Source organism: Maylandia zebra, linkage group LG1, assembly GCF_041146795.1.
Source record: "Maylandia zebra isolate NMK-2024a linkage group LG1, Mzebra_GT3a, whole genome shotgun sequence".
In the NCBI taxonomy this organism is placed as follows: Eukaryota; Metazoa; Chordata; class Actinopteri; order Cichliformes; family Cichlidae; genus Maylandia; species Maylandia zebra.
In genome coordinates this window covers 22,097,228-22,339,909 of record NC_135167.1, presented here as the reverse complement: position 1 = coordinate 22,339,909, position 242,682 = coordinate 22,097,228, and the positions used below count along the sequence as shown (strand labels likewise).

The following is a 242,682-nucleotide window of genomic DNA, read 5'->3' as shown; positions in this document are numbered from 1 at the left end:
CCTGATCCCAGCAAATCATTTAAATAAATCACCTGAGATAATGAATAGGAGTGATGGTGAAATTCTCAGAAAATTAATCATTGCACATTCTGAGTCATTTGAAGACGGATGAATAGCTGTATAACTATTCAATCTACTTTTTACCATGGTTGCAGCACACAAACACAAGACACCCACACAGGAACTTAAAAAGACAGCCACATTTCACTACTCTTTGTAATTCAATTCACCTCTATACCAGCCCTAACTATATGCTTACCAAAAAGGAAAGTTTTAAGCCTAATCTTTAAAGAAGAGAGGGTGTCTGTCTCTCAAATCCAAACTGGGAGCTGGTTGTACAGAAGAGAGGCCCGAAAGCTGAAGGTAAGTATTGGCATGATACAATACTATGAATTCTTACATTGCTTTATAGGTAAAATTTCAGCACTAAGGGCACCATATCTACCGGCAGTTAACCAAACCCCAGTTTCTGAATGCGCTATGGTTTTTCAAAAGTTTGAGCCTGTATCTTTTTCAACTCTGAAAGAAATAATTAATCATACGCTGCATGACATTCTTCCTTCCCACATTATTTAGGAAGCTCTGACTACTATTGGTCCCTCTATCTTACTTCTAATGAACTCTTCACAGTCATCAGGCTGTGTTCCGACTACCTTCAAACACGCAGCCGTACAACCTGTAATCAAGAAAAGCAATGCTGACCCCAACACCCCTTCAAACTACAGGCCAATCTCTAAACTTCCTTTCATGTCTAAAATTTTTAGAAAAAAATGGTTCACCAGCAACTTCAGTCCTTCTTAGAGACATGTGGTGTCAGTGACAAATTGGATTCAAACCCCGTCATAGTACCGAGACAGCCTTATTGAGTTTTTTAATTATCTCTGGGCACCCTGTGGCTCTAGTCTTATTAGATCAAACTTCTGCTTTCGATACGATAGACCATAATATTCTCCTAACAAGGCTAGAACATGTAGTTGGCCTTAAAGGTAATGTTTTTTCATGGTTTAAATCGTATCTATCAGACAGATCCTTCTCTGTCACCTTTGGGAAATACTCTTCCTCTTCTGCCCCTGTTAATTGTGGTGTGCCTCAGGGGTCCGTATTAAGCCTCACGCTGTTCTCCCTGTACATGCTGCCCTTGGGACTCATCTTTAAAAAACATAACATCTGCTATCACAAATTTGGATGCCTTGTCCCCACTCTCGCCTTTGTTCGAATGTCTGCAGGAGGTTAAAGACTGGCTATCCCAGAACTCGCTTATCTTAAATGAAAGCAAAACAGAAATTATCGTTTTTGATAGCCACGTTCCCCTGGGCCAGCTAACTGATACAATGGGACTTTGGCCAACCACCTTTCTCATTCTGCCAGAAACCTCGGAGTGCTCATCGATAGTTCTTTTAAATTAAACAAGAAAGTATCCACTGTGCTAAAAAACAGCTTTTATCAATTACACCAAATTTCCAAAGCTAAGCCTTATTTACCACATAAAGAATGCGAAAAATGTATCCATGCTTTCATCACTTCTAGATTGGACTATTGCAACTCTCTTTACCTGAGCCTCCAACTCTCCCTCCTTCAGCGCCTGCAATTAGTCCAAAATGCAGCAGCACGCCTCTTAACCAGAACTAGAATCAACTTTGAACTTGAACTAGAAGGCATGAGCACACCACCCCTGTCCTCGCCAACCTACACTGGTTTCCCATCAAATATCACATTGATTTCAAAATTCTAAATAACCTGGCCCCTAGCTACTTAACTGATCTCCTCTATCCGTACAACCCAAAGAGATCACTAAGATCCTCCAGCCAACTGCTCCTAATGCAACCAAGGTTTCGTTTAAAAACCAGAGGTGACGGTGCATTTGCCTTTGCTGCTCCTAGACACTTGAATAATCTCCCAGTCGAAATCCGTACTTCGGAATCAGTTCAATCGTTCAAATCCTGTTTAAAAACACACTTGTTTAACTTAGCTTTTGTCGGCCTGCACTACACCATGTAAATTCAATTTTAAGTATAATTGTACTATTTGTTCTTTGTTCTGCCCGCTCTGCGGTTTTATTGTGAAACACTTTGATGTACACTAGTCTTTTAAATGTGCCATATAAATAAACTTTGACTTGACTTGACTTGAAGTCTTTAAATACAAGGTCTAATTATTCAAGTATGTGAGGAGAAAATTTGATTCTGGATTTTAACAGGGAGCCAAGGAAGAGACACTAATATGGGACAGATATGTTCTTTCTTTTTAGTCCCTGTCAGCACTCTCGCTACAGCATTTTGGATCAAGTGAAGTCTTTGCAGGGAGTTTTTGATGTAATAACGAATTACAGGAATCCAGCCTAAAAGTAATGAACTAGTTTTTCAGCTTCGTTCTGAGACTGGATGTTTCCCATTTTAAGGTTATTGCACAAAGTAGTAATCCTACATAGTCGTATATATCTGCTTAATACACACATTGAAGGACATATTCAAATAAAATGCGACTCCAAGATTCCCCACAGTGTTACTGGAATTTGAAATGCCATCCAGACTAAGCACCTGGTTAAACACCATATTTCTAAGATTTTTAGGGACACGTACAATAACCTCAGTTTTACAAATAGGAAATCAGAGGTCACCCAGGCCTTAATTCATGTTTGGCTGTTAAACCTGGAGATTCAAGCATTTCTTTTGTTTTATTGTATATCAACAATTTAACAATTTAAAGTGAGCATACAGTTACTGGATTTAATTTAAATCATTGTCTCTCTGCATACATGAGCTGCAGCATGTGTGGATGTGAATAGATTTTTAATAGCTGTGTGGAAGATTGCCATGTGAGAAAGAGAGGATGTTTTTAATCACAGTAGCGAGTTTCTTTTCTCCTTTTATAGAGAGATAACAGTAGAGTAGTTTTCCACAAGTAGCCTCTCTTTCTGTCTCTGTAATGTACACACACACACACACACACACACACGCACACGCACACACACACACACACACACACACACACACACACACACACACACACAGTCCAGACTGGCCATGTAAAGCAGTGAAACTTTATCCGTGGCTGGACCACCTCAACTGGGCCCCGGCTGCTCCTGACCCCACTGCATTTAAAACGCGTTGAGAAAGAGGACCTCGGTTTCCCAGAGAGAGCTGGGTGGGGGCGCAGCTGTCTTCTGGCTACTCACACCGCACGCCTTTTAGCGACTCAAAGGGAGTAGTCGAGAGAGAGGGAGGCCAAAGGTCACACCAGCCAACTTTTACACCCGCCTACTTCTGATGTTACCAGGGTTTTTTTCTCCTGTTTTTCCCTCTTCTTTTTTTACTGTGTCCAGATTTCCCAGCCGTAACACACTTCCCAGGTGACATCCCTCCTCTCAAGTCACAAATAATCAAAACCATCTTGTCAGCTCCTGTTTCGTTTTAAAACGCTATCCTCCGTGTTTGTCACTCTGTGTGTGTGTGTGTGTGTGTGTGTGTGTGTGTGTGTGTGTGTGTGTGTGTGTGTGCGTGAGTGTGTGTATTTAACAGGCTCTCATTTTTTGTGTGTGTGCCCTTTAGTTAAATTGCTCCAATAAAAAATGAATGTTTCACACTCAAAGCGAAGCTAAGCATCACAATTAAACTTTATAGCAAAGACAATTAAATTATAACTATTTTACTTTTACTTTCATAACATTGTGTTTTCATATTAATGCATTATTAATGGATTCATTTCCAGAATAATACAAAACAATCTAAACAAAACAACAAAGGGAGACCACAGTTAATCATGAGTTCAATATAACCTGATCAAATTTCATCAGTGACAGTCTTTGGCTCTCGGAGGAGGCGGACGCACTTTTTCTCCTCTCCCTTATCTTCCCTGCTTATGTCCTTGTCTAGTCTTGTGGGGGTTTTTTTGTATTTTCCCTGGAACACTCTCTCACAGTCTGTTCTCTAAAACCTAAAAGAGGAATTATGGATTGGATCAACTGGTCCCTAAATGCAATTGACACCCCTTTCTCAACGGGAAGTTTGGGCTTGGGTGAGCCTGAGTGCTGAAGATATCTACCTATTCGGAACCATGGTAACAGGGTTCTGGCTGATCGGAGCTGGCTTGGCCCTGACTTATTGAAGAATTAAGAAAGCGGAACCGGCTGTTCAAACCCCCACAAGGCTGCCCGCTGGGATTGGAGCGATGGGAGAGGCGTGAGTTTCTCAAAATGGGCCCATTGAGTCAGCACGGATAAGATCTTGGAGAGGCTACGGCTGCTGTGAATACTCAGAATAAGATCTCTGACTGCAGACTGGATACATCTCGGAAGGGCTAGCCTGGAATAACATCTCTGGGCACAAAATTGGATGACATCTCGGGGAGGCACACTGCCGTGAGTTCTCAGAAATTGGCTCCTTGAGCACAAGAAATGATAACATCACAGAACGAAAGTATGGCGAAGCTCACGGCTCACCAACGGGAGATTGAGAGACCAGTGTTGGACTGTAGAACTGCTTTGAAATTCATATGAGCTGTTCGCACTAAAGTAAAAAATAACATCACTTATGCGGATACCCCTTCGGGGCCAGCTGATGGAGCTGAACAAAACACCCTGATAACGACTGTGTTGAGTCTGTTCCTTCCCATTCCATGCAAGGCCACCTGGGTTGGCTGGAAGACTGTTTACTTAGCCTGGCAGGGCGAAGGACACTGTCTCAGCTGAACTATGGACACGCACACACATACATATACTGATACTCACTGACGCGTCACCCTCCCTACCCCAGATCCAACGCCACCTCCAACGCTTACCTCCCCTCTGATGTGGACATCGGGTCAGTTGGAGGCGCAGTCGAAGATTGCAGCGGTCCCAGATCAGATGTACACACTGGAACACTTTCCCATGTTGCTTGTCTGTGTTTATTGTGCTATGGTGTGTTGATATCTGTGTATTCCTGTAGTATCCTTTTGTGTTACACATTTCGATGTTTTTTTCCTTGCTACCTAGCCTGACCTGTCTCCCCAATGTGATGTTTGTGTATTGTATGTACGGTCGGCAAGGTCTGTCACCTCGGTTGTGGGCAAAAGACCTGCAACTGACAAATAAAGGCTATCTCATCTCTCATCATCTCATCAGACTTTCAGGTACAGAGTAGTCAGAGTCGGCACTTTGAGCATTTTTTTTTTTTACCCGTATGTCACTAATGATCTAAAAATCCACTTTAATGTCAAACCTTTAGCTTTTAACCTCCTTATTGTGGCACAAGTCTGGTTATTTTTCATATTTATAGGCTTTTTTTCCAGTTTTCTTAACTTTTATAGTTATAGAGGTGGTGGCGCTTACTTAAACTGTCATAGAGCAAGTTGAAGTGTACACCACGGCTACATTCACATACATGGGTATTTTTCCGCTTTTGTTTAGAATAACATCTCGGTCAACACGAAAATGCATAAAACATTGTTTAATGCTATCATGAGCATGCTCAAACAACCGATGCTCATATACACCTTACTGTATAGAAATGTTGGCCAATCAGAAGCCTAATAGTCCAACCTCAAAAAAGAAGATAGAGGTTCGCACTGCTGATGTTGCAAGACAAAATCTCTGGTTTCCGCCCCCACATGCAAATGCAGAAACTGAGTTTAGGAAATACTTCACCTTGAAGGGAGTTTTTCAAAACCTCAATTTACAGTGACCAAAAATGCCACTTAGTTATAGTTATCAAGGAAAGGCAAATTGCAAAATACCTGTGTAGATGGCCTGATAAACTGGGATGGGAATGATAAGAATTTAGTGATTCCCATTACATTATCGTTATTCCTTATCGATTCCCTTATCTGTGGCACAAAGAGGGTTTAAAGCGATCGCCACGGTAATTCTACTTTTGAAACATACTTTTGAATATGTAGAAATGGAGGCTGCAGCCTGACTGCTTTTGTTACCTGTTGAAGTTCAGGGTCTGGCTGCTGGGCTGGATTCAACATTCACTCAGTTAACGTCACTGTGGGTTCTTGGCTTGCGCTATCATGCTGTCTGTACAGATGCTTGCAAAGAGCCAAAGTTGTGATAGCAGTGTAATGTAGCCGTTTCTGTCCTAGATACAAATTGTACTTTACCATCTCGCTGTCGTCCTTCGGTGCAATCAAAGTAAAAGTAATGTCCATATCCACGCTGCAGACAGTGCCGCTGTTTTGGTTCTCCGGCACATGAACTGAAATCAGCAGATTGTAACGCAAGTTGAAGTGGAACCGATAAGAGTCATCGATAGGCAAGCAGACTAACAATTCCAATTGGGTGAAAAAATGCTAATGCAAAATAGGACACCCTCCCCACTTGGAAGTAGACGTAAAAGCAGAAAGCAGCCACTGTGATGTCACCAGTGTGAGGCCAATTTTTAAACATCAACACAGGTTTAAAGCACTTGTCTTTACTTTTCAGATACAAAATTCACATCCACTCTTTGAATACGGTCTATGTTTTAGACCATTTCAAAATGAAATATTTTAGTATGCATAAGTGGTACTTTTATGCCACCAGCAGTGTAAATGAGGGAAAGATTGTTAAGTGCTAAAACTGTGATAATAATGGAGATATTCATGTATGGGACATCTGCAGATAAATCGCCTGCTGTAAATGTTTGTGTGGGTGTGCTTCGGCAAAGGATTGTGTGCTTGAAAGAGAGGATATAATTTTTGCCACTTCTCCCCACGCTGTTGCCTGTGGCTCCGGTTTGAGATGGAGTGCCATGTGGTGGATGGTGAGTGATGGAGAATGTGGGCATTAACGTGCTGAGGCCACAGGAGACGTGGCACTGAAAGCATTAATGGAGTGACTGGTTCTGAGAGACGGTGGGCTGATGTGATTGCAATGTGTGCAGGGGGAATTGTTCTGCAGAGTGACCATGCAGACCTTACTCCTGACCTCATAACACATTGAGATGTGTTTGAGAAACAAATTTTGAGGCCTTTTCTTTTGGCAGTAAGTGTAGGGCTCACATACAGACGTAGGCACTCATCATCTAAGAAAGATTTTGCTTCATTTATCACTCAAACACACATCCATGCACACACTAAGGGCTTGAATGACTACTCACCGGTTAACGGGTACAGTGCACCCAAGCGCCCTCAAGAAAGGCAAAGGAGGGAAGTGGGTAAAGTGTGGGGGAGGGGAAGTGGCAGAGATATCACATCCCCTGTGTGCACAGTGGCAGTGAAGAGCAGGACAAAGAAAGGATGGAGGGTGGGACAAAGCAAGCAAGGGATGGAGGTGTGAGGTGGCTCTAAGAAAGAAGATTAAATGATTCTGGAGGTGGCAATAGGTGTGAGGATGCAAAGCCGTGAAGGGAAAAGAAGATGGCATATACCGCTTTAACATGCAAATCACAAAATGTGAATTTTGCAAGCTTTAGTTGCATCTAGTGGTGCACATAAATGTGTGGATTTGATATTTTAGCCACTATTCATTGCTCAGAGATTGCAGGCATAATATGAGTTTCTCCTGCCATCATTTGCAACATTAGAACACCCTGAATTGTCGATATTCCCTCGGGAATGTTTGATGCATTGAACACTTAGGGAAAGTGTAAAGAAATGCCCCAAAGAGGCTTGAGAGAGCCTTGAAGCACTTTACAGTGTAACAGTCCCGAACAGCCTGTGTAGAGGCAGTTCCCATGAAAAACTGGTCAGTCTGCAGCAGCCTGTGGTTTATCCACCTTAACAGTAACACTGTTTCTATGAGCACATGCTGAGTACATTTTTAGTGAAATGTGAACAAGTGGAAAGAGTTCAGTGAATTTTTTTATGGCATTCATTGTCCTTTTCACCTACTGAAGCTGACATTTGTGGTTTTGTGTGAAATCTAAGACTGGCCACAAATCATCCCCACTACTAATGCGTTTAAACACTGGACATCCATCTAAAATATTTGTCAGACACACCTATTCTTAATGCAGCCATTTATACCAGTGGTGTAATTTCATTAGATGAAACTGGGGCATTTAGTTTTTGTTTTTTTTTTCAAACCAAGCCAAATTTTTCAGATCTGACCAATCAGACCACTGCATTTGGCAACGAGTGCACTCGTAACTCAAATCACACACTGGTACTAAATACAAATACGATAAAAATAATTAAATACTAATTTACTTCAGACACACAGCTACAGTAGATGCTGTTTCAGGTCAACTGGCTCTCTAAAATGATTTCTTTGCCTGCTGAGACGTGGTCCGAACTCTGCTAACACAAATTCAAACTGCCTCACAGACATCCTGAAATACATACGAAAGCGGTTATGATACAGCTTCAACTCCTGGATCAAACCATGAAATTCACTCTGCAGCTGCCTTCTCATGAGAACTGGATCAACTCAGAATCTCCATTTCTTCCTTTTCTTGTTTATAATCATCAGGACCAGCTCATCATCCCTTCCTCTACACTTTTTACAGTGTGTTTTTTGAGGATGAATTTTCAGCAAAAACGCTGAACGGTGTATGTTACACAACAAGTTCAGATCAGAAAATTTGAAATATCGTGTCATTTTTTCTGCAACCCATTCAGTTTGTAAAGGCCTGTAGTTATGTACTACACATTAGTCATTATTGCATGCAAATGCATGCATTTGTTTCACTGCTTGTGTTACTGTGTAAATGGACCTGAAGCGCACTGTCACATTGTAGGGTGGCTGTGCCTCAGGAGTTGGAGCAGGGTATCTACTAATCAGAAGATTGGTGGGTTGATCCCAGGCTGCTCCAATTTGAAACCTGGGGCAAGATACTGGCTGTTTCTCAATACCTGAGTATGTAAGTCTGTTCTTGAAAACTCTTGCACTTTCTTCCGAAATTAAAATTTTTTTAATGTCAGTTTTAATTCAGGATTATTGGTTAAAATAAGTATAGTGCATTTAATTTATCCCCAAATATACTCACGGCTCTACATTGACACACTAAAATTAAATGAAACAATCCAGGTATGAAGCTCATCTTTAATGTCAGTTAAACGAATTTGCTCAGGAACAAATTAAACCCTGAAATATACCAAATATTAACTGTTAGAAACCATTTAAGTGAATTATTTCTCGTGTTTAACTCCAGTGAGTGGCAAAAGCCAGTTGGTGTTTTGAAAACGATAGTGATCGTGAGCCTCGACCTCCCGGTCAGCTGACAGCTGGTGGGGCGAGCTGGCTGTTAGACCAGCGGGAACGGGCATCTCCGAAAACTTTGAAGACCTTTTGAAAATTGACTTAATCAACTGGGCAGATGTTTGAAGTTTACACATTCTCACCTAAAAACATCATAAAAGTTTATTTTGTGTCTTATTTCATTTATTGCATTTTTCACGTACTTGACTCGATGCATACATTATTTGGGTTGCAACTGATGACGTTACACAAGAACACGCAAGTATGCGTACTGAGAAATGGCCACTGAGTTGCTCCTGATGCGTTCATCAGACTGTTAGTGTCACACAGAGAGCACTTAGACGTAGAAAAAAGAACTTGTGCAAATCTGTGAGTGTGAATGGGAGTATGGCACATGTTGTATAAAGTGCTATGAGTGCTTAAGAAGAGTAGAATAGTGCTATATAAGAATCACTCCATACTTGATTTGAAGCTACCGTCCCACACACCAACACAGATCCCGATCCTAATGAGGGCAACATAAAATGTTTCTTTTAGGTTTTACAGATAAAACCTACAACCTGAAGCAAAGATGAAACTCAGTCCAAAGAAACTTTAAAGCGATTCTACACTACAAGCCTGCAAACCTGACTGCTCATCACTGCCTTTGCTACCTATTCACCCCTGGAGGCAGTTTGCTCTTCACCATCACGCTTGTCGTTTCATGCAGCAACAGTGAAAGTAATGTCCACAACTCCTTTCCTAACCAGCTTTAGATCACTCCACCAATTCATTTCCCAGTTGCTGACATTTCCTGACATTAGTGAGTTATTGAATGTGTTGTTTTAACTTGATTACGGTAACATATTACTTTGGAAGTGTTACACCCCGCCCTGGCACTGAGACACTACCAAGATGGCTGTCGGCGAGGGATGACACTTGTGTTTCATCTCTCCACTCTCAGTTCTTCTCATTCAGTCTCTTGCAGTGTTTTCATTTTCTGCTCTTCTACACGGTAACCTACTGACTCTCACCCAGCCTGTCTCTGTCCATCACCATCAGCCCTCTCCTGGTACCTAATGCATACATACCCACTGAAGATTTGCTTTGTTCCAGCACTTATATCTGACCTTCGAAGTGTGTTGTTTCACAGCAAAGGAAATGAAAAAAGGTACCTTTCAAAGATTTTGCAAATAGATTTTTTCAGCATTTATTTATGCTGTTTTCTGCCAAGGCTGGCTTCCTGTTTCGTTGCCACTGGCAGCAGAAACAACTAACACAGCATTACGTCCATATCAGTGATGGAAATATGGAAGAGTGGACCCCATCTGCATCATCTCCTGTGTTTCTCCCCTTTTTTCTCCCGTCCTTCTCCTATCTGTTTAATCACACAGAGCCATATGGATGCACAGTATGTTGTATTAATTAGACTCCAGGGCGTGGCCACACACTGGGGACATGAGGGACTCCAGCAGTTGCAAATCTGAGAGAAGGAATCATCATCCCAACATAAACTAGGAGAATTGCAACCTGGTTGAGTAGAGTGTGTCAGGTGCACCAAAATATTTCTCTAGTATCTCAAATACACAAATCAGAAAGAGCAACAGCTTTAGCATCCATCCATCCCCCCATCCAACCAACAGTAATATTAAACAAAGAGAATCACATCTTGTATTTTCAGCCACATGTTCTGATCTGCTTTTACGTACATGTACATTAAATACATCACTTACTTACATAAAACTATCCTAGACATTCGGTCTGTCTGGTCCAGAAATGCCAAGATTTCTTTTGTTTAAAATGAGAGTTGAACTTGTTGTACTGTGTCGATTATATAAGGCTGGCAGCCTGAGACTTGGAGGAGTTGAGGAGTGAACTCACCAGGGAACAAATAAGCAGTGGGTTGTTCAGTGTGTGTGTGTGTGTGCGTGCGTTCGTGTGTGTGTGTGCGTGGTGTGTGTGTGGAGGAGGAAAAAAATAGAATGGTTCACTCATTCCTCATTGAGCAACTAACAGTTTCTATGTGAGGATATGTAGAACGAAAGAAAGAAAGCAGTGTGTGGTTAGCTGCTGTTGTCTAAAGGCGCTGACCCTGCTCCTTGTGTGAAACGACCTTCTGTATTTGCAGAAGGTCTGTGTTTGAGTCTTGCTCATCGCTCCTACTAAGGGACCCCAGACCTGGGTGGGCATCAGGGCGAGTTGCTTGGCTGCTGAGGCGGCCTGCTTGAACTAAAGGTCCAAAGGGGGGGCCATTTGGGGAGCTGCTGAGGGTGAGGTCATCTCAAGGGGTTGTAGCGAAAGGGGCAGATGGGGGTCAGTGTTTGCCCAGCTGTCCTCTTGTTGTAAAGAAGGTTACTGGATAGAAACAGCTGGGTCAGAGGAGATGTTGGAAGTCACGTGCCATTCGGGACTATTATTTATCTGAGGGCGATGTGCGTGTTTGTTTAGTCTTTGTTTTGCTTTTGAGTTGGGGCCATGGGTGGGGGCATTAGCATACTAATATCTTTAAGTATTAGTATAGGATCTTTAGTATCTTTAAGTACTGAGTTTATATCTATGGAATTAAAGATCAGCCATGCAAATATTCATTTTAAGTTCTTATAATTATTTTTTTTAAAAGATTTGTCATATAAAAAGATCATGTTTGTTGTATTTTTCATTTTTTTTCTTGGAATTGTTGGATTGTCAGGGAGAACATAGTGACCACAATAACTGCTGAGGACTGAAGCACAGCTGTGGTATACTTCCCTTAATTAAGGAGGACTGACTGTCTCTCTTACAGAAAAAACACAATGCAATCTCTGCCCGTATTAGACCTCAGACCTTCAGTCTGATGCGCTGATCAATAACCAGGACTAAGTGGTCTGACATGTTAAGCTTAAATCAGATGATGTAGTAAACAAAGTTAAATGAGTTCACACTGGCATGTGTGGGGAGCTCATTTTTTGTTCACTTTCATGGTTAGAAAGACAGATTCTACGTTTAGAAAGCAACAGTTCAACTTTTAATAAATATTTATGCTTAGTAGTAAGAATATAAATAAAAACAATGAGAAAACAGATATAAATAGCTGCTGTTGTGCATCTGTCTGCTCCACTTGGTGCCGTGGTTGAGTTCTCTGTTTTACAAAGATGATAAAGAAAACTCAGCTGCTACTTTTTTTTTTTATCTGATTGAAGCAGTGATGAATCACTAATGAGTTGATTTATAATTTACACACCAGCCTGGGTTTACCCCAGATCATTATCATGCATGAAGATGCAGGAATATAGACTGCAGATTTAGTAGCAAGGTGCAGCCAGTCATTTTGTTTAGGTTATTTAATAAAAAAAGAAAGAATGCTATACAGTGGTCCCTCGCTAATTCGCGGGGTTTTTTTTTCTGTACAATTTTGCATGCTTTTTTTTTTTTTTACAGTGCACTGGTTCTGTGTCCTGATTGGCTGTAGACCATTGTCAATCAATCTAATGCCGTGTCTCCTGTACAGTACAGAATGCATTCAGCTTGTCAAATTTACATAAATCTTCTATCGCTAGCAGTGTGACTCTGAAGTGCTGTACTGTATGTTTGTAAGTTTTCTCCCCAACAAACACAACAATGTCGATGAAACGTTTTGCACCGTCAAAGCCAGCTGTGGTAGCATCCAAGAGGAAGATGCTAACCATCGCACAAAAAGTTGGATTTCTGGACATGCTGAAGTTACAGTATTTTTCGGATTATAAGGCGCATTAAGCGAAACAAAACAGTCTGATAAGTCAAACTTTGCTCAGATCATTCTTCTAGCCTCCTCTCTGTCCGATTGATTCATTAATGTTGAATTCTCTCGCAGCTGCTCTATTCATTCTATGATACTGGACTTGTTTGTTTGAACTTTGAGAGTTTAAACAAGAGAGAAAAGTGTGAAAATGTTCATGCCTGTCTGAGAAAAGTGCATAAAGTGTGTAGTGACGGGTTTTACAGCCTTAAAACATCTATAATAACTGTAAAAAATAAAGTTGGCTACCTCGTGGATTTCACCTATTGCAGGTTATTTTTAGAACATAACTCGATAAACGAGGGACCACTGTACTTATAAATATATATTAGGGTGTTACATCTTCCAGCTGTTTGGTGTATTCTTGTAAATTTGGAATTAATCCATTAAAAACACATAGGAGCAGACACAGATGTGTGGAAGCCACCATGTTCCTCCGCCATCTTGAAAACAGTGGCTGAGATGGACATCGCTGTTTCGCTTCATTGTGTTTTACGTATGTGGCTAGAGTACTTAGCAAAGCATCATAAGCAAAGAAGAGACTTTATAGGCGTCCGCATGCTGTTGAGGCGATTTTTAATTGTGTCTGCACCTTTGGAGTCAAGATCAAATGAAGGATGAAGGATCACACCTTTGTTTGAGCAGCGTTCCCTTCACAGGAGAACTGAAAACAAGAAGAGGCAACATGACGGCGTCGGGATAAAATGAGAGTAAATAACGGCACGGTTCCCAGATGGAAGGGATGATGCAGAAGTCACCTGCTCTCTGCTCAGCAGGTTATTTATGGAGCTAAATCAGGATCAAAAGTTTTATTCATTTGAAAAGTGATTTAAAACTGAAATTCTAACTTTTGATATTAAAAAAGGAATTTTTACTTGAAAATATTTTTTTTAATGCAAATATTTTTTTTTACATTTTTCAAATTAAGAAAACATTTAGCTCCATAGTAATTCAACCTAGCAGTGTAAATTTAATCTTCTTGTTTCGTTGCTGACAGTAATGGGAATAATTTTACACCTAGTTTTACACCAGATACATAAAATCTATGCAAATATTTTCTGCTGTAAAACTATTTTTCGGACTCTGTTATTCTTAATGCAGCCGTTTACAATGTCCATTTAATTCACTGGACAAATTTATTGTATTTATTTTTCAAACCAAGTTTGATTTTTGGATCAGAGTAAACAGATCTGACTTTATATGCTTTATATTGCACGGTAAAGCCCGTACAGTAACACAGAGAAAACCCCAACAATCAAACCACTTCCTTTAAGAAAGCACTTGGTGACAGTGGAAAGGAAACAGGAAGAAACCTCAGGCAGACCCAGGCTCAGCGAGGGGCAGCCTTTTGTTGTGACCATTTGAGAGTGATGGGATCCCTTTCCTGAAATATGTAAGACAGCATTTGTGATACAGCTTTAAATCCTGGATCATACCATTAAATTCTCCCTGCTGCTGCCTTCTCCTGAGAACCCAGAATTTCTTTTTCTTCTTTTTCTTGTCTAGAAGCATCAGGATCAGCTCATCATCACTTCATGTTGACTTCACTTCTTTCACCGTTTGTTTTCTGAGGACGAATTCTGCAAAAATGCAACGCGTTTGGTGTTTGTACACAAGAACTTTGGATCCAAAAATGTTGAATTTCACGTTGTTTTTTCGCAACACATCTACTGACATCTATAACAGTGAGATTTTCCACACTGTACCTTTAAAGTTTCTGTCCATGCATTGTAGAGAGTTTAATAGTTGACACATTTAGCTGCAGTTAATGGATTCTTTGCTGTTTGTTGTATATTTTATTTTTAGTTACCAGTGGTAGAATAATCTTAACAAGCCAGGTGCTGCTTATCACTTATGCCTCGGCTTCCTCTGATGTTCGTCTCGCAAACATTTGCACTCACATCCTTATACGCTGAACTCCATTATTCACCTGGCCTCTCTGCTGCTCAGTAGTCCCACGAGAATTTATTTCCTCTGCCTTTCCAAATCCTTTGAAATGCGCATGTAACATGCAAATCCATAATCCGGTACAAAACAGACCATTTAATAGATTTGTGAGATTTTCGAGCAAACGGGCGACATATACCATCAACAGCTTCAAACTTCCTTTTTATATATGCTTGTATAGTATCCACTATTGAACTGTGGAGCAGTGTCTGAACTCATTATTCTTTTTAATCCTCCTCCTTCAAGGTTCATTCATGAGAGAAACAGTAGGCAAACAACAATAACATTTCATGTATACAAGGTCTTTGATTAAAGCTTTAGGACAACAAATGTAATATGAAGCTGCTGAGCTTGTCTTATTGACAGCACAAACATATAAACACAAGGACTAGCCCGAGGGTCCACTTTAATCCTATGCTTCACCAAGACAGAATCACGTGCAATGACTGCATTGCTCTCATATTGCATCACTGCCCGCAGGAGTAAAGATGGTCATAATAATGGATGTATTGAAACACGGGACCCATTGCCAAGCTTTGTGTGATCAAGAGTGAGGTTAAGGTGGAGAGATGAGTGGATGAATGATCACAGGTGGAGGTCACTGTGGCTGCTGGTTTGTTTTTATCAAATCTGTGGGCTGGTGTGGAGGCAAGGTGAAGGTCAGGGTGGCTGCTGCTTCTATCCCAACCCCCCCCCTCCGGCCACTAACACCACCTCCACGGTCCTCTGGCCAGTGTCCTTCTTTACCATCGACAGCTCACTCAATAACCATTACTCTCAGCTGGACAAGAAGTGGGTGGAGTCTGCAGGGCCATTAATCCCAGATCAATACTTGACCATAACATACCAGTGAGCTCACCTGAGGGATCTATTTGTTTAAAGAGTGGAAGACTCATTAATCACAGCAGTATAATCATATTAAGACAGGAGAATAAGATGAGATTCAGATGTACTTTATGATCATTTTCAAGCAAAACGTACCAAGACTAAAACTTCAGAATCGTTTTCTGGCTCAGTCTCACAGGAAAACATCGCATTTGACTCGATTTGTCTTGTTATTATAACCATCACAGAGACTGGGCTTTCCTTTGTTGTTTCAGCCTATAGACACTGCATGCTTGGTAATGTATGGATGGCAACACAATAAAGCTCAATAAGAAAGGTCTAAGAATGCAAAGCAAAGAAAAGCATTGCCACCTGATGGGCAGAGGGAGTAACTACAGCTTAAAGCTACCCATGCATGTACTCAAACCCTGATCAGTTTAAGTTCAAGTTTATGCACGCACGCACACACACACACACACACACACACACACACACACACACACACACACACACACACACACACACACACACACACACACATAAATAAAATACTGTTACATAGTCGGTTTGACATGACAGTGGAACGAAGCAGTTCAGAGGTGCTTCAAATAAGCATCACCACATTCAGGAGGGTTTGATTTAATAGGCATTTGCTTTATTTAGCTGCAGCCGCATTCATTTGTTTCATTATAGGGCATCTAAATTCTTAACAAACTTACAGACTGACTATTTAAGCATTTAATAAGTAGAAAAAGTAGAATACTGTGTTTCCTGTGTGTATTATTATATAAGCTTTCACACTGCTTCACTCTTGGTGGGTGTACAGTTGTTGACCTAAAGGAACTAAAGGGGATGCAATGTCAAGTGTGAAGCTGTTTCGATAGGTAGTCATCATACTTATGGCTAGACGTTGCCTCCCCTGGGCGAAAACAACATGTTATCTGTGATGACATCATCAGTGGACCTGTGACAGTGTGCACAAGAGATCACAGACTCTGTGAATGCAGCACATTATAAACTCAAACCTATTACAGCTCAATGTCGAGTTGTTATGGATTATCATAACCATACTTACTAGTGTTGTAATAACCCTTCAATGACAAAATTATTTAATATTAAAAATTTTCCTTATAAACAGGATTTAGAGCTGGTAACATGTTAGATAAGCCACATGAATTTGCATTTTTCAGGTAAATTCATACGTTGATGTGGACGGTGAGTTAGTGGAGCTTGCAGCTGAAACTGACAGTGAGTGGTGAGAGTGATTTGAAGCAATAAATCTTTGGTCTGGAAAATTCAGTTCAACTCAGTTTTATTTATATAGCGCCAAATCACAACAACAGCCACCTCATGGGACTACAACAATAATACAAAGAAACACCAACAATGACATGACCCCTGTGAGCAAACGCTTGATGACAGCGGCTGCAAATTTCAGCTCACAAGTGACCAACAGTAATTCATTGTAAAGATATATAAACATAAGTTAAACTCCAAGACTGTTTCCACAATCAGAGAATTAGTTTGGAAATATTTATTGTTCCTTTTTGTGTTCGGGGTTTTTTTTGGTAGCATTTAACTGAAAAAATAAAGAAATTCTTCACACTGTCAAACATGTGATCATCTGGGTGCAGCGTGTATGTCAGAGTGTGTCTCCATTCATGTGCATGTTTTGCACCCCAGAGAACGGGAGCATCCAGGTCGTCGGTTCAGTGATTGACTGTCCTGCTGAGTATTGCTGACGAGGGTGCAGTTACTTTGCTATGTCAATACAAGCAGACCCGCATCTCTCTCTTTCTCTGAAGCACACACACACACGCATGCACAACGTGCCTCTGCAACAACCATAAACCCTTGCAGGGCAATCAGTCATCCAGTGCTGGATATTGCTATGTACAGTAAACCAAGTAGCAATAAGACTGTCAGGGAGATACAGTCTTTCTCTTGGCAGTGCATATGTCTTTGTCACATTTACTACCTTTCCAGCGTCGTCTTCTACATGTACTTTCTGGTTTCTCACCTGGGCTTTGAGGGGATCAGTTTGGACATACGTGTCCAGAAGCTCCTGCATCCAATCAATATCTGGGGATTTGTCAACACTCCCATGAGAAGTTGCCTGGCATCACCCTCCCCCCCAAACCCGCATACACATCTGCATCAGCTGACTTCACACTTGTGCCTGACACGCCTCTTCAGAGCTACCTCATAAATCCATCGCACGCTGTTATCGATTCGGTGCAAATGCAGTTTAGAAAAGTACTGTAACATTACTTTGGTGTGGTGGTTTTCAGTGCTTTAATTAAAGTAACACAAAGAGATTTCAACTTGGGATTTACTGCCTTGCATTTGATATGTGTCTTTTTGTGAAATGAGCCAAGTGACAGAAAAAAATATGTTTTTAATTCATTTTGCTCATGAATTACTAGTAATAAATATTTTCAGCCTCGCAGGCTTCTCTTATTGATGAATGTCATCAATTATATAACGGTTTTTCATTTTTGTTCCCCATTTAGCAGCTTTATAGTTATTGAAATCATCTCTTTTCACTCAGCAGGGACTGAGTTATATGTTTTGCCAGATTGCCTGAGCTCATATCAGATGAAAAAAAATTGAATATTGTTTGCTTTCATAGCACGTAACCTTGTCTCTTAGAAATTATGTCACGCTCTCCTTCATTAACATGCTTTAATTATGTTTTCACAATAGCTTACAACAATATCCAGACAACCACAGAAATAAAAGAAGTATATTTTAGTTGTAGTATTTTGGACGGAAGACCCTGGATGACCCCAACTCACCCTGTAACGTCTTTTCTCACAAAGGGGTCACAGTGCGCCTGGAAACATAATTTATTAAGATTGCATTGAAACAGAATCTGAACTACTTAGACACAGATTTTAAAAAGAATAATTCAAAGTGAAGCTTGAGGCAGAGATGAGGAGCTCTAATAGACTGTATGAAATGTTTTCACGTAAGCAATTTTCAGACCGAAAAGTTTTCGGCTCTACTTGTGGGTAAATGCCCACTGGGGAGCCCCCTGGGAACTACATAGGATCTAAGTCTTTTTTCCTGTTTGCAGTTGCAGCACTAATCTGAACTCTCAAATGATGTAAAAGAAGGCCACTCATTAGTAATACAGCATCAGCTTCTTCCCGCAGCCCATTATTTCCTTGTAATCCTGTTTAAGCCTCTTCATTTTCACACACAACTTGCTTTACTGTATGGTGGATGCCTTACACACAGCCCAGAGGAACTGGTGGAAAGACTTTTATAGTTTGCAAGTTAATGAATGTTATGCATTGTGTGCAAGATACTGAGCAAAACTGTTGACCCGCCCCTCATTTCTCTGGATTTTTTTTTCAAAGGAGCCAGACTTTTTTGTAGCCATCTTGAGTAACAGTTCTCTAAGGCTTTTACAAAACAGTCTTTCAAAGTACTTTTTTTTTTCAGGAGAAGGTTTCTTGGTTTCTAAGGCTACTTAACAGTGACCTTTGAAATATTATATAAATAACATAAAAGGTGCCTAACTCAAGGGATGAACCAGTGTTGTGTTGTGACACTTAAGCAAACAACCAATTTAAACTGTATCCTTAGACATGGAGACAAAATAACACAAACTTCAACAAAAACATATCATATGTTCTCATGTTTTTAGTTGAATTTGTGAAAATCACCAGGAAGGTGATTCCCAAAAAGCCAAAACCTTGGTTTATCTTGGCATGGTGTGCCATGTGTGTCGAGACCAAAAGTAGAATTCGTAGTCTGAAAAACTATCTATAGGAGATAAACAGTATCTGAAAGTCATATCGTAAAAAATATTTAAAAAAATAATCCACCAAAGACCTGACCCTTAAGCTGATCCATCTGCTGTTCACTCAAGCCTCATCAGAAATGGTGGAAGGTAGGAAATAGGGAGAAATGGTTGCCAGATAATACAAGAACTGGACTCAAAATCAGTGGCAACAGCTCTTATGAAGTGATGAATTCAAATTTGACAGTTTTGATTCAAATTTTGGCAGCACGGTGGTTAGGGCAGCACGGTGGCACGGTGGTTAGCACTGTTGCCGCACAGCAAGAAGGTCCTGAGTTCACTTCCACCATCAGGCCGGGGTCTTTCTGTGTTCTCCCCGTGTTTGCGTGGGTTCCCTCCGGCTTCCTCCCACCATCCAAAGACATGTAGTTAGTGGGGATAGGTTAACTGGTTAAACCAAATTGCCCATAGGTGTGAACGCAGGAGTGAATGCGAGCGCGAATGGTTGTCTGTCCCTGTGTGTTAGCCCTGCGATAGACTGGCAACCTGTCCAGGGTGTACCCCGCCTCTCGCCCTATGACAGCTGGGATAGGCTCCCTGCGACCCTGAAAAGGATAAGCGGAAGCGAATGGATGGATGATTCAAATTGTCGTCAATATGAGGGGACGGAGAGAGGTACAACAGTATCTGAAGCCATCTGTAAAACGTGGTGGAGGCTCTGTCATGGCTTGGAGCTGTGTTGTGTGTTGTGTTGGGGATCTTGTTGAAATTATGAACATAGAAAACTACCATTTGATTTTAAACCACCATGCAATAATATATAGAAAGCAAAGGCTTAATTTCAGCATGGCAATGATCCCAGACACACTACCAATGCAGTGAAAGCATACTTGGATTGATAAACACAGAGTGGATCACTAGAAAATGAAGAAAAAAAAATTGTAATACCAAATATTCACTTTCAAGCTTGTTATAAATGTGCAAAAATTTGTTTTTGTGGCTATACATTTATGGCTGTGCATGTTTCAATAAATCCCTGCAACTATTTGGCATTTTCAAGACTTTTGTAGAGTATGTTACAGTATATGTGCATTTTGCTAAAAGGCCATGAGAATATTTTAGGCAAGAATCAGTAGCAAATCTATAAATGGTTTAGCAATCTACTCTTATTTCACATTTAAATATATGTACGTGTTTGTATTATCAGTAGCTGAAGCTTAATAGCAACCATGAGGCCAAAATGTCAATATTTTAACAAAGTAAAACTGTCTCTCATGGAGAAAGAGATAAATAAAATGTGGAAGGATATATATGTTTTAATCCGTTAGCCTTTGCCCCGTCTCCGCCCTAGTTAGCACTCACTGTGGGGCACATTAAGGTCAGCATATGTGTCACAATAACAAGCAGCCTTTTCCACACACACACATTTGCCTCCTCTTTCTGTCACTCAGTTCTGTTTAACATCACAGTCACACAAGATGCCTCCTCAGTTCTTCTGTTGGCACTGAAAAATTCATCCGTAATGACTAAATGATTCGCGGCATAAACAAATATTTATGCGAGAACGCAATTAAGTATGCATGCGTGCTGTTTATAGGGTTGATATGTGCATTGAAAAAAGTAGATGTCAATAATGAGCAAATCAATACACTGAACTGTACCAAGGTAAAGCTTTTGTGAGTTTCCTCACATCACTTTCAATCAGACTGAAGCCTCACCTTTATTCAATTATTGTAACTATCTCCAATAATTTACATACATACACAAACACAAGGCAAATCTTGAATAATTCATTATGCATCACACTGGCAGCCAGTTCATATGGAGATGGGAAGGAAGCAAAAAAGGAATTCAAAGGTAGCCAAATCTACTTGTTAATTCTCAGCGTGAATCGCAGATGCTTTTGCAACAAAGAACAAAGAGCAGAAGTTCACAAATTCACATTCAAATTCCCTGAGATTTCTATGAATATATAGTGAGTGACTGAAGCCATCTGAACACAAAAAACAGGACTTCAAACAGTATATGGATACTGCAATTACCTTAAATGCTCTTTTTTCCCTTTGCCTCATCTCTCGTGCTCATTTTCATTTTTCATTAAATGCAGTCAATGAAAATACAAAGTAAATTCTGATGGAAGCAAGCATGCAGTGTGCAGTAGCATATGGCTTTTAGAGCCACTACAGAAGTGGGTTTGCTCTCCGTTGTTTTAAATCACATCTCTCCTCCTCAGGGCTGAGCACAGTTAGACACTAAACAGCCCACCAGCCTTCCAGCTCTAATATGAGAATATGTTGATGTTTGACACCCCTGTTGTGTTTTTCACATTTGCATTTCAATAGCTGGTGAGCCACATGTAGTTTTGGTAGCGATAATGCCTGTCAAGCACATGGCAAGAACACTGAACGGGGGATTCTTCTTCTTCTTCTTCTTGTTTTTTTCCACCCAGGTTGTTAAAAGAGTCGTTTGACTACCAGAGAAGATTCTGCAGCTGGAGACACATTCGTGGATTGCCTGCTGCTGCTCAGTATGTATGAGGATTCATAATTATAAAGTCATCAATTTGTCACTAATGCTTCACGGTCGGCTTGAACAATGACATGAATATGCCCTGGGAACAAAACAAGCATGTGTGTGCTTTGAAGAGAATTCCCCTGTTTTCTTTCAGGTGCTCTTTTGTTTCATTCCTGCATCCTAAATCTCCATCTTTGACAGCGAGGCATACATTCTCCTGGAAATTATGTTTATGCACAGCTAATTTGTCTTGCCTGATAGGAAACACAAGCGAAGCATAAATGTGATTGCTGTACTGTTGGAAATGGAAATGTTTTGCTACCTTTTTTAAATGCTTATTTTTATAGTTTTCCAAACATTTCAACAATGTGACAAAGATCTGCAAGGCACTGCTAGGGTCTGAGTAAATTTCATGATCAGAGGAGGTATACAACAAAACGAAAAACAAACACAAAAATGCAGTTCCTCAAATGGCCACTTGAGGCTGTTACCAACGTGAGTCAATCCTGCTTTGTTCCCATGTTAAAATGACTAAATTTACGACAAAATAAGATATGTTTACATCCTTCTTAGGCTTAAAACGAGCAAGGGACGGATTTAACTGACCTGTTTGCTCACTTATGACTGACAAGTCATCAGTCAGTAAGCATTGCCTGGAATTTCCTTCTTTCTAAAAAAAGAGTATTACTGAAATTATTAAATTAACTTATAGGTGCAGTTGTTTGTTTGTTTGAGATTTAATAGCAAAAAGAATATTATACTCATAAATATACACTGATTACTGTGTAATTATGTCTTCAGACAATATGATGCACTCTCATACACTTGAGGAAACCACCACATTGATCTGCCATCTTGAATACAGTGATGGAGCCCAGCCACATACTGTACGTAGTACACCAATAAGTCTGTGTCCAAACAGTGTACTGTTGTTTGCATGTACTTAGCATTAATTAGCATATTGAAAAAAATGACATCAATATCCATAAACAGAGGGTGAGTGAATGAATAATCTGGAAAAGCCCATAAAGTTGTTAAGAGATGTGACAATAATACAATATACAATTTTGTCATATAATCATAGTAAGGTGGTCAGGCCACCAGCTGTAGCAGCGATAGTGAAGTATAAACACAACACAGATAAAGCTTCTTGTTGGAGCGGGATTAAAATAGCTATTCCCTTGTTACCATTAGATACTATGCAAAACTTACTGCCTGGGGAGTTGGGTTCATACTCAGCACAAACACACAAGAACAATAGATTTTCTTTTCCTCCACCACCCAAAGAATAAATAAGCATGCTTTCCACAGTTTTGAACTAAAAAAAAAACAAAACAGTAAGATGAAAATATGGCTGTTGCAAACTACACGACAAAAAAAAAAAAAAATCACAGGAAAATGTTTTCATCAGAGCAAAGCCTCAAGTCAGTTAAACTTGGATATTGATCCGATCAGTTGAGCAGAGGGGTTTGTTAATCAGGTTCACCTTCTTTTTGAAAATGAAATTGACAGCAGGTGCACTAGAGGGGCAACATCCACCTGGGTTTTACAGGTGGAGGTCACTTAAATTTTTTCCCTCCTATATTCTTTTGTGACTGTTTTTTCATTAGTTTCACATTTGGCTGTGGTCAGTGTCACTGCTACTAATGCGAAGCACAGTATCAAGAGGATGAAGGAGATTCCAGGAGACCAGCAGTTACATTAGGAGAGCTAGATGCTGGAAACATACAGCATAAAGGGTGGCTTGAGGGCCTCTAGTGAGCCCTGTGCTCACTGCCCAGCACATTGGAGTCAGACTGGAATTTGCCATTGAATACCAGAATTGACAAGTTTACCACTGGTGCCCTGTGCCAGGTGTTAGGCCCCAAGTTGCACCTGAGACTCTTCAGGAGTTAAGCGTTGCTCTGGTCCAGATCTGCGAGATCCCCCCACGAAACCATCCATAGTCTTCCCAATGTTGACAGGCTTGTATACTCGCACGTGGTGGCCATACAAACTACTGAATACCACTTTGAGTTGCTGCAGTGAAATTTCAGCAAATGTTATTTGATTTTCCCTCTGTAAGTTGGTCATTTTCATTTCCATCAAACAATGTACCATCCTTTTGCTCCTAACACACATTAAATATTGGTATAGATTTCAAGCATGATTTTTTTGTCCCCCATTGAGATTTTATGTGTTTCTAAGTTTTTTTGTGAGCAGTATATGAGTACATGAATGCAGGTTGCAGGAAACAGGGATCCCATACAAGGCGTACGCAGACAGAAAGTGGCAGTTATTTGTACATTCTCACAAGGTCAAAAATAAGTGTTTGTCAAGGCTCAAGATGTGAATAAAGCAACAGTCAAGCACACTTTGTTGTAAGAGCAGGGAGGCGTAGCAGTCACATTATTATTGTCTGTGGATGATGTGCTCAAGGTCATCTCCAGACTTAGCAACAGATCTGTTCTACTGCGTTCTCCCTTTCCATCTTTCCCAACTCAGAGTGATGCCATTCGGTCTGCCGCGTCCCTGCCGGCGGACTAGCTGTCACCCTCTGACTTCCACGAAATGGGCAAGTCACCGCCTATGAACCGGACACCACTTGGATCAATTCACCTTCTGCCCTTCATCTGAACCACTTAGACACCAATCAAAGAAGGGGAGGAGCCCCATCATCAAGCACTGTACACAATCTGGTATATTTATGAGGCGCTCAGCTCACCAAGTGCTATTATTGAATAAAAGTACTGCAGAATGTAATTTGACTTCTCAATATAGGAAACACAAATATCGCAGCCCCTCTTTAATGAGGTGTCAATAATAGTCTTTAATGAATGCGCCACCATTGGCGCACTGAGACCAATTATGCTTTAACTGTCACAACTAGAGATGGACCGATCCGATATTACGTATCGGTATCGGTCCGATACTGACCTAAATTACTGGATCGGATATCGGAGAAAAATAAAAAATGTAATCCGATCCATTAAATATCACGAAAGCACCTCACAAAACTTGCAACACGCCGTAACTCACCTCAGAACGTTAGCATGTCGGAGCAGTATGCATCACGTGATAGAGCGGCTGTGGCATGCGGGACCTGTCGGTGGTCTGGATAGCATGTGGAGCTTCGCTAGCAACCCGGCATTTCATCTCCGACAAAGTTATCCCCGAGAGAAGTAAAGCAAGTGTGTAAGTCCATCTCTGAATGTTTGTAAAGCATTCCTGCATTAAGCTTAACAAGCGACTGCCTCTCGCTCTCCGGCTGCTACTTCAATCATGAAACTGCTTAATGATCAGCTGATCGGCTTTTCTGTTGCGAGTCCGTGTCTCTGGTTTGTTTTTGGCCCACTTTGCACCAGAAAGAGGAAACCAGCGGCTGAACAACAGCAGCACGTTTAAGCTTGATCAGCTGTTGTTAGAATTTATTTATTATTACTTTCTACTCGAGGATCTTTTTCTACGTAGCTGACGGCTGGTAACTGTGCAGGGGCGGATCTAGCAAAGTTTAGCCAGGGGGGCCGATAGGGCATTAACAGGGAAAAGGGGGCACAAAGACATACTTTTCTTTCTTATTCTCATTTAAAATGTCGAGCTTTTAATAAATAATTATCCGAATCTTTCACCCAAAGTTTTAATTTGATGTAAAATGAATAGAAGTCAATTACTGTATATAGTAACTATTAAGTCTAATATATATACCCTAGTAAGCTATAGTACTTTTTCCTTTGGGAAGGTACCATCTGTGCAGTCTGCAATTTTGTTGAAGAAAGATGTTGAATCTATTTAATATTTCTTGAAAAATAATTGATTTCTGTGCATTTTTTTTTCACACTGCATCAAATTAAGGTTGATTACGTCGATTAAGCATCATGAGGTGGAGCGTGAGGGGTGGTTCCCTATTTTTTATTTATTTATTTTTGTTGTTGCTGGGAGTTGGAACCCTATTAGTTAGGTTGCTTAATATTTATGCTAAGTACTCTTTAAAATACCAGAATAGGGAGGATGGTGTAGGTTTGAGTTTATTAGATTGATCAGTATTGCTGAACTATGAAATATTTTTTTTTTTTGCATACAGGTATAACAGAATAGCTTTAGTGTAGTTGTTGTTTTAAACTTGAGTATGAACTTATACAAAATGCAGCAAGATATTTTTAAAAAAACAGTTTTGTTGATTAAAAAACACTATATCGGATTCATATCGGTATCGGCAGATATCCAAATTTATGATATCGGTATCGGACATAAAAAAGTGGTATCGTGCCATCTCTAGTCACAACCAATCAGTCAGTCATTATTTTTCAGTCGCATCAAATTTGCTGTTACTCTCGCAGGATCTCAATAAAAATGGCTATCAGTGTCATTTTACAGTCTCATCCATTTTCCAGTAAAATCTTTTAATCAATAAAACTGATAAAACTCATAGTGTGCTTTTATTTAATAGTCCCCACTGCATATGTACAGTGAAAAAAGAAATCATTAGTCTAGATGGTGTCTTCAAGGCCAGCAAAGGTTACTCTATTAGTCCCAAAGGTAATAAAGGTGGATCTTACAAACTCTGGCCTCTGAAAATTGGAAATCTATCATGATTAATTGATCAGGATGGTCCAGGGAATATAGTAGAAACGCTGCCATAAAATCATTTGCAAAGGACAAGAATTGAGCAACTAATTTTGGCTCCTCGTCAGCTGAGTAGTGAAACCCGCTGAAAATCAATTAGAAAAATTAAAAGCCAAAAAAACAGAGGCAAAGATTTATCTCGCTTTTAATTTGCATAACTGTCTATAATGACAGGTTGGCCGGGACGCTCTTTAAGTAATCATGGTACTTGACTGCTTGACACATGCACCTGTGATGACTGACTGATTCATCCACCAACACAGCTGGAGGGAATACTTAATGTGCTTCATGAAAGGTGGACCCATCTGAGGTGCCCTGCTGATGGATGGACAGATGGTCCAGCTAATGGGGGCAAAAGGATTAGGAAAGGAAAGGAATTGAAAGGAAAGGAAAGGAACAATTTGCTGACCTTATAGGCCGTGTTTGCATACAAATACACAAAATTTACAGTAAATAAAATGTCTTAACTGCAGTTCCAACGAGAAAAAACTGTAGATCGGTGGCAATCAGATAATATTAAAGCAAACAGACATAATCAACAGATTCACTGCTGTTCTACTTACAGCTGACAACCAATTTAATAAGGAAAAACTGCAAACGTTGACACCCACTGCCTGACAGTCAAAAGACCATTGCCAGGTGAATATAATAAGAAGAGACATTTACATTATGCAAGGCAATTTTATCTGTAGCCCATTTCATTACTGGAACCTTAATGTGTCGTACATTAAAATGCACTCAGCCCTGTGTACAGAGGCACAGGAACACGATTATATATTATAAGACTGAGAAAACAGAAAGCACTTAAGGTGTCACCGTTTGAAGCCTTGTGTTGTGTTCCCTGTTTTGTTTTCCCCTGCCTCTTTGTGCCTCCCTTTTACACCCCACTCACTCACCAGATGTCCTCGAACTTTCTGCTGTCAGTTATCCGTCCGCCACACCCATCTCACCTGTCCTCGGCTCCCCATGTTATTTATCCCTCTCTTGACAGACTGTTAAACTCTGTCTGCCGTCTCAGTTTCGTCTTTACTAATTTTCTGCCAATCACAATGCTTATCCGCCAACCATCCACCCTGCAGGCTTGATTTTGCTTTTGTAAACAAACCACTCACACCGCCTGCCAATCCCACTCTGTTACCACAAACTGTGAGTATCACAGATCACCCACAACAGATGGAAACACAAACACCTATATCAGTATCGCTAATTACTGGTAGCTGGTGTTGCTGTTAGAAGTGGGTTTTTGGATCAGCACAGAACCCTTTCTGGTGTCGAGCATTTCCCACAAATATAGGTTAGGCTGAAGCTTGAAATGTGGGTTTGCAGTGAGAACCAGAGAACCAACTAGATCAACAGTGAAGAGACTGCTTTCAGTGTACTAAACCAGTGAAAATAGAAACGCACAAAAAGAAGTGTGTTTCCTGATGGTCCAAATAGTCTTTCATTGGACTGGTGCTGCAGAGGGCATGATTTTGCAACAGGGAGATGCTTTTATGCACAGAAATAGCATTAACAGGTACCTCTGTTAGCTAGCTGGGGATTCTTTACTAGAATGTTTCCAAACTCCATTCAGTTCAATTCAATTCAGTTTGAATTATATAGTGCTAAATCACAAGTTGCTTCAAGTTGCTTTATATTGCAAGGTAAAGACCCTCCACAGAGTCAGACGCTTAGCTGCTATCTTATTAACATTATGTACGATTAACTTTTTGAACTTTGAAGGATCTTTGTAAGGTTACATCTGAAAAGGCCTGCAAACTGAACCTCTTTTTGGAACATGATGGCTTGACCCTGTACCTGACGTCAAGGCTTCCAATCAGAAGTCTCCCTGAGCGATATGAAGACTTGCAAGGGCCTCTTTTATTATGCAATTTCGGTTGAGACCTCGCAGTTATATTTCAGAATAAAAGGGAAAGAGATGATCACTTTATCAGGTAAAAATACAGCAGTGAGATTTTTCATTTAGATTAAAGTTTGAAAAAACAGTTGAGGTTACAAAAACAATCTGAGAATAAGCCGAATAAAGCTTTAAAAATAATAAATGTTGTATATCAATATTTTTTACAATAAAATTTATTCTGTATATGTGACATGAAATGTACATGAACAAAAACATTACAGTAATCTGTGACTGCAAAATGTGAGAGCAGAATAACATCAGTGTCTGCCATGAAGCATTAGAGAAGTATTGATGTGACTCTAAATAAGCCCATGGGCTAAAGCCGACAGAAAGTCCAATCCAGCCAGCTTTGCAAAGTGTAATTACTGCAGGGAGGAAGGCCATAATACAGCAATTTTAAACTGAAGGCATGCCTCGGGCTGCTGGATGGCTGACCATTTTCGAATTCTGAATGAGGAGACCCCTATTAACTACTTCCCCCTTTTACTCATGGTTCTAATTATATCACCAAGCATACAACACAACAATTAATATTCTACAACTAACTTTCTTTAATTATGGGCTGGACTGAGTGGTCTCTCCACTTGAGAACAAATTGGGCTGTATGCGGTCCATGAGCTAAAATGAGTTTGACATCCCCACTCTAAGCAACAATTAATGGGCCCATTGAGGCATTAATGAGGCAGTAACTCTAGTTTTTCTTTACAGAAACAGCTTTTTCCTCTTTCTGAACAGTGATCTGAAAGCTTTTGACTTCTAATGAATGCTGTTTGTTAAAAAAGGAGCCAAAGGGTAACAGCAGTGTGAGGAGGTGAACACAGGAAAGAAGAAGCATCTGTAAAAGAGCTGAAGTGAGGACAGGATGGAGGCCAGAGGAGTGACAGTGAGTGAGAGTTAGACGGTGTCCATTGTCCACACTGAGCCCGATGTCCACGCCTGCATTCAGGCCAAACCTGTGGCCGCAGGGCACTCAATCAGTCCCAGTAGTGCCTGGCCGATCCACGGGCACAAGGACAAAACAAAAAGCTTTGAAAGTAATCTCCAAGATAATAGACTTCTGCTCCGTCCAGAAGTGAATCAATGCTGTGCTGAAGTGGGCAGGCCAAAAGAGAGACATTTTCCTTCTTCATCTGCTAGAGATGAGGCCACTTTCAACTTAACCTCATTTATTATCAAGACCAGCACACGGCAGTCCAGAGGACTTCAATCTCTGTCTCTGTGATATTACTGCCAGTCTGCACTTCATCCTTTTTCTTTACTCCACACTGCTTCTCTCTGTCACACAGCAAAGATAGATGGGAACAGTATGAAAGAGGGTCACCCACTCCCTCATGTGAGTTCATTATCTTACACAGGGAGGGAGGAAAAGACACAGAGAGGTGTTCACTGGGGATCCCGTACACAGTGGGGAATTTCTCAGAGCTCTAAAGAGGGGCAGGAGGGATGCTGGTCTAAAAAAATGCAGGTCAAGAGTGTCAGACACAAAACACAACATGGCATTCATTGCGCATAGACATCTCCACAATGCCAGAGAGGAAAGAGAAGTGTACTTTATTGTACCAGCAACTGTTCCAATGTTATGGAAATGCATGATTAAAAAGGTGAATTGTAGGTTTTGTGTCACTCGTGGTGGCGCTTTGTTATCCTTCCTGACATTCACTTAAACTAAGCAGGAACAAAGCTGATCTTTCTCTCAGTGTGTGTGTGTGTAACTGCTAGGAAATAGTGTGTCGGGGAATGCGTGCGGACCACAGTTTGTCCCCTATCGGTGTGCCACCAATTGTCAGACTGGAAGCTGCTCATTCAAATCAGCAACAAAAGGCTCTTTCCCAAATGTTCCCTCTCTGCAGATACACTGCTTTCCTCTTGAATGAAGCAAAGCCAGTAGTGCAGAGACAAAGCATGGATAAACGAGGGAGCACAAAAAAGGATTTATCAACTCATGTAAGCAGAACTATCTCAAGAGGTGTTAAGAAAGAGTGAGATCCAGAGAGGGGTAGGGGGTGTATGGGAAGAAAGACCACGACTGTAAGGAGAGAGGGGAAATGTTCCCATAGCTGCTGTCATTATTCTTCTCACCCGGGCGGTTATTATGGTTTGGAGAGGAGTTCTGGCTGCGTCCCGTGTGGTCGCTGCTACAGTGTGACCCAGTCCAGATGGCCTCTTCTCTTTCCCTTCTGTGTGTGCAGCACACTACTGGGACAGTAACAGACGTGCACAGCGCAGCTAACGGCCCACAGGGAGGATAGAAAGACAGTCAAGAGAGGTTTCACACCAACAAACAGAAACTGACACATTTACAGATGACTGACGACTGAACAAATAAGAGGAGAAACATGACTATTGCCGATCTGTTCGCGGACGACAAGAGCGAATGACCTGAGGACAAAAATGATGTGAGTCACGCTATGGTCTTCAAACTCACCAGACGTCAACCTAACTTAAAACCTGCAGAGATTTTTAGACAAATATGCTAAACCACACAAAAAAGTTTTTCACATCCACAACAGAGTTTCAGACATTTCACCTATATCAAGGACGACTGACTTCACATGAATTCATTTTTATACATTTGTTTTATGTCTTCTCTCAGTGAGAACAAATCCAGAAGTCCACTGGATCTGTTGCCTCTATGTCGTTTACGCAGTGTTTTATCTAAACTAAGTGCCCGTAACAACAAATAATCACCGTATCACCTCGTGTTTTCGGGACCGCATTATCACTTTTCCCACGTTTCCTCTCTACATCTTGCCTTCACCAACTAGTCAGATCACAGTTTACATCTATATTTGTCCACAACAGCAACTGTCTGCTATAAAAGAACACTGTAGCTTCAGTAGTAACAAAACTGTAACATCTACACAACCATAACAGATACAATAAACACAATTCCCTTAAATTTAGGTCCCGGGGGTGTGATGTAAGAGCACATGTAGCCAAACCCAACACATCACAATATGTACTGAAGTATTTCAATGAATTTAAAAGATGAGCACCAAAGTGTAGCATTAACCGTTCAGTATCTGATCAAATGTCAAATATACCCACAATTTCCCCTTCTGTTCATGTATATGGCCAAAAACATTATGGCCATACAGGTGCTTTGAGAGGTCACAGTGACCTTTGACTTCTGACAGCCCAGTGATTATAAGTCTGTCATTGTTTTTGTCAAATTCCATCAAATAGTCCAAAGGACATAGCATTCCCGAGAATGATAGCTAGGTCACAGGCCAAAGCAAAGGTGCGAGACTTTTGGTTTATGGTTTAAAAAGTTACTGTCAATGATATGTAACAGAGGCAGGGAAGGTTCATGCTAAAAGTTGCATGGTTTATGTGAAGCACACATATTAGTAAAATAAAGAAGCAATAAAGAACTGCAGCCAATGCTATGGTTGTCAAAAAATCAGTACTCGGATTATAATTAACACTAAAATCACTATTGGATTAGATACTCGTTTGCGAGATTTGACGTCATACAGAAGCTGATGTTCACAAACCTGAGCAACACTTTGAGTTTAGTAAAGCTCCTGGAGTGTTGTTAATGATAACCAGAGCTACACACATGCTAACGAGCCATTTAACTGGTATTCCATAGCCACACTAGCATCATTAGTGTAGGGGCTATGGCTAAAAATAAAACTAACAATGCTGGAGCTACACAGCAAACTGCACCAGTCCTGCCTGTCTGTACTGTTAATAGACAGTGTTAAATTAACAGGCTAGGACAATTACTTGTGTCTGGACAGAAAACATTGCAGCCTACCTTAATAACTTTATTTGATTATAAATGAAAATTACCAGAACAGCCAAACCTCAGATAACTTAAAAAGGGAAAATTAAAAAATGTAGCTTATATACACCTTACCATTATTCTAAAGTAGGTTTGTTTTTTCTCCACATGGCATAAGACAAATTTAATTTAATTGCATTGGCACTGTTGTTATTATTTGTATTGTTCCAATCTTTATTTTTTTAATGAAACAAATAATTCCTCTTAATTTCGGATCATTTTTTCCCCCTGTGGCATTGAAAATGAAAATGAGTATTTTCCTGGGTATTAGCATCAAGCTTGCAATTCTAGTACTGTGACAACCCTCAGCCATTACTGCATAGCTGTATAAACTGTTGCAAACACTAGAACATTAGCTCAAAAGCAACATCCGTTCCACCTATGGCACTTAAAATCAATAGGCATTTAATTTTAAATGTTTAAAATGTGGCATCAATATGTTGTTAAAGAGCATTCAGAGGCATGGTGTTTATGCCTTACGGGATTAGGACTCTGGCCAAAATAACATCTCTGATGGACAGAGTCTCCCACCCCATGCATGTAAATGTTGCTGAACTGCAGAGCTCCTTCAGTGACAGACTGCTGCATCCTAGATAAATGGTAAAAGGCCTGTATTTATATAGCGCTTTACTAGTCCCTAAGGACCCCAAAGCGCTTTACATATCCAGTCATCCACCCATTCACACACTGGTGATGGCAGTTACATTGTAGCCACAGCCACCCTGGGGCGCACTAACAGAGGCGAGGCTGCCGGACACTGGCGCCACCGGGCCCTCTGACCACCACCAGTAGGCAACGGGTGAAGTGTCTCGCCCAAGGACACAACGACCGAGACTGTCCAAGCCGGGGCTCGAACCGGCAACCTTCTGATTACAAGGCGAACACCCAACTCTTGAGGCACGATCGCCCCAAGCTGCATGAAGGAGCGTTTCCGCAGGACCTTCCTCCCTGCAGCTGTCAGACTGTACAATAAAAAACTGCTCCCAACAAACATAGATGTTTACATCTGCGCTGTAACTGCAATAATTTAATCAACCGAGCCGCACTACAACCTGGTTTGCCTCTTATCTGTAGTTATTTTTATTTAATTTAATAACTGTACAGTACTCTGTTTATAGTAACCATTGTCCATATGTAAATATGTAAGAAAAATTGTGTATTTTCTGTTCTGTGTCCTGTGTACTGTTTGTTTGTATATGTGTCTTTCTGGCTGCTGTTACAAGTAAATTCCCCCTTGTGGGACAATTAAGGATTATTCTATTCTATTCTATTAATTTCTGTAGAATCAATGGAAAGTGGAGCCAAGTGTAATTTGTTGCCTTAAAAAATGAAACAAACCCAAATGATCAAACATGTCTGGATGTGCGACAATTAAGGGCTAATTATACCGGTTACCACCCGCAGCTCCTTCATTAGCTGATTTGTCTGCACTGTGGTTACCACCCAAATCTCGCCGTTGCTCGAATCATCAAACTAACACACGGAGCTTCATCATAACAGTCCCTTATCGACTGGCCTAGAGCTGCTGTCTGCCACCTGCTCCCTTTCTCACAGCTCCGCCAGTGTACCCATCTGTGTAACCACCTTGCCCCTGCCGCAGACCAACCTGTGAGTCCCAGCTCATCTATTATCACTGACAGACAAGCACCACACTTCAGTTCAACACCTGTAACAAGTTCTCAACAACATATGGGTCCTCAGTTCCTCTGACAGCCTCGTGCTCTGACGTCACCTTTAAAGTCAAGCTTTACCATGTGAGTATGCAGTACTCCCCATTCTACCACTACTGTGTGTATATGAGCTGATCATGGTAAGACATTAACAGTTAAAGCTATGTGAGCCTTAGTAAATGGATCTGTAGTACTCATATTTTTCTACAGCCTTTAAACGGATTTCCCTGCTAAGCTCCTTCCTGTCTTCAGTCTCTACCGGTGTTGACTGCTGCCACATGTCATCTTTTATCTGCAGCTTCCACAGCAGTGACAGTCCGTTAGCAGCTTAGCAACACTGTGTCTGATATTAAAGCAGCTTTGATCAGTGTTTTTATCACAGCAGTATATCAAAGGCAACATGAAGACTGTGAAACAGGGTGCAGGTAGTTATAAATATATAGAAAATTATCAAATGCCTCTACAACAGTCAACTGTGTTCAGTGAAAAACCTCTGATCAGTAAAGTATCTGTTTGTCTTTTTGTCTATCTCCAGCTTTTTTTTTTGATCTAATGTATATATAATGTTTGAAGATGGCATTTTATATTTTGTCTAGGCAAACTAGCTTAGGCTGTAAAATACTTCAGTGAATGATATTCGTCTATGCTACATGAGTCATGGTAAAACAAAAGTACACCCTTTGTGAATTCTGAGGTTTTGCATATCAAGATCTAGTTTTTACCAAGTTCTAAATTTAGGTAAATCCAACCTGAGATGAATTACAATGAGATATTACACACTGTTGTTATTTATTTAACAGAAACTGACCCAAAATGCAGAAGCAGCGTATGGAAAAATTAGGAACATTATTTCATTTTGGCCTACGCTACAAAACTACTTTACAAGAATGCTTCAGTTCATTTGCAGGTATTAGTTTATGCAAGTCCCCACCACAGCATTTCAGTCAGGTTAAGTTCTGGACCTTCATTCTTTTCTTGTCTTTTTTCAGTCATTCTGTCATAGATTTGCTATAACAAACCCAAATCATCCCAACCACCATGTTTGACAGTTGGTATGAGGTGTTTGTGCTGATAGTCACCAAACGTTTTGGCTGAAAATCTCCACTTTGGTGTCGTCTTTCCAAAGCACAGACCTGTAGAGTCTGAGCTGTAGCTCTTTTTTGCAGTTTGCATGGTCCGACCTTGGGGTGAATTTGTTAGGATGTACACTCCTTGCGCTCCTTGAATGTTTTTCAATAATGAATAATTATTTCCAATGAATCTGTCTCACTGCAGAGTGATGGATTTCACATTGTTTGGAAATGTTTGTTTAACCCTTCCCAGATCAAAAGGCAGCAACAATTTCTTCTGTAAGATCATTGCTGATGTTTTTCCTCCGTGGCATAGAGAATCTTCCAGATGAGCAAACTCACAAAACTTATTGGTGATCAACAAATGAAGTGCAATAATTCTTATGGAAGCAGAAAACCTTCACTTAGTTTTTCATTCACTGTTTCTGCATTTCTGCAGTTCATCTGAGGTTGTGTTTACCAAATTTTAACCCCCACCTGTCTGACATAAATTCTCACTTCTTAGTGTACAGACAACCTTTTAATCTATATTGCATTGCTTTCTTGTCTGAACAGATGTAAGAAAACCTTTACTGAACCCACATAACATGTTGGCTTGTGTTCTGCACAATTTTGCTGCTGTTTTCTTGATTCTGTGCTGTTAAAAAATAAATCCTGTAACTTCATGCCATCCAGCTAAAACAGAAGATTATAAAGAAAAACAAATCTGCTGCATAAGCTTTAATTGGGTAATTTAGAAAAAGGAGATCAGAGATTTAGCTTCCCAGCTGGGAGGGGAATTGCCCATTACCCAGTGATTTTCTCGAGCATGACTATTACTTATGCTATGTAAAGGCTCAATGCTACCATGCCCAGTTAATTACATCCATTACTCAGGATTGGGTGGCAACTTCACACCTGGGGAAACACACACACAGAAGAACACGCTGTCACGTTCCTACTCACCTGAACACACACATAATCTAGATGTGTTTAGACTAAAAGCTGTGGCTGCTCTGGGTTGTTTCTCATTTTCCAGAGCTTAAAGCCCATTTTAGAAAAGGAAGATTGATTCCACGAGCTCACAGAGAAACACCGTCTTGTTGAAATTTTAAAGAAGCGCCTACTTCTTTCTCAGAAAACATTCTTACTGATAGGTTATGCCAGTTTTGACCTTTAAAGCCATCTGCGCTAACCTTTAAAAGCCATCATGTTTAATGTGAATCATAACAGAACAGCTGGCTGGCCGTGTGCATTCACTCACCACAACCTTTTGTTTTCACCACAGCTCCATATTCGGGGTCTGCTGGGAGTGAATTTTCTCGGAGTGATGGATCTCATGCTGAATTTGTCATATCATATCCTGTAGTATTGCTGTGATAGTGCGAGTCTTCTGGTGAAAATCAGCTGCCAAATAGTGGCACCTGCTGGGAGAAGAAAGCGTGTACACTGACAGTTCTGAATGACCTTGGTCGAAACAATATTTAGATCAGGATTCCTTCCTTCTTACCATTTTTATCACATTTACCACAAGTTAAAGATATATTTACCACCCAATATGATCCCCTTTTAATTTTTATGCAAACTTAAAGTAAATCAACCTCACAGATGCTGTAGCCAAACTGATAATTTAGAAATCCATAAATATAGACTTATTTAGTTAAACAACTTTAATGTATTACAAAAACAAACAATCAAACAAAAATCAATAGACTGAGCTCCTGACATGCTAAGTTATACTCACAGGCTACTTCTTTTGGGATGCCTTGCTAGCACTGGGTTGGATGCACTTTTACCTTTGGAACTAACAGTACATTCATTCTTCATGGCACAGATTTAACACGGTAAAATTATGATAGCATCACATGGATGCTGCAGATTCGTTGGTTGAACATCTATGATGTGACTCTCCCATCCCAACAACAACACCCCAAACACGCTGTATAGGATTGAGATTTAGTGACTACGGAGGTTATTTGAGAACAGTGAATTCACTGTCATGACCAAGAAACCAGTTTGGTGATTTGAGCTTTGTGACGTGGTCTGTTAGCCTGCTTGAAGCAGAACATGGATAAACGGATGAGCATAGTCAACAATACTCAGATGGGCTGTGGCATTCACAATGCTTAATTCGTGTCAAGATTCAAAAACTGAGCCACAAATATATCCTCAACTAAAACAGCCTCAGCTGGTGATGCAAGGCAGATTGGATCCATGCTGTAACCTATGTGCTTTAAGGGTTGACGTGCTGTGTGTTCAGAGATGCTCTTCTGCTTACTTCGATTCTAACAATCTAGCAATTCTTCTCTGACCTCTAACATCAACAGAAAACTGCCACTCACTGGTTATTTTCTCTTTTTCAGACTATTCTCTGTAAGGCCTACAGGCTGTGTGGGAAAATCCCAGTAGATCAGCAGCTTCTGAGACACAGGGATGCCTTTCTGGGACTAACAACCATGCTGGGTTCAGTCACTTAAATCGCCTTTTTTCTGATGTTCAGCTTGAACCTAAGCAGGTTGTCTTGACTAAAGTCTGCATGCCTAAATGCTTGGAGTTGCTGCCATGTGATTGGCTGATTGAGCAGTTGAATACATGAGTGTAGAAATTGATTATGCTCTCTAATTTCAAAAGCAATAATTCCCACCTTTCAGGTTGCTAAATTCCTCGGTGAAGAGAGGTCAACACCAGTGTTCACTCTCTTGTTATCACAGAGTAAATGAGCATCAATAATGTCTCATTAGTTCTTGATTTCTTCTCAGAGGTTTTTGGCAGGCGGTGATAAAAACCAACACTAGAGAGCAGCACTGTGATATATGACCTTGAAGAAAACCTTCAGACAGTATGGCATCCAGATTATATTTGGACAAAAATTGTGGGGAAAAGAGAAAACCAGGAAAGATCTGGCTTTCCAAGGAAAAGAAGCTTCCTGAAGACAAGCACTTACGGTGACCTTGGCTAATTCGTTTTGTTAGTGGACCAAGACATACCGTCTGAGGTTGTTGATGTCAGGTAAAGGGTTTAATTTAAGAGAGGCTGATTTAAATTTAGGTTTACATAGGGTAAGTCGCTGCAACATGAATGTAAGTAAATGAAATGCCCTCTGCAGTGATGGGAACACAATCACATCTGTCTTGGAGCAGTTTAGGCTTGATGTCTTTCCCAGCATGAAGGTTTCCTGTTTGCAGATTATAAATGGCTCTAAAGGGAAACTTTATTTATTTTTTATTTATTTTTGCTCTGTTTGGCTCCAGACAAACATGTCTTTAACTTTATGACTTATGAAAGTTCAAATTATAAACAAGAAGACATGGATGGATGAGTCTCTACTGTAAGTGTATTTCACATGAACATCAACCCTCACTGCTGTCTGACAGCCATCTAAACATTAGGGACTTTGACTGAAGATTGCTTTAAAAATTAAAAACACTATAATTTGAATCGATTTCAATTTTGAATCGTTTCAATTTAAAGTAAACATAGCTGACTGAGAACAAAGTTGTATTTCATACCTTAAGGAATGAATGAACACTTAGAAATTGTATTTGTATGAATAAATGAATAAGTGGAGTTGAAAAGACTAAAAAAATTAAAATCATGTGTTTGAGTTTTGGGTCAATGATGAGATCCTAGGAGGGAAGGAGGGAAGTGAGTGATGAAAATTACTACAGCTCATTGCATTAGATGTCAAACACCTGCAGATGACAGAATAATTACACTATCAAGTTTAGGTTTAAGCACTTGTGGGCTTTATGAACATCTGGCAAATGTTTACATATTTCTTCCCTAAACTCAAAGACATGGCATATAAACTTTATTCATGTCACACTTTGTTAGAACAGTTCCTGTCTGAATAAACACACACACACACACACACACACTCCCGATTAAGTAGCTAAGATTAGAAACAGATGTTGATTCAAAGAAGACATAACAATAGACTGTATCTCTACAGCCTGATGTTTTAGCTTGATCATCAGGACCACAGTATGGATAATCCTTCATGTATAGTCACGCAGACCAGCATGCCAATATTATAGCCTACAATTTTCCAAAATACCTTAATTTAAGGCCGGTTTCACGCAGTAATCATGAGCCAAATAATCATGTGACATAGCTGTTTTATCAGAACAAAATATGCCCTGACTTCCACAAATGAAAGCCAGGCGCTTGACTTAAACATTGCCAGGACTGGACATCTCAAGCTTAGGTTTGAGAACTCCAGCACCCGAGACTGAGCTCCTGTTTGTATTGTGAGCGTGAATATTAAACACAGCCTAACGGTAGATATCAGTTTTCCGCTGTGACTGTGGCTGGTTTGATAAGTCAGATGAAGGAAGGAACTGAAGGAGCTCCTAGACGGTGATGTCATACGTTTTAGAAAAAACATCAGCACCAGAAGGCGACTGGACAGACTTGTTCCCACTGATGTCGCTGAGAGCTCTGTGTGGCACTGGCAGCTTATTTTCTTGCAAACAAGTTTTAATTTCGTGGCTATATAATAATGATCTTCCACAATGATTAACATTTACCTTCACATTTGCATATACTAATTTACTTTTAATATATTATTACTTCTCATCACCCTTCAGTGAGTTCCAGTATTTACAGAATGAACTAAAGCTACAATTATTGGCTCTTCCCTTTATCATCAGCTGTTTGATAAGTGAGTAATTTTCAACACTGCTTGCTTGTCGGTTAACCTTCCAGTCAGTTTATGAAATAAATCAGTAAATCCAGCCACCTGAACCTTAATATCAGTTGTGATTTTTCTACAATTACTTTGGTACATTTCATAAAAAAAGTAAAATTTTACCATCATACTATGAAAACTGTGCGTCGCAGCCTCTTGAAGTGCATAATGTTGTTATTTTTCCAACATTTTTCACCACTCATAACAGGACATTTTCAGGGCTGACAACACATACTTAAAGTGTGTTAAAACTTAACCCTTTACAGCCGATCGGAGCGGGCACGCTCTGTTTTGCGTAACTATTTTTAAATCCCGGTAGCTCTGCAACCACTTAAGCTAGCACAATAATTTTTTTTGCATATGAAACCGGAGGAGTTGTACTTACATCTTATGCCATCAGCTTGTCCTAGGTCACAGTTTCCTTCCACATATAGCTTTGCAAAAACTGCATAAAAATCACTTGCAGCAACAAAAACATGATATTCCAGAAACACGCTTCGCCGATCCATCAGCTGTTTGTAACACTTCCTACGTCCATCAGCACGAACTATCACATGACCGCATGACCTGCCCGAAACCGGAAGTGACGTCGTTTTGCGGAAATGTAGTTTTTTACGATCGGGGCCTTATGAGCTTGTGTTTTACTTGTTATGTGTTTTAAAAAGTTATGTTTGAGTTTATGACTTTCTGTGTCGTTTCTGGGATGCTTAGGACTCATATTGCACTGCTGGAAATAGTTTATTTTGATGCATATGCTGTTATTTTGCAAATTTGCACTATAATATTTATTTTCGTTTTTCCTGCAGTATATAAAAATTGGTGTATTTCAAAAATAAAACTATGAAGACACTCAAAATAAATTTCCTGTGGTGGGAAACTAGTTTGTGTAACTTTTTTGTATTTACAGTTTTGAGGGATAAGCCTCTTAAATTTCTCTAACTAGAAATATATGTTAAAAAAACAAAAACGATTTTCAATTTTTTTGTAGTTTATTGCACTTTTTTGCAATTTATGTAACTACTATGCACCTAATGCAGACATATTATTAAAGTTTGGGCTATAATGGTTGTATTGATGTATAGCAACTTGAAATGCCCCCAAAAATGGCTCCACAGCATGTAAAAATATAATATAACCTCTGGCGAACTTGGTTCTATGGTAGGTCTTAAAGGGTTAAACCAACTCAAGTGTCACAATCTAAAGCTCAAATCCCCCTTTGTTAAAATTATTTTTTCTATGACCAACGTTGTGCATCATTAAGTCTAATGCTGATGACATAAAATGAAAGTAACAATCATTTATACCCTGGATGTTTTATCTCTTTTCTGCTAATAATTTAGAGAAAATTTGTGGTCTTTAAGTTTTAAATTTAAAAAATGTTTTATGCCACGTGTTGTATTTTGTCACGGTTCCACTCCTGGAACTCCACTCCACGCCTCATAGCCTGTTCTCCACACCTGTTGACTGTTCAGCTGGCTTTATTTAAGACCGGTGTTCTGTAGTTTATGCACCTTTCTGCTGTCACACAATAATTCCAGCGTAAATTTAAATAAGTAGGACGGTTTGCCCCTTAATTTTGCCCGTTAGAGTATGCTTCTAGCTCAGGGGTGTCCAACTCCAGAAACAACGGGTAGGATGCTATCTTCTGCTGACCCTATACCTCTAGGGCCATTCACTCACCTTGTGCAGTTTCTCGCCTACCTTTTTCATCGCTGGTCACTACACCACTCAGATTACCTGCTGCACCTGCCTTCCCTCCTGCCATCATCTCTGGTTTGGAACTCTGGACTCTCTGGATCACAGCCAAACGATTATTCACCGGAAACCTGTCGGCAGTCTTCTCCCCCACACTTCCTCCGACCTGCTCTCAAAGCTTCTGACCCCAGCACCTCGTATCCTGATCCCTTTCCTGCGCTGTGCCTTAGTTATCACCACTTGTATCACGTACAGCTACATCTCGTAGTTTCAAGTTTTGTGTATTATTTATAAACATTCTCCTTTTTGGGAAAGTCACTAAACCCCCGTCTGTGTCTGAAGTTTGAGTCCAGCCTGTGTGACACTATCACCACGTGGTATAGGTGAAGATTTCCTTTACTGTGGGGAAAAAATATATATAGCAATTTAAAAAGCATCAAATTACTTTTACAGCCAAATTACTTTTATACAGTCATTAAATGTAACTAAAACAGTTTTCCCAATAATAAAATTATGCATGGATTCTTTAGATATGTTAGATGTGTTTATTGTACAAAAAGAGCACCAGCTGATTCTGAGAACTTTTCTCATATTTGACTCCAAGAGAAACAGATTCAGAGGTTGGCAGTCATTGGCAGTGATTAATGAAGTGGTCCACCAACCTGCTCCAGAGCTAAATGTATGTGTGAGTTGACTGTTTTTATAAAGGTTGTCACACCATATTTGAACCATGTAGTTCAAATACATGGTCCTTATTTGTGCTTATGGTGTTTCGACTTCCAAGACATTTTTGCTATTTGAGTAGTGTTGGTACATGGACATAAAATGAGGCACCACTGAATTTTAGCTCTGAATGAAGTACCATGACCAGGAAAGTTTTTCCCCATCTTCTGTTGTTCTTGGCCGGAAGGTGAACAAACTTTTTTTTCTCTCCCTGCAACAGTTTTCCACATCATGCAACACTAAAGTCCTGTCCAGTACAGTTATTGTTTGCAAGATGATAAACTGTGACTCCTGCACTCTTAAGCTGTTGTTTGTTTGGGGAAACTTGTCTTAAAATCCCTGAGGGAATTTACATTAACCCAAAACAACCGCTTGTCATGATTTTGTGCTTTTTACATATCAGAAAGGGATTGTAAAAGAACAAAGTTTTTTAAGTAAAGTTTAAAGGGCTAAATTTGCCTTTTCATGAGCTAATGATAAGTTTCATTGTCAGTGTTAGAATTAAATCTTAACCGACACATAATTCAATTCAATTCATTTTTTATAGCTCCAAATCACAACAACATTACATAACGGTGTGTTTGTTATGTTATAAAGTCAAGATTCTACAATGATACAAAGAAAACCCCACAATGGAAAAAAAACCCTGTGAGCAAGCACTTTAGTGACAGTGGGAAGAAAAAACTGCATTTCCTGTCTCTTCACGTCTTACAGACAGACTATACCCAAGTGTATCAAAAAGATGTATCCGTGATGATAGACAGCAATTCACAAAGAAAACTGGTTAGAAAATAAAGATCCAAAGTGTAGTTATGTTTAAAGTTTTCACATTGTGAGTCAGGTTTCACAGGGACCATTTTCTACCTCTTCTTCTTTCTTTTTTTGCCTGGATGGGATCCTAAAAGTGAGTCATGTGACTGGGGAATAGCCTCTTGTCCAAGTGTGGTCTGGTTTTGTACCATTTCCTTTTTTCTGTGAAATTGAATGAAGCCAGATTTTGAATTACTTTAACCTCCTGAAAACTCGTGATCTTATGTGATTCACACAGCTGTGTGAGTTTCCTGTCTTTCACTCTTGTTGGGAGAAAAAAAGCACGAATAAATGAGGAACCTTCATATAAATGTCTTTCTTCATGGACAGGAGCAAAGTTTATAATCCTCTTCTATTGATAATAAGTTGTATAAATACACCACCTGGCCAAAAGTACTGGGTCACTGACACATTACATCTACAGGAGATGCCTGTCTATAGAGACCTATGCCATGAAGCTCTGAGCTGATGTTAATGCCAGTGGAGGTTTAGAGCTCTGCAATCATTGAGTGTCGGTGACTTTTACACCTCTGTTACTTTGTGTTCCTCAATGCTTCAGCTTTGCAATAATAACACTTGATCATAGACTATCTAGAAGCGAAGGAATTCAGTTCAGTTCAGTCAGCTATTTAAAACGAGACATTCTTTCACAAATCTTTATCAAGTCAGACTACAAGGCTGGTCACATTACTTTATACAGCTGAGGCCATAAGACTGAAAACACCTAAATTCACAGGCTAAGAAGTGTAACCCAATATTTTTGTCCATATAGTGTGTCAAACATCTGCAGCAGCACTCTTTGTAGGATACTCCAAGTAATAAAATACAATATGAACACTTCAAGAAGAGCAACATAAAACGTGGAAGAACTGAACAAATGTCTGCGTGGATATGTGGCATCTTAGAGGCTTCTGAAGCCAGCGGTGTCATGTTGGACTGACCAGGATTCAGTTTCTCAAATGTTAAAGATTCTCCTAACATCTTCTTCCATCTCATAATCTTTCCCAAAGACTGACTCACCTTCCTGTTTATTTTACTGACCAAATTCTGTGGCAGACTCTTTCAATATCTACTAGTATTTTATCTATACTGCAATGTCAGACTGCATCACACCGTTGTTCCAATAAAAAGCCACGACATTTACACTTTTCTTACAGTTTTATTTTTTATTTATGGCCTACGATGTTGCTGAGTCCTTTTGATTTTAAATGTCTATTACCAAACCAGACCAGAGCGCTAAGACAGAAATTACAACAATGTGCAATTTTCAGTCTAGATAGTTTTTGAAAAGAGTAGCATTGGTTTGGAGATAAAAAAAAAAAAAAAAAAACTAAGATGCTATTAAATACAACAAGAACTACAATAAGATGAAGACAAAAAAAAGTGTAGTTTTGTTTTGTTTTCTCCTGCTAAGCCAGATATCCCCATCTCCTCAGACCTTTAGCACTGAGGATCCCCAGGGGTCTCCAAACTCTGGTTGAAGAGGTAAATGGATGACCTTGTTGAGCACATATCATCTGTCTTCCAAGTCAGTGGCCACATGTTTCTAATCTACCCCTTATTTCTGCATGTCTTCATGCTTTAAGTGAGCTAGAGCCAGAAAACATGAAGTCGATGCTTGAACATTTACTTGTGTTCTCTATAACGTGGCAGGGAGAAAACCATATGTCCTCTCCCTTTGCTTGTTTCCAGGTTAAAATGTCTTTACAGTCATTTAAGAGGAAATGCGTTTGCGCTTTGGTCATGTGCAGTAATGGATTGGTCCTAACATCTCGCAGATGTTCGCTCTCCACTTCAGTGACTGGGTGTCATTAAGCTAAGAACATCGGCGATATGTTAGACAAACAGTGTTTACATTCTTGTACAAATGCCAAGTTAGTTGTTTGTAATATAAACATGCTTTCTCCATTTAAAACACTGATGTAAGTGTGTCATTAGTGAGGGTAAAGAGTAGCATGAAGCAGATTTCATAAACATGCACAGTATCAGGTTTCTAATATTAGCACCTTTCAACTTGTCTGACATATTTATTAGATATATCGATTAGATATATTTTTCTTGGATAACTTTGTTTTTTTTTTAATGATGAACATTGCTGTATGATTTATTGTAACATGTCATCATTTTGCGTGTAAATTAAAGCTGCATAATGCTTATAAATTATCTGGTAACTGGCCTGGTGACCTGAATGCTCAATGACCTCAGTGTTGCATTTTATGTCCCAGAACACCAGTATGGCTCCAGAGAGCACCATGTGGCCCTTATATGTTTATTTCTGGCTTTAAATGTAGCTGCAGCTTGTTGTTGAAAACAGGAACTGAAGAAAATAGGAAGCTAACTCATTACCCCTCAGGCTGATTATAAGTTAGCATGCTAGTTTGTAGTTTTTACTTATGACCCTCTCTTCCTTCAGATATGCCGTTTAAAGATCACCTTGCTAAACTAACAATTAAATGTACCGTACTTAACAAACCGCTACCTAATGTGAGGTTTATGTCTCAGTTGCCATAAATTTATAGGGTTCAGACATACATGTCTTTTTTTTTTTTGAAATTGTATTTTTTATGCTAAAATATAACTATTGTTGTTATCCATAAATTTTCAAATGTACCGTTTTGCAGGAAAAGGCAGAAATTATTGCTATTTAATGGCATTCATGAATAGAAGAATTCGTTTCAGTGACTGGATGTGATGCTTGATTCATTTCTGACTTCTCAGTGTGAATCCACATGTTGGAACCAGATCCGGGTATAACAATGTGGACCCAGTTTGAAACAAGTGTTTCCCAGATTTCTAAATATTTGTGTTTTCTTGTTTTTATGACAGGTGGTCTAATTAACTTGTTAACACATTTACAGAACAGCATGAAAGCTTCCCGGTTCAATCACAGAAAGAGACACAAATCCCTTTGGGTTTCCATCATGAAAGGTTATGAAAGGCATCTGGCATGAAAACTGCCAGATCAAACATACAGAGCTACCTACTGTGGTGAGTCAGGGCCAGCGTGGTGGTGCAGTGGTGAGAACAGCAAAAAGGTCCTGGGTTCAAATCCACTCCCAGCTGGGGCCCTTCTGTGTGGAGTAACATGTTTTCCCTGTGCCTGTGTGGGTTCTCTCGTGGTGCTTTGGCTTTCACCCACAATCCAAAGAGAACGATAGGTTAATTGGTGGTTCTAATTTGCCAGAGGTATGAATGTGAGTGGTTGTCTGTCTCTCTGTGTTAGCCCTGAAATAGGCAGGTGACTCATGCAGGGTGTCTCCTGCCTCTCACCCGATCACACCTCGGATAGTGTCCAGCTCCTGACTCCCCTGAATTGGATAAGCAGAAAAGAATGGATGGATGAATATATATCTTGCTATTAACAACAATCAGTAGTTACAGCCTTATAATATAATACAATAAGTATCAAAATATTAACTAAATATTCTTAAATGTCCTTATTTTCTCAGTAACTCATTACACACACTGTGATCCATGATAATCAATAGGTTTTCAGTGTTCAGTGCTGTAAAACAGCATTTTACCTTTAGTCACAACGTTTTAAAAAATTTGCAAAAAAACTGTTTAATTGATCTCTGATGATAGTTTCTATTTTTCTTGCTTCAAGGAGAAAAAAACAATCCTTCTTCGATAAAACAGCCTGAATTAATGTAATCATAAGATGTGAAGGAGAGGTCTGCCAGCCTTCAGTCTGTTCGTGCTGCTGACTTCCTTTGTGGTTTATTTACTCATACTTAAATAAGCACCTCTTTCACGGCACATTTTCAATAACATTTCCACTGCTGAGACTAACACAGCCAATTTTATTTTATTGCTTTCCTGACCGTGAGTTATGTGGGCCAATCCAACAGTAATACATTACAACTAAACATATTGTGTGTGGTAGGCTACATTCTGCAACTTACGACTTACTGTGATCCAGGCCACACCGTTTTAGTGCAGATGTTGTAAGTTTGACACAATCATTAAAGGAAGATGACACACCAGAGCTGTTGTCACAGAGGTACGTGTGAGAAAACAAATGCGGACATAAAACGGTCTTTAACTTCCAAGATCACTAGTAGAATATCTGTGTGTTGTCCAGTTGAACCAGTGTGAGAATAATGCAGTTAATAGGTAAATGCATGGAAGCTGCACATTCTGCTCAGGCAGCAGTATTTCCAGATGTATTAATGCATCTGTTGTGTCTTACAGATAAAGAAGCTGCAGCTTGAAACAATAAAACTAGAGTTCACGTGTCATTATGGCTTAAGAAAACACAAAGTCTTCTGTGATGATGTAATATGATTGTATTTCTATAAACAGCAATAAAATCACACATCATTTCTGTCGCTTGCTCACTTCAGTTTCTTTAGCTGCCACAGTTTATCTCTCACTTTTGGACTGTTTTTTGAGCCAAAGAATGTGTTTGATGGCACACACACTGTAAATTATATCATTTTAATTAAGAGATAATTGCCAGATTATGCGATAATCTAAACAAGTCAGTTTTCCACCATATTTCCTCCCATTCTTATCTTACAATATAGTCTTCATGTATCCTGTAACCCTACCGTGTGCTGTAGTTGCACCTTCTGTCCGAATTCTGTTTGCAGCTGCTCTGCAAGAGATGAGAGACAAACTCCACAATCACCATGCAAAGTGTTGTTTAACTTTCGTAAAGCAAGATCTGTGCATTCTGTGTGAATAACTGTATTCCAAGGGCAAACAGGCATGTGAGTATTGTTTCAGGACTTTCCTTTAATCCGCAGAGCGGTGAGTAATTTAGTGTACTGAAACAGAAGAGACTTGTATGTCTTGTAGACAGACTGTACGTTACAAAAGCAGACAGGACAGCAAGGAAACAGAGGTTAAGCAGAGAGCACTGGGGGGAGGGGGTGGCTACTGGTCCCTTTAATGACTCTACCAGTGAAAATATGCAGAGCAGCTTCTGCTTCTGTCATTAGGGGCCCGGCATCACACAGAGGGAGAGAGAGCCCACTCTACTTCCTTCTGGGGGAAAAAGTGGTTGAAACTCAAGAAAATCAAGATTTTAAAACCTTTAGAAGATACATTTGACTTTGGAGAAAGCTCAGCATCATCAGAGAGCACAAAAACTACATCTCTGATGAAAACCAATAATTCCTGATAGAATGATTTAGGGGTTTCTCACAAAAGATGGTTTTGTGTTTTGGGATTAGATTAAAATAACTGATGCCTTCATTCATCATTTACTGAATATAGCACCAGGTTTAAAGCCCAGAGTAACTAAAGTTTCAGCGTTGATGGAGAAGGAAGGTCTTCAGTCTTTATATTCCATCACAGGTCAAGGATTCAAAATGATGTGTGGATGTTAATGCTGTGCCATTATTAACCAATCACATCACCTAGATTATTTTTTATCTTATCTTGCTTCTGAAATTTAACCAATTCTTTAGTGAATAAATTAGAGTGTGGCTGAAGAAGGAAACAATAGGAAAATCTGTGCATTGTGTAGAACGATATAAACTATTTTATTGATCTGTAATTGATACATCAGTGTGGGCTTCACTTTGATAATAATTGCATTTACCTCTTCCTATACAAATGCTACATTTTACTTCACCTGGTTATTTTCCACCACTAGTGGAATTTTCCAGACATAAACTTTATTTAACCCAACACTGGGGAAATTCGCTTGTTACAGCAGCACAGGAGACAGGAGGAATTAGAGATGCATTAGAAAACAATAAAAAAGGGACGGGGGCAGACTGGTAATAATAATAATAATAAATAATCAATTTTTTTAAAAGCCAAATGTTCAGATGGTTAATATATTCAGTAAATAACACCAAGGTTTTCCTTTTTATATGTACATAAAGTGCAGTAGGAATTATAATAATATATATACATATTAATATTATTTTCATGTCCTGATGATGCCTGATCATCAAATTGTTAGTAATGTTAAATTTTACACTTAAATTTTGCAGGTGAATCAGCATCTAAATTGAAGACTTTAAACTGAAACTTATCTGACCTGTGAGTGCTTTGGGGTTCTATAGCTCCAGTTGCAGCGCAAATTTGTTGCGATCACGTATTTTGACTGTAGAGGAAGGAGTTTAGTGTTGTTCTCTCTATATTTCTGGCTTTACAACCCTATCTCCTGAGACTTCAGTCCTGTAATTGATGGTGTGTCAGTTCAGGATGTTCTAAGGTTGTATAACAATGGTGTAGAGCTGCCAGTAAGAACCTACATATTTATTATCAGGAAAGAATGCAACCCGCCTCCCACCATTTGGATGATTGGCATGTATCCCACGGGGGCTAAAACAGTCTATTAACCACAAACAATGCAGGAATTTATGCTGCTGTAGTATCCACTGCTACACTAATACCTCTGGTATCAAATGTCAAATGCTTTGACTGCTTACCATTTGGGATTTATTTATCTTATGTGTAAAAATGCAATTTAAAATGTATCCAGTGACTATAGTTGTCTGATGTGAAGGTATCCATTTCATATATATACTTATATATGAAATGGATTTCATATATATACTTATATATGAAATGGATATAGTTAATAAGTAAAGTGCTTCAATCTGTTTTCCATCACAGACCAAAGACAAACGATGAGTCACCAATAAAAGACCAAAATTAAACCAATGATGATCACAGAATAAAAGTGCAGTTTTTTCAGTCATGTGAAAAAGAAAGTTGTCACAGTCAAGTACAGCCTGTGATTCAGTAGCTTATAGAATCAAATTTAGCAGCATTAACTTGAGATAATAGTTTTCCGTATGACTTTTCTATACCACTGTTATAGATTTGATGCTTGCTTTACTTGTGATCCTTGTCCTGTTACGTAACCCCAGTTTGGTTTATTTTTTGGACAGATGACCTTATATTTGACTCTAGAATACTCTGATATACGGAGGAGTCCACAGTGGACTCAATGACTACAAGGTGCCCGTGTCCTGTGGTTGCAAAACGAACCCAAATCATCTCCCCTCCATCACCATGCTTGATGAGGCGATGAGGTGATTGTGCTGATGTGCTGTAATGTTTTGTTATCCCTAAACATGTGGTTCCAGAAGTCTTGTGGGTTCTTCAGATCCAACTTTGCAAACACATGCTGTCCTACCATGTTGCTTTTTTAAGAGGCTTTCTCACAGCAAAACTTTTTTAAGAGTGTGTTTTAGCTTCAGTGTAGAGTCTGAGATGTAGCTCCTGGCTTTCTTTGCAGTTTCTCTGAACATTGCACAGTCTGACCTGGGGGTGATTTTTCTGGGATGCTGATCCTGGGAAGAGTGTGCCTTTGTGGTAACCCACAGCTGAATCCTCCAGACCAACCACTAAAACTTTTGCTTTTGTAGAGGTGCTCAGACTTGCTGATGAAAGTGCATTTGGGTAGCAGCTGCTACATACTCTCTTAATTCCTAACAAAAGGTTTTTCTCACAGTATTGCACAAACTTTCGTTTTCACATGACTTTAAATAATTACTAAAACGACTGGCGGATAAAACAAATTTCCATTTGTTTGCTAAATGTAAACTGTAACAGATATTTAATGGCCTGTTGATGGGAGATCTTGCCAGAGGCTGAGTTAATGCCATCCTGATGGTAAACAACCGTCTGCCTTGGCACAGTGCAGCTTGAATAAAGTGTGATGAGGATCAGCCTCATCCTCACTTCATAAAAACAACTTGTCTCATTTGATGTAATTCCACAAACTCTGCCCAACAAGATGTTTCTGTTGCCTGGAAACCTGACTTTGTGTGTTTGCTTATTCAGTCACTTTTCCTCCCATGAAGTCATTACTCGCCTCTTCTGTCCTTTCATTTATAAAGACACAAAGTTCATTTGTCATAAAGTGCCATAAAGTTGTCTTCACTAAAAACCTCTTTAGTGAAAGTGGTGGCTGATGTCTAAGTTTCTGGCGAATATGTGATTGATATTTATTACGCTTAACCAGAGTATAAATTTGTTTTAGTGAAAAGTATTGCAAATACAGCCTCGTTACATCAATTTCAGATTTTCACGCTCACTCGACCGTGTCGATGAATACGCTATTTTTCCATGAGTGCCTTTTCTACACGTAAACAAAGGCAGAGCATTGCTTTGGCCCTTTATCTGCCTCCAAACTTGACCACACTGACGCTTATTTTCTCTCCCCAAACCAAAGCACCTCTGCAAAGGAAAGTCAGTAATTGGTGGAAACTAAACATGAAGCTTCAAGGTTGTTGAACCTGATTGTGTTGGGTTTTTCACCTCCGGAGAACCCTGTGCTCACAGACATGCGACTGTATGTGTTTTATGTAATAAGCAGTTGACCAAACTTTGCCACTGGCATTTGTCCTTTTACCTGGCCTGAGGCCTGTGGTGCAGGACCCGGTTAAATTCTTCCGCTGCAGGTTGTTCTTTGCCTTGTAATTGACAAAAAGACGTCAGCTAATAAATGTTCTGTGGAAAAACAACAGATACTGACAATTTTACAGGATTTCTAACAGACATGACAGACTTTGCTCCTCTAGCTCGCTCTGTGACTCTGTGCCTCTTTGTCTGGTTTAACATCACTGAGGGGAAAAAAAACACTTGCGTAAATCTATGTTTTTAATAACATAGATTTACGCAGCAGAGATGAGCTGGAGATAACAATTCAGCGTTATCTCTAGCTCATCTCTGCAGAGCTTTTTTGTTGTTTCAACCTGCAGCTGTTTTCTCTTTTGTCTGGAAAAGCTCTAAATACCAAACACCAGACAAAGGTAGCAGCTATCTGGTGAACATAGTGGAGCATTTAGCAGTTAAAGAGCTAGACTTGTCCCTCAGGACTTTGTAGAGACCAAAATCGGGCCCCCAGACTGTACTTTCACTAGGTCAGGAAATAAATGAATGGTAAAATGTTGCTGCTTCCTGGGTACGTGTGTCTATAAGCAGCTGTTTGGTTGCTGAGTCATAAGACGTTTTTTAAAAAATGTGCATTTCTAAATGTTATTATTATCATCTTGTACAAAATAACCAAATCTTCAGTTAGTAGTACGCAATCCATACAGACAAGTAATCCAAGCCTGCATTTGACAGCACCTGTTTAGGTTTCATTTGGTTTCCTCTGCCACCAAAAACTTTCGGGCATAATTCTCCTCTCACTGTGTCCTTGATCTAGCAGCTGGTCCAGGGGCACTGCACAGAGGTTGCTCATTGATTACACAACAAAATGGAGATAAATGCACATGCAAACAATTAATTCGCTCAAACCTGCTTCACATCTGAGAGTAAAAAGAAAGAAAAAAGTATAACTGAAGATTTTGTCTTCTTCGAATGGTCAAAATCTGAATTTCTAATTGCTACAAATGCTTTTTTTTTATTTCTTGTGCCTATCACAAGATTATAAAGTTGATGTGGAATATCTGAATCCCCAGCTCTTCCAGCTTAAGAAGGAAGCATGCAGACTGAGAGCAGAGCAGAGGACAAATGCCCAGATTGACCCTGACAGCACTGATCTTGGGCACGGGGATCGATTTTATTAACACCAGCATGTGTTGGTCAGAACCTCTGAATTTCCCATCTTATATATGTAAGACTATATAATAGCTGTTGTGCGTCATGGCTTTTATAAGAAATGTGATGAATTATAAAGATATTAGTGCAAAGATACTGTGGCACGCTGCCACAGAGGGAGGGGAGGGGGGTGTTGGCTGAGGCAAAGAGGGAGGAGGTATAAAGGAGACATGAAGGAGTGTGTGTTGAACCAGAGGAGGGAAGAACTGAAGAGGAGGAAAGAAATGTGAAACAGAAGTATAACGGGAGAGAAAAGAAGGACATTCTAAGAGAGAAACAAAAACTAAGCTCAGAACAGAGAAAGGTAAGTAAAAATCAGTTTACTGGGCTACACAAATTCATGTGTCACAAGTCTGTTACTAACTGCTGAGACTGCACAGAGATGTGGCAACACTACATCAAAGTGAGCAGCTGTACTTATGGCCGATGTTGGTTGATTATGTTACAGAAAGTGGAGGGTTTATTCAAATTCCAGAGCTTGGAATTTAACTAGTGCCATTTGTGACTGGAATCAGGTGTCTTACCTGTGGCCTTATTCCGGGTTAGTCTTGCTGATACGAGTTTTACTATTAGTCTTTTTTTCTTCATTTCCTTCAACCCATCCATCTCAAGCCTAACTAACGTGTTGTTTCATTAACACTTTCTCTGTTCTTTCATCTTACAAGCAAAGGTGACAAATTAGTCTGCAGTGTACAATTTTTAAAGTGTGCTAATCTGAACCTTCTGTGTGGAGATTTGGACGGTGAGGCCAGTGTTTCAACAGTGGATGCACAAATGTTTGAGTGTTCCCCTGACAAATACTGATGACTAACACAGATGTGTAATCTGAGGGGGAAGGGGGGCTCTGTCCAGCCATGTTTGGGGGGGGGGGGGGGGTTTCATCCCAAAAGCTAAAAAGATCAAATGTATAATGGTGAATATACTTAAGGACAAATTTTCAATCTAAACATGAACTATTATTTTATTACTTTTGGCAGCTAATGCAATAAGTCAGTTTGAGTGTCAATACATATTTTAAAATTTGGATGGTTTTATCAAACGCTGCTAACATGAAACACTTTTTTCTCCACTGAAGTTCCTTGTGAGAAGCACACATACCAGGGGTGAAAGTTCAAGTGTCAAACGTGGCAGAAGAGTGTGAAAATGTCGCTGAGGTGTCTGTTCATTTTCTTGGGAATCACTGCAGCCACTGTTGTTACAGCTCAAGGTGGGTCTCTCACAAAAAGCTCCTTTTGTCATCATTTGAGTAAAAAGATGATTAAAGAAAAGTTACAAAGCATCACAGCGGACACGCATTCGCGCATCGTAATGCCGTGTAAAGAGTATAGAGTGCAGTGATTTGCAAACCATTTGATTAGCATGATTGATGACAATGTATCAAATCGTAAACGTTTTTCAAAGTTTTGTGCGGGAAAAAACCAAAGAAACATTGATGAAAGCGAAATGTTTGATAAAAGGACGTGACTGCCAAGTTCAGTAATGCTAAAAACATGTGGTGTGTAGTTTAAACTGCAACTGGTCAGTGATTGGGTACTAAAAAAAAAAAAAAAACTAGAGGCAGAGTCTTTCACAACTAAAGATGGGGGGCTGGAAGGCTTGACAACTCTGTGAAAGACTGCATGTTCAGAATAACGTTTCTCAACATAAAATTACAAAGAATTTGGGTGTTTCATCTGGAGTCTGTAAGAACATTGACAGAATGTGGAGAAATCTCTGGCCAAAACCACTGCTCAAATGTCTGTGATGTTTAGTATTTCAACAGGCACTGTACTGAACACAAAACTGATTCCGCAGTAAAAATCACTGCATGGTCTCTTACTCTGGCACCAACATCCACACTCAAACTCACTTAAATAATCTTTCTTTCCCGTTCTTATGGGCTGTTTAATAAAGTTTTTAATTTTTTAAATACATTTTAATTCAGTTAATAATTAAGTTTTAACTTAAACTTCAGTTTTCCACTTAAGTGGAAATGAAACATTACATGTATAAAGGCAAATTGACACTACTGAGCCCTGCTCTCAAAAACTGACATAGATGTAACTCTATGTCTGTAAAGCTAGATTTAATGCGTAAAAGCTCAAGTTTTTCAAATATGTTTAGCGCCATCTTCTGTCAATATGGAACATTACATCGCCATGACAAACGTGACATGAGCTAATCAAATGTTTGTGATATGTCCTTTGCAGGATCATGGAGACAAAGTGGCAAAGAGTCTAGTTCTGCTGTCTACCAAACAGAAGGTAACTTTTGTTTCTTAAAAATCCAATAAATTTTCTGACTGATATAAAGTGTTCTTTCTATCGTCTTAAGTTTTATGAGATATGTTGAACACTGTAACAATGAGGTGCTATTAGGACCATATTTATTTCCGCACTCTCTTTGCACATAGATAACTATCAGTGGTCGACATGGTTCAATGTTGATCATCCTGGAGGCCGTGGAGATTATGAACAGCTGGATGCCATTCGTTTCTATTACCGTACCCGTGTATGCGAAACTCCAAAGGCAATCGAAGCCAGAACCACTGAATGGATCCCAGCGCGTGAAACTGGGGAGACGGTCCATGCAGACCCGACTGTGGGCTTCTGGTGCCTGAATGAAGAGCAAGGTCCCCAGCTCAACTGCTCCAACTATGCAGTCCGTTTCCTATGTCCAAAAGGTTTGGCCATGAAAATTTTTTTTCTGTTTGCCTCTGTGCAGTAAAAAAGATCTATTTTTTTTGTTTGTTAAATTTTTTTTTTCATAATCTAAGTAAAATTACTTTTCAGAGTACTTCTATTTTTTTTTTCTTTCCCCCAGCACACAACAGTATTAACATTCAGGGAACCTGGGGACCATGGTCAGACTGGAGCCCATGTCCTGCCCTCTGTGGCCAAGTGGGGGTGCAACTTCGCCATCGAAATTGTCAATCTGACTCGCTGCTGTGCAGTGGGCCAAAATTAGATGGGAAAGCATGTAATGGACCTGAGTGCCCAAAGACAGGTGAAAAAAAGGCTTAATTAGGCTACACAGATAATAACATAGCACATATATGCAATTACAAATTTGTTACTAATAAACTTTTTCTTGTTTTTATGTTACTCCTTAGCTTGTTCCCTGCAGTGTGTGATGGGGCAAGCAAACTCTGACTGTGAATGCATGTGTGAAGAACACACAATGTTGGGTTCTGTACGCAGCGCTGGTGGTCTTGTCGCCAAAGGGGCCGCCATCCTTCGCTCTGGCAAATTCCTTACCCTTACAGACCACAATGGACATTTCCGCATACCCAATATCTGCCCTGATGGCAACACAACCCTGACTGTCAGGCTCAAGGGCCATGCCCCCCTTGATGTTGTTGTGCCCAAGAGCAGTGAGCGTACCTCTGTCCTCAGCGTCCAGCTAAAAAGAGCCGGTAGATGTCTATAGAATTACTTGTGGATCCAAATATGAAAGAATAATTCTGAACTGCATATTTACTAAAGTACAATCTGTTTAACATGTAGAGGTAATATTTTATTTCTGTTTTTTAGAGAAACTTCATGTGTTGAGCAATCCTGAAAGCAAGGTCAGGAGGGCAGGACAAAGTGCTGCCTTCTGCTGCAAAGTTGCAGGAACGCCACAGCCGGATGCATACCAATGGTAGGACTAATTATATTGGAATTTTAGACAGTAGACATGTTGAACTCCTATTGAATTATTTCATTTGTTTTGTAAACCAACAGGTTTCACAATAACACTCTCATGGAGAAGGAGTCAGAAAGCACCTTGGTCATAAGAGATCTGCATCCAGAGCAGTCTGGAGAATACTACTGCAGAGCAAGTGGTCCAACTGGAGCCATTAAGACTAAAACAGCTACTCTCAGGATCTTAGGTGCAGTATTAATTAAGTGAAAACACGTGCTGAATACACAGAAGTGAGAATTTTAGTATACGCAAACTAAATCATTTTAATTTCTTCATCTAAACACAGGCAGAGATGAGCATTCATGCAACCCTAAACCTGAATCCCACCTCATCCGCCTTCCACACGACTGCTTCCAAAACAGTACCAACTCATTCTACTACGATGTGGGCAAGTGTCCCCCAAGTACATGTGCTGAACAGCTCGACAATGGTATCAGGTGCAAAGACAAAGTGGCTTATTGCTGCGGTGTGGCAAAAATGGAGGAAAGACAGCTAACATGTCAGGGCTACCAACTGCCCACCATGGTGGTGACCAAGTGTGGCTGCCAGAAATGTGTGGACACTAAGTCCATTGTGCATGGTAGGGCCATTGCTGCAGACAATGGAGAACCAATGCGGTTTGGTCATATTTTTATGAATGGAGTCAGAATTAGTCGTACAGGCTACAAAGGAACCTTCTCTATCCAAATCCCCCAAGATACAGAGAGGCTAGTATTAACCTTCATGGACAACATGCAGAAATTTGTCAACACCACAAAAGTGCTTCCATTTAACACCAAAGGTGGGGCTGTTTACCATGAGATAAAACTTCTCAGAAAAAAAGCCCCTGTGACAATCAGCTCCACAGAAACCAATACTCTTGAGCTTGGGGAGGTAGAGAGCCAGGAGCCAATGGTTCAAATCCAGATTCCTCCCTATTCCTTCTACAAGGAAAATGGCGAAGTCTTCACGGGTAACGTCAGTGCTAGTGTAACATTTCTCGACCCCAGAGACATCTCCACAGCTGCCGCAGCTCAAAGTGATCTAAATTTTATCGGAGATGAAGGTGATACCATGCCACTGAGGACCTATGGCATGTTTTCAGTTGACTTTAGAGGTGAAGAAAACAATGAGCCACTGAATGCAGGTGAAGTAAAGGTTTCACTGGACTCTACTCAGGTTCAGATGTCAGAGCACCTCAACACCATGAAGCTGTGGTCACTGAACCCTGAAACTGGTCTGTGGGAGGAGGAGGGGAGTCTGCAGGTGGAGAAGAAGAAAAGAGGCAAAAGGGAGGAGAGAACATTTTTGATTGGTAACATGGAGATCAGAGAAAGGCGACTGTTTAACTTGGATGTCCCAGAGAACCGTAGGTGTTATGTGAAAGTTCGGGCTTTCCGCAGTGAACGGTTCATGCCCAGCGAGCAGGTGGAAGGAGTTGTGATCAGTCTCATAAATATGGAGCCCAAAGCTGGCTACTCCACCAATCCCCGTGCCTGGGGCCGATTTGATAGTGTGGTCACTGGTCCCAATGGAGCTTGTCTTCCTGCTTTCTGCGATGAACAGAAAGCTGACGCCTATACCGCCTATATCATGGCCAACCTCGGTGGAGAGGAACTGGAGGCTGTCCCGTCTGCTCCCAAATTCAATCCCAACCTCATTGGAGTGCCTCAGCCTTACCTTGGTAAACTAAACTACATGCGATCTGACCACGAGGACCCCAGAGTGAAGAAGACAGCATTCAGCATCAATGTAGCAAAACCAAGCCCCAACACAGCCGAGGAAGGTAACGGACCAGTGTACCCATTTGAGAACTTGAAAGAATGTGAGGAGGCCCCATTTAGTGCAGCACACTTCCGGTTCTCAAGAGTCGAAGGAGATCGCTACGATTACAACACAGTGCCCTTTAATGAAGATGACCCCATGAGCTGGACGGAGGATTACCTAAGTTGGTGGCCCAAGCCTATGGAATACCGGGCCTGCTACATCAAGGTCAAAATCAACAGCCCGCATGAGATCAATGTGCGGTCCCACAACATGGGCGGTACCCATCCCAAGACCGTAGGCCAGTTGTACGGCCTTCGAGACACTCGCAGCATTCGCGACATGGACCAGACATCTGTTTCAGCAGTGTGTCTGGAATTCAAGTGCAGTGGGATGCTGTACGATCAGGAACGTGTAGATCGTACACTGGTGAAGGTGATCCCACAAGGAAGCTGCAAGAGAGATCATGTCAACTCAATGCTTCAGGAGTATTTAGTCAACCACCTGCCCCTAGCTGTCAACAATGACACCAATGAGTTCACCATGTTGGCGCCTCTTGACCCTCTGGGCCATAACTACGGAATTTATACGGTGACAGACCAGGATCCCCGCACAGCCAAAGAAATTGCACTTGGCCGCTGCTTTGACGGTACTTCTGACGCCACATCTCGGGTCATGAAAACCAATGAGGGCATAGCGCTAACGTTTATTTGTGGAGACCGTGAGGTTACACGCCAGAACGTCTTTCAAACAATGCAGCGCTCTCAAGGTCAGACAGTAGGAACAAACATCGTGAGAGGGGAAAGCAGGCAGAACCAGCGCCGGCAGAGGGCAAACGCACCACGCAGCAGTCGTAGACGTAGCACCAGAAACCCTGAGGGAAAACGTACAAAAGCCAGAAACTAGACAAGAGGAGACCTAGGAACAACATGAAGACCAGACGATGACTTGCTAAAATGAAACCAGATGGTGTTAACATGTTTTTGTTTATACATCCATAAATATCCCCCACCCCCACTTGAAGAGTAACTAAACTGTTATGCTAATTTCTTGCATCTTCATCTCAAGGAATATGTAATGTTTCTTCCTCTCACTTTACATTACTGTGGCAAATATTTACTTGAAAATGTAAATAGAGTATTTATTACACAAGTATTATCATCTTTCCAACTGTACTATAAACAAGGACAAAAACAATATTTTTTTGACCAGTGATTTATTAAATTAGATGCTTATAAAACACTGCAGATGCTGTATCTTCCACATTGTATGTATCCAATTGTCCATGTAACATTTAAACTGGTCAACTGCTTAAAAAGAAAAGAAAAAAAAAAAAAAGACAGGAGAAAAACTCTCCTTTCAGCCAACTGTAGCCCATATGAAGACATGGTGGGGTGAAGCCCATAAGCCCCCGCTCCTCATCACACTTGATACAAGCCTGCAGAAGCAACAATTAGGAGACCAGTTGTAGCAAGTTAATCCACTTGCCTGATCCATACTTTTTTTGCATTAGTAGAAATCAATTAGTAATTTTCTGTCATGCACAAAAAACAAAACAAACAAACAAACAAAAACAAAAAAAACTAAGTACTGTTTGCTCCATATTTTCAAGGATATTCCAGAGATATCAAGAGAATGGCTGTGAGGTTTTAAAGTCACATTTATTATACTTCTCTATCCCTTTTATCTTACAGTGAATGTTGTGTGCTCTCTGCAAGCTTACAACTACTACGTTCATATTGCGTCAGTCAACCTTTCCAGAAATAAAGATGAATAATGGACTGAATAATTGTCTGCATTTGGCAACTGAAGTTATAGATACTATATACACTTGCCTGTAAGAAAATCATCCACAGGTAAGTGAGACCTATAATATATACATGACATTCTGTTTAAAGGATTTGCATAGAACCATGTGTTTCTATGTCACTAGACTTATAACTGCAATACTGTATCTGACATTTTGACAGGAGCAACATTTAATTTAAAAAGAAACAAAAAAAAAAAAAAAAAAAAAAAACAAGCCCTGCAAAACTCAGATAACAGCAGTTATGGTAGTATTCTCCGTTGTAGCTGGGTCGAGCAACAGATTCCGCGTGATTTGTTTGTGAGTTGAGGCTGAATGAGAGAGAAAAGGCAATTCCATTTGCATGGAAGGAGAAAAGAAGAAGAAGAAGAAAAAAACCGTGAGTGGCGAGACTGGATGCTCCCTGGTATAGTCCCTCTGGTCACTGAAGCAAAATGAAAGGGGCAAGACACAGTTCAGATTTTCCAGGATGGCACTGGACAGCATGAGAAGGTACAGCTGCATTTCTGACAGTCGGGAGAAGGGGAAAGGGCAGTAGTGATGAAGCCAGTGTCACATGAAGTCCTCATAGTCTTGGGCGTAGCCTCCATCAAACGCTGCATAGTCAAGGTCATCTTTGAGCTGTGCTTTCAAACCACCTCCAGCTAAGACCCCCTTCTTCTTCTTTTTTCCTTTGTTTTGCTGTAGAAGGCAAATAAAAGCGACTTAAACTAAATACATATATATTTGAAAACGACTATATAACTACAAACTTTTGCCAGAGTTTACTTTTTATGATTGGACATCGAGTAAGTATTGGGTGAGTAGCACCCCCTGCTGAATAGAAACTTAATTAACTTAATAAATGCAAGCATGCAGTCACTTACTTTTTCTTGTTTCTGTTTTTCACTAAGTAGGACTGACAGGGAATTACTGATTTTCTTCAAGTCATCTACTTCCACTGTAAGAGGAAGAAAAATAAGTAGTTATTGGACAAGCCCAGTGCATTTTTAATTTAAGACAAGTGTAATAAAAAATGTTCAGTAAAAGCAGGAAAAAAAGACTTACATGAAATACAAAGTTCCCGAAACAATGACTCCAAGAAACTTGAATAATGCACAGATTTTTCAAACTGGGTTATCTTTTCTTTTAGCATTTTTTCAAACTCTGTGAAGTCTTCTTTGGAAGATGGACACATGGCATCAATTCCAGTGACACTGTTTGAAGTGCTGCCAACACCTGAAAAATATTTAAAGGTCACCATTACATACATTAATCACAACAAGATGAACAATATCAGGTCTCAAAAATCCCATATCTGTAGTATATACTTTTGTTAGACATGCGGCAGTTTAAAAAACACAGAGTCTACAGCATCAGGACCACAAAACACAAATATTTTCCTCAAATCACAGCTTTCCCAAAGCATGTGTAAAGATCTTACTTAAAGCTTCAGCTTTTAGAGTCCACTCTAAACATTTTACAGATAATAGAATGGTGCATTGTTCCTTTGGAGGTGAGGTATAGTATGTGGCATCTACAGCAGGATTACTGGGACATCTGTGTAAAATGTAAAACCCAAACAAGTATTTAAGCCTTTTAAGTCTTAGTTAAATGTTAACTACAAGCAACAGCGACTAATGTATTGCAAACTAAATGTATTGCATCAGTTATACAACCTGATTTTGTGGAAGACCTCATATTCTTGATAAAAAAAAAAGTTTCTACACCTGATCCGGTCTTACCAAAAGCATCTTTTGCTAGCTCCAAGTCTGCGTCTTCCTGTAATTTCTTCACTCTTAATTTTTCTGCCAGCTGTTCTTCAAGAGTGAGCTCGTCTTCCTGTAAATAAAAATGTAAGAGTTAAGATATTATTAGAGATAAACGAGCATAGAGTCAGAAGGTTTACAGATGAGAAAGTGGGACTTACTTCTTGCTGTTCCACTGCCTCCTGTTGTTTCTTCTTCATCCGGTTTTCTTTCTCTTTTATCTTTTCACTAAGCTTTTTCTTTTCAGAAACCTTTGGTTCTGCAAATTAAAATAATGACATAAGAAACATAAAATCATTCAGTAATCAAGTATAATCCATTAGTGAAAGGCAAGCGGTACTGGAGTACAAACCTGGTTTCTTCACATCTGTTTTTTTCTCTTCATCTTCTTCATCATCGTCCCAGTTGTCCTGTGAACACAGAACGTAATGTGTGTAAGTGTTGCCTTTTTATTAATATCTATGCTAGAAGTTATAAATATATAGCCAAAGATGTACAATATAACCAAAAATAAACAAAACAAAAAACAAACAATAACAATTTTTTTCTGAGCAACATCTTAACACCTACAGAGTTAGACAACTTTACGAATGTAAGTTAGTTCAAAGGCTGCAATCAGTCAGAATTTTTATTTTAAAATAACAAAAAATCTAAACTTTTTAAAACTAAAATGATCAGTTATCGACATGCAACAGCTGCCACTTCATTTTCTGAAGATGAATAACTTTTGTTCTACCTCTTGTTCAAATTATTCTAGTCCTGATTACACTGGTGCAGATGTATATAAGCTGGATCGATCAATGTTACTGATCCAACAAGGGTAATAACTGTGTTACAGTACCAGGATAAAGAATAAAAATAGTACAGTCTACAGTCAACTTAAAGTACCACATGCACACAGTGAGTGCTTAATACTGTGTGATAATGCAGAACTTGTATATATTAAACAGTGGTTAAGAATCAAAAAAATATAACAACATTAAAGCTTAAGATTCTGTAATTCATGACAATGAGTTACGAGTTATGACATCAGTGTTAATTTATTAATTTTATCCTTTTTGGCTGCTACCTCAAAGCACACTGTGCGCTGTCGATCTTACGTGCTGCACAATAATGTATAATATTTAGTACTTACTGTTATATTCACATAGATCATTGTGATGATGTCGTTTATTATATTGCTCTCTTTTTCTTTACTTGTTTTCTCTTTTTTCTTTCTCAACAGGTGATCCAGGTGATTGATATATGCATTTGTCTGTTTGTTTTGTTGGTTTTTGCCCCTTATCACCATCCCTCTTCCCCGCCCGTTCACCTATAAATTATTAATTTATAGGTGATGACTCTTCAGACATCACTTGGGTTGTGATCCTGTAGATTGCTGTCTTATATTAAGATCCACCTTAAGTGTCACTACAAATAAATGTAATCCTATCCAAGAAGACACTAATTTCTAACTGAAATATCCAATACTTTAAACTGTGAATTACTACACAATAAACATTTGACAACCGGCCTGTTGCATTTCCAGCAGGTTATGAACAACAACAACAGCAGCAGCAGGATGAAAGTCGCCTGGGAATAAATGTAATTATCTTGAGTAAAAATTAACTTTGTGCTATTGTCTTATTTCCACAAAAATCTTAACCCTTCTTCCTAAACAATGACCATTTTGTACTACAGTGGACATAAAACCACCAGGCTCTTCAGTCTGGACGCCATATGCGACAGAAAACGGGAGAACTGAAGAGGCCTCTGCCAGCACTTTCCACAGGATCAATTATCTGAGGCTTCTGGACAGAGACCGTGCCAGCTTTCACGTAGCAGCCACCTGTATTACGGTATCAGCTGAACAGCGGCTTCCTACTGCCTGCTGTAAAGTCGGAAAGTTCCAGGCCTAGTTCTTGGCTGAGTTGAGTCATCAACCCAATGGATGATTTCATCTGAATGGGGCTAAAGTTGGTTAGCACGCTAACGCCGCCTCATACTCAACGTGACTCAAGCTGTGGGTTTGCCAGAGTAGACATAATTATGCTAATCTCCAATAATCGTTTAATGTAACTAAATCTGTGTAATAATGGGATGGACCTGTATATTAGGAACACATGACCAAATCACTCAATACTGAGGTTACCCAACATTAAAGCTTATTTACAGACGCAACAATACACGAGAGCTAGCAGACTAGCTAGCTCAAGTGGCCCGTCCGGTGAGAGATTTGCTTCAAGCACCGCTATCAAAATTCATGACACCAAGAGAAGTAGAAAACACTACTAACGTCCAAAATTTGATTAAACCCATAAGTATGAACTGGCACGCCATTATTCAGTTTGTTAACAATACGTTTGAATGACTGAAACTCGAATACCAGCATACCGTTAGCTGAGCTAGAGTTTCCAGAGGCTGCCTGTTGGAGCCACATGAGTTAGCATAAAGCTAACAGGGGTTCGGAGGTTCGGACTGACAGGCGACGAGAAACCACGACGAAGCGTGGCATTACATCCTATCGCTTTCTCGGTCAGCTAACAGCTCGCAAACAACCGGTGGCCGATTTTAAAAAGCGGCTCAGACTGTACCGAGTGTTCGTCACGATATTGTACCTTAACATCTTCATCTTCGTCCTCGCCTTCCCATTTGTCCAGCGCTGCCGCCTTTTTAATCGGTTCCTCCGGCTCGAAGTTGTCAGCGTCTGTAAAAACAACAACATGAGAGTCGTTAGGTCAGTCCACATCTGACACCCGGAGTTAACAATGAGAGGTGTATTAGGCCCTTAAAACACCGAGTGCGACAAGTAAATGTTGTACAGATAGCCATCCTTCCCAACTTAGTTTCTCACCCCAGTCCGCCATGTTGGCTGTGTTGCTTGTGTTTGACAGGCTCGCTGTACAGTCAGTGCAGCAGCCCGTTGGCCACGTTCAGAAACAGCTCCCACCTTCTGGGCGGCACTCCGGCCTTATCTAATGTCCACGGAGCACTTTCAGCACAACGACCCCGATATAACTAATCTCATCACGCCTTTATTTATTTCAATTGTAAACATGAGACGCTACAAGCTAGCTGAAGCCAAGTTCCACACATTTTTAAGTCGAGCATTGTAAAATAAATGTGTTAAAAGTACATTTTACATAATTCTTACATAAAGAGTCAAAACCTATTCTTAATCTCTTTTGGATACATTTGGATACACTACATATTATTTTAATCGAAGAAAAATAATTAATAATAAGCCTTAATTTTAACTGAATCTCATAAGGGAGTATAATAAAGTATATACATTAAAAATAGTTTTTAATCATTCTTGTGGAGAAAGCGCAGTGCCTCAGATGTATGATATTGATGGGAATTGAAATGGAAATGGTGATCAATAATTCCTCAGCGATATATTAAAATAAATAATATTTTTGAAGGAGCAAGGTTGAGCTGGAAAGGATGTGCAGCAGGTTAGGGTGATTGAGATAGAGATGGAAATGTAGTAATGAATAAAGTTTGCTGAGAAAGTGGAAAGGCTACTTTGAGGAGCTCATGAATGACGAAAATGAGAGAAAGTTGAGGATAGATGGAGGACAGTGAATGAGGAAGTGCAGAGGATTAGTAAAGAGGAAGCAAGGAAAACTATAAATAGGATGAAGAGTGAAAAGGCAGTTGGTCCAGATGACATAACTGTGGAGGAGACATCCAGGAGAGGGGGCAGTGGACCAGATTAGAGTGTGAGAGGATGCCTAGGGGATGGAGAAGAATTGTACTAGCACCCATTTTTAAAAATAAGAGTGATGTACGACCCCTAAATGAAGCAACTGAAAGAAGAAAAGGAATTCTTTATACGACCCTTGCAAATGTGATTAATATCCAATTACCTATTGCAAAAAATCTAGTTTCATACACTCTTTCTTTTTTTTTTTTTTTTTTTTTTTTTTTGGCCTGTCCCGTTTGGCTCTTTTGCCATCAGAATTGTTGTCTAAAGGCAAAGAAAGATGCCCAACGGATTTACTTTACCAAACTGACCATCCCAGCCTTGCCGTAATGGTCCATTACCTATAATATCCAATTACCTATTGCAAAAAATCTAGTTTCATACACTCTTTCTGTTTCATCATCAGTGATCATGATTTTGACTTCATTCCTTATTTGTCTGTTACTAAATATGATAAGCTTTGTTTTGATCTGATTTATTGCTAATTTCAACTGTATTCAGAAGCTATTCCAAACTTTTTCCACGGTATAAACAGTTTAGAGCCCTCCTTGTTGAACCTCACAATGAAACCGGAGTTATTATTTATTTGCACACAGTGGTATCTATCAATGTGGTAGCTATTTAACCAATGTGCCATCCCGTTGATACCGTTATCTCCGGTTTTATCTTTAGTAATCTGTCATCTCTAGTGTCAAATGCTTTTTGAATGGTGAACAGAACTGTGGGTAAGACTCAGCTCTGTTAACAAGCAATAAAGCAATAAAAAGAGTCAATCAGAGGTAGATTGGTTCAGTTTATTGATCATTTAGATTCATTTTAATCACACCACCAATTGTGCACAACAGTACAAAACTCACAGCAACAACAGATCAAAGTTGATCAATACTAATACAATCAGGCCCTACTAAGTATTGTTTTGTAATCAAGATAACTCAAAATAGACAGATATATAGAAAGTGTTATCACTATTACTCACATAAACCTATAGTTCCCCAAAAATAAATAACTTTGTACAACAGATTTCTCTCATAATAACTGCACAACAATTATATTCTAACCTTTATCATTTTTAAGTATTATTTCTAGGTATGGCATCCCTGAGAAGGATATATATGGGACAGTGTTTAGATAGGTTTGTACAAAAATAAATAAATAGTCTAGGATCTGTGGGTATTAGATAGACTTGCTGATTAAAACAAACAGCTCCTACTCTCTCAAACTGTTAACTTTGTTCTTTCAGTGCTAAATGTTGATGGTAAAGTAATAGTTATGCAAGATCAATTACAGTGTTGGTAAAAAAAGAGTACGGAAAGCTTTAAATGCTGTTTATTTCAAAGAAATACAGCATTGCGCAGAAAGACAATCATCATGTGGATGAGGGGGTCTCCTGATTCGGCTGGGGTGAACGAGGTCATGTGTCAGGGCAGAGCAGGACGGTCAGCAGCATCAGCAGTCCCAATAAGAGACACAGGGGGCTGTGGCTCAACGCCAACCCCAGTGACCTCCCTACAGGAATTCAGCAAAAGCATTACAAATGTAGAGCTATGCAAAAATATAGTTCAGGCAGATTATCTGACTTAAAATATCATTAACAAAAAAAATAATCACAGTGAAAAATGACAATCACATCACTGTAGGCACTCTCTTCACACCTAGAGTATCCATGCATAGCATATCCAGCAAGGCATAATGTTCATAATCTCAGTTAGAAAAGAAAGCACACTGGAAACATCTAGAAGTACAATGAGAACAAAGTGCTGAAACCAGCAAGCAAACAACAGCAGCTATTGTCAGCCTTGATTTTGGGAGTCAAATTACAGTAATAATTTATACACTCACAGGTCACTTTATTAGGTATAGCTTGCTAGTACTGGTTTGGTCCCCTTTTGCCTTCAGAACTGCCTTAATTCTTAATTCCTCACAGATTTTGGTCTATACTGACGTGATAGCATCACACAGTTGATGCAGATTTGTTAGCTGCACATCCATAACGCGACTCTCCAGTTTTACCACATCTCACTGGTGTTCTACTGGATTGAGAGCTGGTGAACTCCTCCTACTGGAAACTGCCATCAGAAGATTGTACACTGTGGTCATAATGGGATGGATGTAATGAGCAACAGTACTCAGTCAGACTGTGGTGTTTAAATGATGCTCACATGGTACTAAGCGGCTCAAAGTGTGTGGAAAAAATGGGCAACAGGAGCAGAAAACAACTCTTGTCAGCTAGGAACAGAAAACCGAGGCTAAATTTCACACTGGGTCATCCAAAATTGGACAAACAGATTGGAGGGTCACAATTTGGCTTAAAAAGCATGGAAACACAAAAACGATTGTTGGTTCACTGTGTTCAAAGTTCAGGCTGCTGGTGGTGTGATAGATATATTTCCGTACCACACTTTGGGCAGGTTAGTACCAGCTAAGCATTGTTTTAACAACACACGCCTACCTGAGTATTGTTGTTGATGTGTCATGTTCATCCCATTATGACCACAGTGTAATGCACTATGTCACAAAGCTGAAATCATCTCAAACTGGTTTCTTGAGCATGACAATGAGCTCACTGCACTAAGAAACCCTCCACAGACACTAGATCTCAATCCAATTGAGCACCATAGCTGGACTGGCCATCGGGCATACCGGGCATTTGCCCGGTGGGCCGCTGGCGATTTTTTGGATTTTTTTAGGAAGGGTATATATAATGAAAGGTGTTGGATTGGCCAATTGGTCATGATCGACTCTGGGCTGGACCAATTACAGCCGAGGAGGCCGGATGCACCCTCTCCCTTGTTTAGCAATCACGTGATTTTCGCGCATTGCATGCCGGGAACTCGTGGCAAAACAATCCAAGCATTTGCAGCACCGCAAAACGTTCATTCTCCGGTTCCAATGCCTTCTTGTTTTTTCTTTGACGTACAAAAAGGAATGTACAAAAACAAAAGGAGAACAATGCCGGTCCGTACAAAGACAGACTCGACGAAAGGACAAAGAAAAGATACGAGGAAAAAATCAAAGGAGTGAAAGGGTTAGACCCTTACGAGCACACAGAGTGGACAAAAGACGTTAGCGTGCTGCCCAACTTTCACCACGCTCATATTTATAATTATACGGTTCTTGGAGTGAGTGCATACACTCATGAAGTTTAGTAACTTCAGGTCACTGCAACAAGCCCAGGTACAGTTTACCGACGGATGGGTACAGGACCTTGAAATGCACCGTGTAGAACGAAAGACCATCGTACGAACAAAGGTAAGTTTACCAGTCTCACAAATCGTCTCATAGATACACATTCGTTAACCGTTTATTACCATAACCTTTGAGCTCAACGGTAATTAATTAGTAGTGGAAATAATTTCTGGTAGCATTACAGAAATGTAGCAGTGACAATAATATTGTATGCTGTAATCGCACTGGACAATTAGTGATACAAAACAACTGTTTTATCCTGTGAATAAAAGTATATATTTTTGTCAATGTACCATGGTAATAACAGAAGCGAAACGCAATATTGTGTCAGGACAATTCACTATTTATGCACAATAAACACAATAAACAAAGGAGCATAGCGCAACAATTTCTGTTCAGCGCCAGACTTGCTTGTAACCTATATCACCAATTATGTTAAGAAAAATGACGTATTAACTACTACAAAACTCTGACCTTTGTGGGAATGCTTGGAGCAGACTAACATGTGAGCTGGAGTGTTGTGAGACGTTATATTTGGTATATCCAGACCATCCACCGCGGTAAAGTGAGCCGTCATTTGTGAGCCGCGGTCAAGCCAGCCGCCTCCTATCCGCCGCATAAATTTCCTTGCGCTTTTACACCAGTCTTTACGGTAGCGCCTTTTCACTTTATGTGCCGATTGAAAGACTATACCCGCGCGCGCACAAATTACAATGTAGCAGCCCGATACAGTCAATACAATTATGGAAATGTCAGAAATTCATTAAAAATCATCCTGAGTAGTTGAGGTCCAACTTTCAACACATCCCCCCTCTGGGACACCTACTGTACCTGTGTGCCAGGTTTCACCCAGATTTACTGTAGAATTCCTCAGAAATTAATGGAAACATTTATTCAATCTAATACAGCCAATGCACTACAATTGTGTCAATTTTCAAAAATTCATTAAAAATCATCCTGAGTAGTTGATGTCCAACTTTCAACAGATTCCTTCTCTGGGACACCTACTGTACCTGTGTGCCAAGTTTCATCCAGATTTACTGTAGAATTCCTCAGAAATTAAAGGGTACTTGTATTCAATGCAATACAGCCAATACACTATAATTATGTCAATTTTCAAAAATTCATTAAAAATCATCCTGAGTAGTTGATGTCCAACTTTCAACACATCCCCCCTCTGGGACACCTACTGTACCTGTGTGCCAAGTTTCATCCAGATTTACTGTAGAATTCCTCAGAAATTAATGGAAACATTTATTCAATCTAATACAGTCAGTACAATAGAATTATGTCATTTTTCAAAAATTCATTAAAAATCATCCTGAGTAGTTGATGTCCAACTTTCAACACATCCCTCCTCTAGGACACCTACTGTACCTGTGTGCCAAGTTTCATCCAGATTTACTGTAGAATTCCTCAGAAATTAATGGAAACATTTATTCAATCTAATACAGTCAGTACAATAGAATTATGTCAATTTTCAAAAATTCATTAAAAATCATCCTGAGTAGTTGATGTCCAACTTTCAACAGATTCCTTCTCTGGGACACCTACTGTACCTGTGTGCCAAGTTTCATCCAGATTTACTGTAGAATTCCTCAGAAATTAAAGGGTACTTGTATTCAATGCAATACAGCCAATACACTATAATTATGTCAATTTTCAAAAATTCATTAAAAATCATCCTGAGTAGTTGATGTCCAACTTTCAACACATCCCCCCTCTGGGACACCTACTGTACCTGTGTGCCAAGTTTCATCCAGATTTACTGTAGAATTCCTCAGAAATTAATGGAAACATTTATTCAATCTAATACAGTCAGTACAATAGAATTATGTCATTTTTCAAAAATTCATTAAAAATCATCCTGAGTAGTTGATGTCCAACTTTCAACACATCCCTCCTCTAGGACACCTACTGTACCTGTGTGCCAAGTTTCATCCAGATTTACTGTAGAATTCCTCAGAAATTAATGGAAACATTTATTCAATCTAATACAGTCAGTACAATAGAATTATGTCATTTTTCAAAAATTCATTAAAAATCATCCTGAGTAGTTGATGTCCAACTTTCAACACATCCCCCCTCTGGGACACCTACTGTACCTGTGTGCCAAGTTTCATCCAGATTTACTGTAGAATTCCTCAGAAATTAATGGAGACATTTATTCAATCTAATACAGTCAGTACAATAGAATTATGTCATTTTTCAAAAATTCATTAAAAATCATCCTGAGTAGTTGATGTCCAACTTTCAACACATTCCTTCTCTGGGACACCTACTATACCTGTGTGCCAAGTTTCAGCCAGATTCACTGTAAAATTACTCAGAAATTAATGGACATTTATATGCAATTCAATACAGCCAATACACTACAATTATGGAAATTTCAGAAATTCATTAAAAATCATCCTGAGTAGTTGAGGTCCAACTTTCAACACATCCCTCCTCCGGGAAACCTGCTGTACGTCTGGGCCAAGTTTCAGCCAGATTTACTGTAATATTCTTCAGAAATTGCAGGGAACTTATGTTCAGTGCAAGAAAGGCTGAAAGACGACCACCACTGAACAAGACACACAAGCTGAAACGTCAAGACTGGGCCAAGAAATATCTCAAGACTGATTTTTCTAAGGTTTTATGGACTGATGAAATGAGAGTGAGTCTTGATGGGCCAGATGGATGGGCCCGTGGCTGGATTGGTAAAGGGCAGATAGCTCCAGTCTGACTCAGACGCCAGCAAGGTGGAGGTGGAGTACTGGTTTAGGCTGGTATCATTAAAGATGAGCTTGTGGGGCCTTTTCGGGTTGAGGATGGAGTCAAGCTCAACTCCCAGTCCTACTGCCAGTTTCTGGAAGACACCTTCTTCAAGCAGTGGTACAGGAAGAAGTCTGCATCCTTCAAGAAAAACATGATTTTCATGCAGGACAATGCTCCATCACACGCGTCCAAGTACTCCACAGCGTGGCTGGCAAGAAAGGGTATAAAAGAAGAAAAACTAATGACATGGCCACCTTGTTCACCTGATCTGAACCCCATTGAGAACCTGTGGTCCATCATCAAATGTGAGATTTACAAGTAGGGAAAACAGTACACCTCTCTGAACAGTGTCTGGGAGGCTGTGGTTGCTGCTGCACGCAATGTTGATGGTGAACAGATCAAAACACTGACAGAATCCATGGATGGCAGGCTTTTGAGTGCCCTTGCAAAGAAAGGTGGCTATATTGGTCGCTGATTTGTTGTTGTTTTGTTTTTGAATGTCGGCGAGGATTCCGCACGGCACTCCCCTCCATTCACCTCGCGAATCTCCGCTCTCTTCCAAACAAAGTCGATGAATTACTGCTCTTAAACCGGACTAACAAGGACTTTGCACGCTCTGCTGCCCTCTGCTTCACTGAAACCTGGCTCAGTGAGCGAGTCCCAGACGCTGTCTTAAATCTGCCGGGCTTCCAACTTCACCGGGCGGACCGCGAAACAGAGCTCTCAGGGAAAACAAAGGGTGGTGGAGTCTGCTTCTACATTAATGAAGGTTGGTGTACTGATGTCACAGTGTTACAGAAACACTGCAGCCCACACTTGGAAAGTTTTCTCATCAACTGTAAACCTTTTTATTCACCGCGGGAGTTTTCTTCCTTCATGCTGGTCGGAGTTTACATCCCTCCACAGGCCAACGCGAACAACGCACTGTGCGAGCTGGCTGACCAGATTACTACCCTGGAGAGGAAATTCCCGGATTCCTTTACAATTATTCTTGGGGATTTTAACAGAGCAAACCTAAACTACGAACTCCCTAAATACAGACAGCATATAGACTGCCCCACCAGGGACAACATCATACTGGATCACTGCTACACCACTCTAAAAGATGCCTATCGCTCTGTGCCCCGGGCAGCTTTGGGACATTCTGATCACTGCATGGTCCATCTTATTCCAGTTTATAGGCAAAAACTCAAACGTGCCAAGCCTGTAGTCAAAACTGTGAAGAAGTGGACTAACGCAGCAAAGCAGGAACTGCAGGACTGTTTTGACTCCACTGATTGGACTGTTTTTGAAGCTGCATCTGAGAACCTAGATGAGCTCACGGACACTGTGACATCATACATCAGTTTCTGTGAAGACGTGTGTGTGCCAACAAAGACCTTTTGCACATACAACAACAATAAACCATGGTTCACTCCTAAACTCCAACATCTTCGCAAGGCCAAGGAGGACGCCTACAGAAGTGGTGACAGGGTCCTGTACAAGCAAGCCAGGAACACACTGACCAAGGAGATCAAAGCAGCTAAAAGGATCTACTCCCAGAAGCTGGAAGAACGGCTCTCAGCCAACGACCCTGCATCAGTGTGGAGGGGCCTGCAGGAAATCACCAGCTACAGACGCCCCCCACCCACTATTGAAGCAAACAAAGACCTGGCCAACGAGTTAAACACTTTCTATTGCAGGTTTGAGACGGACAGACTCCCACGCCCCACCCTCCCCTCCCCAGGGACATTGCTTCAGACATTGACCCCCAACACACCTTCCACCTCTCCCCCCTTCACCCTGCCCCTCCCCAATCAAGACTCAACGACCACCCCCACCCTCCCCAATCCAGACTCAACGACCACCACCACCCTCTCCATCCCAGACTCAACGACCTCCACCACACCTCTCACCCCCCTTTCCTCCTCCCTGAAACTAAGAATACACACTCAGGATGTGAGCCGACTATTCCAGAAACAGAAGCCCAGGAAAGCCCCCGGACCAGATGGCGTCTCACCCTCCTGCCTCAAAACCTGTGCTGAACAGCTGGCTCCCATCTTTACTCGCATCTTCAACAGATCCCTGGAGCTGTGTGAAGTTCCCTCCTGCTTCAAACGCTCCACCATCATCCCTGTTCCCAAGAAACCCACCATCACAGGACTGGATGACTACAGACCTGTCGCCTTGACGTCTGTGGTCATGAAATCCTTCGAACGACTGGTGTTAGCCCATCTGAAAGACATTACAGGCCACCAGCTGGACCCTCTGCAGTTTGCCTACCGGGCAAACAGGTCAGTGGATGATGCAGTGAACATGGGGCTGCATTACATCCTGCAACACCTTGACCGCCCGGGAACTTATGCCAGGGTCCTGTTTGTGGACTTTAGTTCGGCTTTTAACACCATTGTGCCTGAACTTCTTTCCTCCAAACTCTCCCAGCTCAGCGTGTCACCAGCTACCTGTCAGTGGATCACCAGCTTCCTGACAGACAGAAAGCAACAAGTGAGGCTGGGGGAGATCACCTCTGAAACCCGGTCCCTCAGTATTGGTGCCCCTCAAGGATGTGTCCTCTCACCACTACTGTTCTCCCTCTACACTAACGACTGCACCTCCAATAACTCTGCTGTCAAACTCCTAAAGTTTGCAGATGACACCACTGTCATTGGCCTCATTCAAGATGGTGATGAGTCTGCATACCGGCAGGAAGTTGAGCGGCTGGTACTCTGGTGCAGTCAGCACAATCTGGAGCTGAACACTCTTAAGACTGTAGAGATGACAGTGGACTTCAGGAGACATCCCTCAACTCTGCTCCCCCTCACCATATCAGACAGCCCTGTGTCGACTGTGAAGATCTTCAAGTTCCTGGGTACAACCATCTCCCAGGACCTGAAGTGGGAGACCAACATCAACTCCATCCTCAAAAAGACCCAGCAGAGGATGTACTTCCTGAGACAACTGGGGAAGTACAGTCTTCCACAGGAGCTGCTGATCCAGTTCTACACTGCGGTCATTGAGTCTGTCCTGTGCTCCTCCATCACAGTCTGGTATGGAGCAGCCACTAAACAGGACAGGAGCAGACTGCAGCGGACTGTACGGGCAGCAGAAAGGATCATCAGCGCCCCCCTGCCCTCCATCCAGGATCTGTACCTCTCAAGAACCAGGAAACGGGCAGGGAAAATCATCGCAGACCCCTCACACCCTGCACACAGACTTTTTGATCTGCTGCCCTCTGGCAGACGGTACAGAAGCCTGCAGACCAGGACCACCCGACACAGGAACAGTTTCTTTCCCCTCGCCATCTCCCTTCTTAACAGTTGACCTGTCACACTGCTCCCACTGCCAGACTGCAACTGCACCTTATGTACATTTTGTAGTATTCATTCCACCTCATTCATTTCTGTATTTTATGTATATAAGTTTAGATTCGTTATTTATAGTTGGTTTACATAGCTTTGTGTATGTATGTGTAATGTGTATATATAGACACTTATGTGTGTGTGTGTGTGTGTGTGTGTGTGTGTGTGTGTGTGTGTGTGTGTGTGTGTGTGTGTGAGATTTACATTGCTGTGCTTGAGAGCCACCATCTACCAGAACCAAATTCCCTGTATGTGTCTGCACATATACTTGGCCAATAAACACGATTCTGATTCTGATTCTGATTCTGAGATGTATATTTGTGAATGTGGAGATGTTATATTGGTTTCACTGGTAAAAATAAATAATTGAAATGGGTATATATTTGTTTTTTGTTAAGTTGCCTAATAATTATGCACAGTAATAGTCACCTGCACACACAGATATCCCTCTAAAATAACTAAAACTAAAAACAAACTAAAAACTACTTCCAAAAACATTCAGCTTTGATATTAATGAGTTTTTTGGGTTCATTGAGAACATGGTTGTTGTTCAATAATAAAATGATTCCTCAAAAATACAACTTGCCTAATAATTCTGCACTCCCTGTAGGTCTGTTGACAGAGCTCTGTACAGGTCTGCTCGAGCTGACCTGAAAAGGGGTCCCACCTGTCCAGCAACAACACATGGCATGGAATAATAGACATCATAAACCACAGAGGCAGAACTGTGAAAACAGAAAACCTGAGTGTGCAGCTAGCAGAGGACATAAACAGCTTCTTTGCCCGCTTTGAAACACCACAACAGCAGCATTCATCTGCCTCAGCCCTGCTCCCATCCTCATCCTCACCTGGTTCCTGCACCGCTCCATTCACTGTAACGGAGCACGATGTCAGATGAGTGTTCCTAGCAGTGAACCCCAGGAAGGCGTCCAGACGGAATAAGTGGTAAATTGCTAAGACCATGTGCCCACCAGCTCACCCTCATCTCCACCAGAATCTTCAACCTCTCACTGGATGAAGCAGCCATCCCATCCTGTCTAAAATCAGCCACAATCATCCCAGTACCAAAGAAGTCTCCCATCACCAGCCTGAACTATTATTGCCCTGTGGCCCTCACACCGGTAATCATGAAATGCTTTGAGAGACTAGTCCTTCAGCACACCAAGGATTACCTCCCCCCAGAATTCGACACCCACCAGTTTGCATACCGTGCAAACAGATTCACAGAAGATGCCATCACCCTCCACTCGGTGCTGAGTCACCTAGAACAGCGGCAGAGCTACGCCAGAATGCTCTTTGTGGACTACAGCTCACCCTTCCACCACTCGCCCATTGAGAGCCTACTAACTTACTGCATCACAGTATGGTACAGCAGCTGCACTAAGGCGGATAGAGCCACCCTCCCAGCATGTTTGCAATGAGTAGGAGATGCTCTGTATCTCACTGTACAACTGTATAGTGACAAAGGTATTGGGTTCTTTTCTAAAAATTGCTATAAACAGAGGAACCCAAACTGATGAAAAGTGGCGAATATTTTTTTTCAAATGACTATTTTTAGTGGATTTTTGATATAGAAGCAGAATGACAGAATGTTAAAAGAAGTTACTTTTAGTCATTCTAAGCTGGGCATTGCGTTCTCTGGCTGTTCAAAGCCATGGAACTTTAGACTTTCCAAGCAAATAATGATGGCCATACTGATGTTCTTTTCAGTACATTTTACTTTATGTTCATTTTCATTTTTATGATGTTTCTATTTTTACATAATTCCTCCCACATAGCAAAATTGGTATGGCCTGGATCTGTCCCACACAATGTGCTTACACATGGCCTGCGTACCGCAAAGAATGACGGCCCTATGGTGGCCCAGATCTGGTTTACCAGAGGTGGCCCACACATGAGCCAGCACAAGGCCAGTTGCAGACACACTGCTGGCCCTGTGCTGGCCCAGAACAGTTTCAGCTCTGGCCCCAGATGTCAGCCTAATGTGTACCATAGCCATGTAAGCCATGTAATAACAACATGTGCTGGAACATAATAGTGCAAAAGTAACATGACGAAACTCTGTTCAGACAGTGAATGGACTGATTCTTATACAGCACTTTTTTACTCACCCATATTACTCAAAGTGCTCTATACAACATGTCACATTCACCCAATCAGGCCAAATGTGGCATGCCATCACATAAACAGTGCCATCTTACCATGCCAGAAGTCAGCCAGCAGTGCCGGCTTGACACCAGATCCAGGCAAGACCCGTCTGCTATGTGGGATGACTTGTTCTTTTGGCATTTTAGTTGTGGATTATGTTTGGACTGTGTCTCTTGCCCTTTCAGTATTGTTTCCTTGTGCTTCTAAGTGTCCCTTTGTTTCTTTTTAGGTTATGTAGTATGGGTTAGAGATATTTTGTATGTTGTTTTTGTTTAATAAATCCGCCTTTTGGATTATTCCCTGATGTGCCTGAGTTCTGTTATTTAGTGTCACTTTGAAAGGACACACATCCAGCATTGACATATAATTGTTCTTTCAATTTTTGATAAAGATTACAGTGAATTGAGATGTAACTTGGCCCAGAGGTACAGTAGGACGCCCAGAGTAAGAAAGTGTTGAAAGTTGGACCTCAACTATTATGGATGATTTTTAATGAATTTTTGAAATTTCCATAATTGTAGTGTATTGGCTGTATTGAATTGCATATAAATGTCCTTTAATTTCTGAGGAATTTTACAGTGAATCTGGATGAAACTTGGCACACAGGTACAGTAGGTGTCCCTGAGGAGGAATGTGTTGAAAGTTGGACATCAACTACTCAGGATGATTTTTAATGAATTTTTGAAAATTGACACAATTGTAGTGTATTGGCTGTATTAGATTGAATAAATGTTTCCATTAATTTCTGAGGAATTCTACAGTAAATCTGGGTGAAACCTGGCACACAGGTACAGTAGGTGTCCCTGAGGAGGAATGTGTTGAAAGTTGGACATCAACTACTCAGGATGATTTTTAATGAATTTTTGAAAATTGACACAATTGTAGTGTATTGGCTGTATTAGATTGAATAAATGTTTCCATTAATTTCTGAGGAATTCTACAGTAAATCTGGCTGAAACTTGGCACACAGGTACAGTAGGTGTCCCAGAGGGGGGATGTGTTGAAAGTTGGACATCAACTACTCAGGATGATTTTTAATGAATTTTTGAAAATTGACATAATTCTATTGTATTGACTGTATTGAATTGAATAAATGTTTCCATTAATTTCTGAGGAATTCTACAGTAAATCTGGGTGAAACCTGGCACACAGGTACAGTAGGTGTCCTAGAGGAGGGATGTGTTGAAAGTTGGACATCAACTACTCAGGATGATTTTTAAGGAATTTTTGAAAATTGACACAATTGTAGTGCATTGGCTGTATTAGATTGAATAAATGTCTCCATTAATTTCTGAGGAAATCTACAGTAAATCTGGATGAAACTTGGCACACAGGTACAGTAGGTGTCCCAGAGGGGGGATGTGTTGAAAGTTGGACATCAACTACTCAGGATGATTTTTCATGAATTTTTGAAAATTGACACAATTGTAGTGCATTGGCTGTATTAGATTGAATAAATGTTTCCATTAATTTCTGAGGAATTCTAGAGTAAATCTGGATGAAACCTGGCACACAGGTACAGTAGGTGTCCCAGAGAAGGAATCTGTTGAAAGTTGGACATCAACTACTCAGGATGATTTTTAATGAATTTTTGAAAATTGACATAATTCTATTGTATTGACTGTATTGAATTGAATAAAGTACCCTTTAATGTCTGAAGAATTCTACAGTAAATCTGGCTGAAACTTGGCACACAGGTACAGTAGGTGTCCCAGAGGGGGGATGTGTTGAAAGTTGGACATCAACTACTCAGGATGATTTTTAAGGAATTTTTGAAAATTGACACAATTGTAGTGCATTGGCTGTATTAGATTGAATAAATGTCTCCATTAATTTCTGAGGAAATCTACAGTAAATCTGGATGAAACTTGGCACACAGGTACAGTAGGTGTCCCAGAGGGGGGATGTGTTGAAAGTTGGACATCAACTACTCAGGATGATTTTTCATGAATTTTTGAAAATTGACACATTTGTAGTGCATTGGCTGTATTAGATTGAATAAATGTTTCCATTAATTTCTGAGGAATTCTACAGTAAATCTGGATGAAACTTGGCACACAGGTACAGTAGGTGTCCTAGAGGAGGGATGTGTTGAAAGTTGGACATCAACTACTCAGGATGATTTTTAATGAATTTTTGAAAATTGACATAATGCTATTGTATTGACTGTATTGAATTGAATATAAGTTTCCTTTAATTTCTGAGGAATTCTACAGTAAATCTGGATGAAAATTGGCACACAGGTACAGTAGGTGTCCCAGAGAAGGGATGTGTTGAAAGTTGGACATCAACTAATCAGGATGATTTTTAATGAATTTTTGAAAATTGACATAATTCTATTGTACTGACTGTATTAGATTGAATAAATGTTTCCATTAATTTCTGAGGAATTCTACAGTAAATCTGGATGAAACTTGGCACACAGGTATAGTAGGTGTCCTAGAGGAGGGATGTGTTGAAAGTTGGACATCAACTACTCAGGATGATTTTTAATGAATTTTTGAAAATTGACACAATTGTAGTGCATTGGCTGTATTAGATTGAATAAATGTTTCCATTAATTTCTGAGGAATTCTACAGTAAATCTGGATGAAACTTGGCACACAGGTACAGTAGGTGTCCTAGAGGAGGGATGTGTTGAAAGTTGGACATCAACTACTCAGGATGATTTTTAATGAATTTTTGAAAAATGACATAATTCTATTGTACTGACTGTATTAGATTGAATAAATGTTTCCATTAATTTCTGAGGAATTCTACAGTAAATCTGGATGAAACTTGGCACACAGGTACAGTAGCTGTCCTAGAGGAGGGATGTGTTGAAAGTTGGACATCAACTACTCAGGATGATTTTTAATGAATTTTTGAAAAATGACATAATTCTATTGTACTGACTGTATTAGATTGAATAAATGTTTCCATTAATTTCTGAGGAATTCTACAGTAAATCTGGATGAAACTTGGCACACAGGTACAGTAGGTGTCCCAGAGGGGGGATGTGTTGAAAGTTGGACATTAACTACTCAGGATGATTTTTAATGAATTTCTGAAAATTGACATAATTCTATTGTATTGACTGTATTGCATTGAATACAAGTACCCTTTAATTTCTGAGGAATTCTACAGTAAATCTGGATGAAAATTGGCACACAGGTACAGTAGGTGTCCCAGAGGAGGGATGTGTTGAAAGTTGGACCTCAACTATTCAGGATGACTTTTAATGAATTTTTGAAATAAACATAATTGTAGTGCATTGACTGTATTGCACTGAATATGAGTTTACTGTGATTTCTGAGTAATATTACAGTAAATCTGGGTAAAAACTGGCCCAGAGGTAAAGTAGGTGTCCGAGAAGAGGATTGTGTTGAAAGCTTGGCATCAACTTTTAAGAATGATTTTTAATGAATTTTTGAATATGCAACCAGACTGTCACGATGGCTGTATTGAGCTGTTCCATTGTAATTTGTGTGCGCGCGTGCGTGTGACTGTTCACGCGCGTGCGTGTGTGCGCGAGTCTAGGCTTTCAATCAGGATATAAAGCGAAAAGGCGCTACCGTAAAGACTGGTGTAAAAGCGCAAGGAAATTTATGCGGCGGATAGGAGGCGGCTGGCTTGACCGCGGCTCACAAATGACGGCTCACTTTACCGCAGTGACCATCCGTCGGCTCTTACTTCGGAAACATGGCTTAAAAAATTTCTCTTCAACGACTTAATCCGATAAAAAAAAAAAAGATCTCTTTACCCGTTGGCTTCCCGTGGCTGTCATGCGACCGGCTATTGCAGTTAATAATACAACAGCTTCTTGCCATTTTTTGGGTTTCTTTTTATCGCTGTGTAACTGAGTTCAATTGAAAGCCTGCGTGCGCCAGTACCTCTTGCCACAAGTTCCCAGAATCCTTTGCGGTTTTACCCCTGAATGACGTCACATTTTCAATCTTTATCCTGGTGGGCCGGTCTCTAGTCAAAATGCCCGGGCCGATTTTTTGTCCCAGTCCAGCCTTGTTGAGCACCTTTGGGATGTGGTGGAACAAGAGATTGTGCAGTCTGCAGATCTGGAGCAACTGTATGATGCTATCATGTCAATATGGAGCAAAATCTCAGAGGAATTAAGAAGTAAGGCAGTTCTGAAGGCAAAAGTGGATCCAACCTGATAATAGCAAGATGTACCTAAACTAGCATAAAACTTTGGTAAGAGTTTTGATAAGGGCGATTATATTTTCATCTGGTAAAGCGATTAATGCATAAAGAAGACAAATCAAGTTTAATGGTTATCAGTGGACAGCAGTGATTCAGGTTTTACCTCTGAAGTCTACAAGCTTATCGTCCCAGGGTGTTAGCACCATAGCTAGAGCTGTTTTCTGGAGGTCTGACAGAACAGAGCGCTGGTTATCAGTTACTGCAACAGCCTGCTCGTAGGAGAACATGGCGATCTTTTCCTGGGAGAATACCACCTTTTGAAAACAAAACACACAGCGGGGGGATAGAGATAAAGATAAATTAAAGACATGATAAAGATTTGTCAAGATGGACGCAAAAACAGGAATACATTTTTTTTTATTGTAAAAAAACAAATGTTACTAAAAAATTATGTACTTTTTACACATATGTAGTTTAGCTCACCTTGATATTACAATAATCGGCCCTGACCAGTGAAACTAATCTTTCTGCCAGTGAAAAGAAGGTTTACTACCCGTTTAATCTCTGACATGATATACTGTGGTGTAGTATAGATTGCTGTGGGAGAGTTTGTCATTAGCAGGAATTGCTGTAAAAGTTATTAAAACACATTTAAAAGTCAAAAATAGTATTTCCTCCTTCACATTTTCTAAAGCCATCCAGTTGGCCGGATCGGAGTCTTTGTTGGTTCATTTCTGGCCCCCGTGCTTTATGTTTAACACCCAAGATATGGTTGGTTTAATTAAATCTTGACTCACAGCAAACTTTTTTGGTGCCATCATTGAGATAGCCAAAGGTGCGATTCCCTCAATTTGCTCTTTTACCAGCGCTGACATGGCCATGTCTGGGATACCCACTGAAAAACAAGCAAAGTGTTCCAGTGAAACAGAGCAAAGGGTGCTAGAAACAATGAATCAAAAGCTTTTACAGCAAAGCATAGAGGAAAACAAAATGTCTTTGATTTAAATCTCTCACCACACATTAAGGCAGATGTAGGACTATGCATAGTACAACTAAAATTCATGTGGAAAAGACAATGAATAGACAATACCTGCCAGGACTCCGATCTCAATGAACACATCGGTGCCCCAGGAACTCATGAGTCCAAAAACGAGGCTGTGGGTTAGCAGTTCAACAAGAGCTTGCAGCTGCTCCTCCGAGCAAGACAGCCTCAGCCGACCCAGCCTGAGAACCGCCTTACTGCAGCCATCGGAGGGAGACAGAGTACAAAGTAAATTCAAGTGTCAAGCTGGGCTTGAAAAAATACGCTTCATTTAAGCATTTTCCGATATTGTGCGCACCTGAGCTCTATAGGATTGAAAGACCTCAGCTCTGTGGCTTTAGCGCCACACACAATGTATCCCATTGCCACCAGAGTGCTGGAGTCAAGCTGGCTCGGATTCTGCTTGGTGGAGTTTAACACGGTGGAAAACAGTGTGGCCAGCTAGGACGACAACAAGTTATAAACCAGTCTAATACAGCACAATAATGCCACAGCTGGTATTATTCTTATCAGACGAAATAAAAACTGCCCAAAACACAAAGCAATTTTGATGTAACATGTAAATATTTGAACTGCAGTGGCTAAAATACTTACCTGTCTGCTATTCCAGTCACTGACTGTGCCCAGAGCGGCGATGCTTCTCCGCTCAGTCAGTCGAATGGCATTCAGCTCGTCTAATGATAGCTGTGTCGCTATTACACCGAGCTGAGAGATCACAGCCTGGGAGAAGGATGAGACTGGGCCATATATCTTCATATATTCACGTTAATACCGAGAGGCCCGGAGCAAAGACAGAGCAGAAACACAGTGTTAAGACCTGTAAACTTTGGCCATCATCAAATGAAACACATGTAAGAGGTTTTTGTTGGACTGATTCAGATTAACAATCAGTCTGACCTGCTTGACTTTCCTGAGCACTTCAGTGCGTTGGTAGGATGCAAGAAACGGGTCGTGACCCATCAGCTCCAGACAGTTGGAGAAGGCAGATGAAGGCATGCTAGTCAAACTGCTGGAGAGCCAAACGGAGGGGGCTGTTGTATGCAGAATCTCACAAGTAGGAACCACTGGAGTCACTGGCCAGCAACACACACAAACATATGATCAGGAGATTATCTATGAAAATGGGTCAGCAATGTAATATAACCATGGCTTAGTTTGAAGTTGTCAAGTTTTTTTGTTTACTGAAAAGTATTAGCCAAAGTCTTTCTGAAAAATTTAATTCAAGAAGCTAATTTTCACTGTTAGAAGATCAGCAAGTTCTCCTGCTACAAAAGTCAACTTGCAAAGAAATTCATACGCACAAATGTATTACGCTTTCAGCTGTACCAAAAGACAATAATGCAAACAATGTTTAGAAGGATAACAATTCCATCCAAAACAATGGTTGGGTTAATAACTTGGTTTTTTTTTTGGACCACTGTTTCAGTTCATTTTCCAGTCTTTACTTAGAGGCAATAAAACGTTTTTTTCATCAAGCCTGGTCACGTGATTGGATAATAAATAAAAAATAAACATTATCATTCTGTATTTCCAATTCACTCACTAACTTAACTACGTTATTCATACTAAATAGAGAGCATCACAAAGCTATATTAACTACCCCACTGCCTATTTTTCATTCAATATGCTGTTTGCCTACCAATAATCCTCCCCCCCCCGCCTCCCCTCTATATGACTGCATAACAGAGTATATAGGCTTTATATAGCATAAAAAGTTGAAAGAAAAGGTGGATGATTTTTTCCTAATTTCCTACTTTAATTAAACAAGGCTAACTTTCATATATTCTATATTAATTATGTGGGAAGTGAACTATTGAGAAAGTGTTTGTTTGATTATTTTTTTTTGGTTAAACTGATTATTATTAATTATGGCTTTTAGCCCATGAAAATTAGAAATGCCAGCTCAATGAAAGAAGGATTTACGATACTGAAATTTCTAAATTTCTCTTTCTCTAGACTTCAGGACCTTGATTTCCAAAAAAATGCAACATTCACTGTAATCAATCCAGTTTTTCCTTCTTTAGCCGCATACATTTTACAGTGGATGTCCCCTCACTGTTTGGCAACTTGACTGTTGATCGTGAAACACCTTTGCACATAATTAAAATGTCTTTTTTTTACTTGAAGTTATTAAAATTGAAAGTGCTCTTTGCAGAACTAAAAAATCTTCGCCGGCTGTTTCACCTTTTTTCAAGAGTATATGCTAACATAAGCTAACTAAACTAGTCTGCTTTCTGTAGACTGATATGAACCTCTTCCTCCCTAGAGCCCTTGCATGGGTCCATGTCATGTCTTGTGACACTTCAAAGGCAGCAGAGAATGCTACATTCACTGAAGAAATTCTTAATCCCACCAAATTTGATGAAAACCATACAAGGTTATTGTAAGAGAAACCAAAGTAAGGCTTACATGACTGAGAATTTAGTTTAAGGAAGCCCAGGAAAAACTGCAGAACAAACTGCTGCCTTTCAAAAATGGTCTTCCTCTCAGTCTCATCTGAACACAGCATCCCGATGTCCCCACGTTCCCACTGATGGTGGCTCATGAACAGCTTCTCTATTCGCTCCACAGTCATCAATGCCTGCGGGCACACAGACACAGACAGCAACACGCACATTTGAATGGGTTACAGGAAGACAGCAACCTCATCACCTGATCTTGACACCTTTTGGAGATGTGACACCCGAGAGATTTCTTTACAGGCTCTGACTTAACATGTCATTGGATCAAGTTCTGACACAAAGCTCCACTGTGGACTTCTGGACACTCAGCGAATGTGTTGCACTTTGAAAAAAGTAATAATAATATGGGGAACTATTCAGGCTCTGGGTTCAGATATTAAGTATTAAATACTGAAAGAAGTGCAGCAATAAACTTACCAGGGAAATCTGCTGCAGTTTGTCTTGAGGCAGGAAGAAGAGAAAGCGGTCCACCTGACTGAGTGTTGTCTGGTCCCAGTTCTCCACTGGGCTATGAGGGGGAGACAAGATCATGCTATCATTGTTCCTTTTATCTCAGGTTGTGTGCAAAGCCTCTATCAGTGGAAAGTTTAGAAAATAAATTTCATATAACTTCATTTTCATTTTAAAACCTATAAAAACTGTAAAAGAAACATCCTTACAAGGCCAACTTCTAAAAACTGCTGCGTTGGACTTTGTTGATTAATTCATGCCTCTGTGAACTAAATATTCTATGGATACATTCACATTCTTGAAATTCTCACCCATTTAGTATATATGTGATGCAGTTGACGTGGAAAAACATAATAAATACAGTGCAAGAAAAAGTAAGTGAACTACAGTTTTTTAAAATTCATTCCTAAAATGGTCACATCTAACTTACACTTATGAACAAATAGTCTAGTTCAATGATTAACACAGACCTCATTGCATTCTTCCTTTTCACAATGAATATATAATTTCTACTGTAACAATGTAGCTTGGAAAAATGATGTGAACTCTAAACGTATGATCACAACAAAGGTTGACATGCCAAAAAAAACACCCAGACCAACTGTGGAGTGATGAAACTACAGTTAGATTGTTTGGGAATATTAATATTATATTAGTTATCCAATTTAATACAACGTTAATAATACAAATCTATATAAAAAGAGCAGTGCATATCAACATAAGTGAAGGGAATCGGCTCATCATCACTGAGCTATAAATAAATGATCAAATTTATCAGTGCTTTAACATCATGGGGGCTTTCAGCTGAAGCTTAGCGTAGGCTGGGTAAGTGACTTTACAGGGAATGCAAAGATATTTAGTCATCTTAATCCTACACCTCAACTGCTAATGATGCTGTAGAAATGCCAGAAATTAATTAATTATATACCTTAATGTCAGTTTTCAGCAGTTGAGCTCAGTCGCCACACAAAATATTATAATTATTTTTGTGATTAATTCAATTTAATGTATTCTTGTTTATATAACACCAAATGAAAACAGTCAATTCAAGGTGTTTTGTATTGTAAGATCAATTATAAGGAAAATAACACAGAGAAAACTCTGACAATCAGAGGACTCCTTAAGAAGTGAGGTGACAGTGGGAAGGAAAAACTCCCTTTTAACAGGAAGAAACTTCCGGCAGAACCAGGCTCAGGAAAGGGGAAGCCATCTGCTGCGGCTGGTTGGGACTGATAGGAAACAAGCGGGCCAAAAGACAAAATGTGGATTAGCATATATGTGTTTCTAAACTTGTGACCTAAAGAGGAGCTGCCCACAGAAAGGGTTCTTAAATACTGTTTCTTGTCATTATTTCTCATTTAACCTAAGGACCAATTTAACCTTTCTATGTAACATGTTATCATTTCAGATCTTTATGTTAATTTTATTTATTTATTTATTTTACAGCTCACACAGCTGCTCAGTCTTGCTGTTTTCCTGAGAATCACTTGTTGAATAAATGTTGAATAACACTGTATCTCCTTTCAGCAGACAGTTCGGTTTGTGGTAATGTTACCCAAAGGCAGCAGGCTCTTGGAGAATACGAGCCACGATTTCCATCTTGGTGCTGCTGTAGCAGAGCCCATGGAGGAAATCCAGATTTTGAATGAAGAACCTGCGGTCCACCTGAATAAAAACCTCATCTACCACAAACGGTGCCATGATGTCAAGCAAACGGAACTCCTCCTCCGTGAACACGCCTGTATACATGCCCTGGAAATAAAGCACAAAAAAATATATAAATAAAAAATAGGATATTTCAAGAGACATGGGAAACAAGAAAAGCGTACTAACTAAAAGCTGGCAGAGAAAAACTATTTATTAACTCTTTGGTAAATCCTGATTATCTCAATTCTAACATTTCATCTATGCTCATGGTAAAAAGAAAGTACACACTCTGCAAGTCTGCAAAATGCAATTCTAAGGTTTTACTTATTAGGACATGGTTAAAAGTTAACTAGCTTTTAACCATGTCTTACAACCTGAGATTACACAACACATGACATATTACACCATGTCATTATTTATTTAACAAAAACTCAGAAGCAGTGTATACTCTTTAATAAAAACCTTTTTGCTTGCATACATTCAAAATTCAACATGCTAGTGGATTTAATAACTGTTGGCACCTTTTATGGCAGAAGTAACGTTAAACAAACTGATACCTGCAGATCAGACTTTAAAACGTGTCATACACTCTTGAGATCCTTCAACAGTATCTGTATGGGGGTGAGGTGTGGACTCCAAACTAATCTGATCTACTGAACTTGATCTCACAGACGTCCACACTGAAATGAACCTATAAGAAACACTGATGAGCCTTTTTTTGATGTGTGTTATCTTAGCAAGGTGCTCATTTTTGTGGTGAGTACCGAGTACTGTGCAGTTCTTATGTTCCTAACTGATGATGGATGAATATTTAAACTTCCACCTTACTTTTCCGCTGTTTGTAAATGTTTGACAGTTGCTAATTTTAACGGTGTTTTTGGTCTTAGCTAAAACTTGGAAGAAGCTCAGATTATATTTTAAGACAAACACAAGAATAAATCCAGATAACTGTTATCATTTTTGTCTTCTTTTGGTAGCTTCTTCTCCATTGAACCTCAGAAAAGGGCCACTGGGAAATCAGGCTCTACTTACCAACCTCTGCGCCATTTTATCAACCAGCAGCAGCTGCTTTGTTCGGGACAGCAGGAGAAAGTGATGCGGTCCTGCTATAATCATCCTCCTGAGACTGTTCATCATATCTGTGGAAAACCTTTTTATGGCACTCACCCTGCAAGACACAAACACACAAGACCAAAACAATCCAAAGTTTTGTTTCAGGGCAAAGAGTACACAAGGGTCTCCTGCATTGCACACATACTCATTTTTCACTAAAGGCATGCAAATCTTATGGATATTAAAGTTTTTCTGCAGTAACTATAATGCCAGCTTTGGACTTACGGCATTGAAAGTGCAATTTCAACTCCAAGATCTTCAAGCAGTTCAAAGAAGAACTCAAACTGATAGAGCACCTCGATTATACAGTTTTTCTGTCCAGAACAACAGACACATAATAGAAGTCACACATTAATGATCCTTGAATTAACGTAAATATCTTAAATGTCAGGAATTAATTGATGTGTAATTACCAGTGAGGTGTGAAGAAGACCAGGCTGCTGCCTGAGCAAGGCCAGGATGCTTCTCGCTGAAGAAGGTGACCGATTTGCCTGAAAACGATCTCTTAAGACAGCACAGCTCACACCCTGCCCCAGCGTTCCCAGACTCCTAGAGTCAATAGATGCGCAATAGTTAATTTATAAAGCTGCAAAATTGCTGGAAAATAAGAGCATCAACCATCAAAGGGGTTCATATATTTTGAAAACAGACAAGAAAATAATTGCTATGATTGCATGTTCATCTGTCTGTCAGATTAAGTGTACTTACAAGAAATGTTGTTTGATCAGATTTGGATTAGTATCAAGAACCTCTCTGAAAATTCCTCTAGCCTGGGGAAGAAAGTGGAAAAGTGTTGGCGTTGTAGTGGTAGCGTGCAGGTTTGCATGATCGGTTGCATTCAGAGGCTGATCCATTCACAGTGTCGCTGATGATGCCATTCTTCACTTAATAATTTAGCAGCTAATCGAGATAGCGTCATGCACACCTCACAACAGAGAGGAAGCATATCCAATAAGAGGAAGCATGAAGAGATCAAAACACAACAGAGAACTCCCTGCTTCACTGTGAGAAGCTTTTACGTATTCATATACCGGAAGTGTTGGTACAGCGCATAAAGATGTAAACTTCCTACCCTTTTCTTCCTCTTCCTTTCCCCGTTTTGAATTCCTAATAATGTTTCACTCATAAACTTTCTTTTATATTTATTCAAGCCGAGCTGTTTACCACTCTGCGGTAATGCAAAGCAGGCGCTAATGTCACAGATGTGCGCTGTTGTGATACCTGCTGCGTGTTCCAGGGTTTTGTAGATGTATTGGAGAGGCTGTTCACAAGTAGACGTTTCCTTGGAAGAACACTGATTAGTGGTGTGCAGCCGAGCAAAGGAGCTACATCGTTCAACCAGGTGACCACCTCTGGGAAGCCCTAAACACAGTAAAGATAACACAAAGCGTTGCAGCAGGTGCTCGACACAGATGCATTCTTCTTCTTTCAGCTGCTCTCTTTAGGAGGTGCCACTGCCTCCATCTCACCCCATCCCTAGCATTCTCCTCTGTCACACCAGCGTTCTCCACGTCTCCCTCCACTACCATGAATCTTCTCTGTGTTCTTCCCTTTTTCCTCCTGCCTGACATCTTTTGGCCAGTATATCCACTTTCCCTCCTCTGCACGTGTCCAAACCATCTCAGCCTTGCCTCTCTAACTTTTTGTCCAACATGCTTAACCTGAGCTGTCCCTCATATGTACTTATTTCTAATCTTGTCCATTCTGGTCACTACCAATGAAGATCTAAGCATCTTCAACTCTGCCATCTTTATCTCAGCCTCCTGTGTTTTTATTTATTAGTACAGCTATAGACAAACCGTACATCAGCAGTTCTCACTGCCATCTTGTAAACCTTCCCTTTCACGCTTGCTGCTTCCTTCTGTCACAAATAACCCCTCAATACTTATCTCCACCAGCTCCACCCTGGCTGCACTCACCTCGCTTGTGCACTGTCCAGGTATTTAAACTCATCTACCTTCACCTTCACGCAGCTTTGCTTTTACACATGTATTCTGTCTTACTAACTTTCGTTCCTCTTTTCTCCAGTGGATACCTCTCCAGACTCTCTTCCTCCTGCTCCCTACTCTCACGATAGATCACAATGTAATCTGCAAACATCACAGTTTCCAGACCTCATCTGTCAAGCTGTCCATCACCCTCATGTAAACCCACATTTTGAACCCCTTGATTTGAGCCCAAAGATCCCTGTTTCTTCAAATTAAACTGTGGCATTTAGTGTGTGTGTGTGTGTGTGTGTGTGTGTGTGTGTGTGTGTGTGTGTGTGTGTGTGTGTGTGTGTGTGTGTGTGTGTTTTACCCATAGTTTGGTGGCTATAGCATTGGCTTGTGGAGGGAGGAGGAGGCCTTTTCTGTCAAGCAGACAGAGACCTTGTGTGTGCTGCGAAATAGCAACAAGGGTTGAGAGCAGTTTATCAGATGTAAGCATCAGCAAGGTCTCTGTCTTCACTCCTACAATGAGAGAGCCGAGCTCCCCCAGCCGGTCTGGGATAAACTGGGCAGCCGGGAGAGAGATGATGATGATGTAAGTGTAAGGCCCAAAAATACAGAGACAATAACTGAACTCACTTCACTGTGATGAGTTTCCAAAACTTACTCCATTGACTGAAGACAGCTTGTCTACTATTACAGCTGCCTGAAACATTAAAAACAAAACAAGTAATCATTCAAACACCTCGTCAACATGTTGGTTAAATTCACCGTTTCCTAAAATATGAAAGTCTTGTGGGGTTTAGTAACACTTGTTCACACAACCGTTTCGGTCGAAATGGCACAAACTATGTGTAGCTTTGAAGATGTTACTTCTCTGCAAGACTCCTTAAAGACATATGAAACCAACAGCTGTGAGGCTGAGGAAAACGCAAAAGGCCTCAGTTCAGATGAGAGCAGAGGATGAAGTAAAGCTTAGGTCTGTTCTTCATGAGGCCTGTCACCAGTGCTGAGACAGGCTGCCAGGCTGTCAGCTGTTCCTAAGATATAAAACTCCCACCAGCTGCTACGCAATCCAACCATCTACTGCCAACACATGATTGTACACTCACTGAAACCGGGCCTTGGAAAGAAAAGAGTCAATTTGCTAGTAAGAAAGGAAATTACACCAATTACAGATGATGACTGTGGTTACCAGCTTCTGGTATAGATTTCAGGTTTAATTTACTCCTCTACCTGTGCAGGACTGAATGGAATAGAGTTCAGGGTGGGGAGGACAGAAAGCAGCTGAGACGTGGAGAGACCCTGCAGGAAAGTCACGCCCAGCGAGGGCAGGAGGAGCGCGATCTCTGCCAGGCGCTCAGCAGGGACTGCAGACGGGACCTGCAGCTCGGTGGTGTTCAGTAAAATATTGAAAACCTGCCAACAAAGTTAAGACAAACAAAAAGAGCAATTATTACATGAAAGTATACATTTAAAAAAACAGTGAAGGAACTGCACATGAGTTCTGTTCCTACCAGGTCACTTGGCAAACGGAGTCCTTTACGTGTGCAGCTCATAATACTCTCGCGGATCACACTGAAAGCCTCGGTGCCTTTATAAACATAGAGATCATCTGGGTCTGCCAGGCATGCGATACTACCCAGCCTGAAATCACAAAGCAATGTTTCAACAACACACTCACAGGAAACACCTGCCAAAATATTACATGTATTTAATTTTAAGAAAGAAAGAAAGATCTTAGTTTTTTAATTGGTTTGATTGATTATTTTAAAGGTTTTTGTGTCATTTTTAAAGGTTTCTATAACCTAAAGAAATCAAGGCATTTCTAACTAATCAGTACACATGCTGTCAAATAATTAAAAAAAAAAAACTTTACAACAAACCTTGAAATTTTAATATTGTGTGTAGGTGATACTTTTTTTAAATAAAGCAAATTTAGTTATGAGGATTGGAAGTCAAGCAAGTAGATTGTATATATGACAAACTATTAAGTTATATTAATAAAATAAAAGGTTCAAATGCACCTAAAAAAGACCATCCAGCAACATTACATCAAAACTAATTACTGTTGTCCCGGAACTTCTTCAGCGATTTCACTTGGATGAGATAAAGAAATGTTTCCCTTGCTGAAAATGCTGCATACAGCTGAAACTTTTGGGGGATTTATTTCTATTCCTGGATTCTTAAGCATGCATCAACACATTGTGTTCTGTCAGGTTTTATCTATGATTACAAAAAGAAAACATGGATGGAAAATGTTGGAAATGCCTTCCTATAGTCATTCCAAACCTGGAAAAGTCCTGAGCTGTTAGGTTCCTGTAGGTGCTGATGAGGTTGCGTGCTACAAATTCCTGCTTTAGTGGAGTGAGGGTGTTTCTCTGCAACACATCCAGCCCATCAAGCAGCTGCCGATGAAAGCATTACAAAAGTGACATATCACAATTAAGTATTAGAAATGGGCCAATACATTTTGCAATATAGTGACAAGGAAAGAAAAAAACAGTACAGTGTAAAATTTGAGGATAAAAAGACTGCATGCTGTGCACTTTAAACAAGGATTAGCTGAAAGACAAACATGTATGTTTCCCCTTTGCCCATGCTTTTTTAATTCAGACTAAATGGAAGGTAATATTTGTTTATATGTTGTATTTATTAGCAGTGCAAACCATCCAAGGTAAATTATAGTAAAACCTTTGGAAAGGTATATGTTTCTTTACTTCCTTGCCTCTATAGCATAACACATTTGTGCACATCTAATGCTAAAAAGTTAACAAACTCAAAACTTTTAAGAAAGTCACACAAAACATAAAGTGTAAAATGTCAATTTGTGGGGGAGTTTTCTCATTTTGTTTTGTAAAGTTTGAAACAATTCCTTTTATTTTTTCTTACTTCAGTATTGAAATATCAGTAGCCATGCTCATTCCTAATTCATGTTTTCCCAATATTACTTATTGAACACTGGCCCCTAGAATAAAACCCACAGTAGTGACAGAGACAGATGAGTCTGTGCTTTCTTTTGACCAGCGTGTGACAAGTGGCTGTGTTCTGCCCTGGGGCCGATCCAACTAGCTGCTTGCTTCTCAAGTTTCCCTGCCAGGTGTCAGAGCTCAGAGGGCCGTTACCTGAGCAGCTGAGAGGTGTTGGAAGTTCTGGAAGGGCAGGTAGGCGATCAGGTTTCCTGTGTCCTTGATGAGCGACTGTTGACCTCTGGTGATGCTGGAGGGGGACAATGCTTTGCTGTACCACAATCCAAAGGCCTGCTGCTGGTCCGGGGTCATGCTCTTTAAGATTTCATTAATTTTGTCCCGACTAGAGCAAAAACATTAAAATAATATGGTTTGTTTGAACTTTCTGCTGAAAAGTTAAAAAATAATAATAATAAACTTATTTATATGTGACCTTCTTTGAATTACTGCATATAGTATAGTACTGGCAGGCATCATTAAATTTAGCTTGACTTAGAATAAATATTAAAATTCTTACAAAGGTACAAAAAGGCCTGAACAAGCCTAAAGCTCATTAACAGTCTATCAGAGACTTCAAATCTCTTAAGTTTAAGTCATATAAAAATCAAAGTATAATAGCAGCCTAATGATTAAATTCATTCTAAAACCATTTCCCCTTTTTTTCCAGTCTCATTATTATATATTAGGTTAAATATCCATGGCCAACAGGTACATATTTAAGATGCAAATTTCTTACAGCAAGAAAATGATTTTCCAAAGTGAGAAACTGGAAAACAACTGCAACAAAGAAAACAAGCGTTATCTGGATTAAGATAACTCTGAGAACCAGCTTGCATTACATTATTTACAATGTATAATGGATGCTCTGGACTCTGCATGGCAACGCATCATTTCACTTCTGACTTCATTCAGATCCCAGAGGCATTTTCTCAGGGAAGAAAAATATATTGAAATGAATCTCAGTGAATGTTCAGCAATGAGCAAAGTAAAATGATACAAAGCATGACCCATTTTCCATCTCTTTGAGTAAAAGCACCTCATCCTAACCTGAAAATGAGAATGGATGCTTTTAAATTTCACACCTATACTTTAATAGCCTCACATGTTCAGCTGCTTCTTCATGTAAATGGACAGCTCAGCACATTTAGGCATGTAAGCCTGGTCAGAATGACCAGCTGAAGTTCAAACCCAGCATTAGAAGGAGGGAAAAAGACGATTTATGTGACTCTAAATAAAGCATAGCAGCAAAGGAGTCCCTCTAAAGTTGCCTACAAACAGGAAACTGAGGCCGCAATTTACATGGGCTCTCCAAAATTAGACAATAGAAGATAGGACTGATAAGTCTTAAGTTCTGCTGAGATGGTAAGGTCACCATGGTGGTGGTGGTGTAATGGTGCGAGGAACATTTTGTCAGCACACTTTGGCCGCAATCCAGTAAAACGCCTTTCATGTGTGGTAAAACAGGAGAGTCACATCATGGATGTGCAGCCAAACATAATCTGCAGCCAATGTAATCTGCAGGAACTATGTGACATTATCATATTAATAAGGACTAAAATCTCTGCGGGAGGTTTCCAGCACATTGTTGAATCTATGGCGTCGTTCTAAAGGAGGTCCAATCAAGACCTGCAAATTTGTACCTGATAAAATGGCCGTCTGTGGACATACTATTGTAAGGGTTCAACATAGCCACAGTTAGAGTCAAAACTCATAGTTTTGGTTTAAAATTATGTGCAGCAAAATATGTCCTACTTCCAAGATAATCACAAGAACAAAATGAAAAATGTTAGCCTTTCAGGAACCAGAGACACCGTTTTAATCCCTCACACGGGACATGTGGTAAGTTCCGAAAATAATAATGCTTAGATGCATGAGTAGTGGGCTCATTAGTAAAGAAGCTCCATCACTTACACATTGATGCTGTTCTGCCAGGGAGGCAAAGCTTGGATGTCAGCTGGGCTGGCTTTAGTCAGCATTGGAGCGAGCTCAGGGAAAAGAGTAACATCTTTTACCAGGTGAGTCTGCAGTATCTCTGACACCATGGTGGACAGGTACTCATTGGGCAACTAGCAAACGGAAGAAAACAATGTCAGCGAGAAAACTGTGCCTCAAAGAGATACAACAGATGAACTGACAACTAAGACTTCTGGGAAGGGAAATTAAAAGGCGGATGTGGTGGTGGTGGTCTTATTCACCTGCAGTGTGTCTTTGACACTGGCGTAGTACTGAAGGATGAGTCTGATGGTATAATTGTGAGCTTCTTTGAGCACTGGCCTCAGGCTGCTCGGCGATAAATTGAAGTACGCCTGCACATGTGGAAAGAATGCGAGCAATAAACACATACTGGATATTGTGGCAATTCGCATTAGTATTATTATACAACATATCTTACCTTAATGAGAAGCATTTCGTCAGTGTTCTGCAGGTTTCTTCCCGTCTGCAGCAGTCTGCTTAGCACCGTCTACAGAAGGGAAATATGCAGTTATAATAGCACCTTATAGAAGGAGCATCAGACACATATAATACAATTGTCCCCTTTGACACATTATTGTAAGTGTCAAATCAGTTGTGAGCCAGGAGAGATTAACACCCAGAGGAAGAGACTCATCATCTGGATATCAGTGACAGAAGTGTAACTGGACACCAGCTGTAGGCCGGCTGTACACTGAAGGTCAAATGACGCTAATGGTAAGTGATATGATGAATAATTAGATGAATGATAAAGCCAATGAACGGAACTACACAGAAACAGATTGAGTCTTTCTGAATAAAAGATGAGGTGAATCTCTACTCACACTACGCTCTGATTAACCTGCAGAGTAAATTTCCGAGAAAGGTGCTAAAATATACTCGATCAGCTCTCATTGACTAACAGACTCTCGCTGAGCCTCGAAGCAAAACAGAGCACAGCAAATTATCTCAAACCACCAAAAACTCTACATAGATAACAGATCAATGTAATAATGACAATTCAATAATATGACAATAAAAATAGTTGCAGAAATCAACATAGTACAGGATTAGCACTGGGCTTTGCCACACCTCATTTTTTATGAGGTTTTTTTTATAGGGATTTTTTTCTATCAAAGTGTGTTTTTATGTGTTTGGGATCATTGTTACTGTTAGATAACAGTAGATACTAAATATTACATGTTATTGTGCAGTACACAAGATCGACAGCGCACAATGTGCTTTGAGGTATCAGCCAAGAAAGGTGTCGTTTGTGTCTGTGAACATCCGTGTGTACACCTGTGTGGATCAGCATGCTTGTATTCCAAAGGTTTCTCCATGTGACGATCTGCTAGGGAGTGTGGGGAGCCATAGCCCCGTCCCCTAGGGCATGAAGCAGGTATGGAGGAGATCCAGGCCCCAGACATCCAGAGGCCCCAGAGTACGAGGACCCGAGGAGGACCACCACAGGGGCAACCGTGCCACCCTCCTGGGAAGAGCTGAGTAGAGCCCCAAACGAGAGGTCACCCAGCAGCCACGGAGCAGAGGCCAGAGGGGGTTGCAGTGACGTGCCCGCAGGCTCTGCCAGCAGCCAGCTGTGCCAGAGAGGACCAAGCCTCAGGCCCAGAGGCCTGAGGGCACCCCACCCCCGGAAGGGGCCCAGCTGGGCCACAGGCACCAGGCCCCGCCAATCAGCCACCAGGAGTGAGCCAGTACATACATGAGCACCCAGCCCCAGACACCAAGAACCACCAACACACCAACGTTTTAAGTATATTTTTAAAGGTGACCTTATTTGACCTCAAAGAAGACGTCAAAGGTCCAAAGGCCCACATGTTGTCAGTACAACATTTGTGGAGGTAATACACAGTAGTTCTTGTTCTTGTGGAGCTGCTTTTACCAGCTTCACAAAAAACAGAAAAATCGTATATATCACCAACTGTAATACATTAACATGAGCAAAATGCAAAGAAGGTTTTTTGAGCATTTCTAAACCTTTGGTCTGTCTACTTGTTCCACTACTGAGTATCTACTACTACACTACTCATAATCCACACGAGTGCATGAAAGAACCACTTACCCCAAAACACTGTAGCAAGACTCTCTTGTTGTCAGAGTTGTCCTCCAACTTGAAATAGTTGATCACAGATTTTAGCACACTTGGTCGTATTGTCTCAGTGACATGCCACTGGGTGATCTGAACCTCCTCCAGGGATAACAGGACAACCACAGTGGTGCTGACTGCTTGCTCCAATGCTCTAGCCACAGGTGGAGTCAGCAGATCCACCATCTTGGACCGCACACTGTCCACCCAACAGCGCACTACTGTCTGCAGGACCATATTCTGAGTGGCACACGGCTGACAGGCTGAAGCGAAGATGGTAGGGCAGCTCCAGTTGAACTCCTTCACCAGATTTCTTGCTAGGCAAAAATTAGGGTCCGTAGTGGTGCTAGTGTTGTTGTTGCTATTGTTGTTGGTGGTGGTGGCATTGGTATAGGTGGTGTAGGTGGTACACATCCTGTTCACCCACTGGCTCCACGGCTCACGGGACAGAAACAGGAGAAGACCGTCATTAGGGCAAATGGATAAGAAAAAATTGGTCTGATCATTCTCCCAGCATAGAGCCAGGAGTGCAGCATCTGGTGGAGATGTGATCCAGCTGGAGTATTGACACTGTTTAGTCACGCCTTCCACACTTTTATTAGGAGATGTCCCTGGGTCTTTTGAGTAGTTGGCACAGTGCTGTATTAGCCAGGTGTTGTCCTGATTGGCCAACAGGTTTTGTAGGACTGTATTATTGGCACAGACTCTGGAGGTAAAGTTAAGTTGGTCCATCTCAGCACAGAGAGCCACCTCAGTCATGTCCACAATGATGGGACGCGTCCAGTCAGAGTACTTGCACACCTACAGGACCATTTATGGTGAACACAACATGAGAATAAAAAGTCAACAGTTAGAAAATGGCTTTACTGTTGTATATGCAATTAATGCTGTTATCTTTAGTTTATTTTTTTTTCTGTAAAGATACAAAATGCACTAGTGGATAAGAATATATAGGTTCAGATTTCAGAACAGAAATGTTCAGACTTTGGGATATAATGGGATGATTTTGTTTATAAGAGACTCATGCAGGCTTATTTTACTACATAAGGCTTAAAATAACAGTTCTTTCTTTTTTGTGCTTGTTAATTAGATTTTATATGTTCATTCTTGCCAGGTAAAACACCCACCTGAGGTGGTACGGTTATTTCCTCCATGTCTGTGCAGACTGATGTAAGCCATTTGTTCAGAGGATTTTGCAGCAGCTTTTCCAACACAGACTGCTTGCAGCAGACACTCTTCTGAAAAGCACTCTGATCATTCTGCCAACAAAGTCCGATCACAGAATCGTCCACCTGTCGTTCTCCCCACGTATTGTAGTCACACCACATTCCAATGTTGAAGGCCTCTGTAGGCTCGGGGTGTGGAAAGCTAAGAGAGGTGCGGCAGTGTTCCTCAAGCCAGGTATTTTGTGTGCTAAGAAGAAGGTTATCCAAAAATGTTGCATTAGAGCAAACCTTTTTAGTGAAACCGCTCTGGTCGAAGAGGATGCACATTGTCAAAAGATCATTGGTAATTTCCACCTCATGCCACTCAGAGTAGTGACAAAAATCTAACTGCGTATCCAAGCCAGGGATTGGCAGTGGAGGAGGTACGTTTGTGCAGTTAGGCATGAACTGAAAATGTTCAGGGTTAGACATTACAAACATAAAGAAGCCAGTGTTCTCACAGATGAGGTTGGTCAGTCTGACACTGTCGAGGCTCATGCAGAACGCCAGCAGGGAGGTATCCACCATGTTTGTGAACTTGTTAAGCCACTGGCCATACTGGCAGAACTCACTGACCATGTAGTCTGCAGAGGAGTTAGCGCAGTATCCGTACAACCAGCTGTTCATCTTTTCAGATAGCAGCTTCCGCATCAATACAGCATCGCTACAGACCTGCTTCACAAACTCCACACGTTCATTGTCACTGCACAGTGACACAAGGACAGGGTCCACATTATTTTGCAACCAGTCGTTATAGTTGCACGCAAGTTGTCTGAGGTTGGAGGCTTCCCTGGCAACTCGACGAGGTTTAGTGAGAGGGGTGGCGGCAGGGGCCGGCCTTGCGTTGTCAAAACTGCAGTCAGATGACCTGCTAACAAGTGGAGAAGCCAGTGTTTGAATAACATAACACATGTTGCTCCACACATTCTTCATTTGGTTGGAGCTGAGGGAGCTTAGAGCCTCGCAAAACGTGACCACATGCGTGGAAGACTCTACTCCTGAATTTGAGAGGATCTCAGCACACATTGTGTCGTTGATGGTGGCCAGATTGTAGCTATCACACAGGGTGTCGTAATAATTCATAGTGCTGTTTTCAGCATATGAAATGCTGCGTTGGGAGGGAGCACTGGGAGGAGTCTGGCATTCAGGTCCTGGATGCATAAATGCTGACTGATCTTGAGGGAGGAAGATGTCCAGGAGGATATCGATCAGTGATGTACTCAAAGACCAGCTCACATTGTTCTTAATTCCCCTGAACAAAACAGGAAGTTAATTATTATTGTACATTTTATACATCAAATATAATATAAAAAAATCATTGGTGTTATTCGTTCCACCTGTTAGTGGTCATAATGTTGTGCCTGACTGGTATGGTAAAGTCATGGTAGAAAGATCTAGTGCGGCTTTACTAGTTTAGTGTCTACATCCATCTTGTGGACAATTTTAACTGAGGTATAAAACACTTACATAATGTGTCCAGCCGGCACTTTCAAAGGATTAATATACGACTCACAGCAGTAATTCTTCCTGCTTTATCAGCAACCTTGTTTTGTAAAGAAGGAAAAGCATTGCCCTGTGGTGCTGATGTAGTTAAAAAGCTCCACAGGGCAGCTTAAAGATGAAGTTTATGCAAATTTTACTAATGACTCACCACATAATGAGCTGCTGGAGGTCTCCTAGAGAACACACAGGAAATCTAATTAGCATAAAACTGTAGAAGAATTCATAATAATAATTTCTGGAATACAAAAAAATTACATAATATAACAATAGAAGTATTTTTTTAAATGCTTTACCTTGTTGACAGGTCTCCTTTTCATCTAAAACTGGGACTTTTATTCCAAACTGTAAAGCTATTCTGGTGTAGTCCATTGGTACTTGGATAAATAATGCCACAAACCTTAAGGTGTATGTTACTGTTGCATCTATGAGTCCACCTAACACATTTATTAAGTTTTTAGAGAGAGAGAGACTCGACAGTATATTTATAAATGTTTCTTGGAAACCACTTAACGCTGCTGAATCCCCCATCCTGAGGTAGGTCCTGAAGAAGCTGCCTGACTCTTCATCAGTGGTCAGTGAAGAGCATGTCTGCGACCTCAGAGTTGTCAAAAAAGTCAGCAGTGGTTTCGCTAACTCCAGAGACACCGTCTTTGTCAGCTCTGCCTCCAGTCCACAGTCCTGTCTCCCGGACAGAATGCAAATTGTTATTTTGGGAAGATCATCTAAGAAGTTTTCTCTCAGCAGTGGCTGAAAAATATTGTACAAGTTCATCAGGGCACCATAATATGTGTTTAAGTCAAAACCGGCTCTGGTGGTAGAGGAGCTGAAGCTGCGTGTATCTCCATTAGATAGAGAGTGGATTTGATCAATAACTTTTTGGATATCTTCTTCTAACTTGGTTCCCTCACCAGGAGTCTGGTTTGTGGTTCTTTGCATTAATTTGGGTTGCAAACTCGTTTGCTCGACATCACATATGATTCCTGTTGATGCTAAACAGAAAGAAAGACAGAAAGAAAGAGGGTCATTGTGTTATTTTTATACTATGTATTCAGCAAGCTCTTACTCTAACTGAAGTCTGAAGCCTCTTTTAGTAAGTAAGTAAAGTTTATTTGTTAAGCGCTTTTCATAGACAGCCAATCACAAAGCGCTGTACACAAAAGGCTAAAAAGAAACAGAAGGTTAGGTACCAAAATAGACAATTTAAAACAAAAAACAACAACAACAAAAAAGTTACAACTGTTGTCAAACGTTCACTGGCATGAATGTCATGGTACTTTGGGGGCTTTAAATCGTTTATTTGAACTGTTTTTTTCAGGGTGGAATGGCTGTACAGCATACATCTTTAGTGACTTGAAGAAACGAGTTTGGTGCACAAGCTTGAAGTTATTTGGAATTTTCCCAAAGTCACACAGGGTTAAAATTACACAATGCATACATATATAGGCTCAAATGTATACATACAGCCCCACTAATATTTGGTTGAATGTTCTTTAACAAATTTCACCTTGACCAGATGTTTTTGGCAGGCATGAACAAGCTGGTGGCATCAGTCTGGCTGTGTATTTGACCACTCTTTTTGGCAGAATTGGAAGAGTCCATTTAAAGTGGTTGGTTTCCTGACACCAACCTGGCTTTAGCATAGTCCACAATTTTTTAACAGGGCTAAGGTCAGAGGTTTGTGTTTGAAAGCCTTACTTTTATTCCTCTCGTCACTGTGGCCAAACAGCTCAGTATTTGTCATGGACATTAGGCCGTTTCCAGTTCGTGGCTGGCTTGAGCTGTGGTGGTTCCTGAACATCCTAACTATTTTTTTCTCATCTGAAGGTGACAGTTCAGGTCTTCTTTCAGATTTTTGCAAAGCGGAGACACACCTTAAGAACTTTTTATGTACAGTTATTTCAACTGATGATCGTGGAATCTGCAGTTGTTTAGAAATGGCTCCTTGGACTTTGGCCACCCCAGTGAGTGCTATCAGACAAATCCTTTTTATGTTGGCAAAGAGAAACTATCACCTCAATTCAATCATGATCAGTGACGAGATCTTAATACACCTTGGTCTTATCAAGTTATAAGACACCATAGAGCCTTCAGCATCACGTATTAAAAGTGAGTGTATGTATTTGAACCTGTATGCAGCCTTCTGACCTTGTGTGGAAAAGAGAAAAACCAAAATGAATCCAAACTTATGCAACCAATACTTGGTTTTTTTTGTAAAGATGTATGCTGTACAATTATTCCACCCTGGAAAAAGAACGGCTCAACAAAATCATTAAAAGCCGTGACATCCATGCCCATATCATACAAAATGACGGCGTTGCTTAGTACGAAACAAATATTGATTTTTTTTTATGATTGAGAACCAACAATCAAGTTTACTATTCACACGATATATGATACTTGCGATGGAAAAGTCAAGACTTTCTATTAGCTAATAATGCTAAATTAACAGATTATTTTTAATTCAATTTGTGTTTTATTTATCATGTAATACTACATTAGAGGAACATTTTACTTTATTTTTTAAAATTAAGACTGGCTAAAAACTGTATTTTGTACTCACCAAATAAGATGCACACAATGCAAATAGCTGGTGCTGACCACATTGTAAATGTCCTGAAATGTAAGCAGGAAACCCCCTCAGAAAAGTTTTTGTTAAATCCTTTTTGTTGTAGAGAAAGTTTTTAGCTTTGCTGAGAGAACAGGCCAGAGAACAATCTTCATAACTGCTAACACTATAATGCCTGTCTCTGCTGAAGAAGTATTAAACCTCCTTAGGATTTTATCTTCGATCCTTCTTCGGTGCCGCTGTGCTCAAACAAGCTGCCGACTCTTCACTTCAGTGTCAGCCTGCAACTCTACACCTGGTCTGAAAGCACCGTAATTAAGGACACTGGTAAAGGGGAAAAAGGAGGTGTGAAATGAGGGCTGTGAAACGCAGAAGGGATTTAAGCAATGGGCACAGCCAAAATGTTGCATTATTAATCGAGTATGTTGATTAAGTCCTCCATTTGAAACTGGACTCCTGTCAGGAAGAGACAGAAGACACCAGACTGACTGCTGGAAGATTTATATGACATCTGCTACCAACAACTCCCATACCCGACCTGATCCAGCCTCTAAAAAGAGTAAAATTAGAACATCTTTGAATCTAAGATACCATAAAATGATAACAATTCTTATCAACATACTATTTCCCCAAATATATGCAAGAAAAATGATGCGTATGATTTAGATGAGTATGTCTCACTTGCTAAAATTGATCTTTTGTTCCTTGTTTCACCTCTTGTTTGACTGCAGCTCCATTTGTATGTTGAGGAGAAAGTGCTTACAAAAACACGCATGGTCAAACAGAGAGCAGAGAGAAACCTACATAGATCCTAGGCAAGTGAGAGGTTCTCACATAAAAAAATGAAATCAAACCAGTGCAAATACAGCAAATAATAGGAATTAAATATTCTCCCAACATCTTTCACTTCTTAGAAATGACTTGTTCATCTTGTTTGTACAGGTGATTATAATAAAAGCAAGTGTTTACCCCCGTCCTAATTTCTTAGCATACTTGTCATACTTCAGTGTTTCAGACCATAAAACAAAGATAATGAACTTTTTAAATAATGATGTAATTTATTAAAGGGAAAAAGTTATCCAAACCTACCTAAAAAGTTGTCCCCCTTTGTTGAATTATGAATCCGCTTGTATTAACCACAGGTTTTCTTGGGGCGGTTTGGGGGGGGGGGGGGGGGGGTAATCTGAGTTCAATTTTACCAGCCACAGGCAGACCACCTGTTTGGTCAGAAACATTTGCTGACTAGAAGATGTCTGTCAAATTGAAAAAGGCTAAATGATCTCAAAAAGGAACACTTCACACCATGATCTAAAGAAACTGCTGAGAAGACTGACATCCATCAGCCTGGAAAGCCATTTCTAAGGCTTTGGGACTCCAGCAAATACAGTGAGTGCCGTTATCCACAAATAAGGAAAACTTCAACAGCGGTGAACTTTCCCAGGATGGGCCAGGCGACCAAAATTGATCCAAGAGGCTCATCCAGGAGGTCACAAAAGAACCAGAACAACTTCTAAAGAACTGCAGGCCTCACTTGCCTAAGTTAAAATCTAAGTTCATAATACAACAATAAGAAATATATGTATAGGAGAATTCCAAGGATAAAACCACTGCTGATCAAAAAGAACGCAAAGGCTCGTCTCACACTTACCAGGAGACGAGATGATTATCCACAAGACTTTAAGGAAGTAGCAAAATATTCTGTTAACTGACAAAAGTTTAACTTTTTTTTGGAAGGTTTGAGTCCTTTTATATCTGGATCAAAACAGCATTTCATAAAAAATATTATACCAACAATCAGACAGTGGTGGGAGTGTGATGGTCTAGGCTGCTTCAGAAAGGGGACGACTTGATGGAATCAGGAATTCTGCTCTCTACCAGAAAACCCTGAATGAGAGTCAGTTTTTCAGTTCAAGCGTTCTTGGAGTGTGCAGCAAGATAATGATCTGACACATACGACCAGGTCAACCCCAAAATGGCTCTGGAAAAACAAAAAGGTCTTGGATTGGCCTAGTCCAAGTACAGAGTTAAATCTGATTGAGATGCTTTGGCATGACCTTAAACAGGCCGTTCAATTACTTTTTAAAAAACATAGGACTAGGTAGCTTTGGATGGCTTTTTTTCCCTTAAACATTTTATATTAACTCAGGTCATCTTTGTCTAATATAAAAGAACAATTGATGATCTGAAACATGACAAATGTGAAAGTACAGAAGGGAGCAATTAATTTTTCACAAAGCTGTAAATGTTAATGAACTTTAGGTTATAAATACCTTTGTACCATTCAAAAGCAAGTTTTTGTAATTTGAAGATGGATTTAAAAAAAAAAAAAAAAGTGTGATTTTGACTTAAGTGCAGCCTTTGAGCTTTAAGCAAAAATATTGGATTAACTTTATTAGACGCAACACAAAACACTGAGTGAACATTATGCTGATCAAACTCTGTTGAGATAAATAGTACGAAGCACTAAATCCAACATTTGTAGGCTCTAATACTTTGTGCCATCATTCCCGTGGAATTGACGATATCAGACTTCTACCTTTGTCCTCCCAGAATTTAAAGAACATCTTTCAGCATCATCTGAACTGTAGAGGAAATAAAACAAAAAAGGGCATTCAAGATGTTTTTAACCGTTTTAAAACTTTGTTTCAGAAATGAACTGTATATACACTTTACAATAGCATACAGCCTGACAGATAACAAAGATCTCCTAAAACATTTTAAATACATCTTCAGCACAAATAGCAATTCTTGCAAGTAAAATGGCTTAATGTATACTGAAAATTAAACCAAAACAATAAGAAAAAAAAAAAAAAAGGCATCGACACAACTGATCTTTTTGGCAGAAAAAGTGCCATGATTTAAATTTAATTCAGGACTTTCCCACAAAAGCAAGCTGTACTCTTTACATGCTAAGCTTAACAGTTCAGTGACATAGCGCTAAACTAAACATACAGATATTTGTAAGAAACAAAAAAAAGAAAACACAAAACTCCATCTGATGTAAAGTTAAATCTTCATTAATACATTTAAAAGTAGATATGACATGCCTTTAGAAATCAAAAATACAAAAGCTTTTTTCCTTACTTTAAGGATTTTTTTTTTTTTTTTTTTTTTTTTTTTTTTTACATGAAGCTGCATGTATTGTACAACACTCAGTGTACAATAAACTGGTAATGCACATAAAAATGAGTTGGATGAAATGTATCCAATGCCTCCTGTTGACCCTTCAGAATAAAAGCCATGACTGACGATTTTACATAATCGCACAGCCCAGTGACGAGATTGAGCGCATCGCACCACACAGAGTGAGGCTTGCATAACAGAAGATGGTCAGGATGGTGAGAGATCATTGGGTGGATGGGGAGCTGGGCTACCACGGTGGGATCTCGAGACCGGTCCCCTATTCCAAGCACATTACTTTTGACTCTGAATGGAATCATAGAAAGACACTTGAGCCTTCAGCCCACGTACACGTTACATTCATAGTCTGTGTACATGTGTACTCATTACGTTGTGTCTGAGCAAACACCGTTGTGGCTTTTAACAATGTAACTTGAATACAAGCTGATTTTTAAGTTCTGGAGAGCAATTTACTTGCGGCAAGAAAGGCAAAAACAAACAAAAAACAACCGTGAGCAGCAGGGATTGTTTGGGAAGAGTAGGATTCAACCTAGCCAATTTCCACATGGGGGCACGACTCAAATGGCATCACAGTACACAATATATATACTGCACACTATCGGCAAGGAAAAAGAAGAAGAAAATTAATAAATTGTCAAAGGGTGGATATCTCCATGTTTCAGCATCAGCAAAGCTTGGAGGTTTGATTGTCTCTTTCCAGTGAAGTATTTTATGGGTTGGAGCATGGGAGAAAAGCCACGAGGAGGAACTTGTATTGTATGGCACTATACAGGCAACACACACGCACGCACACACGCTGTAACATAAAATGCACTTAAGATTCCAACAAAATCTAAAGAAAACGTTGCCACACCGTCACAGGCTTGTATTAGCGACGGGCATCCGAGTTTCCGTGACCTCCCAAGTTTAGGCTTGTACAGTGGCCAAAACACGGACAACACTTCACCCTACTGTGCGTCTCATCATCAATAAATTATGCTGGGGAAAAAAACCAAACAAATAAAAAACAAACCAAAAACACATTCATTTAGTTACCATTCTTAAACAATCCTTTTAACGGCTAAAAACAAAGAACAAACGCTTAAAAATACTACGAAAAACATGTGAAACAGGCAGAGGGGCAGACGGTGAAGCTGACAGTAACAGTATGCTGCTGGTGCCAGGTATAGCTGGTACACGGTCTGGCCATTGACTTCTGCCACAGGTAGACTTTATGACACACTGGCAGAGGTGCGCTACATTAGTCATAATGCTACTGATATAGCCATCAAGTTACACGTGACAATTAAAAGAAACCGATCGAGGTTTTAGCGAGAATACTTGCTCAGGAGCCGGAGACAATACTGATTACACACGAATGACGAACTGCTATTAAAACGAGGAGTTAACGGTGACACATCACTTTGAGAATGAATGCCCTTAAATCATTACAATGTGTCAGATTTACAGGTCAAAAGATCCTTAACATTTAAATCAAAGAGCCATGTGTCCACGTGTGAAGCCAACACATTCATTTAAACCTCAGAATGAGAACAAGCTATAAAGTCCTGGATTTATTCCATTTTATTTGACTATGCAGCGGACTGTCATTTACAGGTTCTCCTATATGGGGAAATGGTTAACAATGAAACTTACATGACCCTTTTAAAATCTCGTATCTTACAAACAGAAATGAAATTTTTCTTTTAAACCCCATCTTTAAAAACAAAAAACAAAACACCAGTTTTACCAGAAAGCGCAAAAAAAACAAAAAAAAACCAAAAAAACCTGCAACCAACAACAGAAAGTTGACGAAGCTACAGAGGAATGCATATGACTTTCAAGGCTACAGTTTTTAGGCTTGCCCATACACCGAATCAGTGAGTGTGTGTGGCTAGGAGTAAACATACACACATGCACAGATTGATTTACAGGCCAGTCACTCCTGTTAAAAATGGTCTGTAGCCACAGAGTGTCGTATCGTCAGTACTGACAGCGTGAGCACCAGAGGGTTGGACTGCGGTCGGGCAAGGTGGAGTTCCTCTTTACCAGGTGGTGTTTTCATATCCACTAAACCAGCACCAAGACTTCAGAATTTAGTGTGGAGCTGATATCTGGCTCCACAGCTGAAGAGTCGCTTAAAAAGTGTCGACGACCTGGGCTTGTCCATAGTGTGTAATTTCATCTATGCGCTTACGATTTTTAGAAAATCTCACCCAGATCTTTTAAAAAGGTTTTCTTTTGAAGTTCTCTTTTTTTTCTTGTTAAAGCAATGGTGAATTTAAAAACAAAACCCAAAAAAAAAAAAAAGGCTAATTTTTATTTATTTATTTATTTTTTAAAAGTAATGGCAATGTTGTAGTTTGTAATCCAAAGAGAGGCTTTTTACACGCACGTGTTGTTCTCAGTCTTTTCATGTTGTCCCCATTTCGAGAGTTTGTGGTTGGCTTCAATCGGGGGGTAAAAGGTCGTGAAGCCGGAACCGTTCCCGAACGTGCGGCCGCACATCCTCATTCTGCAAGTCGAAGGGGTGGGGGGTTAGATTAAGTTTACTCACATGGTCAAGTTACTCTTATTGCTGATGTAGTTGATCCTACAAGAGTAAATGAAAGACAGGACAGCTTACCATCTCAACCAACTTCTCAAGGAAGGGCACCAGCTTCAAAAGCTCATTGTCATTCTTGTCCATGAACCAGCTCTCTATGGGAATCCCATTGGACAACTGCAGAGACCAAAGAAAAAAAAATCTATTTAATTAAACTGTGACCAAAGAAGAAAAGATCTGCTGTTCTGCTGTGTTTGAAGTAGCTGAAGATCTTAAGTGGGGTGGGTGGTGCTTTCTCCCTATAACAGATGTGCACCAATCTGAATGACCAGAATAGGCAGGATTAGAAACAAGTAGAGCTCAGGTTGAGCTGTTTGGAGACAAAGAGAGAAGCAAACCTGAGACGGTTTGGATATATGATTAGGGGGAAAGCAGATATACTGGATAAAAGATGTTGAATATGGAGCTGACACACAGGAGGAAAAGCGGAACCACAGAGAAGATTCATGGATGTAGTGAAGAAGGACATGCACACAGTTGGCGCTGTCAAGAAGATGCTAAGGATACCACTAGCTGCAGGATGATCAGCTGTGTTTATCCCAAAACAGAGCAGTCAAAAGTGGTAGCTGTAACAGTTCACTGTCTAATCTAGTAATGTCACTTCACCCTTCTATCCTCTGCTTGGGGAGTTACTATCTATACTATCTATCTATATAGCTTCTGTTCCTGAATTCTGGCATTAAAGCTGATCTAAAAAGGGGCGTTGGAGGAACATTATGTGCCCTTTTTGATACAAACTGTCAATTTCACTGTATTAGACACGTTTCAAGTGATGTACCAAAAAAAGACATTGACATTTAGTGTTGAGCCATATTTGAAATTTTGTTCAACTATCACTTGTGTTCAAGTGGATTTTTGTGCTAAATATTCAGGAATAAATCCCAGTAATATCCAATTCATAGTAGAGGGACAAACGAATGAAATCCCAAAAATTTTTTTCATTATTCTACTCATTGTCAGAATCTCTGATGCTTGCTGATAACCAGGCAACACCTGCATATCAGGTGTTGGTGTCTCACCTGATATGCAAAGGCTTGTGGTGAATTGTCAATAATGATGGTCTTTGAGAGATCTCTTCCCAAAATGTTGAGATCCTTGATGTAGTTACCCTGGACACAGACACAATGCTCACGAAACAACCTGTGCCTGCAGTCACAGTGGGCGAAGAAGGGGGGGGGGGACAAAGTTAGCAAAATTAGTAAACAGTTAAACATCTGCTTTATGAGCTCTACTCTTGATTCGCTCTGCATAAAATTTGCTTTAAAGTTTCTTGTGCACCAATAACCAGCTAATAAAGCTCAACATACCTCACAAGCTGCTTTTTAGGATCCAAGATGTTGAGCAGTTTGTCTGCATACACCTTTTTAGAGGCTGTAAAGAGGATGATCTAGAAAAGAGAACAAAGAGTTCAAAAATCTTCAACTTTAAATCCTCATCTTCAAGCATTTAGAAATAATTAAGAGAAAGAACCAGCTTGTAATTACCTCATATATTTGAGACATGCGTTCCAGAAACTCTCTAAAGAATGGCCTCAGGCGCACATACACCTGCACAGGACAGTTTAATGGTCAGTGATCATTTCGAATGAAAATATGATCCCATAAGAAAAATTTGTCCTTTGAGGCTTTTTAGAGACATGAATATGGCCCCCTCTAGTGGCAACGTGAAGAAAGGAAAAAAAAAATAATAAAACAAGACATACCTGATAAATGACATCCTGAAAGAGGACAGGGAAGGTAAGTGCTGCGTCCTCCAGCTCATTTAAACTGCAGTGCACCAGAGTTTCATCCTAATCGACACACAGAAAAATGTCTTGAGTCTTTGGAGGCCTTTAAAGATTTCCAGAGAGATTCATTAATTTGAAAAAAGTGTTGCTGACCAGGTCTAGGACCAGAGAGAACTCAGGTGTGCTGCGCGTCTTCAGGGGAAGGGCTGGCTTACGAGTGAGCTGCTCCTCTGTCAGTGGAGGGACGTGCTTAATGAAGAAGTACCTACACACCAAAACAGACTCATCAGTAAATGCCACAACATTCACAGTAAGTTGGAAACCATTAAAAAAAGGGTTTAACTTAAAACTCGAGTCTGCTTAGATTCAATAGCCAAAATGTTTTACTTATCGCATTTTTAATGACTACCATTGGAGTCTGCAGACAATAAAATTAAAAGCCTTGTGTGACTGACCATGCTCCTAATTGTGTTTTTTCCTAAAAATAGGACAGTAAGACTATATAAGTGAGGTACTTCTGTACATAAGGGTGTCAGGTTGGTGGTCTGAGTGTCATGTCTCTTCACTTTGATTCTACTTAGTTCAAAGGTCTTTCAACAATATAAAAAAAGAAACATTAGCCTTTATCCCCAATTTGTCTGCCTGTCCACATGCTTGATTAAGCTGAAATAATCACTGTAGTGTTTTTGTTGTGGAAACGGTTCAGTGAAGTGTAGCAAGCCTTTAAACTTACGGGTCAAACACTTCCCAGTCTTCCTCGTAGGATGCCTCTGGTGGTACTGTAGCTGGAAGGGTGTCCACATGTGCCATATCTGGACTGGTGCCTGGAGCTTGGAGCGCAACAACAGTATTTTAAAAATATTAGAATCAAGACCATAAATCAGCATCACAAGAAGAGCAATCAGTTGCCACCATCTTCATTGTTACTATGTTTTCTCAGCTGTGGTATCTACCTGTGAGAGGGGGGAGGTCAGCATCCGTATCCAGCTCTCCTTCTTCGGTTGTGGGAGAAGCCTCGAGGATGTGTGGCGGTCGCAGAGGTGGGAGCTGTGAGACGCTCGAGTAGTAGTTGGTGGTGACGCACAGTTCCTGCGTGGATGTAGCAGTGCTGGTGGGCGTCTCCACAGCTTGCTCAATGTCCAGCTGCTTGACTATCTCCTCAGCTTCTAATGCTTGGTCTGGAGAGTCCGAGCCGGAAGAGGCTGAAAAAAAGAAAAAAAAAAAATGGAAAGAAGAAAAATTTAAGATGGTGCCATTCTGAACTAACTAAGAAATGCATCTTCATCCTAACTTGCAGTCCAAAACAACTGGAAGAGGGGCTGATTATTGTCAAAGAGCAGCTTATGTTAGATTGTTTGACTTTAAAGTTAGTAATAAAAAGATAAAACGTGGTTTCTGTTTACAATTGAAAGCACAACCCCGACTACTTTGGACTCCACTTACCATTCTTAGCTGGTGAGAAGAAGTTGAAAACGGGGGAGAAGATGGTCCCGAGAAGGGTCGTTCTGGGAGGGCTGGTGGTCACCTCAACGGCTGTCGTCTCCTCCAGACTACCATTGGGCTTCTCTTTACTCCTGTCGTGATTGGTTGCCTCTGCAGAGGAGGAGAGGGGACACGTTCAACAGTGTTAGCAGAGAAAACAGAACTAAATAATAACTAATCTTGTTTATGTGAGTTACTCACGTCCATTGACGGATCCTCTCCTGCCAACTCTGCTTATATTCCTCCTGGGTGTGTTGGGGTCTGTGGGTGTAGAGGTGATCAGGTTGTTGTCCACATCACAGTGGAGGCGTGTCTTCTTTGCTGGGGTTTCCTCCTGAACCTGACAAGACAACACACCATTACAGGAGTTGTGCAAGTTATGAGTGCAACTGTAATTAAATAAAAGGCAAACAGATTTATCTCTGTTCAGTTGAGACCTCTAAACATTTCCCAACCATGAGAGAGAAGGGAAAAATCTTTTGTTGATGGTTCAGAATGACCGTTCTAGATTAGACCATCAGACACATCTACTATATAGACTGACTAACCGGTCCATTAGACCAGTTATTCTCGCCCTTGTAAACTGCCCTGCACGCCAAAAGTGATGCCACATCTGCTGCTGCAAGTCACGTTCTGGTGCAGATTTGGCCAGCCATGCATCTCCAAATTTTGGTTGTTTTGTTTGTTTGTTTTTAACCACCAGTTTAAGGACGCACCATTACATAAGCTCAGCGACTGACAGATTACACAGAAGGGGATGTTGCAACATTGCAACACAACCATGCCACCCCCCCCCCCCCAAAAAAAAAACACCCCTAAATAAACAAAAACACTGGTCTCCGCTTTAAATACTGCAGCAAGCATTCGCAGACGGTGCTGGTATAATCAGTACCGAGTTCTCGCACTTGGCATATAACATGCAAAGAGTATAACAGGCTAATCAGGCATCAAACACAGAAGAGCCTTTTTCTTTATGTAGAGATATTTTTGGCACCCATTACCAGCTACAGTCTGTCATTTTTGTTATCTGGTGGTGCCATTTAAGCATATTTAATAACGTCACTGAAGCATAAGGTGATTCAAACGCCCAACTTTTACTGAATGTGGATCCACCGTTTACATGCACAGTAACCCTGACACATGAACAACAAAGAAAAAGCTAAATGATATTGCTTTTGTTTTCCCCCCATATCTCTCAAATGCAAACTCTCATTATGCTTCCACTGAACCTACAAAAATATCTGCATGACACAGTGTATTGTCATAAAGGTCAGAATCTAAATTAAGCTCCCCCCCCCCCACTAAGGAGTTAAAAACATATTTATAGAGACAGGGCAAAAACAAAACAACAAAAAGAAAACACCTTTTGGGACTTCATAGGAAACTGCAGGGAGAAACCTAGAATGTATAGTGTGATTATCAAAATGGCCATATGTCTTTTCATAGGACAAACGTCTCTAAGCAGAGTTGACTTTTCCACTTGTTACCACCTCCTGTCCTTGCACACCAACTCTGTGAGCCAGAAGCTAAAATTAGACCAGAGCCCGAGTTCTCAGACAAGCTGCTGCATTCCACCAGACATTTCCTGGGAAACATGACACTCTCCACCAAGAAACACTGTGTTAAACTTAGAGACATTGATAGCGCATTGGTTTTTAAAGCAGTGTTTAACATACGTGCCCAAAAAAATTTCATCTCTTTAACAGCTAAAAAAAAAAAAGACAGCAGGAGAATAACTTCTCTGCCTACAAATTTTTATTTTTACTGCTCACAGACTGGGTGATGCGAGCTTGGAAGAGGTTACCTTTACAGCATTTCCTCTGATGAACTTCTTGATGGTGGAGAACAATCCTCTCCCAGTAGTAGGAGTGTCCTCTTCTACTTCTGAATGCCTCCGCTTGGTTCGGGATGGGCGGCTTGCCAGAGTGGGGTTCGGTTGCTGAGACGCCTTACGCATTCTCAGCCTCATTGTTTTAGCAGTCACATGTAAGGCTGTTTCAGAAAAAGGAAACAAAAAAAAGAGCAAATACAGGAAGAGACAGAGGAAATCATTATGGCTGTACAGTAGAGACAACAGATTTAAGCAAACGTTCAGTTGGTAATGAGTACAAACAAGTTGTTCTAGCAGTCTCGAATGCATTAACTTTTAAAATGGGTGAGTCAACGGGTTGCATCTGTGTGCAGAGGAGTAACACTGGTGAATTTTCTACCAACATCTGGATGCATTCAAGATCCCGTTTCACTTACATCAGTGGATCCGGCAACAACAGCTGGCTTTACTTTCATTTGTACCACTAATGGAAAAAAAAAAAAGTTACCCAGGATCTTACTGTACATATAGACATAAGCCCGTGTTAGACATAAGCTGAATAACTATACGTAAATATAAACAAAACAAAATCTGAGGGAACTACAGATATTTCGTTGAGTGATTTAGCACTGTCCTCGCCAACCTTTGCAGAAAACTTAAAAACAATTCACAGTGAACAAAAACTGTCAAGCATGCCTGGCCTTTGTGGTTACGCAACTAAAAATGTGTCCAGACATATCCAGCAGCAGTCCACACACACACACACACACACACCTTCTCATTGGATACAGTACACATCTCACATACTGTAAATGTACTTCCCTACATCTGCTTCACATTTACACAGGGGCGTATCCATGAACATGCCACAAGTGTGCACGCTGTTGCCCAATCCCACACACAGGGGAGTGAAAAAAAAAAAAAAACTTAAAAAAATAAACATCACCAGGAGCGTGCATGCTGACAGTGTGCCTGAAGGCTGCGGCTGCTCCAAGTATCAAATAACTTAGCAAGTGAAGACAGTGTCATTACTTCACTGTAACTGTACTCGTAAGGGAAGGATGCAGTCTATGATTTATTATACATAGGTTTCCTTAAGAAAATAGTTTAAAAAAAAGTTTCTCATTTGAGGGGGCTGTTGGGGAAAAAAATAAAATAAAAATGTAAATAAGGCCATGAGGAGAGATTTTGTAATAAACCTGCCAATTTAATCCAGTTTTAGAACATTTTAAACTGTATGTGTATGCTTTTGAGAGTTAAAAAGAAGATTATTTTAGTCTACTTGTGCACTTTAATTCTCCTGAAAGATCCTGTTTTACTTTATAGAACACCGTATTTCCATCATCTTGGCACAAACACTTACACTGTACTAAAATAAGATCACAAAATAAAAGCTTCTTTATTAAACAATTTCAGGTTTCCCTTCTCAGTGAGTTTTATGATTTCACAAAAGTATACAAGAAAAAATGTCTAGGATTAAAATGAGTCTACCTGCTACCTTTATTCAGCTAGCTTTTTTTTTTGTTGAAATATTGTTATCAAATCTTGTATTTAGCTTTTTTAAACCATACGAGTTTCTTTGTTATACTCATTTTTCTTAAACTTTTAAACGCTCCAAAATAACTGACATTGTAGATAATCCACCACAGCATTCCTTACACAGCCCTTAATATATAAAATATCAATTATGTTAGCACATACTACTTGTTAAATCTTAGAAAACAATAACTAAAACTTTACTTTTGATACTATTCTGCCCACTGGTTTAATGTATTCTTGTTTCCTCTACATTACAGTGGAAACACTCAAAATAATGGTGAAGCTCACACTGGTTTTTGTTTAAGTGATCGATATGCCATTATAGCCTGCAGTATCAAGTATTATTGATTCCAATATCCCAGCGGTTACCTTTAATCTTTGCAGACTGTCACTACTTGTTTTTGTTATGGTAATGTGTTTAGCAAAGAACGACAACTTCTGACACCGCTGTTCTCCTAATTACAAAGTGTTATGAGTAGAAATGTCATCTTTACGCGTTCACTTTGCATAGGGGTTTTTCTAGAAATGAAGGAACACAGTTATGTCCATTACTTTGTGTAGTCATGCCTTTCTTTCTTGTGCATTTCACGGGAATGTGCGCAGCATACCGGACTTTCGAGTTGCTGCTAAATAAAGAATCATTTAAGTGCTTGTTTTAATTGCTGTACGATCAAACCCCACTAAAGCTCAAGACGGCAACAGCAAAGCTACTAAAGGTCTACCTTTCAAGCACAGCATGCACTAAATGTTTGCTTCACCAAGGAAATCAGCCACTGACCGAGAATCATGCACACAGCAAGAGAGCGGGAAATAGGAACATGCATGCAGCTGAGATTGTATGAGCAAGCTAGCCGCTAGCCCTGAAAACACACTGGAAAAACGAGTGAGGCCCTTCGCACAACCCGTCCGCTCTGCAAAATTTACCCCGAGGCTAGGGTTGGCTAAGTTGCTTAACGAACAGATGAATCATACAACATAACCGGCAAAAACCACTAACATTTAGACGTATTTCACACTATTTCCACTTCACTTAGCGACAAGAAAACAGGCGTTTGAAAATGTTTGATCAGTTATGAACCGACCATACCCAGCTAAATGAGCAGCTAAAGCTAATCAACTGAACCAAGTACAAGAGGTCAAATTATGCTTCGTTCATCGTAATAAAACCAAACCAAAAAAAACAAACAAACTCGACTACACAATCCTGCTTTAACGCAATTTGATATCATACTGACAGGCTTTGCGTCAGCCTGAAAGTAACGTTGCATTGTTTATGCGACCTGGCACTCTGGTCGCTAAAAGTAACGTTAGCATATTCAACGAACCAAACCCCCCAAACAGGCTAACTTACCGTCTGCAAGCCAGTGCGACATCGTGCCTTCAGCGGAATGACGTTAAAAATGAACAAGACGACTTAATAAAAAGCATAGGTCATCCAAGCTGGCGTAAAGTTTGGTGGAGGGGTTCACTCGAACGGCGTTACTGTCTTCATGTTTGTCAGCGGAAACTCGGAATCGTCAATCAAAACAGCCAACAGTAGCGCTATTTTATCTGCTAATCCCAACCCCGCTACATTTAACCAACAATGCAGCTGATGCACCGGTCTGCTGGGGTACACGGACACGTCTAACTGAGCGCCCTTTGAATTCTATTAAACGGAAAGCACGGTGGTAAAGAGCCACCCTGGCGGAACTCAGCTGAGGAATGCCAAATTGGATGCTAGGTTCAAAGGATGCTAGCAGGATTTACCTGGCGACAATCTGCATTGTTACATCTGTTACCTTATTTGGGTAAGAGTAGGTACATTCTATATGACTGTTGAACTAGTAACAATGTAGTCAATTTAGTAATAACACTGAGTAGATAAAATGTAACTAAACGTGACATCAGGTTGTTCAGGAATTAGCCAGGTCCGTGGTAGGCCATGTTTAGCCGTCCTTAGCTATATAACCTAGCTTAGCACCGCTGGGTTAACTAACCGAGCCTTCTTAAAAACCAGCTTCTGGCAAATAGATGTGCACAGGACAGGGGAAAAATAACTATCTTATCGTTAGCCACTATTACATAAATGAGGAGTAAATAAGTCAAATGAACGGGGTAGGTTAGCGTGAGCGACTTACTTTACAGTGATCCGCAGTGGCTGGAGATGATGACTCAAGGCTGATTAACCATCACAGCAGAGGCACTGGTTTGTTTTTGTGATCGGTTCCGAGTTTTTCCTTCTATAGCTACTCACGGACTGTCTTCAAAATGACACACCGTTGTGTTACCAGGCGCCATTTCCCGCCTCTGCTCAGTCTCTCCGAGGCAGATACCCGTATGGGACACAGACACACCCCCTTACCTCTCAAAAACACCAGCCAGTCTGCAATGATCACTGCCGCGAACCGTTTCTTCTGCCAGCGATCATAAAGGTAAAGGACTGCTCGTCTTTGTGGTCATCATTTGCAAGCGGTAAAATACAAAGCAACAACCAAAATAAAACAAATAAACACAAAACCCCACTGGATATGATGCACTACAGATACCCAGGCAAAACACGACTATTTTGAGAAGGATGACAACCTATGCATCTGCATTGACTCTAAAGTACCGTCACAAATGACATGAAGCATCACCTTTAATAAAATAAAATTACATTCATGTGCCTTTCCATGAGAAATCAATTTTCCTGGTTGCACAAACAGAACTAATTTTATGTTCACAGAAACCTCATTCATGGAAGCATTTGTACAGTATGTCAGCTCCACATGTGCTTGGTTAATCACACTGTAGGACACCAACATTGTTCTAAGTATTGCTTAAGCATGAGTATTTTGCTCAATTTGATTAATAAAAAGTTTCAAATGCATGCAATGGCATCATTTAAGAAAAAAGAAAAGCACTTTTTAGTCTGTCAAAGTAAGAAACGGATTCAACAGGCCATGAGTAGAGTCCTTGGCATTTGTAATGCATTCCCACTCTTGTAAACAAACAAACAGAAAAGTTTTCCATATAAGAGTCCCACGATTATGTTAGAAAGGCAGAATGCCAAATTAGTCTCTGATAAACATCTCAGATGAAGAGTTTGTACCAAGCAACAGCAAAGTGAGAAGAAGAAGAGTAGCTAAACCAAAACATGGTCTGTCCTTGAAGTTCAGATGTGGGTCATTAGGGCCGGCATGAGCCGGTGCAGTTATCAAATACTCAACAGTCAAAGTACAGTATATTATCTCTACTGTCATAACTTAAAGCCATTAGCAAATTAACAGCAGCTTGGGGAAATGCCTTGTGTGTTTTTTTCCATAGTATGTTACATTATTTAGAATTACTTCATTAGCTGCAATGTCTGTTCTTCAAAATAGTCCATGACATTGAGATTGCAACCTATAAAAGTTCTTAGACATACTGATGTTTTTTTGTCAAGAGAAATCTCACTTGTGGAGATGGGTCTGAATGTGTTTTTTATGAGATACGATTGTATGAGTTTCCATTCAAAGAATGTCGTTGGCTTGATGTCTTTTTTTCCCATAATCCACAGCCCGATCTCCCTGCATATCTCGATCGTCATCATCTAGAGGGAAAAAAAGAAGAAGAGAGAAACACAAATATTAGAGAATGCACAATTAAATAGATGCAAAATTTACTACGTGTTCTGAATAATCTCTGGTATATGAGGATGACACCATAATGTAACATCGTAGTGCTGACTTTAAGCTTTAAAGGATGTTGATGTCAACCTTCTGTGAATTGTGTAATATCCAGAGCCCTCTCTGATTCCCTTCAGCAACACTGATTTATGTACAAGAAATATATCAACAGATTGTTCATTTTAGAAGAAACTCAACCCACATCATTCTAGGATATTAGCTTTCCTGTTGGTAACTTTAAATAGCAAGTGTATATATATAAGAGACTTCATGTTATGGCATATGTATCTGATAAATGTAAGACAAATGAAAAAACAGCCAATCACAGAACTGGCAGATCAGAAATAAAATTATTTTTTCCTTTGATAGATTCAAACAAAACACAATTTCCCTAAAAATACTATTGTAGTTTCGGTATGAAATAGTGCAATTTTATTTAAAAATCCAAAGGGCAATCAAAACAAAGAGAGAGAAAAACAAACAATAAAACAAACAAACAAACAAAACATGGACATGCATTTCAATATTTCAAGGAGAACACAGACACATTCAGGAACACAGTGAGCTATATATATATCTACTGGGCTAGATGTAGGTCAGATGTTTGGTGGGCACAGACAGGTGGTTTAGCTAAAACGAAACATAGGCAGGACAGAAAACACTAGATGACCACTCAATTACTCTCACAGAACCGCAAGTTCCTGGGTCAAGTTCTCCCTCTACATAAGATAAGAGGGTATTAAGACTGTTATAGGGCTGAGTAAAAATATGCAATTCTCCTGAATTGCACACAAAGCAGTTCTGCTTTGATCCTCAGGTATTTTTGCCACATTTCTTTTTTTTTTTTTAAATATCTGTATTTACGATGACGTAAAGACCAAACTCAGGGTTGCTGTGAGCTACTTAATGTAGCAGGTTGGCAGGACAGGGGTGGAGGGAGGGAGCAAGGAGGAATGGTGGATAAACATCTGGACAAACAGTCCAATCCCCTGGCCTGGCTCACCTTGAACGTCTTCCTCCCCACCATCACCATCCTCTTCCTCATTGTAGGCCAGCTCGGCCTGCTTGTCAGCCTCATACTCACCCACGTTCCCATCATCCCCATTGTAATCCGCCAGCTTAGAGCCGTGTTGCGGATCTACTGGGGACTCGTTCTCATCAAAGAATCGGCCTGCAGGAGGCAGAGAAGGGCCTCATCAGGACGGAAGGGAAGCGAAGGCAGTTGTAGGAAGATAGGGAGGGGAAATACTGCATCATGTATGCATGAAGGAAAAAGTAGTTGCATTAAGAGAATGACAAAAGATGAGAAAGATGAGGTAAATACATGGTGCCTTCTGAAGAGAAAAAAAAAAAAAGCCAATCGTGGTCTTGGATGCAGTATTATAAATTAAGAGTTTGCCTACCACAAGATTCACAGCATGTGGTGGCGGTAGTGTGGTCCAATGTGGCCCAATGTGGCTTCAAATAAGAGGCCTCTTTGGAGAGATCTGAAAACTAACTCGAAAACTAACTCGAAAATGAGTTTTTACTGCTGCAGTTTCTTTCGCACCAGCATATAAGACTGCTTATGTTCCTGTCTAGACCCTCACAGATTTCGAACCGGGATGGGAATTGGGATGAGCTGTGCAGTCTGTAAGCTGATAATGTAAACAGAGATGACAGCAAAAACAAATCACCTAAAGGGTGTTAACTTCTACACTAAATTGAAATTTAGAAGAAGGATCAGAGCAGAAGAAAAACAAAATGAAAACTTAGTGGGTTTTTTAAGCAGCAGGGCTGCAGATGACGAGATGGAAGTGTAAAAGAGAGAAAAGAACTGAACATTTTAAAAAAGAGAGAGAAGGAGGAAGAAAGCGCAGTAGAGCAGAACAGAAGTGAGGTAACAGGAAAGGAAAATTGAGGAGCCAAGTGTGTCATTTGTCTCCCTCCCCCTGCAAGAGACCCTTCTGTGACAGCCCTAACCATGTTCAGATAGGACTTATATACTTAGAAGTCCCATCTTTCATGAAAATGTGTTATGTTTAGGAGGATGCACTGACTTAGAAACTGGAAAAACTGTACACATGACACCACAGTAAGTTATATTTTAATCCCTGCCTTATTAGATATTCAGAAAAGTATAAACAGAACTAACTTACCATAAATGCTATAATTGTACTTGAGTGGAATCAATCAATGAGTTAAAGAAAAGAAAATAATCACTACCCTCATTGCCAATAGCAGGGTTCACTTTTTCAGAGTTTATTAGAGGAACTCACTTTGGCGGTGGTGTACTGGTTCTGCTGGAACTTGGTCTTTGGCGTGGTGAGGCTGGATGGGATTGGGCACCTGGGCAGGGTTGGGGGGCAAAGGAATCCTCTTCAAGTGTTCACCTTCAACTATGACATCACTGGGAACTGATTATTAGAAAAACAAAACAAATACTTCAAACGTCAGGCGCAGTTGTTCCCAGTACTGCTTTCTCAAAGCTATATTTGCCTTCTTTAAGGGAGCACTCAAATTTTTGAAAGAGGTTACACATCACTTGAAAAACTCATTACAAATGGAGGAACTGTAAACAAATAATGTAACAGGATAACAGTTCTCTCCCCTTTCAGTCTAGATGTGGCAAAAGACAAACCACCCAAAAGCTAAAAATCTATAATAAGCTGTAGTCACATTATTATCCCATGCCTAAAGGCTCAAAATAAACATTGTTAAAATTAATAGCAGTTACATGGATGTGGTTACTGCACCTCGAAGTTGCCTTTGCTGTTCTCCCAGCTCATCTGCCTTGATACCCACTTTGTTGTCTTCTTCAAATACTATTGATTTGTCTCCCTGTTTGTTGATGCCTGGAGGTGCAATCACTACGGCTCGGCCATCCAGTCTGTCCTGCTGGAGTCCGGGCTGGTCCAGCAACATGCCCTGGCCTCCGGGACCATCAGCTCCCCCGACTCCAGGTCCAGCACCGGCTCCCACGGCCACATCCGGGGCTTCGTCGTGTTTCTGGGTAATGGCTGGTTTCTTCAAGCCTGTAGGCCAAAGACAATGTGAGAAAGGTCAGTGACCTACTTGCCACAAGGATTTTGTTTTTTGTTTTTTAAAAAAAAAAAAAAAAAAAAAAAAAAAGGGTAGGGTTACAATCAGTGACAGAAGGGAGAAGGATTTCCTCACTTTATATGCACTATTCAGGTAAGTAAGCTATGTGGGTCAGTTATTGTTCTCTAGTTACGGATTCAGTTTCACTGTATTTCACTAAAAAGCAACCTTGAGGGGTTGAAAAATGAAACCCAAGTTGAAAACCCAAAGAACTATCCATCCATTTTCTTCCACTTGTCCAATTTAGAGTTGGGAGTTTCACTGCAGCCCATCCCAGCTGCCATAGGGCAAAAGGAAGGGTAACCTGGACATCCACACAGACAAGGGGAGAACATACAAACTTCACACAGAAAGGCTCCGGACAGCTAATGGATTCAAACCCATCAGGCAATGTTTATAACCATCACACCACCATGCTGCCCACAAAAGAACCATAATTCCTCAAAGCGGCACCTGAGGCTGACTCCAGAAGTGACTCATTCCCTTTAGACTCTCATGTTAAAATGGCCAAACAGCAGAGTCAACAAGTTTAAAGGCAGGTAAAAAAAAAAAGAAAGAAAAAAGAAAAGCAGATTCAGTCTGTATAGCAAATTTCTTCCTTCATGGAAACTGTGATGAGGTGAATTTAAATCTAACTAACATGTTTACTTATATTAAGGCCTAATCTAATGCTGATTATGGTCTGTCAATACCTATACTGGCCGATTAAAAAGTCCAAATGTTTTTGTCATTACACAGCTACAGAATTCTTTCAAATCAATAATTTGCTGAGCTTGATCTCTGAAAGTTTACATTCATTACTTACCAAACTGCACATCGTCGATTTTTCCCACCTCACTGTCTTCAATACCAGGCATGCCAGCATCACTGCCGGGCTTACCCATCTCTTCTGTAACACAGCACAGGGAATGGGAGTGAAGCGCTAGCATATTAACAGGATTAACAACCAGACAGCGTGAGGTAACTACTATTTACATTAAAATATTAAAAGATCCATGTGAGCAATTATTATTGATGATTTTCTCCTAAAAGTCAACATCTTCATTTAACGTGTAGAAAGCAACATAAAGTAAACGATAGCAGCGTTGCTCAACTTAATCACTCTACCTTTCAGATCGGAGTGTCTGTCATGCCGGTGAGTGGCCACTGTATGGCGCTCTCCAGCCGTCTCCACACCAGGCTCTGTATCTGCATGTCTACCCCCCACTACATTCTTGTGACCATCCACTGCACTCTGAAAAGGAAAGCAGATTACAGAAAAGACAAAGCTGTTTAATGAACAGGAAAGCTTAGAGAACAGAAACACAGGACAATTCATTTCTATTTTAAATACATCTGTGTTAAAGATCCAAAAGTAGTGAATAAATGCAATGTGCAAACAAAACTTTTCATCATTTACTAAAGAAACACAAGAATAGCTCTTATCCTTTTTGTTAAGATTAATCAGACTAACCTGTCTTAGCTTTAGTGTTTCTTCCTCCAGAGTCTTTTTTGCTTCTTCATACTCGTCTTTCAGTTGTGCAATCTGGCGTCCACACTGTAAACTAGTTAACATGTATTCATTCAGTTTCATCTGCACAATAAGGAATTTTTTCAATTTTATACATAAAGAAACTATAAAACAAAATCAAATCAACAGTTGCTTTTCTCTATTTTACACTGCCCTACACTCCTGATAATAAACCTTTGCAGACAAATAATGTGTTTATTCCACTATTGTATGTGTAACTTCTAGAAGCAAAATATAGCAAATATAGCATTTCACTCCATTCATGATACCTGCATGATAGGCATGTAGCCAGTTACTTGAAAGCTGTACAATCCCTCTATAATTTCCTGAGATTTCTTGCAGACAGCGCCATTTTTGCAAAAATTATAGCACAAAGGGATAAGATATCTTTTGTCCAGTAAGTTGACCATTATCCCTTTTTTTTTTTTTTAAATTAAACTCACTTTGTCTACTGGATAACTGTGTTTGGCCAAATGGAGTGTTGCCTCTAGGTAATTTCAGTGAATCCTTGTGAGCTGGACGGACACACTGTACAAGCTCGCTTTTGTGGATGTGAGAATTTGACGATTCATGTTAGCAAACACTACACTGTTTTGCTTGGTCTTGATGCGTCAATTAAGCAAACACACAAAAAACACACCTCAAACTGCAGCACAAGTTAGTCGCACTGCTTTGCCATGCAGACGCAATTTTACAGCACTTGTTGAATTTGTTCTTGGTTAACATCACTTTCCCTAAATCCAAAGTACTTCCAAACAGTGGGTAATAATCTGCTTCGAAGAGCAACCACTTCACTTCCTGCTGTGCCACACTTTTGATTTCTGCTCTGATGGTCTTATCTGTACCACATAAGTACGGTCAAATAGAATGAGGAAACTTCATGCTGTGCGGTGCAGGGGAAAGCTGTGATTGGCACATGCTGGGCACATCATCAGGCAGTGATTTACGAAGTGCCTGATTAGATTTTTTTCTGTGCGTTCTGTTGGTGTAGCATGCATTTTCAATATCGTTTAATTATCTTCATTTAATTGTGGAAAACCAAAATTGTGATAGACTAATTGTGCAGCCTTAATCTCTGAGAGCTCACAGTTCCTCGAATATGGGTATATCTAAGACTCAGGCACATGTAAAGAACTAACATACCTTTCATATTCCAGTTTTCTTTCCAAGTTAGTGTTATTTTTCTTCACTTCTCTTAGCTGCTCTTCCTGCTTCATGAACTCTTGCTTGAGCTCCCTTAGCTGCTCTGTTTGTAATAACAGACACACAAAAACAAACATTTTGAAGAGGTTTATTGAAAGACTTGTACTGCTATATGAAATTGCTTTGTATGTTACATATTCTGTGTTAAAGGAATTGCCAGAGTGCCCTCTGTTGGCCAACACAGGCTGAAGTCTATGGGCTCAAAATGTGGTCATAAATATTTTGTACTTGTAAAAAAGATTTGTATGTGTAAAAAAGATTTGTGTGTGCGTAAAAAAGATTTGTATGTGTAAAAAAGATTTGTGTGTGCGTAAAAAAGATTTGTACTTGTAAAAAAGATTTGTATGTGTAAAAAAGATTTGTGTGTGCGTAAAAAAGATTTGTATGTGTAAAAAAGATTTGTGTGTGGACTTAGAAAAAAAAACCCTGCAAGTTACAAGTACGGATTTTTGACCCTATTTTTCTTCCCTTCATCTGATTGGTCAATGTCATGTCAATCACAAATGTAACAATCCAATCAGAGAACAGATGGGTTTGGCTGTCAGAGGGGCGCTGTTTTGAACTGCAGGTCCTTGAAGGGTGATACCGTTTGAAGCTGGAGGATCGCTATATAAATATCCGATAGCAGCTAGGTCCCCTAACTTTCAGTAGCTGTTGAAAGGATAAAGTTGTGGTATATCAGTGGTTAGAAATAACATTATTACTTTAGGATTAGTTTAACACAAAGTCAGGGCGGACCCAGGACCATTGCTGTGAGTCACAGTGCGCAGCATAAAAGTCCTTTCACATCGGATGCAGGATACGCTGCTAATGCTAACTGCTAACTAAAAGCAAAGGATCCAGAATTTGTTACGCTGGCTGCTGAGCTCTGTGGGTTTTTGCAGCAGCTCTACCTGTACTAGATGCACCTGCTCCTTGTCTTTTCTATCTCTGACTTTATGTCCTCTACAAGAGTTTGTTTTTTTTGCTAGTTCTTCAAATGTTCAATAAAAACATGTATGCTAATTCATAACGAAGAAAGCTTTGTAATGAAGACTGTCATTTCCAAAACACTGCCCGCCCCCACCCCGCGGTCCGCAGCGCTGTTGAAAAGGCTGTTGAAGTCCCTGTATTAAACACGTAGACCTGTGACACAAAAATCACCAAACTCGGACGACCACAGACTGTTTTCCTTCGTGGTGATGAAGGAAAACGCTGGGTTGGCATGTAAAAGGGCATTTATTCCCTTCAAAGACCTGCAGTTCAAAAAAAGCGCCCCTCGACAGCCAAACCCATCTGTTCTCTGATTGGATTGTTACATTTGTGATTGACATGACATTGACCAATCAGATGAAGGGAAGAAAAATGGGGTCAAAAATCCGTACTTGTAACTTGCAGGGTTTTTTTTTTCTAAGTCCACACACAAATCTTTTTTACACATACAAATCTTTTTTACGCACATACAAATCTTTTTTTTACGCACACACAAATCTTTTTTACACATACAAATCTTTTTTACAAGTACAAAATATTTATGACCACATTTTGAGCCCATAGAAGTCTTACCTTTAAGCCTTTGAATTTCTGTCATTTGGGCTGTGACATCATCCTGCAGCTTCATCTGCAACATTAAAAGAAAGAAAAAAAAACATGTATTAGTTATGGTAAAGATAAAACCAGTTTAGGTTCCTGCATTATCAGACAGCTGCACGAATGAAAAGAGGGGAACAGGTTAATCCTGTTATGCTTCATAGTGAAAACTGGTTGCAGTCAGTACAACCCTTTTCTTTATTCCAGTACTCTGAGTCATGCGATACTGATCCAACGCCTGTTCTGTGATCTCAATCTACAAAATGTTTCAGGATTTATTTCACAGAAAAGAAAAAAGCACCAGCACACAAACTGAAAGCTCATTTATTGCTAGTTTGAGTTTTTTGGTTTTGGCTTTTTTTATTTACACTTTGCCACCAGGTAAACCATAATAAAATCCAATATAGCTACGCAATAAACATTAATGATGTGAAACTTAAAAGTCTCTCTATTACCCTGAAGCTTCTGGCTGCGCTTTATTTTGTGTTCTAGTAAAATAAATGGCATGCAAAAACTCATGAAGAGCAGTAAAATACCAAACAAGAAAGTTAAGCAGGGGGAAGGAAGGAAACTTGAGGCTTTGGACATCACAGTGACACCCAAAAGCTACATTTTTTCTGTCCCACTAGATTACAAATATGGATTTCAAAGCATGAAATGTAAAAACAGCAGCTATAGTTAAGTTGAAGTTATACTTCTATAAATACAACTGAGGTGGCAGCAAGGTTTTCCAAAGCATCAAAAAGATCTTGGAGGCTCACTAGGATGCATGTACCCACCATTTTGTCATTAATATTTAGCCATATTTTCTGAAAATAATAGAAGCAACATATTGAAAATATTAATTTGCAGAGCTACGGGATTTGTACTGATTTTTATGGATATACTTTATCTGCCTTTCTACCAAAAACTTGTCATTGTTAGGCATTCGAGCTCTTGAAACAGTTGGGCAGACTGACTGAGCCAGAAGGAGGTCAATAAGACTGGACAGGAAATACAGCATTAATGTCAAGTGCTCTAAGACTAAGGCTTGTTAGACGCTCATAAGTGGGTAATGGCCTCCCTGTGCCGCCGGGCTCTTTAGAACAACATGGTCACACTAAATGAAGAAGTATAAGGCTCCATAATTCATTCTTGCACCTAACTTAAAAACTATAGATTCTACTGTTTGAAAGCCACTTATCAGACTTATCTGTCACTTTCTTTGTGGTACACACTTCTCACAATGTGAGGCAGACTGTTGAAACAAGGTTGGTCTGTTGACAGAAGAAAGGAGGAGAACAACCACTCTTTAATGGCTACCTTTATCCTGAATAAGGAAACAGAGCCGGATCTTGGAATTTAGTCAAGAAATAAGGGAGCTTAGACAATGTGTTCATGTGTTCAGCCAGTGTGTTCATGTATAGCCCTTTATAAGTATCATATAAGTATTATGTTGCAGGTCAATTACATTTTACCAGTAACCTGACTCCAAACGTTGGGAGAAAGTTTTGTGTGTTGTGGCTAAGGACAGCTCATCAATAAATGTTGAGCAAAGCAAGGCAATGTTACCCACAACCTTACCCAACCTGATAATCCTGCAGATTTAGTTGTAACTATGCAATAAATGTGTTGCTTTATTGTATAAGGTTGCATGAAGTTAAAACGATTAGTTGAAAATCATGAATGCTGCATTTGTTTTATTGCTGTCTGTGGTCAAACCAGAGAGCGACAATCCACACTGGATAAACATAAGCTAAACAATTTTAAGCTTTTGCTTTTGAAAAACATCAAACCGAGCCAGACTGGATGCAAATTACACACCCAGGGCGGCTGGACTCGGACCAAAAGTTCAGAAGGTGCTGGAACATAAAAGCCAGTGAAATACTGGCTGGGTAACTGTGCAGGACAAGAAGTGGGAATGTCCATGTGGCGCGCTTTGATGTGCCTTTCACAGTGAATACATAAATGCCCCCACAGACGTGTAATAATGTGCTGATAGAATGAAAGAGCAAATCAGCAACAGAAACAACATCATAAAGTTGAATTCAATTTGCTTTCTTTTGTGAATGTAATTTCCCCTGTTATGCACCGGAAGATAGTTGGCAGCAATGTAGTGAAATCTAACAATTAACAGTGCAAACCAAAATAATCGAGCAAAATTAATTGTTTCTAGATGAATGAAACACTGCTCTGTCTAGCACAAGCACCTCTGAAGTTGGACCAACAGCACACACCACATCACCAGTGTATGCTCCAAAGCCTGCATCACATAATACATCTCAAATAACAAAATAATTGAAAATCACCTACAAAACCACAGTTTAAGAGGCCTATAAACACCCTTTTGATTCAGGAAGCTGTCAGCTGTTAATTTCTAGCAAGATATTCTTGGTGGAGAAATATTCAGGTGAAAGCAATCGAGAAAGATGAAACTATGTGGCTCATACTCAAGACAGCCTGCCTCACCTCTCTTAAGTACATAAGATATTTGCACTTTCTGATATAAAGTGCTGAGATTACAGCACAACAATGAGATAAGGTGGTGAAATTAGACATGGTGATATGACTGAGGCTAAATATTGTCCTTTCCTACTTGTATTACAAGTAATACTTGTCCATACACCCCCGATTTGGTGTAATGAAGAACCTTCTTGTCATTCCTGTTTGCTTTTCCTGAGAACATGACACCCACCTCTAGATTAAAAAAAATGAGTGAGTCAGTCTTGCCCCCAAACACACATAATTATTACAGTGACACTCGGTCAAAGACGAATAAGCTTGGTTCTGTATAGATGCTGTGCCGTACCCAGGAAATGTTTTATCTGCTCTAATACCTTGCGTGACCTGCAATGTTAAATTTCAGTAAAAACGACACTTAACTCGATCAAACCAAGACAAAGGCAAAAAGAGAAATGTACCTTTTCATCTGTGCACTTTTTAATGAGAGCATCCTTGGCCTGGAGCTTGCTCTCCAGGACGCTGTAGTCCCCATCCTTCTGGTCGATCTGTTTCCTGTGCGTGTCCACCTGCACCATCAGCTCCGAGTTCCGCTTCTCCAGCCGGCTCCGCGCCGCGTCCGTGCGCTTCACCTGCGTCTGCACCTCCGCCAGCTCATCCAGCAAGCGGCCGTGCTTGTTGGACACTGTCCAGTAGTTGAAAGACAGCACGACGATGATCACCATCAAGAAGATGAAGATGAAGGACGGGAGGCGACCTCCCCGTCGGTTTGCGCCAAACCCAACCATTTCCCAAACAAAGTCTAACGATATTTCAGGTTGTTACTGCAACCCAACGAGCTCAGTGAAGACTATTCTCCCGGTGTGAAACACATCCGTCTACGTGACATGCCGTGTATATGCGGCAAGCGCTCGGAAGTCCAGACGTTTAACAGACAGTCATGAACGCTAAAGGACCTTCACATTTCTAGTGATCTTTGCTCTCCTTCCTCCTTCCGCTCACTAGGCATCTTCACTGCAATCCGTCCAATGTTAGTAAGTGAAATACGCCCGCAGGGACGTGGCCTAGCTCAGCTGGCAGACGAGACGTGGACACGACGGCGCCGTGGCACTGAGGAATGCTATAAACCATATAAGCTAGCTGTACAACGTTAGCCTTTAGCTAATTATTTTGTGTCCCTCTGGTAAATCGAGCAGTACCGGACGCACAGACGTCTGGAACTCCACTAATCCCTAAAATCGCCGTCAAACAGGACTACTGCTGATCCTGAATTCTGACCCCGACGTTACGTTAGCTCGTATTAACTGCTAGCTAGCAACCGTAGACGCGAAAACACCAGCGGCTGCTGTCAGAGAAACACATTGTCTTTAATTGCGAAGGACTGGTTTGAATCTCGTAATACAGCCAATTAAACCTTAAAAAACCCACTGTGAATACTGGGTTTCTGTTATACACTGTCCACGATTCACTGCCTTCCACACATCACGTCTGCGCTGCATGAAGTTGCAATCAGCCACTTTAATTTCCGCTCGCTGCCAGCGGACGTGCGCGTTTCAAAATAAAAGTCTACATTGGTATTTAAATTTCTTTCATAACTCTTAGCACATCTGAACGCTATAGACTTTAGTTTATACTTTATATATTTGTGTTTTACATTATCTGTTAAACCATTGTCTACATGACAAAAGCGATTAAACCTGCCTTAAAACACTAAACAGGGACATACGTTATGACCGGAAGCAGGGCGGTCTTGAAGAGTGATTGATCTGGCTTTAGTACACAGAAGACAGTGCGATATTTCCTTTTTGCGCAATAAAAGTAAATAAAAAATGTAATCTCCATAAACTGATGAAAATTATTGAAATTTCTACATTTCTATTACTCAACAACTCAAAAGTCCAGGTGTACCATGCTAATTATTCACCAAGTAAATACAAAATTGACTGTGTGACTTCAATGCTGCTAAATTACAGCTAAGTAATGAGAAAGTTGGTATATATCAGTCACAAAAACTGTCTAACTTTGGTCTAGTTGCTGGAAGTACTTTTGGTTATTTTTCCAGGTGTTAAAAAAAAACAAAAATAATAGTCATTCAAGGAAAATGAATTACTCCTTAACGCCCACTCACATCCTGGGCCATCTGATCTCAGGAATTTGCATGATAAGGTGGGGCCAGGTTTCACAATGAACGCACCCGAAACTCTGGCTGATTGGGACCCACACCCAGTTTCACACCTTGGCTCAGGCGATTAGAAGATCATCAGGGGGTCCTTTTGTCCCTCTGTGGGGGGTTACTCCCACTAGGTTTATATCTGGGACTCTCCACCATTTGACCTCAGAACTGAAGAAGCTTCTCGGATGAGAGGTGAAACGTCTTCAAGTAACTTAAAGAAGTCCAGACGCTTTTCTTTGCAAGCTCCTTTGACTACGATGACCTGGATGACTGAGAACCTTCACAGACAATTACTGGTTATGAAACAACACTAACTGGAACAGCTTCACCAAACTGCAATTCATGACCTGGCGTTTTCATTACTTTAGCCACTCCTTTTCAAAGCCAAAATGTGAATACCTGAAGACAAATATAAATAATCTAGTAAGACAGAAAAAAACCCCACAAACAACAAAATACAAACGCATATTTTATTGTAACACGGATAAGAATTGTAACACAATGAGGTAAGTTAAATAATCCACATCTGTGATGTTCTTGAACCACAAAATAGTCACCACCCTATCAGTAACAAATCCACAAAGTCTGCAAACAATGTCCTGTCAATTCAGTTCACAGTTTAATACAAACATGTATTTTCTCTGTTTCTTATGAGGACAAGAGGAATACTGATTACACAATCTCCTTTGTCTTTCAGTCACGGATCCAAACTTACCAGCTGCGTATTTGTGTCTTTTTTAAGAGATGAAACTGAGTAGAAAAGATCCCCTGAGGGAGAAACATTCTTTTGTTTTTCTGATGAGAAATAAGCCACTACAGACACAGGTAGGCTCATTCTGAGTTTGCTACCATTTCTGCTGATGACTTGGCACAGTCTCACAGGGCACTAGGGAATACAGTATGAAGGCATTTCAGTAGCTTTGTGCTGCAGTCACATTGTTCAAGAAACGATCTCACGACACCCAAAGAGTTCTTAAGCGCTTCACAGACATCAGATTCCCAGGGCAGCATGTCTGCAACACCAGCATCCTGGAATGCCCTCAGAGTTTAGACCCAAGTCCTTGTTAGGAGAGTGGTCAGAGAATAGTTTCTCTGCACTCAAGGCTTTGTTCAGAGGAGGGGGAACGCAGTGGATTGGTGCAGGCAGTGGATGTTTGTGGGAGATGTTTTGGACGGCGCATGGAAGGGGACGGTGATGAACTCAAAGCGCCGCAGCTCTGGAGATGAAGATCCTCATGCCCACGCTTTCTGGGACTGCCTATGATGCGCTGGGTCATCACCTTTGAGCACAAACCACCAAGAGTCAGTGACAGACACATAACAGAGGCATTTTGAGACATTTCATATCTCTTCAATACAGATGAAATTCAGTTATGTATCTTTTTGAAGTCTCCAGATGTTTCTAAGTTACAAATTATGCAGAGGTACTTATCCAATAACAAATGACTATTTTTAACACATGATTCAAACTGATAAACCCTTTGAAATAGCAGTACTGAAAATAAAATTGATTAATAGGAATTTCTTTTCCAAATTTAATGCACATGCTCTTTATTATTATTATTATTTTGAAATATTTGAAATGTTTTCACCACAATAATAATAATAACAATAATAATAACAATATTGTGTTCAAAATAGAAAAATGCTGATTGAGCCAATCCAAAATGTCTTCCTGATTTTCATCCCTGTATGTTTGGTTTTGGTGTAAAAAGCTTGTAAAACACTGCTAAGCTGGTCCAGTTTAATGATTTTTTTTCACCACTAACGACCAAAGCCAGAAGGTATACAGATTTCTAAAATGCACTGAACTATCAAAGGCTTTTATCCATAATATATTCAGGTTACCTGATCTATGACATTTGCACTAAAGATGGCCTCCTCCATGTGTTTCTCATCTGATTTAATGACACACTTGATGTTGTTGACAACTTGCTGGACTTCAGGAGGTAGACTGCAGCTCGAGTGCTCCAGGAACTTAGCCACTAGTATTTTGGTGTCTTTGTACATCTTAAGGTCAGCCAGGGAGTGTGGGCGTTCGTTGGAGGAGTGTGTGTGGAGCGATCTGGGTTTAAGGTGGATGTCAACTTTCTTGCCCTCTTTCTGCTGCTTCCTGGCAGACATATGTGTGGGTTTACCTCCAACTACCTCTGTTGAATTGTCCCTTGGCTCTAAGGAGGGGAAAAAGCAGCAAAAATAAAACAAAAACAACCAAATAAACCTGCATTAAATCACACACAGTTCTTAAAATTAGAGCTAATGCCACTTGTAGTTTCTTGAGAAACATGGCTTTTACAAGACTGCATTGCATTTGAGAGAATGCCAAAGCCAGTTTTAAATGAGCTGCAATCATCTTTACACACAACACTATTTTCTTCTTTCTGACAATGCATTTTAATTTATTATAGTAAGCCAACCAGGTTACATTGATTCACAAAATAGAGAGTGCTGTATAGCAGCAGATGTGCAAATTTCTGATGTTTCCCTAACTATCACATGAATTCATCATTTATACGCTCTTACCCTGATCTGGTGATGCATGAGCTAACTCTTCAGTAGCAGGATCAGTTCCAGGGGTGCACCCAGAATTTTCTCCTGTAGACAGGGGATAAAAACAAGCTGAAAAAATAATGTATTTTAAATGTAAAACCCAGAAAAATGCAGCAAATAATGATGTTGGAGAATCTGGAAGTGAAAGATTGATGATGATTCTTAGATGGACTAATTAAGCTGCAGTGTACAGGCCATTTACAGGCCATTTACAGTGTAAAATGGTAACATATTTGCTGCACTTACTTTCTGTCATAGTGGAGCACGAGATAGGGTCACTGGTGGAACGGACAATGCGTGCCAGTTTGCGGTACCTCCTGGCTGCTCGGAGCACCCGAGGCTTCTCTGAAGGTGAGTGTCCACTTTGGGCTGAGGTAGAGGGGGGTTGTGATGCAGAGGAAGGTGACCAAACACTGAAACACAGCCTTGGGCCGCGTGGCCTGGCAGGAGGTGAAGGGGAAGGGGAAGCAGCCAAAGGGCTGAAAGCTGAAGTTCCACCAGAGGAAGCCACAGAGGTGGGGGAGCAAGGCTGAGGTGGCGGGGGGATAGTAACCGGTAGTGTGAGCTTCCGGCTTGTCATTCTTGCTTTGATAAGGGTGTGTGGTGTGGGTTTAGGTGGCTCCTCTGGTAAATGCTTGGCTGAGGCCAGCTCGTCGCATATGTGCATTGAAGCCTTGAGTTCATCACATAGATGTGTGTTCTCTGCTGAGTCCTCTTGGTCCAGATTGCTAAAGTTTTCCGAGGACCAGTCAGGTGAGCGCTCCAGCGACTCCTGCGTGTGTGAGGACTCACTGTATCCAGTATCACTAGGGCGAGCATCAGTGTTAGTCAAGCCACGGCGGCAACGTGAGGCATCACGTGTACAAAGTTCCAGGCTGGTGCAGCTTCCATCAGTGGGGGCAGTGTGGAGCGTGCCATAGGGAGAGGAGTCAGAGCCCTGGACCTCCAGGGAGCACAAGTCCTCTGAGGAGCAAGTCTGGTCCTGGTCAGCCACCTCTGACACCATGAGAGAGGCACTGTCCACTGAGGCTGCAAAAATGCATCATTAGCACGATCACCAGTGGAAAAAGATATTTAGGAACAAATAGCACTGTGAATATTCAAACTGTCTTTACCCTGAGTGCTGAGACCTGCGGTAGTATTTCTCTCACACAGACTGGACTCAGTGGCCTGTTGCTCTATGCTGATGGTAACCTGAGAAGACGAAATTATTAGTAAACATAACAGGAGTCCTCAATAAATATGGATATTTGACATGTGCTATATCGCACAACAGCTGCGTGGCGCCTAACCTTCAGTACCACTGGTTGGTCTGTAGAGGGCTCTGCAAGACCACAACACACTTACCAGTAATTTGTCACTATAAAGAGCAGGGGTACCAGTGCAGAAAATTACAGTATAATGTTGAGCTGAATAGGAACTTTAATTAGAAGCACTAATGACCTTTTTGAGGTACATTATATGATACATATAGGTTCACATAACTTTTTTGATCTCATGGCATCTCAATGCTGAAACCATCAGATTCTGATGATTTCTCACACATCAAATAATTTGCTGCATGGCTGTAGTCACTTTTTGACAGCTTATCTATTTCAGGCGAGCAGACCTTTCTTTTGATTCCTCTTTGAAAGACAAAAAAAATAGGTATGAAGAGAACTGCGGATTTAATCTCTGTAATGGCACAGAGAATAAGTGAGGGGTGATTAAACGATGTTGAGAAGATAACAGAAGGATTTACTCGTACATTAGAAAGTTATTTTTAGCGCTGAACAATGAGACGCAGCAAAGAAAAAAAAAAGCTCTGATCACTTCACCCAGACAGTCGAGGCAGCTGGATGATACTGAGCTTATATTTGTTGTGATTTTGGGCTTCTAAATTTTGCACGTGACATGACATTCAAATGTTTCTAACAAATATTAATTAGAAGTGGAAAACAGTAGACACATAATTAAATCCTAACCATTTTATTAAGGCCTGTAACCCTTAAAAACACACATCTAATCTAAAAATCTTCCCACTGACCTTGAAACCCACTTGGCTTTGAGAGCGAATGCATAAAAGTTTACACCTGTCACATTGACTCTTCCTAAAATACTACATTTTACAAAGAAGTCATTTCACATCACTGAATGCACAACTAAAAGAAAACACGAAACTGAAAATTCATTAATAATTAGAATCTGGTGAACCTCAGATAAAAATGCACCTATGTGGTGTTGTTTTTCCTCACCTGGCTGGCAGGTGTTTGACCCACCACAGACTCATAGGGAGGGGGCAGGTCAGTTGGGTACAGGGTGCCTGGGCTGTTGATAGGAACCCCATATATGGCACTGAAGGGAGAATGGGGAAAGTCCAGATGCAAGCCTCTGTAAGGGACAGAAAAGCAAAGAGTCAATCAAACAACCCAAATAATAAAATACAAAGAATGCCTAATAAATATAATTGTCCACTGACTGATAAAGCTGCAGTTAAAACCTTTGTCTTAGGGTAATATACAGTATGCATGTGAACACTGACCAGCTGTGAAATATGTCCACACAATATCCCACTGCTCTGGGCAGAAAAGAGTTTATAGAGGATGTCACAGAGACTATGACCTCTGACCTTTTGGATATATAACAGCTCATCATTTAAAACTTTTATTCTAATGAAAACTCCTGTGAAATGTTGTCACAATTAGAGTATGAATACTTGAGACAATGTGTTTTTGGACATCGCAGTGGATGTAGCGAAAGAGGACATGCAGACCGTTGGCGTGACAGAGGAGGATGGTAGGAACAGGGTGAAATGGAGGCCGATGATCTGGTGTGGCAACCCCTAAAGTGAGCGGTCGAAAGAAGAAGAAGAAGAAGAAATGGCAATGAGCTTTGACCAGCAAAGTGTAACTGAAATTCCCGGAAGGTGTTCATGAGATCTTGAAATGGACAAACGAATGGAAGACAACCAGAAAACATGTGCCGAGGAATGATTAAATAAACAACAAAACTATTCTTGGATACTTGGAATACAAAGAGAGAGTGCTCTGAGACAGTCGCACAGTGTTGTGTTTAAGAAACTGTCACCGCCAGCGTGAATATCCAAGTCAAACATATGGTATTGTCTATAAAAGCCTTAAGAAAGAATGGATGAAAGCGATCCTCTTGTCTCCTACACTCCAGTCCTAACAATATATATCGGCGCTGTATTATTCGGCGTGCAGCACTATGTTTCATATGGTACCAATTAAGAATGAGCAGCCATGCGTGCTGTCATATCTTTTAATTACAACCCCATTCTCCTCTAAAGTGGCAGAGCATGAAATACAACCTGAGTATTTCCACCAGTCATTCAATGCATAATGATGTCATGACACATCCCTGGCCCTGAGCATGGATGCTATAAATGCTTCCGTTGCCTTGTATATATTTATGGGATAACTGACAAACAGATGAGGCTTCCTGCCAAATGGCCACAACAGCACCGCTCTCTCTGCAAAGGCTTAGAAAATGGAGATGGTGGTGAGGGAGGGGGTCAAATGATCTTCCATTGCAGCTGAGTACCGCGGTCACAGCTTCGTAATGGAGAGAAATGCTCTGAGCTCAATGTGGTTGATAATAACACGTGTGAAGAGATGTTGCCGTTGCTGCTTAATATGATGGGTTTGCCTTTTCCATGCAAACACTGCTTCGTGCACCTGTATATTTACTTTCTCATAGGAAATCCTGGTGAGATTTACAGAAGTAGAGGTTAAATATTAATGTGAAAATGGTCTTTAACCTAGAAACAGATACCAGTAAGAAAATGCATTAGTTATTATGCTTTTAGCGTCTACTAAACTAAGCAGCATCGCTTTGATGTGTGTCCTTTCCACATCCAAAAACCTCACACCTATAATAATAAGTGAAACTTGTTATTATAGGTGCTTATGAAGGGGCACAAGAGTATACAGAACAATCCCATAGTCTGTATATAAAAGCTGGTCCTTCCTGAAATGTAAAGTCAACGTCGAAATGCCTCAAATCTGTTTTTCTTTTTATTTACCAGCAGGGGGAAATCCTTTGGTTGTAAAACGTTTGATTTTATAGAGGAGTACAGGAAAAATTTGCCTCAGCTCGCTTGATCTACAGCCTCACTGAACACTTTTCTGATGAGTTTATGGTCTTATTCTCTAGTTTCAAGTGTGCATTTATACTACAATGAACTTGTAATTCCCATGATGTATGGGTGTGCAGTGTCGCTTAGATTCACAGTCAGATCTGCACAGTCTGTGTAGGATTTTAAAAAAATATTTAAGATAATGACTCTTGAGTGTTGGTGCTACTGTGAAAAACTGAAAGCTAGAAGAAATGTATGTTGAGCCACATCTAATTTATTTTTATTTTTATAGGAAAATGGGAAATAAGTGCCGTGGTTTATTAAAATGTGAAAACATAAGTGAAATATGGTGTATGAAGCAAAGACAAAGTTTGTGGAATTCCACTGAGCTTCAAAGTCAGTTTTTGGTATGGCCATCTTTGTTCTTTAACTCAGCCTGAACTATCTTAAGTAAGGTTTCTAGTAATCTCTTGTGGTTGTGTTCATGCATAGTTCTCCGGGCTTCTTGAAGGACATTCAAAGCTCTTTTTTGGATCTTGGCTGCCTTTTGTTTCATTTGATCATAAGAAGATTCCACACTTCAACAATGTTGAGATCTGGGCTGTGTTCATAATTCCATCAACACACTGCTCAATACAACTGGCTGTGTTTTACAGATAGCTGTAGACACTCACTGCTGCATCTCTCTCCTGCCCTCCTCCATAAATACTGATGTTTATTTTAACCAAAAATTATACATTTGAAGTCATCGCTACTTAAGACCTGCTGTATTCAATCCACTTTTTGTGTAATTTGGTACAGCTCAGTGATTGTTCCTCGTTTCCCTTCCTTAAGAATGGCTTCTTGACATTTCTTATGGACATGACTTTCAGATGCTGTTCATCTGCTATAGAAAGATTTTTTAAGGATACACTCCACACCATGCTGAGATATGTTGATTTTTAGCTAATAGATTAATAAAGTTTCTCTCTAATAGCTCTCTGTGAAGCCGTTTGTGCAAAACTAGTATTTGATTGCTGTCAAACTGTGTTATACTAGGTTTCCTATCGAAAGAATTGGGAACAAATTCTGTGTTTTTGCAACAGACTGCTAGCATAAAATGCCTAAAGATACAAATTAAAATTGGTTCTTTGCTAAGTTGTCTGTTTTGTGCAGACACAACACTGGTTCATCCCTTGAGTTAGGTGCCTTTTTATGCTTGAATGATTCATATGTCAGTTTTAAATGGCTAAACAAACAAAATATTCCTCTGCAAATGGTTAGGCATAAGGACTAGACTGCAAAATAATGACCGTAAGCAATTCTTTTCATTGAATAGATTATATAATATAAATAAAACCTCAGAAATAATCCCTAATGTCTTTTTAAAGAGAACATACAGTTACTTGATACCCAATTTGAATTGCTGCCCTCTGGGAGGATGCCCAATGCTTCAAAATAAATAATATTTACAGCTATATTCTTCATTTGTCTGTAGCCTAAAATGAGTGCCATTAACTTGTAGTTTGTGTTCCACTTAATGTAACGAGTTATGCTTTTTTGGATTACACTGCAATTTTTATGTAACTCTTTGACAGTTGCACAAAGATGTAAAGTGGTAGCTTTAGATCATTAAGTGTCAAGTGTCATAGAAAAATGAACCCAGATTAAGTACCATTGAGTTTTTGGTTAATAACGTAGTATTTATTATGAATTACAAAGAAAACGTAAGCTGTTGTGAATACTGTAGACTGCATTTTTAATATGTGAACTTTGAAAGTATCTATAGTTAAAAATGGGATGATGATCAAAACTGCTTTGCTTCTCACCTCTGTCCATCCATTGAGGGGGTACAGGTGTACTCTGGGGGGTAGTATGGCGGTGGGGGAATGGGAGGAATAAACTCATCAAAGTCCAGTGTTTGGTGGAGGATTGTTCCGTGGGGGGTCATACAGTCAGCGTTCAGGGCTCGAGCTCTGTGTGGCATAAACTGAAAGCAGCAACATTTTAAACAAAGAGGCATTATCAAGTTGTCTTTGTAGGTTCTCAGTCAGAGTAAGCTTGGAAAGAAAAGCAACTGGACTTCTTTAAGTTCCTTGAAGAGGTTTCACCTCTCATCTGAGAAGCTTCTTCAGTTCTAAGACCAAATGGAGGAGAGTCCCAGGTATTTAAGTCCTACTAGGAGCTGTCGCTTAAGAGGACTACTGATCTATGTCCAAAATGTGAATAGATTCCAGTGTTCACATTTTGGACAGAGACGACAGATGGTCGAAGAAGCCATCTATGACCACTGTGAACAACCATCCTTGAACAGTGGCGGTGACTTACAACACAGTATGTCACTAACATGTATTCAGATCTCTGAACACGGTCTAACTGATGCAAGTGCCGTGCATGGGGCCAGCTTCTTTTCGAAGGCTCTTTACTCAGCCTTTTCTAAGTGGGACAACTTTCCAGTCACAGTCAACCTGCTTTTCTAATCTCCAGGCTGCCGCCGCTGCTATTGACTCGGCTAAATTTACTGAGCTAAACAAAAGGTTGACACCCTTTGTAGCAAATGGGAAACGAGGCCATTCTTGGAAACTCGACTGGTGGAGATAAGACAGTGCTTTTTTTGTCCTTTGCTTCTCTGTGAATCAATACTTAGAAGTCATGATGTTCAGCAGCCGCTTTAATTTACAGAGGCTTTCCTGCTTTAGTGTTTGCTCTTATCAAACAGTATAATTTCCTACTGTCATATAGTTATCTAACTCCTGCACGGCATGTATGATGTCTTATATTCAGCTGAACCAACAATAAGGTTAAAATTCTCCTGACTGATTCATGATTGATTTGTTATTAGACTGTAGCAACAAAAGGCATTAGCACCAAAATGCATTTATATCTACACTTCTCCATACAAAGAAGTCTGAGGAAGATCTATGTCTGCTCATCAGACATATTATGCTGAGCACTGAAGCAGGGTGTGCTCTGATTTAAGGCATTAATTCAAACTGTGAATGATTTTCCTCCTCCATTTACATTCTTAAATGCTGTATAATTCAAACAGCCTATAATAAATGTATTCATGTCCTTTGTTATTAATTTCCCTTGTTTAATCAGAATAAATACGAGAGCTAATTGGTACTCATCAATACATTTTGTGTCTTTGTCTCGCTATTTGTTACATTTTATAAAATAGATTAAAAAAACAAAGTAAAATAATATCCATCCATCCATCCATCCATCCATTCGCTTCCGCTTATCCTTTTCAGGGTCGCGGGGGGCGCTGGAGCCTATCCCAGCTGTCATAGGGCGAGAGGCAGGGTACACCCTGGACAGGTCGCCAGTCTGTCGCAGGGCCAACACATAGGGACAGACAACCATTCGCACTCACATTCATTCGCACATTCACACCTAGTGACAATTTGGATTATCCAATTAACCTATCCCCACAAGCTGCATGTCTTTGGACGGTGGGAGGAAGCCGGAGTACCTGGAGAGAACCCACGCAAACACGGGGAGAACATGCAAACTCCACACAGAAAGACCCCGGCCTGGTGTTGGAATTGAACTCAGGACCTTCTTGCTGTGCGGCAACAGTGCTAACCACCGTGCCACCGTGCTGCCATAAATAATATCATGTTTGCATAAAGTCAATTTTTATGATCATATTTTTTTGCAATAACACTTCTAATTTCTTGAAACCTTGCAAAGTTCACGGTAAAATGTCACATACAGGTGAAAGCACCAGTTTTAATATTGAGACTCCTTTAATCTTTCGGTAGGGTCTTTACCTTACACCATAAATCGCCTTTGAGGTGCCTCCTGTACTGATTTAGCACTATATAAAAAAAGTTGATGTGTTTAAAGGAATGAAATAACTGCTTTTGGTGTGCAAATCAGATGATTTTGACCATGTTAGTTCTGATTAAAACAGTCCCTACCATCCTTAAACAGATCAAATCTGCAGCAATGTGCCGCATGCCCTGATGAAAGCATGAAAAAAATGCATGTTTTTAACTGCAGGGTGGTCACTGAAGAGAGAGTTAATTCAGCTACCGTTGCCGTCTGCACTTCGATCACACTCACCATCTGCAGCACATCAGTCGAGACCATCTGCATACAGCACATTGCAGTGGCTAGAGCACACACAATGGTGGAGATGACGTTAAGGGCACATACACTGAAAAGCAGCTCCTAAAGGAAAGAGAGAGCAGAAGAGGAGGATGTTAGAGTAACAAGAAACATAAGAGCAAAAAGGATATGAGTGACAAATAAGAGGAATTAGAGTCATGTAGGAGGTAAAGTGAGGAGGAGGAAATGGGAAAGAAAGATAGCTGGTATTATGAACAGTAAAGGTTGAGAATATAAGAACAAAAGGAGGTCTAAAGGTAAAGAAGCTATGATAGGATAAGTTTAGGCACATAGCAGGGTGGCACTGCAGAAAGAGAAGCCTGGTTCTGTAAGACAGCTATACAAACACTAATAAACTAGAGTGTTAATGCATTTGAAATACTTTTAAAAGGTTAAGTACCTTTAGAGAGAAACAGAACGCCCGTGCATTTTTGTGGATTGTTGCAAACACACTCTAAAGATCATTAAAATCCAGGGTAAAGCATGAACTTACAGTAGACACACACACACACACACACACACACACACACACACACACACACACACACACACACACACACTCTGCCAATGCAGTGACCAGCAAGGGTACAAACCAGTATTGAGTCTGTCAGCAAAATAAAGTGCATGCTGGTGAAATACTAGACCAGCATCTTGAATCAGAGAAAATAGTTCATATGACTGCAGTCCCATTATGCTGCTGTTTGTGCTATTCTTTTAGACAAATGTGGAAGAAAATCATCCGTATTGGCTATTACGATCATATTTCCCATATTTAAGTGGCTCAGTTTTTCCAGTAATATCAGCTTTTGGTATGTCTTTACAAATAAAGCTGTAATACGGGTGCTGCATGAATTAATTTCCAGAAGGCATGGGAACAACATCTGTTTAAGAATTAGCTCAGGGAATAGCAACTGTCTGGCACACACAATGCACTGAAAGGACAAAGGATGACAGCACTTTGTAATGTTCATTCAAAATAAGATAAACTAAACACACTTTTTCATATGTGAACAAAAGAAGTCTGAAGCATGATCTGTCCACTCATGTGCTTGAATAGAATCCTTTAAAGAAAAGTCCAAAGGGTTAATCTGATAGACGGATTCACTTCCAGGGATTACTATTATGAAAAAAAAGACAGTTAAAAGGAAAGGAGGAAGGGGAAGCAGAGACGGGTGGGTGTGTGGTAGTATTAGGGGCAGATTAAGTTAAATAAAAAGAATTGAAGGGTTTTTTTGGTCATTATTGTTATTATGATTGTTTATTATTTTTAGGATAAAGTCAAAATTTTGAGAAAAAAATCTAAAAGTGGTGATTAAAGTTTTAAACAGCCACCGTGTACAAAATACCTTGCGTAGATGAGTTAGTGAAACAACTTGATCAGCTTTCATTTTCTGCTTGTGATACGACATACCTCCTGTTCACTGCAAGAGGATGTAACCCTCAGTATCCTTGTATCTGTCCATTGCCAGCTACATCATTTTGCATAAATCCAACCAACTCTTCCAAGTTTGTTTGTTTGTCTCTTTTTGCACCATCTCTTTAACATCTTTACACTTCTCACCATGTTGTGTGCTAAAAGAGAATTCATTTCCTTGTTGCTAAAACTGATTCTTAAGTACGACTTCACCAACTCATCTACATAAGGAATTTTATGCAGGGAACAGCAGCTGTGGCAGTTGTTTGACATGAAACAGCAGCTTTAATCTTCACATTTCAACTTTATTCACAGAGAAAAACAACTGGAGTTGTGTTTTCCAAGTCAACCCCTGTGGACAAATGCAGGTGCACAGACACACGATCACAACGATACTAAACTGCCCTGCTGCCGGCACAACTAACAGGTGCATTCAACAAATGTGTTCAACTAAAATATATGAACTCCTTAAAGACAAGAAGAGATGAGATGGGAGCTAAAACTCGCTGTGGACTTTCTGTGGACACAGGAAGCTCCCCAGTTACCATACAAAGTGGTTTTCCAGCCTGTCTCACAGATTATTCACTGGATTCACGAGGCGCATAATTATCAGTGACATTAGAAACCTCAACTGGTGTTAGGCCCACAGAGAGGACGGCCGCCTCACCTGCTGAGGTTTATCAAGTCATGCAATGCAAAAAAAAATAAAAATGTCCTAATGGATATAAGCCAAATAATCTTTTATACAATCAAATTGATCTTAGACTTTAAAAAGTAAATAAATAAATACAAATCTGCCAATGGGACGATACAATTTTGCACGGCTTGAATTCCTCACTGCTAGAAACAACAATAATAATAATAATAATAATAATAATAATAATAATAATAATAATGAACCTTAAAACTACAAAAATATGACGATTTAAGCCATTTGTCCTTATTGCAACTCGATACCAAGTTATTTAAAATAGACTCTATCTGCATTTTTCCAAGTACAATAGCTTTAAATCACTTGTGAAACCTGTTTAAAAGTTTTCAAAATGAAATGCACACTGAGACTTGATATTGGAATAGATTAGCGCATGCACTTCAGTGGCCTGTTATCAATGGTACATCAGTAAAATGTGCCCGATGATCACCAATACAAGCAAGACAGCAACTTCCTTTGGAAAACATTGATGTTGTAGATTGTTGATTGGATTGCTTCATATGATGGACATTTGATGCATCTAGATCATATATTAGGAAAAAACATATGTTTTGACCAACCACAACCTTGATCAAAATGATAAGAACATCCACACTGAAGGAGGTTTAGAGGAAGTGTGGCGAGTTTAACAGCTATACAGTTTGTTACTGCTTTGCGAGTAAAAATGTGTTAACACTGACAGGGCATCAGTATAGGGAATAGAGATAGAGCACATGCACATGGGAGCATGACTAGGGAGACAGAAGGGGATCACAACAGATGATAACTAAATGTTGCAAAGGAAACAAAAGAAATATTATACTGAAAGAACTAGATATAAAGCTAGAACATACACTACATCTCGAAATCCAAAGAAGCAAATCAAGAACTTACAGAAAACTCAAAACATCCAAAAAACTCACAACCCCAGCTCAACAACCCATGGCGCATGACAAAAGATGACAACTCGAACAGACCAATAGTCACTTGCCTACTCCTTTTAAAGTTTGTGTCATAAAATAAATCATTTTAGCATCTTCAGTGTTCAGAATTACCAGCCCTGCCACTGTTTTTCAAACACACTCAATAGCCAGCATCTAGTTGCCAAAGATCAAGCCTGTGTTAGCTGGAAGTTTAAAGCAGAAATGATGCCAGTTGGAACCAAAATTAGGTTGTGCAGTGCCAACTATAAAATGCAGCTAATACATGTTTCCCTTGGAAAATAACAGTTTTGAAACATGTTTTGTGTTGGAGGGAAGTCTGGATGGAGCACAAGCCTGTCTGACATTTTAAGCATGAATAATCACCACAAGCCGACCATTAGAACAGAACTGGTGAAAGAAGACTATTATTGCTCTGAGTGCATTGAGAACTACACTACTTTCATTATTAACAGAGTGAAGAACATCCGTTTTTTACAATATGGCTCACATACCACTGTTTTTGCATATTTTATCCCATTTACACTTCACAATAGTGCTAACCCTTCTACTGGGTAGATTTTTGGATTTTCTCTTACTGAAATGATAAGTGAAGGCAAATATTTCGCACACTGAATTGCATTGTTTTTTCTATCTAGGCAATATGTCTAAAAATATTTGGGGGAGGATCAGATAAAAAATTGCACATCAGAAGACCAATGTCCTTTATTTCTGAAGCCCCTACAGCTAGGCTCAGCTAGGATATCAGAACATTTTTTTCCCCTGTGCACATTCAATCTCTTACAATAATAATTATTATAATTGTAATAATAGAACAAATACAGTCCTACTGCCTAATCTGGCCACAAACTTTCTGTGGCAGAGGGCTTAATTGGTTTTTCACATCACTGATCCTCAATTGTTATCCCTCGAACCGTGAAGATCTTGTCCAGACACAAACTAAACATACACCTCAATTAGCTGCTCCCTGTGGCTGACCAAAATACATCCGTTTCAAAGGTGCACCTGGCTTTTATTCAACCGGCTCTGAGTTTCTGTTAAAAAATCTTTCTGACCTCTTTTTGGCAGGCTACAAAAGCTCTTCATGGGATCTGAAAGAAAATCCTGGACCTCCTTTAGGAAGAGCTACAGCAGTTTAAACTCCAGTGACTGAAAGCAGCCGATGTTCTGGCCCCATAAAGTGTTAAATATTTAGAAAAGAAGAGTTTTATTCATGACCCGAAGATGTAACCTTTGTCATTGCTCCCAGTTTCTTTTTTTTCCCTGGATCAGTGCTTCTTAACTGGGACTCCTGAGATAAACATTGTTATTGCATCAGTGTAGCTAGTCTAAAGACATAGCCTGACTCCTTTTTATCCAGATTTCATGACCTGAATGCAGGACTTCAGACCCTATCTTTTAAAACTGATGGATGGATCAGAAAACGGTTGTTGTAGTTCACTAGGGCAATGATGCCTTCCCATTACTGGATGAGTTCCAGAGCAAAAACAATATGTCGAAAGCTGGCGAGCAGCTTGTCGTCAGGGCTCACTTCAGCAGAATACACGTGCAGTTTCATGAGTATTTTCAGTGAGAAGCAGGTAGTCAGGTTGGATTAGAAACCCTTTTGCAGCGACAACTCTAACACGAATGCCAATTGAATTAGAAAGTCAATGATTGATGTGGCAGCCGATAAAGCTCTGAAGTGGAGTTTGCAGAGAAGCCATTAACTGAAATTTTAGATGATGGTGCAAGGTGAATACAAAAAAGTGGGTTTGCACTCATAAAAATGTGAATGAAAAAGGCAGAACAGCAAAAACTGGGAAACCCTGCAGTGCTATTCAGTCTTTGTGTGACAGAAAAACAATTTGCTTTGGATCCAACTATGACTGCACATTGTATTGGATTTTCTGAAAGTTTGCAGTGATATTTAAATCACAATATATGCCTCATATAAGTCAATAAGGAACTCCTAAACTTTGGTTTTTACCATTGTGTGAGTTACTGCAAAAGAAGAAAATCATTTTTTATGGATTCCTGGCTGAAACCTGTATGAAGATGACACACGCTCACAAGTTTAAAACTCATCCCCCTATCATTCAAGGGCATACTGATGGTACACAAACTCACATTTGGCATCAGTATGAAAGGGAATACAGTACCTATCCCTAACTCCAAACACCAGGAAGATGGTGCACTTTACAGATATTTTATTATGCTGTCCATACAGGCAAAGCAAAGCAAAGATGTCTGTTCTTTGTGCTCTAAAGAACCTTGCATAGAGGGTAACAAAAGATACCAGCAAGACAAGTCTTTCACTGTGAGTCTAAAACCATTATTTACCAAGAATACAAATAGAGAATATGTCTGGGAATATGGCCTTGCCTTGCTGTTGGCAGATGTTATCCTTCTGAGTTTTACATGTGGAAGGTGCCAAGGCAGACAGAGAAAATAAGCAGCAAATACAATAAATACAAAATCACTCTGTTGATTTTTTGATAACACTGCTGAATGCAACACTCACAAAAAAAATTGCTGGCAACACTTAGCTAAAAGCATCATTGTTTTCTAAAAAAGATTAATCCACTGTGTACCCCTGCAGGGAGCGCAGAGGTGCAACTCAGTACCATCATGTAATAGATACACTCTTTGTGAGCTGGCTGACTGTCAGATGTTCTCTGTTGATCATCTACGTATCCTGCTGTGCAGCTTTGATAGTAAAGACTCTACCCTGAGACAAAGCTGAGATTACAGTAGCGCACAGCTGCACAGGGAAACAAACCTGTGTCTAACCACTGCATGCACTGCAGCACTGAGTGATTTTTCTCAGCGGAAGAATCAAGAAATATTTACGATGGCTTTGTGTGACTTCGAATTTGGTAGTGCATCTGCCACACAGATGTGAGAAGATGCATTTCTTTGATTTCCCTTGTGACTACAACATTCACGATGCCACCATAAATCCTGCCCGGCAAAGAAAATTAATAACGCCGCCAACACGTAAAGGGTGTAGCATGGCTGCTCAGCAGATATTTAACCTCTGAAAGATACCTTGCCCCAGGTCAATCAGGTTAGTGAATAAGGTTACACATCCGCCCCTTTACAGGAAATCGCAAATTACCTCAGTACTCCCCCTCACTGATGATTTATAGCCCCGGGCAGAGTAATGAAAAGAAAAATGGGGTGGAAATTAATGTGCCAGCACAGAGCGAATGACAGACATTGGCAGCAACGGTGGCTGGTTTAATTTTCTTGTTTTTTTTTAAGAAAAGCGCTACTGCTGAGTAACAACAACTAATAAGCGAATGAGAAACCAATTTTACTCAGTCCACCTGCTTTTATAATTCAGGACACTGTGTCGTTTAGTGATCGAGGCACTATATGAGTTCATTAGAGTCAGCAGTCGTCTAACAGCCATCTGAAATAGCCGGAGACTTGTGTGTGACAGCTTCCTCACAGACATAACTCAATACATCTGACTTCTTTGGCACTTAATAAAGGTTTATAGCACCAATTCTCCATCTCTTCCAAAGAGTTATGATTACAGTGACAAATGTAGTTGATCTTTCCTCTTTTCATAAGCATGCTTCATCCTGAGAAGTCTTTTATTTGGTTATCAATGTTTTATAATCAATCAAGGATATAAAATGAATGGATATGATTGTCGTTATGCAATAACGGCGCAGTAGGACAGATTATATATCATTCCCTCTTATGCTGCGAGTCAAGATAATCTACCGAGGTCATACTCTTGCAAACTAGAGCCAGCCCAGAGTAGATACTTGCTGCATACTAAGAGGTCTGCCTATTGGGGAAAGACAAATGCTTTTGCTGCTTTCTGCTCAATTAATCTGAGAAAGAAACCCAGCTTTGTTTTGTATTGTTCCCTGACGGCAAATGCTACAGTAAGAAAAGAAATCTGAAACCTGAGGTTAGTCTGGTGACTCTCAGAGGATGTAGCTCTAAAACCAACATGTTGACCAGCTACAATTCTAACTATGGAACCATATCTGCAGGTTTGTTCGATCACAAACAAAAACATCGGTCAAAGACACAAAAGAAGATTCATCCTAAAAATATTAAGCTCAGCAATTTAACCTAAGTTGTTGAGATGTTTCACTGAAAACTGCAACATTCCCAATCTTGGAACTATTAATATCTGTACAAAACTTTGGTAACAGTTTATATGCATGACCTGCATCTAAGGGTCTCACTCCGATGTAATTAAAAGAATATCAGGGTATGTTAATTCTAGTTATCTACAAATACTTAAAGGTAGGTTCACTAGAATGAAGTTAAAGGAAGAATAAAACAAAAATAAAGGAAACAACGAAACAATTATATTGTAAGTACATTTAAGTACTGTAATTTTTATGTATTGCATAACCTCGGGTATTTTAGCAGACACAAATTGTTCTGTAAATAATTTTAAGTATTTTGTAAGTAATTTCGAGCGGCGCATACCTTCTGGTTATTTTACATGAAAACTGACATATATTATAATGCAAGTAAGTTTAAGTTTTACATTTTCATTATCCTGATGTGCATGGCGATGTTCTATTATTCAAATGTCCCTTTCTTTTACCAATATTAATTATATAAGGACTATTCTCCCTTTCCAGCTCAGAGAAAAAAATAAATACCATAACAATTTGCAGGCCTATGTGACTTTATACTGATGGAGCCAAGTCTGGCTTTTGTCCTTACCGTGTAATTACATTGTAATTTCAAATTTTCAAATTAAGTACATTGAAATTCCATTTAATTTAATTGGGAAAACACTCTTAGATGCAGACCATATTATAAAACGCTACCAAAATTTCATCCAACAGTTTTTCAGTCTGGATCAAAGTGTTGCTCTCCACTGAATGATACTGACGTCACATGAGCCATGACGTAGCATGACTAAAAATAGAGAGGAAAGATCATGAAAAACAACATTTGCAGGTGACAAACAAGCACCAGGAGGTGGTTTATGGATCCAAACTGAGTTCTCCCTGACACAGTTCAATCAGACCTCAATTTCCAGCTCTGGATTGCAAAAACACAAGAAGGCAAGTAAATGAATAAATGATGGGCATTTTTAAAAAAGGCAGCTGTTTGGATTTGTGTCTCAGTCTGGCCTCCCAAATGTCTCTAAAAATGTGACATCACTGAGTCGTTAAAGCTGGCCATGACGGTTTTTGCCAAACAACTACCAGACAAATGTAAAGTGTAGTTCAGTCATACAGAATGTTTTTATGTTAAAAAAATATATACCAGTCACAATATACAAACAGACACACCTTGAGACGTATACGTATCGTATTGCAGTCCCTCAGTGGATTTAGCTTCAGCGTCTCTCCCAGGCTGTTGCAGCTTGAACTTTGCTTCTGTAGCTCGCAGCATACACACACTCCATCGCTGTCAAACTTGAGCTGGGGGGGTGAAGGAGAGAACACACATCCGCACTCATGCATGCATGCCACATACACGGAAACACACAGGCACACACACACACGTCACACACACACATACACGCACAAATCAGGCCTGAGCTTGGTTTTCTGATGTCACTTTTTTCTGAAGATGAGTGACGAGCGACATATTTACCCCTGACATAAAACATATTCTCAGTTACAGGGCGTGTAATCAAAAACTTTGATGACAAAGTTCACAAAACGTATTTCGCTGTGATTGAGAAAGGCACCTGCACATGCATAAAGAGACAAAGGACTGTGAGATATGATGAGCTTCCCAGTAAAGGACAGCGGTAGAGCATACCTCTGCTATGTGTCCCAGATTGAGAGAAAGCAGGACATGAACCCAACAAGTATGGGTTAATTACATTGGGGAAAGGAGATGAAGAACATTAATATTTCAGTCACGACTGTGGGAGGGTCTCTGGGGAACCACATAAAGCGGTGAAGTTGGTGTAGTCGGCTGCTCCCACTTGCATAAGGACAAAAGCTGCTTATAATGTGGAAGTGCTCAGGTTAGTGGGTTGGGTGCCAGATGAATCACCAGGGGCTGCATCAGTCATGAAAAAGATAGAAACCCCTGGTACTATGAATTAAATTAAAAACAAATCAACTAGGAATCTCATTATGTAAATCTGCATGATGTTTTGATTGTGTTGTGAAATGGGAGCTCACTCAAATACCTAAAGATATTTCAAGCTTGAAAAGTCCTAATTCATAGTTCCATTCAGATATGTCCGAGGTAGAGATATGACGAGATCAAATTTTCACTCGGCTGCTATCAAGGCCAAAAGAAATCACGACAAAAAATGAAATCAGGTGAATGCAGTGTGATTGATGTTAACACGAAAAACGTAAAGGACACCAAAGCATCCTAACATAAATAAAATAGCATGAACAAATGTCTCCGATATATTCAGATGCACTACAGATATATATACACTACAGCGAGGCTAAAATACAGCACCAATGTGCAGTGACTTAATCAGGCCACAAACTGTAGAAACACCTGTGAGTCAAGTGCTTGGCACCACAGGCTAACAGAGCAGTTAGCTCAGAGCACTTAAGGTGCAGAGAGGAGCAAAGAAACTGCAGGATAAGAGAAGACAACAAATCTGGAATTATACTAAAAAACAAGTCCTTTATGGTCACATTAGGGAAAACAGTGGTGGAAAACAGCAGCACGAGCAGAACTATTGCGATAGTGTTCAATGAACTCGCAATCTTGTTGCCGTAGAAATGAATGCTGGGACAGGTACTTTGCATTAAGACAGCGATAAAATGGTGAAGTCAGTCTTTTATTCGTTTGCGACTGAATAGGGTCAAGTTGGCAGTTACATGCTATCTCTTTGTGTTGATATGACAATTAAATCAGTGAAAATTGCAAATCTGTTATATACACAGAAATTCACATTAACTGCTTAATTTCATCGTCCTGCCAGAAACCTGGAGGTTTGAAACTTAGATTAGATTCACAAATCCTTCTACAAATAGTGACGTAGATGCTGGCAGTTTAACTGCAAAATGATATAGAAGCTCACCTCAGCCTTAATTTTATTTTATAGGAATATAACCAGAATGAAACGAGCGCTGAGTCTCCTGTTGCAGACAAGTTGCATTGATCACTGCAGACTGACTCCAACTGATTGCAGTGTGTTAGCAATCTGTCTGTGTTTATAAATTAGATTGCGATAATTTTTAAACATTTACCAGTCTGTCTGAGAGTGACTGCTATTCGAGTCTGATGCAGTGATTGTTGGGAGACAGGTTGCCTCCCACAAGGACACCAGTGATCAAAAGTGGCTGCCCAGAGTTTGAGGGTGTTGCATGCTCAGTAGCTTCTTGCAATTGATTGCCAAAAGTGAAAAGAGTTTACTGCAATCCCTGGGCAACCACTGATTTTTAGCAGTCACAAAGAGGTGAAACTGCAGTCTAGTAGTTCATGACAAGTAAGAGTTGCAACAAACTGGAAAGTGTGACCACAACTGTTCTGGTGGTGGATTATTCTCTAAATATCATGTGAATTTTTAAAGTTATATCTATTTTTCACTTTTAATTACATTTCAGAAACTTTCCTCAAGACATTCACTGAGTTGAGTTAGAAGTTCTCCCACAGCTTTCACGCCTCTGCCCAGCTGACCAATCAAAGCATGAAGTGGATGTAGACGTCAGGACAACAGTTTGAGAAAGTTACACATATTGCTGGTGACGGCCGCTCCGACAATTCTGACATTAAAACATTTGGGGAGCGGAAATTTCCAACAAGAAGTGACAAGCGCTTCTGGTGGCGTATTTTGGGCCCTTTAATGTATCTGTATGCTTGAATGCACCGTTACAGTCGGGGTTTCTCACCGTCTGCTGTGTTTGTTTTGACCACACTTTTTAAAAATGTCTCCCAACTTTATTGGAGTGAAACAGAAAGAAAGAAAAAACATTGGCTTTCTCTTTCAGAGTTGTTTATCTATTTTATTTCAGCTCTCTGTGATTCTGGCAGAGATGGATGTGTTTATTGGGAGCCATTAGTCATCAACAGACAAATAGTTCAGCTGACTTTCGGTGCTGACTCAGTCCTGCAGCCTGTTTGGAACAGAAGCGCTGCCCGTCAGCCCATCGTGTGCTCGCATTCATAGATGTAGGCTCCCATGCAGACAACACATTTCTATTAGTCACTCACTCTTCATGATCCCTTTCGACCATATATATTGTTTCCACTTTTATTCACAGCCTTAGTGCATACCCCTACAAATGTTAGTGATAACATATCAATATTAAGATCCATTACTTGTCATTGACTGCTAGTGGGTCAACTCAGGTGTTTATTCTGGTGACAAGGGGTTATGGTTATGAGTTCTAGACATGAAAAATGTTGATTGGCTGCTCTGTTTGGTGAATATGAACTATGGACAGACTGGCTAGATATACTATTCAGCAAAGTTTTGATTTGATTTGATGTCTGTGTGCTCTGATTTTACAAATTTATTTATGAAAACAAGAGCTTTTTTCTGTATTTTGTATGAGTCAAGTTCAGTACTAGGTTCAATTCACTGTCTAATCAGTACAGATCAGAAACACTGCATCATTTCTTCCAATTATTAAGTTTAAGCCTCCAAAAAGCCACATTAAAAGATTAATGTCTTTTTTGGAGTGTACTGCAAAGCTGGAGCATGCATGGGCTAAGGTCCAGTTGGTCTCACCAGCTGACAGTCTTCCAGAGAGTTGACAAGTTGAGCGTTCTGGCAAGAGAGGATGGAGCCCGCCAGGTTTAGCATCACACAAACTGCAGACAGCAGCATGAAGAATGTGATCTGTGAGAAAAAGAGAGAACGAAGAGAGAAAATATTTGAATCATAATGGTATTAATGGCAAATTGTAGCTTGTTGCTACTAAAATTGATTCAGCGCTTTCTGATACTGTTGCTGAAAGTAGCAGAGGCGCAGTGTACTTCTCTAATCAATCGTTACTCACAGTGACTCTAACAGATCACCAAAGAGGAAATTAGCTCTGATGTCAGGAGAAATCAATAACCTGTTCCCCCTCAGGCCTCCACAGTCTGAAGGCACACAATGACACAAGAAACAACTTACTGAGGGATTGAAATTCAAAACTTATTTCTGTTTCTCAACATCATCACAGCTGTGAAGTAGCTCATCTCTCTCAGACACACATGTACAACCTCAACAGATGTAATATTGTCTTACACTCTAAACCAGTGGTGGTGTCTCTCCCTCGACCCCGTTTTCCTGGGGGTAAAGGTTTCTTTTTTATTTTCTTGGATATCAATCCTGTTAGTGGAAACATGGCTTCTATTCCTGCCACTTGACATTGCAGGTCAAGCGTAAAAGAAAAGAGTTTTAAAAATGACTCCTGTCCAGGAAACTGAAAACCAGTCTCCTGCATTGTGTACCAAAACTGACACCACAGCTGCATCTGATTGAAAACTGTAATATGGAGCTATTCCCAAAGTTTGCTTTTGCAGAGTGTTGGGACACTGGAACAGCATTAGCCGAGGACACTGAGGTCACTAGAAGGAGGAGTTCGATGCGTAAAAAGGTTATTGGGAACACACCTAAACAGATGGAGAGGAGGAGAGCCAGACAAGGAGGTGGAGAAGGGAAGGAGCTGGAGGTGGCATGTAATAAACAGATGGAGCGATAAGTTTAAGTGCTTTTTTCCATGACAGAAAATTGAAAGATTGAGGGGCTGATGGGAAAGCTTGAGGAGCAACTCCTTAGATGGCAGAAAGCAAATAAATAAATAAATAAATAAATAGAAGGAAAAGAGTGAGGATGAATGCAAACAAAAGAAAAAAGAAACGAAGGAGACAACCGGTAATAAATGGGGACAGAAACATGCAGGGGAGGAGACAGACAGAGCATGACTCTGGAGTCCCATGGTGCATCGGTGGTAATGATGTGTATATCTTCTTAATTAGTATTTCATTTGAATGTAATATTAGCTGTCTGGTTCGGTGGCGTAATAGCTGCGCAAGAACAATACCAGACTGAGCAATCTGGTCTTCAAGAAATGTGTTATTAAAAAAAATTTCCATACCTCTAAAACAAGGAGCCTGTCTCATATATTTAATACCGACGTGGCACTACGCATGTTTTTGAAGTTCTGCACTGCAAGGACACAACTGTGCTCAGTAACTTGCTGCCCGACCATTGGTGACATCTTGAGAGACATTAGTCAAAAATAGACTTCCCATCTGTTAAAATAAAAAAAAATGTTTCAAAGTGGATGACAAAACATGTCCAACATGAAGGACATAATGTTGTTTCAACCAAACAGCACAGGATGGCCACGTGCCGTGAGCAAAATCCTTGCTGTTGTTGTTTAAATGCAGTTATAATCAATATTTGGATTCCTCCATCAGCAGATAAACATGACAGTGTCTCTGGTGAATGGATTTGGATACTGAATGAATCACAATCTGCACTACAAGCTGGACATGCAGCTGAACACTTTGTCTAACAACAATCACCACAAGGACAGACACAAAGACAACGACTCAAAACTCCTTATTGTAAATTATTTTTAATTTACTAAATCACTGTAACCTAGTCATTTCCCAGCTTTTCTGATAAATGTAAATTATATGTTCTTCTTCTCCTCAATCTTTCCATTTATATTAACAGCAAGCTATTGCACAAACTGAGAGCATAATCACTTATGCGTCTTTCACTTACACCCACACTGACCTGTTACCAGTTAATCTAATTAGCTGCAAAACGTTTCCTTTTAGCACCACTAACTTTCTTACTTACCAGCCTTCTGTTGGCTCATTCCACTTTTTTTCTTTTTTTGCAATCAAATTCAAAAGAAAATAAGCTAAACAAGCTTTTTCTTAACATGGCAAATTTTCTCACTTTGATATGTTTTCCACAATCTAGTTTTAATCAAATATGTGTTCACGAGAACTGCAAATTACTACATTCTGTTTATATTCACAACTTACACAGTGTCACAATTTTTGGGGGTTTGTACCTCTTCACAAACAACTGCCAGTAGTCTCCGCCAACAACTCACAACTGGTTCATTAATAGGCATTTTTCCCTCATGGCCAGTTGATTAAGTCATCTGAGCGCAGTGATAATCTGTTTGATGAAAATATAATGCCAAACAAATAGCTGTGGCGTTATACTGTAAGGTTCATATTCTCTGTAGCTCTCTAGTGTTATAATTATTACAGTAAGAAACTGTTTTGTTTTTTATTTCACAATAAGTACAATTTTTTGATACTGTCAAATCTAGCTGCCAGCACTTTTCCATAATTTAACAGAATACATTTCTTACAGAGAGTGTTTTTCTTCCTTTTAAGATGCATGGAAAATGATACGCAGCGTGTGGCTATACATAAATCTGAACTGTACCGCTTGAGCTAATTTATAAAACAATAGCTAAATCATGAAAGCACGTATACACACACACTGTATAGTGCTGTCAAACACACTGTCATATAGGGAATTTGATCAATTGTCTCCTTGACAAAACATTAGCTCATTATCATCGATTAGATGCATCTGTAAATAGCAGCTATGACTGATTTTCTGACTGCTGGACAAAGTGTGGAAGTGTCTGTGTACACAGGGCTGACATTTGTCAGCCAAACCAACAGGATCTGCCTGTTACGGTTTAAAAAACATAAACACACGGATCTACTGTTTCTGCTCATTCTTTCTGACAAGTGTTTTGAAACTATCTAACTGAGGTTTGTAAAAAGCAACATCACTAATGCAAGGCTGTGCTGCACAATTTTCTCTTGGCATCCTGGATTTATTATTCTCTATTCAGGTTGCACCCAGCCATGGTGAGGGCTCTTTTGGTGTGGAAATTAATACGGTATTGTAGATGAATATGGTAATAAGCAGAGAAACAGACGTTTTGTCACAATATCCCCAATTGGTTCATCCTGTATTGACAGTAATAGTTAACATTTGCAGACGGCTGTTTTGTGGAAGTGAACAGGAAGCAGAAGGCATTTTCATTAGTTCAACTGGGGCTGCAGGAGCATTTAACTTGAATGATGCCACGACAGAAAATACCATGATGAGGTTATTGTAACGTGCAAACTGATGACAGTAAAAGCTCCTTGGCTGACACACACGGCCATAAGTTGCACATTATTGAAAGCACTCCGTGTTTGCCTTGTTGCCTGCTGAGCCAGTCAGATACAGTACTGTGCCTCAAACAATTACCAACTGCAATTCAAACAGAGGAGAAAACTGTTTTTCTTTATCAAAGCTCCAGTGACTGCTGGAGTGCAGCGCCGTAATATCATGTTTCTTTAAAAGGATATTTAATTTCTAGTCGGGCGCATTTGCATAACTGTTTCGTGAATCTGTGTCAGATCTTACAATTACCCTTTATCTCAATATATGGCTACAATAAAAAGCACACAGCCATGAAACAGAAGAGCAGGTGCAGCCAACTTCATCGGTTCAGATTTACTATGCCGCTCGTGCAGACACCCAAATGTGTGTGTGTGCATGTGTGTGTGTGTTTCTATTTTAGAAAAGACCACAAATAAATCCCTTTGATTTGTCCTCCCCAGGCCTGTGTGATTGAGGCTCTCACCTGTGCACCGCAATGTTTTCTCATTGCTGAACTGATTGTCATGCCTGGCCTCATACAATACTTTCTCATTACCATGTAGGATCACACAGCACCATTAGCAGCTAGTCATTAATTACTGCTGTGCTGGCCTCTGCATGCCAAAGAGGAAAACACACACACAAAAAAGCCACACACACGGCACTCGGTCGTGGCAGATTTACGCTGCATGTCATCATCACATCGTTTAACACTCTCTACGGAGGAGAATACACCATAATACAATCACCATTCATCTCCATCAGACACACATAGATTAGCATATAAGGCCCAAGGTGTGCCGCTGTAATTCTCCATAACTGTCACTGAGGCTCAAATCATTTGGTTGCAGCTTAGCCTCTTAGTGTTCTGCATCCAGTTTGTTCTTCACATGCAAAGAAAAGTGATGATGCTTTTTGTATGGATGCATGCATCCATACAAAAACTGTAAAACTGCTACAGTTATATTGTCCGGGGCAACATTTTCCCAAGCGTTTTCTATGGATTTCTTAAAGGACTGGAAGCTGCCTGATTGCCTGATTTATTTCTATGAAAGCTGCTCACTTTTCATACTCTGAAAAACACAGACTATAAAAAGAGCTCTTAACAATAGTGATAGAAAAGTCAGTTGACTTGCATGGCGATCAGAAGTCTTGCTGCTTCAGGTTTTCTGATTCGTATGATTAAAAAAGATGTGATGAATATCCATCCATCTTCATCCATTTTCATCCTTCCATCCAGGTCGCGGGAGTGCTGGAGTCCGTCCCAGCTGCCACAGAGCAGAAGTTTGAGTACACCCTGGACAGTGCTGACTGGAACATCTGTTACTGTTACATCCATGATATTCCAGAGCGTGGATGGTGAAATAACCTTCACAGCCCAAAACCACTCTGGGTGGCATGTTTTTTGTCATATTTTATTTTCATCTCAAGAAATAGCCCAACCAGCAAGTCAAGTAGTATCATTCTATCAAAGCTGCAAGCGTTTCAAGGATGCTCACAATGACAGTAAGGCAGTGAGTCATTCCCAAATCATCAAAAATGCATGTTTGATACTCCTCTGCATTAGAAGTTAAAATTTAATCTTATCAACGGGCATATTTGAAAATCAACCCAAGTAGTCTGTAAAACACAAACGTCCACAATGAACTCCTGCTTGGCATATTCACAGTCTTTGTGCTACGCTAACCAGCTGTTGGCTGTAGCTGCATATTTAACAGAGAGTCGCGTTGATCTTCTGGCCATCACAAATCTCCAAAATGCCAAAGTAGTCCTTTAAGAATGTGGACTTTTAAAGGAATTCAGAAGTTGTCAATTCAGCGGTTTATATAAACACTCAACTATACATTCATCTTTAAAAGTTCTGTCTAAAGAAGCAGGGCAAAAAGAGATGTATGTGCTGCAATCTCCAATTCTCTGTGTTAAAGCCCTTTTCCATGTATGTGCTTCCATGACCACCATCACAAATAAGCCTTGTGCTGAAGAGCTGAACTCACATTGCTTTATTATAAGCTTACTAAAGGTATTTAATTGAAAAAAGATCAAAGGAAACTGGGGGCTCTTACTGCATATCACCAAATGACAATGTCAGCAGTATTTTCAGCAGGAATAATGGAATATTTTATAGCCTGAAGCTGCCACATTTGCACAGCTGTCATACAGAAAGTACAGTATGTTCTAACAAGACATTGTACAGTTGTGTGCAAATCTTTCTGGCAAATGAAATAAAAAATAAAATAAATAAAACCAAAAACAGAAATGAATATGAGCTTCTCCTAAATTTTTAATGGAGTGCAACTTGTTTTTTCATGAAGCATAGGTCACTACTGTAACCCCACCCATCACACGCTGTTAGCGGTGTGAGACGCACAGCATTAAGCTCCATCTGCACATTTTCAGCGTTGTTCAGGTTAGGTCATATTAGTGTTTCTTAAAGCACAGTTTGAGTTCTGCTTTCATAACAACCAGTCTCTTTTCAGTGTTTGCTTCTTGTCTGGGTGCACGACATTTGCATCAAGAATTTGCTGATGTTGTGCAAAGTCTGTCAGTTTGGCGAGTCGAATTTTCTACCTCTGCCTGCTACACAAGCCCAATGCTTGGTTAATATTTAAGGAAGACTGAGAAAGAAAATCCTCTACCAAGGCCAATGCCCAATATGGAAATTTTCAGGAAGGGGAATCAGATGTGTACCGAAATTTAATGGCTTCTCCTTTTGCCCATGCTCCACCTCTCCACTAAGAATTACAAAATTTAAAAAAAAAAAAAATCTTGCTGGCACATTGTTGGTTAACTTAATTTGAACTTCATTTGTCCATAGCACTTATTTTTAAACTCCTAGCTCATCCAGATGTTACTTAAGAATTCTTTTTTTTTCACATGCCACAACCTCATTTGAAAAGTAGGGTGTGGTAGTAACTGCATTAACAACGCAAGACAGACTAACTTAACATTCATGTTTGCTGACTGTGCTGTACTTTTTTTTTTTTTAACTTACAAAATGATAAGCATAATTGAAAACAGTATTTGCACAGCTACTCTGGTTTGTGGAGCGAGGCAGATGCAAAGGCAGAAATTCAAACAGCCATCGGCTCATCAAAGATGCACTGAAAGTGCAAACCACAGCATGTTATGGATTTCAGAGTACACCTTGTACTCACAAATCTCACAGCTTCGAGTGGATATACAGCATTTTTTAGTGTGTATGAGAACCATCAGAAGTCTGCCAGTTAGCTTTGCAATGATAATGCTGTAATACCCACCATATATCAGTACCAAGAGATGTTTTTTAACCAAGATCTAGGGATAGAAGTTACTGGATTTTAAAGATCTTAGTTTTTAGTTGGGGCTAACCCCTAATCCAAACTAATTCACACTCGACACTGAGTGCTTAGAGCTGTCAAAACCTTAATATTGAAGCTCAGAGCTCAGCTGATGTTTTAACCAGTATTTTATTCAATCATAATTCCATCAATCCATTTCCTTAAAGTGGAGAGTCATTAATTTTACTTTATTTGGATAAAAATCATTGATAAAATTGCTCTAATTCTCACTTATTTTAATACCTTAGTGAAGACTTTCAAAAAAAATTCTGCAGTGTTTTTCAACAAAGCATGTGTTAATCAAGTGAATTGGGGTCTTATTAAGAAGGAAAGACAAGTTAAAGCAGGGAATGATTTATGATGTGTCTTATCAGGCAAGCGACAAATTACTAACATATAAGCATGAAATACCCTCAGTTACTTAATCATCTGTAGCTCTCACATATCACATCAGTTAAAAAACCAAACTAACATGTTGATGGCCACAAACCAGTGAGTGATGTTGGGTCGACTTTTTTAAGAATCAGGTTTCTACATGGTGGCAATTTAGATTACTTGTTGCTGAGTCATTACTTTTAGTGCTGTGCAAAAGTCTTGAGCCATGCTTCTTTTCTTTATAGCTTGCTTCCAAGGAACCAGATTTCCTTATATTTTTTAGAAGTGGTCTTGAGCAGTAGCTCTCTTCTGCAGGCCTTTCAATGTTTTTCTTTGGCTGCTTTCACTAAGTTTCAGTCCTGTCCTCACGCCTAACCATCTTCAAAGGAATTTTGTTGTTGCTGTTTGTTGAGTCATTTAACAGCCATAAATCATTCAAGACAAAAAAAAAAAAAAAAACCCACCTAACTCAATGGATAAACCAATGATGTGTCTACACAAGGCAACAAAACATTTCTTCCCATTTCTTTAGGTGAATCTATGAAATAGGTGCATAAAATCGTATTTTTGTACCAACACGTTAATTCCCAAAGAGTTATTAGCTGAACGGATGAAAGCAGCTGGCATCTTTTACAAAGTTCCTCCTGTACTCCTGTATGGTGTGTGTCCAGTAAGAAACTGGACAAGTGGAGGACAAAAGAAGGAGTGGCAGGCCTTAAAAACTACAGCAGATTAACAGAATCTGAAAGTCATGAGTTTAAGAAACAGGAAGAAAAATCCAGCAAAGACCTGACACACGACCTCAGAGATCCATTATAGACTGATTAATCCAAATCTGGAAATTTCTTGGTTCAAATCATCAACAATAAGCACGGAGTAGGGAAAGGAGTGAGGTACTGCAGTACGTGTCTGCAACACTATCTCCACTAAAGCAAAGTGGAGTCTCTGTCATGATTTGGGGCTGTGTTTCAGTCAGTGGTCGGGTATCTTGTCAGAATTTATGTCATTATGAATGCAGAACAGTATTATCAGAGTTTGATCCACCATACATACCATCTGGAAAGCATCTGGAAACAAAACAGAAGAAGACACAACCAGCATCCAAAGAAGAGCTTTGAAATTCCTGCAAGAAGAGGAAAACTATTCCTGAAGACAACTTAAAGAAATTACAAGAAAGCAGGCCTAAGAGAGTTCAGGCTGTGTTGAAGAATAAAGATGACTTGAAATCTTCACCTTCAAGCTAGAACTGTTTTCGCCTTATATACTGTATTTTATTTCTATTTTCCCTTTTTAATGACCATTTTCCTGACAGAATATAAAGAAAAAGTGTTCAGTACTGTTGCTGTTGGATAAGCACTCTGAGATATTTTACTCTTAGGATAAGCCACCTCTACCACTGGCAGGATATTAATGTTGAGAATCTAACTTTCAGCTCTAATTAAAGTTTTCCTTTTGTGACCAATAGGTGTCAGGCAGGTGCAAACTGGAGTGGCTCAAATGGACGAGCCATCATGACATCAAACGAAGATTCACAGCAACAGATAAAGTTAAATAATGTGGTATGACAATGAGATGCGGGCTCATGTTGTAGTGCTTCCAGTGACTACACTGTAGGGTATAACAACATTTAAATAACCCTCTTTTAAAAGATATTATAATCAACAGCTGTGCTTTAACTGTTTGGAGGGTGAAATAATAATAAGATTTGACAGTTTTGATCAGAAGGGGACAGAACAAAAGGAGAATTTGAATCAGTGTTAACGTCCTCTGACTGCAGCACAAATTAGTATTTAGTCTGCAGCAGCACTGCGACACAACACTATTTATTTTCAATTATCCCTGAGCCACAAGAGATGGAGGCAATGTTGTTTTGTTTTTGCTTCTGCTCAGCAGATCACAACCCCTCTGATTCAGTTTCCCTCTGACACTGTATATCAATCCTCATGCCCCTGCAGAGATCAGAAACATCTGCGCGCAAAAAGCATTTTTACGGACAATGAGAGATCATGACTGAGTTTATAATGGGAAAAAGCAACAGTGTGCTGTGTTTTGGCATTACAGATGAGCTAAATTGCTTTGCCTCTTTAAGTAATGTTACATTACGGACATAAATTGCACAAAGCTTTAGGGTTAAAACATAAGAAAGAAAACAGTGAGTTGGCGTCTGTCATATTGACTTAGAAAAACACAGGAGGAATCAAATAGAGGGCAGCAACAGCTGGATCTCATTGTCTCTCGCTGCTAACAGGTACATTTCTGCTTTCCCCTGTAGTGAGGTGAAGGTGTATATTTATGTCTGTGTGTGTCTGTGTGTCTGTGTTTTCACATCATCAGGATTAGGTGTGATGGAAGTTGAGTGACCCCGAGTTCAGTGCTGGTCCAAATACACAGTGGAGGTGTTGATACTAACTCTCAGCAGCTGAACCCAGGAGACACCACACTAAGCCAGAGGTAATGACTTTATACACTCCTCATCCTGATGGGAAATGGCTTCATTGCAGGAGAGCACATCAATTTAAAGCCTAAGCCATGTAAAGATATCTGTTTATGGATAACGGGAGACATATTAATTTGCAGAAGTCATAACACCAGTACACCCAACTATAAACAGAGTTAAATGCAGCATACAAATCTGCATATTCTCAGTACTGTTTCTTTTTTACCCTCCACAGGGATTAAATTCACATCTTTATGTATTTTGCAATGAATATGAAACTGGGGTTATGGAGGGATTGATGAAGTGTTGACTGCTCTTTGTCGTACCTAAGCTGTTCCTGCAGAGGTCACAGCACTAAAAATAGCTGTAATATTTTCTTATTTTCCTACCAGCTGTATTTAATTGTTCTTACACCAGATGTTTAGTTGTTGACTGTAATATTAAAAAAAGCACCTTGCTTCTTGTCTGTGAAGGTTCTCAGTCATCCAGGTCATCGTAGTCAAAGGAGCTTGCAAAGAAAAGCGTCTGGACTTCTTTAAGTTGCTTGAAGACGTTTCACCTCTCATCCGAGAAGCTTCTTCAGTTCTAAGGTCAAATGGTGGGGAGTCCCAGATTTAAACCTAGTGGGAGTATCCCCCCACAGAGGGACAAAAGGTCCCCCTTGCTTCTGGACTTTGTGCACTTTTGATGTGCAGTCGTGTTGACAGCATGTCAGACTACATCATCGCCAGGTGTGATGGACTGGTGTCTTTGGTTTGAGACGGGCTGCGGAAGTTACAGTCCGACAACTTTTTGTGGCAAATGAGACTTGAAGTCTGAACGGCGTGCACATTACACTACATCTTACAAGATCGTCTTGAATGTAACCTTTGACTTCTTAATAATGTCTTTTAACACCTAAAGTATAGCTCTCTACTTCAAAATGTTCACATGAGAAAAAGAATTTATATGACAGGTAATCAGGGAGGCAGTGTTTGGGAAGTAGAAGTATAGGCTCTGTATAGAGAGCGGAGAAGTTGGTCTCTGTGCCAGCACTCGCACTTATTGATTAAAACAGACCATGAAAGACAATATCACCCTGAGGGTCAGTAGCTGATTAACCTCTACTTCTCAACATTTTAATCAACTGCTGACCTCTAAAGGGCTAAAACAAGAAGGCTTTGCCTTCTCTGCTCCTCTCTGCAGGCTCTTAGTAGGGGGGCTGCTGTAATGAGACAGCCTATAATGAAGTTGGTCCCAGAAGACACTCACACCACACAGAAGTACAGGAGGAACTTTGTAAAAGATGCAGACTGCTTTTGTCTGTTCACTGAAAACCAATGATGATGCTGTACCAATTAAACGAATCATACAATGGAACGCACAAAACGTAGTACAGACTAAAATCTGTTTCTAAAAAAAAGAAAGTAAAGGATCAAACAACTGGAAATCTTACCATAATAGAAAAAAATCTTTGTCTGTGTTTTACTTCTTTGGCCGCAAACTCCTGCTAGACCACTTGGAACAAAGCAACCAAACATGGCACACAAGTAAATCTTCCACAACAACAACATTTAATTTATACCCACAAAAGCTGAATTGTGCACGACAAACAATGAATCCATCCATTTCCATTTATTTGTCCGAGGCTGGGTTGCAAGGGCAGCAGGTGAGTAGTGAAGCCTAGACCTCCTTCGCCCCAGGCACCTCCTCCAGCTCACCTGGGGGAAAACTCAAACCAGCAGAGAGACATAACCGCTCCAGTGTGTCACGAGTCTACTCCTGGTAGGTAGGATGCCCAGCCATGCACTCAAAATGTCCTCAAGTGGATAAAGACCTGATCTAGCATTCTGTGACTGGGATGAATTGTTCATCCCATTCATCATTGTTCCTCATGGATGAACTCCCCTTTCTAGTTCCCTGGCATAGAACTTCACAGGAGGGAAGCACACTCTGCCAATCCAGATGCACCACTTTATTTCTCCACATGGCGCTGCAGAGACATGTCAACCAAGACAGCTCTACAACATTTAGGCCTTAAGGAACTTGGGGAAAAAGCTCATCCACCCCAGGGGCCAGGCCACAGTGGAGTTATTTAACTACCTCGGTAACCTTGCCCCCGGTGATGGACAGGGTGTCCTGAGTCCTGAGGGACCTGACAGTTTGCCAGAATTGCTTCAAGACAGACTGAAAGTCTTGTACTATGGCTACACCAAACTCTTCCAACACCGAAATTTTTGCTTCAGCTACCACCAGAGTCATGTTCCGCTTGGCCTACCAGTACCCAGCAGCTGATAGGTCTCTCCCCCTCTGATTTCCACCATGTGGTTGAAAAGTTACCAACAGGAACCAATAGGCATGTGGTGCATTGTCTATTTGGACTCAGTGTCCCCAGACACCTTTGGAATACGGGAATTGTAGATCTCATGGACCAAGGCCCCCGCCAGACATTCCCAGTACACTTTCACTATACATTTAGGCACCTCAGGCCTGTCCAGCATTTTCCCCCACCATTTAATCCAACTCATCATTAGAGATTCAGAGAAAACGGCATTATTTTTGGATCATGTTCTTCTTGCACGATACAGCTTTGATCTGCATTTGTGGATGTTATGATTGATTCACAGACACTGATTTTTAAAAGTGTTTCTGAGCCCGTGCACTGATTTCCATGGATAATCATGCCTATTTTTAACAGTGTGCTGCCTGAGGGCCCAGAGATCAGTGAAATCCAATACTGATTTTTGGATTTGTCCCTTGTAAGTAGAGATTTCTCCAGATTCTTTTGATGATATTATTATCCACAGATGAGGAGATATTCAAAATCCAGGCAATTCCATGTTGTTTTTTGAAAATTTGTGAAACTCTGCCCATCTTTAATTCTGAGAAACTCTGCTTCTCTAAGACGCTCTTTTTATACCAAGTCATGTTACTGACCTGCTGCCAGTTAACCTACAAAACATTCCTAAAGCTGTTTCCTTTTAGTACCACTTACTTTTCCAGACTTTTGTTGTCCTTGTCATTTGTCCCCAAATAAGTTAATATTTTTCAAGACATAGTAAGAGATAGTTTAGATATTTAATATCTTTTCTATTGCAAATAATTGCATTCTTTCAGACAGCAATGTAAGTTTTTGCCATCATATTTGACAACCATCTAGCAACAGACTAAAATGTCCTGATTATAGTCTTTATGCGCCTATAACACCTTATGAAAGCATCCTATCATTTTACTTTCACAGCAACATCTCTTTTATAGCCACAAAAGTTGAATCATACGTGCCTAACAACCACCTAGCAACAGGCTGAAATTAACCATTTTTAGCATATAAACAACATCTACCATACTCTCCCAACAGCACAAACAAGCCAAACAATACTGTAGAAGGGGTGTGCACTAGTTCAGTTAATCTACTGTGGTTTATTTGACACAATCAAAGAACCACTGAACTAGTGCTAGACTTGTGTATACACCAACATTTTAATCCTTGATTCTCATATTAAAAACACTCTCAGTCAGACTGCTGTGAAACCCTAGTCAGACATTTAAGGCCCCCCGACGTGATGATGGAGTCTGCTGACATTGGTGCTCTCCCATATTTTCCTCAAATGTCACTTCAGGTTGACTTTTGTGCCGTTGAGTGAAATGCCTCCACAGCTATACCGTGGTTTAGTCTTTTGTTTAGCACCGCCATGTGAACATTTCTCCATATATATTTATAAATTAAGGGAATCCGATCAAAAACTAATGGCTACATGTAATTATTTCTGCTGACATCAGCTAACATTCGATATCACCAAGCTGCTAGCATGGCAGCCGATACTAGCCTCACACAGACTTGGTAAAAAGCATCATATAATAAGTAAACATAAATGTGCCAGGGACTGTGACATCAGCATACTAACCCTATTCCCCCAACTTATTATTATATAAATAAGGTTTACAATATTAAATGATATTTGTATTTTGTATTGAATATGTATTTGTATCTTTAAGAAAATGTTAAATTATGTAAATAAGAAATGGGAAAGTTATTTACTTTAACTCATGGCAAAGCAAAACAAAAAATCATTTAGCCAAGTTCCCCAGAAGCCTCTCTTTCAAAATGCAATTCTGGGTACAAGAACACCTGGGGAAATAAAAGCTTGATTGAATAACCAAAACCGGAAGCGGAAAGCCCTTTTGTGTTCCCAGGTAATTTGTAGATGTCCCCAGGTAGCTGAAATGGTGAATGCTGGAAAAAGCAAAGGTAACTGTGGAAACTCAACCTGACAAAAGAAGAAAACAAAGAAGAAAACAAAAAGCTCAGTGGGGCAAAAAGGCAAAGAAAGTAAACAGGACGGGTGATGCAAATAAAGAGTAGGGAAAGATGCCACTTTAAAGGATGAGATACACCCTAAACCCTAAATATTTGATATTTTGATCATTTTAGAATAAAGATGAAAAAATCCGGTCTTGTTATTTATTGGCATCACCATCACATACAGTACAAGTGGTTACATGAATGCCTCGGTATAATCCACTAAAGGCAAGGCAAGGCAAGTTTATTTGTATAGCACAATTCAACAACAAGGTGATTCAAAGGCCAAAATGTAATCATAATTCTCTTTATTTCTGTTTTAGGTGCTGACAGTGATCATTATGGTAGAAGAAGAGGAAAGTGAGATGAGCTGTAACTATTTTGCTGAAATGCTGCTGCTGCCTGGATCATGCTGCTGCAGCTCCAATGAGCCATCAGATAAGAGGGTCTATCTAATTCATATTCTAATTAATATGGAGCCTCACTTCCTGCGTTTCAGGGCCTTAGGGGAGGACACCATTCATCAGGCATTATCTTGAGCCGAAAGGTTACCGCTCATCCAGCCAGCCGTGCTCTTTTACACTCTGCCCCAGTGCTCTCTCGCACTGTTCATACCTTTGTCCAATCCCTCACCCGTCATTTCCTGTCATTTTGCACATAAGACGAGCATGCAGAGGACAGAAATAAAATAAATCAACAATAGCTACTGTAGGTGTGTATGTGTTTGTGCGTGTAGGGGGGATGTTTTTAAACACTCAATGAAACAAGGTGATATAAATGCAAGGGAAAAACATCAAGTGAATAAAAGGAGGCAGCTGGATTCAAAAAGCATCTCAAATTGCCTACAGGGAAGCATCTTTTAGCTTATGTGGGAAACAGCGCGGAGTGGATCATCTGTCTTTCTCACAGTATGGAGCATTCATTTCTATTTATTGATACTAGACTCAGTTCTTTTATTGTGACTGTTTTGGAGGAATAAAATTAAGTTTTCAGCACCCGCAGTTAAATGAACAATAAATAAATGCAAAACAAAGAGAAGCCATAGGTGCAGAGCAGCCGTAGGGGAGGCATAGGCAGCGATGAGATGCATTTAATCATTAACATCCCCACACCCACCCTCACCACACACTCACACAAAATCTTCTGCTTACTAAAATAATGAAAACAATCAAATCAGTCTTCATGATATTATTAAAAAATAAGTGCGTTTGTAAAGCAGTTACACTTACTGTGCGTGTACGCAAGTGCTTTCTGTATCAGTGGGTGAAAATAAAACACTACCGACTTTTTACATACACTTACCAACCACTTTTTGGCTTGCTAGTAATGAGCTGGACCCCTTTAGGGATCTGAACTGCATTATTCTTTTTTTAAAAATATGTTTTTGGGGCTTTTTAGCCTTTTGATAAGACTCTAGAGAGAAGGTAGGGAAGTTGGAAGAAGGACCAGGGGTAGAGACACACACAGTAAATGGCCTTGGGGTGGATTCAAACACAGACATCTGAATTAGCCTTATGGAATTTGGGTCGTCTGGTCAACCCAGCGAACTAAACTGGCGTCTTTTCCTTAACCCTTTGTGGCCCAGATTGAAAAAGGTGCTGGAAACATTCCTCAGCTTTTGATCCATGTGGAGATGATACCATCACACACTCGATGCAGATTTGTCGAGGCCAGTTAGGCATAGTGAAGTTATTGGCATGTTAAAGAAACCAGTTTCAGATGATCTGAGCTTTTGTGCAGGTGGGCACACTGTAGTCAGAAATGGCAGCAACTAGCAGCAGAGCACATATGTATATAATGAATTGCCCGGTGAGTGTTTACTCTGGTTTTTGAAAAAGAAAAATTACAGCACTGTTCCCTTTTGGAGTTGGAGAAATTTAATAAGGGAGGAGAGTAAGTAAAGCCCACTGCCACTACTGTCCTGGGAGTCTTATTTCTATGGAATGCAAGGCTGAACAAGGAAGTGTTATAATAAAGAATATTTACATTGTGGTGGACCACTAGAAGACTCCACTCACACCCAGTGTGTAGGAAGTGTGTTCCTGTGTTTTGTGGCGCGATATGCGCAGTTGATGTTGGAGACGAATAAAGAAGGAGTGAGAACTGAGAGCTCTGTGTCGTTGATGCTTACCTCCATAACATATGCTTTATATAGTAAATCCTAAAGCAAAATGGTCAATGTGCAAAACTGAAATAAAATGTATATTACAACAAGCCTATAACAAGTATCTTATGCACTCTTGTACTTTACACATTAGTAGACGATATGCTTGTTTGAGGTTTTCAAAATATAAAAGTAATGTATTATTAATTTAGTATGTAATTGTCAGGTTAAGGCTGTGTGCAGGCAGGACTGGAAGTAGAAGGACCCAAAGTGCAGACACTCGGAGGCAGAAAGTAGCTCAAAACTCAGCTTTTATTGCTGGATGGCAAAAAGTGGCAAAACGTAACAAAAATCCAAATAAACTTACATGACCAGGCAGACAGAACACACAGCCTAAATGAGAGTAGATCACAACACAGACACAAAGAAACACAGGGCTTAAATACACAGAGGGAGCAATCAGGGAATGGATAACAGGAGGGAAACACGGCTGGGGCAAATCAGGCCTAACGAGACAAGGGGAAGCAAAACCAGACACATTAACATCAGACATGGACTTTCAAAGTAAAACAGGAACCATAACACAGACTCACAGGCAGGCACTACAACAAAGGGAACAGAGACGTGGGACCAGGGCAGACACAGACACTGACTGGACGTGGGGATACAGCAGACAGGGGAGACAGCAACTATGGAACACAGACAGAAAACCAGAACACTAAAACTCTAACCAAACCCCACCCAGAGAACCTTAACTAAGAATAATCCTAAAACCCATAAAGCAAAGCTAGAATATAATGAAACAACAAAATCAAAGAACCAAAAACACAAAACACTGGGTCAACGACCCAGGGACCCTAACAGTAATGAGCTCTCTAACGTGGAGGTATAATTCAAATACAGATAAAGTACATGTGAACTGTGCTTAAGACTTTCATTTGTATAAAGATGCTTTAGTTAGTTGGTATAGTTCTGCTTGTACGATAACAGTGATTCTCTTAAGTGTAACAATAGTATTGCCACATGTGCCGCTCCCTCAGTATACACATACACAATTAAGAGAAACACTGAAATGGTTAACCAACCTGAAAACAGAGATGACTGTACAAACATGAAATTAAAGATGCATTGTAAAACATCCGGCAAAGTCTCTGAATCAGTAGAGCTTTGTTGCCTGAGGCTGAGCCACTATGCTCACACACAGTTTAGTACTGAGGGGGTGATGCGAGCATGGGTAGGAATCGTTACTCAAAAGACATTTCTTTAATAACCCTCCTCGTTTTTCTTTCAGCTGCTTAGACTGAAGTTGGTTTCCAGAGCAAAGATGCTCTGACTCACTGATTTGAATGCATTCTTGACAGATTGATTCACAGTATGTGAGAAGAAAGGAGGTGATCTGAGGAGCAGTGGGAGAGGGAGAGTGGCAGCGCTAATGCAAACTGACCAGAAGTGACAGGCAAACTGTGACCAGAGGGAGGACACTCCTGAAGCACACTCACACGCACATCTCTCAGCTCGCCTGGCGTACAAAGAACTAACACACGCTCTTTATTCAGGTTGGCAGAGAGGTGGCTTTAGAGAGGCCACTCGTCAGCAGGAGGACTTGGGGTGAAGTCTCCGTGTTGGCAGACAGCCACCCTCCTCGAGCATCTCTAAACAAGACGCTTCAGTTCCACGCACCAGGTTAACAGAACTCACACCAACAGCTGCTGTTTATGATTAACTGTACAGCATTTACTGCATTGTGACTAGGTAGAAGACACTCTAGAGGGACTTGGAAACACACTCATATTTGGCAAGTTAGGTTGGTTTTGTCACATTTAATGATACAAATTTATAGCAATTCCACTTGCTAGACAGCTTTCATTACAACAAAGAAACAGACACAAAAAAAGAAGTCTGTTTTCCAACCTGCAGATTGGATTGCATTTGAACTTCTGTTTCCTTCTAGAAACACAGTGAATCACAAATGGCACTGGATAAACACGTGCAGACAAATATCCACACGAATCCAAAATGAACTTTAAGATTTGACAAAGGGTGCGGGAAAGATGCAAAAGGTGTTGCCTAGAAACAGAAAAAATATTCCTTTTCTGGCTCAGAACCAAAGAAAATTCATCAAAACAAATGCAAAGCCTGTTTCTCTGCCTTTGTCCCTGTGCCTCAGACCACATCACCGCAGCACCACGAAACCGTCTTCTCGTACGTTACGGTTTAGTTCTTTCCCCCGAGAGACAGGAGTTCAGTTAAATAGGGGTCAATGTGCAAACATGTTATGAGTTAACTTGCTGAAACACTGATTGGCCACAACACTAAAACCACTGACAGTTGAAGTGAAAGATTAATCCCCTTGCAACGATGCAAAGTTCTGCTGTGGAACCTTGTGTATTCATGAGGATATTACTTTGACACCTACCACCCATCCGAGTAATGATGAAAACCAAGCATATTCCCTCACAACCATGCCTCTGCCTAGCAGCAACTTATGAAGAACTCAAGGCTTCGCCCCAAAATCAAGTCCACTGAGGCCCCACCCTGCAACCACAGGACCTAAATGATCTGGTTCCAAAGTCACACTTCCACAGTCCTGCATCCATCCATGCCCCAAACTGCAAGAGCTGTTTTGAGCTGTGGTGTGATGCAGATGTTTACTGCCTTATACCAGAGTCTATTTCCATCTTTAGTGAGCTCTGAGGAGTGGAAAAATTCAAAGGTATGGACCCAGGCATATTTACTACTACAGAAAATTCCACAGTAATATGAGATTAACTGAAATGTGCTACTATTTAACCTTCCTGTTTGGTTATGATTAAGCCGTCTGTGTTATGAAATCTTTAATGTGGATACAGAAAATGAGCGTTAGCAGCCATTTCAAAGAAAATCCATCTTGCTTTATATGAGGACTTTAGCATTTGTCATTTTCATAAATCTCTACCAATGCAGCATTTTGACTGCATGGCTAAAAAACATTTCATTCTGACTGCGAGTTGGATGTTTTGGAAAGCCAGTGATCAATAAAGTCACTAATAAAACATGACAGGTGGTTGTTGCGTCATTTTATTGTCTCAGAGTGACAGATTGCAGGCGTGTTTGTGTAATAATTAGAAGGAGAGAATGCATATTTAATTAATTCCTTCCATCAGAGAGAGAAGGCTTTGAGCCTCTTTTAGATCATTGTTTTGTTTTTACCCATCTCCATCTGCTGAATGTCACCACAAACTAATAACAGGGTTATACTGTGATATTAAATTTTTGTTTTTCATATTTGTTTTTATGCAACAGTATAGACTAAAGGAAGTGTTTTAATATTTAAATCTCTTATACGTTGGCATTATTGTTTCAAGCCTGTCCAATATGTAGGATTACATGCACTCTGTCTGTGGTGTGATTTATAGTTAATCACAGTACAGTTTAAAAGGTTGTGCTTTTACCTGTTTTCTGTCATTTATACACCGTTGCAAAGATCACCGATCATATTAAGATGTAAGAAAACCTTTTAAGACACAAGCTCATGTTTTCTGACAGCTCAGCATGGATTTCCTTATATGGTCGTGTCAGTCAGGAAGGGCTCTGTCTGCAGAAGCCAGGTGAGGATTAGATTTTTGTAGATTAAGTGCATAAACACACTTTTAAAAAAGTGCAAGACGATAGTTTTATCCCCTAAAGTGTCACTTTAAGTCTTTAAGGGATAAAATCAGGCAAAATGAAGATTTCCCACATCATGTCAGTTCAACTTGATAATTTAAGTGAAAGATGTTTCTATGTGTGTTGCTACCAAAAAGAGGTTATTAAAATTTACAGAAGTTAACCTTTCGCTTATTTGTGTAGAGTGAGTAAAAAAGATGGATTTTAATATTAAAACACATCAGGCTTGCTGTTTTTTATTGCCCTCTCCTAGTACTGGTCTCCTGTCAGCTCTGCAATGCAACTGATATTAAAACAAAAGCAAGTCTAAGTGTAAAGTCATAATGAATGGGTGTAAGCAAACTCATATCTAAGTGCATTCCTTCTGACACTGCACCGTCTCTACCCCAAACACCGCACTTCACTCAGTCGTTCACAGCTCACACATTTGCACACGTATGCATTTTTGTCATTTTTGTCTGTCTGACACACACACAGACACACAGACACACACTTCCTGTCTCTCTGTTTTCCTTTAGCAACTCCTGACAGGTGGTCCTGCGGGGCCAATCTCAGCTGGCAGTAGGCTACATCTACCACTAAAACCTCTCCATCTGGGTCAAGTCAGAGAATTACAGGCCTCTGAGGAAGATGGAGACAAAAGATACATGCACTTACACACACACACAAACACAGACACTGATTTGAAATCAGTATGCATGAATTATTTATGCATGCGCGTATCATGACAGGTGTCTCTGAGTCTTAGTGTCACGTCGCTCGGCGTCCTTTATGTCAGCATGTGTTGTGCATTTGTGAGTCTACATGTGCGCATACAGTTGTGATAAAATCTGGAGCCTGGTGTCTCTTCACAGCAGCCTAATTACACAGGATGGCAGGCAGCGGTAGCAGCGTTTAGACCATTTTCATACTCCGAATGAGTCCCCTGAAATCATTGCACACTTTCTTTCCTTCCTTCTCGAAGACAGTTTGAATTAATAGAGCTATGGTGATGCAACGCAGTAAAAACAGTTGAATAGCAGTCACAAAAGCATTGCCAAAATATAAAAAATGAAAGATGCATTTAAAGAAAACGGAAGAAGAAAATGTCCATGAATTGAATGAAGTTACCCTCCAAGCTGGTAGCAGCCTCAAAGAAATGAAGTGGAAAGAAATAGAAGCTGCGTTTCCATTTTATGGCTTCTCTAATAAAAACAAAAATCAGTGGAAAATCCTGGCAGTACTTTTTAATGTGTTTGTCTTGATAAAGAGCATTTAGTGCAGTACAAGGCACAAAGATGGATGATGCTAGCCAAAGTAAGAGCTTCTGCTGTAAAGTCAGTCGTTCTAGTTTGTTCTTATCAGTTATCAGAGATATTACAGTATATGACTGATGGACATCAATCTGTTGCTACAAAATCTTAATTGAGGATGAAACAAAAGCAGCACTGTTGTGCATCTCTATGTTGATGTTTGAAAATTTCCTTTTATGTTAGTGCATGGGTATAATTTAGGAGTATCTCTACTATTAAGTTAATATTATTTACATATATATTTAAAGGAAACACACTGCAACGGTCTTAAAGTACCTTAGAGAAACAGAATTACTATTAGTGTTTATTCCCTTTGTTCTTGCCTCCCTTACATGCAGCAGTGTGATTGCTTGAGTGCATTTTGCATGAATTAGAAAAAGGGTCTTGCGTAAGACAATTCAGGCTGTTGCAGGTGCTTTGCCTTCTATAACCATAGTATATTATGGCGCTTGCATCAAATGAAACATAATTATTTTTGCACATAAAGGAAACAGCTAACTCACCGCAGACTGGGAAATCTAATGGTCCTGCTAATGTTAGGGAAATGTACAAAGTTTAATATATTGGTGTTAAACTATCAGCTACAGGGAAACAAAACAGCCAATATTTTAAGATGTGGTTTAAATGGGAAAAAAAAAAGAAAAAAAGATGTGGTTTAAATTTGGATGTAATAATATGGGATAGTCTGTTGATTCACATCAGCAGAAAAACTGTACGCCAGGAGCTTCATGTGCTGAGTTTCCATGGCTGAGAAGCATGTTTATGTGGTCCACTGCTTTTGTCCATATGGTATATGTTTCCCTTTGAACCTAATTGCAGTTAAGGCTGAATGGGAATGTAATTTCAGAAGGCTATACAGCAACTTTATGCTTACAGTATAATCCAGAAACGCCAGAGCTGTGAAGTAGCGGCTGTCGCCATGCCGCAATATCAACTCACTCAGCTGTGAAATATGGCTGACATTATTGTGTGCAAACCACAATTACGTCTCAAGTCTATGACAAGTGACCACAGAGCACTAGTTGTTCAGTCAACTGTGGAATTTGAACTGGTGGACCCTGCGTCTAATGCCTCTATTTGCCCAAAACACAATCGCTGCAATGTCACACACAGTTCTAACCGTTTGCGATAAAAAGAGATTGGCACCAGTGGAGGGAGAAGAGAGAGAAGCCTATTTGTGCCACTTAACAATAGCTGAAAGAAGAGCACAACCGTCATTTTGTATGTGTGGTCGTGCGTTGAATGGCAAGAGCGAAGTTCTCATCAGCTATGATTTTATTACTATTGTGTGATCTCGGCGAGCCATTTCGGTTTTATTTTGGTACTGAACAGGATTACAAGACACAGAAAAGAGGCTTTCTTCCTTTTTATGTTCAGTCCATTAAATGCGTGTGCACCTCTGTGAACCCTGTTGTGTTCATACCTGAGTGTTTGTGAAAACAGAGGTGTGTTAGCAGACACAGTGCGCGTTTCTATGTTATATCACAGGATTACATGTAAACAGCATGCCATTTCAGGAACATTTTACACCTCACGTCTGCACAGTTTAAGTTCTGCTATGCGAAATGACACGTGTAAAGGTTAGCGTGATGCAAAATGACTTGACGTGTTATTTGATATCAGGGCGTGTGTTTAGATATTACCCTGTGGGAATGGTAGTGGGCGTTTTTCAAATGGTGGTTCGTGGATTTAGACAGAATTGAAGCATTTTTAGTGCAACACTGCCTGTTTTCACTGACTGTAACAGTTTTCTAAGCTTGATGTGCCTGCTGTGCCCGGTCAAGGTTGAGAATATAAGATTAGATAAGAGCTTCGTTGTGGGAGGAATTTCCAGAACATTTTACTTTTCTTTATTTGCTCTTTTTCCCAAAAGTAATGGTACATTTCTTTATAGTTTTTACCTTCTATAAAAACAAGCAGCTATCGTCAAACTATTCTTTTTGATTTGTGTGAAGCTTTTTATCTATTTATTGGCATATATGGCGGGGATGCTACCGAAGAAAAAATGGGACATCCTTAATGCGTTTCTTATCGTGTGTATCACAGAAGCATGTTGCAACACGCTTCAATAGACTTTATATTTATTTAAAGCCGCTTTTAAACTACAGCTGTACCAGTAATGCAACATCAAACTCTACAAATTAACCAGAGTTTTATACAGATAATAAATCGTCTCTTATTATTCTTGTTTTCTGCAGATGGCCAAAGTTCTCACCCACATCACAACAAAAGTCCTCTCTTGAAAACACATCAAGCGCTTTAGGGTTTGGAACCGAGACTAAGGCAAGGCAGATGGAAAAGTAGCAGCAAAACAATCTGTGACTGAAAGACATTTGTTAACACATGCAACACATAAAACATACTGCAGGACCTCACCTGCCCTTACGCCTGACATGATTTTAGCTTACACTAAACTGACATCCAGCAACACTAACTAACTAAACTGAGGGAGGTTCAGCTTCTCTGTTTAGAGTGCTGTTCCCACAACCTGGACTGGATACGCAGTAAGGTTTGGATGGATGGATGGAAAAGGTTGAAATTAAATTGAATGAAGTCAATGAAAAGCGACAGCATGTCTGATATGATGTTTTTCTTTTGGGCTCACTGATATGTTACCAATGCCAAAACCTGCTATAGTGAGCATTCGGATGTAAGACAGATGAGCCCTTATCTTAAATTTTTAGATGTATCTCAACAGCTGCTGTAAACCTGGCAGGTTTGCTGATGGGTAGCCGAGCAAGTGAATTTGAGATCACTGCAGTGTGAATTGTAATGACTTGGCTGAATTTATGAAATTCCCCAAAGGCTAAAAACTAAAGTTTATATGGACAAATAAAATCTGGAGTGGCAATAAATTCACCAAAGACGAGCTTTACTGCTGTTTTCAATAAACTCTCTCTCTCTTTGCAAAACCCGGCTTATCAGCATGACATATAAAACTTGTGTGCAGATGATGATTAAACACAAAATCACATTAATAAACTCTAGATTATAAGCTTTGTATGAAAACAATAATGTGTTTGTTTGCCTGCTTGGCAAAGAAACTATCAGTTAAGTGTGTGTGTGTGTGTGTGTGTGTGTGTGTGTGTGTGTGTGTGTGTGTGTGTGTGTGTGTGTGTGTGTGTGTGTTCAGATGGTTTTAGAAACACCAGATGGTGTTGATATCTGGATTTATTTATTTATTTTCATGGATGCGATGCCTAATCCTGTGTAGGTGAGCTGGTATTTGCTAATATCCAACAACATTTCTGAAGTTGTGGGTCATTCCATCTCAAATTAGCCATTTATTTCCTGCTCAACTGTTTCCGATTTGCAAAAAATGTCATGGTAGAAAATTTGAGCGTTTGTAATAATTGCTGTGAACTTTCCAACCATTTTTTTTGGTTGGAAAACAAAGATATTGAAATCCGTAGCGATGATAAAAGCCGGGAAATTTCACTGGTCTTTCTTACCTTGGGGGGCGATCGTGGCTCAAGAGTTGGGAGTTCGCCTTGCAATCGGAAGGTTGCCGGTTCGAGCCCCGGCTTGGACAGTCTCGGTCGTTGTGTCCTTGGGCAAGACACTTCACCCGTTGCCTACTGGTGGTGGTCAGAGGGCCCGGTGGCGCCAGTGTCCGGCAGCCTCACCTCTGTCAGTGCGCCCCAGGGTGGCTGTGGCTACAATGTAGCTTGCCATCACCAGTGTGTGAATGTGTGTGTGAATGGGTGGATGACTGGATGTGTAAAGTGCTTTGGGGTCCATAGGGACTAGTAAAGCGCTATATAAATACAGGCCATTTATCATTTACCTTAAAAAAACAACCAAAAAACAGGATCTGTAATTTAGGACAGATATATTAAAAAATGTCTGAGCAATGTTGTGTTAAAATATGACAAAAAAGTCCAGCACTCCTGTAGATTTGAGCACATGCTACTAAAAACACTCACATAGCAAAAGACAATTACAGACCATTTCTAAATATGTAGCTGAATCTTACAATACTGCAAAATACAGCATGTAGAATATTTTTTTAATATGAAATTGTTATTCGCAAAAGTCATTCAGCTTTCATGCTGGATTGAACAAATATGACAAATTGCACCATAAATACCAAAAATGAATAAATAGTCAAATCCAAATAGAACAAAATACTTTCCAGATGGTACTCTAGTTATAATTCAGAAAACAATTTTTTAAAATATATGTGCCTACTTTTCATTTTCAACACATGAATCGCTCATTTGAGATGGTTTTCCTAAAGTTTTTATGATCTAAAGTTTGTACACATGCAATAATTGCAAATATACGTTAAAATAAATATATCTTGAAAAGGTTTTGCTAAATGAAGCTAAAATTTCACAACAATCATTAAACAAATGCTCAAATTTTCTATTGTAATCTTTTATGCAAACCTGAGATGGTTGAGCAGAAGGCTTAGTAACATTAATGATAATTTTGCACATTTCTACATGTGGACAAAAATAGAAAAACTAATTTTCACACAATGGCAAAGCTGTGCAGTCACATTATCACCTCTCAGCAGAGATATAAATATCTGCCATGAAGTATTTATAATAAAGACAAACCATTAACTCATTATTGTGCTTTTGTTTCTCATCGCCAATTGACAAAGTAAAGATTTAATTAAAGCTGGCCTTACAGCAGGATGGGTTTTTAAATTACTGCCTGGCATCATGTACCTGTGAGTCTCGTTCATATCTCTGAGCTTTAAGTTAGACTACTTATAGCTTATAACGGCTCAGAAGGAAAAAAAACACATCCAAACCAATCCCTGCTTACAACAGAGCCAGGAACAGAGGCTGCTAATGGGCTAATTTCACTCTTAATGAGAGGATTAATTTGTCCATTATGGTCTGTGTGAAAAAACCAAAAAAGCTCAACAACTGGAAGGCAAAACTGAGCGGACAAACCCATCGTTTTAGCCTGTGCACAACATTTTAATCGTTTAATTAAATGGATGATAAGAAACTGCACTCACAAACTATGCAGTTTTGATTCTGTTATGTTGTTGTGGTTATTATAAATCTTCATTCCACTGATGTCTGTTTCCCCATTACAATCAGTCACTGTGTCGCTTCTTTCTCTCCCTCGCTCTCTCTTCCTCCCCCTTTCATCTGCTACAGGCAGTAATATTTACGGGCTGCCAGGGTCACAGCCTGTCACAGAGAGCACCTCATAAAACCTTTCACCGATGTCCTGCTGGCCCGGCTGTAGTTATGTGATCGTAATGGAAAGTCTACAGCTATGATGTGTATGTTCTCTTAGTGATTTGTGTGCATCGTTAGCTAGATATTTGGAGATGTGGAACGCATTGATATGTGTTCATATAAGGGAAGCGGCTGCCCTCATGACCATATTTGAGGTCTGTGTGCATGTGTTGCAAGAAAACAACAGCTCAGAGTGCTGGAAAATTTCCCTTGGACTCCTAAATTCATCCCCAGGAAGGCCATTAACATGCCACTGAAATGTTGCTGTAGATCACACATACAGCCTTTCTATATGCGGGCATACCCATGCATTTGTGAAATAAAGCTATACTAAAGTTTAGCATGCAGGGACATTAAATCCTGAAACTGCTACGCGCATGTCTAACTTTTACAGTTTTATTCAAAGTCATTTTATTTGGTATATTTTTACTCTAGCCTGACAAACTGTAGGAAAATCTTTATTCATGAAGGTTTTGCTCAAATGCCAGCTGATCCACTGTCTGCTCTGCCTGTTTATATGCAGTTTATATACATATTGCTGCTGATTGGTTGTTTGTTTCCCAAACAACAAAACATCCCTGTAAGCCAGCACGTTTTCCACCGTTTTCAGGAAAAATAACATTCATCCAAAGTCCTACTCTTCAGGCTGGACGTGCTACTGCATAATCTGATCTGCGCTCACGTTTTGAATTTAAAACATGCGACTATGTGAGCGCTATTATAAATAAGCTGTTATAAATGATTTTGTTGCTTTCCAAGGATCACTTAATCAGTTATTCGCCCAGTTATCTTGCTTCTTCTTTGTTTATATATTCACACACTATATTAAGATGTGTCCGACTTGAATCAAAACCCTTAGACTGGGAGAATAATTGTTTGCCGTGGGGTTTATTTGGACAAAAGCTACAGCGATGTTTGGGTCTAAACTTAATTCCAGAAAATAAGACGGTTTAGCAGTTGTTTGTAATTCAAACCTTCTCCCGTTTTCAGACTTTATCTTTCTCCTAGCATCACCAGACTGCTTTGCATGCCAGATAACTTGGGTGTGTGGTTTTGGAAGAATTTGCTGTCATTTGTCTCTGTAGAGAAGTCCTCAACAAATCCAACTCACATTGTTTTAAATAAAGGTCTGCGGGGGAAATACAAAATAAGGTATTTACTTTTTTTTCTTTCCCTAAAGGCTGTAGAGCTTCTAAAGACAGTGCAGAATTCAAGTTGCAGAACATAAACTCCTTTTTAAGTTTCTAAAACTGAAAATCAATTAAACTGTCCGGTATAGTACAATATGTGCGTGCTCATAATACAGCGCTAGCCTGTTAGGAGTTGCACAAACATTGCTAAATGGTGCAACAAATGTGGGGAAAGGACACAATGGCTGAGTCTAATCTTTAAAGATCAAATGTGAATGCTTGTTTTTTATTGTCAGAAGTCTGTAAAAGCAGGCAGCAGAGGGATTATTGTCACTTCCCTTGGATGAGGCCGGGAAATAAAGCTATAGTTGCAGACTGTCAACGTAAAGGTTAATGGATGCATCGGAGAGTCTCACCACGCCACAGACTGAGGTGACTATCTTTGTGCAGATGAAACGTTTGCCCTCGCGGACACCTCTGTTTAGCCACAATAGCAGTTCTCAGTTCCATAAGTGCTCGTCGAGGCTATTCTTTGTGATAATTGAAGTATTCTCAAGGAGTCCAACAGTGTTATGAGAGCTGAAAACCTGCTTAGCGTTAAGCACTCTCGGGAATGTACAACGGCTTCTCACTTCCATTAAAAACAATGAAAAAAATGAGGCCAGCAGAGAAAAAAAAAAGTTTTTCTCAGCAGTAATGCAGCTTTAAAATTCTCTGGGCATACAGTATAGGTCAGGCACTTAGAGGTGTCAGGATAAACCTTTGACGAGGGTGATTTATGCATCACGATGGAAGGTAGCCATGAACGGATCTGACAGTACCTCAATTCAAATGAAAACCCACAAGAATTTATCCCTGTTTGTTTCACAAACTCTAAGCTCTAAACTCCAGGTGGTGCGTTGCTCTAATGCAACCCACTAATACATTTACATAGAATGTAATATTGCAAAATTATAGTAAGCTGATTTAGGAAATACTGAGAATAAGAAATCGGTATTATTACTGTGCTGCTTTTATATCAAAACAAGGTCAAAGTTTGACTAATCATCGGAAAGATGCAGAGAATTTTATTTTTAGCCACTTTATTAAAGAGGCATGTGACGCCTGGGTGAACGCAATCAAACTACAGGGTTATTTATTTAGCAAACATTTGCTTGTTAGCTCCAAAATACTGCATGAAAGAAGAAAGAAAAAAAAGCTTTGCGTGGCTGTCAAAGGAGAGCTTTAAGCGAAATGCAAGCGTCAGCATGCTAACGTGGTCACAATGACAGTGCACAAAGAGAAAAGTCATCAGAGTCAGTGCATTCCATCCTCCGGGCACAGCGGATGTCTGTGCCAAATTTTATGGCAAACCAAACAAAAGTTGCTGAGATATTACAGTTGGGGCCAAAGTGAAGGACAGCTAAACTGCTAGCTTGGCTAAAATTCAGCTAAAAACAAATTCATGCAAAAAAATGTTCACAGTTGCAGTAAAGGCAGAGGGAATGGCATCTTCAATCATCCATTGCTCTGTGTTTCATGAGTAGGGATATATTTCTGTTGGAAACAGAGCAAAAACAGGATCCACAAAAAAGGTCAAGAGTCAGATAGTTGCGGTACACGCAGCCAAAGTCAGTGACATGGTGAAGCACTCAGACACACTACTACCACACTACATCCCTACTCCGACCCTGTGTGCTCTCACTGGAGGGCGACTTGCCCTTCAATTCTTATGGAAACATGAACATAAAGTAGCTGCACATGTAAGACCGTGTTACCCCCTGACACCTCACAAGTGCAGTGACCGTTTCACCACAAGACTGCTGGGCCTCTATTATTTAAACCCTTTCATGCTACAGCTCAGACCAGAGGAGTCACTACAGTGTAAAATTTTCTTAATTTTTATGAGTGAACAGGACAAACTAAAGTCTGTCAGCAGGTGCTATACCAGACTAGATATATACCTTTAGATCCACATTTTGGGGAATGGATTTAGTATTCAAACTGATGTTTAGCAATCAAACTGATAAAAAAAAAAGCAACAGATTTACTTTCTGAGAATTTACTTTTCTTTTATTTCATTTGTGTGCTTTATCGTGGCTTCAACATTGAGCTACGTGTGGCTTTTCATATATGCAAAAATGCATACACTCTCATTTTACAGTACTTCTTGCTACCAAATAAACTCCTGAGTGTGTTTAAGGATTTTATTTTGGATGCTGCTCTATTTGAATGAACGAAGATTTTGTGCATTAAAAAAACAAGTAACCCCCTGGCTTTTTTTTTCTTAAAACAATATCTTTACATTTTCTTATGTTGTTATTTTAATTATAACACAACCAGTTTAGTGGCTCTATACTGTAGCGGTTTTTTACACATTTGTGTGGTGAGCCATTCAATCTAGTGTAAAATTTCCAAATCAAACATGTGGAGCTGCCTGATGTGGTGATCCCTAGTGTCAAGCAAGCAGCTTAAAGTAGCTTCTTTGTGATGCACAATTTTTTTGCACTAGAGTTTATATAGCAGTCACATAGGTTTAGATAGTGGTCCCTACAGAGTGGTAGTGGACCCAAACAGTCTGCATGCCTAACTATCCTTGGGCATGATACTGAAACCCAAACTGCTCTCCAGTGTATTCATGTGAGTATGAATGGGTAAATGAGGCATGTTGTATAAACTGCTTTTAGTGCTCATGCAGAATAGAAAAGCTGTATATAAGAAAAGGTCTATTTACCATTTAAAACATGTTGGTTGCTGCAGTAAGGCACAACATTTGATTTGAAGTCAAATGTTCTCTGCTTCCACAGATTTTCAAGAAAACTGCGGTCGACTGCAGATGCTCATGACCAAAGCAATCACAAGGAGGCTTTTTAATGCAGCACTCCCTGAGCGCTGTCAGCAACCTCCAGCAACCGCTCACCAACCAGTTAGAGAATACACACTTTTCCCTAGCAACTGAAGGTTGCCAGGGAGTCATTGCCCAGTCTCTAGGTGTCTGTGAGAGAGTCTGAAAGTAAATCCCTCGTAGCACTAACTTCAGAGCGACACTAACCTTGCTTAGCCAAGATCAGATTGTTGCATAAAACAGCAGTGTGATTAAATATGATGAAGTGCTTATTGCGCAGGAAGCTCACTGATAAAAAAGTAACTATGTATTAAAAATGCATGTGCTGTGGGTACTGTATGCATTTACACTAAAAACAAACCATCATCAAAGCGACAATAGCTATAAAAGTTGAGACATTTTGAGACAAACACTCTTTGGCGCAGACTATCACACTGTTGTTTTCTGACGGGGCAAACAAGGACTTACTGCCCTCTAATTCATTCTCTGTCTTTCCGCCGCTCTCTCTAAACACATAATCCATCACAGTCACAAAAAGCAGAAGACTTCAGGTAGTCTTGTCTGTCTCCTTGCTCTGAGTGATGTGGAGTAAATCTGCCATGGCTTTAATGCAATAGGCTGGATTGAGCGAGAAAAGTCGATAGAAAATGTTTATTGCTTGTTTTAGATAAGATGGACGATGGGGATTTCCCTCAAACGTGGACGCTGTATGTTTCTCATTTGGCTGTGCGCATTATTTGAATAAATCTTTTGCGTGGCATTTAGATGAGAGGCTAAGGCTAGGAAGAATTTTTCATTCAACACATCTCACCTCTCCACAGTAGTGCACCTGTTTTTCCACTCTGACATACAAACATCCCATCTCCAACCACCCAAGCATTGCACTCAGCGTCACGCGCTGACTTTACTGCAACGTGTCAGAGCTGAAGAGAACACACAAGCTTTTCTTTCTCTGTCTCTTTCATGTTTTTTGTCTCATACGTGGCTTTTTTTAGTACTTATTATATCTGTGATAAATACAAAGAGCTTTTTAACAGCCGCAACTAACACATGACAATTTTACCAAAAAAATAACATCACAGGAGATAGAAATCATTCTTGCTAATAGTAGAACTGCATTATTTATTTGCAGTATAGAGTCAGCACGGTGCTGGAAACACTGCTTTTGGTCTATATTGAGATGATAGCGTCGCACAGTTGCTGCAGGTTTGTCAGCTACACATCCATGATATGGATCTCGTGTTCCACGATACATCAAAGGTGCTCTATTAGACTGAGATCTGGTGACTGTGGAGGCCATTTGAGTACAGTGAACTCTTTTTCAGATGACTGAGCTTTGTGACAAAGTGCTGGAAGTTGCGATCAGAAGATGGGCACAAGGTGCCACCGTGCTCATAAATTGATGGATATGGACAATTCTCAGGTAGGCTAAAGCATTTAAATGACACTCAGCTGGTATTAAGGGGCCAAAAGTGTAAAACTATCACCCACACCATTAAGCCACCATCACCAGCCTCAACCACTGATACAAGGCAGGATGGATCCTTTCCATCCTTTCATTACTTTCACTCTAAATTATGACCTGTGATCCAAATGTCACACCAAAGATCAAGACTCATCTGACCTGGCAATGTTTTTCCAGTCTTCCATGGTTCACTTTTGGTAATTGTGAAGGAAAATACTCACTTCAGCAGGTCTTCTTGATCATCTCAGTATGCTTAAATTCATTGAGGTGCTTCTGTGTTGCTGATTAGATATTTGTGTTAAGGGAGTGGTTGAACAGGTCTATGTAATAAAGTGATTGTACACTTGTAGCCTTTGGTCTGTTTGCACTTAAGCCCCTAAATGAAGTAATACCCAGCCCATGTTTGGTAATGCAATACCATCACATCAGTGTACTCCTTAAATTTCTTGTAATCTTGTTTCAGCCTCTTCGTTCTCTAACTACACCTCACTATGTGGTGGATACTTAGTAGCAAGTTGGAGGAAACTGCCACCAACTATACTTCTACATTTTCTCCGTTGGAATCCAAACAGCTGTGATTTTAATGCCACTTCATTTCTCATTACTTTGCTTTAATTTTAAAAACCTATTTCCATTATTGGCAGTGGTTGCCTTTGTGATGAGAAAGTACATACGCTGTAATTGGAACTAGAAAACATTTGTTAATGTAGTTAAGATGGTCCCCAGTCCTGGACACAAATACAGAATTAAAAGGATTTTGTGTTTATGCTTGGCCCTGAGTGTTTGACTCATTTACATTAGCTTAAAGTAGAATCAACTAACACTGAAACATAAATACGTTTTATCTAGTGTCTGTGTAGACAAACAGGAGCTGGGGTTAGCACTTGCAGGGTCAGTCGATGGTAGGAGAGACCATCAAAACCAAATGATTTTGATGTATGTTTTATATACTATAGTCTCTACTGCATCTTCTTTTGCCCAATCAATTGTTCAACTCTGAAAGATAATCATTTTGCATATTTTCTCCAAATACTTTCTCCTTTGGTCCAGATTAATCTTCTGTTTTCTGAATTGTTTTGCAAAGCAAAATCCAAAACTTCCCAGGTCATTTAATTTTCCCCTGGACCTTGTGTTCAGACACCAATCTGGCAGAAGTCAGCTTAGAAACCCAAGTATTTAACAGATATACCTAAACAGTCTGGAGAAACTCCAGTCATTACGAATCACGATGCAGAGCATGACCACCCACAGTTGGCAGATGGGATGGTGCATTGTTGCCAGGCCTGAGCTTGTCCAGCCGGTGTATTAGTCACCTGCCAGTCATCGCTGGGTCCAGGCCAGAAACGGAAAAGCTCGCCTGTCAGAACTGAACATTGGATGCTACAGTAACAGTCTTAAAAACAAGAAATTACTGGACCACCTCCCTCAAGACAGAAAGCAGCGACCATGAACTGACACCCCTGTACACTAGCATGCACAGATTATTCCAGTAAATTGGCCATGCTTTTTAAGAAAACAGACATAAGAGGATTTAACTCTTTTACAGAGCACAAAGTGTGACTGATTTCTATGAACACCTCAGTGATGGAAGATGGAGGGGAGGGAAATGTGAAGAGAGGATGCTGATATAAGCAGCGGGGAAGCAAGGTGATAAAACCAAAGGGTGAGAGACAAGTATGCAGTGAGGAGGATGAGGGGTGCAGGTGATCTGGGTAAAGCTGCAAAATTGAGATGAGATTATTTATGGCATTGAGGGAGTATGAAATAGAATTGGACAGGAGCTTCTAGCATGAGCCATACCCGAAACCTGATCTCGACTTTAAAGGACAGAAAGTTATCAATCATAAATAAATTAGAGATGGACCGATCCGATATCACTATCGGTATCGGTCCGATACTGACGTAAATTACTGGATCGGATATCGGAGAGAAATAAAAAATGTAATCCGATCCATTAAATATCAAAAAAGGACCTCACAAAACTTGCGACATGGCGTAACTGGGCTCATAACCGTAGCGCGTCGGAGCAGTGTGCATCACGTGATAGAGCGGCTGTGTGTATTTGTAGCCTCGCTACCAAACCGGCATTTCATCTCTGAGGAAGTTATCCCAGAGAGAAGTAAAGCAAGTGTGTAAGTTCATCTCTGAATGTTTGTAAAGCATTCCCACTTAAGCTTAACAACTGATATATAGAGCGACTGCCTCTTCTCTCTCCCTCCCTCTCCTGCTGCTACTTCAATCATGAAACTGATCAATGATCAGCTGATCGACTTTTCTGTCGAGAGTCCGTCTCTCTTCTTTGTTTTTGGCCCACTTTGCACCAGAAAGAAGAAACCAGCGGCTGAACAACAGCAGCACGTTTAAGCTTGATAATCTGTTGTTAGAATTTATTTAATATTACTTTCTACTCCAGGATCTTTTTCTATATAGCTGACGCTGGTAACTGTGCAGGGGCGGATCTACCAAAGTTTAGCCAGGGGGGGCCGATAGGGCATTAACTGGGAAAAGGGGGCACAAAGACATACTTTTCTTTCTTATTCTCATTTAAAATGTCTAGCTTTTAATAAATAATTATCTGAATCTTACACCCAAAGTTTTAATCTGATGTAACATGTATAGAAGTCCATTACTGTATATAGTAACTATTAAGTCTAATATACCCTAGTAAGCTATAGTACTTTTTCCTTTGGGAAGATACCATCTGTGCAGTCTGCAATTCTGTTGAAGAAAGATGTTGAATCTATTTAATTATTCTTGAAAAATAATGGATTTCTGTGCATTTTTTTCACACTGCATCAAATTAAAGTTGATTACGTCAATTAAGCATCATGAGGTGGGGGGTGGTTCCCTATTTTTTTTTGTTGTTGCTGGGAGTTGGAACCCTATTAGTTAGGTTGCTTAATATTTCTGCTAAGTACTCTTTAAAATACCAGAATAGGGAGGATGGAGTAGGTTTAAGTTTATTAGATTGATCAGTATTGCTGAACTATGAAATATTTTGGGTGCAGTGTATTTTTTACATACAGGTATAACAGAATAGCTTTAGTGTTTGTTTATTTAAACTTGAGTATGAACTTATACAAAATGCAGCAAGATATTAAAAAACAGTTTTATTGATTAAAAAACACACTATATCGGATTCATATCAGTATCGGCCGATATCCAAATTTATAGTACCAGTATTTATCAGTATCGGACATAAAAAAGTGGTATCGTACCATCTCTAAAATAAACCTGCATGTCTTAAAGGAGAGGAAAGAAGGATTTTTGTTATGCACTGTATCATGCTATCACGATAACAGGGTATGAGGCCTACAGCAAGAACACGACAGTCATCTAATAATTTCTAAAGTCTTTAAAGGAAACTTAAAATTCAGAGGTAAGGCAGTACTGCAGGATCTGTGTGCATCTTTAAAAATGCAGAGTGATTTAGCTGCATTTAAAAATACCACTCACAATCCTAAGAATAACCACTTACAGTTTTAAAATGCGCCTCCATTTAGAACATTTCTCTTAACTTAGCTAAGAGGAGCATTTGGGTGTCTGCAGTGTGGAAACAGAAGAGACACCTTCTGAAAAGAGTTTGGAGCGATTGTTGGCGATGATGAATAATACATTGTCTGAATGATGAGTCAGAAAAGACTATTATTTGGATTTGATTTGAGCATTTGAAAGGATTTGACATCTAATTATTTCCCTCTTGTCTTTGTTAGGGGTGTGACCAACAACAAAACAAGGTGGCACTTAATTTCATTGTAGAAATTTACAATTTCATCCCTTTTCAAAAACAATAGAATGAGTTCCACATTTATCTTCTTCTTAAGTGTCAAACTCCACTCGTGGCACTGAGATAAATTCATGCACCGGTCCTCTGATGCCATGGTCTGAGTTCAGAAAGACAAACATTTGGGCTGAGTCACACAGTAGAGCATTTAATTTTTATTTTATTTGATCTTTATTTATTTATTTTTTTTATCTGCACAGGCTTTGACAGGAAAAGCGAAAAGAGCTAAGACTTCTGACTTTGGTTGTGATGTTTTCAGGTCAGCGGCTGTGAAAACACACAATGCACGGGGTTGTTCGACACAACCGTGCGCACATGCACTAAAGTTGTGTTCTCCGACAGCTCCAGTTTCTACAGCTCTGGCAAAGCCACAAAGCGCTACCAGCAAGAAGGTGTGGAATCACAGACTCTGTCACAATGTACTAACAGGTTGAAATGACAGCGTTAAGCATCTTTTTGGCGCCTTCAGCGATAACGCTAAATATGTGAGGATGTTTTATGAGCTGATAAACAGCGGTTTGCAAATTGTTTGTAATATAAACATGCATGAGATTTTTATTTAAAACAATTAAAGAATCCACCCTTTGCTGCTAACACAGCCTTTCAGACCTTCAGTTTTTCAGTATGTTGGGGTAATCTGGAGAAATTCATACACACAACATCTCAATAGCCACTGTGTTACAGACAGAATTCCAGCAGAGTGCTTCCTCTCATGGTTTTTGCATAGTTTCCAGTTTTGTTCTTCCTCCAACCTCAGCAGCGTGCAGAGGGTATGGCACGACTACCTAAATTTTTCTTTCTTTACCACTAACAAAGCCTCCTAAATCAAGACATTTCTCAATCATGCTTGATAGATGGTGTCAAGCACTCCTGCTGCACCTTTAATTGGCTGTACTTCACACAAAAGTTGTTATTAGTGACCCAAACATCAAACCTATACCCATCAGTCCTTCAGTATCTGTGTACTTTTAACCATCTCAATCTTTTCCTTTCAGTGGCTGTTTGGAAGGTTTGGTTTTATAAGATGAGATTTGTTTTGTAGTCATTTCTGGTTGCACTGCTTCTGTCCTGGACCAGAGATCCTCTACACACAGCCACAGGGAGCCAGGAGAGGGAAAGACAGTGTGTTACAAAGCTAGCAGGTATTTTTTCTGACCACAGAACAATTTTCACTACAACATTTGGAGGAATCATTTTGTTTCAAAGCTGCTCTTTACAGCACCAAAGTGATTATTTCATGGTTTTTTGGTTTTTGAGTTTATGATTCTTTTTAGTTTTGAGGACTCATTTGTGTTTGAGCCACATTGTTTGTGTTTTGGGGTACTTTTGCCTTATTAGCTTATTATAAGTTTAGTAGCTTATTATGAAAGTCTTGTGTTTTGGGTTATCTTTGGTTTGGGGTTCTGTGTGGGGGTTTGGTTGAATTTTAATTTTCTGTTTGTCTTTGTTTGTGTGTGTCATCCACAGTTTTCTCATCTCTCTCTCTCTCCATGTCTCCTGTTCAGTCTATCTTTTTGTCTGCCTGCTTTCTTTGGTTACTTCCTAATTTTACCTTGAAAAGCTCCATTTTCCTTCATGTGTCTACCTTTTCTTGCTGTCCCTGCCATCACTGATTCCTTGGTTGTTTTCAGCTGTGTTTTGGTTCCCGTCTGTTTCCATCTCTCTCATTACTAGTATTTCCTGAATAATTGGATTCCTGTATTTCCTGTATGTAAGCGCCAAAAAGTATTGTTATATGAAACTAAAAAGCTTTTTATTTATATTTTATTTCATTTTTATGATTGTATTCAACTGTTTATATATTATTTTATGCATATCATACTTTTCAAAGTATACTCAACCATTGTAAACTGACTGAAAGGAGACTTAAGAATTATAACAAATACCATGATACAACTTTTTGAAGCTCAGCGCTACTTTTCATGAATTCAAAATGGGTCTGATTCACTTACAGAAAAGCTTAATTCTCTGACAAGGTTGTGATATGTTTACTTTTCTACATGTGTTGATCCTGACAGGAGAGGACATTCTGTAACCATTATGACAATAAAAGACTCCCCCTAAGGTACTGTTTCTTTGCTCAGAGTTGTCAGGTTAGCAGCTCAGTGTGGGCGTTCAGAGGACACTCACCACAAGAGAGAGCGGCCTCTTCCATGACACCACTCCAATGAGACCAGAGAGCAGAACCTAGAGGAGAAAAATTACAGATGCTATAAGAGTGGATACTCAGATGTACGCATATAAAAACCACTGATGGAGATGATGGGACAGTAACACCGATGTAATGTGGTCACACTGTTTAGATTATTTTACAACAGCCTCCAAAAAAGCTCGGGCACAATCACAGACATTAACTCTCTGTGTGTTTTAGTGTTTTGAAACATAATGAGCTTTCCTGTGCATAAATGTGATGCCACACTTTGAAAAATCTGAATTTCAAAAGCTATTCTAATTTGTTTCTGGCTTCAAGCGTGACTCACTCAGTTCTCCACACAGGAAACTGTGCTCATACTGTTCAGTTGATTGAGCTGCTGTCAGTGGTTGAAATAAGCTGAAAAGGTTGTTTGCTTTCACTATAACTTCAATAGAACTTTGACGGATGTTTTGTTTGAGCCTATTTTTGGCCAGTGAACAACAACAAGAACAAGAGGCAAAATTCAAAAAGTCATCATGCAAAAACCCACAAATAAAAGCAACATCAAGCTTTATTAAGTGAAATTTTTAAGTGTGTTCAGGATGTTTTGCACCTCTGATCTGCAGATATAGTCTATGTCCAGTTTTTGTGGTACACCTGTGCAGTCTAAAGTCTAGACAGGCCTGGAGACAATTCCCTGTTGATAAGGAAAGCTGTTTATTGGAGGTGGTCCTGAATGTCATTATCCCCACTATTGATAATGTGAGCTATAACATTAGCCGCAGCTTTTAGATTATTTTACGACATCAGACTGGCAGCACTTCCAACAAAGCTTAGTGAACCCGGCATCCTGACCAGCTGAGTCTTGTCCCGTTGAGCCGGATCTTCTATATTGAGCCATGCATTTGTGGATTGGCTGTTTGGTTTCTCCTACGTAGAGGTCAGAGCACTCCTCGCTGCACTGCGCCGAACATTGTTGTTTTAAAACTAAAGAAGTCTATGAAGAGGTGAAATGTCTTTAAAAAGCTACAAAACTTCAGTCACCTTTTTTTCAAGCTCTCAAGACTACAATGACCTGGATGACTGAGACCCTGAGACGCAGATTGTTATTTATTTTTGCACAAAAAGACAAGAATGTGATGGTAAAGTGCACACTGCATCTAGGACAGAAAACTCTATTCACTGTTGCTTGCACACTATCTGATCTGGGACATCATGGGACACAAAACTAGTGGTGGTGAACCCAGAATAATGTTCAAGCTAAGTGAACGCCAACCCCAACCACATACAGGTGAAGCTTGATGCTTCAGAACAATCAGTGATGAGACATCAGGCTGGTAGCACTGAAGCTCTGTTCTACCTGTATCAGTTTCTACAGTGAACATTTGCAGCTGAAACACTTCTCTTTACTCACGTTTCAGTTTCTAACTTTGGTTTTGTGAAAAAAAACTACAGAAGTTGTATGTGTTCTTATTAAGAAATGCATTTCTGTCAGTGTGACTCCCATATAATGTCTGGTTCATGGTCACTGCATTTGTTCTGTTGCACAGCAACTGTGATGTCACCACACCCCCATCACCTTTTACACTGGTGCTCAGAAAACAAACCTCTGCACCAGCGCTGGTACAGGAGTAGAAGTAATGAGAACAGGAAACAAAGAAATCCAGGAAGTTTTATTTTATTTTTTCTAAGGATTTCTCTAGGAAGTCTCATCCTTTCAAACTGTTGCAGCATCTCGCTCTGTATAATCTGAGACTATCTGAGCTCCTGCGCTGATATTTCACTGAAAAAGGCCCAAACAACACTGAAGCAATGGTGGCAACAGTTCAAACCAGTTTAAAATTTGCTGTTAACTGGTTATCATGCAAAAATGCGTCTCAGGCCATGCTGTGATATAAACGTAATGTAACAATTAATGTAAGAAACTCGTTTCTATAGACTAGAAATGTAACATAATGCTTTATATTTAAAAGATTTACTAGTAATGAGTGATGCATTGCTGTTTTTGGAGCAATGACTCCAACACAGAAGCACAAAACCTTTAACGATGACCTTATTAATCTATATGTTACACAAGCTACACTGTTCGAATCAGCACAGCTACAGTGGGGTCTCTTATAAGTTAAGCAGAGCCTCTGCTTCTGATGGATGATGATTAGATTCTTGGCTCCTACTCTCTTCATGTCAAAGTGCATTTGCATCCATCAGTGCGTGTGTGTGTGTGTGTGTGTGTGTGTGTGTGTGTGTGTGTGTGTGTGTGTGTGTGTGTGTGTGTGTGTGTGTGTGAGAGACAGAAAAAAGTGCCATATGCAGAAAATAAATGAGCAGTGAGACAACCACATGTAAACCTGCACACTGGTAGAGAGTATGCAGTGTTTTGTAGATGGTGTCAACTGGTTTAAGGGTAAATACAGCAGTATTCAGCATATCTCTATAATCCATAGCGATATGCGCTGTTTGATCCAGTTTAGATTTGGGGTTTGTTAAAAAAACAAAAGGTTTTCAAAGTGAATTTCCATCTTACTGAACTCCAGAAAGGTGTGTTTAAAGTATTGTTTAGATTTACACTGACAGACAGCATGAATCAAAGGAGGAACATCAAAGGAGTTGAGCTCTCGTGAAATGCACACATCAGGGTAGAGGCGATGTATAAAAATGCGCAAAAAAAAACCAGGCAGCCCTTCCGAGGAAAATGGACCACTAAACACGGGAGACAGCTGTAGAAAACATCGCTTTCTCTTCCCCGTGACCATCGAACCATCGTGTTCCTAACCCTAGCACGGCTAAGTTCATCCTTGGATGGTTTCCTTTCTTTGCAGGCCATGCTAAAAATGCAGCATGTTGTGCTGCTGCCATGACTCCATCAAAGTGTCTCCCAGGAGCTTCAGGTTTCTCTATTAGCACTGATTTTCTTTCAGATTTCGAGCTCCATCTACCTGGAACCAGTTACCCCGAAGCCTCTGCTGAAATGAAACAATTGTGTTTGTGATGTCTGTTTTTTCCTCTGTTCCCATCTGCTATTGATGTGCCTTTTTGATTTAAATCCAAGTAATCCTGCCTTTTTAAATGAGCTGTCTGATTAAACCAAAAAGACTTAAAACACACACACACACGGCGAATGTTTTTTTCACACTTCTCTCTAGGTGTGGGCTTAATATTTTTTTACAGTGCGTGTAACTGTAGGTGTGAATTTGCGCATCATCGAAATATTCGTGTGAACAAAGGGTACTGATAGCCTTCGGCTCTGTATTTGTCCACGGTCTCCCTCTCTGCCTCTCACCCATCTTACCCATCTTCACCCTCCATTTAACACCACCATGCTCTTCCTTTTTCCCCCCGTTCATGCCGCGCTCCTTCCCTCTGTCCACTCTCTCGATATCCACCGTCTCTCTCCAAGTTTTGCCACCTTCCCCTATCCAATTTCTCCCTGTATCACACTCCATCGCTGTATTTCTTGCTGCTGCTGCTCAGCGCCCACACAGTCGCACTATATTTCTGCACTTACACACTCGCTTTCACTAAGCTCCATCCAGACTTCTCATTTCTCTTTCCCTCTCCATCTTGTTCCACTTTCTAGTCAATCTTCTACTTCTGTGCTCACCTTGATACCCACAGGACCCGGCGAACGGGATGTCAATATTTCATTTGAGCGCTCACTCGCACAGACACACACGGACACAGATGTCTTTTTTTAATTTGGATTTTTTCTTATTTATATCTTGTGGTTATAAACAAATTCATAAAAGACAGACAGAAGCAAAGAAATCTAAACCCACAATGAATGCATCAAACCCACAGCCAAAGAACTCAAGTATCTAGAACTTTTATGTAATAGTGCAGTCTTTGCATCTTTAAGAAAAGTCTTTGGACAACAATACACAGCATGACAGCTACATTAGACTCTCTATTACATTGGACTTTTGTTGCTCATTCAGTAAGTTCACAGTTTTGTAAAGATTAAATGCAAATAATGGTTTTAAATTCACAAATTTAGATGGTGAGGCTTTTATATTAGAAGCTAAGAAGGGAGCCACAATTTCCTTTTATACTCAGATTTATCTTTTTATGCTACTTCTAACTCGATTTAACACATCAGCATAATGAGCTCTTATTTAAACCATCATGAAGTTCATTTTATAAGTTATGGCCACGCTTACAGTACATACATGATAAAGCAGGGTGTGATTTACCCACGGTGTCCGTCTCTCAGTCAGATCCACCCCTCGTTTGTTTGATGGCTGTTTTCCAAAAGCCAAGACTGACCGACCGAAATCTCCAACTTCAGGTTTTAAAGTTTTTAGACCCCAATGGGAGACATCATGGTGCTATGTCCTTCTTTTGTATACAGTGTTCGAGTGAATCAAGCTTGCAATAAAGCTCGGACATCTCCAAGTCTGTGACCTGCCATGTCCACTGGGCACAATTATTTTTTTCAGAGTCCAACGCTGTGGCTGACAAGAGACAATCTGCAGCCGCTCTAGCGATCGTGCCAGCGTCTCCTGACTCTTTTATCATCCCTCTGTCTTTACAAGCTATGATTATTCGTTTTTTATTACTCTCGATCTGACTGCATGCTCTCTGCTCTTTTTGTCTCATCACTTTCCATCTGTTAAGTATCAACACTGCTAGTTTTTCTACTACACACCATTTGGAAAATACAGACCGAAAATGAAGTGTACACAGTTAATTAAAGCAGGGAAGGAAGTGTTTTGGAAATGTATTTGAACAAAGACAGAAACTGTAAAAAAGAAATACATTTAAAAAAAAAAGCTGCAGCCACAGTCAGTGGACATCAAACTGACTGTGTGTGCACTTTCTGGACTAATAATGCCTCTGCTCTGTCTCCTCTGCTCATTGCTGGTATAAACTGCACCAGGAGACAGGGGCTTGTGTTACTGCAGGTATATTCACCTTCTTTACACTGGTGCCAGGCACTGCGACAAGGAGTCCAGAGACGTTGTGTCACCGTTACAGACTCCCCTCTCTCCCTCTCTGCTTGGTGATGCTCCATTTGCAGAGAGCAAATGCACTGCACAATGCACAATCAAGCTTGAACTGGTCTCCTGTCACCCAGCGGTTTCTTCTTACTTATCCAGCTCTCCCAGATTTCCATAATTATGCAACACGATTTCAATCCGTTACCTTCAGGAATTTAGCACTGGGCTCCAAATGTTGTCTTTCTGTTTGTGACTCTTATCACACTGATGTGCTTGGCCTGCTTCACTTCTGCACTGGTATGACATCAGAAGTAAAGAAAAAGATTTGGAATTCAAGCACGCTTTTCACCGCCGATATCAAGTGTGCCATCAAGCATACAGCACAAACACTCATGGCTGCATGGTCACCACCGCGGGAGCAGAGAATGTACCTGGAACGAAGCTCTTTTTTTTCTCTCTCGTCTCTCCACGCGTTCCCAGGTTCCCCTGAGTAGACGTGTGTGGAGGACAATGTGTATACCTGTGCGCCTGTTTGAGAAGTGAAATGATGTGCGAGCAGGAACCATGTGATAGATTTGCTGGCTGTCAGTCACTGGAGGCTTTTCCTCTTGGCTGCGTCCAGAACAAGATTAACATTCAATACTTAGCAGCATTAGTCACTGAAACCTGGGCACCACACACCCACTAACATGCTGAAAAAATACTGACTCTTTTCCAGAAGGTATTCTATCTAAAATTCATGAAACGCTGGCCAAAACACTGACCAATCAAATGACTCAGTTAAAAAATAATTTTGTCTAAAAACAGAAGTCTCTAAAGTAGTTTTAAAGACGTGCCGACTCTTGATAAGGTAGAGTCATTTCAGTAAATTGGTTTGAGGTTGGACCGCAGAGCAGCTTTTAGTATAACAGCGGTGAGATGTGTTGGTGCAGTGGATTCTTTAAGGTTAAATGATGCTTGAAACTCTTAATAAGGGGTATTTAAATTAAATTAGCACACCGTAAACAACTGGGATCTGAGGTGAATGCTCTCTAGTACTATTGTTGTACTTGTATGATAGCTTATTTTTAAGTTTTAAGTCAACAAATCATGAGAAACAGACTAGAAATAACTTAAGGAATACAAACGATAATTAATTTTACTCACAGAAATCAGAGCCAGAGCCTCCAGAAGAAAAAAAAAGGTAACACCGTATAATTTGTTCAGGAACAACAACCAGGGTCTTAATTGGGAGCTGGATCACATTTAAAGACGTCTAATCTTCGAGCAGGATGTTCAGATCATTAAGCATATCAGCTTAAGTGACACACAGCCGGCAGGAAACAACTTTTTAAATGACAGGTGATACGATAAAGTGAGCATAAAAGCTTAATTAATTCTTAATAGTTCAACTTTTCAACACTCGTAAAACTATACTGGTTTCCTATGTGTGCATTTTGACATGTGCACACAACACACCCACATGCTCTTGTAACAAGGACACACAGACAGACGCACACACTGTGTACTGACAAATGGAATGGAGAGATAAAAGTAAGGCTTTGACTTGTCAAAAGGCTGCATGAGAAGAGCCAGTGTCACAGCCATGAAAGAATGTTTCACTCTGATATACTCCGACGGAGACGACTAATACCTTCGCACATGCGCTCACACACACACACACACCCGCAGTCACAAGAAATACAGAGTGACTTGCAGCGGGGGACGTGTCATTTGAGGCCAACAACAAAGAAAACATTGCAAAATATAACTTAAAATTCCCTTTCAGAGATTAGCACCTTCTTGCAAAGTCAGTGTGAAAAGGTTGAACTCAAACAGCTTTCTGACAGACAAAAGGCACGTTAGCCCAGCTGGATCCTCAAATGGGAGAAGCCCAGCGAAGAATCAGTGTGTAGCTGCCGCAACAAATTCCAGCCATGCACACAACGCAGTGCAGTGCACAAAGCCTGCATACAAACCTAAAAGAAAATCTCATGCTCTGACATTGGTGACGGAGGCTAAAAATAGTGTTTCGGTCAAGAATAAAACACACCGTCTTTTGTTCTCAGTTATTTCGCCGTTATTTTTGTCCCAGATGTGAAGATTTTGTTACGTTTTGAGAAACACTTTGTTTGGACGACAACAGAATACAGTTTAAAAACAGGTTCGGCTGCTTGGTTGTCACTTCTCGAACAGGCTGGCCATAACTAACTGTGGGGAGACCTGCGGGGCAGTTTCAGAACACAGTGGAGGACTTGCATCTTCCAGCTGTTCTGGGAGCACCCCAGGAGGAGTTACAGGAGTTTAAAAAAAATAAGATAGCAGGCTTTCTCTGCTCTGCACAGTCAGTAACCTGACCTTGATGATAATTAGAGAAAACACAACAGACAACTCACTGATAAGAGAAAAAAATGAACCTAGGGAAAATCGACTAATTGGTCATTCTTCCATTTGGTTTGCAGAAACTGTTCTGGCAGTATACATTCTTCCTGCTAACTTCATGTTTCTATTATTCTGCACTTTTATTTTCAATTTAGTATGAAACACAGAGGATCGCAAACACATAAACCTTGTAAAAAGGATGTTTTTACATACACATGCTTGACATTAAAACAGTATTTAACAATTACAATCCAATCCAATAGAGAAGTTAATGGACTTATAAACAGATTTTTTCAACGTGTTAAGTTTTACAATATATTGTGAAGAATGAATGTTTAGAAGACATTAGACTTTTAGTAATACCACGTTTTGAAAAAGTTTGGTTAGTATACAAAACTCTATGTCAGAGGCTGAGCAACCCTGAAGGTTTTTATCTCAGATATCATATCATCATGTTGCCTGGTGACCACCTGGTAATGGGTTCAAATAATCTGGTTTTTAACCTACAACAGCAAAAGCATGCTATCATTTTACTTTTTATGACAATAGTAAGGACTTGCAGCTTGTCCAACATGTAACCAGTCTCTCATCCAGTGGTGGCTAGGACGGGCTCCAGCCACCAGCGTGACCCTGAGTTGGATAAGCTGAAGAAGATGGATGGATGGATAAATAACAAAATCTGATTTATGAAAGTTAAATTACAGCATAATTCTAGCAAGGGGTTAAAATGACCCATCTTTAGCCTATAAACACACGCATCCCGTTGTTCCGGGTATGTCCAACCAGGACATTAGATTAGATCTCTCAGCTGGCTCTGTTTAGGTTTCTGCCCCCATGACCTGACCCCGCATAAGTGGAGAAAAATAAATGGATTACTTTTCCCAATGTGATTTGGTATGTTTGTTTGCCAAGAGCACACAGGTTAAACAATACTGTAGCATGGGCATTACTTGTTTTGCTATTTTTTAATATCAATTTGTCAGCAGAAGCGGATCAACCTGTACTACAGCCCAGCACATTTACAAAATTACTTTAAACCTCTTGAACGTGGTAACTTGTAGAACCTTCTTTGGCAGCAGCATTATCCATCAGGGATTTCCAGCAGAAACAAAGTGAAATTTGTAATCACTCCTTCCTACAAAACTGCTTAGGCTCATTTGTGGGATGCCCTCTTTACTTGAGGTTACTTGAGGTTACCAACACTCTCCTAAAGAAGAAGCAACGAGGAGCAACCTGGCAACCAGAGGCCACAGAAAGTTGGTGATATTTGGCAACTTACAAGCAATGATGGGTGAAAAACAGCTACCAAAACAAAGTGGTGGCTTTCAAGCCAAACCCTTCTCAACTTCAAGGTGTGCAGTAGCAATCAGAGGACAGGATACTGTTAAGTGAAATATGACAGGGTGGTCAATACTTCACAGGGCTACCTAGGCAATAGAGCTTGAAATGCACACTTGAGACCAACAGTCAGTGGAAAACCAGTGCACCGCTTCAGCTTCCAGTCAAATGCTACTGCCCTGACACTCCACTGTAAAATTTCTTGTTGCCAATTCAAATCCCTCCAATCGTAGGTGACTATTCTCTTTTTGACCAGTGGACATCACCGATATCAGAACTGCTTTTGTAGTCTTTCCCAGCTCCCTCTAAGCTCCTGTGAAGCGTAGACCAACCAATCATTTTTTTAACCACACTTTCAGTGTCATCTTGTCATCTCTGAAACACCTGAATCCAAGTAGCTCTTGTGAAGTGCACTTAGTTCCAGCCTCCCCTGTGCACTGCCAGGAGCATGTTTGTGTGTTAGGAGTTTATCCACATGTTTCTGCGCTACAAGTCTTTCTTTAGTCTTTTTGTGAACAGTGACCAGACAAACTTTTAAACTAATATTCACAGTGGAGACTCCCCATCTTACCCAGGCAGCAGTGGAGGTGTTTATGGCCTCATATTACTGACTAGAAAAAAATATATGACTGGTGAAACCGCCATGGATTCTACCTAAATCACAGTCTTGACCTATTCCTATTCATTTATGCATGGCGCCAATCAAAGAAGCCATTACTGGGAGTGAGGGTTTAGAAAGCAGGCCGTTTCTCAAACATCATCACAGCCAAGATGGATGGAGCCAGCGCGGTTGCCGTGGTAACCACGAACTGGCCACTTGCCAGGATCCATAATGATTTCCCATCAGCTGCTGCACTGAGAAGAGCAGGGACCCTCGTCGGTTCAGAAATGTTAGATTGCACATGAATCCCCCAAAACCTATTCACACACACACACACACACACACACACACACACACACACACACACACACACACACACACACACACACACTGTCAAAACCTTGTAATGCATGGTAACACTTAACACAGAAGCCAGAATAGAGACAGCACTGCTTGACACACACATACACATGCGGACACACACACAAACATATAATGCGCTCTCAATCAGTTCCTCCCCTGCTGTCTCAAGTGAAACGGGCCCTTTTATTTCCTTTCACTTTTGCTTTATGTTGGTCAAGAAAAGAAGGTCGTTCTATAGAGTCAACCATCTGAGCTCTTTGTGGAGCTTTGCATGATCTTAGCTCAGACTGATCTGACACACAGTACATACAAGCGTGAAACAGTGCGCATAGATTTATGTGGGTTTTACCCTGCGTGAGTGTGTCTCCGCCTATAAGTGAAGGCATGTGTGAATTTGCAGGCTAAGACTGAGTAGGAGGTGTCCAGGAAAACTGGCCTTTAATGAAGTGGAGAGCAGCTGATTAGACAGAGGTCTGTGAGGGAAATGTCTTTTTAAAAGAACTGCCTGCTCTTTGAGAGTGCAAAGATCTCATATTTTACTGCTTTTTTCCTTTCTAAAAATGCAGCCTTGAGCTCAACTTATACTGTCATATGCGTACATAGCTTACAACACACACCAAGCAAGTGGCTGATTCTGTTCAGATTCTTTATACTTGTCCGCTTTTGCTTCTGCATCCCTCTGCTGGTGAATTTCTATGCCACTGTGTTGAGTTTCTCCTCATACCTTAAAGCTCTCGAAACTGAGTTCCCCATGTTGGAGTTGGAGGAAGGTGCAGCAACTACTTTTACTGAAATAATACTAAAAGACATGAAAGAGAGAAGATGATGGAATCGACTGAGTCAATCAATAAAGCAGAATACTGGCTATACGATTTGCATAAAGAGCAAGCTATGAACCTACATAATCTATGACATATCATTTCTGGTTTTACAGAGATGTTATTTTTGTAGAAAGTCCTGTTCAGATCTGCAATGCTGAACTTTGGAGCTATATGAGGTTTACGTCATGAGGCAGCCTAAATCAAGCTTTATAGCTTTATCTTATTAGCCTGCTGATGTTAGGGCTATCATACCCGAGCACAGCCTCAAAGAACCTCTAACACCTGGCTGCTACCTTTGATGGTTCTCAGTCCCCCACCCACCCTCTCTTAGTCCAGTATAATATATATTAATGAAATATATATTAGCATAGTTGGGGAGTCAATCTCCTTCACTACTAATTTTCTGTATCCCACACTAAATATCTTTTTGTGATCCTGCACAGCGGGATTTGTAATGTTTACAGTAAAAACTCTGCACTACTGCTAAGTCTCATTAGATTTCAGGGCAACTAAAAATGTTTGCAATTATTAATGTTAAAATTCTTCCAGTCGCCTAAAAACCATAGGAGTCTATGAAAGAAACCTGAAAGAGAAGCAAGCTATATTTTCACTTGAACTAGCGCTCCACATGTTTTAAATGAAAGCACAAAGACTGAAGCTCTACATGTGGATAAAACAGAATCTGAGAGAAAAATGACCTTGTGTTTCACCTTGAAGAATATTTCTTTGTGCGTGCGTGCATGTGTGCACACATGTCCCCAAATGAAAGCCAAATGAAGGTGAGCTGCAGCATCAAGGGAGCGGATCTCCTGATTCTTTTGTGACAATTTCTGCTGTAACCTCCAAGTCACCTTTGCTGGCCATGAATGAGAGACCCAAAATGTGTCTGCTAAAAGTGTTTAAACCAAGCCTACTATGTGTGTGTGTGTGTGTGTGTGTGTGTGAGTGTGCTGTGTGTGTGTCCTTGCATGTTCATTTACGACCTCTAGGTTTGAGTTGAAAAAATCATGCAAGGAACTCAGAGGGGGTTCACGAGGTGTTTGATGCTGCTGTAGCTCCACAGACATCTCTACTGCAGCATGTCTAACTGAAGCTCATGCTGACAAAGCTAACAGACAGGCGCTCGGCTTCCGTGTGTTCCCGCTGTTTCACCGACAGGAGCAGCAGTCCTCCTCCGGATTCCCCTTTTTCTTCCCCCTGCATTTGCTTCCTATAGTATTCCCTTTACTCCCCACCCACCACCTGCTCCTATTTCCTAACCCCTCCCCCAACCTTCTATATCATCACTTCACTTTGGAGCTCAGCAGCACCCCACCACCGTTACTATGGAAACAGTGGAACAACAGCAGGTTGGCTGTTGCGGCTGCTTGGGGGTGTGGCATTTCAGCCACCCTATGCTCTTCTCCCACCTCTCACCGAGAGGTCTCCAGTACCTCCGCTAAATCCATGAACAAGGAATGTGAATCAATCAGCAGCACAGCTAAACAATAACATACCTCAGGAGAGAGTGTGATGCACAATGGCAACACGATGCTGGAGGTTGAAGATGCTCCCATGCAGCACTTATAATTGCACATAATCAGCTATATACATCTGACATTTTTGTTTGAGCCTTTGCCGATAAACAGTGAGATCTCCAGTGCTAAACAACACGTTTATTCCGTGCTTTCTCCTGCAGGTTGGAGCCTCAGTGATTTAAGGTATAATCTCAAATTCTGAGTTTGTGAGCATGGCTCTCAACACCTGGATGAATCAGCGCATGTTGCATTTCTCATCAGACCTGAAAATAGCCTCTGAAAGAGAAATCTTCTGCCATTCACTACAACCATCTGCATCATTGTAAACATGAGCATATTATCTTGCAGATAGACTTTGCTTTTTTGGAACTGCACATGTTCATTTATCCCAGATATAGGAAAGCTGGTTATACGTGACCTCAGAATGTAGCATAAGTCACCAAGCTACAACTACATTTTAACATGGGAAGCAGCACCAAGGTCAGTGTGTAAAGGTATTTGAAACAAAGGCTTCCACGCACCTTTCATGCATCAATTCAAACTGGGAACACTGCAGTTACGCCACACTGGCATTTGTCTTTCAAGCCCTCAGCCTTTCAGGTGTCCCGAGGTGAACCAAAAGGTCACGGGATGATTACACATAACTTAATAAAAAAGATTTTCTGCAAGGACAAAATATTATACCTTTATTTTTTTGCCTTTGTTCTTTTTCTTTTTAAATGCCATAAAGTCTAACCTCTGTCGTGCTCCAACAATCATTCAAATGAAGGAGTAAAACACTTCAGCTGAACTGTTAACATGCACAGATCTCTTAAGATGATCACAAGTTGGTAGTTTGGCGGTACAAACTCACTGTTGTACCGGTCTCCTGTCCTCCAGATCTTCATCTTCATCACTCCAGAAGACCTGTTGTCACTGACGTTCAGCCCAGTTCTTGTATACTTTGGCATGTCTCAGCCGTTTCTCCTTGTTTCTCTTCCTTAAGAATGGCTTTTTGACAGCCACCCTTCCAATGAGACCATTTCCGATGAGTCTTCAGTGAACACAACTAGAGGATCACATGCATCTCTAAGGACATGACTTCATTTAAAAATGGTTAGGTACAAGGACTGGACTGAAAATGATTAAGAATGAAAATGAATTCCGTGTATCGTGCCCACCCCCAAGATCCTATATGTATGTGTAATGAGAGTGTGAGTAATGTGAATGTCTAAGTTGTGGGATAAAATTGAGATTGAGGCAGAGGCAGCCAGAAGGGGACGGGGGGGGGGGACGGGGGGGACGGGGGTAGCCTCCTCTGCACCCTGGTGACATACCCCTACTCCAAGGCCCTGCATGTGTGGGTGGTTGTGGTGGAGCGGGAAGAGGGAGGCAGCTGGAGATGGGGAGGGAAGGAAGGGAGGGGCAAGTGACCCCTCCCTGGGGCCAGCTCCCCCGCTGACCCCAGTAGGCACCCCCATACTCCGCGACCCACCAGGGAAAGGGGGCCCAGGCCCATCCAGACCGGGGCCCAGTGCAGCAGCGCCCCCCCGGCCCCACAGAGCCCGGGACAGTCCACCCAACCCCACCACAGAGAAAACTGCACCCACCCCACCATCCACTCATCTTCCAGACTACATAAGACAATAGACGCCCAGGCTGAGATCTTCCTCCACCTCTCCTGTATCTCCCCTTCCTGCAGAGAGAGTTCCTGAAGAGAGGAAAGCTCCTGCAAGATGTGACAATCTCCCCCACCAGTTGAAGAGCCCCCCCAGGTGGCTCGACGCACCGGCGGCACCCTGCGCCAGGGCTGGGCCCCCATGCACCCACCCGCCCACAACCCCGGCAACACACCAACCAGGACCCAAGCCCCCGAGGCCCGGCCCGGGCCCCAGCCCAGAGATGGAGCGCCCCCAGAACCTCACACCCATCCCAGACCCACCCAGGGGCAGCCAGGCTACCAGGTCAGTAACCCACGTCCGTCAGCACAGACCCTCCCCTAGCCCCGCTGCACGCAGCCACGAGGAAACAGTCACCTGAGAGCCAACAGAGCCCCTAACCGGACATGACCGCTGTAGTGTTTTTAAGCTTATACGTGGGGGTTTATTTTTCCAAAGGAATTTGGACATACATGAATCTAGAGATCTGAACCAATCTTGTGGCGGTTTAGTTGGGATCATTGAGAATAAATAATTTATTTTTGGTAAGACCATCATTTTTAAAGCGGCAACCCAAGTTACCATCACGGTGTACACCTCACCCCTGGCGTCGTTGCCCACCTCTCAATTTTAAATACAAGTAGACATTGAGGGCTAGTAGGAGGGACTATGCGCTTACCTGCTGCTCTCTGGCAGGTAGCTCCATGCCCTCCTGGGTTTTAAATGCACCTTAGAACACACATGCATCAACACTACAATGAGCGGGTGGAGGGAGGTTTGGAGTCTTCTCTCACCCCCATTCTCTGCGACCTGCTGGAGCGGGGGGGGGGCTAGGAGGAGGAGTTGGCCGTCCGACTGCGGTCTGGAGTGTGGGGCCTCCCTCACTCAGGTCACTCAGGCACGGCTGGCTGCCGGCGGAACTCACGGGCGCGTCACTGCAACTCCCCCTGGCTTCTGCTCCGCGGCTGCTGAGTGAGCCCTCATCTGGGACTCTCCTCAGCTCTTTCCGGGACAGTGGCGCGGCTGCCCCTCTGTTGGTCTTCCTTGGTCTCTTGTGTTCTGGGGGCCTCTGGATGTCTGGAGTTTTGATCTCCTCCATACCTGCTTCATGCCCTGGAGGACAGGGCTGTGGCCCCCCCACACCCTCTAGCAGATCATTACATGAAGGAACCTTTTAAAAAAACAAGCGCGTCCATGCTCACAGGTGTACACACGGGTGATCACACCCACAAACTACACCCTTTTTGGCTCCTACCTCAAAGCACACTGTGTTCTGCTGATCTTATGTGCTGCACAATAATGTTTAACATTTAGTATTTACTGTCATATTCCCATATATCATTGTGATGTTGTTTATTCTATTACTCTTGTTCTCTTCTGCTTGTTTTCTTTTTTCTTTCTCAACAGGTGATCCAGGTGATTGATATATGCATTTTTTAAAAAAAAATTTTCTGCTCATTCTGTTGGTTTTTGTCTTTTGCCCTTCTCCCCCGTCCCTCTTCTCAGCTGTTTCTCTTTCCCTCTTTCTTTCTCCCCTTCTTTCCTCCAGTCAAGTCTGTCCCGTATTCAGCAAGTGAAAATAAAATAAACAATAAAAGGTGAATCAAATGGACCATTATGGCAAGGCTGGGATGGTCAATTTGGTAAAGTAAATCCGTTGGGCATCTTTCTTTGCCTTTAGAGAACAATTCTGATGGCAAAAGAGCCAAACGGGACAGGCAAAAAAAAAAAAAAAAAAAAAGAATGAAAATGAAAAGCGTTGGAGGACTGAGATGAGCAGAAATCACTGCACAATTTGTATGAACTTTCATTCAAGTCAGTGCAAGTCTCATGCGTATTTAAACACCCATGCAGCAATGTGCACAATTTTAGCTACTGAGAGTGAAGTCACAAAGCTTCCATAAATTATACTATTTATTTTAGCAAATTCAGACATAGAAAGTACTCCACATATAAAGAACTCAAAATCAATATTTGGTTGATAAAAATATCTTAACATCTAAATTCTAAAACGCTTGCACATTTCCACACATAACAAGCCTGAGGTGAATTTAATGCTTCGCTTTCTGATGTGCGATGCTCGTGCATACCCGACTGCTCAGTCACAGCGTTCTTCCAGCAAAGCGTTCATTTCAAAGTAACTGAAGCAAAAGAAGAGAGCTCGGCTATAGCAAACAGCCCTTCACCCTTTTCTGTGCATCTCGAGCGTTGCGAGAACACGGAAAATCAGATTGTTTTCAGCGAGCTGAGAAAGAGAGAGGAGAGATTTAGATCACCATCTGACTCTCTCGCTCTCTCCATGCAGGCTCATCATGTATGCATGAGCAGCAACACACAAACATGAAGAGTTACACACGGGCTGCCACTTTTCATTTCCGAAACGCTTCTTTGATGCGGGCAACAAATGAAGACAGAGTATGAAAGAAATCACACCAGGGTTTCAATTCAGTTATCCAGATGTTTGCTCAGTAACGCATGGCAGATTCTGTGTTACGTCCGCATGTTAGCCCCATAAGAGTGCAGAGAAAGTGAACTAGAGAGCATGGGAAGGTTAAACAGAATGCAGCAAAGAACCTTTAAAGTGCTGCTCTTTGTCAACCCGTAAAGTGTCTCTCAAGGATCAGCAGTTCTATTATGCAAGAACTTAGTTTTCCTTTGTTTACTTTAAATGTTAGTTTTCTCGAAGTAAAGCTGTGGCAAATGACCCAACACAAAGCCACAATCACAGGTTCACACAAGTAGAATTTGTGTGCAGATCGCTACAGTTTAAGTGAAAGCCAAAGAGAAACAGAAGAGGTACTAATTAACCTGGAAAGGAAACTCACAAACCCAACTTAAATCTCAAATGTATGCTTGTGACGGGCACTTTCAGGGGTGTTCGGATGTAATTCAGGGACTAAGGTCCAAAACTTTCAGTTGTGTGCAAGGGAAAGTGAGCCACACATCCATCCTGGACACAGTGACACTAACAGCTGAGTCAGGCTTGCAGTCCTGTGCTGACAGGATAATCGTGCACTGCAGCCAACCAGAGCTGACAGGAGTGAGAGGTGGTCACACAGCACAGAGAGAGGGAGGATGTTTGTCTCTGTATGTACGAGTGACAGGCAGGGTGGGTTGTGGTTTAGTGGCTGAGTAAACTTACAAGGCGACCAAAATACCACCTATATCTTTAAAAAGATTGTATCTATACAATCACTGGCCACTTCTTTAGGTATACCTGTTCAACTGCTTATAAACTTAAATATCTAATCAGCCAGTCACATAGCAGCAACTCTGTGCATCAGAATGGGAAAGAAAGGTGATTTAAGTGACTCTGAACATAGCATGGTTGTTGGTGACAGACGGGCTAGTCTGAGTATTTTAGAAACTGCTGATGTAGTGAGGTTTTCTCCACACGACCATCTCGAGGGTTTACAGAGGATGGTCTGAAAAAGAGAGAATTTTTTTGAACTTTTAACAGGATGAAACCTCCAGCAGAACGAAGTTCAGGGAGAGGCGGCCATCTGCTTGGTCCGGTTGGAGCGTCACATGTTCTTAAATTGATTGAGTAACTTACACAAAGGCAGAGGGAGGGTAGGCAGAAATGAAAAAGCAGATGAAAAACAAAAATCCAAACAGGACGACTAAGAGAAGTGAAGCTACGCAAGGGAAATAAACTGACAAACCAGCAAAGACTGACAGAAGGAACACAGACTAAACGGCACAAGGTAGACGGATAATAAGATGCAGGTGAACTCAATCAAGACAATAAAAAGGAACAGCGTGGGAAGCAAAAACACAGAAATGGTATTCACATAGATAAATCAGAGCAGAGAGAAAAGGAAAAAATACAGAATATGAGCAAAACCATGAATAAATGCAAAGACTATCACTCAAGATGAGTCATCAAAACCTTTTACAGTAAGATAAGAGAAAGAAATGTTAATTATTTTCTAATATATAAGGAATATAACCAGAGATATCTAAACAAATGTCACAACAAGAGAAACAGGAAAAGATTTAAAAACATTTTTTTATTTTGCAGTTTCTTTAAGAAGGGATTTCCAATCCTCAGCAGACTGATTTTTAAAAAGAACTGATTGGAAACATTTTTTTGCCGAGAATTTATCTCGACGGAAAGACGTTTCAGCTTGCAGGCACTTTTTACTGCAGTTTCAAAAAGGAAGACAAGATGAATGCAATGGCTATCATTATTTCTGGAAAAAAACACACTCAAATTTGGACTGTCTCCTTAATTTTGCATTATTGATTGCGATTTGTTTGATTTCCTGTTACTCCCTCCCTATAAATCCCCGCAGACTTTTAGGTTTGGGTTTAACAAATAAAAACTGCAAACGCCTTCTTCTAAACTCCATGCTTTAAGTTCTGAAGAAGTTTTCCATCTGCTGCAAACTTTCTATACCCTAATGAGATTGTCTCATCAGACTCTTCTGTTCTCAGCCCTGGTGGGGAAACTTGCTCGCTCCACAGCCAGGAAACTCTGCAAATCATTAGAACAAACTAAGAAAAACAGCAAACTGTCATTTACAGCGAGGCGACGGAACAACACTTTCAAGTCAAGAACCAATTAACACACAGAGAGTCCTCTGCAGATGATTACGACCACAAGCTTCATTCGGTGCCTTCTAATTTCTCGTCCGTGCGCCCGTGAGATGACAGAGCTCCCTGAAACAGAGAGATGAGCACTCCACCACTGGTCCCGAGCTCATTGAACCAGCTTGTCTGAGCATCAGCAGACACGATTTGAATGAGATTAATTTGGTTGACACTTAAAGGACGGCTTTGGATCTCAGATGTTTCTGTTTCTGGGCACAATATTCCCTCTACTGAGTAAACACATCTAAATGATGATAACTATGCTGAAGTGGGGCAGCTGGCATCCGTTGGTTTGAACAACCACAATTAAAGCTGCAGGATTTAAAGCCACCGTGGCTGTGCTTTAATCAGTTAACCGGGCTTTTATGAGCACACATGTGTGGCACACTGGTTACACTACATTACAGCTATAAACTAGAAAAATACAGTCTTCACCATCTGCCTGTGACCTCGCTTTTCCATCAGTCTCACTAATTCTGAGAAAGCTCTGTTAGTCTTTTTTTGGCTTCTTTCTAAAAGATGGTTGATTAAACATTTCCTTGCTCAAACCCCCGTACCAGCCAGTTACTGGGTAATGTTCTCACTTACATATCAGCTGGGTGCTGTGGCCTGGGGTGAGAGCAGTTCATGTGATATGACCTTCTACAAGGTTTGAAGACAGCGAAAGAGACAGGCAGCAGCACCCAAGGACTCCTCTCCTTTCCTCACCTCGACTCTCCAAGAATAAAGTAAAGCCCAAGTCCTGATATCTTTTCGAGTATCAAACAGTTTCCTCCTAGGCTTTAAATCTTGGTGTAGAGATGCAATATTTTCCTCCTTTATTGATACCAGCAGCTGCAGTCAGCACAAATCCATGTCAGATACAGCACCAAAACAGACATAAAAACCTCTCAAACGTCCTGCTGTTTTTTCTTTCTTTCTGTTTTTCTATTTATTTCAAACTAATTCCAGAGTAAAACGTTGACAAAATATTTGTCATTGCACATATATGAGGGGAATCTTTACATCTGCCATTTCTTTATATACAGCACAGTTTTGGTCCAAGGCATAGTTTCACTTCTGCACTTCACCAGGGGTTAAAGTGGAAAAAAGATCCAGAATATTGTTGCAGTACCTTCAGTTAATAAACAGTAAAATCTGATGGGCTGGTTAATGCATATTCCTACACAATGAATTGCTTCCACTGATGAGATAGAGATCCTTGGGCAATGAAACCAAAATAATGTCGTCCCATGGTCCAGTGACACCTTCACCACATTTCTTCTAACCCTTATGATGTGTTCAAAGTGCAGATGTAAATAAAATTGTGGCCATGGTACTCAGCATCTGGCTAGATGGGAGAACAGAAGAGGATCAAATATAACTGAGTTATTTTTTTGTTGTTGTTTTAAAGTTTTTGTTGTTGGTGGTGGTTTTTTAGTTGGCATTTAATTTAAATCCTTTAAAAAATGGTTTTGTGAAACAGTTTGCAAAACTACTTAAGGTGTACTTTGTAAGTTTGCATGAAAATACAGCTTAGTGCAGGCTAAACTGACTAGCTTGCAGTACTGTGGTGAAATACTGCAAACCACTGTTTGTACTGTAGAGCAGGCTGTGGTGTTCATGGTCAATGCTGTACAACACGGATAGAATAGATTAAATTTGCTCATTAAATTCTTCTTTTTGCAGTCGCTTTAAAGGGTCTAGGGAGTGGACATCAGATACAGCTCATGAAACAGCCGCTTATCCTGTTGTATTCAGTTGGCTAAATTCACCAGGAGCAGTGAAAATCAGTGTAGCAGCACAGGTCAGCTGATCAGAGTGTGTACACGCGAAAATTCCAATAAAACAATGCGTATTATGTGACTTCTTTTTAAGTAATTCTCCATGCTGCATCATTACACACAGTCTTAAGAATCCCAGATCTGCAAATCCTACTTTAACCCCTGTTCACCACCAAGAACTAAAAAAGAACAAAAAAAAAATAGCATGCTGGTGGACTAAATCCAAAGATATCTGAGAAAACAAACAACTTAATCATAAGAATCTACACTGCTGCTTTGCTCAGAGGACAGAAAATTAAAATCTGGATCTTCAGCATCCTTGTGCGATGCATAGCACCTTTCACGGCCTTGTGTCCAGCCCTCAAATGTAATCTTTTGTTCATTTTCCTACTGGCAGCTATTTACAGCTGTTTACCTTTTTAAAGCCTCTGTATGCTACCTGCACAGCACTGCACTGCAGACGGGCACAGTTAGAGACCAGCTGGAGGTCATAATGGAGAATTCAAAAGCTAAACATGCTTTGCTTAACTCAGAGTCAAAAGAAATGGTTTACTATAATTTTAGAACGTGCCCGAATCTGCAGTCCAAGGATTATGCAACCATGTTGTGCTCCTCTCACAGACAGGTCTTGTTTTTTGAATGTTGAAGTTTTTTTTACGTGTAAACAACAAGCAAATATTTATGCGCTCTCCTGAAAGAACACTTCATCTTCTCAAGGCCCAAAATGTAATAGTTGAGCACCGTGCACATCATCCTCCTACACAGATGAACTTGTAATTCGTCGAGGAACTTAGCATCCCCCAAAAGCTCTTTTTTATTCATGTTTAATGAGAAACGATATGTCATCCACTGACACAGCCACAAAGGCTCTTAGTGTGTGAAAACTAACATTACTTTTCAAGCAACTGTGTCAGACCGGCCATATTGAGAAGGATGACACTTTTAACTGTCAATACACTGAAATGCAACTACTATAATGCAGAAAGGATGCTTGTATTTGTCTGGAGTGTCTTGGAGGTTGATGGTTTTGGTTTTATCCTCAAATGGGAAAGTCCAGACCATAAATCGTGTCAATGAGTAGGTCCCAGACATTAATATGAAACTACCGTCATCTAACCTAATCTAATTTAGCTCAAGAGGCAAAACCACACAGTGTACAGTCATACACAGTTCTCAGCTAACCCTACCCACATTTCCAGAAAAATCTAACTAAATTCAATTTGTTTTGTTAACACTGATTACAGGGAAATGTCTCAGTGTGAGAATCTCCTAATGAACAATGCTGAACGCACTAAGTGGAGAGAAGCATACGTAGAAAAGACAGATAATGTTGACTGAGGGCGTTGTGAGATGTTTCCTCAGCACTCTCATTACCAGAAATATTGTAGAGCAACACCCAAGAAAAGCATGTATAAGCCTAATTATGCACATATATTTTGTGCGGTGTGGAGTGACTGCAGCAGTGCACAGAGCACATTCATCATCTCATCAACAAATGCAGAAATAAATGAGGGATGCTGGCTCCAGCACGGCCAAGGGCAATTTCCACACAAATCACAGTTTATGTGTGATTATGTAATGTTCCCCACCTCTGAAGACTGGGTGAGAGGCTGCGTAACCTCGTCAGCACTGCTTTCTGTGGCTTTAGTGCATCACTGCCCCCTCATTAAATCTGCTTTAAAGGCAAATGTAAAAGGTGTGTACCTACAGAGGGAACGGTTATTATTACAAATCTTCTCAGAGAATAATAATAATGGATTGGATTTATATAGCGCTTTTCAAGGCACCCAAAGCGCTTTACAATGCCACTATTAATTCACTCTCACATTCACACACTGGTGGAGGCAGCTACGGTTGTAGCCACAGCTGCCCTGGGGCAGACTGACAGAAGCGAGGCTGCCATATCGCGCCATCGGCCCCTCTGGCCAACACCAGTAGGCGTTAGGGTAAAGTGTCTTGCCCAAGGACACAACGACCAGGACAGAGAGCCCGGGGATCGAACTAGCAACCTTCCGGTTACAGATACACTTCCCAACCCCCTGAGCCATGGTCGCCCAGAATACAGTACTACCAAAAAAATACCAAAAACAAAAAAAAATTACTTCTTTATATTTTTCTCCCAAGGAACCAGACATTGAGGTAATCTTTTGAAAGCGGTCTTGAGCAATATTTAGACTTTTTCTGAAAGTCATTCAACATCGGTTGCTGTTTTACCCATTTTCAGTCCAGTTCTTCTGACGAGTTTTTTGTTTGTTTGCTTGTTTTTTAAGTCACACTGATCTATAAATATCATGGATTGGCCTCCTTGAGCCTGCACCTCAACATTACTGAAGCTTTTTGGGATCAAATGGAGAAAGAATTGAACAAAAGACAGTCAACATCCAAAGAAGAGCTTTAAATGTCCTTCAGGAAACTGCATTTCCATGTGTGCATCCACGATTCACTAAATCACTGCACTCTTATCCATTTCCCAGCAAAATATAAAGAAATGAGGGTCGGTTCAAAACTTTTACCCAGTGCAGTTTCTATTTTACCCTTTTGCAAAGGTTTCAGTTTTACAAAGAAATAAATTCCTTAGAAAAATCTGCTAAATCATATTGCTTTGAGAATGCCCCAAAGGCTTAATCCCTTTCCAAGTAATGTGATTTATGGTTTCTCCTCTAGGGAGGGTTTTTTCCCCAAAACCTGCAAGAAATACAAAAGCATTTGGAAACCTCTGTTTGTTGCTTTCTTCTTCACACTTCACACATAACAGCTCTAATAATTATATCCATAAAAGTTACATACAGGAAACACATTCTGTACAAAGACAAATAAATGCAAAGGGTGTAACAGTAGAATTATAGCAAAATAATCACATCACCCCTAAAATATGAGATTAAACGTCTGCCAAAATATTGTTTTAACAGCCTTGTTTATCGTCCATCGTGATAAAGATTGAAAAGGTTAAAGCTGCACTGACTTACGAAGGGAAAAAATCAAACCACTGACCCATTAGCTACTGTTTGTCCACCCTGATATTTCACAGCCTAAGAGAAAAAAGCACCATAGATCCGAGTCACGTTGCAACGCCTTCTCTTCTCTTGCCTTCTGTTTAACTCAATTAAAACCGAGGAGGTGTGGTTCTTCTGAAAACGCAGCGCAGCCTTGGATGAAAGACAAGTCAATGCCACATGGAGAGAATCGATGCACTGAGCAGTCATGTTCGAGATCTGCTGCTCCTCGTTTACGCTCCTCAGACTGAGGCTGAGAATAAGAGGTATCGCCTTGTTGTTGTTCACCGAAGAGCAGATTTCAAAAGAAAAAATACCAGCAGATCTTTTTTTTTTTTAAACTTTTAACTCTTATTTTTAACTCTGCAACATAATTTAGCAGCAAGACAGGCACATACAAACACGTATATTTGGATAGAGATGCAGAAATGTTTCAAATATAGATTACAGGATGGAAGTGTCAGAAATATGTGCAAAAACTCGTGCAAAAAAATCGAAATATGCAAAAAAGAAGACATGCCAAGTGTATTGTTATTTTATTTCATTATTACATCTACTCCGTGTGAATACTGATGAGTGGTTTTTCCACTGCGTGTGTCACAGATCTTGGTTCGGTGGATTAGTGGTTTTGCTTGCGTTTGATGCGACGACGTGCTTTCTGTGGAGTCAGCATTTTTGTCCTTTCGCTGGCTCTGTGCACTTGTGCTTTGTTTGCCCCCTCATTTTTTAATTTCACGGCTGTGTGATTAACTTTCAAGGGCATTCCTGCTCCAATTAATTTCTGTCATTTCTCAATGTTGTCTACAAAACACCTGGATAAAGCATTACAGAGCGCATAAGGTAAACGTCAACTGACTTGCACATATATTCTGAATTCAGGGGTGTTTTAATCTCTTTATCGCTACAAACACCTTCCTGCTCCTGAAAAAAAGCAGTGGGTCACAGCTGCACTGGCAAAAAAAAAAAAAAAAGAAGCATATCCCACCTACAGGAGCTCCGGCTGAATCACTCCACTAAAGCTAAATACAAAAAGACTTTCTTTTTTCTTCACTTTTCTGCTTTGGATTATGAGCTGCACATTGCCAAGTGTCATATCTGCAACAAATTGAAGGCGCAAATGAACCCCCACACTTCCATAAATATTAATAAGGATTGTCACCCACAAACTAACCATTAGCATATGAAAATAACTGGCTGACACAATCAAGGATCCCCCGTGTGAGAACTTTCTTTATTTAGGTGGTCAAAACAGTAGGGGGGAAAAAAAACAAAACAACTTTTAATAATTTCTGCACTTTTTCACAGGGCCTTAAAGGTTTACACTATAACACCCACATGCACAGCAACACAGAGGGAAGTGAGCATTGTGCAATGGACCAACTCGAAACCTAAAACCCCCTCAATTTATCAAAGTGGCCCCACAAATCAATGTGGATTACTTTGGGAGAAAGCATTGCTCATGTGGCAGTGCATTTCCATTACCACACAACAATATTGGCCTTTTGGGAGGCCGTGGTAATTTTGTCTATTGATCAAATCACAGGCAAAGATCACATCACCGTGTCTTAGTTTAGGCAATAAGTCAAATACAGCGAAAAAGAAAAACTATCATCTCAGTATGGATAAATAGCAAATAGAAGACACTCACACAGCTACGAGCACAAACACACTCTGCACGGCACAAACTCTGATCGCACAGTCACGTCACTGCAGAGGTCGGACCAGACTCGGGTAACATATTGCCAAATAATAAAGGGATTATCCCTGTAATCCAAATGGTGAACACATCCTCCGCAGCAGTAGGTGTCACCTTGTCTAATGTCAGCACAGCTCCACCATGCAATGATGAGAGGAGATTCCACCCCACCTGAGAAATTCAGATAAGCCAAGTAATCCGAATGTGTACAGTTAAGGCCTTAAAGGAAGAGTTAGAAAACATGTTTATTCAACTTTTTAGAAAGTTAAACGTGATTCAAGATTCAAGATTCTTTATTTGTCTTTATTTGTCACGTGCATGGTTATACAGGTATAACACGCAGTGAAATGTGACCTGATACATGTGCATGTACACACCACAAAGAACTGAAACAGGACCATAGACTGTATATAGAAGATGCCACCATATAACTGTTTTTTTAGGGTTCTGTCTGAAGCCTCAGTTTTACAGTTTTAAAGACAAAAGTAATCATTTTTCCATGAGAGGGTGGAGGGCTAAGGATCCCATCACACAGGCTTAGAAACTGGTAAACCACTGGTCACTAGAGACAAGTGGTTGCTGGAAGTCACTGTAAAGTGGTCTGAAGCTTCAGTCATGCATACCTAAAGACCAATCAGTGTCCCACTGCTAACCAATTACAAGGAAAAAGGTTGCAGGAAGTCCCATGCTGTTGCTAGGTGAAATTGCATTGGCTACTAGAAGACTGACTGCTGCAGTAGCCCACAGTTTGCATGGAAGACAGAGACTTTCCAGAAAGTTGATTCTGTTCTTCCGGATGTTCGGTTTTCCGAAGAAGTGACTTGGATGAGGGACTGAAAATGCAACATCCAGAGCAAAAGTGTCGACTTTCTGGATTTCCTTACATATGAGATTGAGCATGCATCAAAGCAAGAAACTGACTTGTCTGCAAACCTCGCCAACTCCTCACTGCCTAGTAAATATTGTTCCTTTTTAGACATGTTGGTTATGACAATGAGGCACAGCTCCTACTAGTTCTTTGAAGGTTGCTTCCATTACATATCTCAAATTTCACTACAGCCATGCATGGGCCACTGCAGCATTCTACCAACAACAAAAGTAATCGCAAAGAGGTTTTTGATCCAGCACCCGCTTTCTAACCAGTTTCCCCCAGTCAATGGCGTGTCCAGCGGGGTGGCCTGGGGGGGCACAGGCCACCCCCCCAACCAGACTGGCCACCCCAGGTGCCACCCCAAAGGCAAAACAATAAAATTCAATCAAATATCAAATGTACGATTATGTTTTCACGGTGAAGCTCAGATATCCGAGTGTAAGTGAATGCAGCATCGGCTTCTGCGCTATGCGCATCACGTTAGCAAAGGTAGGAGAGCCAAGCAGAAAGACGGCACTGCAGGAAACAATTTTTCGGTGAAAGAAAATGAGGACAGAATAAATGTCCCGGTAAGTAATATTAAGTTTGTTGAGTTTAGTAAACTTCGGCGAAATTAGAATCCCAAGGAAAAAATAACACTTAAAGAATTATTGCAGCCGTCGAATATTTCTGACAGTATGCTACTGAGGGCAGCTAACATAAGAGTTATGAGTTATAAGATATAATCTAAGTCGTAACATTGCTGTATGGAGCTGCAGATTTGGTTGCAGGTTAACATAGCTGGACTGGCCATCGGGCATACCGGGCATGTGCCCGGTGACTTATTTTTTTTTTTTTTTGTAATGGCATGAACAATGAGAGGTGGTGGATTGGCCAGATGCAGGTCGATGTGTAAAAATGACTCAGTTGTTTGGTGGTGGCTATGGCGGGGCTTCCACAGAGGCCAGCAGGTGGATGAGGGAAGGGGAGGCAGGAGGAGAGCCCCGAGGCAGCCGCCAGTCCGAGTGTCAGGTGAACTGAACTTCAGGTAAGAAGTTATGAGCTGCAGTCTATCTGGGTCAGATATAAACCAAGTTTAGGTGGAGTTTATTTTCGTTGTGCTGACTTTTTACCCTCAGTTGCAATAACTCGTACTGCGTTCTAGCCAGCTTGATGGAGTTTTTAGGTGGGTGGGTGCTATGATGTTACTGATAGTGAACTTTATTTTATTCATAAGGTTAGTTAGTAGAGTTGCCAACGGCTCCTTAAAAAAATGGAATGGTCCCTCAATCAGAGAAAATATTACACGTTTCGTATTGAGCTGAGAAGAGACGCAGTTTGTCCCGAACTTTAGCTAGAATGGAAAAAGACACAATGCTGGAGTTATTCTGTCTTTATGCTGCACAGCTGCCTCTTCTTCTCTCATTCTCCCCCCTCTCTCTCCTGTTGCTACTTCAATCATGAAACTGATCAATGATCAGCTGATCGTCTCTCTTGTTTATTTATCGCCCACTTTGTGCCAGAAAGAGGAAACCAGCAGATGTCGCGCTAAACAACAGCAGCACGTTTAAGCTTGATCGGCTGTTGTTAGAATTTATTTAATATTAATTTCTAGTATCAGCTGATGTTTGCTGGAGCCACAGCTGTAAAGCTGCTGGTCATGATGTTGGTTTGTATATGTGGTGAGAGGGAAACATGAAGATGAAACCAGGAGATGTCCTTACTGAATCATCAGAGCTGTGATGGAGAAACAGGTTTACCTTTTAGGTGACATGAATGAGTTGAAGGGAAGTTATGAACTGTTTCTGAGAGACAAATAACACCAGGATCCTTTTCTAAGCAGCTGACAGCTGGTAACTGTGCAGGGGCGGATCTAGCAAAGTGTTGCCAGGGGGCCAGGTAGGGCATTAACAGGGAAAGGTGGGGCACAAAGAAATACTTTTCTTTCTTATTCTCATTTAAAATATCTAGCTTTTATTAAATAATTATCTAAATCTTACAACCAAAGTTTTTATCTGACGTAAAATGTATAGAAATCATACATATACCAACAAGACTGTACATCACTGTCACAACAGCATTTGTTTTCAGTCAAAGGCTTTATGGCTTTAATACCTGGGGGGCCGGTCAGTAGTCAAAATGCCCGATTTTCTGTCCCAGTCCAGCCCTGCAGGTTAATACTGGCAGTGTCACCATGCCAGCTGACTGTATTTCATCATCAGCCAGTGTTGTTCTTTATCAATATTACCAAAGTTTACCATAAGGCAGCATAGAAAGTATTTACTTGCCTTTAGGTTTTATTCAAATGTTAGTCTTTTCAGTTGTTTCCCCACTGTTTTCCTGTTTCACAATCAAACACCAGTTTGTGAGAAGATTATCTTCTTTTTTTAACAGGCAGATAAAGTTTTGCATTGGCTAATTTGTCAATTGTTTGTTACAAATGTTCATATTTTAATATTAAAAAATGTTTTTGCCCAAAACATATGTGTACTATATGTCAGTAAAAATACTATGCAAATATTGATGTCCTTGAATGCTGAGTAAACACTGACAAAACACTGATTGTATCTCTTGTCCTTTAGCAACGCAGTATCTAAAATCTTTGCACAGTAGTGGTTAAAATCTCATTCTAATAAGAGTTAAAAGCGCATTCGGTTATTAGGTTTACAGGGTTATTGAATTATGGTTAATAGAATTGTTTTTAACATTATCTGCCAATTACATCTGCCACCCTTCTCCAAATCTGTGCCCCTACCTGGCCCCCCCAACAAAAATATTCTAGACACGCCACTGCCCCCAGTGACAGCCAGCAGTCTGCAGCAACCACTCAGCAGTTGGGGAATACACCTTTTGTTCCCAAGCAACTGCCAGGGGGTTGGCAACCACCCTATCCGGTTGTTTAGTCTGACGTCACTAGCCGTGTCTGGACCTAAACTCCGCTGCAGGTCCATATATGAAATGGCATTACTGAGAGTTGAAAAACTGTCTAAAGTCTTTCATCTTTAATAAAATGATCAGCGTTCTGCTCTACCAGGTGTAACAATTGAGTTTAACATCCAGGCATCCATGAAAACAGAATTTATGACATTTAACGGAGTTAGAAGTTAGCAGGGAGTTAGCTCGCTAGCTTCTATCTAAATACAATATAGCATGTCCTGACTGCGGGGTTTTGGAAACAAATTAAAACATACAGCTCTGTTATCACTTCCAGCATAAATGAAGACAGAAAACTAAACAGCAGTGACGTTTGTAGGGTTACTGAAGTTGGGCTAGCTGGTATATAATGATGTGCTACGTGACCGCTAGCGACACAGCTGTGTTAGCATAATATAAACAAGCTAACTTTTTTTCCACTCGATAAAAGTTAACGTGAGTGTTCTCGGTGGTCAGGAACAAATGTAATCGCATGGCAGGATGCTGTAAAAGGACCAAACTTCAGCCAGGAGAACAACTGAGATAATCCATCCACAATGCGAGGTTAGTCATTCATATACTGCTGCATGGGCTGGGCTGTAGTTACATCCTAAGGTTTTAAAAACTGAGCTTAAATAAATGATTAGCGGTAATAAAAGCCGAGGGAGGTCAACAGTGATCACTGACTGTTTTAGGAGCTTTTTGAGATTAAATAGAAAAAAATACATAACATTAAAAATGTTAACAACACAAAAGCCATATTAAACGCAGACTACTTTAGGCCCGGAAGTAGGATTCGTCACGTCATCACTTAACAATCGGATAGCCTTGTGTAACTGAGCCCCATGTTATCAGCTAATGGTAGCAAGTTTGGCCTGCAAGGTGCTTTGTCTGTATGGCTGCAATGCATGTAACTGATACCATCTAATGCTAAGTAGCATACAAAATCTCAGTCATGAAAACTAATAATAATAATAATAATAATAATAATAATACATTTTATTTGAGGGCATCTTTTAGAAGCATAAGGTCACCTCACAAAAATAAATGCGTTCTTATCACCAGCCTACAACAATCTTCACCTGGTTTGCTGATTTTAATATGTAGTAAATCTTTGTGACTGATTCCCTTCTGGTACAGGATGACCAGTCCTGTTTTTTTTGTTTGTTTTTGATCTGCGGCAGTTTGCAGTTGAAATGTTATATAGTCATTGTTGAGCCATGCAAAAGTTTCTTTGTGCATTATAAATCATCAAATCTAATTTTAAAGAAAGTCAATAAACAGATGCTTAAAATGTTCAAATAAGTGTTTAACAGTGTAGTTAATAGTTTATAAACATGAAGGCTCATAAGGCCCACAGGAACTCTTTTTCCTTCTTACTTAGAAATTAAACCCTTGGAAATGATCCTACTTTAATTTCATTTCCAATGTACAAAGAGAACTTTCTTTCTTTTGTACAAATACAGAGTCTCACAGCCTCCATTGGTCTGATGGGGGGTAAAAAGGCAAATCCACTAAACTATCTTGAGTCATTATGAGTATGCCCAAATTCTCACCTTGAAGCTTCACAGAATTGACCACATGCAAGCACACAGCATTAAACCTGATATTAAAATACAGTCTCTGCATGGATAAAAACATCAGCTGGCTCTTGAAAATGACACAGAAGGACACACTGTGTGGGGAGGAGGATGCTAATAATGGGATTCCTGTCAACACTTCACCTCACACCATCCACACACACACACACACACACACACACACACACACACTCCTCTGCCTCAACTTAAGATGCATGTAGCCAAAAATTGACGCTTATCACTGAGTGTTTCTTCTTCACTCACCTTTTTTTTCCACTCAATATGTGTTTATACTCTGTTTATACACCACTCTGTATTTAATCATTAGTTATTATTACACTCTGGCCCTCTCCCAAAGTGTGTCTTTGTCTTGTCTTCCTCGCTTCACCCCCAACTGGTCAAGGCAGATGGCTGCCCCTCCCTGAGCCTGGTTCTACCTGAGGTTTCTTCCAGTTAAAAGGGAGTTTTTCCTTCCCACTGGTGCCAAAGCACTTGCTCATATGGGGTCATCTGATTTTGGGGGTTTCTCTGTTATCTCTGTATTATTGCGGGGTCTTTACCTTACAAAGTGGCTTGAGGCAACAGTTGTTGTGATTTGGATTGAGTCGAATCGCATTCCATTTGTCAGTGTTGGCATTTTACTTCTTATGTTTCTTGCAAAATGATTAAGTCAGAATTTGCATGTGTTGCTTTTACACAACTGCGACGTGTACGAGCTCTTTTTACACACTTTGTTCAGACTCAGAGGTAATAAATATTACTTATTTTCCACACAGAAAATCAGCTATCAATAGGGATTTGAAAACGATTCTGATCTATAAGCAGAAACAGTGATGCCATTAGCATCAATTAAATCCTGTTATTATATATCGCTTGGCACGAGTTGTATCATCAGGAGCAGAACCAACATTACGAATCCGCTTTTGTCTCCCTATTTCTTTTTAAAAATCAGTGTTTCTGTGGAAGGGGGTTAGAAAATAACACAAATTCTCATATTTGAAACTCTACAACGATCTATCTACAAATTGATTATTCATCAAATAGCCTTACATCTACAGCCCATCCTGCCGCAAACACTTGCAAATGCAGCACATCAGTATTCAATCTCCAGCACAATCACCTCTGAGATAAACGCATTATGTGACGATAGCAGTGCTTCTCTGAACAGAGCTCTGGGCGCAGCCCCACATGAGGAACAATCAATCCTGCCATGAGTTTTGTTTTGTAATTTGTCCTCTTAGAAGATGTGGGAACACCGCAGCCAGCGTGCGTGGACAAAATCTAATTTAACATGCTTCAGCTTGTTCACTTTGTCCTCTCCCAACTCCTTGATCCCCCTACCATATTGTTACACTGATCAGGTAAGAGAAGGTGCAAAAGTTAACATGTTGTTCTGACTGTGGTTCACCACTGAGAGACCGGGGAGGCTTAGAGCCTCAAAAAATGCAATTATTTGTTGCAACACTGGTGAATTGTGCTTGTTGGTCTGTCTGTCTGCTCAAGTCAAGAGTGGGAGCTTTAAGGCAAGCAAAAAATACATTTAACATTTTTATTATATCATTTTAAGGCACAGTATGAAATTTGACCATTTAAAAAGAAATAAAAATTTCAGGAAGTGCACTGTGACGTGCAGCCCAGGTAACATGCTTTCATGAGCAGAGGTTCAACTCTGCTCTGGCTCTGACTGACAGTGTGACATTCTCATCAGATCCTTACTTGTCATGTTTCAAAAGCACTGCTGCCCTTCCATGTTTGAAGTTCACAGGTCCTCTGTTGTTTTTTGACTCCAGCTGTTCAAAGACAGCTGCTGCACCGTCCCCACATGCACAGCTTCAAATGTACCCTGAGGTCCCCTTTGATGTGTTATGAACAACCCACTCGCCAACCAGATCACTGATGGACAGTGATCCTAAAACAATGTATTATTATAGTGCCAAAGACGACAGCGGATGCAGTATAAAATTTTAATTTGTATTGAAATACCATCTTTGCTCGTGTAATTTAATCATCAGCGGATACAACTTAAACTTGCGCAGAAAGACTTGTTCTTATCATACTTGTCAACAGAAAGCTCATCTTGCCAAACTGCACACTGATAGCTTTGTCAGTATCTAAGACACGCTCTCAGAGTCACTGTATTAAGGTTATTCAGGTTACTATGTGTGCAGGAATATGAAAATAAACGCTTTCACAGGTCAACACAGAGTCCTGTGAAAACTCTCTTGTTCATGTGCCACCAGTTTTCTTAAACCAGTCAATCGCGGTTGTATATATACTGACTTTGAGCAAAAATCAGGGTAAACTGCCAGCCAGTCTATCACAGGGTTAACACAGAGAGGGAGACAACAAATTATGGTCGAAACTATGGCCAACTTAGAATCATCAATCCGAGGTAAGATGCGTGACTCTGGAGTGTGGGAGGTAACACTAACCGAAAACCCACACAGGCACAGGGAGAACACGAACTTCACTCAGAAAGGCCACAGCCAAACATCATATACATGAAGTACATTAAATAAAATCGCCAAGTTATTCCCCTTTGTTTTTGCTACCAAATTAACACCAATAACACCACCATCCCCTGAATTGGCAGCCAACCTTAACCGTAGATGTAAACGCACTGCAAAAGTGATCCAGAACAAGCATCCTGGTAGGACCTATCTGATGCAGTGTCTTGCTACTAACAAAATGTCACTACTTTGGATCATGTTGCTGGGGGCAACCAACAATGGTGAATAAGCTGTAATGGAGGAACAGGAGCAGAAAAAAACCCACCACACAGAAGACTGTGAGCTGAGAAACAGAGTGACTCATAGAGAAAAAAACGAGCTCCAGAGATGGTGCAGAATACAGACATGGCTTTACGCTTATTATCCTGTCCGGTCTAACGGCTTGAAGGATCCTGCAGAAAGTACAGGAGAAACCAGCGGTACACACACAAACAGATGTACAAACTAGAGTTGTCAAAACACTTTTTTAGTCCTCCAGTGGCAGCTAATGAGAAGGATACAGAGGCAGCAGACTCATTAGTCCACTGAGGCGCAGCTGTAATTGACTTCAACCAAAAAACATTTCACTCTCCTTCCTCGTCCCACTAATAGAAGTCACTCTTCTCTTAGGCCTTTGCTGTGCCATTGCTTTCATATTTCTTGTCTGCCTGTCACTTCACCGCAGACGAGCCTGACACTCTGATCCTCATTCGCTGGGAGAGCTTAATCTTTCCGACGTCGCCCTCTTCTTCTTCTTTTTCTTCTTAATGCCCATTTGAGCAGACAACAAGACGCATACCCCACCTCAATTCCCTCACCGCCTTCGAATAATGCCGAACAGCAACAAGCCATGGTAACTGTCTCCGGTTGCCATAGTAACCAACCTTGACAAGGTCACAATCAAAGCAGATGTTTAGCAACAATACTGCTTCGATTTTCACAATTGTAGGTGGCTCGTCAGCACATCGAGATGCTTCCACGCCGGATCATAAGCCTTATTTCTTGGAGGAATACCGAGTGTGACTGTAACGCAGCACGTGTGCCGAGGATTCATGAAAGTACTGCACCGAGCTGGTAGCTCAAACAGTCTCATAAGGCAACAAGTGATTTTCTAGGTGTTAGCCCTCCATCTGTCTTCACTCGGCTGCTGATTGCGGTGAATTTGTGTCAAAGAATTTTCCCTTTTTTCCTGCAGCACTAAAATGCTGCAAAATGGTGATGTGATTTCATTTTTTTTCCTGGAAAACAGTTTTATTTTTTATTTCCACGACACCATATCAAAATCCCAAAGTACTGCTAAGCGTCTCCTGCCCAGAAAATAGCAGAATATCAGAGAAGCTCTTACATTACTCAGACAGCCTGCAGCAGCCTCTAATACTGCAGCTTTGTACCCTGCATGCTGTCCACTTTCATGCCCACAGCTTTCTTCACAATTGAAATACAATGGTATAAGAAAGAGCGCCACATCAAACAAAAAGACCCCTGAAAAGCTCGTCAAACAGTTTTACAGCATCGATTTTTAAAGTCGGGAGAAAACTGAAAAGATTACTCTGAGATATTAAGTATTTAGATGAAACCTGCTCAGTTTCTTTCTATTTAGACAGGAGCAAACAAGTTGGTGCGTGGTCACCTTAAATATTATAAGACTGTATATAAAAGATGGCTACAGTCAATTTTGAAGTCTTAATTATGCTCGTCTCCATCTCGGCTTTCGAACGGGACGCAGTGAGCTTTTAGGGTTGGATCTGAATGAGAAATCAAGGAGCACAAAGTAGGCACAAATTTATCAATTAATCAAGTTTGTTAACAGAACATTCAAGAGAAAACTGACCTGGTTAAAAAAAAAAAAAACATGATCTCTAATTTTGCATTTTATCCACAGCTGATTCTTCTCATCATACCCAGCATGTGGTTAGATAGTATAAAACATGTGTAAGGCTGCCCCCAATCATTTGTACATGCAACCAAAGCTCATCCCACCCATTTGTACTATTTCTGTTTCTTTCTTTAATGTGAATGTCTTTCTCATCTTTTACCTATTTGAAAAAATGTAATAATTAAAAAGAAAATCACAACATAGTCACAGCTTAAATTATGAACCACTTCGTAGACCATAAATTCATCTGGAAAATGTTTACTGGGGATGAATCTGGTGAGCAGAAAAGTCATTTTTCCCCACAGACCTCTATTTAATCTGTGTATTTGATGGGGACTGGAAAGAATGCAGGTTTAAGATGGGCAAACACTGGTTTCACTGTTTTTGTCCATCTTTTATATATAGTCTATGTACAAAATAGAGAACCAGAAACCAGATGGACAGAGAAAAAAAGTAAAAACACAGACTGTGAGACATTTTTGCTTTAAAAAGGAAAATGCTATTTATCAAAAATACTTCCTTGCTCTGTTTATCCACTCCCACTCCTCCAGCTCTAAAATAAACACATGCAGAGAGTTTCATGCAGAGAGATTCCTGGCTCTGGTCCTCCCTTACTAAGCACCGACTATAATGTTTAGTGACAAAAAAAAAAAAGCTTATAAACAGCATATTTTGGAGGTTTGCTCTGCAGTGCTGTAGTATCAATAAAGACCTGTGCTGAGTACAGAGTTATTGAAGTTATAAAGTGGAAAAGTTTTGTTTGTTTCTGTGGTTTAATCTTTTTCAAAATAGAAAGGAAAGGCTTGCTTTTAGACGTATCTACTGTCTAATGTTTCAGATTGAAATAAATCCTTCATTGTCTACTAAGCTTGTCAGTGGGGACTAAACCCCCCACCACCACCGACCCTTCCCTTCGCTAAAATTTAAAAGTGCATTCCCAGAAGTGCTCGCACTCCCGCAGCCACAGCTGAAACATGCATCCTGCAGAGACGTAACCTCCAGGGACAGAAACAGGCAGCGAGTCGGATCAAAAAGAGTGTAGCTCATGAGCGGGTAGGAGGGAGATGAGGCATGCTAACCAAGCTGAAGCAATGCCAAAGGAAACACTGGCAAGAAGGAGCTGCAAATATCAACCTGAGGCAGGAGCTGATGGCCTGGGGGCAGCTGGCCTCCTTCGTGCTGAGCAAACACCCACATTGCAGCAATCCGCACCTCTTCTTTTACTTCACCATACATTTCTTCCTCTTCTCATTTTGTCGCTTTTGTTTCTTTTAAAAAGGAAAGAAAAAAATCTACTCGTGAATTAAGAGGGAAAACACAAACTCTCACAATCCACGTCAGCCTCAGGACCGCGTGAAATAAATTAGCGTTTAGTACTATTCCCTGTAGGAAGAAACACTGAGGAAAAGCTCATCTCCTCTAAATCTTTGATGTCTTTCCAGTGCACCACAACAAAGTCAACAGATACTCGAAGATGCAAAACGGGACTAGCAGCTAATACGGATGAAGATACGTTAATCTGAGAAGACAAAGCCGTCAGTGTTTACTACAAGACAATTAAAAAGAGAAACTAAAACCAAGGTGTGCAGTGAGAGGCTGCCAGCAAACAGACAGAGCAGCAAAGGTGAAGTTACAAAGCAGGACGACAATGTGGAGCGAAAATAAGATGCCCAAATGTTTTATGGTTTTTTCCCCCCTTTTTAAGTTTTAATGTGTTCGACTGTTAAATCAATCAGTGCTGCACTTTGTTTCCTCCTTCTCCGGCTTGATTTTGGTTCTGTTTTACACTCATATACACACTCGGGCAGATGCACAAATATGCACAAGTCCTTGGAAAATGTCCAGATATTAATTTATTGGCCCGCCTCGCTCTTGCCAGCTCCATCAGTATCGATCAAACAACAAGAAGAGCAGAAAACCACAAAGAAATGCATCATTTAAATGAAGAATGACTTAAAGATTATGTTGCTGGACTCTACTGGGAGACAATAGCCATTACATTATGTATTAGGTGAAAAATCTGATCGCTGCTCTGCTACGTGTGTGCATGTGTGTGTTTTCCACTGAACGGTAAATGCTCCCTCTGATCGAGTGACCTCTTGTAAGCCATTAACTGCTGTTAAAGGTTTGACCTCTGACCCGAAGAATTTATCTTTAAGGCTCACCTGTCCAGAGAGACTGATTTCATCCTTGGTACCCATAAGAAAGTCTTTCAGCCTCAAAAAAAAAAAAAAAGATCCAAGATATTCTTGCAGGAGGGGACCTTGCAATTGTGGTGAATGTCTTTTATGACCTGCTCCAAATATATCCCTAATTAACTTACACACAAACTATAAATACATACATTTATGAGCTCGGCTTGTCTGATTTCCTTGCTGCAGTTTAAAATGAACATTTTCACTGTTTCCACTTAATCCCTCTGATGCACTAAGATAATTGTCCTCAATGGATTCTGTCAGTAACTGTTTTTCTTCATTTTGATCCTACCAGCATTTCTTTATTAATATTTATTTTGGGGATTTCAAACCTTTATTTTATACTTTATCATCATCATCACCTTTATTTACAGTATAGAATTTACAATATAGAATCGATGGGAAAACAGCGAGAGAGTGCAAGTGAGTGACACGCGGGAAATAGTGTGGGGCCAGACTTCAGACTCAGACTTTCAGCATGGGTTGCCAGCTCAGACAGGTGAGCTATAGCGGTGCCTACTAGCATTAAAACTTAAAAGGTCAAATAGCTGATTAAAACATGCTTTTTGAAGCCTCGTCCCTCCTCGTTTGGCGCCTGTGGATGCTTTTTTTGACAGAGTTAAAACCTGCACGGTTCTCAGTCCACAATCATCTTTATTTATTATTTATTGGCAATTTACTGGGAGGCTGGGACCAATATTAGCTACTTGCTACTCTAATGATATTGCCATTTATAACAGAAATTTTAAAAGGAGAGATGGGAGAAACATCCTTTAGTCACCAGTTTGTGAACCCGAGGGCACTCTGCAAACTCTGCGTGGTATTTGCAAGAAAATGGAGTGAAGGTGTCTTTAAGAACAAAAACTATCAGGCGAGATATCAGAATATCCGATCAGAATAAAATCAGTGTAAAAGTACTGGTCTTAGAAATCTAAACTAGCCCTTATTGCAGCTCCTGAGTTCACTCTGGCTCCTCTCTCTTTAAACTTCTCCACAAACTTGCTTCTGATTGACAGCCATTTGCAAACAGAAGGTTTGAGCAGCAGGTGAGAGGAGCTGTGTGCCAGAGAAGAGCATAATAAGGATAGTAAGTATATTTACAGTCATCACCATACAGAAGAAGAATAGAAAACAAGCTCTTAGCTGCAAGGTTTCTTTGTAAATACAAACTGACCTCATTATTGGAAACTTCAGCCACGTTTAATGTGAGAATCCAACACCGTAACAGTACATATGACAGAAAATAAGGAAATATGGCCCAATTTTAACAGATATTTATTATCCAACTGCAGCTCCCCTAAATTTTGAAAAACACTGCACAATGGCTTTTCTGATATCTATGATATCCACCCACTACCGACTATAAAACCTTTTTTAACTTTACACTTCAAGTATGGCACTAAGACTTTGCAGTTTCTGCAGTCTGTGCTCTAATTCATCCCAAAGGTTTTCCATCAGATTGAGGTCAGGACTCAATTCTTCCACTCAGTTCAGTTCTTCCACACCAAACTCTCTCATCCATGTCCTTATGGACCTCGCTTTATACACTGGTGCGCTGTCACGTCGGAAGAGGAAGGGGCCAACCCCAAACTGTTCCCACAAAGTTGGGAGAATGAATTTGTCAGAAATGTCTTGGTGTGCTAAAGCATTAAGACTTGAAGTTTGAAGGTGATTGACTCTGGAGAAAGTTAGTGACCACTGATTACTATGTGCCTCAGTATCTCTGATTTTACATCCTCTACCACTTCATGGCTGAATTGCTGTTGTTCCCAATCACTTCCCTTTGTTATAATACCACGAACAACCGGCTGTGGAATATTTAGTAGCGAGATGTCTGTGTAGGTTCTCAGTCATGCAGGTCATAGTAATCTAAAGAGCTTGGGGGAAAAAACAACTGGACTTCTTTAAGTTTCTGGACAGGATAAGACTCAGCAGTACATCTACAACTAAAGGACAAAGGTCACTCTTTCAAGGATGCCAGTGTTCACATTTTGGACATAGAAGACAGATGGTTTGAAAGACGAGTGAAAGAAGCCATCTGCGACCATCCTTGAACAGAGGGGGAAGCTTACGACACCAACTGTCTGCCACCTACACTCCAGTTTGGAGATCCCATTCCAGGCGCCTTAACGACCACTCACATCCTCCATCAGTTGTTCTTAATAAGTCACATGATAGGGTGAGGCAAGGTCTCACAATGGTTTTACCTGAAACCTCTGCTGATAATGACCGAAACCTTTTTTCACAGCTTGGCTCATGTGATGAGGCACATGATCAATAATGGCTCAAATTACCCTTTTAAGGGACAACTCCCACATCCCCGGGTTTAAATACCCGGGACTCTCCACCATTCAGTCTTAGAACAGAAGAAGTTTCACCTCTCAACCGAGAAGCGAAACGTCTTCAGAAAACCTAAACAAGTCCAGTCACTTTTCTTTCCAAGCTCCTTGGATTTAGTACCGAGGAATTTCACTTAGCTCCTGAGAGCAGTCTGCATGGCTAGGTGTTTGATTTTATACACATGTAGACATGGAAGTGATTGGAGTTCTTGGGATTGTTCTTCCAAGGAACTGCAACCAAAAATATTCCAAACCTAACAATTAATAAACAGCATCAGCATCTTTTGGAAATACTACATATGGAGCAAACTGTGTTAAAGGTTACGGAGCAGGATTATTGTGCAAATCTGGATTTTTTATTTCCTTTTGCTTATAAATATATGCCTTCCACAATATCACTGTGACTATGAAAGAAGTTTTCTGCTCTTGGAATGAGTTACATTGTTATGCTGCTGTGTTATAACGGAAATGCCTCTTAGGCTGTCCTGGGGCTCTCGAATGACCTTTCGTACAGTCTGATTAACCTCTTGAAACCGCTTTCAGCAGAGAGGCCGGCTACTTTTTGTGGGAGTGGGAGACGAAAAGAGAATAAGATAAAAGAATAAATACTTCAGAGCAAAGAAATGTTTCGCGCTCGCTCTTCTTCCCCTGCTTTCAGTTATAGAGGAGTATGCGCCGCCTGTAGCTATGATAAACCCACTTTGTTGCTTAGCCTGTGTGCACACACACTCTAGACAACATTCAAACCAGATAAAGGTGCACAAGCTAGATCTCTTAGTCCTACTCCAGCCTTGTACAGACAGATACAAAGAGGGGCATAGTCACACACCTGTAACCTCCCCTCCCACATGTGTGCACACATAAAAGCACCATCCCAAACAACACTAGTTGCTAATCATAGAACAAAGAGAGACTGCAGTCAGCAGGCTTTTCCAGTGATCAGCTATAGAAAGCAGCAGGGAGGGTCGGCAGGCAGCTTTGTTACACCAGGAAGAAGATACAGTTCAATTGCAGGTAGGGGATAAAAGTCAAACACATCAACAAAGCTCCATATGTCTGGCTGGCTGTCTGTTATTAGACCCCCATGCTATTCATGGCTTGTTGCAGCATGCCGACGGAAAAAGCTTTTTTTTTGTTTTAGTTTTAATAAAAAAAGAAACCTCAGTAAACATCTTTTCTCAGGTCGCAGCCACAAGAAAGTAGTAAACGTCTCTCCACTGAAAACTAGCCTTTCAGACGATATAAAGCACAGGTCTGCTTCATGAAGCCCCTCCTTGCAAGATAAAACGTAAGCCCCGGTGTCGAATAGTTGAACCACCTGCGAGTGTTTCTCTTAGTGTGACACCTCCATCTTCTAAACCGACAACAGAATAAAAAAGTATCACGTTAGACATTTGCCTCTGGTCATTTTCAGCCTCCCTCTCTCCTCTCAGCTCAGTTCAACCCTGCTGGCCTTTTCTACTCCACAGTCTGCAGGCAGACCTGCTGGCGGCCGGGTCAGAGCTGTTTGTAAAGAAGTGCAGCATCAAGCATTCTGTCTGACACGTCCCAGGCTGTGGGTCAGACTAACGCCCAGCCACACCGCAAAACAAGAGCCAGAGGAGGAGAGAAAACGGAGGATTTATGAAGGGAATCTGTGATCTCTGCACACAGAAATACATCAAGCATTCCACACATGAAACTATTTCCCTAAACACGTGAACCCGCTTTCTCTTCTCTCTGTCCTCCTGGACATATTTATAGGGGTCAGCTCGGGTCTGAAAACATCCAAAAGAAGGGAAAACCTACAGCTTTCATCGCACGTCAACAAGCTCCACTCTTCGGAGATCAAAGCCATGCATAATGTGGGCTTTTTGCTGGGTTTTTTGTATTTGGGTGTGCATAAAATTGTCTTTGAATATAAAAGACTGTATGCAGAGATAAAATGTGCGAGTAAAGATATGTGTTTAATCAATGTGAGGAATTTAAGGATCCCCTCCAGTTATGATAATATGTTTTTCACAGAAAGTCTTAACTTTTAATTGACTTGTTAAATATTCTTAAAAGAAATCTACATCCTCTCCCTCTCTGAAAATAATATTTCAAGACACTAAATGGGTAGAAGATCATTCTTTTTTCCCTGTGAGGACTTTTCTCAGTGGACTTGGATTCATGTCTCCACACCATCCATCCATCCATATGATGTAGGACACGGGGTCCTACAGCATATCCCAGTTTTCATTCACTAGTAGCCTTAGTATGACAGGTCAACAGTCTGTCATAGGGCTAATGCATCATCACACTTCCTTCTAAATGTGAGGCAGTTTTCACCTGTATTTTGGAGTCTTCTTGAAGAATCACATTGGGACATGTCCAGAGTTGTCCTCTCCCACATGTAGCACAATGCAGGAGACAGTCAGTGTCAGAAGCAATCTCACTGCTTGGTTTACCTGAGAGAGCTGCCTGAGCAGACAGTGCGAGGAGGCAGGATAGGCGCTCCCTCTGTGTGAACTCAGGAGCGTGGGTACACCATGGACAGATTACCAGTACATCGCTGGGCATTCCATTAAAACTTGTTTAACAAAATACAAAAAAATTAATAAATAAATTAAATTTGGGCAGGCCGGCACCTCCAAATATTTTTCTGTGTAACTAAATCTGAAATGCTGCAAAGCTGCAGGAATATCCCAACAAATGTTCCTAATAGCCCTCAAGCTTCATTTTTGATTAGTGATAAAATTATGAAACACGTTTATATCACCATTTGATTCAACACCTCTGAAAACGTGACGCATACTGTACAGGACCAAAATAGCATGAAAAGCCCGCGCTGTGTTGGCGTGCACGTGTTGGTTCGGGAAGTGATGAGATCATGAGATACGGGACGTGTAGACAGAAAGAAAAGTACTCTTTGGCTCACATGGTTTAAAAACATGTGAGGTTCCCAGGTTACAGGTTACAGTTACAGTTGATATCGTATTTTTTTTTGGATTGAGCCTCTTAGTCAGAGCGAATTTCACAATTTCGGTCGTCTTTCTTAAGTTTTACAGCGTATCAGACCTACAATGTTCAAACTGGTGTGTATGGTTGCACCAATCTGACAAGCCAATACCATGATTTGCTTTTTAATTAATTTATTGAACCACATTTTATCTCCCAGCAGCAAAGGACTATGGTGGTGGGTGTTTTTTTTGTTTTGTTTTTGTTTTGAGTTTTTTTTTTTTGGATTAATCAATGCTGTCAATCATTTTGGCACAGGCTTTGTTGGAGACTATTTGTTCAAAATGTTGTAAAGAAAATTCCCTTGATCTAGTCTCCTCAAAGAACACAACAAGAGGCCGCAGTGGATACAATTAATACTGTCAGATCTCCCACTGAAATACAACCCCAACATTTATCTTTTTTTTCTTTCCACTTCACAGATGACTGCTTTGTCAGCCAGGCGTAGGACCATGCCAGTTTTTTCCAGCTTGGTTAATTGTGTGCTTTTTTTGGGACAACATGTAACAAAGAGACCTGAAGAAGCTCAGATCGTCCTGTTCATGGTGCTGAAAACAGAGAAACCCAAAAATATCAGCGATGCGAGCTAATGGAGGAGCGAGGTGAGGCAGAAAGCACGGACGCGCCCGGGCGAGTAACCGCAAAGGAATTAGATGAAGCTGACAACTTGAAATATTACAGTGTGTGTGTGTGTGTGTGTGTGTGTGTGTGTGTGTGTGTGTGTGTGTGTGTGAAATGGTGGCAAGGACACACTGTTCTCTTCACCATTATGGTGCTCACTGGTAGCACTGGAGTAGGGGGGAGAAGGCACTGGAGGGTCCTCAGAGTAATAAGTAGCACGAGGCTGAGTGCCTACTTACTTAATATGGAAAAGTCTGGAAGGAAAGTGAATTACAGCGGTTCAGCAACACCTCGGGATGGACTGTAAAACTACATGACATCATCACACCACACGCATGCATTAAACACGCGAGTGAGATCACCGCAGAGATGTTAGAAAACCACCGACAGCCAGAGTGAAAATGAAAGTAAGCACAAATCATATGATTGATCAGGGCCCATCTTGTTAGCTGATCAATATGAGATTTAAGACGAGGCGGATCAGCCACGAGTGGTCTGGTCTGAGTCAGAGCATGTGTGCTGACCACAGCCTCCATTTAATCTGAGCTGACACGATGAGTGGAGTGGCTGAGGAGCTAGGAGCAACTCAGACCCTGCAAATAATATATAAAAAAATAAAAAATACTGAGATCACAGTATCTTTTTTTTTTTTTTTAAAAAGCAATGAATAAAACATTGAGACATTTATTTTAAAATCTTAATGAATTTGATTTCCCAGTTGCTGGAAGATGAAATTGCGATTGAAAATACAATTCAATCAATCAAACGTGTGCATGAGTAGCCACGTTGTCTGTCGACAGGCTGGAACTAATGGCTGCATGAGAACAGCAAAACAGAGCTTTATGGTCAACTCAACGCACTATTATACAATGCATACACTGATTGTGTGATTGTCTGTATATATTTGAGCCGGTATGGATACTTTTGACTACGTATTGGAAAAAATCCAAAATGAAATCTAAAATAAAAATAAAAGGACTCAGTTCTTGTTTTTTAGTCATTTAAATCACTGTACAGTGCTGTACAATAGGGGGGGGGGAGTGATCAAGCATAGTATTTCTGAAAAACCGTCCAACACTGGACAAATTTAGCTTGACAACGTTACCTCCTAAATCAGAGCAAGCTAATGGATCAGTCACATGAGCAAAGCTAGCAAAGGAATTTCCTTTTATCTAAAATCAAATAAATGTTGTTGTTTTTTAATCGGTTGCCTAGAGATTGCATCTAATTTTTATAAGTCTGCAACCAGCTGCAACTTTTGGCGACTAAATGGCAGCTCTCAGAGATTTTTTGGATCATTTCTGTCTAATTTATACATGCAGACAGATTTCCAACATGTTGCCATCATTCTGAATGAGTCTTTGTCAATGAGCACAACTCGAGGGGTCTCAACCCAACTGGCTGTTTGTATTCTGGTTAGATTTTTATGGAATAGGAAGGCTGCTGAGCACAAATGTAATAGTTAAATGTGACTTCTGTCTATGCAGACAGCAACTGATATGTGATTTTCAACAATTTGTCACAGTTAATTGCTGTCTTATTAGAAACAGATTGCATGTAATTGCCAACTTGACCCCATTAAATTGCAGACTGATAGCAGACTGACTCTGTCTTATGACAACATTTATCGCAGGTTTTAGCAACAGTGCCGGCATGCTTGCTGAAGTGAGATACCTTTATCTTATTAGATAAAACAGATATTGACAGTTTAACTTTGAGGACATAATTTGCAGTTGAAAAAGGTGATAAATTAGCACAAATATTCGGCACTCAACACAAAATTTTAAAAACCACAATAATATCGTATCCTGGGGTGTCTGGTGATTCCCACCTCTCCTGTAAAATCATTCAAAATTACACAAAGAAATCTTAAAAACCCCAAATTACGAAAACTTCTGATCACAGCCCTAAGTATCAGAGAAAGAGAAAAAAAGACTTTGAGTGGGTTTAGGCAAATTATCTGTAAACCTGCTCTACAACCTGTGATCCTTTTAAGAGTCATTTCATCCAGAATGTAATTCATTTTTTAAAGTTTGGAGGTTGTGTTTTACTAGTTCCAGTTTTACTTTGAAATCGCTCAGCTCCTCACATTTCAGGTAGTTTTACTTCTGGTCTTTGTTCAGGGTCCCTCCAGTTTTATACACCAGCTGCTGCTAATTATCCAATCAGTCATTCTGCTACGTATACCACCTGTTGTTTACTTTCCTCTTATCAGACTGTCTTTGAACTCCCAGGAATAATGTTTTCCTGTAATTTCTTCTTATTTCCTACTTTCTGGTTTCCGATCATCATCCTAGTGTTAAGTTTTCATCCGTTTTATGCCGCTTACCTGCTATCCTTGGCTTCTCCTGTCCAACTGCCTGTTTATGACTGCAGTCTGAGATTTTGCTTGTGTTTGGTGCCCTGCGGTTGTGTCCTCTTTTTCTGTGACTATCTCATTTGCGGCACTGAAAATTGCAGGATCACAGTCCTCTTTTACTCCATTTACACAATTCCTGGAGACGCTCCAAAAACATCTGAGTTCAAACCATCGCAAATAAAACTGCTAGAGATGAGTATTTCAAATATGTACATTTTATTTTTTATTTTTAAAGTGGGAAAATGTGTTTTACTACACTGAGTGAAGTGACGCATTAATATCTCCCTGTACGCTGATGAATCCAGGGAATGTGAATCAGGCATCATTGTGTATCGTGACACAAAACTTGATTGGGGAAGCAGTTGATGCACAAAAAAGCAACTAAATAACAGAAAACAAATCTTCTCTTTATAGTGCTGAACAAAAATATTCCATTTTATATTCATATTTAGTAGCACCCAAAACACAGATTCAAACAAGAAGGAAGTTACTCTGATGAAAGGCAAAGTGCAAAGAGTAGCACCAATAGGACGTAAGTTACTTTGCTGAAAAACGCCTGACTGTAGTTACACGCCCATTCACAAATTCTAAAGACCAATCACTCATGTAAGTGTGAGCTATTCACGTGCCGATTTATATATTTTGGAGTTTTATTGGACCTGAAACTATGACTCATGCAAACCCTTTTCTAAACACACGCACAAAGAAACCTTAGAAACGCACCAGACTCACTTGACACTGAGGTGAAAGTACTGATATTCACTTTAAAGGCAGAGAAAGGCTTACTGAGTGTAACATTTATACTTCTCTTCTCTGTCTGCTTTCATGATATGAGTCATGAGCCAAAAGCAAAGCATTATTAAATATGTCATCAGTATTCCTGACAACAGCCATGAGTTTGCATCAGACAGAAAGGCTTTTTGTCAAAATCATCACGATTTCCACAGCAACAATACTACAGACCTGTGTTTGTGTTTGTGCACGTGTGTTTGTGTCATGAAACCTGTTGCCAGGATACTGCTTAAGCTTAAAACGCCACTTAATTGATGTTGATTCACACTTGTGTGTAGTAAAAAAAAGAAAAAGAAAAGAAATAAGTGAAGAAATCAAAACAATTTTTGCACATTTGCCTTCATTTACTACTAGAACCCACTGGTCTCCTTCATAAGAAACAAACCATAGACAGCTACAGCCGATTATGATTAAATATGTCTCGATCAAAAACCATTCAAATAATATTATTTCCAAGTAAAGGTATAGAAGTACTCTATTATATATATATACACTAGTCTGTCTGTTTCCAAATTAAAGTATATTTGAATCATACTCTGCATTGAAGATGTCTCTTTTCGATGAAGTGAAAGCATTTTGGCCATGGAAGTGCTCAGACAGATGTGCTATATAGACCAAAGAAGCTACAAGAGGTCCTTGGCTAATGAAACCCATGCTCTGAAGCTCCTGTCACAGCTTTTGAGCATTTCACAGTAGAGTTTATGTATTATCCACGTCTTTTGTTTTTTTGGAAGAACAAAGTACTACATCCAGATGAGAGGTTGAAGTGCCGGCTGAATTTATAAGCTAAGGCTAGCGAGCTTGGTTAGCAAGTTTGCTAGCTTAAGTAGCATATGTGCTCAGTAACAGAAGTACTTCACTTCCTGGATGGTGTGTAGCACAAACTGAGCCACACTATTAGTCAGATCACTCCATTCAAAATGCTCCAGACAGCACAAACAGGCTGGACAGGGTTCAGCTCATTGACTCCAATTAGTCGAAGTGAACCTGGGCAAACAAGCTATCTGCAACAGCTCCCTGTGTCGGCACACCTGTCAATCATGGCAGGCCCTAAGCCTATCAATCCCACTATAGCTGTTATGAAAGGGTGAAACCATCTGTGGTTTTGTGTACTACGCTCCAAACATTTGCCATTTAATGAACATTGGTATCTATGATGACTGGTTTATCACATGTTGCCACACACATATTTCTCCAGAGTTTTCTGCCATATTTAACACGATGCAACCACTGGTTGCTAGGGAAAAAAATTTAGATTCCCCAGCTGGTTGACAGTGGTTTTCCGTAGATGACTGGCTGCCTCTGGATGAATCAGTTGCAAAGAAGGTGCTGGACCAAAAACCTCCTCTGCTCTGGTTGCTGGCACGGTTGTCAGTAGTTTTTCATATTTTTTTGCAAATACTTGCTCTCTACTACACCAGCAGTAGAAAAACTTGAAACAAATGCCACACACACTGGAAATGCAGAAGTTTTGACTTATGAAACAAGTTGTCTACAACATTGCCTTGAAAATGAACCTTATCCATTTCCAGTTTGTGGCACACATCACAGCTTCTGATTAGTCTGTAAGCCGGCGTGTAGCTCTTAAGTTTCCCAGCGAATGCTATCAACTTCCAGAAACCTCTCATGAACTTATTTTTCCTTTGCAAATAATGGTTGTAAGATGGTTGCAGACCAGTTTCTAGGCATGTGTGATTGGGACCTCATTCATTTGATCCTACATTGTCATTGGGATTGTCACACATCCAAAATGGTGAATAAGTTAACCTCAAATGGTTAGTGGTCATGTGTCTGCAAAACTTCAACTGACCCACTTTTAGAGCCAGCTTCAAGTAGCCACTGGAGGATGCCGCTTGATGCTACCACCCACCTACCAGTTAAAACTGGGTATTTTAATATGGGAATCTACTGGGACTGACTCACTGCTTGAGTCTCAAGTGAATACTAATTGGAGCCTACAGCTATACTACAGATGTATAGTAGGTGTACTTAGACACAGTTATGCTTTGAGCTAAATGCCGAAAGAATAAAAAATAACTCACAGACATACTCTCCTGTTTATTTGACTGTTTGCCACCATACTTTATTAAGCTTAGGGATATTTCACAGGACAAGGAACTATCCTCTATGCAATACAAGTTAGAGAACACACAAACCTGTGTTGGTGTTGTTTCTGGACCACCACAACTAAAGCTGGTCCAGATTCAAAATTTCAGGTGGCAAATCTCATTGTTGTCATGTAATAGTTTTGAGATGCAGAAATACCATCACACTACACGCCAAACACTAACCCTAACCCCAAAGCTATAGGTATAACTTTAACAACAGCCCCATAACCCTAACCACAATTACATCCTAATCCCCAAACCCAACTCTAATCGCCCTCTTTTGTTGGATCGTTTCCTCAGGTTTTTATCCACGTCCCAAAACTATGGCATCATAAAAATGTGATTGGTCACTTGCAATGTTAGACCTGGACCAACATACAGATAATCTGGGAACAACACCAACACGGGGATATAAAACACACCTCAGAGAACGAAAGAGAAAGAAAGACAGGACAACTTTTGTGTTGCCATATTTCATTCAACATGGGCTTTCTCTTTCCACACGTACAAAGAAAGAAAGTGCCTGCAACACAACAAGAACACTCAACAAACAGTGCCACACATTAACACACTTGAGCAGATTAGCGCAGAATTTGCTGACGGTCGGTGCTGAAAATGCAGCAGAAAGAGCTGCCGCACAACAAACACCAAGAATACCATTTAAAGCTGCCTTTGTTAAGGCCCAGTCTGTAGATCTGGTATGTTGGACTGTTACTTTTAAAAAGGCTCTAGCTGTACACAGAAGCAACATCCCTCTCCTTTAACACAACCAGGAAAGCGGGGGAGGGGAAAATAAAAGGAGTAAAATCCGTTTCCAGAGCTCAAGAGATGAGGAGAAGGAATATTCAGACCGAGAGAGTCTGAATTTGTAAACGATGCCTGCAATAACTCGCCGTGATGGATTTCAATATTCACGTAACTGCCTTTCTTCTTGAAAAAAAAAAAAGAGACAAGCAGTTTGTGTTTGTGTATTATGTGTCCGGGTGCTTGGATAAGTTCCAGGTTTAACTCGAGGAGATGCGAGATGGACGGGAATTTGTTCTGCATCTCAGCTGCTGACAGCTGCGGCTCGCTCTCTGGCTCGCTCGGCCATGTCGTCTCATTCATTAACCAAACCTGGCAGGGTGGTGTGAGTCGCAGCCAACAGGTAAACGCGCTGGGATTTCTGGCCTCGCGCAGAGCCTGCGGTGCTCGACGCTGCGGCCGAGAGTCCTCTTTTTGGTTGGGCTGTGGTTGGCTGTGAGAAAGTGCAAGATATTCGAAGGATTTATCTTTGTAGACCAGGCAAGTGTGTGTGTGTGTGTGTGTGTGTGTGTGTGTGTGTGTGTGTGTGTGTGTGTGTGTGTGTGTGTGTGTGTGTGTGTGTGTGTGTGAGAGGAGGGTCTGAGGGAGGTATGCAAAACATTGAGGTGGGATAAGCGTGTTAATGTTTCTGTGTGTGCGTCTTCATCTTTAGACATCTTTGTGAGGACAGAAAATTGGCATGCTATTATACTTGTGGGGACCAACAGTCACTTATGGGAACAAAATGCCTGTCTCCATGAGTTTGAAGGCACTTTTGAGACTCAAAATGTGGTTTTAGTGTCAGAGTTACAATTAGGTTATGGTTAGATTTAGGCTAAGTGTTAGGCATTCATTTTTGATGGTTAGGGTAAGCAGGTAGGGAAAGCATTATGTCAATGAGATGTCATCACTAAGATATGAAAACAAGTGTGTGTGTGTGTGTGTGTGTGTGTGTGTGTGTGTGTGTGTGTGTGTGTGTGTGTGTGTGTGTGTGTGGGAAGAGGAGGAGCGGCCTCAGCAGAGCACTGATTGGCCTGTGTAGGAAGTAAAGATTGTGCCTTTTCTTCTCGATGCAACCGTGATGAGATCGCACAACACAAGTCATCACACAGAGATCTGTAATGATGTCCCACAGTTACTGCACGCAGACACTCCCAGAGTACAAACACACGCACACACACACACACATATAAGTACATAGGCTGACTATTTGTTGCCACCTTCATCATTAGCTCAGTGGCTTCAAGGTTCAATACTAAGTAAATTACCTTGCCGTTAAGAAGCACAGCGTTATCATTTTACCCCCGGCGTCCGGGACGTGTGTCAGCAGCAGGCGAGGCTCGTGTAGTCGCTTTGACCGGGATACATATTTGTCTTCACACCATGAGGACTGCTAGCTGCTCAAAAACAACATTCACTCACATCGAGTGATGGAGACAGACACGTTCTGTATCAAAAATCAGATTCGCTCTACAAAGTCTTTAAAACTATACATGGTGGGCTTTTGTGTACAAATACATCTTATTATTGAGTCAATTGACAGAACAGAGCTGCAAAAAGCTTCTTGTTCTACCCGATCAAGACGCTGCAGATTCATCATCTCCTTGCAAAATGCAAATGTAGTTTCTTTAAATTGAACTCGCTCATTTTTCTTGCTGATATTATAATTTGACATTTCAAGTCCTATTATGCACAAAGTGATGCTTTGCTGCACCTGTTTTCACTCTGGAAGTGGCAAAGGCTCCATCAGAAGCCAAGAAACCACGTTGACTCACAAGGTAGAGAAATATAGGATATTGCACAGAAATGACTGGTGTAAAATGTAATTTAACCAAACATCTGATATAAAAGCTATCATAAAAACAAATGAGAGAAAGCTTTAGTTTATCAAAAGTACTTCTAGCAAAAAGCCACACACAGGCTGCTCTGCACATGTACACAACAGAGAGTCTCATTTATGACAAACCAGCAAGAGAGAACAAAGAAACAATGAAAACTTATAGCCAGCTGAGGACTAATAGTTCATAGTGTGTGGCATTGTGGCTTAACGTGTTACACGCTTCTGGGAGATCATACCCACTTGACCCAAGATACCGAGCACAGGAACAGGTGTTAAAGGCATCAGGTGACAAATTACACATCACTGAAACATCAAAATGATTTTGAAGCTGAAATAGCTGCAACATGTTCCTTTAAGACCAATTTGATGCGAGGCATCAGTGTGCTGAAAAACTGCTTTCTTTTTTGCAACATTTATCATGACCAAAAAGAAGAAAAGAAAAAAGCCTTGTGGAAATGTTTTAGTCATTCGGAGCATTTTATAGCTCTCGATATTTCAAAGAGTGACTTTCAGTGTCTCATTGCCTGTGGGCAAATCACTGCCATCATTTGTCTCCAGATAGGCAGCTCAACTCAACCGCATTATCTCCGGTTTTGGCGCCACAGTGTCCGATGGTCTCTTTCTGCTGGTGAGCTATTTGTTTCCAGCACCTTTCTCAACCAAAGCATTTTCTCCAAACGTTACACACCATCCTTCCTCTGAAATGACCTGACAGAGGATTGATTTCAAGCCACAAGGTAGCTAACTGGGACATTTTACAAGGATATCTTAGGATTAGAAAGGCAAAATCTTTCTTCTGTGTGATTCGTTTATTTCATTTCCCCCTGAGATTATGTTACAGCTTTCACTGATGTTAATTGCAAACCTACTTTCGTGTAAAAGACAAACAGTGAAGCACTCTTGAGAACATGCTCGAGTTTGGAGCCATCGGTTACTAGGCAGGTTTTGTGGTTTTCCTGAAGACGGAAATACTTGTTTCTCATCTGCTTTTGCTTAGACTCATTTTCATGATTTATTTCATTATATTAAATTTTAAGGACTGGTTTTTTTTCTGCAAACTTGAGGCACGTGGGCTGGAAAACTTATGCACAGCTGAATCAAGGCACAAAAGATGCAGGTTTCAGATTTTCAACGTGCACCACAACAGGCTGGTAGACCTGTAACACGTTCTGCAGAAAAGTTGCCCAAGGCACTGATCAAGAAAGTGCGCTGACCTTTGAACTCTGATCCCTGCAGTTGCTTACTATTCCCCATACACTCCCACACACAGGCTCTGACGCATGCTATTTCTCAAACACACACACACACACACACAGGCAGATGGCCCTCATGCTGCACACCTCCCCTCACCCTTGTACTGTGTCCCACCGCCTCTATAATTAATGGAGCAAGCCCTGCTCGAGGTCTCTGGTAGGATAAAAAAACAAAAAAAACAAGGAAGTGTGTGTTCATGAATATTTACAGAAAACAGCATGAAAATTTCACACAGAAAGAAAAAAAAAGATTATCCCAAAGTATCTTACTGTATCTTACTGTGCTGAAGGCTTTAAAATATCCTCATCTTTCTATGTGTGTGTGTGTGGTATCACTGGTTACCACAGAGGCTCTGTATCCTCAAAGCTAATTGCATAAGATTGGCTCTGTCCTCCAAAAATTCATTTAGAAGCTAATTTCTTTCTGTCATGGCCAAGTGATTTAGCTCTCTCCTTGAGACAAACCAGCTAGAGCCCTCTAAAATCCTTATGTTACAAAAAAATCAACTTAGTGTTCCCCAAATAGCCAATTTCCTCCACATGCTTTGGAAAATAAAATAAAGCCGATGATGTTCGTCTCCAATTAGACTGCAACACCTGAAGATAATTCAGATCCAGACTGATTCCTAATGCGTGTATTGTGCGAGTGTTTTACTCACTGAGAAGCCTGCCCAGAACGGACAGGAGTGCCGGACTCTGGGTGATGTGGTGAGAGCCAGAGCCGCGAAGCTCACAGCCAGGATGAGACTCCCGAGGACCATTTGAGAGACTCCCAGAGCCAGCATGATCCTCGTCCGGGTACGGTACTCCCTCAGCCGGGACAGACTGCGGGACAGCGACGCCGGGCTCAGAGACCCCGGGCCGCCTAAGCCACTGCTGCCGCCGCGGGGCAGCGCGTTCACCGGCATTGTGACGAAACGATGCGACCGAACCGGGTTACACAAATGCAGGTGTAGCAAATAAAGGTAACAACATCCGATCAGAAACAGAAGCCTCGCGTATTTGGCCCGCAGTGATCTGGCAAACGGCGTGAGTCGAAGTCAGAGTCCGATGTGGAAGATTTTCTCCATCACTTAAGATGCTCGGAGTCCCTCCAATTAGAGATGCTCTGCGGCTGATGGGAGGAGAAAGGTGAGCAAAGAGCGGGCTGGACGAGCCACCGGATGTTTACCAAAATACGCACAGATGTTCTGGACGTCTTCAAGTCGAAACACGGACAATAAACCTCCGGAGTTCCTCGCTGACTGCTCCAACAAGAGCCCATTCCTGAAAAGTCAAGACGCAAAGAGAGGAAAAAAGCCCCAAACGCTTCATCGTGCTGTCAGCCAGCCTTGCACCATTGTCAGGCTGTCATGCTCGCCTCTGCAGGCTCTCCAACAACTCAAAAGCGAGGGCTGAAGCCTGGATAAAGACGCGCGTGGACAAAAACACACACACACACACACACACACACACACACACACACACACACACACACACACACACACACACACACACACACACACACAATGAACCCACACTCCTCCTAAACGCACTAAAACGCCTAAACGTTTGAGCCCACGTTGATGGGTTTCTTTTTTTTTCTGGGTCTTTTTTGAACACCCCCCTCTCAGGTCTGAGCGAGCGGCTTTTCTCTTCTTCGGTGTGAGAGGCACCAGCCGTGCTTTTCACAGACGACAGCAAATCTAACAGCCAGGACAGGAGATGCACACTGCGTATTGGAGATGTGCCACTCTGTGCGTGTACATGGCGGCGGGCTACACGGAGTGTGTTTTACTCTTGATGGTGAAGGAGGGGAGGAGGACTCCTGCGCTATCAGGAAACAATAAAGACTAAACATATTAGTAATAACAAAGAAAATCTGCCCGTTATTTGTTACCCCTCCTGATGTGTAATTGGTTCATTAAAATAAATGAAAGAAACTGACA

The 242,682-nt window shown here is 40.4% G+C and overlaps 6 protein-coding genes across 11 annotated transcripts; 1 reads left to right on the top strand and 5 right to left on the bottom strand.

Moving 5' to 3' along the window:
* The first annotated feature begins 52,489 nt into the window (after positions 1-52,489).
* cilp (cartilage intermediate layer protein, nucleotide pyrophosphohydrolase) lies at positions 52,490-59,761 on the top strand. Its single transcript, XM_004543235.6, has 9 exons — positions 52,490-52,622; positions 53,394-53,525; positions 54,508-54,561; positions 54,711-54,980; positions 55,121-55,303; positions 55,410-55,712; positions 55,831-55,939; positions 56,023-56,171; positions 56,271-59,761. The coding sequence occupies exons 2-9, from the start codon at positions 53,462-53,464 to the stop codon at positions 58,631-58,633; spliced, it is 3,495 nt and encodes a 1,164-aa protein (XP_004543292.1). The 5' UTR covers positions 52,490-52,622; positions 53,394-53,461; the 3' UTR covers positions 58,634-59,761.
* On the bottom strand, positions 59,370-64,273 carry eif3jb (eukaryotic translation initiation factor 3, subunit Jb). The gene is made up of 8 exons (XM_012917012.4): positions 64,116-64,273; positions 63,880-63,968; positions 61,635-61,692; positions 61,444-61,541; positions 61,259-61,355; positions 60,582-60,752; positions 60,401-60,474; positions 59,370-60,215 (listed from the first exon to the last, which is right to left on the bottom strand). The coding sequence occupies exons 1-8, from the start codon at positions 64,126-64,128 to the stop codon at positions 60,087-60,089; spliced, it is 729 nt and encodes a 242-aa protein (XP_012772466.3). The 5' UTR covers positions 64,129-64,273; the 3' UTR covers positions 59,370-60,086.
* A 1,477-nt stretch (positions 64,274-65,750) lies between these two features.
* strc1 (stereocilin 1) lies at positions 65,751-101,747 on the bottom strand. The gene is made up of 29 exons (XM_076883351.1): positions 101,470-101,747; positions 99,203-99,898; positions 99,058-99,082; positions 97,329-98,658; positions 96,178-97,002; positions 94,540-94,608; positions 94,343-94,453; positions 94,059-94,213; positions 92,304-92,490; positions 91,471-91,586; positions 90,696-90,825; positions 90,415-90,597; positions 89,846-89,884; positions 89,549-89,743; positions 88,472-88,612; positions 87,959-88,020; positions 87,664-87,799; positions 87,476-87,564; positions 87,170-87,305; positions 86,046-86,242; positions 84,458-84,548; positions 83,988-84,159; positions 82,476-82,651; positions 82,173-82,328; positions 81,877-82,019; positions 81,627-81,775; positions 81,334-81,431; positions 80,700-80,850; positions 65,751-66,476 (listed from the first exon to the last, which is right to left on the bottom strand). The coding sequence occupies exons 1-29, from the start codon at positions 101,510-101,512 to the stop codon at positions 66,382-66,384; spliced, it is 6,096 nt and encodes a 2,031-aa protein (XP_076739466.1). The 5' UTR covers positions 101,513-101,747; the 3' UTR covers positions 65,751-66,381.
* Positions 101,748-104,093: 2,346 nt separating this feature from the next.
* On the bottom strand, positions 104,094-116,106 carry ctdspl2b (CTD (carboxy-terminal domain, RNA polymerase II, polypeptide A) small phosphatase like 2b). 2 transcript variants are annotated; one of them, XM_004543234.5, is made up of 13 exons: positions 115,878-116,106; positions 112,213-112,400; positions 110,610-110,748; positions 110,370-110,519; positions 109,880-110,128; positions 109,660-109,756; positions 109,080-109,191; positions 108,903-108,989; positions 108,685-108,747; positions 108,508-108,587; positions 108,220-108,346; positions 107,222-107,317; positions 104,094-107,110 (listed from the first exon to the last, which is right to left on the bottom strand). In XM_004543234.5, exons 2-13 carry the CDS (start codon positions 112,375-112,377, stop codon positions 107,045-107,047), a joined length of 1,431 nt encoding a protein of 476 aa, XP_004543291.1. In that variant the 5' UTR covers positions 112,378-112,400; positions 115,878-116,106; the 3' UTR covers positions 104,094-107,044. The 2 variants fall into 2 exon arrangements, with proteins under 2 accessions (XP_004543291.1, XP_004543290.1); XM_004543233.6 differs by lacking the exon at positions 115,878-116,106 and adding an exon at positions 115,109-115,637.
* A 253-nt stretch (positions 116,107-116,359) lies between these two features.
* Positions 116,360-128,716, bottom strand: golm2 (golgi membrane protein 2). Of its 4 annotated transcripts, none has more exons than XM_004543230.3 (10): positions 127,650-128,716; positions 124,726-124,780; positions 123,121-123,223; positions 121,921-122,011; positions 121,575-121,701; positions 121,273-121,353; positions 120,122-120,400; positions 119,645-119,782; positions 118,390-118,557; positions 116,360-117,310 (listed from the first exon to the last, which is right to left on the bottom strand). In XM_004543230.3, the coding sequence occupies exons 1-10, from the start codon at positions 127,974-127,976 to the stop codon at positions 117,231-117,233; spliced, it is 1,449 nt and encodes a 482-aa protein (XP_004543287.2). In that variant the 5' UTR covers positions 127,977-128,716; the 3' UTR covers positions 116,360-117,230. The 4 variants fall into 4 exon arrangements, with proteins under 4 accessions (XP_004543287.2, XP_004543286.2, XP_004543289.2 ...); XM_004543229.3 differs by having other exon boundaries at positions 121,273-121,356; positions 127,650-128,715; XM_004543232.3 differs by lacking the exon at positions 118,390-118,557 and having other exon boundaries at positions 127,650-128,715.
* Positions 128,717-129,817: 1,101 nt separating this feature from the next.
* fam189a1 (family with sequence similarity 189 member A1) lies at positions 129,818-242,463 on the bottom strand. 2 transcript variants are annotated; one of them, XM_076883338.1, is made up of 12 exons: positions 241,414-242,463; positions 189,151-189,207; positions 151,763-151,873; positions 148,395-148,559; positions 140,040-140,147; positions 137,798-137,958; positions 134,146-134,281; positions 133,027-133,105; positions 132,158-132,940; positions 131,885-131,956; positions 131,210-131,532; positions 129,818-130,641 (listed from the first exon to the last, which is right to left on the bottom strand). In XM_076883338.1, the coding sequence occupies exons 1-12, from the start codon at positions 241,660-241,662 to the stop codon at positions 130,438-130,440; spliced, it is 2,448 nt and encodes an 815-aa protein (XP_076739453.1). In that variant the 5' UTR covers positions 241,663-242,463; the 3' UTR covers positions 129,818-130,437. The 2 variants fall into 2 exon arrangements, with proteins under 2 accessions (XP_076739453.1, XP_076739454.1); XM_076883339.1 differs by having other exon boundaries at positions 148,395-148,526.
* Positions 242,464-242,682: the final 219 nt, after the last annotated feature.

Coding starts and splice junctions, on each gene's coding strand:
- eif3jb (XM_012917012.4), bottom strand. Junction 60,753..61,258: donor GCTAGCAAAAGATGCTTTTG/GTAAGACCGGAT, acceptor AATATTTTTCAG/GTGTTGGCAGCACTTCAAAC. Junction 60,475..60,581: donor TCGGGAACTTTGTATTTCAT/GTAAGTCTTTTT, acceptor TTCCTCTTACAG/TGGAAGTAGATGACTTGAAG.
- cilp (XM_004543235.6), top strand. CDS start 53,462: ATGTCGCTGAGGTGTCTGTTCATTTTCTTGGGAATCACTGCAGCCACT. Junction 54,562..54,710: donor TGCTGTCTACCAAACAGAAG/GTAACTTTTGTT, acceptor CTTTGCACATAG/ATAACTATCAGTGGTCGACA. Junction 55,940..56,022: donor CAGCCGGATGCATACCAATG/GTAGGACTAATT, acceptor GTAAACCAACAG/GTTTCACAATAACACTCTCA.
- ctdspl2b (XM_004543233.6), bottom strand. CDS start 115,130: ATGTCGCACTGGCTTGCAGACG. Junction 108,990..109,079: donor TCTCTCTGGTCCTAGACCTG/GTCAGCAACACT, acceptor TGTGTCGATTAG/GATGAAACTCTGGTGCACTG. Junction 107,318..108,219: donor CACAAGCCTTTGCATATCAG/GTGAGACACCAA, acceptor TGGTCTCTGCAG/TTGTCCAATGGGATTCCCAT.
- strc1 (XM_076883351.1), bottom strand. CDS start 101,512: ATGTGGTCAGCACCAGCTATTTGCATTGTGTGCATCTTATTTG. Junction 92,491..94,058: donor TGGCAGAACAGCATCAATGT/GTAAGTGATGGA, acceptor TTTTTGCTCTAG/TCGGGACAAAATTAATGAAA. Junction 84,160..84,457: donor AACTGCAGCAGATTTCCCTG/GTAAGTTTATTG, acceptor GTGTGCCCGCAG/GCATTGATGACTGTGGAGCG.
- fam189a1 (XM_076883338.1), bottom strand. CDS start 241,662: ATGCCGGTGAACGCGCTGCCCCGCGGCGGCAGCAGTGGCTTAGGCGGC. Junction 151,874..189,150: donor AGAGGCCGCTCTCTCTTGTG/GTGAGTGTCCTC, acceptor TTTTTCTCACAG/ATCACATTCTTCATGCTGCT. Junction 131,957..132,157: donor GTGCTCCACTATGACAGAAA/GTAAGTGCAGCA, acceptor CCCTGTCTACAG/GAGAAAATTCTGGGTGCACC.
- golm2 (XM_004543229.3), bottom strand. CDS start 127,976: ATGGTTGGGTTTGGCGCAAACCGACGGGGAGGTCGCCTCCCGTCCTTC. Junction 121,357..121,574: donor CAGACACTCCGATCTGAAAG/GTAGAGTGATTA, acceptor GCTGTGTTACAG/AAGAGATGGGTAAGCCCGGC. Junction 120,401..121,272: donor AATCGACGATGTGCAGTTTG/GTAAGTAATGAA, acceptor TTTGGCCTACAG/GCTTGAAGAAACCAGCCATT.